Source organism: Podarcis raffonei, chromosome 12 (genome assembly GCF_027172205.1).
Source record: "Podarcis raffonei isolate rPodRaf1 chromosome 12, rPodRaf1.pri, whole genome shotgun sequence".
NCBI lineage: Eukaryota > Metazoa > Chordata > Lepidosauria > Squamata > Lacertidae > Podarcis > Podarcis raffonei.
Window position 1 is genome coordinate 1,891,858 of NC_070613.1, and position 243,793 is coordinate 2,135,650.

The 243,793-nt window shown below is 48.7% G+C and overlaps 4 protein-coding genes and 1 long non-coding RNA gene across 8 annotated transcripts; 1 reads left to right on the forward strand and 4 right to left on the reverse strand.

Moving 5' to 3' along the window:
• Positions 1-2,513: 2,513 nt before the first annotated feature.
• On the reverse strand, positions 2,514-15,695 carry ZNF467 (zinc finger protein 467). Its single transcript, XM_053410286.1, has 5 exons — positions 15,209-15,695; positions 9,268-9,379; positions 7,904-8,017; positions 6,811-6,915; positions 2,514-5,157 (listed from the first exon to the last, which is right to left on the reverse strand). The coding sequence occupies exons 1-5, from the start codon at positions 15,230-15,232 to the stop codon at positions 3,197-3,199; spliced, it is 2,316 nt and encodes a 771-aa protein (XP_053266261.1). The 5' UTR covers positions 15,233-15,695; the 3' UTR covers positions 2,514-3,196.
• A 7,927-nt stretch (positions 15,696-23,622) lies between these two features.
• Positions 23,623-194,392, forward strand: LOC128424273 (SCO-spondin-like). Of its 2 annotated transcripts, none has more exons than XM_053410272.1 (112): positions 23,623-23,771; positions 25,336-25,527; positions 27,723-27,805; positions 28,956-29,126; positions 30,036-30,292; positions 33,279-33,381; positions 34,066-34,224; positions 35,568-35,650; positions 37,246-37,374; positions 37,488-37,635; positions 39,835-40,075; positions 42,232-42,370; positions 43,082-43,208; positions 43,940-44,112; positions 45,259-45,480; positions 46,599-46,764; positions 49,732-49,975; positions 52,490-52,670; positions 55,372-55,466; positions 56,702-56,958; positions 57,044-57,178; positions 58,134-58,336; positions 59,388-59,515; positions 60,880-60,989; positions 63,232-63,387; positions 64,429-64,522; positions 65,501-65,901; positions 67,115-67,345; positions 69,536-69,742; positions 70,416-70,652; positions 71,365-71,487; positions 74,009-74,103; positions 75,194-75,431; positions 76,864-77,016; positions 77,803-77,943; positions 79,553-79,735; positions 81,403-81,553; positions 82,655-82,814; positions 82,917-82,971; positions 84,162-84,284; positions 85,315-85,533; positions 86,584-86,714; positions 88,284-88,425; positions 89,257-89,421; positions 90,183-90,366; positions 91,533-91,587; positions 92,889-92,940; positions 94,369-94,489; positions 95,738-95,960; positions 97,212-97,353; positions 98,525-98,827; positions 99,389-99,535; positions 100,764-100,934; positions 102,054-102,218; positions 103,617-103,796; positions 105,266-105,388; positions 105,483-105,612; positions 107,990-108,115; positions 110,242-110,333; positions 111,157-111,336; positions 112,262-112,426; positions 114,245-114,497; positions 115,234-115,280; positions 116,661-116,831; positions 119,034-119,168; positions 121,548-121,693; positions 122,453-122,547; positions 124,336-124,388; positions 125,262-125,432; positions 126,274-126,444; positions 128,912-128,991; positions 129,318-129,481; positions 131,895-131,941; positions 132,063-132,263; positions 133,197-133,367; positions 137,436-137,633; positions 138,770-138,866; positions 143,941-144,164; positions 144,503-144,652; positions 145,859-146,025; positions 148,110-148,270; positions 149,858-150,078; positions 151,145-151,186; positions 151,324-151,494; positions 152,594-152,803; positions 155,430-155,597; positions 155,714-155,848; positions 157,808-158,048; positions 159,378-159,530; positions 160,613-160,659; positions 161,513-161,683; positions 163,865-164,041; positions 165,235-165,390; positions 167,669-167,799; positions 167,926-168,050; positions 169,006-169,052; positions 170,444-170,704; positions 172,386-172,547; positions 174,306-174,422; positions 175,362-175,500; positions 176,306-176,508; positions 178,476-178,640; positions 179,780-179,907; positions 181,030-181,181; positions 183,406-183,452; positions 184,097-184,261; positions 189,314-189,522; positions 190,102-190,197; positions 190,343-190,403; positions 191,271-191,404; positions 192,214-192,364; positions 194,177-194,392. In XM_053410272.1, exons 1-112 carry the CDS (start codon positions 23,671-23,673, stop codon positions 194,197-194,199), a joined length of 17,121 nt encoding a protein of 5,706 aa, XP_053266247.1. In that variant the 5' UTR covers positions 23,623-23,670; the 3' UTR covers positions 194,200-194,392. The 2 variants fall into 2 exon arrangements, with proteins under 2 accessions (XP_053266247.1, XP_053266248.1); XM_053410273.1 differs by having other exon boundaries at positions 155,717-155,848.
• A 3,447-nt stretch (positions 194,393-197,839) lies between these two features.
• LOC128398362 (zinc finger protein 268-like) lies at positions 197,840-236,303 on the reverse strand. The gene is made up of 11 exons (XM_053359369.1): positions 236,222-236,303; positions 233,475-233,632; positions 230,491-230,617; positions 223,857-225,162; positions 220,998-221,157; positions 215,982-216,102; positions 214,021-214,137; positions 210,812-212,078; positions 202,682-202,751; positions 201,127-201,247; positions 197,840-199,303 (listed from the first exon to the last, which is right to left on the reverse strand). The coding sequence occupies exons 2-11, from the start codon at positions 233,496-233,498 to the stop codon at positions 198,051-198,053; spliced, it is 4,566 nt and encodes a 1,521-aa protein (XP_053215344.1). The 5' UTR covers positions 233,499-233,632; positions 236,222-236,303; the 3' UTR covers positions 197,840-198,050.
• Positions 201,142-202,990, reverse strand: LOC128424314 (uncharacterized). The gene is made up of 3 exons (XR_008332980.1): positions 202,682-202,990; positions 201,319-201,392; positions 201,142-201,247 (listed from the first exon to the last, which is right to left on the reverse strand). It is a non-coding gene; the product is annotated as an uncharacterized LOC128424314 (long non-coding RNA).
• LOC128424286 (zinc finger protein 135-like) lies at positions 209,475-221,666 on the reverse strand. 3 transcript variants are annotated; one of them, XM_053410294.1, is made up of 5 exons: positions 220,628-221,666; positions 216,212-216,290; positions 215,982-216,102; positions 214,021-214,137; positions 209,475-212,078 (listed from the first exon to the last, which is right to left on the reverse strand). In XM_053410294.1, the coding sequence occupies exons 1-5, from the start codon at positions 220,984-220,986 to the stop codon at positions 210,808-210,810; spliced, it is 1,947 nt and encodes a 648-aa protein (XP_053266269.1). In that variant the 5' UTR covers positions 220,987-221,666; the 3' UTR covers positions 209,475-210,807. The 3 variants fall into 3 exon arrangements, with proteins under 3 accessions (XP_053266269.1, XP_053266270.1, XP_053266271.1); XM_053410295.1 differs by having other exon boundaries at positions 209,475-212,075; positions 220,628-221,661; XM_053410296.1 differs by lacking the exon at positions 216,212-216,290 and having other exon boundaries at positions 220,628-220,671.
• Positions 236,304-243,793: the final 7,490 nt, after the last annotated feature.

Here is a 243,793-nt window from a genome sequence, read left to right on the forward strand (position 1 = left end):
GGCGGTGTGGCCTGCCTGCTTTTAGCAGGGTTGCGTGTGGGGAACCCCTCCTGAGCCCTGACCTGAGCCCAGCTGAAATCGGGGCTTGAATGCTGACCATCCCTCTTGCTCCGCAAATGGAATTGAGGAATCTGACTTGCATGGCTGGAATGTGCCCTACTATACATTGTTAGGATCTAGTTCCGTTCCACCTTAAAAGGAACAGACTGTTGTGTGTCATGTGCCTGTTTACTTTCAGCACAGTCTGCTGGGAACTTCCATTTGTATATTGCTTTTGCTATCTTGCTGTTTGCTTGGAGACGAAGGGAAGCAGACATGTTTTTCCTTTGTTCCTGAACTATGCTGAATAAACGCTTGTAAATAATGCTTACACATGTCTCTGTCCGCCACTTCCGTTGTGAGAAGCTATTCACTCTGCTGACCAGAGTGTGCCAAGCTTCTAAACGTATCCGAGGCTTGTGTCGCTGATTGATGCTGTCCCGAGGACTGGAGATTGTCCGGCTCCCGGCCGGTGGCTGGAGCCAGCTGGGGGCCTGCCAAATGCCCCCGTCTCCCCGGCAGTATCCCAACATCACCTCCATTGACCTGCCCCCTTCGCCCACCCACAGCATCTGGCCCCTGCAAGGGTGCCCATGAAGCAATGTGGCCCTCTAGCAATTTTATACTTACCCCCCATGTGCATGGGGTGATGTTTTTTATGGCGACCAAGATGGTTTTAAGAATGCATGCGAGCCCCCAAAGTGTGCAAGAGAATAGACCTATGGACTTGCTGTGGGTGATACCCAAGCCAAGCATACTCCTCAGAGTAGACCTACTGATTCCAATGGGCCTCTTCCGAGTAGGACTACCTTCACATATCGCCTGATGCATGCAGAGTTTGTGTCTGTAACAGGGATTTTGTTTCCCCCTGACAGGAGCGAGCCAGCAGCAAATCACAGGGAGCAAGTGGAGTTAACTCTTTAATGGCAAAAAACCAGGATCTGCACAGGAGTGTCGGGCCTAATGAGCGCAGCAACTCATCTTGCACCCCAGGAAGCACTTGAAGGTCCCTGCCTCCCCACAGATGCCTAAATCCTCTCCTCTTCTAAGCATGCTAGGCTGCATGACACTAACTTCTCCACCACCCTCTTCAGGCCTCTCCTGGTTCTGGGAGACAATAGCAGAGGAGAGCTTGTTGCAGCCGGCGGGGGAGACGCCTCTTCCCCAGCCAGACCCATCTCTGCCTCTTGGCCCACCTCCTCTTGCGATACGATACAATAATCTTTATTGCCATTGTCCCATACAGAACAACGAAATTGAAAAATCTACATAAGAAATTCAAAACCCAACAAGCCTGCTATCCCAACCTGGTTAGCCCCCTAAAAATTCTGATACCCCATTTTTAAATACAATATACTCCCATACAGACTTCTTACAATGCTTTTAAAACCAAAATCGCATTTGGGTAGAAACTCTTTCTCAGGCGGCTGGTCCTAGTCTTTATAACCCTGGACCTTCTTCCAGAAGGCCGAAGCTGAAAGAGGTCATTTCCAGGGTGCGCAGTATCCTGCACTATCTCTGTAGCTTTCTTATGGCACCTGGAAGCATAGATTTGATCCAAGGTGGGAAGAGTGCACCCCTTATTCTCTCCGCAGTCTTTACAACCCTGGACAGCAGTTTTTTCCCTGACTGTGCAGCTCCCAAACCACACACACAGACCATAAGTTAATACACTCTCCACAGTACAATGGTAAAATGCCATCAACAGGTCCTTTGAGATTGTTTTCCGGAGAATTCTCAGAAAATATAACCTCTGCTGTGCTCCCTTCATCAGGTCTTTGCTGTTTTCTCCCCAGGTTAGGTCGTCTCCTGCTTCAGCTTTTGCCTCCGAGTCTGAACTTCTCTCTGCTACAGGCTCTCCCCGCTCACTAAGCCCTGTTGCCTCCTCAGCTTACACCTCCTCCTCTTCCCAGTCTTCTCCCTCTGACCCACCACCCATCCCTGGGCTCTGAGCCTTCTTCCCTGGGGGGGGGGTGTTCCCCAGCTGGTTCTTCCCCCCATTCCCCTACGTCCAACCCTTCCATGACACCCCCTTGCATGGAGCAGCATCAGTAGAATTTTAGAATGATTTTAGAATGTTGTTTATGCTGTACTTTTGTACTGTTTTATTGTTGTTAGCCGCCCTGAGCCCGGCTTCGGCTGGGGAGGGCGGGATATAAATAAAATTTATTATTATTATTATTATTAGTCACATGGGACCCTATCTCACACAGGGTCGCGAAGGATCCCAGTCAGTCATGGGGTCATCAGAACAGGACCATAACGGATCCGGGCCAAGCTGCATGTAGCTCAGCTACTTGTGGCAAAACTACTACCAAGAAGGAGGTGCTGCCTAGTCCTCTGGAATTAAGGCAGCAATTTACTCAAGAGTTGTGCGCTGATGGGCATGCGCAGGGTGAGAGAGGGAGCCAACCAACCCGTAAGGTGCTTAATATTAGACATTACCCACATCATCCAGATGCAGACACACAAAATATTATGAAGGATCATTTATTTCTGAAAGCATCAGGGCTAAAGTCAGAACTGACATAACTTTTTTTTTCTTTTCTGTTTCCAAGGCTTTACAAAACATAATGTACATTCGCTTGAGGATGCTACTAAAATGATTTGTTGGCAATTTTTTTTTTAAAAAAGTTTCCATTATTATTTAAAGCTGAAAAGGTCTGGATACTGAGACGTTTCGCCCACTCTGGGCCAGTGGCCAGGTTTATGTATCTCAGGTGCGTGTTCAAAGAATCCCTGCAAAAAGTGCGCCATTGAGCTTCTCCCGGATCTTATTCATTCCCCCCCCCCAAAAAAGCCCAAGCTTCTAGCCCTTATGGAGGTGGAGTTAGGCTTGGATGTTGCAGAGAGAGTCTGGAGAACCCTCAGAAGCCACTGAGAATATAGCCCAACAGCTGTGAAGCAAGGCTTTCAATGCCACGGGGAGTTTATTGCCTATATGAGTGACTAGCAAGAATAAAATAAATTATGAAAAGTTTATTGTCTTAGCCGGGGGGGGGGGGAGCATAGCTTTCTGCATTATGAAAAATATGATTACTTTGCAGTATAGTTAGGCTGCAGACACTGGTGTGCAATTTATTTCTGCAGGGCTTGTTTTGATTCTTTATAGCACAGAGTACACACTTTCCTGCAGCAGAGTTACGTGGCTTTTGGGTCATTGCCAGGTGGCCCCAAAAGCCATGGGGAAAATGAGGGGCTGCTCTTGCTGCTGCTGCTGCTGCTGTGGGAGGGAGTCCTGGGGCAAGGCAGCCGGCCACACAGTGGGGCTGCTGGGCAGGGGCGCACTGGTGTGCGTGCGCTCATGGCGCAAGAGGTGGGTCTTGCGGCTGAAGCTGCGGGCGCAGTGGGTGCAGATGTAGGGGCGCAGGCCGGTGTGGACGGCCTGGTGGCGCACCAGGTTGGTCTTGGAGCTGAAGCGCCGCGGGCACTGGGCGCAGGCATGGGGGCGCAGGCCCGTGTGCACTGCCTCGTGGCGCGCCAGGTGCGACTTGCGGCTGAATGCGCGCCCACACAGAGGGCAGGCGAAGGGACGCTGCCCGGCGTGGGACTTGACGTGCGCCAGGAGGCTGGCCCGGGTGCCGAAGGCGCGCCCGCACTGGGCACAGGAGAACGGGCGCTCGGCTGAGTGCTGGTTGCGCCGGTGCCTCTGCAGGTGCCTCTTGTGGGCGAAGCAGCGCCCGCACTCGCTGCAGGAGAAAGGGCGCTGCCCGGCGTGCCCGCCACACTGGTGAGCCGCCAGCCCGGCCCGGTGCGCGAAGCTCCTCTCGCAGTGTGGGCAGGCATAGGGCAGCAGGCCCATGTGCCCGCGGAGGTGCGCCGTCAGGTGGCGCTTGTCGCTGAAGCCCCTCCCGCACTCGGCGCAGGAGAACGGGCGGCCGCCCTCGGCGTGGAGCCGCTGGTGCGATGCCAAGTTCTTCCTCCAGGCAAATGCTTTTCCACAGTCGGAGCACAGGAATGGCTTTTCTTCTGGGCGTTGGCATGGGTTCGGTTCCTCTTCCTCCTCCTCCTCTTGCGGTTCAATCTTGCCAACTTGCTCCATGCAGGGGGCTCCACCCTCTGCTTCCCCCTGCACCCTGCAGAGGGCACCGAAGTGGCCTTGCTCAGGGTAGACCATTCCGGGACCCGCCATGCCACCGTCCCTCTGCCCGGGGTGTTCCATGCCAGGGATTCTCCCCAACTTGGGATCTGCCTGAGCCTTAAACAGGACTGCACTCGGATACGGCTCCGCCTGCCCCACGCAGGAGGCAGGAAACTGCCCCAGTCCGACCTCGTTGCTGTACGAAACGGTCGCCAGCCCAAGTCTGCCCTGCTCTGCGCAGACATCGGCTACGTGCCCGGTTTCGACGGTTGCAACCTGTCCCATTCCACCGTGCTCCCCACCGCAGATGGCCACATCCTGCCCAGGTTCGGCGCCACCCCTGCAGACCCCTGTCGCGGCTTGACCCGCCTCCGGAAGCTCCCCATGCGCCGGCGGGGCCCCCTCTTCGTGGAGGCGCTGGTGGCGCAGCAGGTGCCTGCGGTGCACGAAGGTGCGGTCGCAGAGCGGGCAGGCGTGGGGCCGCTCGCCGGTGTGGGTGAGCTGGTGGCGCACCAGGTGCGTCTTCTTGCGGAAGCTCTTGGCGCAGCGGTCGCAGGGGAAGGGGCGCTCGCCGGTGTGCACCCGCTCATGCGAGCCCAGGTGGATCTTCTGCGAGAAGCGGCGCCCGCAGTGGGCGCAGGCGAAGGGGCGCTCGCCGGTGTGCACCCGCGCGTGGCGCGTCAGGTGGGCCTTCTTGCCAAAGGCCTTCCCACACTGCGGGCAGGTGAAGGGGCGAGGGCGGGTGTCCCCAGGGCCGCTGGCAGGTGGGGGTCCCGGATTTTCGCAACGGGGGCAGCCCAGCGGCTTCTCCTCGCTCAGCATCTGCCACTGCTGCAGCGCCAAGCCCGACAGCTCGCCGAGGCCGCCTCCTCCTCCGTTGGCGCTGCCGTACTCCTCCGCGGGGTTCAGGCCTTCGGACTTGCAGACTCCCGCTGCAACGGGCAGTCCCGAGAGCAGCACCTCTGCGCTCAGCCCTGCCGGCCACTCCGAGTATTCTTCCTCTGCTTCCACCTTCACCGCGCGGAGCAGCCACCCGCCTGCCGGGATCGAGGGCACAAAGAGAGAGGCGTTAGGGGACTGATTCCCAGGGCGACCAGATGCTGCATTCACAATCCTATCGTTCAGATCTATGGTGAAATAAGGTGTGCCGTTCTGGTCGCCTCGCCTCCAAAAGGGTATCGAGGAGTTGGAAAAGGTTAAAGGGGATGGAACAACACCTGTAGGATGAAAGGTGGCAGCATTTGGGGGTTTTTTAGGTGACCTGATAGAAGTTTATGAAATATTACAGTACAGTGGACCCTCCGGTTACGGATTTAATTTGTTCCAGGGGTCCATGTGCACCCTGAAAAATTTGTAACCAGAGGCAGCGCTTCTGCACATGCATGCACAGTGCAGAGCGCTTTTGAACATGCGGTGGTGGTGAGACCCAGAAGAACACACTTCCGGGCTTGCCGCGTTCATAACCTGAAAGTTACGTATCCAGAGTAGTAAGTAACCGGAGGGTCCACTGTATACGGCTAAAAATGAAAATAGAGAACCCTTCACACTTTATAAACTTTTGGGTTAACTTAAACTGTTGATCACCTTCTAGACAAATAGTATGCTGGGATAAGAACTCACATTATTTTGTTGTTATTTTTCATGCATTGCCTAAACTCTATCTCCTGGGTTAGAGTGGGATATTTCATTATTTATCCGCATGAGGTTGTTATATTTTGGAGGATTTATTATTATTTTTTTAAAGTGAGTTTATAAAATGAAGTGAGGGATGGAGAAAATGGACAGCTTCTCTCCTTCTTCCATTACACTAGAACTTGTGAACATGCAATAAAGATAAACGTTGAAAGACACTGTGCAGAATTAAGCCCTCCTTCAGGAGTCACAGGGATTCATACTACTAATACTACTACTACTAATTTTATTATTTGTACCCCACCCATCAGACTGGGTTGGCCCAGCCACTCTGGGCGGCTCCAACAAACATAGCTAAAGGTAAAGGGACCCCTGACCATTAGGTCCAGACGTGGCCGACTCTGGGGTTGCGGCGCTCATCTCGCTTTACTGGCCGAGGGAGCCGGCGTACAGCTTCCGGGTCATGTGGCCAGCATGACTAAGCTGCTTCTGGCAAACCAGAGCAGCGCACGGAAACGCCGTTTACCTTCCCGCCAGAGCTGTACCTATTCATCTACTTGCACTCTGATGTGCTTTCAAACTGCTAGGTGGGCAGGAGCAGGGACCGAGCAACGGGAGCTCACCCATCACTGCGGGGATTCAAACCGCCGACCTTCTGATTGGCAAGTCCTAGGCTCTGTGGTTTAACCCACGGCACCACTCGCGTCCCTTCCAACAATCATAGAAGCTTAATAAAACATCAAACATTAAAAGCTTCCCAATATAGGATATTGTAGCACCTGTTAGGAGTGCCAGTTGCTAGTGGGCATTTATTGGGTAAGGCTATCTTGAAGCTAAACTGGTCCCAAGATGTTATGGGCTTTGTATACTAATAGCACCACCTTGAACTCGGCCCCAGAGCAGATCGGCAGCCGGTGCAGGTCTCTGAGCCCAGGCCTCATACGCCAACAAGGCCAGCAATCGTGCTGCAGCATCCCGTATTGACTGCCGCTTCTGGATCAGGGGTGAGGGAAGCTCCATATCGCATTGCAATAATAAGAATAAATAAGAGTCCTCACCTCTCTCTGGGCCTCTGGGGGCTTCTCCTCTCATCCTCTGCTCCTCCCTGGCCCTTCGCTGCTCTTCGCTCTTCCTGGCATCCTCAGTCTCCAGAGAGACGCATCCTGCAGAGGGGAAAGAAAAACAGAATAAAAGCCACACTTTGGTCAGGGCACGGAGGTAAATAAACAGCTCAGGGGCCTTCCAAACCCTGAAGGTGGAAAAGGGCGACTGAAATTATCCTGGGGATGGAGCGATTTTAACATTTTGAATTTTAACCTGTATTTTAAATTGGTTTTTTTTCTCCCTCTCTTTTTCCTCTGTTATGTTTTTACAGTGATTTTATTTTATTGGTGTTAGCCGCCCTGAGCCCGGCTCTAGCCAGGGAGGGCAGGGTATAAATAAAATTTATTATTATTATTATTATTATTCCCCTATGAAAAAGGCTGCAGCGTTTGGGTCATTTTACTTTGGAGAAAATTCGAGGAAGAGGCAACACGAGAGGAGTTTGTGAAATTATTCACAGACTGGAGGAAGCGGAGAGAGGAAAGCTTTTTCTCCCTCTCTCTTAACACTAGAACTTGCGGGGATGCGATGAAACTGAATGAGGGACAGAGAAAAGAAAGTTCTTCGCACAGAGGAGGGTTAGACCAGAGGTCAGCAACCTTTTCCAGCTGTGGGCCGGTCCACCGTCCCTCAGACCATGTGGGGGGCCAGACTATTTTTTTTGGGGGGGTGAATGAACGCATTCCTATGCCCCACAAATAACCCAGAGATGCATTTTAAGTAAAAGTACACATTCTACTCATGTAAAAACACCAGGCAGGCCCCACAAATAACCCAGAGATGCGTTTTAAGTAAAAGCAGACATTCTACTCATGTAAAAACATGCTGATTCCTGGACTGTCTGCAGGCTGGATTGAGAAGGTGATTGGGCCGGATCCGGCCCCCAGGCCTTAGGTTGCCTACCCCTGGGTTAGACTGAGGAACTTCCTGCCACAGGAGATAGTGAGGGCCGCCAACTTAGATGGCCAACATCTCACTGGACACTATAAGAGGGTGCTTGACCCAGGAACGCACTTCTGCCAGTAAGGGTTTGTTGGCTTCTCTAACCTGTGTCGGCAGCATCCGACCGCTCCCTGGGCTGGACATCCCCCTGACCATTAAGCAGCAGCGGGCCGCCTTCCTCAATCTGGGCAACCATCTCGGCCTTGGTGACTGGCGATCCTGCAAGAGAGAAAGCGTAGATTATCCTGGCTTCTGACTCTTCGGTAAGGACCAAAGGGGCAGATTCGGTAGTATCTCTGTTCAGAGTGAATGGCTTTGCTCCTCCTCAAAATGCCTTGTTGAATTCACTAAACTGCAGCAGTACCTTGGTTCTCAAACTTTTTTTAAAATTAATTTTTATTGAGTTTTCATGTTTAATTACAACTTATTACACAAATCTATAACATAAAGCATTGCTCAAACAGAGCATCGACTTCCTTCCCTCCCTCTTTCTGACTTCCAAACATCTTTTACTAAATTCTCGCATTTCTATAACCACTTTTTTTACCTTAAATGTTCTTCTTTTTTATTAAAATTACCTCCTTATATGTAAATCAGTTCCTTATTTTCACATTACAAAGCATTTCAATTCAAACCTACAAACATTTTCAAATGTTTACAATTTTCTTTCATATAAAATATAAATTTGCTCCAGTCGTTTTGAAACAGTTCGCTTCTCCTCAAAATGCCTTGTTGAATTCACTAAAGTACAGTGGTACCTTGGTTCTCAAACTTAATCTGTTCCAAAACCAAAGCGTTCCAAAGCCAAGGCACGCTTTCCCATAGAAAGGAATGCAAAAGGGATTAATCTGTTCCAGACTTTTAAAAACAACCCCTAAAACAGCAATTTCACATGGTTTTTGCTATCTAACGAGACCATTGAGCCATAAAACGAAAGCAATAAACAATGTACTGCAGTCACGCAATCCATCATTCAGTAGCTGAACTGGGTTCCACATAGTCACAAAAACAAAACAAAAAGAGCTGAAAAAAGTTTGCAAACCGGAACACTTGCTTCTGGGTTTGCAGGTTCTGGTTCCAAGTTGTTTGAGTACCAAGGCGTTTGAGAACCAAGGGACCACTGTATACAAATGTCTCAGATAAATACATAAATGCCTAGAACACCTGTGTCTGCACAATGAAGAAACACAATCGGGTTCTGGGGCAAATTTGGATTATAAATAAATTAATATAAAGATAATATAACAGGCACAACAAGAGATGACTTGGCCAATGCACCCCATGCTCAGATTAGACTGCTGCAATGTGCTGTATGTGGGGCTGCCCCTGAAGACTGTATTTGCCCCCCACCCTCCAGGCCTCCATTTCCCCATATCAGGTCTGGAAAAAAGCTCCACACATTCATTCCACAGGAGATCAGGTTGTGGGCAGGGAGGAGGAGGAGGGCAAAAAAAGCGTCCTTGTTTTACCCAAAGCGATGGTGGCGCCGTAATTCTCCCGCATGGCGTCCTCATGTGCTGCCCACTCCTTCCAGCGCTCAGGGGCAAGATACAGGGCCGCGTCCTCACACCGCACTGGCACCTGCAAGGAAAACGGGGCAAGTCAGGAATCACGGCCTTCTCAGTGGTGGCTCCGAGCTGGTGGAATGCTCTGTCCCATGAGACTAGGGCCCCACAGGATTTAACCTCCTTCCACTGGGCCTGTAAAACAGAGCTATTCCGCCTGGTTTTCAATCTGAACTTAGCCTGATCTTTTATTCCCCTTCCTTCCCTCCCTCTCCCCTTTTTATGAAGATTACTCGCTCTGGGATCCCACAGCTAATTCTCCCCTGATCTCCTCGCTGGCCCAAATAGGACTAATGTAGCCAGCTAGCCCTGGTGATCATCTAATGTTTATTGGATGGATTTCCCCCCTAAATTGATTTTTGAATCCTGAATTTATTGTTATTCACGTTTTATACTGTATTTTATGCTGGTTTTTGTTGCATCAATTAAGTGTTTTAAATTTGTGGTTAGCCACCCTGAGCCGGTTTTCTGAACCGGGAAGGGCGGGATATAAATTTTAAAAATATTATTACAGTGGTACCTCTGGATATGAATGGGATCCATTCCGGAGCCCCGTTCGCATCCAGAAACAAACGCAACCCGCATCTGTGAGTCTGTGTGTGTCGCGATTCGCCGCTTTCGCATTACTTCCATGTTGCTGTGGAACGCAACCCGAAAGCGCTCAACCTGATGCAGCTTCAACCTGAGGTATGACTGTATTATTATTATTATTATTATTATTATTATTATTATTATTATTATTATTATCTGCACTGGTACCCTTGAGGTGGGGCGGAAACTGGGAAATCTCAGCTCTGCTATTCCCCCAGCTCCTGTTTCCATAAGCCCACCTTCTTCTCCCAGGAGCTCTGGGTGGCGCACGTGGTTTTACCTGCTCCTTGTTTAACCCCCACAACCTCCTCGCGAGTCAGGCAGGGTGAGAAATCAGCCGGGTGCCAGGCACATTTTAGGACCGGTTGACAGGCTGGCGACTGGGAAAAAGCAAGATGTCCCTTAAGAGAAGCACCTGAAATACCGTATTTTTCGCACTATAGGACGCACTTTTCCCCCTCCAAAAATGAAGGGGAAATGTGTGTGTGTCCTATGGTGCGAATGCAGGCTTTCGCTGAAGCCTGGAGAGCGAGAGGGGTCGGTGCGCACCGACCCCTCTCGCTCTCCAAGCTTCAGGAGAGCCCAACCGCCAGCCCCACAAGCTCGGGGGACAGCGGGGAGGCGGAACGCCCATCCCGCTGTCCCCCGACTTGGTTAGAAGGCTGGCGGGGGGAGAAGCCTGCTCCTCCCCGTCGCCAGCCCGGCAAACTCGGGAGACAGCGGGAGAGGCGCAGCGCACCCTTCCCGCTGTCCCCCGACTTGGCTAGAAGGCTGGCGGGGGGGGAGAAGCCTGCTCCTCCCCGTCGCCAGCCCCGCAAACTCGGGAGACAGCGGGAGAGGCACAACGCGCCCTTCCCGCTGTCCCCCGACTTGGCTAGAAGGCTGGCGGGGGGAGAAGCCTGCTCCTCCCCGTCGCCAGCCCCGCAAACTCGGGAGACAGCGGGAGAGGCGCAGTGCGCCCTTCCCGCTGTTCCCCGACTTGGCTAGAAGGCTGGCGGGGGGGGAGAAGCCTGCTCCTCCCCGTCGCTAGCCCCGCAAACTCGGGGGACAGCGGGAGAGGCGCAGCGCGCCCTTCCCGCTGTCCCCCGACTTGGCTAGAAGGCTGGCGGGGGGGAGAAGCCTGCTCCTCCCCGTCGCCAGCCCCGCAAACTCGGGAGACAGCGGGAGAGGCGCAGCGCGCCCTTCCCGCTGTCCCCCGACTTGGCTAGAAGGCTGGTGGGGGGGAGAAGTCTGCTCCTCCCCGTCGCCAGCCCCGCAAACTCGGGGGACAGCGGGAGAGGCGCAGCGCTCCCTTCCCGCTGTCCCCCGACTTGGCTAGAAGGCTGGCGGGGGGGAGAAGCCTGCTCCTCCCCGTCGCCAGCCCCGCAAACTCGGGAGACAGCGGGAGAGGCGCAGCGCGCCCTTCCCGCTGTCCCCCGACTTGGCTAGAAGGCTGGTGGGGGGGAGAAGTCTGCTCCTCCCCGTCGCCAGCCCCGCAAACTCGGGGGACAGCGGGAGAGGCGCAGCGCTCCCTTCCCGCTGCTCCCGACTTGGTTTGGAGGCTGGCGGAGGGCTTCCTCCTCCCCCAGCCCCGCAAGCTCCCAGAGCGATGCCAAAGCTGCGCGCAGCTTCAGCATGGCTCTGGGTCCCGTTCTGGGGGATGGGGAAGCTCGGGCTTTCCCCGCCCCAGCCCCACGCCTGGCGGGGGGAAAAATTGTTTCCCCCCTTTATTTCCCCCCACAAATCTAGGTGCGTCCTATGGACCGGTGCGTCCTATAGTGCGAAAAATACGGTACCCTCCTTGAAGCTTGCATTTGTTTTATTCTGGATCACTGTATATTTGATGTTTTGATGTGTTGCAAACAGGGTGGATTTGATTAAAATCAAACCAATTTAAATCATGGTTTAAATCACTAGTAAGACTTGATTTAAATCACTAGTCAGAAAGACTTGATTTAAATCTTTTCTTTTTTTTACAGAAAGACTCATTCTTGCTGGTATAATATTAATATTTACAACCAGAGGAAGGTTTCATTTTCGGAATAATAAATTTCCAGAGTAGTTTTTACAGTTATATCAAAAATTATTGATTTGGTTATACTGTTAGAAATACATAGACAGGTAATTATGAAATTATTGTGAGGTTTAATAAGTGAACTGTTTATATGTGGACAACTTTTCTGCAGTACTTTATTGGAAGGAGAGAAATAACCATTTCCTTAAAAACAATTTAAACAATTCATTTAACTAAAGCAATAACAGTATAGCATATTTTTTCCTTCCAGTAGCACCTTAAAGACCAACTAAGTTAGTTCTTGGTATGAGCTTTCATGTGCATGCACACTTCTTCAGATACACTGAATTCTTCACATACACTTCTTCAGATACACCAGTGTATCTGAAGAAGTGTGCATGCACATGAAAGCTCATACCAAGAACTAACTTAGTTGGTCTTTAAGGTGCTACTGGAAAGAAAAAAAAAAATTGTTTTGACTATGGCAGACCAACACGGCTACCTTTCTGTAACTGGAAGTATAGCATATGTATCAATGTTTGTTAACTGATGTGGTTAAACTTTTTTTTAAAACAAACTTAGACTGAGTTTTAGCATAGATGAAAAACAAATCCTTAAAACAAATCTTGAGTGTTTTTGTATGTGTTTTGCAGTATTTCTGCAACTGGTCCGCCAGCGACCGTTAAGTGGGCCTAGCATGGCTCAAATCCAAATGATGATAGTTATTTTCTTTGTATTTTTGCATATCCTACCATATCCCCAGGCAGGGAGCCCAGGCAGCTTTCACAAAAAGCCAGGGTGTAATGGTTACAGTAGGGGTCAGCAAACTTTTTCAGCAGGGGGCCGGTCCACTGTCCCTCAGGCCTTGTGGGGGGCCAGACTATATTTTTTTGGGGGGGGGGGATGAACGAATTCCTATGCCCCACAAACAACCCAGAGATGCATTTTAAATAAAAGCACACATTCTACTCATGTAAAAACACGCTGATTCCCAGACCATCCATGGGCTGGATTGAGAAGGAGATTGGGCTGGATCCGGCCCCCGGCCCTTAGTTTGCCTACCCATGTCTTTACCCATAAAGGTAAAGGTAAAGGTACCCCTGCCCATACGGGCCAGTCTTGACAGACTCTGGGGTTGTGCGCCCATCTCACTCAAGAGGCCAGGGGCCAGCGCTGTCCGCAGACACTTCCGGGTCACGTGGTCAGCGTGACAAAGCTGCATCTGGCGAGCCAGCGCAGCACACGGAACGCCGTTTACCTTCCCGCTAGTAAGCGGTCCCTATAGATCTACTTGCACCCGGAGGTGCTTTCGAACTGCTAGGTTGGCAGGCGCTGGGACCGAGCAACAGGAGCGCACCCTGCCGCGGGGATTCGAACCGCCGACCATGCGATCGGCAAGTCCTAGGCGCTGAGTTTTTACCCACAGCGCCACCCGCATCCCGTCTTTACCCATAGGAACTATTAAAAGAAAAACTTTACATAAAGTTAAAGCTTAGATTGGGGTCAGCAGACTTTTTCAGCAGGGAGCCGGTTCACTGTCCCTCGGACCTTGTGGGGGGCCAAACTATATTTTGGAAAAAAATAATGGGCCAATTCCTATGCCCCACAAATAACCCAGAGATGCATTTTAAAGAAAAGGGCACATTCTACTCGTGTAGAAACACGCTGATTCCCGGACCGTCCGCGGGCCAGATTGAGAAGGCGAATGGGCCGGATCCGGCCCCCGGGCCTCAGTTTGCCTCCCCATGGCTTAGATCCTCAAAGGTCCAAAAAGGCTGTGAAATGAGCTTCCTAGGTTCTGTCACCTGTCATGTTTTCCCCAAAGGGAATGGGGCTCAACGCCCAACTTCTGCCGAATCTCGCTTTATAAACTGCAAGCGGCTGTTCGGTTGAGCTGGAGCCTCGTGAGGAGAAGATGCCACACGAGTTACAGCACCGCGGTTAAGTAAACGCCAAGGTTGTTATCGCCCAGGACACCTGAACAGCGGTTGGCTTCCAACTGCCCACCTGAAATATCCCTTGAGCAAAACAGCAATATTCATAATGACAGGCTGGAGAAAGACATATAATTAAGCACCCTCGAGCGCGGGGCAAACAACTGATTTATGCTCCACTTGTATAAAAACCTCTGCTTTAAAAAGTGCCTTTGAATCAAGATTCCCTTTCCATTTAAGCGCCCAGACTGCTGCATAAAATATTATTCATGGCCCCAAACTAACGAGCCCTTGCAGCCGTGACGCATGAAGGTTAGAAGGAAGGGTTTCTGAGAGCAGGGAAAACCCAGAGCTTCCTGCAGCTCACCGCTGAGAAAATAAGTGGCAGTTTTTTACTTCTAATGCTTCTTTGAGCTTCTTTTCCCCTGCCCCACTGGGAACAGATTCAACTTAAAGGAGATTCTGGCTCCAGAAAGAACTTTCTGAGGGCAAAGTGGAAAGGTCACCTTTGGGAGGTTGTGGGCTCCCCTTCCTTGTAGGTTTTGAGGCAGAGGTTGGATCCGTCAGGGACGCTTTAGCCAAAATTCCAGGGGGATGGACTAGATGACACAAGGGGTCCCTTTGAATAGGGGCAGACTTTGCTCATATGGTGCCCTGAGCGAGGCCAAAACTTGGTGGCCCCAAAGGGAAATTCTCAATTACGGATCGCCTCAAATTTGTGTCCCCTGGGCTTGGCGACCTGCAATTTTTCTGACTACATTTCTATGATTCAGGTGCGAATCCTGCCTTGCCAGGCGGGCTGGGCCGGGTGACCCCTGCGGGTCTCCTCCTGCACCTCTGTGGAAGTTCGACCCTAAGGCCACAACCCTGTTGGGACGCTCTGCCATGCAAACCTCCCTGTTGTTAGTGCGTGAGACTCTTCATCTCAGGGTGGCGGGTTCGAATTCCGCATTGGGCAGAGGATTCTGCATTGCAGGGGGCTGGAATGGATGACCCTCAGGGTCCCTTCCAACTCTACCATTCTAGGATTCATTGCACGGCGACTGGTGCAGGATCGTGGCCTTAGCCATGTGCACTTGGAACCAAAAGGGGGGGGGGAGTTATTTTGACACTTCTCCTCTGCCGGACGACCCCTGCGCCCCTTTGCCAACGCGCAGCCGGGATGCCTGGATCCGGGGCCCCCCGGGCGCCCCTCCCGAAGATTTGCCCCCCGAGGGCTGATCTTCCTCCTCCCTGGGTGGCATTTGGGGCCCGGAAGACATGCAAATGAGGACTAATTGCCTCTCGGCCACATCAAAGCAGCGGAACTCCTCTGCCTCCGCCTTACCTGCGCGGCAGCCCCGACGGCCATCCGTGGGCCCGGATCCTCGGGGGAGCGGCAGGCTCCGCAGCGCGCCCACCTCCTGCGCCCGATCCTGGGCTGCGCGAGGAGAGGGAAGGGCGCGAGCGCGCGCGCACACACAAACACACACTCCCCTCCAAAAAACTGTGGGTGCGCGGGGCGTGGGAAGGAAGACCCCGCCGGGCGCGCGTCTGCAGAAAGGGAAGGTGCGCGCACCCGGGCCCTACGCCCCAAGGGGGTGCCGCGCGGAAGGATCGGGGCCGGCTCCTCGGGAGAAAGCTTGCACCGCACCCCCACCCCGCGATCCCGCTTGCAAAGACCCCCCCCAAAAAAAAAAATTGGAGGAGGAGATAGACGGTTTTTGCAAAACGGGCTGGTTCCGCCTGCTGGCCGTGCGCGCCGCCGGATTGCCCTGCTCGGCGGACGGAGAGGGGAACTACATCTCCCAGCAGGCACCGGGCTCGGGGGGGTGTGGGGGGTGGAGAAAGAGAAAGAAAGACCTTAGCAATTCAGCGCTTCGTGCTTCCGTCGGCTTGCAAGGCGGCGAGGGGGGCGCGCGGAGGGAGCCAGCTGGAAGCAGCTGCGCGCGCACGAGGAAGCGGGGGCTCCTTAAGGACTAGTGGATTGAGGAGGAGAGAAGAAGCGCGCACCCTCCGCCATTAGAATAGCGACGTCCTATAATAATAATAATAATAATAATAATAATAATAATAATAATAATAATGATAATAATAATAATAGCTGAACGGGTTCCCCAGCCATTCTGGGCGGCTTCCAAAATATATAAAAACATAATAAAACAATAAACAACTTCCCTATACAGATGCCTTCGAAAGGCTGTATGCTGTACTTACTTATCTCCTTGGTTGTGGGTGGTCTAACTAACACCATTCTCTCCTGTTACAGATAGGTAGCCGTGTTGGTCTGCCATAGTCAAAACAAAAATTTTTTTTGTATCTGAATTTTGTATTTTGTACCAGTGTATCAAGAAGTGTGCATGCACACGAAAGCTCATACCAAGAACTAACTTAGTTGGTCTTTAAGGTGCTACTTAAAGGAAAAATTTTTTTTGTTTTGACCATTCTCTCCTGTATAGGGAAGTTTTTTTGATGTTCGATGTTTTATTATGTTATTGTATACGTTCAATGTTTCATTATGTTTTTATATATGTCTATGTTTTATATACCCAGAGTGGCTGGGGCAACCCAATAAGATGTGTGGGGTATAAATATAATAATAATAATAATAATAATAATAATAATAATAATAATATTGAAAAGAACGTCCCTATTTTCATTTGCTAAATGTGGGAGGGTATGAGATAGAGGAAGGAAATCGGGGGGGTGGGAGAGAGAGAGAATCTGCTGGTGCCTTAGGGACTAGCATGATTGCTGAAGTTGGCAGAAGGAGATCTGGTGGACTACATCCCAGGTTCTCAGGTGCAAGACATGTTACACATGATAGACGCTTGTGCTGCGGTTAGGGATCCCTCCATCAACCCATCTCTTCATTATGGTCTGTGATCAGTTACGTAACTTTAGGGCTTTTCGCTTGCAACGCGTTGGGGGCTTTTTAGATTGGCAGTGTGTTGCCTTACACTTACTGCAAAACCTGGCAAGCAAGCCCTGCCGTGTTGGGGGGGGGGCTGTAAAAATATAAGCTGTTCTGCTGGATTAGGCCAAGGTCTATTATAGAGCAGCAACTAAGAACCATAGCATGGGCGTAGCCAGGGTGGGGGCAGGTGCCCCCCCAATGAACCAAGTGTTGGTGCTAACCTTGAAAGCCCTAAACGGCCTCGGCCCAGTATACCTGAAGGAGCGTCTCCACCCCCATCGTTCTGCCTGGACACTGAGGTCCAGCTCCGAGGGCCTTCTGGCGGTTCCCGCACTGTGAGAAGCAAAGCTACAGGGAGCCAGGCAGAGGGCCTTCTCGGTGGTGGCACCTGCCCTGTGGAACACCCTCCCATCAGATGTCAAAGAGATAAACAACTACCTGACATTTAGAAGACATCTGAAGACAGCACTGTTCAGGGAAGCTTTTAATGTTTGATGCATTACTGTATTTTAATATTTTGTTGGAAGCCACCCAGAGTGGCTGGGGAAACCTAGCCAGATGGGCAGGGTATAAATAATAAATTATTATTATTATTATTATTATTATTATTATTATTATTATTATCAAGTAAATCAAAATCAAAATACTTAAATAACTGACCAATTGCTTCACAGATAACTTGGTTCTGCCCCCACCCCATGTAAACCCTGCCCCCCCCCAATAAATCCTGGCTATGCCCAGGAATCACAGAACTGTATAGTGGAAAGGTCACTTGCTGGAAACCACAGAAGGTGAGAGTTGCTCTTGTGTTCGAATCCTGCTTGTGGGTTTCCCAGAAGAGGCACCTGGTTGGCCACAGTGAGAACAGGATCCTGGACCAGATGAGATGTTTGCCTGATCCTGCAGGCTGCCACCAGCTAAGGTCCTCGTGACTCTAACCACTCTACCACCGCTGCCAATGGCTCAGTCTGTTTGAGGTTGTCGCGCTGGAATTCAACACGCAAATCAGCTGGAGGGACGCATCCATGCGGTGCTACAGACCTAGTCTTTTTAGATCTGTTCTTTTGCCTCACCTTGAATCCGATGTCCTTCAAAAGATAAATAAATCCAGATTTCTTCCCCCCCCAAAAAAAACCACTAGCATAAAATAAAATGTTCAATGCTAAGTTCAGAAGGAACGCCAAGGTAAGTCTTTCCTGTTTTCCTGGAAGAACACCACATTCACTGCCAAAGCGCCTCTCATAGCACCTTCTGAAATTTAGTCGATGGCCTATTTTTGACATGGAGATAAAAACGAAGGGGAGCTTTGCCAGTTGGATTCCTGCCTGCCAAGCTGCTGTGCTGCTAGAGGCAGGCTGGGGGAGGAGGCCTTCCAACTGGCACCCCCTTCGCTCCAAGTTAAATGTCCCAAAGCACTGTGCAGTCGCTTCCCGCTCGTGATTTCGTTGGGAGCTGATCCCTGGGAAATAAATGCAGAGGATGATTGCAGCCTGCCTGCCTGTCATATGTCTAAACGCCCTTTGGATAAAAGAACTCAAGGCTGGTGCTGGCGATAAGGAAGGGGTGTTCTGGACATGCTGCACCCAAAGCCTGGACTACGCTTCCCAAAATGCACCGCAAGGGAGAGGCAGGATGGATGCTCTGATCCGATGGTTTGGAAGGAGAATGTGTGCAGAAGGGGAGAGACTTTCCCCTTTGGACTTAGATGGCAATCCCTGGCCAGGCTCAGGAAGGAATCTCCACTGCCTTCTTGGTTGTTGTTTCATCATTTATTTGTGTCCGACTCTTTGTGACCCCCTGGACCAGAGCCCGCCAGGCACTCTTGTCTTCCACTGCCTCCCGCAGTTTGGTCAAACTCATGCTGGTCGCTTCGAGAACACTGTCCCACCATCTCGTCCTCTGTCGTCCCCTTCTCCTTGTGCCCTCCATCTTTCCCAGCATCAGGGTCTTTTCCAGGGAGTCTTCTCTTCTCATGAGGTGGCCAAAGTCTTGGAGCCTCAGCGTCAGGATCTGACCTTCCAGTGAGCACTCAGGGCTGATCTCCTTAAGAATGGAGAGGTTTGATCTTCTTGCAGTCCATGGGACTCTCAAGAGTCTCCTCCAGCACCATAATTCAAAAGCATCAATTCTTCGGCGATCAGCCCTCTTTATGGTCCAGCTCTCCCATAAAGCCCTCTTGGTGCCAGGTGGCAAACCCTCTCCTGATGCTTCCTTTTCCTCCCTGCTGTGGGTTCCTTTGTCTGTCTTTTGACAGAACAGCCCATTTGAACATAAGAGGAGCCTTCTGGATCAAGCCAAGGTCCCATCTGGTCCGGCATCCTATTCTCATCGTGGCTAGTAGCTCTCAGCAGCCTTCTCCTCCTTCCTGAATTTGCCCAGTCCTCTTTTAAAGCCATCTTGGGGCTGGCCATCCCTGGCTCCTGTGTCAGAGAGTTCCATAGTTTAACTCCGCGCTGTGTGAAGAAGCACAGAGCTAAACTAAGCTGATTTTTACAACATCCATCCTCGAGTTTGGGCGTGATGAGAGAGGGAGAAAACCTTTTCTCCATCTGCTTTCTCCAGGACACACAGAATTTTATGAACTGCTGTCATGTCACCTCTTAGCTTTTCACTAAACTAAAAAATTCTGCAACCATTCCTCATGGTCTCTCCATCCCCATTTTGGGGACCTTTTTCTGAAGCTTTCCCCATCTTGATTCCAGACTTCCTTCCTCCCACGTAACACGAGGGAACTTCCAGACTGCGGGATTCGATCTCATACGATCAATTTCAGGTTGTGCAATTATTATGGTTGGGAAGCTCTTGTGCAACTAACCCACTTGCCCAGAAGACCGGACTTTTGGGCCACAAGGAACGTTTTGGGGAAATCCACTGGAAAATGTGAGAGCCAGCATCTAACCTCTCTGCAAACCAGTCAGGATGGTTGCTTAGTAAACAGGTTGCCTGGCCATGCCTGGAGAATAAGACCAACATGATAGAATTTTATTGAACATGATAGAAATTTTAAAAATCATGCACAGTTTTCCTCCCTCTCTCACAGCACGAGAAATTGTGGGCATCCGATGAAGTTGAATGTTGGAGAATTCAGGAGAGAGAAAAGGAAGTTCTCCTACCTGGGCAGTTACCTTTCCACAAGGGCTGACATTGAGGCCGAAATCCAGCATCACTGAGCTCTGCGAGTGCAGCTTTCTGCCAATTGAAGTGCAGAGTGTTTGAGGACTGGGACATTTGCAAGGAAACCAGAATGCTTGTTTACAAACCTGTTGTACTACCAACCTTACTGTATGCTTGTGAAACATGGACCACTTATAAATGCCATCTCCATCTCCTTGAAAGGTTCCATCAACAGTGTCTCCAAAAATTCTACACATCATCAGGAAGACAGGTGAACTAATACCAGCGTACTGGAAGAAGCAAAGATCACCAGTGTCAAAGCGATGATTCTTCAACATCAACTTCGTTGGACTTGACATGTTGTGCGGATGCCTGATGATCGTCTTCCAAAGCAACTACTCTATTCCAAACTTAAAAATGGAAAGTGTAATACTGGTGGTCAACAAAAGAGGTTCAAAGGCTCTCTCAAGGCAAATCTTTTAAAAAATGTAGTATAAACACTGACAACTGGGAAACACTGGCCTGCGAGTGCTCCAGTTGGAGAACAGCCTTGACCAAAGGTGTCCTGGGCTTTGAAGACACTCGAACTCAGGACGCAAGGGAGAAGCGTGCTAAGAGGAAGGCACACTTGGCAAATCCACACCGGGATAAACTCCTGCCCGGAAACCAATGTCCCCACTGTGGAAGGACGTGTGGATCCAGAATTGGCCTCCACAGTCACTTACAGACTCACTGTTAAAACCGTGTTTATGGAAGACAATCTTACTCGGCTACGTGTGATTGCCAAAGAAGAAGTAGAAGAAGAAGATGATGGTGATAATAATAATAATAATAATAATAATAATAATAATGCATCATATTTCATTGTAACAATGGAAACTGCAAATAAAAATGATCAAACACACACAAATAATTTCCTTCTGTTCCAGCATTGCACATATCAAGGGGACATGGGGCGGTGTGTGTGTGTGTGTTTGTGTGCGGGTGAATGACAACCTGGACCAAAGGAGAGCAAGTGACCTGCTGGGGGCTTTGAATTCTTTGCAGAGATGAGCTGGAGACCAGGAAGTAGGGATAAGCCCAGATCCGTGTTTGGGGCAGGAGAGCGTGATGGAAATGCCAGCAGGGGAGGCCTCCTCAGACAAAGTCTGGGCTCAGTAGCTCAGAGACCCCCAGCGGCACATCCTAGGGACACAAAAACACCTCCGGGCCACTGAGCAGGTGGGGCAGCCCCCCCCCGGCCTCCTTTTATGTCATATTACGGATTTTTATATGATGGATGGGTGTTCTGTATTATTTATTAACACTATTGCCAAATGCAAGTTAGTCATGGCTTTTGGCTAGAACAATAAACCTATTAACTTGAATTTCTGCATTTTCATCTTTATTGGTTTTTAAAATACATCACAGTTATCCTTCTCCATCAAAAATATACACAAAAGAAATACTGAAGCGTTGGAAATAAAGGAAAGTTGCATAGTGAAGTATTGAGACTTCCCTCCACCCCAACATGGATCCTCTACGTTTATGTATTAACTGCATATTGAATAATGTCTAGTTTATATTTATCCATTATTTCCATAAGTTATGTCACATTGCAGGAGTCATTCAAGGCCTGCCAAAGATTTCAGGTGTTTGCAGTGATCTCTTGGGTATTGTCTGTATTTATCCCACTCTCTGTTAAATTTTTGGTCACCATGATTCTTAATTTTCCCTGATAATCTTGCCATCTCAGCATACTCAAATAATTTCATCTGCCATTCCATTTTTGTTGGTATTATCTCTTTTCCAACATTGGGATAATAGCATGGTTGCATACATGAATAACGTCCTCAGATCTTTCGGTATATCTACACCTATAATACCTAGGAGAAAGGCTTCAGGGGTTTTTTTTGGCAAAGGTTAATTAAGAAAAAAATTAAGCTCATTGTAAATCATATCTCAAAATTCCTTTATCTTTTTGCATTCCCACCACATATGATACATAGTTCCTTCTATTTCTTTGCATTTCCAACACAAGTTAGAGCTGGTTCTGTACATTTTTGTTAACTTGCTGTGTGTCAAATACCATTGACAGAGCATTTTCATATACAGTGGTACCTCGGTTTACGAACTTAATCTGTTCCGGAAGTCCGTTCTTAAACCGAGGTGTGCTTTCCCTAATGAGGCCTCCCGCCACCGGTGCCCTTCCACTGTTCGGCTTCCATTCTTAGACCAAGGTAAAGTTCTCAAACCGGGACACTGCTTCCGGTTTTGCTGAGTTCGTAAACCGGATTGTTCATAAACAGGACTGTTCTTAAACCGAGGTACCACTGTAGTTTTCTTTAAGAGTGTAACACACCATGAACTTTAGATTCTCTCTCCAAAGTTTATCCCATGCTGACCTTTGAATGTTATATCCAAAATCTCTAGCCTATTGAATCATCACTGATTCTACTTCCTCGTCTTACACTGACCAATCCAACAAAATTCTCTACATTTTAGAGTGTAATTTCTCCTTACTTATATCGCTTATTAACTTGGAATTCACCCCTGCATCTTTGCATGTTTCTCCTCCTGGGCTGTGACGCTTGATGGCTTACATTTCTGATTCTTTCCTTTCGTTACGTTTGCACTTTTCTGTTTGTTAAGGAATCTTTTCTTTTTTAAAAGGGGTTTGGGAGGCAGGAGACAGAGGGAGGGCAGGCGAGTTTGTGCAGAACCCCCCAGGAGCAAAAGGGGAGGAGATGGGAAGGGCATCTGAAGACCCTCTCCCACCTCCACCCTCCCACCCCCGGCAGATTGTGTGGACAGGTTCTTTCCTGGATCCTGGGATGGGGGGGGAGAAGGGGGCCCGTGGGGGTTTTTCATTTGACTGGGCAGAGTGAACCCAGAAAGCTGCATTGACGTGGGGGAAGAATCCTCCAATCCCAGACGCTCCAGATGTTCCCATCCTGGCGACTCTTGCAGGCTATAAATGCCCCCTTCCCAAGGAGTCAACTTCTGCTCTCTTCAGTTCCTGTCCCCCGGAGCAGAGAGCTCGTCTGCCTTGCCCACCCCCCCTCCGCTGGAGCATCAGGTAAGTGGGGGGGGGTCTGCAGAGTGGGCTGGAGGGACTTGCACTGGGTGCAGTTTGAGACCCGATGGTGCCTGGAGTGGAGAGGAGACTCAATTTATTTCCCCCATTCCAAAACAAGGGAGTTTTGGGTTCTCGGTGAATGCTTTGAACATAAAAAAAACGAAGAGCATCTTCTGGATCAGGCCAATGTCCCATTTAGTCCAGCTTCCTGTTCTCACAGTGGCCACCCAGATGGCTCTTCTGCGACACCCACAATCGGGATTTGAACACAAGACCACTGCTCCCTTGTGGCTTCAAGCAACTGGGATTCAGTGCTGCCTCTAACTGTGGAGGGACAGCATAGCTTTGCAGCTAGTAGGCACAGACAGCTTTATCCTCAATTAATTTGTCCAATCTTTGTTTAAGTTGGCCATCTCTGCCTCATGTGGCAGGGAGTTCCATCGTTCAGCTATTCACTGTGTGAAGAAAGACTTTCTTTCTTCTGTCCTGAATCTTCCAACATTCAACTTAATTGAAAGTCCATGAGTTCTGGTGTTATTAAAGAGGGAGGAAAACTTTCTCCAGATGTATAGGGGGAAGACCAACAGAACGCCAGAGTTTCTCCAGACCAATTTGGAGGCTATTAATATTTGCATATGTATTAGGATAATAATACCCTCCCTCTCTCCAGGGACAGGCTGGCCGGCCCAGACTCCACAAGCGGTGCCGTCCCTCCCAAGCGATGCAGGAGGCAGCACGTCCCCCCAGGAGGCCTTGCCACAGGTTGGTCCTGGGCACCTTGGCATGGCTCTGCCTCTGGGAGACTCTGGCGCTGGATGACGGGTAAGGAATGGATGCCTCCCCACATGCTTTCTCTGGGGCGGTCCATGTCTGTGCAGGCACTATTAGTACTTATTTTGTGTGTGTATGTTTTTTCTTTATCATTTCACTATTATAAATGTAAAAATAATATTTATTGAAAACATATGTATATGTTTGTGTTTTTAATCTATTTGTGTAAAATAGAAAATGCAACTCTCTTCCTCCCTCTCTATGAAATAATATTTATTATTTTTTTAAATATATAAGAAGAAAAAGACCACGCCTTCATTGACGAATGTATGGTATTTTGGGGGGTGGGCTTGAGCTATAGGGTGGCAATTTCAAAAGTCTATACATTATAAGAGCTTGCATACCAATGTTTTGGTTTCCTCCTCCTTCCTGCATGGGGTGAGGACCCTGTTGCAACAGCTTTAATAAAGATCAGGCTTACGAGCTGCTTTGCTTCTCAATATTCTCTGCTTGGCCTCTGTTATTTTCTCCGACCGATAGGGAACCCGCTTAAGGACTCTGTATGGGCTCTTGGGTACCCCAGAAGGGATAAAGAAGTGTTTTTTCTTATAACAGCATGGTTGTTCAAAATGGTACCCATGTGCTTTAGTTGAATGGTGGCAGATGTGGCCTAAGTGGTCCAGAGTAAACCTACTGAAGTCAGTGGGCTTCCTTGGCACCTGCTGGTGAAGGCAGGTAAGAGTTGTCCTCAGACACTTGGTGCCACTTCTTCAGGGCCAGATTTAGGTTTCATGCGGCCCTCAGCTCCAGAAGGGAATGGAGCCCTTTCTATGTCCAGCTGTCCTTTGTTAACAACAAATTGTCGCTGTTTTTTGTGTTGAATATACGCTATATGGTAATTTATGGACCTAATAGGTATCTAAAGCCAATTGCACACAACAAAATACGTAATTTATCAAAGTAATTGTTGAATTGAAATACAATTAAGAAGAATTATATTAATAGTGAAATACAATTAAGAAGAATTATATTAACAGTGAAATAATTATTAAGCTCTAACTTAAAATGATTTTTATTCATAACAAACTTAATAATGCAAACACATCGGCATTTGGCAAGAACAAAAGTTCCTTTAGAAACACAGTTTACAAGGACTCATCATCTAGTCTCTAGAAACTTCCTATAACATGAAATAATAATAGGTGTAAATACATGATGCAAACTACTAATAATTATAAATAGCAGAATGTAGGCACCCTGTATATAGAAAGGAGCAAACCAGGGATATTTGAGGGAGCAGACGAGCAGGCGGGGGCCATGACTTACATCATAGGAGCCTGCACAACACACAAACACTGTTGCTGGATGCAGGTTTTATTTTATTTGCTTTTTACCTTATATTTTGGAAATGTACATCCAGTTTTTTCTTTTAATTTTTTTTGGGGCCCCCAAGAGAGAGGGGCCCTGAGCTGCAGCTTGTTCAGCTTATACCTAAATGTGACACTGCCTCAGTCAGAAGGAGAAGGCTGGCATGGAGGTCCTGGGCAGGAAGGCCAAGGGTGCCCGGCTGGCACCCAGCTGCTGGTCGTCCCTCAAGGGCCTCGTTCCCCCGCAGGCGCTGGTGCGAGAGGATGGTGCAGGTGATGGAGGAGGAAGTGGTTAGCCCCCGGCGAGAGGAGATGGTGCCCTGCGTCGATGTCTACCAGTACAACATGGCGGGCTGGCACCTCGACCAGGACCGGATGCGCCAGGCTTATGGCAGGGCAGAAGGCCAGGCTAGCACCACCAGCATGTGCTACATCTACAAGTGAGTAGGGCGGCTGGGGGGTGGGCAGAGAGAAGGGGAGGCTGGCACACCCCCGACATGGGCTAGAAGAGGGTGGGAGAATTGGGGCAGACCCTCCAAGTGCCCCTATTTTCCAGGGACGTCCCTGATTTGGCGAAGCCATCCCGGATTCTCATTTGTTCCCGGAGTGTCCTGCTTTCCCTTAGGACGTCCTGGGTGGCGTTGTGGGTTAAACTACAGAGCCTAGGACTTGCCGATCAGAAGGTCGGCGGTTCGAATTCCCGCGATGGGGTGAGCTCCTGTTGCTCGGTCCCTGCTCCTGCCCACCTAGCAGTTCAAAAACACGTCAAAATGCAAGTAGATAAATAGGTCCCGCTCTGGTGGGAAGGTAAATGGCATTTCCGTGCGCTGCTCTGGTTCGCCAGAAGCGGCTTAGTCATGCTGGCCACATGACCCGGAAGCTGTACGCCGGCTCCCTTGGCCTGTAAAGCGAGATGAGCGCCGCAACCCCAGAGTCGGCCATGAATGGACCTAATGGTCAGGGGTCCCTTTACCTTTTTATTTTCATTGGAGAAATGTTGATTGGACCCCTGAGCTGTCTGAAGGCAATCCTGTATAGAGAAGGTTTTTTAAAAAACCATTTAATGTTTTATTATGTTTTTATATTTGTCAGAAGCAGCCCCAGAGTGGCTGGGGCAACCCAGGTAGATGGGTGGGGTATAAATAGTAAAATTATCCTTCTGGAATGGGACGTCCCTTTTTCCATCGGAGAAATCTTGAAGGGTATGTAGGGGAGAGGTGGCACGTCTGGTGCCAGGAGGATCTCACTCAAAGTGGCAGGTAGGAGGGGGAAGGGGGAAGGCTCTTAGCTGTGATTCCTGCATTTGGGGGGTTGGTCTAGATGGCCCCTGGGGTTCCCTTCCAACTGTACAATTCTACGATTCTATAGATGCAGCTCCTGTACAGTGGTACCCTTGTTCTCAAACGCCTTGGTTCCCAAACGCCAAACACACGGAAGTAAGTGTTCTGGTTTTCTAACGCTTTTCAGAAGCCGAACGTCCAATGTAGTTGTCAGTTATTCTTTCTGGGGAGCCTGCACCAATCAGAAGCTGTGCCTTGGTTTACGAACATTTCAAACGGACTACTGGAACGGATTAAGTTTGGCACTTTTGTTTTTGTTATTTATTTTGTGGTTTGGTTTTTGAAGCTTTTTCGGTTAATTTGTTTTTGTGACTGTGTGGAACCCAGTTCAGCTACCGATTGATTGACTGATTGTGTGACTGGGGAAATGGATAAAAGCCCCCCATCCAAACTAATCCAAATTAAATTTTAATCTTTATCATCTACAATACTGTCTTATTTATTTTATAGTACAGTACATTGATTATTAAAGGACACAGGTGGCACTGTGGTCTAAACCACAGAGCCTCTTGGGCTTGCCAATCGGAAGGTTGGCAGTTCGAATCCCCGCAATGGGGTGAGCTCCTGTTGCTCGGTCCCTGCTCCTGCCAACCTAGCAGTTCGAAAGCACATCAAAGTGCAAGTAGATAAATAGGTACTGCTCTGGCAGGAAGGTAAACAGTCTTCTCGTGCGCTGCTCTGGTTTTGCCTGAAGCGGCTTAGTCAAGCTGGCCATATGACCCAGAAAAACTGTCTGCAAACAAACGCCGGCTCCCTCGGCCTATAGAGCGAGATGAAAGCGCAACCCCAGAGTCATCTACGACTGGACCTAACGGTCAGGGGTACCTTTACCTTTACCTTGATTATTGCTTTCATTTTATGGATCAATCGTCTCGTTAGATAGTAAAATTCATGTTAACTTGCTGTTTTGGGGGGGGGCGGTTAGATTCTAGAACGGATTAATCCGTTTTGCATTACTTTCTATGGGTTTTGAAATGCTTTGCTTTTGGAACGAACTTTTGGAACAGATTAAGTTTGAGAACCAAGGTACCAGTGTTTTGCAAAGGGTGGGGACCACCTGATGGGGATGTCCTCAGGGTTTCGAGGCAAGGCAGATGCTTCAAACGCTTTGAAAAAGCTCTCTATAAAGAGGTGATGATTATTTGGGAAGATCAACTTCAGTCGTGGAGCACGGCTGTTTTACGTACGTTGGGATAAACGACCCCACAACACGCGCTAGTTTCTTGTTCTCCTCTCCTAGGTGAGAAATCAGAGCTTTGTCATCTTCTTCTTCTTTTGCTGTTTTGTCCTTGCAGGCCGGAGGACACGAGACCCACGCTCTGGAACCGCACGGTGCGCGCTTGCTGTGAGGGCTGGAGCGGACCCCATTGCTCGGAGGGTAAGGTCGCCACAGAGATCAGTCCCAGAGGCAGGTGGGTGGGCGCCCATTCTCCAGAGAAAAGTCTTTATTGAACATCTTTCACAGATTTATACATTAATATACTATATTACCATTTATATCCCATCCCATACAAAAGACAAAATAAAAATACAAGAAGTTTAAAACAAAAAAACACCTAAAATAAACTTCCATTTTTTCTAAAAAAACAACAACACCTAAATCACACTTGCTATATTTTACACAGTATCATATTATTATATTGTTTCCTTAAATATTTTTAATAAAGAAGAAATAAAAAGAAAAAAGGTTAAATAGAAGCATTTGTTTTAAATATATTATCTATACATTGGAAGACTCATTCAAGATCTGCCAGGAGGTTTTTGCTGTCACAGTAATTTTTCAAATATTCTTTGAATACAACCCATTCTTGATTTACTTTTTGCGTAGAATACCCTCTTACCCTCCCTGTCATTTTTGCCATTTGCAGATATTCTAACAGTTTAACTTGCCATTCTGATTTTGTATGTGCCATTTCGTTCTTCCAATATGTTGCAATTAAAATTCTGGCTGCGGATGTTGCATACATAAAGAGTGGTCTTGCTTCTTTTTTAATTTCAGTCGACATTATCCCTAATAAGAAGGCTTCTGGTCGTTTTGTGAATGGGGCGCCCCTATTTTCACTGGAGAAATGTTGGAGGGTATGGGGTTATCCAACCCCTGAGCTACCTGAAGGCAGCTCTGCATAGGGCAGGTTTTTAAAAATGTTTAATGTTTTATTGTGTTTTTATATATGTTGGAAGCTGCCCAGAGTGTCTGGGGCGACCCAGTAAGATGTGTGGGGTATAGATGGTAAAATTATTATTATGGAACGGGATGTCCCTATTTGTTTAAAATGATAATTTTAGATTATATTTTAGTGATCAAGATTTAATGTATACTTTTAACTGCTGTTAAATCTGAATTGTCTATGTTAAACCCAATTGCAATTCAATGTATTCCCGTTGCGTTTTATGATTTTTCTGATATCGTAAGTGAGCCGGAACTGGTCTGCGACCGTAATAATAAAATTCAATTCACCTGGAGAAATGTGGGAGGGTCTGGTTTTCTCTTTCTCCCTTTCTCATCTCTTTCTTCCCTGCCGTTCCAGGAAAGGCGTCTCTCGGCCGCTGCTTCTCCACCTGGCAATGCCAAGACCTGCCTGGACTGCAGAACGTCTCTCTGCTGGGCATGGAGGAGTGCTGCCAACGCCCCTGGGGGCACAGCTGGCAGAACGGCTCCTCCCAGCTCTGCTTCAGCTGCTCCCACCTGCCTCTGAAAGGTGGGCAGCCTCAGGTCGCCTCCTCCTTTGCCAACCGGGTGCCCACTGGACCTCAGCAGTGGGCAGTGGAATTCCCTGGGGGGCGCTAAGAGGCGAGGGGGTGGCAGTGGGGTGCGGCAGGTGGGTCCTTCTGAGCCAGCTCCGCCCGTGGAGCATAAAACTTGTAATTTCAGGGTCACAGGTTCACGTTTCACACTGGGCGAAAGGGGGTTGGACTAGATGACCCTCGGGTCCCTTCCAATTCGAGGACTCTATGAAACATCTGTTAATGTTCAATGATCATGACTGAGCAGGCCAGAGCCTTGAGTGAAGAAGCGAATAATAATAATAATAATAATAATAATAATAATAATAATAATAATTACCACCCCAGCCACTCTGGGTGGCTTCCAACCAAATATCAAAAACAATACAGCATCAGACATTAAAAACTTCCCGGAACAGGGCTGCCTTCAGGTGTCTTTTAAAGGGAAGATAGCTGCTTATTTCTTTCACATCTGAAGGGAGGGTGTTCCACAGGGCGGGTGCCACCACCGAGAAGGCCCTCTGCCTGGTTCCCTGTAACCTCACTTCTCACAGGGAGGGAACCGCCAGAAGGCCCTCGGAGCTGGACCTCAGTGTCCGGGCTAGACGATGGGGGTGGAGACGCTCCTTCATGTCTACTGGACGGAGGCCGTTTAGGGCTTGAAAGGTCAGCACCAACACTTTGAATTGTGCTCGGAAACGTACTTCCCTCCCAATAGCCCTCATCCTCTTTTAAAGCCATTCAGGTTGGTGGCCATCCCAGCCTCCTGTGGCAGGGAGTTCCGCTGTTTTACTCTGTGCTGCACAAAGAAGGAACTTCTTCTGATCTGATCTGCCAGGCCTGTCCTCTCCCTCCCGACAGCTCACGTCTGTCTTTCTCCCCAGATGACCTGCCCTTGCCCTTCCTGCTCCGGCCACTGTCCCCCACAGCGCTTCTGGTCAGCTCGGCCCGACACCGCCGGCACCGACACCCCTTTGCCACCTGCGCCACCTGGGCCGGCTTCCACTACCGCAGCTTTGATGGCAAACACTTCCGCTTCCACGGCAGCTGCGCCTACACCTTGGCGGCCGCCTCCGATGGCACCTGGGCCGTCTACCTGTCCGCCGGCGGCGAGGGATGCAAGCCCGGCCGCTGCCAAAAGGTGAGGGACGTCGGCCCCACATGCCAGGCAGGGCCAGAGGTGGGCAGGTCCTGGATCTCTGCCCCTGTCCCAAACACGTCCGTTCTGCAGGGAGGACGGCGAGGAGGATGGGCGGATTTCGCACCCAGAATCAGTGGTGGGTGGCTGGTTGCTGGTTGCGGCTGCTGGTAGGGCAGAAGGCAGGGAGGCTGCCAGTAGGTGGCGCCAGAGCCAAGGAAAGACAGAAGTCCCCCACAGCACTAACAGTAACTGTTATTAAACTTCACAAAGGTGCCTTGTAAGAGTGAATATAACCCAGCAGAGAGTTTTAAAACAGCAAAGACAGAGACTGCAGAGACAGCAGAAAAAGGGGAGGAACCATCTATTTAGAATTAGCCAAATTGACAGATATAATAAGACAGAAACCAAAAATTGAAGTGAAAAAGGAATGGGAGTGCCTAAATGAATACCTTAAAAGCCGAGGTTCGAGGACAGAAATCTGGCTGAGTCTGGAATAACCTTGTGAAGTGAAAGGATAAGAAAGAGGGATTTGTATCTAGACGTTAGGATAGAGATGATCAGGAAAACAGGAAGACACAATGAGAGGTAAATGAGGTGCTGTGGGATTGGTGGAAGCCAGTGTTTGTTTTTCTTTTTAGTGTTTATATTATTAACTTGTAATATATGGATTTGTTTTGTTTTTTTTGTATACTGGTTTTTGTGTATTGTTATTTTTCGATACTTTTCATGTTGTGTGGAAACTGCTAATAAAATTTATTTTTAAAAAAGAGAAAAGAAAGGCAGAAGTCAACAGCTGGATTCTACAAGGGCAGGGGTCAGCAAACTTTCAGTAGGGGGCCGGTCCACTGTCCCTCAGACGTTGTGGGGGGCCGGACTATATTTTGAAAAAAATATATGAACGAATTCCTATGCCCCACAAATAACCCAGAGATGCATTTTAAATAAAAGGACACATTCTACTCGTGTAAAATCACGCTGATTCCCGGACCGTCTGTGTGCCAGATTGAGAAGGCGATTGGGTCAGATCCGGCCCCCGTGCCTTCGTTTGCCTCCCCATGTACAATGGTAACCCTGAGATGAAGGAGGCGCAAGAAACTGCCAGGCAGGGCTGGTGGCAAATAAGATGGCAAGTGGACAGGTGGGGCCTGGCTGAGGGCAGTCAGGCTGGTGGGGCAGTGCCCCCCTGACCCACAGCAGACAAGCCTCCGCTGCCCAGAAGAACTAGTTTCTGGCAGCCATAATGCGGACAGAGAGGGTGCCTCAGAGCATGTGCAGAGTTCTTGCTGCCTGGGAGGAAGAAGTGGACAGATACTTTGCCAGCCCTGCCTCAAATGGGAACGGCCAGCCCGTCTGCGCTGTTTCCATGGTACCGTAATTATCTGCGTGTTTTTATCAGATTACAGATACATAGCTTTAATTCTATTAATGCTAAATTTTTTATAAAAGCTTTCTTTGATACAACAAGATAAATATGGAGGGGGGGAGAGAAGAAAGAAAAGAGGAAAGGAAAGGAAGGAAGAAAAAGAAAAGAGCATAATTGTTTTTTAATGATTGTTTCCACTCCCTGCCCCCCTCATGTTTTCAGTTGTTCTTATTTTTATCTGTGAGCTATGCAATATTTTAGCCAGTTCAGGCAGCTGCAGTTACTTTGTATTCCCAAAAGAGGAAAATGAAAGTTGAAAGTATCCTCTCCCTTTATGACCTAACAGTGGAGTCTAGCCTTCCATCACTGGGAGGTCCGCTTCAGAAATCAAGAGTCTATTTTCTGCCAGATCTATTGAGTGCAAGGTTCCCGTTCTGTCAAAATTTCCCCCCCTTCCCTCTGCCAAAAGAGGGGCTCAAGTTTTACTTGAAAGTTTTTTAAAAAAAGATCTTTTCAAGTTGCGGCTTCTGTCAGCAGTAGCTGCTTTCACTTTTATTTCAGCGGAAAGCGATCGATCTCCGTGTTTAAATCCATTCCTGTCCAGCTATGTATCCAAATTTAGATCCTTTTTAATCAGTTTTCCAATCTTATTTTTCGGAGAAATTGGTCACTCATGATCGCCGGACGTTGAGCTTCGTGCAGTGAAGAAAGCGAGTCGATTCCACAGTGTCCACATCTCCAACCCCGCTCACTCTCGGGGCTCTTATTAGAGCTTAACGGGGAGAGGGGAGTCGCTCAGGGTACCCGCCGGAACACCAGGTCCTCAGAATGCTCAATCTGAGTTTTTTTGGGGGGGTTCCACGACGCTCTCGCGGTCACCCCAATCTTCAAAGCGCCGCGGCTCTTTCAGGTGAAAGAGCTCCCGTCCGTCATTAATTGGGCGACCAACCGGAAGTCCGATTAAAGCTTTTTTGATACAACAAGATAAAAATGGTGGAAAAAGAAAGAAAGAGAAAAGGAAAGGAAGAAAGAAAAAGAAAAGAGCTTAATTGTTTTTTAATTATTGTTTCCACTCCCCGCCCCCCTCATTTTTTTAGTTGTTCTTATTTTTATCTGTGAGCTGCCTTGGGTCCCTGCCAGGGAAAAAGGCGAGGTACAGATGATGATAGATAGATAGATAGATAGATAGATAGATAGATAGATAGATAGATAGATAAATAAATAAATAATGTTAGGTTGAGTGAAGCTGTCACTTCAGACATCTGAGTTCAGGTGTCATGAAAGGGCAGAAAGATATAATTTAAGACTATTTATTGTCTATAATTATTTATTGTCAATAAATAATATTATTTATTGCATACCCCGCCAGATGGGTGGGGTATAAATAATAAAATTATGATGATTATTCTTTACTCCTAGGAAGAGGCGCTGGAGGAATTCTCTTTCTCCTAGGGAGAGACCCCCCTCAAATAGCGTCGGGCGCCCTTGGCTCTTAACTCTGTACCTTGGCTTTTTGGGGGAGGGGGGACGGGGCACCCAGAATGCCTTGGGCCAGCCCTGGGACTCTGGCCAGAGCAGGATTTGGGAGCCCCCCAACCTCACGAGACCCTCTCTCCCCGCCAGGACCTTCGCCTGCTGTTCGGCCTCGACCTGGTCGTGGCTCAAGGACGGCGCGTCTCCGTGAATGGAGCTGCGGTGCCCGAAGGGGAGCCCCGTTTGCAGAAAGGTGAGGAAGTGGGGCAGGCGGTGGGGAGATGGCCGAAGCCTATTTATTTATTTATTTATTTAAATTTTATTAAACAAACATTACAAACATAACATACAAAAAACAAAGTAAAAAACAAACTGATCGTACATTAGATATTTCTAAATAGTTACTACTGTATACATAATTGAATTATCAAGAATGTAAAGTAAATGTGCATTATATAAAAGAAGTAAAGAGAGAGAGAAAAGGAAAAAGAAAGAGAAAGTTGCACAACGACAAAACCAAAAAATTAACAAAACTAAAACCGCCTATTAAACAAAAAGCAATATTTAGTTAATTTGAACCAATACCAGGGTATTCTATCCACAAAGTCCCTCTTCCCGGATTCAGTCCCTTTTTACATTTGTTGGTTTGCTGACTTCTGCCTACTCTTTTGTGGTTTCAGTTCAGCCGTTTCTGTCTTTGATCTGTATTTAATTGTTTGTCTTCGTCTTGGGATGCCTCTCTCTGCGAAATTAGTCTAAACACAGCCAAGTGTTGTTGTTGGAACCATGTTTATTCAAGTCATTTTTAAAACATTTAAAAACAGAATTCTAAGGCATCTCTCATCCAAGCAATGTGTGTCTGTGAAAGAGAGAGTGGAGTCCACAGTTTAGCTTGTGCTACGGCACCGATACCAAGTCCTCTCCTGCTTTATCCCAGGGATCAGTGTTTGGTGGCTGGGAGACTTCGTCTTCGTGGAAAGCGGCCTGGGGGTGCGGGTCAAGTTTGATGGGCGCGACACCGTCTACATCACCATCGGGGCGGACCTGAAAGGAGCCACCCGAGGGCTGTGTGGGGTCTACAACGATGACCCTGCAGGTAAAGACCGCAGGGGGACACCCACACTTTCCCCTCATTCATGGAGAGGAAACAGAAGGGAGAGTTCTCACTTCTGACACCATGTTGCTCTTCATCAAAGGTCCAAAATCCTCGCCAGCATTGGACCAAGGTAGCCGCTCTCTGGGTTTTGTATGGGGGGTGGGTGGGTGGTAGTCATTAGAAGGCAGTCTGCAAAACTTGTTTTGGGGGGGGACAGTAACCCACAGAAAAAGTTGGGGGGAGGAGCAGGCTGGTTTCCCACAAAGCAAATGAGAAGAGCCCTTTCGACTTATTTCTCAGGCTCTACAAATGCAAGGAACATTTTGAAAAATCAAAGCTGGGGATCTGAAGATTATGGTTCATCCTTGGATGGGGGGTAATTGCCCCCCCTTACTTCCTCCCTTGCTACCCCAATCCCTGTGGATGCCCCAGGGCAAACAGTGGGACACTGGCTGGAGCCACTTAGAATCACAGAACTGCAGAATCGGAAGGGACAACCAAGCTCATCTAAACCCATCCCTTACAATTGCTGGTGTAAGGAAAAAATATAAGTATAAAAGGGGACTCCTGTCAGCCCAGATCCAAATTTGGTGAGAGAACCCCAGCAGAGATTTAAAATCACAAAATATGCAACAAAGCAAAGCATGGAGGTCTAGGCTGTTAGACCTTTAAAAGATGCCCCTGTGAATTCAAAAAAATTCCCTCTTATCCCAGCATAGGAAAAGATCACACATTTGGTAAGTTAAAAATGGGTTTACTTACAAACTCTTCAAAGGTCAAGTTCATGTGCTTTCCCCTACATCAGTCAGAACAATTGCACCGGCAAGAAAACTTGGCTTAGTTGCAAAGTGGCGAAAGCTCCTAAATTATTAGTATATAGCAAATTAGGAGCAGCTGATCAGAGCCATGTGGTTTGAGCTGGAACAATAAACTCAGAACCACTTTACACGTTGAGCTTTTCAGGGGGTGAATGAAGGCTTGATTACCTAGTTCCTCCCCAGGTGAGGGGAAGTGGATTTAGCTAAGCCTGGCAGGACACCTTACTCTATGGTTTTAACCCCTTCAATGGAGTTAAATATGTTGGTTATACGAAGCTGGGTATCCTACAGGAATGACAATGAAACTCTTGACCTTTCCGATGCCTTCTCCTCCGCCTCCCTTGGGGCGGTTGGGTGAGCACCCCCCCCCCAGGGATCTTTCTCAGGAGGGGCCCCTTCCCCTGCTGCTCCCCACCCCAACTTGCCTGCCCCCTAGTGGCCAAGAGGGGAAGGCTGTTCCGGCACCCTTCTCTGCCAGAACCCTCCCCACATGCATCCCGCTTCCTTTTCTCCTTGCACCCACAGACGACTTCCTACGGGTGGGAGGCGATGTGGCCACCTCGGCGGCGAGCTTTGGCAATTCGTGGCGTGTCCCGGATGCCGGATTGGTAGGTGGTGCGAGCGTGGACTGAAGTCCCTTCCAAACGACTGGCTTGCTCCCTGAGGATTTGTCTTGGTTCATTTCTGCGGTTTGCAGAGAGGTCGGAACTGAGTCAGACCATTTCTCCATCTAGCTCAATATTGTCTACACTGGCTGGCAGCAATGGCTCTCCAGGCTTTTGGACAGGGCTTAATCCAAGCCCTACCTGGGGATTGAAGCTGGACCTTCTAGATGCCAAGCAGGTGCTCTCCTGTTTGATCCACTGTGAAGCGAGCCTTTGCCCTGGCTCCTCTGAGTTTTCCCTCCTCCCCCTGTTGGGGAATCATTCTGCCAGAAACAAGTAGAAAGCTTCTAGAAGGTTCCAGAGTTTTCCGTTTAGGTATGGGAGTGGTTCTCTGAGCTTAATTAGCATCAGCTGGAAGTACTGAGAAGAAGAAGGCCACTTGGCTTTGTTTTTGCAAACGTCTGTCCGAAGAGTGCTGCCTGTGAAATCTGTTGAAGGACTGTTCCTATAATTTACAACGTGCTGGAGATCAGACTTTTGTTTGAAAGTGTGCAGTTAATTCCTGTTTATTTTAACAGTCAAAAATATATTTGCTACCGCAATGCTTGTACCCGGCCTGGGAATAAAATCTCTTGGCCGAGACTTCACAGAGTTTGTGAGTCATCTTTAGAATAACATCATCATTGTTCACCACGTCCGCGAGAGAAAGAAGATAAACTCTGCTAAACAGTATATATTCTGGGAATGGAGTTGAGAGATGACCTAACCTGGGGAGAAAACAGCAAAGACCTGATGAAGAGAGCACAGCAGAGGTTATATTTTCTGAGAATCCTCCGGAAAAGCAATCTCTCAAAGGACCTTTTGATGACATTTTACCATTGTACTGCTGAGAGTGTATTAACTTATAGTCTCTGTGTGTGGTTTGGGAGCTGCATGGTCAGGGGAAAAACAACGCTGTCCAGGGTTGTAAAGACTGCGGAGAGAATAACTGGGTGCACTCTTCCCACCTTGGATCAAATCTACGCTTACAGGTGCCATAAGAAAGCTGCAGGATAGTGCTCACCTTGGAAATGATCTCTTTCAGCTTCTGCCTTCTGGAAGAAGGTCCAGGGTTATAAAGGCTAGGACCAGCCACCTGAGAAACAGTTTCTATCCAAATGCAATTTTGGTTTTAAACACATTTTAAGGAGTCTGTGGGACGCTGGTGGCGCTGTGGATTAAACCACAGAGCCTAGGACTTGCTGATCAGAAGGTCGGCGGTTCAAATCCCGGTGACGGGGTGAGCTCCTGTTGCTCGGTCCCTGCTCTTGCTATCCAAATGTGATTTCGGTTTTAAACACAGTGTAAGGTAGTCTCTGTGGGAGTATATTGTATTTAATTATGGGGTATCAGAGTTTTTAGGGGCTGACCAGGCTGGGATACTTGGGATAGCAGGCGTGTTGGTTTTTGAATGTCTGATGTAGATTTTTTCCAATTTCGTTGTTCTGTATGGGAAAATGACAATAAAGAGTATCGTATCGTAAAAGAGGTTTTACCTAGCCACCAGTATCTGCACAGCGAAAGTGTCTGGACAGTAACCTCTAATCCCCCTGCCCTAGATCCCCTGTGAAGACGCGGCAGAGGAGCCTCACAGCTGCGAAGCACCGGAAGGCCAAGGGAAGCAGCAGGAGGCAGAGTCCGTTTGCCAGAAGCTTCTTTCCGGCCCTTTTGGTCAATGCCACTCGGAGGTGAGGGGTCTGCCACACCACACGCCTTCCCCGGCCTCCCTTTAACTTCCAACCTCTTGCCCGCTCGTGCCACATCCTCACTGAGGTCCAGCCTCTTGCTCTGTCCCCGGCAGGTGGACCCCAGAGGCTTCTACGACACCTGCATGTACCTGCACTGCAGCAGAGCCGGGCTTGGTGCCGTCTGCGAGACCTTTGCCAGCTACGCCCGCGAGTGCGCCCAGAGGAGCGTTTTCGTCAGCTGGAGGCGGGCCGGATTCTGTGGTAAGCAGGGCAGAGCGGGGCACCCAGGAAGCAGCTGCCTTTGGGGGCATCGACCCCTCAAAGCAGAAGGCATGTTTCTCCAAGGCTGTGTGACTCCAGCACATTGGCCACAATCTCCTCCTCCTCCCTCTTCTTCTTCTTCTTCCTCCTCTTGTTTCTTGATGTCAAATCAACATTTGATGATCTCCTTCTACCGGTCCACAATAGAAAGTGTCATCACGGTGTGGGACGCTGGTTTGACATCATCTGATAGGAAGTGCCTACAGAGGGTGGTGAATACAGCACAAGATATTATGGGCTGTCCCGTGAACCGCTGGATGACATTGCGCTCAGGAGAGTGAGGAAAATTCTCAGGGATGATTCACACTCTGGCCAGCACATTCTTGATCTCCTGCCCTCGGGCAGAAGATATAGAAGCAGGATTAGTCGCACCAACAGGGTGAAGAACAGGGCAACTGGCTTTCGGGTTTGGTGGTTAAATGAGGGGAATTAAGACCAAGAGAGCTGAGTGGGGGGTGTTCGAGTAATCTCACTGTATACAAGTTGTACAAGTGACAATAAAGTATTTCAATTCTATCCTGCCATTTCCCCAGACCTGGACTCAAGGCGGCTTCCACAAATTCCAAGAATTCACAAAGATCATAGACAGAGGCTCTGAGATTACATCCACAAGCTCCTTTGGCACCCTTGGGTGCAGCTCATTGTTGGAAGTAGCCAGGTGTTCCCTTCCTTTTTTCCTATCTGGGCTGCAACTCCTGCTTTCCATCATTTATTCTGTTATCACCAGGTTGGGCATCGCTTCGTTTTGGGTGAAGACAGAGGCAAAGAAGGTGTTGAGTAGTTCCGCCTTTTCTCTGTCACCCAATAGCATTTTTCCATCTTCCCCACGCAGAGGACCTAACACTTGCTTTTTCTTCCTTTTACTCCAGACCTAGTCGAATAAACCTTTTATTATTATTTTTATCTTCTCTTGCAAGCCTGAGCTCATTCTGAGCTTTAGCCAGCCTGACGTTCCCCCTGCAACTGTTGGCTACTTGTGTGATGTTTTGGGGCTACAGTTCCCATCATCGCTGACCACTGGTCCTGTCAGCTAGGGATGATGGGAGTTGTAGTCCCAAAACATGTGGAGGGCCGAGTTTGGGGATGCCTGCTTTAACCCCAAAACCAAGTGCCAGATTTACTTATAAGCTAAACAAGCTATCGCTTAGGGCCCCACTCTCTGGGGGGCCTCAAAAAAAATTAAAGGAAAAAAAACCTGGATGTACATTTCCAAAATATAAGATAAAAAGCAAGTAAAATAAAAGCTACATACAGCAACAGTGTTTTGTGTTGTGCAGGCTCCTATGATGTAAGTCATGGGCCCCGCCTGCTCCCTCAAATATCACTGGTTTGCTCCTTTCTATATATAGGATGCCTACATTCTGCATGGACTGGTTGCAAGGCAACATGTGCAAATGGCTTGAGGTACCTATTAGGTCCATAAATTACCATACAACATATATTCATTAGGGACGCGGGTGGCGCTGTGGGTTAAACCACAAAGACTAGGACTTGCCGATCAGAAGGTCGGTGGTTTGAATCCCCGTGACAGGGTGAGCTCCCGTTGCTCGGTCCCTGCTCCTGCCAACCTAACAGTTCAAAAGCATGAAGTGCAAGTAGATAAATAGGTACCGCTCCGGCGGGAAGGTAAGCAGTGTTTCCATGCGCTGCTCTGGTTCACCAGAAGCAGCTTCGTCATGCTGGCCACGTGACCCGGAAGCTACACCGGCTCCCTTGGCCAGTAAAGTGAGATGGGCACCGCAACCCCAGAGTCATCTGCGACTGGACCTAATGGTCAGGGGTCCCTTTACCTTTTATATATTCAACACAAAAAGCAGCAACAATTTGTTGTTGACAAAGGACACCTGGACATAGAAAAGGCCCCATTACCTTCAGTAGCTGAGGGCCTCATCAAACCTCAATGCAGCCCTGCCTACATGTATTCCATAACATTCTGAGTGTGGTCAACCCCAACATCTGTATAATGGGGCGATGATCATGTTGATGGCTATGATAAGAGGAGGCCAGTTTGCTGAGGGAAAGAGGGGGGCAGGAGCTTCTCTCACCCCCCCCCCCGAAGACTGCTGTGTCCTCCACAGTTCTCCCCAGACATCTGGGAACCTCTCCCTTGAAACTGCCCCTCTTCTTCCCTCCGGACAGAAAAGTCGTGTGGGCAAGGAAAGCACTACTCCGACTGTGTCTCCTCGTGCCCTGCCAGCTGTGCTGCGGTGGGCGCAGCCGAGGAAGGGCACTGCCGGGACGAGTGCGTGAGCGGCTGCGAGTGCCCGGCCGGCCTCTACCTGGAAGGGGGGGCCTGCGTCCCGGAGAGCCAGTGCCCTTGCTTCCACCGGCGCCAGAAGTTTGCCCCAGGAGATGTCCTCCAGCAGCGATGCAACCGTTGGTGAGGCTCTGCCCTTCTGAACCCACAAAAGGTTATTTATCAGGATAGCTGGAGGGGGGACGCGGTCCGATTAGTCTTGCCAAGCACAGCAGTATCTTTCGCCCAGGGGTAGCTGGCATTCTTGAAGTTCCTGGAATCACAGAACTGTAAATTGGAAGGGAGAGAAGTCAGGGGTTACGGCGCTTCCTCAGGGTTCAGTTTCCTCGGAAAGAAGGTCAGCAGAGACATCTGAAGGCAGCCCTGTTTAGGGAAGTTTTATTCTGTTTTTAATATTCTGATGGAAGCCGCCCAGAGTGGTTGGGGGTACCCAGCCAGATGGGCGGGTTAAAAAAAATAAATTGTTGTTGTCGTCGTTGTCTTAGGATGCATGCTTTAGTTTACACATATACAGTGGTACCTTGGTTCTCAAACTTAATCCGTTCTGGAAGTCCGTTCCAAAACCAAAGCGTTCCAAAACCAAGGTGCGCTTTCCCATAGAAAGGCATGCAAAAGTCCGTTCCAGACTTTTAAAAACAACCCCTAAAACAGCAATTTAACATGAATTTTACTATCTAATGAGACTATTGATCCATAAAACAAAAGCAATCATCAATGTACTGTACTATAAAATAAATAAGACAGTATTGTAGATTATAAAAATTAAAATTAACTTTTTTTCTTACCTGCACTGATGATAGTCATTATTTTATCCATTTCTGCAGTCACACAACCCATCAATCAGTAGCTGAACTGGGTTCCACACAGTCACAAAAACAAATGAACCAAAAAAAGCCTCAGAAACAAAAACGCAAAATAAATAGCAAAGCAAAAGAGCCAAACTTAATCCGTTCCGGAAGTCCATTTGACTTCTGAAATGTTCAAAAACCAAGGCGCAGCTTCTGATTGGTGCTGGTGCCCCGGAAACAATAGCCGACAGCTGCATCGGACGTTTGGCTTCCAAAAACGGTTCAAAAACCAGAACACTTACTTCCGGGTATTCGGTGTTTGGGAACCAAGGTGTTGGGGAACCAAGGTACCACTGTATTGACGCATGCCATCTCTGAGCAGTGAGAGACTCCAGGCCAGGCTTCCTCAACCTCGGCCCTCCGGATGTTTTGAGACTACAATTCCCATCATCCCTGATCACTGGTCCTGCTAGCTAGGGATCATGGGAGTTGTAGGCCAAAAACATCTGGAGGGCGGAGGATGAGGAAGCCTGCTCCAGGGGTTTCAGGCAACGGTTCAGTTTCCTTGGAAAGAAGGTCAGCGGAGACTGCAGTGTCTTTAGTTTATATGGTTGTATTGACACATAAGGGACGCGGGTGGCGCTGTGGGTTAAAGCCTCAGCGCCTAGGACTTGCCGATCGTATGGTCGGCGGTTCGAATCCCCGCAACGGGGTGAGCTCCCGTCTTTCGGTCCCAGCTCCTGCCCACCTAGCAGTTTGAAAGCACCCTTAAAGTGCAAGTAGATAAATAGGTACCGCTATATAGCGGGAAGGTAAACAGCTTTCCGTGTGCGGCTCTGGCTCGCCAGGGTAGCTTCGTCACGCTGGCCACGTGACCCGGAAGTGTCTGCGGACAGCGCTGGCTCCCGGCCTCTAGAGTGAGATGAGCGCACAACCCTAGAGTCTGGCAAGACTGGCCCGTACGGGCAGGGGTACCTTTACCTTTTATTGACACATAAATGCAACCTGAGCGTATGATGGAGGGGCTCACAGCATCAGCCCCCCAAGAGATCTTGCTTCTCTGTTAGTCACAGCTTTGGATCCAGCACAGAGGAAGCAGGTCTCTGCACCTCCAGATTCCAGGCTGCTTCCAGCTCAGCTCTCCAACCCCTCTCTGGCTGCTTTTCTCCTACCTAGCCAGGTGAGAGGGATGGAGGAAAGGAAAGTCAAGAGACCGCCATCTCTTAGTCGCAGTTCGTGCTGCAAGCCATTTTTGGGGGGAAGCTAAGGATGGTACTTAACTGTCCAGCTATGGTCCTTATCTTACAATAAACTTGCCTGAGAAGTTAAGCAGGCTCCTCTGTTAGATTCCAACCCTCCTTGGGCACAGAACCCCAAGAATTGGAAGGGACACCAGGGCACCATCCAGACTGACCCCCCTCAAACTCACAGCAGTATCTTTGGCTATTGCTCTAGCACCCTGACGTGACTCCCATTCCCTTCTCCCCACAGCACGTGCCAAGGGGGCCGCTGGCTTTGCTCCCGGGACCAGTGCTCTGGGGAATGTGCCATAACCGGTGACCCTCACTACCTGACTTTTGACCGCAAGCGCTTCTCCTTCCATGGCACATGCCAGTATATCCTAGTGCAGGTAAGGGGTCCAGGTGAGGAGGCAGGAGGTGGGGGTGGGGGCAGTGTGGTTCCGGCTGGGTTTCAATCCCTTTGGTGGAAAACCTCATTATTTGTTTATTTTCAAGAAAATTATACAAAAACCAGGTATTACAAGTTCATTTCCCTTTTTTCATATGAAAAAAATTATTTGATTTTACAGATTGAAATTTACACTCATATCACAAATCATAATAAAAAAAGAAAGAAAAACGATTTCTCTGAATCTTTGGCCTTCCCACTGCCCCTCCATGGGCTCCATTCATAATCCTTTTCTGCTGCATCAAAATCCATTTTTTAAAATATCCATTATATCCATAGTTCTTGTTATGCTACAGGTGTTATTACAATCCTGCTAACGATTTTAACTGTTTACAATGGTCTTGAAGGTAAACTATAAACTTTCCCCATTCCTTATTAAAATGTTTATCTTCCTGATTTCTGAGCCTTCCAGTCTACAATTTCATTTTCTCTTTCACACCAAAGCTCCACGAGAAGTTTTCAATCTTTAATAAATGCCAATAGGTATTTTTCTCTCATTAAACACGTCAACTTTGCCATCTCTGCCAAGTCCAATAATTTTGGGAATCGTTCCTTCATAGTAGGTAGGGTTGTATTTTTCCATCTTGGTGTGTGTAACAATCTCGCCACCGTCATCTCACTGATCTTGGGGCTTCTCTCCTCCACTTTACAGGATTATGTGGATGGGAAGCTCCACATTTCCTCGGAGAATGTGGCATGTGGGAGTCGAGGGACCAGCAGCTGCCTCCACTCTGTGACTGTCACTGTGCAGAAGGTCTCTGCCCGCCTGTCCTTCACAGGTGAGAGAGGGAGGTGACAGGTATGGAGAATCTTTCATGAGTGGACATCAACGCCATAGGGGATGGGCAGGCAGGAGGCTAACCTGAGGCTCTCCAGATTTTGCTCCAGATTGTTGCTGGCTAGGGCTGATGGGAGTTGGAGTCCCACAACATCTGGAGGACTACAGGGTTCCCACTCTATCCGGTCAAATGCATTCACCCTGCTCAGGCTGGGGGTTTTGTGCACATGTGAGGCACGTCAGCATGGAATACCACAGGTGTTGCTTGTGTGAAGCCAGACAGGTTCCTTGCAGCCCCCCAGCTTGGCACAAATGTGCTACCACATTCCCAGGGTGCAAGAGTTCAGAGTCTGAGGATGGCGATGGCTTCCTTCGGCAAACTGAAGGTGGTTTGGAAGATGCCTGTGGTGTGATAAATCATCGCAAGAACCTGCAAAGCTGACTCCTCCTGAGACAGATCATTGGTCAATCCAGCTCAGGCTGGCAACAGCTCTCCAGAAATCCTGGACAGAGAGAGGCCTTCCCCAGCCAGTGCTTCAGACTTGAGTTCCCCTTTGCAATTGGAGATGATGCCAGCGATTGAATATGAGGCCTTCTCTGTGCAAAGCACCTTCTTTCTCACAATGAGCTGACTTTGCAAGGTTGCAGATGCCCCGGTCCTCCCAAGCTACTGTCCATTTAGTCCAACCCCCTTTTCACCCCTCCCTCTCACCTTTCTCCTTTGCTTCCCAGGGGAGATGTCAGTGAACGGCCAAGAAGTCTCCCTCCCTTTTGCCAGCGCCGACCTGACGGTGCGCCTCGCCTCCTCCTCCTTCCTGCTTCTCCAGGCCTTTGGGGCTCACTTGCTGTGGGGCCTGGAGTTTCCGGCAGTCTACATCACCCTCCAGCCTAGCTTTGCCAACAAGGTGAACCTGGGATGATGATCATAATTTTATTCGCAGGAACATCTCGCCTGCGGCTCTGAGATGTGCAGTGGGCCACCGTTCAGAATTAGAACCAGACCCATAGGGTGTGTGAAGCAGCTGGTGTGCCCTTGACTTTCCAGATCCTCAGGGACATTGATTGATTAATTGATTACCTGTCCTTCACCCTAAGGTCCCAGGGCGGCTTAGAAGGTTATATTATTAAAAAGCAATTTAAAGCAATCATAAAAATAAGGTGGGTCCTAAAAAACAGCCTCCTCAAGTGTCAGAAGCCAGGAACAAGAGGTGCTTCTTCAGCATCCTCTAGAAGCTGCACAATGAAGTTTCCAGGGGAGGGAATTCCACAACTTAGGAGCCAACACGGAGAAGGCCCTGTCCCCTTGGGCCACCCCCACCCCTGAGCTTCTGAGGGCAAGAGGGGCCATTCCTCCAGTCTCAGCAACCGACAAGGTCTGTAGGGCAGGAGACGGTCTTTCAGGTATTTGGGGACTGAGTCATATGGGGCTTTACAGCCAGCATGTGCACTTGGAATTGGGCCCAGGAACAAGCTGGTAACCAGTGCAAGCAGTTTTGAAATGGTTTATGAGATCTAAATGCAAACACACACACACACACACACACACACACACACACACCCCACTGCCACCACTAATTTGGCTGCTGCCTTTGGGTCCAAGTGGAGTTTCTGAGTCATCTTCAAGGACAGCCCCATGTAGGGCACATGGCAGCAATCCAATCTGGAAGTTACCCGGAGTGTGGAGGGCTGTGGCCAAGTCATCTCTGTCCAAAAGAGACCGTCGCTGGCAAACCAGCCAGAGATGGAAAAGGCCCTGGCTCAGCAGTACAGTGGTACCTCGGGTTGCGAACGGGATCCGTTCTGGAGGCCCGTTCGCAACGTGAAAAGAATGCAACCCACAGTGGCGCGTCTGCGCATGCGCGGGTTGCAATTTGCCACTTCTGTGCATGCACGTGACGTCATTTTGTGCTTCTGCACATGCGTGAGTGGCGAAACCCAGAAGTAACCCTTTCCGGTACTTCCGGGTCGCCGCGGGACGTAACCTGAAAGAACGTAACATGAAGCGGACGTAACATGAGGTACCACTGTACGTCCCTTCTTCCGCCTTCCAGGTCCGAGGCCTTTGCGGCACCTACAACTGGAACCAGCAGGATGAGTTCACCACGCCAGAGGGAGACGTGGAGTCCAGCGCCGCCGCTTTCGCCAGCAGGTTCCGCGTCTCGCACGACTGCCCCTCCTTTGGCGCGTTTCCTTTTGACCCCTGCAGCATGTACGCCCAGCGGAGGCAGTTTGCAGAGGCAGCTTGCGAGGTCCTCCACAGCCCCCCCTTCCAGGTAAGAGGGGAGGGCCTGCAGCCGCTAGCGGGGAGAAGATGTAGCCCTGAAACCGAGGCAGAAGCAGGAGATTTATCTGGGCAAGACTCAGGCCCCGTGTCCTTGGTGGAGATCTCATCCCGATCTCAGAAATCTGCCATCCATCTTCATCCTCTTATTTTGTGATCCCCAAAGTAGTTGTTGCTGGGCTCTGTGGGGTGGTGAGATTACCCAGGAGACCCTAAGAGGCAACGGGGTGGCAACCCAGTCAGATGGGTAGGGTACAAATTATTATTATTATTATTATTATTATTATTATTATTATTATTATTACTAGGTCTTGCCTCCTAAGCACACCTTGTTTCCTTGAATAAAGAGTTAACTTCACTGATGTTGTGTAAGTTATTAGTGACCTGCTCCTGGCACCCGCTAATAATAATAATAATAATAATAATAATAATAATAATAATACCCTGCCCATCCGGCTGGGTTTCATGAGCCACTCTGGGCAGCTCCCAACAGAATATTAAAAACACAATAAAACATCAAACATTAAAAACTTCCCTGAACAGGGCTGCCTTCAGATGTCTTCTAAAAGTCAGATAGTTGTTTATTTCCTTGGCATCTGATGGGTGCCACCACCGAGAAGGCCCTCTGCCTGGTTCCCTGTAACTTGGCTTCTCGCAGGGAGGGAACTGCCAGAAGGCCCTCAGTGCTAGACCTCAGTGTCCGGACTAAACAATGGGGGTGGAGACGCTCCTTCAGGTATTTTTTATTATTATTATTATTATTATTATTATTATTATTATTATTTATTAATAATAATAATAATTTTTATTCAATCCTTGCAATTGCCTAATTGGGGCAACAGTTGCTGGCCTCACTAGGTCTGACCGCCTAAGTAGACCTTGTTTCCTTGAATAAAGAGTTAACTTCATTGACGCCATGTAAGTTATGACTGACCTGCTCCTGGCACCTGTCCCTGGCACCATCTATTGCTTTTTGCTGCATTTTCACATTAATATATTTGGCACCTGAGCAAGTCTTAATGACCTGCTGGGCCTGCCTCAAGCCATCTCTGCGTCCTGGAAAAACCAGGCTGCTTGCTCATGCCAGGGCCCCCGTCTCTCCCCTCGCAGGCCTGTCACGACGTGGTGGAGCGGGACCCATTCTACCAGCTGTGCCTCTATGAGGTGTGTGGCTGTTCCGCCGGCAAAGACTGCCTGTGTGGCGCTGTGGCCGCCTACGCCAGAGAGTGCGCCCGGGAGGGAGCCCCTGTCGCCTGGAGGAACCAGAGCTTCTGCCGTGAGTTTCCTGGGGGGGGGGCAGGGTGTGGGTGTGTTTGTCGTGTTGTTGGGGCAAGTGCCAAGATGGCAGTGCCTGCAAGGGCAGGATGGAGAATAGGGGCAGGCCATGAGAACCTCATAAAGCGGTTTCCAAAGTGGGTGGTACCCGTCCCTGGGTGGTGGTGGGATTATTTAGGGGGGCACTCAGAGGCAAGGAGGGACGTGGGTGGTGCTGTGGGTTAAACCACAGAGCCTAGGACTTGCCGATCAGAAGGTCGGCGGTTCGAATCCCCGCGACGGGGTGAGCTCCCGTTGCTCGGTCCCTGCTCCTGCCAACCTAGCAGTTCAAAAGCACACCAGTGCAAGTAGATAAATAGGTACCGCTCCGGCGGGAAGGTAAACGGCGTTTCCGTGCGCTGCTCTGCTTTGCCAGAAGCGGCTTAGTCATGCTGGCCACACGACCCAGAAGCTGTACACCGGCTCCCTCGGCCAGTAAAGCGAGATGAGCGCCTGTTATGTACTGAGTTGAATAGGATCCAAACTGCAGCAGTCTGATTGGTCCTAGAACAATAGGATCCAAAAGGCAGCAGTCTGATTGGTCCTAGAACAATGCAGCAGTATGATTGGTTGGCAGGAACCACCCAATCATGCTCCAGATAGAAGTGAATCCACAACCTGATTGGCTTACAGTAGAATTCCGGAATTAGCCAATCATGTGCAGCCCATTGTGTAAATAATGTATATAAAGCAGATACTTTGAGGGGACTTTCATTCATTCCTCCTCACCACTATGAGCTGAATAAAGAGCATGAAATCACTTTGTGACTCTGAGTATATTTCAGCGCCGCAACCCCAGAGTCGTCTGCCACTGGACCTAATGGTCAGGGGTCCCTTTACCTTTACCTTTAAGTGGCAAGGGGGCAGCAGGGGGGGGCTGGAGGTGAGTGCCTCCGAGCACATTGATCCCTTATATACGTTCGGCTGGAGCCTAGAGACTAGAAAAACGTTTATTTATTTTTTAAGTTTTTATTTATACTTTTTCAAATTTGCACATTTCAATAATTTCACAATCATTTCAGCATTTCAAAGTTTGGCTTCCTTCCTCCCTCTTTCTGCAATTCCTTAAATTTATTTTTTTAATACATTCTGCATATTCAAATTTATTTTATTTGCTCATTTAATCATATACTTTAAATATAAACTTTTATGGAACTGCAGGTTATTACAATAATCCTGCCAATGTTCTTATCTGTTTGCAATTTATCTGTAAATATTCAACAAACCGTTTCCCTTCCTTTAAGAAAAAGTTTGTTGTCTTGATTTCTTATTCTTCTGGTAAATTTCGCCATTTCTGCATACCTTGGTTCTAGAACTCAATCCGTTCTGGAAGTCCATTTGACTTCCAAAACATTCGCAAACCAAGGCGTTGCTTCTGATTGCCTGATTGGCTCCAGAAACAATACCAACAGCCAAAATGGACGTTCAGCTTCTTAAAAACGTTCACAAACCGGAAAACTTACTTTTGGATTTGTGGTGTTCAGGAGCCGATTTGTTCGTCAACTAAGCTGTTCAGGAACCAACATACTGTATTCCATAAGTTTTTGTATCCATTCTTCCTTTGCTGGGACTTCTGCTTCTTTACATTTTTGGGCAAGCAACGTTCTTGCCTCTGTAGTTGCATACATGAATAAGTTTAATAATAATAATAATAATAATAATAATAATAATAATAATAATAATAATATCTTTATTGTCATTGCCCCCTCTCGGGGACAACAAAATTACTTGACTGCTCCATAAAAACACTAATTAAGCAATACAGTATAGTACAGCAAGGAAGATTAGATGACTTTCAAAGTCCAGGCTTCCCATTCAGGGCCGAGATCGCTCTGGAGAAGAAGCTGTTCTTAAGACGGCTCGTTCTTGTCTTCATCGTCCTGTATCTCCGTCCCGACGGCAGGAGCTCGAAGAGACAGTGACCAGGATGCGATGGATCCTTTACTATGTCCAGTGCCTTCCTATGGCACCTTGTGGCATAAATCTGCTCTAAGGTGGAGAGTGGGCAGCCAACAATGCTCTCTGCTGCCTTAACAACTCTGCACAACCCCATCCTGTCCTGGGTAGTACAGCTTCCGTACCACACACATAAGCCATAAGTGAGCACGCTCTCAATGGCACAGTGATAGAAGGCAAGCAGCAGTTTCTGCGGAAGATGGTTTTTCCTTAGAATTCTCAAAAAGTACAGTCTCTGCTGCGCCTTCTTCACAAGCCCCCTTGTGTTGACACTCCAGGACAGATCCTCTTGTAATTCAATGCCCAAAAATCTGAACGTTGTTACCCTCTCCACACAGACCCCATCAATCAAAACTGGCTGGACATTGCTCTTCTGTCTCCTGAAGTCCACCACAAGCTCTATATAGTTTAGGTAGTTCTGTCCCTATAATTCCCAAAAGAAAAGCTTCTGGGGTTTTTTTTTTACAAAGGTTGTTTTGAACATCTTTTTCAATTCATTATATATCGTTTCCCAGTAAGCTTTAACCTTACTACAAGACCACCATGTATGATAAAAAGTATTAATTTTGTTGCTCACATGCAGGAACTGGCAAGTGGATAGCTGATGATTAAGGATAAATAAGTTTAAAAGCAACAAAAAAACTCTTGTAATATAATTGAAAGGAATGGAAAGTGAGCTAGAAATGAGCAAGGAGAATAAAGCAGCAGCAAAAGAAAACTTTGGTCACATCAAGAATGGAGTCCAGGAAGCCAGTTTTTTGCAGAAATTGTATTGAATTCGTCTTAATTTGTGGCTGATTTTGTAAAATTTGGAAAACTAATAAAAACGATTTGGCCACATGCACACAAAATAATCTTTGGTTGCTATTCAGCATTAAATTGTGCTGAAGACCCCAATGGCTTCCTTGAAGACCCAGTGTCACCCCGAGGGCTTCTTGCTTGCAGGACCCTGACCTTTCCCCTTTCCCCACAGCGGCGCCATGTTCTGGGGGGCAAGTCTATCGGGAATGTGTGCCCCCCTGCAGAACGACCTGCGCTGACCTGCGCTTGGGCCCCTGCCAGGATCTGGACCACATCTGCGTGGCCGGCTGCAACTGCCCAGAGGGGACTGTGCTGGATGACAGCGGGCAGTGCGTCCAGCCTGCCATGTGTGCCTGTGCGCATGGGGAAGAGGCGCACCCCCCTGGCAGCAGGATCCAGAAGGGTTGCAACACCTGGTACGTGTCGCGGAGGCAACTGGGAGGTGTGGTGTTTGGAGGGGGGGCGTATTGGATCTGGGATCTCAGCAGAGGCACCGACAATGGCACCGTCCTCTGGCTCTTGTGGAGTGGAAGGAGATGTTTGATGAAATCACCCTGTGACCTGTCTGTGGCTGCCCTACGGGATAGGTTGGTTTCATTGAATGTCTCGGCCACGTGATCTCGGCTGACGCACGATAACCCGAGGGGCGTTTGCAACGTGAGTCTAAGGAGAGGCGTGGTGTTTTTCAGATATGGGGTTTTATTTACACATATGTAGAACCTGAGCATTAAGAAGAGGGGGCCCTCACAGCATAGCACCCAAAAAAATCTCGCTTCTCCATTAGTCATGGCTTTGGATTCAGTACAGAGCAAGCAGGTCTCTGTGTATCCAACTTCCTTTAAATATATATACCGCCTCTCCTGGTTTGTCCACAAATGACAACACTTTGGAGGTCCCAAATCGCAAGGTGATTAGATTGGTCTCAACCAGGGCCAGGGCTTTTTCGGCCATGGCCGCAATCTGGTAGAACGCCCTGTCACAAGAGACTAGAGCCCTGCAGGACTTGACATCTTTCTGCAGGGCCTACAAGACAGAGCTATTCCGCCTGGCCCTTGGTTTGGACTCAGTCTGACCCTTATGTTTCCCTCCCCTTTTGGTCTTGATTTATGGGCTACTATTAAAATGAGGGAGGCAGGTGGCGCTGTGGGTAAAACCACAGTGTCTGGGACTTGCCGATTGTATGGTCGGCGGTTCGAATCCCCGCGACGGGGTGAGCTCCCGTCTTTCGGTCCCAGCTCCTGCCCACCTAGCAGTTCAAGTAGATAAATAGGTACCGCTTTATAGCGGGAAGGTAAATGGCTTTCCGTGTGCGGCTCTGGCTCGCCCGAGCAGCTTCATCACGCTGGCCACGTGACCCGGAAGTGTCCTCGGACGGCGCCGGCTCCCGGCCTCTAAAGTGAGATGAGCGCACAACCCTAGAGTCTGTCAAGACTGGCCCATACGGGCAGGGGTACCTTTACCTTTACCTTTATTAAAATGAGGCTGCATTTTAAATTGTATTTTAACCCGTATTTGAATAAATTAGTCCCCCCCCCATTATGTTTTATTGTAATTTTATTGGTGTGAGCCACCCTGAGCCCGACTCTGGCCAGGGAGGGCAGGGCATAAATAAAAGTTATTTTGTGTGTGTGTGTGTGTGTGTGTGTGTGTGTTGTTTTTCAAATTAAAAATTTACAGCCACATATCCAACAAACAACATAAAAACAAGATTCCAAGGAATCTCTTCCAGTTCCCTCCTCCCCTTTGTGGGAATAATAATAATAATAAATCTATTTATTTGTACCCCACCCATCTGGCTGGGTTTCCTCCTGCATCTTTTATGAAAAACCAAATATTTTACCTCTCCACTGTGTCCAAAATTCACCATTAAGCTACAAGTGATATTCCAATCCTACTAATGATTTTTTTAACCGTTTGCAATGGTCTTTAAGATAAGTTATAATTTCCCCCCTTTCCTTCTTACTATTTTGGTCTTCCTGATTTCTGATTCTTCCAGTCATTTTAGCCGTTCTGGCATCAACTTGACCTGCCATTCCGTGTCTCCAGCTCAGCTCTCTCTCACCTCTCTGGCTCCTAGCCGCTAGGTGAGGGGGTTGAAGAAAGCCCCTCCTGCCCTTAGCCTGGAGGGCCCGTCACATAGCAGCAGCTCTTGCAATCTGGCCACTCCTTTTGGGATGTTGAGGAGGACACCAGCAGCCAGCTGTGGCCATCCCCTGACAAAGAGACATGCCTGACTACTTCTGCAAGCTCCTCTTTTAGATTCTAACCAGGTTCAGGACCCCAATAATTGGGAGGGACTCAGGGCATCATCCAGACTGACCCCTCCAAACCTGCAACAATATATTTGGCCCCCAGGAAGTCCCAAACCTTGATTTTTAACTTTGTTGCTTTTTGTTCCCAATTGTCTTCACCCCCATCGTTCTGCCCAGACACTGAGGTCCAGCACAGAGGGCCTTCTGGCGGTTCCCTCATTGCGAGAAGTGAGGCTACAGGGAACCAGGCAGAGGGCCTTCTCGGTGGTTGCGCCCGCCCTGTGGAACGCCCTCCCTTCTGATGTGAAGGAAATAAGCAGCTATCTTCTCTTTAAAAGACATCTGAAGGCAGCCCTGTTTAGGGAAGCTTTTAATATTTAATGCTGTATTGTTTTTAACACTCCATTGGAAGCCGCCCAGAGTTGCTGGGGAAACTCAGCCAGATGGGTATAAATAATACATAATATATTATTATTATTATTATTATTATTATTATTATTATTATTCGAGGAAGCTGGCACTGCTCTGGTAAGAGAGTGGCTGCTGAGTGGGGCGGCAGAGGGACACCCCCCCTTTCCCCAAAAAGACACTTGGAAGCTGGCATTGTTTGCAGAATGGACTTCCCACCTCTCTCTGCACCCCTTCGCTCACATCTCCTTGCCCCGACCTGTGTTTCAGCGTCTGTGTGAATGGGACGTGGAACTGCACAGAGCAGAGCTGCCCCCAAGCCGTCCTGTGCCCGGGGGAGCTGGTCTACGCCTTTGGCTCCTGCCTGCGGAGCTGCGACAGTCCCGAGGGGAACCTCAGCTGCGCCGGCTTCTCGGACGGCTGCGTTTGCCCCCCTGGCACCGTCTACTTGGTGAGTCCTTCCCTGGCACTGCCCAGCTCAAAATCCCCACTGCCTCTCTTCGCTTCCCTGCCCCACAGGCGGAAGGAGGCGGACTCTCCTTCATTGGGGGCTTCTAAGGAGAGGTTGGGTGGCCCCCTGTTAGCCATGATTCCTGCATTGCCGGAGGTTGGACGGGTCCGTCCCAGTTTTACAATTATATTGTTCATTTGAGGTGCTTGAAGCTGGATATCCGTCTGCCAGGGATTCCTCAGCTGAGATTCCTCCATTGCAGGGGGTTGAGCTAGGGCTTGGGGGGGCAAAGTGAGGCCGGGGGAGGGGCAGATCCGGACCAATCACCTTCTCAATCCGGCCCACGGACAGTCCAGGAATCAGCATGTTTTTACATCAATAGAATGTGTGCTTTTATTTAAAACACATCTCTGGGTTATTTGTGGGGCATAGGAATTCACTCCCCCCAATATAGTCCCCCCCCAAGGTCTGAGGGACAGTGGACCGGCCCCCTGCTGAAAAGGTTTGCTGACCCCTGACCTAGGGGGTCCTTTCCAACTTTACAATCCTATTGTCTTTTTATTTTTTTTTAAATGAATGTTTATTGAGATTTTAGAAAACATAGAAATCAAACAAACACATATATCAAAACAGAAAACAGAAAATACACACTTAATAAAGAAAAGAAAAAGAAAAAGAATCCACTTTTAAGTTTCAAGGTTCTATATCCCTCTTTCCTGACCTCCTCACATCTCCCTTTTTTGTATTCCTCTTTATTCCGTCAAATTCAGCAAATTCTAACCCTCTTTCAAACCTCATTTATAATTATATATTCCCACTTATTATGTCTCTAATTTCCCTTATCTTGGTCCTTTACTCCACCTTATATACTTTGACATAATATTATTCTAGTCATACCCCCCTTCTCTTTTTTAAAATTCTTTTTTCATACCTCTTTTAACCATATCCCAAATGCCATGTTACCTTCACATCCCACATCATTTTAACATTCAAACATTTTACAATATTTCTGTAAATAATCCTTGAACTTTTTCCAGTACTCTTCCATCAACTCTTCTCCCAGGTCTTGGATTCTGCCGGTTACAATCCTATTGTCTTTTTAGGACAAAAAGCAAGATAGTATAAACAGTGCAATGAGAACGATTTGAAGACTCGTTTTGTCAGAAGTCTTTTTATTTAAGTGTTTATTAAGATGTTACTAGGAAGATTATGTATGTAAATTTGTTTTTGTTCCTTTCTCTCTTTTTTCCTTTCTTTTGCAATCTTCTCTCCCTTTTCCTTTTCTTCTTTTTTCTTTCTCTTTCTCTTTCTGTGTATTTCTGTGTATATGTGTGTAATTTAAACCAATAAAGATTATTATTAAAACAAAACAATCCTATTGTCAGGGTCTGGGCAGGGGAGGAATGGTGGAGTCTGCCTCCCCAGTTTGATCCTTCCGGAGAAGAGGAAGACAGTTCAGAATTGCAACAGGGGTTTGAGGGAGGTCACAGCTCAGAGGCAGATGAGGAGAAAGTTGGGAAATGATGGGGAAGGAGGAGGAGGAGGCAGAGATGGAGCAGCAGCTGGCTGAAAAGTCCTCACTAGAAAGCATCCCAGACCCTCCATCTCCCAGAACCTGGAGAGCCTTAAAAGTAGGAGACCAAAGAGCTGGAAGACAGAGGGCAGGTAGCAGCACCGGTAGAGGAGGTGATGGTGATGATGATGATGAATGAGGAAGTGGGAGAGAGAGGGTGGAGATTCACTCGGGACAACGCCATCATCTGAGGCTGTGTTCCAAAGCCCCTCTCTGTAAATATTGAATAAACAGGTGGGTGGTAAGAAACTTTTCCTGGGCTTTGTACGTTCCCGGGCAGCCGGCCGAGGGAGTTGCTTGCAGCCGCCTGACCCCCAGGGGCATCCGTGTTGGGATGCAGGCAAGGAATCGGGGGCAATTGGCAGGCCCCCCAGCAGGCCCCAACCCACCGGCCGGTGAGCCAGGTGAGCTCCAGTCGTTGGATCAGCATGAAACTGTGAGCCGAGCTTCAGAAAGCCTTCAGAAGCTGGGCACGCACACTCAGTGGCAGGGAAGGGCTGTGTTGAGCATATTTGCCAGCAGTTTATTCAGCATACATCAGGACAAAACACGTCTTCTCCCTTTCATGTCCAAAAGCAAGCAGCTGAAAGCAAAAGCTATACACAAACGGAAGTTCCCAGCAAGCTGTGCTGGAGTGTAAACGGACACGGGACACACAGCAGCCTCATTCCTGTCCCTTAAGGTGGAACGGAATATTCTAACAGTCTTACCCATAGTGGCGCAGGGCGCCAAGTTCTGGAGGGCGCCAGGGGGAGGCTGGACGCAGTGCCTCCCGGCATCAGCTCGCGACCCTCGTCCGCCTCCACCATGCCGCGCTGAAGCAGCGCCATGCCAGGAGCCTCTGTCTGCCATGGCTACTGCGGCACAAAGCGGCCAGCTGAGCTAGGAGGTGCCGCATCCAGCCCCGCCTCTTCCCCACCAGAGAAGCCACCCTCCAGCCACTGCCCGCCTCCTCCAGCCCCTCCGGCAGCGCCATCTTCCCTAAAAAAAAGGCAGACAACTCTGGGCAACGGGGCAGGGGCACCGGAGGGAGTTTTGCACCACGGCACCTGCTGGCCCCTACGGTTCTGTGACCCCACATGGTTGAGGAGAACCTTCTCACGTTTCCCTGCTGATTCCGTCTTTCAGAACGAGCGCTGTGTCTCCCCGGAGGAGTGCCCTTGCCACCACAACGGCCGGCTGTACCAGCCCAATGACACCATCACCAAGGACTGCAACACGTGGTAAGGACTCAGCCAAGTCTGCTGTGCTCTGCTGGCTGCCACAGACTGGTTGGACGCAGAGGAATGGGAGGGGGGAGGCACCAGCTGGGGAACCCTCAAGGGAAGAAGGCTCAGAGCCCGGGGAGTGGTAGTGGGGTGACGATGAGTGGTCAGAAGGAGAAGAGGCAGCAGACTGGGAAGAGGAGGTGTTGGAAGCTGAGGAGGTAACAAGGCTTAGTGAGCTGTGAGAGTCTGCGGCAGAGAAAAGTCCAGAATCGGAGGCAGAAGCTGAAGCTGGTGAATGGAATCAGGGAGACCAAGAGGCAGAAGTGAGTCAGGCTAGTGAAGAAGCCAGGGTGTCTCCTCCTCCTCTTGTGACAAGCTCCCCACCTCTGGTGTCCCAGAACCAGAAAAGGCATGAAGTGGAAGGAGCAAAGGCAGATAACACTGGCATAGTCTCAGATTGCTGGAGAAGGATCTGGCAGAGGAGGAGCCTTAGTGTCAGGCTTTGGGGAATCGACTTCCTCCCCCGTGGCAGTAAATAAGAAGATCAAACGAAAGGAATGTCTTAACAGTTAGATTCTTAATAATCACAGTGAGAGACCAAAGAACACGTCTCCCTAGAAATGGCGGCGCTCCCAATTAAGGCGCACTCTCCTCTCCGTCCCTATTAATCTACATTACTCCTATGTCTTGTAATCTGCTCTTTCTGTTCTGAGATTTTCTGAACACTTCTCGACCTTGGGGAGGGTGGTGGAGAAATGGTGTCCAATGACTGTGAATCTGTTAATCCTTTCTCTCCCCATGTTTCTTCTTCCCCTAGCTGTTCCCCATCCAGTATTTCCCAGCTTCTGCCTTCTAAACTATGCCCCTCTGTAAACCACTGTTCCAAATCTATGCAGTCCTCCTGTTCCTGGGAAGATTCCTGAATTGGGGGGGAGGGGGTGGCTCGCACCATTCCTCCTCAGTGCAGCCCTCCTCATCACGGTCCCTAACACCTAGGCAGCTGTGGGAAGGCAGGGGCCTTCAGTCTCCACAGCTTGCCTCACAGGGGCAAGACCTACCCAGGAGAGTCGCTGTGCCCCTTTGACCTGGCACTCCTGTGCAGATCCAGTTTCTTCTAATAAAGAGTTAACTTCGCCTTCTCTGTGTGATTACTGCTGGCTTGCTCCTGACATTGGCTGCAGACCTGTGGCATGAGAGGTGCTTGGCTCAGCACTCACCGCCTCGTGGTCCCTCCATCTCCTTCCTTGCAGCATTTGCCAAAACCGGCGCTGGGACTGCAGCCGCCACCACTGCGCCGGGACGTGCGTCGCCACCGGGGACCCCCACTACATCACTTTCGACGGGCGGACCTACACCTTCCTGGGTGACTGTGAGTACATCCTGGCCCGGGAGAGCAGCGGGGCCTTCACCGTCACCGCCGAGAATGTGCCCTGCGGCACCAGCGGCACCACCTGCACCAAATCCGTCGTGGTGCTCATTGGCAACACAGTGGTCCACCTGCTCCGAGGTAATTAAATGGGAAAGAGACAACTATCATGCCCACTCTGCCCATCTCGTGCCCTCCTGATATTGGCTTTCTCTGTGCACACCAGGAAAAGATGTGACCGTGAACGGGGTTTCGGTGCGCCCCCCGAAATCGTATAGTGGGAACGGCCTGACCCTTGAGAGATCCGGGCTCTTCCTCTCGCTCATCTCCCAGCTGGGGCTGACGGTGCTCTGGGACGGAGGTGAGACTGGGCAGGAGGGGTGCCAACTTTAATAAAATATTTGGGGGGGGAGGAGGTGAGCCCCACCCCGCCTACTCAATCACATGATGTGGCGCATGCACATCATTTGAATGGCAATGCTCATCAACTTTGGACTGTGGCCCCCTCAAATATTTTATTGGGGGTGCGAAGACCCCTCGGCCCCTAGGAATTGGCTCCTGTGCATTGTGGGCCACGCTCCTTACCTCTTGACCTTTAATAAAGTAAAAAGTTAAACAGTTCTTGAGAAAGTTGGAGGAAAGAATATAGTCGAAATATAAGAGCAAAATAAACGACATAATTGCAAAATAGAGATAAATCTATCCAATCAGTCTTGTTCTGGACTGTTTTCCTAACCTGGTGAATATTGATCAAAACAGAGGCTTCCAGCCTTCTCCGTTAAGCTTTTCCAACTATTTCAGGTTTGTACCCTGGGTCCTTGTTTCAGGTTTATGCTCTATTTGCAAGAGGGCTCCAATTTCAGTTCTTCCTTAATTCTCTCTTCTCCCTCCCCACCTTCCAGTTTTCCTTACATGACATTTTTTCATTCCCCTGCCAACCTTTGAGCCAATAAGGAGTAAAATTTCTCTTTTTCCTTGCTTGCTGTATTCCGAGGCTGAGCTTTTGACTCACATGTGCAAAATTTCCTCTTAAATGCTTTTAACCACCCTATGCAAATCCTCCTCCTGTGGGCTTTGGACTTTTGATCTTCCTATGCAGAAGAAGCTCTAAAGCACAGAGCAACTATTTTACAACCCTAAAAAACCAAATTCAGGGTGGCTGAAAGTCCTGTTTCTTCCATGTTTTTAAAATGAAAAAAATTGTGAGGTGGTGGTGGAACAGAAAGGGGGAATGAAGTTTAAAAATAAGTCAGCATGGATTCCTTTTATTTTGACTCCAAGAGGCTGCGAACGAGCTGTTTCCCCTCTCTGTACAGGCACCCGCATCTACATCAAAGTGGACCCCATGTACCAAGGCCGCATGTCAGGCCTGTGTGGGAACTTTGATGGGGACACTGAGAACGATTTCACCAGCCGGCAAGGCATTGTGGAGCCCACAGCAGATCTCTTTGGCAACTCCTGGCGCGTCAGCCTGCTCTGCCCTGAGGTCAACAGCGAGGATTTTGAGCACCCTTGCACGGTATGCCCAGATCAGCTGCCCAGTTAAAGTCCATCTCTCTTTGGGCTGATCCACATTTACCTCTTTACGAGCCTGGCCCACGCTTTAAAATTCTGTGTCCCTGCATCCTTTTTAACTCCAGAGCTTTCCTCATGAAAACCTGCTCTCTAGCGCTCCATCAGAACAAATGTCAATCCGCAGAAAACCTGAACTGAAGTTTGCTCCAACGGAGTGCTAAAGAGTGGCTTTTCACCGGGGTGGGGGGGTGGAGACTCCAACAGCACTCAGCCCTGGAGCTTGAAAGGTAAATGCATGCAACTGTGTTCCTGTACAATAAAGAGAAATGTCACCATACGAGGACAAGCTGGGGGAGGTTGGTGAGGTTTAACCTGTTGCAGCCCTGGAGGTGCAGATCTTTGGTGCGGCTGCATTTGGAATTCTGTGTACAGTCCTGGTCACATCACTCAAAAAGGGTATTCTAGAGTGGAGGAAAGACCAGAGAAGCACAGCCCAAATGATCAAGGGGATGGAGTGAATCCCCTATGAAGAATGGTTGCAGCCTTTGGGACTTTTTAGTTTAGAGGAAAGAGGAGCAAGAAGCAACAGGATAGAAGTTTACAAAATGACGCCTGGCATGGAGAAAGAGGGGAGGCAAAAGTGTTTTTCCCCCTCCTCTCTCTCATAACACCAGAATTTGTGGGCATACAACAAAGCTAAAATGTTGGATGATTCAGGACAGATAAAAGAAAATTCTTCATGCAGTGCTTAGTTAAACTATGGAACTCCCTGCCACAGTGATGGCCACCAACCTGGAGGAGATGGCTATTAGCCAGGATGGCTCTGTTCTGCCTCCACAGTCGGAGGCAGCAATCCAGTACCAGTTGTTAGAAACCGCAGGAAGAGAGTGGCTCATGTGCTTGGATCCTGCTTCAGATTTCCCCAAAGAGGCATCTGGCTGGCCCCTGTGAGAACAGGGTGCTGGACCAGGCGGGCCATTGGCCTCATCCAGCAGGTGCTTCTGGTGAAGACAGCGGCCCTTCTCACCTCTGTCTTTCTCCCTCCCACCACCAAGGTGAACTCTCACCGCGTGACCTGGGCCCGGAAGCGCTGTGGGGTCCTCTTGCAGGACCTCTTCGCCCCCTGCCATGAGGAACTCCCCTGCCAGCAGTTCTACGAGTGGTGCATCTTCGACGCCTGCGGGTAGGGGGCTGGCAAGTGATATTTCGGTTATACCTTGATATTCATCTATTGATATACAGTCATACCTCATGTTATGTTTGCTTCAGGTTGCACGTTTTCAGGTTGTGTCCCGCGGCAACCCAGATGTAATGCAGCGGGTTACCTCCAGGTTTCGCCGCTTGCGCATGCGCAGACGCGCAAAATAATGTCACATGCAGAAGCGTGCGGAGACGCGGGTTGCATTCTTTTCAGGTTGCGAACGGGCCTCCGGAATGGATCCCGTTCGCAACCAGAGGTACCACTGTATTAAACATTAAAAATATTTAATTGAGGGCTTCTCTGTTGTTGTTTTACTGATGTCCTTCTTTTTTATATCTTTGGTTTAAATGTTGTATTTCTATAGGGTTGCCATATTTCTAAACATAAAATCCCTGACACCTGCAGTTGTTGAGCTGTTATTAGGAAGACTCCAAAATTGTTCAGCTCTTTTTTTTTAATAAACCCAACTCAAAAATAGTGATCCTAAGCTTTTTGAGTGGTTTCTGCTGCATTTTCCTATACATCCGGGTTTCCCCCGACATTTTGCCGGTTTTGCAAAATTCCCCCTGATGCCGTTTTTACTCCTGAAAACCAGGACATGTAAGGAATTTTCCTAACACGTGGCAAGCCTAATTGATAGTACATTTCCCTCCTCTTTTCATTTATCTTACTATGTTTTATGTAAACCGTTTGGGGGGGTTGCATATTAAGTGGTATATAAATATTATTGGTGGTAGTGGTGGTGATTAGGGAGATTCACAACCAGGTACGAGGCCATCGGGGTAGGGAATGTGTCTTCCCCTACAAGGGGCTTTAGAAATGATAACTTGGGGAGTTTTGAAAATGCATTTAGAACCTTGTGAGCTTGAGGGGGGGCTCTTCTTAGGAGGCTGTTCCTGAGTAGGAGACCCTCTTGTGTCCCTCTACTGTCCCCCTGGGACGCGGGTGGCGCTGTGGGTTAAACCACTGAGCCTAGGACTTGCCGATCAGAAGGTCAGCGGTTTGAATCCCCGCAACGCGGTGAGCTCCCGTTGCTCAGTCCCTGCTCCTGCCCACTTAGCAGTTCAAAAGCACATCAAAGTGCAAGTAGATAAATAGGTACCACTCTGGTGGGAAGGTAAACGGCGTTTCCGTGCGCTGCTCTGGTTCGCCAGAAGCGGCTTGGTCATGCTGGCCACATGACCCGGAAGCTGTACGCCGGCTCCCTCGGCCAGTAAAGCGAGATGAGCACCACAACCCCAGAGTTGGCCACGACTGGACCTAATGGTCAGGGGTCCCTTTACCTTTACCTTACTGTCCCCCTCCATGTGCCTACCTGCCCCTCCCTGACTTTCTTCTCCCCGCAGCTGTGACTCCGGAGGGGACTGTGAGTGCCTCTGCACCGCCATTGCCACCTACGCAGAGGAGTGCAGCCAGCGGGGGGTTCCTGTGCGCTGGAGAAGCCAGGATCTCTGCCGTAAGTCACGCTGCTTTTGTTTGGGAGCCTGGAAGTGGCCTCTGTGCGGAAGGGGGGAAAGCCCCTTGCACACCCAGTGTTGCCAGTGGGCCTTACTGTCCAAATGTTGCTGCCTAGAAGGGAAGAGACCTGGGATGCACCAAGGCAGTTTTAAAAAAATATTTCTGAGGCAATGCACCTAGCATTCTTTGGTCCAGCTGGCAGCTGACAGAATCACACCTTGCAAGTTGGAGTAAACTCTTCATTAACAACAAACATGTATTGTACAGGAGTGTCAGGCCTAATGAGCGCAGCTGCCGCTGCTTCTGGCAATCATTTGTAGCCGAGTAAGATTGTCTTCCATGAACACGGTTTTAACAGTGAGTCCATAACTGACTGTGGAGGCCAATTCTGGATCCACACGTCCTTCCACAGTGGGGACATTGGTTTCTGGGCGTGACTTTTGTGTGGATTTCCCAAGCATGCCTTCCTCTTAGTGCGTTTCTCCCTTGCGTCCTGAGTTCAGGTGTCTTCAAAGCCCAGGACACTTTTGGTCAAGGTTGTTCTCCAACTGGAGCGCTCGCAGGCCAGTGTTTTCCAGTTGTCAGTGTTTATACTACATTTTTTTTAGATTAGCCTTGAGAGAGTCTTTCCATTTTTAAGGTCGGAATAGAGTAGTTGCTTTGGAAGACAATAATCAGGCATCTGCACAACATGACAAGTCCAACGAAGTTGATGTTGAAGAATCTTTGCTTCAACACAGGTGATCTTTGCTTTTTCCAGTACACTGGCATTAGTTCTGGCAGGTCATACCATCATGAAGCGGCTGCAGAGACTGAAGGTCCCCACCTCCCCCAATTGTCTAAGTCCCCTCCTTTCCAGGATTTCCCCCAAGCCATCAGAGACTGCGCCTGCATGAAGCCAACCTCTCCCCAGCCCTTTTCAGCCCTCTTCTGGTTCTGGGAGACAAATGAGGAGGGGAGCTTGTCGCAGCAGCAGGAGGAGACAACCTGAGCTTCTTCCCCAGCCAGACCCATCTCTGCCTCTTGGCCTCCCTCCTCTCTTTCTTCAGCTTCTGCCTCTGATTCTGGACTGCTCTCTGCCACAGACTCTCCCCGCTCACTAAGCCCTGTTGCCTCTTCAGCTTCCGACACCTCCTCCTCCTCCCAGTCTACACTCTCTGACCGCTCATTGTCGTCCCACCACCCCTCTGTGGGCTCTGGTCCTTCTTCCCCTGGGGGTGCTGGTTCCCCAGCTGATTCCCCCCCCATTCCTCTGCACCCAACCTGTCCCTAACAGTGGCTCACAAATTGCTGAATTGCTGGGGAGAGCAGGGCTAGCCTTGTCTTGCAGTTTGCTCCTTTCCCTGGAGGACCTCGTGAAACCAGTCCCTCCCCAGAGAGGCTCGCCCGGCACCTTCATTACATTCCTCTTCACTGAGGCCTTTGGCTGATTAAGCAATCTTTGGCCTTTTCAATGTGTCAGGGTGTTTGTGGGTCATTGTTTTGTTGCTGTTGTTACATTATGTATGTCAGGATGATATGTGGGTGCTTGTGGAGATAACAGCCTGGGATTCCAGCCTGTCTTTTACAGGATTTATTAAGTGCAAAAACTATGTACAGTACGGAGCTCTTGAAAGCACGTCTGCCTCAATCACTATTTCCGGAAGTGGCTTGCGCCCGTTCCCCCTCCAGCAGAAAAGCTTCCTGAAACCCCCCTTCTTCTCCTCTCATGTGAAAAACTAAGCGCCGGAAGCTGCTCCTTTCTCTCTACTATAGCAGCCTTTGGGTCTGTCTCCCTCTCACCTTCTGTGTCGCCTGACAGTCCCTCCTCCTCTGACTCTGACGAAGTCTACATTCCGCTCTCTCCCCCCCTTCTCTGCAAACCAATCCCTGACAATGTTCTTGATGTGTTTTTATATTGTAACCCTCCCTGTGATATTTGGATGAAGGACAGTATATTAAGTTAATACTGTACATATTAATAATAATAACAACTTTGAGACCAATGCACCCTGGATTCCCCAGACAGGTCCCTTGGCATGGCCAAACTTGGCCCTCCAGCTTTTTTGGGACTACAGTTCCCATCATCCCTGGCCACTGGTCCTGTTAGCTAGGGATGATGGAAGTTGTCGCCCCAAAACAACTGAAGGGCCAAGTTTGGCCAGGCCTGCATCTCAAAACAGCACTTTATGCTTGGTGATTTATTTGGTTTTTGTAATAAATAAGTAAGCGAGCAAGCATTTCCCTCTCTCCCTGCTCAGCCATGCAGTGTGACTACGGGCTGGAGTACGACGCCTGCGGCCCAGCCTGCCCCCCCACCTGCAAGAACTTCGGCCTGGAGGGGGCCGAGCACTGCAGCAGCGAGGCCCTTTCCTGCGTGGAGGGATGCTTCTGCCCGGAGGGCAAAGTGCTGCATGGTAAGATGGGGGGCGGGGGGCGGAGGTCAGAGGACCACCTATTATGGATGCTTTTGCTGCGACTCCTGCATTGAAGGGGGTTGGACTAGATGGCCTTTGGGGTGTCCCTTCCGACTTGACGATTCTATTATTCTAAGAGGCGTTGGGTCCCTGTGCTGAAGAAGGTTGCAAAGGGTCAGCTGGTGTGCGGGAAGAGCAGCACTCGACTGCTACTTTCGTCCTCCCTTTTTAAATATATATATATTTATTTTAAGTTTTTACAAATATCGTTTACATTCAAATCTACATGTTTTTATAGTCAGTTTTATACGTATCTAGGATTCCCTGGATCTGTGGACTTCCCTCCACCTTCCTGTGGCTTCCATAGTGCTTCATTTTATACTGCATCCTATAATATTATCCAAATTGTATTAAAATTTCCATTTATAACCATAGAATTATTACAAGTGTTCTGTTAATCCTTCTAACCTTTTTAACTGTGTTCTTTAAGATAATCTGTAATTCTTTCCCATTTTTTATTAAATTTATTATCTTACTGGTTTCTGATTCTCCCTGTCAATTTTGCCGTTTTGGCATCGTCCATCATCTTGATTATCCATTCTTCTCTGGTTGGAACTTTATCATCCTTCCATCTCTGGGCTGCTACGACCGTCCTCCCTGGTCATCGGCCATGATGAGAAGTCCCTGGATGGATGGATGAAAATCCTAGAATCGTAGTTTGAAGGGACCACGAGGGTCATCTAGTCCAACCCCCTGCAATGCAGGAGTCTTTTGCCCAATGTGGGGCTCGAACCCACAACCCTGAGGCTACAAGTCTCGTGCTCTACCCACTAGGCTATCCAGCTGGGTACAAACTGAAATGCCTCTCCGCCATTCCTGCAGCAACCCGTCAGCGCTCCCGCAAGTGTTGAGATCCGCCCAAGGAGCTCTGCTCAGGGAGGAGATCCTGCTTGCAGGTTTCAAACCTGGGGCCGGACCCGATGGGCTATTGGCCTGATCCAACAGGGCTCTCCTGATTATCTGCTGTTCCTTCCCTGCCAGGCGGCCGCTGCATCGACCCCTCCGAGTGCCCTTGCTACTGGGAGGGCACTCTATTCCCACTGGGAGCCCTGGTGATGCAGGAATGCAGGAACTGGTAAGTCCGTAAAGGTTGGCTGGAGCAGGGCAGATGGGAAGAATTGTCTACCTACCCATGAATGCACCTAAGACTGCTCAGGCCCGCCACACTTTTACGGGGGGGGGGGGCGTGTAAAAAGCAGGACGCGGGGGGGGGGCGCTGTGGTCTAAACCACCGAGCCTCTTGGCCTTGCCGATTAGAAGGTTGGCGGTTCGAAGCCCCGCGACAGAGTGAGCTCCTGTTGCTCTGTCCCAGCTCCTGCCAACCTAGCAGTTCAAAAGCACACCAGTGCAAGTAGATAAATAGGTACCGCTACAGCAGGAAGGTAACGGCATTTCCATGCGCTCTGGTTTCCGCCACGGTGTCCTGTTGCATCAGAAGCGGTTTAGTCCTGCTGGCCACATGACCCGGAAAGCTGTCTGCGGACAAACACCGGCTCCCTCGGCCTGAAAGCGAGATGAGCACCACAACCCCATGAAAGGAAGTCCTTTGACTAGACTTAACCATTAAGGGGTCCTTTACCTTTTTTACCTTTACAAGTGCAACACGATGTTCATTCTGCACTGTAACCCGGAAGTGTTTCGCCGCTCGCGCATGCGCAGAAGCGGTCCTCCGGTTGCAAAAACTTCGCGATATGGCCGGACCTCTGGAACGGATCCCGTTCGCAACCGGAGGCACCACTAAATATTTTATTTAGCTCTGTGTAAATAAATAAATGCCTGGAGTGCTCTGGTCCATGGGGTCACGAAGATTCGGACATGACTAAACAACGACAACAAATAAATTTTGCAAAGGAAGCCCCTCAAAGAGCATATTGCAGCAGCCCAGTCCTGAGGTAAGCAATGCGCGAACTACTGTGGCTAACTATTCCCTGTCCAGGAATGACCGTAGCTGTCGTGCCATGACCTCTCCTCGTGGCGCTGCCCTGAGCCTCAGACAGCCCCAGTGCCCACCTCACACCCACCCCACTCTTTCTGACACTTCTCCCTTCCGCAGCTCCTGTGAGGCTGGCTTGTGGCAGTGCGTTGCCCCCCTAGAACCTTGCGCCACATCGCCCCGCTGCGCCGAGACAGAGTTTGCCTGCCACACAGGTGGGCGCTGCGTGCCCGGTGCCTGGGCATGCGACAATGAGGACGACTGCGGGGACGGCTCGGACGAGTTCTGCACCTTGAGCTGCGCCCCTCACCAGTACCAGTGCGCCAGCGGACAGTGTGTGCCCTGGGGATACCGCTGCGATGGAACTGCGGACTGTCTGGACGGCTCGGACGAGAGGGACTGCCCGCTGCCCGCCTGCGCCCTGCAGGAGTTCCGCTGTGCCAACGGGCGTTGCATCCCCCGCGAGCATCTCTGTGACGGGGAAATGGACTGCGGCTTTGCGGATCATTCCGACGAGGCAGGTGAGCGCAGAGCAAAGGGAGACACTCAGAGCAGCTGAAATGCGGGGGGGGGGGCGCAGGGAGAGATTACCAGCTGACCTGGGGGGCAAGTGGAATTCTGTCTGCATAACAGTGTACTTAAAAATGGGTATACAGGTGTCTCCCCACTTAGACGTGGTCGACTCTTGTATATGTGCGGTGCTGGGAAATAATTAAGTAAATTGATTTAAACTGCAGAAAGGGCAGAAACGGCCTGAAAAGAGCAGGAAAGCTGCAAAAACGGCACAAAAAGGGAAAGGCTAGCAACCCCATGAACTTTTGTACTGACCTTTGAGGCCAGTGCAGAGTTGGAGTTTGAGAAAGGAGGTTTGGCGGATTTTTTGGGTGGACGGTTGGCAGAGTTTGGCAGCCCATAGTGGTCCTGGTGTGTCCTCTTGGGGATATTGTACGTAGCTCGGGGATAATGCTGGATCCTGTACTGTCGCTCGAGGCTCAGGCGGTCTCAGTGGCCCGGTGTGCCTTCCATCGGCTGCGCCGCTATCTGGACAAGGAAAGCCTAACTTCCATGGTTGATGCTCTGGTAACCTCTGGGATAGATTACCGCACCGTGTGATGCGTGGGGCTGCCTCTGAAGATGGTTCAGAAACTTCAGCTGGTGCAGAATTCGGCAATCAGGTTGCTTACCAGGACGAGACAGTTTGAGCATATCACACCAATCCTGGCCTGACTGCATTGGCTGCCAGTTAGCTTCCAGGCCCAATTCAATATGCTGGTTTTGACCTATAAAGCCTTAAACGGCTCAGGACCGCAATGCCTCAAGGACTGCCTCTCCCTATATAAACCATCCCCAAATCTGCGATCATCATCAGAGGCCCTTCTCCATGTGCCTCTTCTGTGAGAGGTCGGCAGAGTGGCAACTCGAGAACGGGGCCTTTTCTGCAGTGGCTCCCCGTCTATGGAATGCTCTGCCCAGGGAGGCTCGCCCGGTGACTTCATTCTATACCTTTAGGCTCCAGGCAAAAATGTTCCTCTTTAACCAGGCCTTCAGCCATTAGACAATCCATGGCCTTTTAAAAGTGTCTTGGGGCGGGGGCGGGACTGTTATTATCATTTTTTAATTTATCTTTTCTTATTATGCTATTTAAATTATGCTTTTAATGTTGTACCTCTTCGGATAAAGGGTGGCATGTAAATTGCAGAAATAATAATAAACAATAAAACAACCCCTTCTCAGGCTGTGGGCCCCCCTGTGGGCCGAGCGAGTTCCGCTGCGCAATGGGGCGCTGCTTGCCGTACCTCCACCGCTGCGACCGGCACGACGACTGCGGAGACTTCAGTGACGAGAGCGGCTGCGTGTGCCCGGCTGGGGAGTTCCAGTGTCCCAACGGCCAGTGCCTTCCCCAAGCTCTGCTTTGTGACGGGAAGCAGGACTGTCCTGCCGGAATGGATGAAGCTTTCTGCCCAGGTGAGAACGGTCATCCCCCGTAGGTCGGTGGCGGGGCAGCTGCTTGGCAAGCAGAAGGTCCCAGCTCCCGTCCACACGCACCCAGTGTCCCCTCCACTTAGGGCTGGGAGAGACCCCTGGACCCCCAAACCCTGGAGAGCCACTGCCAGTCCGTGCAGGGAATGCTGCGCTAGGTGGACCCCAAAGGTTTTGATGTTGTACATTGAAGGTTTACAAGGTCCTATCAAGCGTCTTTGGTAATCTTGGGGGAAGCCTTCCAGCAGCGCTAAGCCACAATCCAGGTTTATCAAGACGGCCAATGCAATTCAGATGTTTATTGCAGGCTTATGGTTTGCTTTTCCTTCCCTCCAAATCTTCCCCCACCATACCCAGCCAGATTATTTTCAGTTTCCTGATCTGAACTAAAATTTAAAAATTCCTTCCGGTAGTACTTTAGAGACCAACTAAGTTTGTTATTGGTATGAGTTTTCGTGTGCATGCATAACAAAATTAGTTGGCCTTTAAGGTGCTACTAGGGGCGCGGGTGGCGCTGTGGGTTAAACCACAGAGCCTTTTGGGCTTGCCGATCAGAAGGTTGGCGGTTTGAATTCCCGCGATGGGGTGAGCTCCCGTTGCTCGGTCCCTGCTCCTGCCAACCTAGCAGTTCGAAAGCACGTCAAAGTGCAAGTAGATAAATGGGTACCACTCCGGCTGGAAGGTAAACGGCGTTTCCGTGCGCTGCTCTGGTTCGCCAGAAGCGGTTTAGTCATGGTGGTCACATGACCCGGAAGCTGTACGCCGGCTCCCTCGGCCAGTAAAGCGAGATGAGCGCCGCAACCCCAGAGTCGGCCATGAGTGGACCTAATGGTCAGGGGTCCCTTTACCTTTAAGGTGCTACTGGAAGGAATTTTTTTATTTTGTTTCGACTACGGCAGAACAACACGGCTACCTATCTGTAACTGATCTGAACTGTTACTCCGATGGGTGTTATGGAACAAACGCTATTGACCAATCGAGATTTATTTCACAAAACATGTGCATTGCTTTATTGTTTTTTAAAAAGCTGAAAGTGGTTTGTGATCGACTGATGGGTTATTAATATCCCACCTTTTTTCCGGACTCACACAAATTAAAAACAACACAGATCAAATACAAAAGCTACCTTCTTGAGGTTTCCAGCAACTGGCAGTCAGCAGCACTGCAGCCTTCAAGTATGGAGGCTGAGCAGAGCCATCGCGGTCTTCTTTAGGGGGTGGGGGAGCTGAAAATAGAACCAATAGATTTCACATCTGGCAACCAATGTGCCCCTTGGGTTTCAGGTAGTCGTCTTCTTTGGCGATCATTCATGGCCGAGTCAGATTGTCTTCCATGAACACGGTTTTAACAATGAGTCTGTAAGTGACTGTGGAGGCCAATTCTGGATCCATACGTCCTTCCACAGTGGGGACATAGGTTCCCGGGTGGGAGGTGATCACGGTGTGGATTTGCCAAGCGTGCCTTCCTGTTAGAACGTTTCTCCCTTGCGTCCTGAGTTCAAGCATCTTCAAAGCCCACGACACCTTTGGTAAAGGCTGTTCTCCAATTAGAGCACTCGCAGGCCAGTGTTTTCCCATTGTCGGTGTTTATACTACATTTTTAAAGATTTGCCTTGAGACAGTCTTTAAACCTCTTTTGTTGACCTCCAGCATTACGCTTTCCATTTTGAAGTTCGGAATAGAGTAGTTGCTTTGGAAGACGATCATCAGGCATCCGCACAACTGTGTTAGTTTTATGATGTTAGCCGCCCTGAGCCCGGCTCCAGCTGGGGAGGGCGGGGTACAAATAAAAATTTCATATTATTATTATGACCAGTCCAATGAAGTTGATGTTGAAGAATCTTTGCTTCAACACAGGTGATCATTGCTTCTTCCAGTACACTGGCATTAGTTCGCCTGTCTTCTCAAGTGATGTGTAAAAATTTTCGGATGGAATCTTTTGAGGAGATGGAGGTGGCTTTTATAAGAGAAGATGGAGGTGGCGTTTCAGATAGTACATGGGTAGACGAGTCTAAAAAGCCCAGAACACAAATTTCCACCAGAAGCAATGTATTTAGCATTAACTCTGGAAGGGTAGACTCGATTCTGACCAAACTAAGCTTCCTGAGAACTGAAGGAAGGCACTAGAATGAGCGAATGGTGGGCTGGTCTTCACCGTACCCTCCTCCCCTCACAGGCCGTGTGACGTGTGCCCCTGGGCAGCTACCTTGTCCGGATGGCACTTGCGTGAGCCGCTCCCAGGTGTGCGACGGCCTGCGCGACTGTGCCGAAGGCGCCGATGAGAAGCCACCGCACTGCCCAGCGCCCCCGACGACACCTCCGGCAGCCACCATGCTCCCCAGTCGTCCTGCGACTCACCCGTCCCCCGTGAACAGGACTCTGGGTAAGCAGGCTCCATGCACCCAGAAACCCGTGGCTCCTTCCACTGAGTAGGGGTGCCTAGTGGGAAGGGCCAAGGCTGCCCTAACACAGCTGTCGTCAGCCCCCATGTTTTGATCTAGAGTTCCCAAGAGCTCTTACAAGTTAGGGAGAGGTATGTTCACCAGTCCTACGTCTCTCAGCTACCCATTGAGGTCGTTGCTGCAACAGAGAGGCCTCGACCTCTGCTTGTGCATCTTCCGCACCCAACCTGGGTGAGCAGGCAAAGACTAAGCCTTTGTGCAAGCTGCGTCTGCTCTTCCCTCTTCACTCCTCTTCTGGACCTGGGAGACAGTGGGGCAGGAGAGGTGGGGGCACAGGGAAGCCTGGGCTCTACAGCACCCTGATCTCTCTCTCCCTCTTCCTGCACCTCTGCTTCACCTTCCAATCCTGCTCCCACTCTCCTGACTCTGACTCTTGTCTCCTGGCTGTTACAAGCTCCCCCAGATCTTGCGAGATCTCGTGAGATTTCAGAGGTGAAGGTGGCGGGGAGGGCGGAGCACCCACGGGACATCTCCCCTTGGGCTTCTGCTGCCTGAGGTGGCTGCCTTTGTCTGGAGCCTTGCTCCGGACGCCTTGACCTCTTTCCTTCTCTCTCCCCTTCTCTCTCTCCCTCTCTCGTCCTGCCCTCCCCGCAGCACCACCCTGCGGCCGCTACGAGTTTCACTGCCACAGCGGGGAGTGCCAGCCGCGCGGCTGGGTGTGCGACAACGAAGCCGACTGCCTGGACGCCAGCGACGAGCTCCAGTGCAACCGCACCTGCGGCCTGGACCAGTTCCCCTGCGCCCACGGGGCCGAGTGCATCCACTACAGTCGGCTGTGCGACGGCGCCCCCCACTGCCAGGACCACTCGGACGAAAGTGTCGACACCTGCGGTGAGCAGATCCTGACCCCATGACTGGGGCTCTCTGCAGACGGCGAGAAGGGCGGGGTGGACGATTCCTGCGTGGCCGGGGTCAGACTAGAGAACAATAGAAAGTGTCCTTTCCTACTGCATCACAGTGTGGGACGCTGGTTTGACATCAACGGATAGGAAGTGCCTACAGAGGGTGGTGAATACAGCACAAGATATTATGGGCTGTCCCGCGAATTCACTGGATGAAAGAGCGGAAGAACGTTGCCTCAGGAGAGTGAGGAAAATTCTCAGGGATGATTCACACCCTGGCCGGCACTTTCTTGCTCTCCTGCCCTCGGGCAGAAGATATAGAAGCATGATTAGTCGCCCCAACAGGGTGAAGAACAGCTTCTATCCTGGGCTGTTAGGCTGCTGAATGAAAAGATAACAACAGGGCAAGTGACTTTCGGGTTTGGTGGGTGTGCCTCAGTAAACGAGGGGAATTAAGACGAAGAGAGCTGAGTGGGGGGTGCTGGTGTAATCTCACTGTATACAAGTTGTACAAGTGACAATAAAGTATTTCAATTTCAATTCAGTTTCAATGTGGAAATGTGGAGAAGGGGCTGTGGGGGGGGGGAATGAGGAACCACCCTCAGCCTCTCCAGAGGGACCTGTGGGGGCATCTCAGGTGCCCAGTTCATCCCTGGTCCTGTCTCCCTGGGAATAACCCTCCTTTCTCTTTCCTGGCGCAGGCTCCACGCAGATTCCGCCCTGCCCGGGCTTCTTCATCTGCGACAACCGCATGTGCATCAACGTTTCCCGGGTGTGTGACGGCTCCCCAGACTGCCCCCAGGGAGAGGACGAGGTGGCCTGCGGTAAGGAGCCTTCAGTGGCCCTCGCCTGGCGGGCGGCTGGAATGGAAGCGGGGTGGAAAAGGACCCTCTCACGGTATCCCTTGCCCAGATTTGAGACTCTTGCTCCCTTCCCTGGCTTTGCTGGGCATCCGATGCGCTTGAGCTACCCTCTGCGTAAAAATCAATCCAGTTTTGAAAGCAAGCTTCTAGTCCTCGTGAGAAGCCGTTCGAAGCCGTTCAGGCAGAGGTTTCTGGGAGTGTGGGAGGGGCCTGGGCGTGTTAAGAAATTCCCGGTCCTCCCTCCCCTTCCCCAGTTTGTTGTCTTCGTTGTCTCTCACTTTGCTGCCCCCACCCTTCTGTTTCTGGCAAATGTATTTCCAGGGTTGCAAAACCCAAAACAAGGTAGAGTGAATGAGCAGACACAACTGCATGCCCAGCTCAAGTGGTTTTCATTTTATTTGTTTCTTTCTTTCTTTGTTTTCTATTTCTATGCTGCTTTTTATTCAAATATATCCCAAAGCGGCTTACAAGCAAAAGATAAATAAAACAGAACGAAACATCATGAATACAGCATAAATAGTATAGAATACTTAAGAAATGATCTGTGAAACAATCGCAAATGAAACAATTACCATCTGTGTAGCGCTATTAACAAAACAAAACAAAAATAAGCATCACAGTTACACCAAAACTCATGTTATAGGATTCCCGAAGCATGACAGCATTAATGTCTATAAAACAATATTACCAACATTAACAAAATAGCTACGAAACAAACAAGCCAAGCCCTATTTATCCTGCCCGCTGGACGTCACGCATGTGCGGAGGTTATTTTCATACGCAACTGTGTGGAAGGATCACACGGTTTTCCAGGGCTGATGTTGTACCTTCATAATCAGTGATGACTTGTCTTTGAAGACCAGTTCCTAGGAATCACAAATTGGAAGTGCGGTGTTGGGATAGGGTCCAGGGCCGGATTTAGGTTTGATGAGGCCCTAAGCTACTGAAGGTAATGGAGCCCTTTAGGTGTCCAGCTGTCCTTTGTCAGCAACAAATTGCCACTGTTTTTGTGTGTTGAATATACGCTATATGGTCATTTATGGACCTAATAGGTATCTCAAGCCATTTGCACATGTAGAATGTAGGCACCCTATATATAGAAATGAGCAAACCAGGGATATTTTAGGGAGCAGGCTAGCAGGCTAGCAGGCAGGGCCCATGACTTACATCAGGGGTCAGCAAACATTTTCAGGTGGGGGCCGGTCCACTGTCCCTCAGACCATGTGGTGGGCTGGACTATATTTTGTGGGGGGAAATGAACGAATTCCTCTGCCCCAGAAATAACCCAGAGATGCATTTTAAATAATAGGACACATTCTACTCATGTAAAAACACGCTGATTCCCAGACCATCCGTGGGCCAGATTGAGAGGGCGATTGGGCCGCATCCAGCCCATAGCTGTCAAGTGTCCCTTATTTGAAGGGACAGTCCCTTATTCCAGGGCCATGTCCCGCTGCTGTCCCTTATTGATAGATGTCCCTTAAATGTTCCTTAAATGATGTCCCTTAAATTTCAAAGGAAGCAGCTCCTCTCCCTCCCTCCCTGCTGGCCAGGGAGGAGGGAGGCTCCAACTGTGTTGCTTGGCTGTGTTGCTCACCCAATAAGAAGTCTAAGAACAACTGGAGGTGGAGCTTGCATGCCTTGTGTGTGGCTAGTTAATGCAAGCTGAGGGGGTTTTTGAATGCTGGGTGCCATTTTGTTGCATGTGCTGCTGCAAACTTTGCAGTGCAAAGCCAGGCCGGGGAGCCATCTTAAGTTGAGGCTGCATAGGCCTTGTGGTGCATGTGATTCAGATTCTATTCAGTTGAACCTCTGGTTACAAAGTTGGTTGGACAGTGTTCTCGAAGCTACCAGCATGAGTTTGACCAGACTGCAGGAGGACAGGAAGACTGGAGTGCCTGGAACAGGTGAGGCTGCAGGTCCCTTATTTTCAAGGCTGCAGGTCCCTTATTTTCAAATCTGTAAGTTGACAGCTATGATCCGGCCCCTGGGCCTTAGGTTGCCAACCCACGACTTACATCATAGGAGCCTACACAACACAAAACACTGCTGCTGTATGTAGGTTTAATTTTATTTCTTTTTTATTTTGTATTTTGGAAATGTACATTCCTTTAATTTTTGGGGGGTCCCCAAGAGAGTGGGGCCCTAAGCTGTAGCTTGTTTAGCTTAAACGTAAATCTGGCACAGATTGGGTCCTTTGCCTGGGCTTCCGCTCAGAGTCTGGTCTGGTGGGTCCAGGATTCCGGACAAGGATTCCGAACAAGATCCAGCAGGCTCTGCGGATGTCCTTATGCGATGCAGATGATGTTCCATTTCCCAAGGAGCTGTCTGAGGGTTTCCTGGTGTGTCTTGTGGGGGCGGCTGCTGAGGAGAGCCAAGGAAGGCTTCTTCTGCCCCCCAATGGGCTGGGGATGGCTGGGGTCTCCTCCTCCTCTGCTGGCCCTTGTGTGATGCTCACGGCTTTTCCTTCTGACCCACACAGAGAGCCACGTGGTCCGTCCGGGCGAAAGGAACCAGACCGCGGGACCCTGTACGGAGTACTCCTGTGGGGATGGTGCCTGCATTGCCTTTAAACAGGTGCGACTGGGGGCTGTGGGTGGCCTTTCACTACATCTCCCCTGCCCAGATATTCCCCCCCCCAGCCACCCTAAAAGGTCTCATTTCACACTACCCTAATCCCTGGTCCTGTCCAGCCACCCATCCAGTTCTCTCAAATATTTCGGGAAAGAACCAACGGCTCAGGACTGCGATATGTTAAGAACCGCCTCTCCCAGATTTTGCGCTCATCTGAGACCCCCCTCTATGTCCCCCTTTTGACAAGAGGTCCAGAGGGTGGCAACACAAGAATAGGGACTTTTCTGTGGTGGCTCCCTGCTTGTGGGAAGTTTTTAAGGACTGATGTTTTAATGTATTTTTAATCTCTGTTGGAAACCGCCCAGAGTGGCTGGGGAAACCCACCAGATGGATGGGGTACTGCTAATAATAATAATATATTATTTATGGAATGTTCTCCCCAGGGAGGCTCTCCCGGTGCCTTCATTACATGTCTTTAGGCGCCAGGCAAAAACATTCCTCTACCCCCAGGCCTTTGGCCATGAAATAATCTATTGGGGGCGGGGACTGTAGCCATTTTTTAATTATTATGCTGTGTGTTATTATGATTTTTATTATGTTTTTATTATTGATGCTCTGTAAAATGTGTTCTTAATGCTGTACAGTGCCCTGGGATCTTTAGATAAAGGGTGGTATATCAATTTATTATTATTATTATTATTCCCCAACCAGCTTTGACCTCCTACTGTTTTGGGCTACTCATTTAATTTATTTATTTATTGAACTTATATACTGCCCTATACCTGAGGTCTCAGGGTGGTTCACAGGGGGGGGGGGAATCACAATATATAAAATCAAAATGAAAACAATAACACCCCATCCCCCAAAAATGATTCACAAAATGGGGGGGGAAGTGAACCACATGTGCTGCCTTCAGCTCCTTGAAGGAGAGATGGGGATATAGATGGGATTCATCACCACCGTCATAAATATCGGAATGAATCTTCAGTGAAGACCAGGCCTCCAGGCAATATTTGTGCGGGCAGATGCTGAATTTGGAAGGCGCCTGGAGGAGCCCCGAGTGACCCCCTGCCCTCTCCCCCCTGCCCCCCAGGTGTGCAACGGCCTGGCCGACTGCGCTGACGGCACAGAGTCCTCCGGCTGGCTGCCCTCGGACGAGCGGGACTGCGGCCTCTGGAGCCCCTGGGCCCCCTGGAGCTCCTGCAGCCGCTCCTGCGGGACGGGGCTGCAGGTGCGCCGGAGGTCCTGCACCCGGCGGGCGGACGACGTCCTTCGGCACTGCCTGGGAGAGGAAGCCCAGGCCCAGCAGTGCTTCGCAGTGGCCTGCCCAGGTGAGGGGGGTTGGGGGGGAGGGAGGATGGCAGGAGCAGGAGGGGGAGCAGAGGAGAGAGCTGGGGGCAACTGCAGGGGCCCTTGGTGCTGAACCAGGGGAGAAGTGGCTCATAGACAAGGAAAGGGGAGACCTCTGGGATGGGTGCTTTCAGCCAGATGCTGCCCATTTTTCATGGTCATACAGTCACACCTCATGTTACATTTGCTTCAGGTTGAGCATTTTCAGGTTGCGTCCTGCGGTGACCCAGAAGTACAAGAAAGGGTTACTTCTGGGTTTCGCCGCTTGTGCATGCATGTGCAGAAGCGGTGAATTGCGACCAGCAGGTTGCGTTCTGCTCATGTTGCGAGTGGGCCTCCGGAACGGATCCCATTCACAACCAGAGGTACCACTGTATATATATATAAGGTAAAGGTAAAGGGACCCCTGACCATCAGGTCCAGTCGTGGACGACTCTGGGGTTGCGGCGCTCATCTCGCTTTAGTGGCCGAGGGAGCCGGCGTACAGCTTCCGGGTCATGTGGCCAGCAGGACTAAGCCGCTTCTGGTGAACCAGAGCAGCGCACGGAAATGCCGTTTACCTTCCCACCGGAGCAGTACCTATTTATCTACTTGCACTTTGACGTGCTTTCGAACTGCTAGGTTGGCAGGAGCAGGGACCGAGCAACGGGAGCTCACCCCGTTGCAGGGATTCAAACCTCTGACCTTCTGATCGGCAAGCCCTAGGCTCTGTGGTTTAGAGACACCACATTTTTCCATGTATAAGACGCCCCCATGTATAAGATGACCCCCTATTTTTTGAGGCCAAAATTAAGACTTCCCTCCGCTCTCCCATGATTTCCATAGCACTACATTAGATACTGCATCTTATAACATTACCCAAATTTATATTCAAATTTCCATTTGTAACCAACCACAGAATGATTACCTTACAAGTGCTATATTAATTCTGCTAACATTTTTAACTGTACAGTGATCTTTAAGATAATCTATAAAAATTTCCCATTCCTTAATAAATTTATTATCTCCTTGGTTTCTGATTCTCCCTGTCCATTTTGCCATTTCGGCATAATCCATCATCTTGATTATCCCCAATGTTTAGTTGGAATTGCCTTTCTTGTCAATTAAATCCATGGGTTCGAGTTCTACCCTCCAGATCTGGAGGAAACAAGTTTGCTCCCTCTTCCATTTGACAGCTCTTGAGATATTTGAAGACGGTTCTGCTATCTCCTCTCAGCCTCCTCTTTTCCAGTCTAAACCTACCCAGCTCCTTCAGCCGTTCCTCATCAGGCTCAGTTTCCAGACCTTTGATCACCTCGCTTGCCCCTCTCTGCATACCAGGATTTCCTTTGCTGCAAATCCCACCCGCTGCCTGCGAGGTCCGTTTCTCTGCTCCCCCCTGCCCTGACGCTTTCGCTTCTCCCTTCCGTGCAGTGGACGGCGTGTGGAGCGAATGGGCGACGTGGTCCAACTGCACCCAGGACTGCCGTGGCGTTGTGGTCCGGCGGCGAGAGTGCCTGCCCTCCCAGAACGGGGGTCGCCACTGCACAGAGATGCCAGAGGCTTTGACCAGCTCCATCGAGATCGGTGAGTCAGTCTGGGGAGCGGGCAGAGGGAGGATAATGCTGGCCGAGACAGCATAGAATCGTAAAATTGGAAGGGGTTCCCCAGAGGTCCTCTAGTCCAACCCCTTGCAAGGCAGGAAACTCAGCTAAAGCATCCATGACAGATAGCCCTCCAAGCATCCTATGGCATCATAGGAGAAGGGAGTGGAGCTGCTTCTTCCTCTTAAAAAAAAAATTAGACTTTTCAGATATATACATTTCACTGATTTTACAATCATTCTGACATTTTAAAACTCGAAATCCTTCCCCCTCTTTCTGCGGCTCCTCAATTTTATTTTTGATATATTCTGCATTTCCAAATTAACTTATTTATTTATCTTCTTTATAAATATATACTCTTATGTAACTGCAGGTTATTACAATAATCCTGCCAATGTTTTTACCCGTTTGCAGTTCATCTGTAAATATTCAACAACCCATTTCCATTCTTTTATAAAAAGTTTGTCATCTTGACTTCTTCCAGTAAGTTTTGCCATTTCTGCATATTCCATAAGTTTTGGGATCCAAAGTCCCAGTAGGACTTCTGCTTCTTTCCATTTGGGGGCAAGTAGCCTTCTTGCCGCTGTGGTCACATACGTGAAAAAATGTCTATACAATTTAGGTAGTTCTGTCCCTATAATTCCCAAGAGAGCTGCTTCTTCCTTGGCCTTCTGTGGACCATTGTGTTATTGGCGCGGGGGGGGGGGCTTACATGGCCGAACTGGCAGCACCCCAAGCAGCCCTCTCTGCTCCCCTTTGCCCTCTGCAGAGCTGTGCCAACGGGAAGATTGTGCCAACGCCTCCACCTGCCCCGGGGAGCTGGTTAGCAGGAAATGTGCCCCTTGCCCCACCTCCTGCGCCGAGCTCTCCAGCCGCACGCGGTGCAGGAAGGACCGGCCCTGCAGGCCAGGTAAGCAGGGGAGGGCCAGGAAAAGGGGGCTGGCAGGGGGGAGGCAGGATACGGGTCAGTTCCCATTCAAGAGCGAACCCGATTCACACTTTCTCAACCGGTATGCAAGCCAAACCAAACTGTGGTGCAGTGGTACCTTGGTTCTCAAACTTAATCCGTTCTGGAAGTCTGTTCCAAAACCAAAGCGTTCCAAAACCAAGGCGCGCTTTCCCACAGAAAGGAATGCAAAACGGATTAATCCGTTCCAGACTTTTAAAAACAACTCCTAAAACAGCAATTTAACATGAATTTTGCTATCTAACGAGACCAAAATGAAAGCAATAAACCATGTACTGCAGTCACACAATCAATCCATCAGTAGCTGAACTGAGTTCCACACAGTCACAGTCACAAAAACAAAACAGCCACAAAAACAGAAACGCAAAATAAATAGCAAAAACAGACAGACCTCAGCATAACACTCAAATTGGAAGCGGAACACTCAAAACGGAGAACATTTGACTTCCAAAGAAAGTTCGCAAACTGGAATACTTGCTTCCGGGTTTGCAGTGTTTGGGTTCCAAGTTGTCTGAGTACCAAGGCATTTGAGAACTAAGGTACCACTGTACTACATTCGTTTCTTTTCTTTCATTTTTTCTTTTCTCCCCCATTTCCTAAAAAATAGCACCTTATATTTTTTAAAAAAACCAAAAATGCCCACAAGGAAAAACAATACACGACATTCTCCTTCACACTGTAAAAACATAGAACATTTAACACCTATATTTCTGTTTTAATATTCCTACCTTGTTCACTAAGCTTATTGGTGATGATCTTGTTTGTTTTTTTTTCTTTCTTTTCTGTCTTTCTGTCTATCTTTCTTTCTTTGTTACAATTTATTTATATATGTACAGCTTTTTTGCCCAATGGCCAAAATGGCATGCATATTTATTTATTTATTCAAATAGATAGAAATAAAAATGTGCACCCCACCACCGAGACCATTCCATTTTAACTATCCGACTATCCAATCCGTTCTGGAGCCCCGTTTGTATCCAGAAGCAAACGCAACCCACGTCCGCACGTCTGCGTGTGCGCAGGTCACAATTTGCCACTTCTGCGCATGCGCATGACGTCATTTTGACCGTCTGTGCATGCGTGAGTGGCGAAACCTGAAAGTAACGCACTCCGTTACTTCTGGATTGCCACAGTGTGCAACCCGAAAATACTTATCCCAAAGCTACTTCAACCCGAGGTATGACTGTACCTACATCACAGAAAAGGTGATCTACAACAGAAATTTGAGTGTTGTTGTTTTTCCTGTCTGCCAGGTTATCTGATAATGCCTTATCTGATTGCCTTTCCTGGTAGTCTGGCCATTCCTTTGAGATGGTAATCACTTAATTCCTGAGACAATGGGGAAGCTCCCTCACCCCCTCCCTCCTTGCAGAGAAAACATTTGGTCAGTCTGGGAGTCAAAATGGTTTCAGGTCGGTCTTCCCGTGCTGATCTATGTGTGTGCTTGGGGTTGGTACATTTATGAACATTTATTATATATATAAGACCTTAAATTTTATTATTGCACTCCCTTCCTCCGTTCCCCGACCTTCTCTCTCTCTCTCCTGCTCAGGGTGCTGGTGCCCCGACGGGCTGGTCCTGGACAGCGATCAGCAGTGTGTGCGCCCCAGAGAGTGTCCCTGCCAGGTGGAGGGCATCCGCTACTGGCCCGGCCAGCTGGTGAAGGTCAATTGCCGCATCTGCACTTGCCAGGACGGTCAGATGAAGCGCTGCCGGCAGAACCCGGAGTGCACAGGTGAGCACGGCCCCTCTCCCCGCATTGCTAGATGTCCCAGGAGGTGCCCCCCACAATCCGGTGGTCCCCCAGGCTCAAACCTGTGGGAACATTGAGGATAGTAGGAGAGGATATATTGATTAAATATTATCCTTCCCCACTCATGCAAGTGAGCTAGTAGCAGGGCACATTCCCTTGTACATTGCGGGAAGCAAGTTGATGGATTTGTCAGAACCATTTGAGTTAAGCAATTCAGTCTGGCTTGTCCAGATTGGATTGTTTCTGGTAAATCTCCTTTAGTTCCCTCTTAAAAGCAATAATGACACAACAGTCTTCTTTTCAAAGTAACTATAAGGTTTACTTACATTCAGTTCACAGTTTGGTCCTGAAGGCAGGCTTTATCTTGTAGTTACAGTTACAGTGGTACCTTGGTTCTCAAACTTAATCCGTTACGGAAGTCCATTCCAAAACCAAAGCGTTCCGAAACCAAGGCGCGTTTTCCCATAGAAAGGAATGTAAAACGATTTAATCCATTCCAGACTTTTAAAGACGACCTCTAAAACAGCAATTTCACATGAATTTTGCTACCTAACGAGACCATTGATCCATAAAATGAAAGCAATAATCAATGTACTGTACTATAAAATAAATAAGACAGTATTGTAGATGATTTTTTAAAAAAATCTTACCTGCACTGATGATAGTCATTGTTTGGACGGGGGGCTTTTATCCATTTCCACAGTCACACAATAAATCAATCAGTCAGTAGCTGAACAGGGTTCCACATAGTCACAAAAAAAATTAATTGAAAAACCTTAAAAACAAAAACACAAAATAAATAGCAAAAACGAAAGCGCCAAACTTAATCAGTTCCGCAAGTCTATGTGACTTCTGAAATGTTCAAAAACCAAGCTGCAGCTTCTGATTGGTGCAGACACCCATAGCCAACAGCTGCATCGGATGTCTGGCTTCCAAAAAATGTTCAAAAACCGGAAGACTTACTTCCAGGTATTTGGAGTTTGAGAACCAAGGTACCACTGTACTGAGAAAAGTGTGGGTTCATCTTCTGTGAGGAATGAGCCCATGTGCTGCTGGCTGAGAGCCAGCAGACAGCAAAAGGCATCAAGAAAGTCAAAAGAGGAGTGAGAGGAAGATGGCTGCGTGACCAGCCCCTTTAGAGGGTCTGCCAGGGTCACGCCCACCTACCTGGTCACATGCAGGGGGAGGATGCTCCAGATCAGGTGTGACAGGAAGTCCTCCTGGCTGGAGCAACATCCCCTGTGTGTCCACTCTGGGCAAACAGGAAATGTTGTACTTGACTGCTTCAGTGATGTTACATCCCACAAAACCTTATTGGGGGGGGCACACCGTGTTCCACTCACAAGGCCAGCCTGCCCAGGAGACGCACTGAAGCAGCCACCTGGGGCAGCAGAATCCTGTGGGGCAGCACTCCACAGGTGCCCCACTTGGCCCTGCCACCGCCATTGAGCTTGTCCAAAATACTTGGGCTCTTGCGATGAGCGAGGGCGGGAGACAACTTTAATCAGCAATCGTTCTATATATTATAATAATTGTAATCCAACAACATCTGGGGAGTCAAGTGGGGAGCTGCAGGTGTGCGCATGTGCCAGCCAGTGTCCCTCTCCTTATTGGTAACGCTTCCTCCCCGCTTTCCCCTGCCTTGCCAGTGAATTGCGGCTGGTCCTCCTGGTCGCCCTGGGGTGAGTGCCTGGGTCCCTGCGGGGTGCAGAGCATCCAGTGGTCTTTCCGCAGCCCCAACAACCCCAGCAAGCACGGCAACGGCCGCCAGTGCCGAGGCATCTACCGCAAAGCCCGCAGGTGAGCCACACAGAGCCAGCCATCGCTTGGAGGCCCTACGAGGTGCTCCTTTTTCGCTAGAGGCCGAAGCTGGAAACTTCTCTCTCCCGCAATGGAGGGTTCATCCTCCCTCAACGGTTCATTGTGTTTTTGCGGTATTTCTTATGTGGTTTTTTAAAGGTGTTATTGCTGTGAGCCTCAAGTAAATAGATGATAGATAGATAGATGATAGATGATAGATAGATAGATGATAGATAATAGATGATAGATGATAGATAGATAGATGATAGATAGATAGATGATAGATAGATAGATAGATAGATAGATGATAGATAGATAGATAGATGATAGATGATAGATAGATAGATGATAGATGATAGATAGATAGATAGATAGATAGATAGATGATAGATAGATAGATAGATAGAGATAGATATAGATATATATAGATGATAGATAGATGATAGATAGATGATAGATAGATAGATAGAGATAGAGATAGATATATATAGATGATAGATAGATAGACAGACAGACAGATGGTGGTATATGCCGTAAATATTTTTCATAAATAAAGCAGACCGAGGAAGACTCTTTGGCTCCCTGAGGCCACATTTCGCACAGTGTCTGTGTGATGTCATCTTCGGCAAGAACAGCTTCCAAATTTAATCTGCATTTACCATTTTTGCAGAAGACACACATTCCTTATTCTACTTTTGGTCTTTCCAATTTCTGATTTTTCTGGTCACTTTTGCCATTTCAGCATCCAGGCATGTCCTAATCAACAACTTTGGGGTAAAATAAAAAAAAAAAATTCATCAACTTTGGTCAGCCCTCATGGCCCTTCACTTCTTCAAATCTGGCCCTCTTTGAAAAAAGTTTGGACACCACAAATCTGTCATTCTCCTTGGAGAACATTTCTAATCCATGATCTCTCTCTCTCTCTCGCCTGCCTGCCTGCCTGCCTGCCTGCCTGCCATGGTTTCTGCCCAAATCGGCTGCAGCCAAGCAGCAAAAGCCAAACAAAGAAAAAACTGATTTGTCTGCTCTTTCTTGTGAGGGGTGGGGAGGTTGCCCGGCTGCCTTTCCCCACTTATGTGGCCCCTCCCTCTCCCTTCGCAGGTGTCAGACGGATCCGTGCGAAGAGTGTGAGCACCACGGCCGGGCACATGCCATTGGCGACCGCTGGCGCTCGGGGCAGTGCCAGGTGTGCCAGTGCCTGCCCAACCTGACCGTCCAGTGCTCCCAGTATTGCCCCTACAGCACAGTGGCCTGCCCTGAGGTGAGTCTGGCACATTCCCTCCTCTTCCTGTGCACCAGGGCGCAAGGGTGTCTCTGAGCATGCGCCGATTTCCTCACTGATTCGCATCCCTCCCTCCTGCAGGGCCGAGTCCTGGTCGAGGGCCGAGGAGACGCCTGCTGCTACTGCGTGGAGGCAGGTGAGCCCCCCAGGGTGGCAGGGAAAGGGGGCAGAGACCCTGCACCTCTCCTCCCACCCCACATCGGACAGACTCTGCAATTTCAGTTTTCTCCCCAGGCCTGTGCGTTTATATACACTGGGTTTGTGAATTATTTGCTGCACCGAATGAGGAATAAGTTTTAGAACTCTAGATGCAGGATTCACAGCTCAAGAACCCCTGACAGATGGATAGCCAACCTCTGCTTAAAAGCCTCCGAGGAATCACAGAATCCTAGAATTGCAGGGTTGGGAGGGGCCTCCAGCGGTCATCTATCTCAGCCCCTTGCAATGCAGGAATCACAACTAAGTAGGTCAACCCCTGCAATGCTCCAATTGGTGCTAATCATGGGGGACGACCCCTGTTTTCTTATCTTGCCCCTGGGGAATCTTATTCCTTGTTTTTTGAACTTTGGGGATGCTTTGTTCAAATCTTACATTTCCCAAATATTTCATAGCATCCTGGAATTGTAGCGTTGGAAGGCAGCACTGTTTAGGGAAGTTTTTAATGTTTGATGTTTTATTGCTTTTTTATTTTTATTGCCATATTTTCCCATGTATAAGACGCCCCCATGTATAAGATGTCCCCTATTTTTGGGGACTCAGGTTTAAGAAAATGGGGGGAGATGGCCCCATGTATAAAACAGCCCCTAATTTTTGACATTTTTTTTAGGGGGGAAACCTAGTCTTATACACGGAAAAATATGGTAATACAGTGGACACTCGGGTTGCGAACATGATCCGTGCGGGAGGTGCGTTTGCAACCCGCAGTGGCGGGTCTGCGCATGCGCAGGTTGAGAGTCAACACTTCTGCGCATGCGCAACCACCAAAACCCAGAGGTAACCTGTTCCAGTACTTCTGAGTATCAGTGGTCCGTAACCCAAAAAAACACAACCTGAAGCGTCTATAACCTGAGGTATGATTGTATTCTGCTGGGAGCCACCCAGAGTGGCTGGGGAAACCCAGCCAGATGGAGGGGGGGTATAAATAATAATCATCATCATCATCCAACCCCCTACAATGCAGCACTCACAGGAGTCTTGAGGTAACAAGCAGATTCAACAGAATTCCCCAGCTCAAAACCCTAGTTACCCCCAGGGTCTCGTGTTCGGTGGTGGCCCAGGGCATCACCCCAGGATCTGCCCCACCCCTCCTGTTTCCTTCCTATGCAGGTGAGAACCGGACGGCTCTGCCAACTGTGCCAGCCCTGGGACCCCTGGGACCCACCGTGGCCAGCCCGGCTGCCTTGACCACAGCCTTGCCCTTCAACACCTTCCCAATGCCCCCTCTTGGAGGTGAGACTCTGCGCGCATCATTCCTTGCACCTGGGTAAATGCAGGCCTGTGACGTGGGGCTTCTCGTCTGCAGGAACCGAGAGAGACCCCTTCCGGGATGGAGGTTGTCCACGAAAGGGTTGCTCCTCCCACTTGCTTGGTGGGCGGGGCTCTATATGCAAACAAGCTCCGTCACCTCGGACAGAGCACAGTGAAGATGCCTCTGCCTCGTGTCAATAGGCGGGGAGTCCCAAAGTTCGGGTCCTGCCACACTTTATCACCGAAAATTGTTGTCTTTTAATATCTGTTTCTATTTTATTTATGATATTATTGTTTGAATACGTGTTGTATTTATAGATCATTTTATTGTTTTATTCTCTCCGTGCCCGGCTTTTTGGAGAGTTGTTGTTTTTCATGATCAAGTGGTATTTAAATTTTATGAAACAAGAGAAAGAAAGAGAGGGAGGAAGGGAGGAAGGGAGGAAGGAAGGAAGGAAGGAAGGAAGGAAGGAAGGAAGGAAGGAAGGAAGGGAAAGCTGGAGCAGCTGAGGAGCTCATCCAGAAAGGCTTTTCCAATCAAAGTGTACCCTTAAAAGAAATGTGATCAGTGTTAGAAACTGAGATATGGGAGCTAAATGGCACCTTTAGGTTATGGGCACCACAAAGGAATGTCGTAAGTGCGCTTTTTAAATAACAATAATACAATGCCGGAAGTGAATGAACAGCAGCTAAAGCATTGTGTTCATTTTTCACATGGTCTAGTCCTTCCCCTGCCCACCCCCCTAATATTCTTAAGAGGGTGTTTTCTCCAGTCTTCAGAGAGTAGCTGGAAGTGGGGAGGCAGAAAAAGGTCCCCCTTTCCTCCCACTCTGCAGTTTCAATCTGAAATCTTAGGCTCCCAGAGCTCAGAAACTGCTCGCACTAATAAAATTCCCTGGCGCAAAATGCGCCTAGAACGATGGGAGTTTCGAACGCTGGGTGTGATGTGTTTCCACGATGCCAGACGCTCTCCTGACCCGCCCCCCCACCTCCCTTCTGTGCCACCCCCCAGACCTCTGCTACGGCCCGCTGGGCATTGCCTCTCTGCCGGACGCCAGCTTCACGGCTTCCTCGCAGCAGCCAGAGAACCCGGCTCACGCCGCCCGCCTCAACCGCGTCCTGCCCAGCGCCGACCTCCAGGGCTGGGCTCCCCCCGCAGACGTCTATCCTGAGCTTCTGTCCCGGCCCCCCTTCCTGCACGTGGATCTGGGGGAACCCAGGAACCTGACAGGTGGGTGCTCCCCTCGCTCTGGAAGGGCCGGCTGAGGTTGGATGGGGGCTGTGCCGGATTTACGTACAGTGGAACCTTGAGTTGCGGACGTAATCCGTCCTGGAGGCGCGTCCGCAACTCGAAGTGTTCGCATCCAGAAGTGCCGTGTCTGCGCATGCATGCAGCGTGGTTTAGTGCTTTGCGCATGTGCGAGCAGCGAAACCCGGAAGCAACCCGCTCTGGTACTTCTGGGTTGCCGCGGGACACAAGACAAAAACACACAACCTGAAGTGGACGCAACATGAGGTATAACAGTATAAGCTAAACAAACTACGGTTTAGGGTCCCACTCTCTTGGGGATCCCCCAAAAAATTAAAGGAAAAAACAACCTGGATGTACATTTTCAAAATATAAGATAACAAGCAAATAAAATAAAGCGTACATCCAGCAACAGTGTTTGTGTGTTGTGTCGGCTCCTATGATGTAAGTCATGGCCCCCACCTGCTAGCCTGCTCCCTCAAATATCACTGGTTTGCTCCTTTCTATATACAGGGTGCCTACATTTTGCCATTTATAATTATTGGTAGTTTGCATTGTATATTTACACCTGTTATTATTTCATGTTATAGGAAGTTTCTAGAGACTAGATGATGAGTCTTTGTAAATTGTGTTTCTGAAGGAACCTTCGTTCTTGCCAAATGCCAATGTGTTTGCATTATTAAGTGTGTTATGAATAAAAAATCCTTTTAAGTTAGAGCTTAATATGTAATTATTTCACTATTAACATACTTCTTCTTAATTGTATTTCAGTTCAGCAATTAGCCTGCTTCCTCAAATACCACCAGTTTGCTCCTTTCTATATATAGGGTGCCTACATTCTGCAGCCTGCAGTGCAGCCCAGTTGACTGTAGGTCAAGCTGTTGTACCTGTTTTCTAATATCAAAGAGTGCATGTAGACTGATGGTCAGGCAGCGTAGACTAAGAGTATGAGTCTTATGCCTACTGATTGATTTCATGTAACACATAATTTATTTATTTTGATCTCATTATAAAATTGCCTTTCCTCCTCAGGGGTGGTGGTGCAGGGGGCCGGATCCTCTGATGCCTACGTGACCAGCTTCTTCCTGCGGTTCAGCCTGGACAGCGTGAGGTGGCATGACTACCACGAGGCCTCTTCCACGGGCACCGTGCCCGACCTAAAGGTGCAAAACCCACGTGGTCTAACTTATTTATTTATTCTCCAAGGAACTCAAGGCGGCGCCCAAGGCCACTTCTCTCCCTCCTCACTTACTCCCCGCAACAACAGCCTTGTGAGGTAGGCAGGGCTGAGAGGCAGCCACTCTGCCCAGTGATCTTCATGGCCGAGTGGAGATTCGAACCCAGGTCTCTAACCCGGTCCTAGTCCGATGCTCTAACCCCTGGCTCGAGAGGGTGGAGTGGGGGGAACGAAGTCCCTACGGCACTGCAGGGCTAGGTTCATGGGCCCACAGGGCAGCTTTTGCCAACCTGGTGCCCTCCAGATGTTTTGGGAGGCAGCTGCCGTCAGCCCGAGTCAGCGCACGCTGGCAGGAGTTGTAGTTCAGAAGGCCTGGAGGGCACCAGGTTGGCAAAGGCTGCTTTCGGGATTTTGTGCATCTATATCTAAGACTGGGAAACAGCTGTAGGACATCTGTATCGCTTAGAATCATGGAATCATAGTTGGAAGGGACCCAAGGGTCATCTAGTCCAACCCGCTGCAGTTTCGGAATCTCAGCTTAAGCAGGGCTTTTGGAGGAAGAGAGGAGAACTAGCCCCGCTGTACATCGGGGAGGGCTGTGTGGAGAGAGTCTCTTCCTTTAAATTCCTAGGAGTTTATCTCAGGGAAGACCTTAACTGGAAAATCAATACAACCCAGGTGCTTAAGAAAACCCAAAAGAGACTCCATCTCCTCAGAGTATTGCAGAAGAAAGATGTCAATCAACATTTGATGATCTCCTTCTACCGGTCCACAATAGAAAGTGTCCTTTCCTACTGCATCACGGTCTGGGACACTGGTTTGACATCAACAGATAGAAAGTGCCTACAGAGGGTGGTGAATACAGCACAAGATATTATGGGCTGTCCCGTGAATCCGCTGGATGAAATAGCGGAAGAACGTTGCCTCAGGAGAGGGAGGAAAATTCTCAGGGATGATTCACACCCTGGCGGCACTTTCTTGATTTCCTGCCCTCGGGCAGAAGATATAGAAGCAGGACTAGTCACACCAACAGGGTGAAGAACAGCTTCTATCCTGGGCTGTTAGGCTGCTGAATGAAAAGAGAACAACAGGGCAAGTGACTTTTGGGTTTGGTGGGTGTGCGGCAGTAAACAAGGGGAATTAAGACCAAGAGAGCTGAGTGGGGGGTGCTCGAGTAATCTCACTGTATACAAGTTGTACAAGTGACAATAAAGTACTTCAATTTCAATTTCAAAAGAAAGAGAAGGAAGGAAGGAAGGAAGGAAGGAAGGAAGGAAGGAAGGAAGGAAGAGAAACCGATGCTCATAAGAAATGTGTTTAAATATAGCCAGGGTAGTAAGGTGCTCAGACCATGGCTCAAAAGGTGGTGGGTCCATATATGTTTTTGATGACAAGGTGCTTCGTAACATTGGTATTAATACTTTATTGAAAAGTTTTTAATTATAAAGAAATAAAGCGAGACAAAGAAAAAGAGGAGGTATATCATTCATTCGGTGCTTTGTAAAGTTGAATGAGTTCTGACAATGGGGCCTTCGGTCTCTTCCCCTCCCTCTAGCTCTTCCAAGGGAACTCTGACGACTCAACGCCCGTGGTCAGGACCTTCCAGCGCATGGTGCGTGCCCGGCATGTCCGGATCCTTCCCCGCGACTTCCACAATGGGATCTTCCTCCGTGTGGAGCTGCTGGGCTGTGGGAAAGGTAGGATGGCAGGATTGGCGAGGCGTATTGGCGGTGCGTGACTAATAATAATAATAATAATAATAATAAATTATTATTTCTACCCTGCCCATCTGGCTGGATCTCCCCAGCTACTCTGGGTGGCTTCCAACAGAAGGTTAAAAATACATTAAAACATCAGTCGTTAAAAACTTCCCTAAACAGGGCTGCCTTCAGATGTCTTCTAAAAGTCAGATAGTTGTTTATTTCCTTGACATCTGATGGGAGGGCGTTCCACACGGCGGACGCCACCACCGAGAAGGCCCTCTGCCCGGTTCCTTGTAGCTTCGCTTCTTACAGTGAGGGAACCACCAGAAGGCCCTCGGAGCTGGACCTTGGTGCCCGGGCCCAACGATGGGGGTGGAGACGCTCCTTCAGGTATCCTGGGCTGTTTAGGCTTTTCAAGGTCAGCACCAACACTTTGAATTGTGCTTGGAAACGTCCTGAGAGTCAATGTAGGTCTTTCAAGACCGGTGTTATATGGTCTCGGCGGCCGCTCCCAGTCACCAGTCTAACTGCCGCATTCTGGATTAGTTGTAGTTTCCAGATCATCTTCAAAGGTAACCCCACACAGGAGATAACTAGAGCAGGCACCCGCAAACTCGGCCCTTCAGATATTTTGGGACTACAATTCCCATCATCCCTGACCACTGGTTTTGTTAGCTAGGGATGATGGGAGTTGTAGTCCCAAAACATCTGGAGGACTGAGTTTGAGGGTGCCTGAACTAGAGCACAGACCACCCTGGCAATTGGGCGCTGCTGTTCCTTCTGTCTAAACCCTCAAACTTCCCCACCCTCCTCGCCCCCTTTCAGTGTCCCCAGAGCCTCCCGGGACCCCAACGGTGCCACCCACCGCCAGGCCTTGCTGGACCGGGGAGTTCCAGTGCCAGAACGGGCGCTGCGTCCCCGCTGGGCCCCATGGGGCCATTTGCGACGGATTCAATGACTGCGGGGACTTCTCAGACGAGAGGCACTGCGGTGAGTAGTGGGCAGAGACCCCTTAAGAAGCAGGTAAAACCAAGCAGTCTGTCTAATATATTGCATGCAGTTCCGGTTGCCTCCGCTCAAAAAGGAGATTGCAGAATTGGAAAAGGTTCAGACTTTGGTAATCTTCCGTAATATGGCCAAAATCTGGTGCCCCCAAATGGCCCTTCTCTCTCTCTCTCTTTGCATTTTAATATTTTTAGTAAGTTTTATATAACAAGTTTAAATTCAAACATATCATTCACCTCCTCATTTAGGAGTCTCTGAATCCCTTGACTTCCCTCTGCCATTCCATGATTACCATTATCAGTCTTTCTTTTCATCTGCTTATCGTATTTTCTCTAATTTGTTTTAAGAACAGTAATCCATTTTTCCACAGTTTTGCATGATCAGAAGCATTACTCAAATCCTGCCAAAGTTTTTCGTTGTTCACGGTGTTCTCTTAAATACATTATAATTTCCCCCCCATTTCTTCTTAAAATCAAGCAGATTCCAAGTTCCAAAGATAATGTCGCTTCCTTACTGCTAGTCTTTGCCAACTTCTGACAGCGGTCAGTTCAGTCGGTCAGCCTAAACTTTCCCTCACCCTTCGTGAGTTGCAAGCTTGCAGAAAGAAAGCTTTCCCTTTCTTACAGGCTTGGTTACTGGGCTACGTTTTAGCAGGCTGGGTTACTTTTCTACACAGAGTTGGGGTTCGTAATAAATTCTGTTCGATCCTTCCTTCACCGGATCTGTGCTGTGGGTTCGTTTGGCAGGAGTCGGCCCGTCTCCAGAGCCCTCCATCCCAGGGGGCTGCATGCCCTCCCAGTTCCGCTGCGCCACGTCGGGGGTCTGCATCCCAGCATCCCAGAGGTGCAATGGGGTCACCGACTGCCCAGACGCCCATGATGAGGTCGGCTGTGTGCCCGAAAGCAGAGCGCCCTCGGCTGGGACCAGCAGGTAATGCATGCTGGGGGAAGTCTCCTTTAGAGCCTGCCCCCCCGCCTGGTGTCTGGGCTGTGGGTTTGGTGAGATAGCTCAGTCGGTGGATTCTTCATCTCAGGGCTGTGGGTTTGAGCCCTGTGTCGGGCAAAAGATTCCTGCGTTGCAGGAGGTTGGGTTAGATGACTGATGGGATGTTTCCAAGGGGACGGGGGCAATTCGCAGGCCCCCAGCTGGCTCCAGCCCACTGGCCGGTAGCCGGGCGAACGCCGGTCCTTGGAACAGCATCAAACAGCGACCTGCAGCTTCAGAACTCTTCAGAAGCTGGAGCACCCTCTAATCAGCAGAGTAATTAACTCTTTGCGACGGAAGATGTTATGTACTGAGTTGAATAGGATCCACAATGCAGCAGTCTGATTGGTCCTAGAACAAGAGGATCCAGAATGCAGCAGTCTGATTGGTTCACAGGAGCCACCCAATCCAGCTCCAGGTGGAAGTGAATCCGCAGCCTGATTGGCCTACAGGAGAATCCCGGAATTAGCCAATCACAGGGGGCCCATTGTGTAAATCATGTATATAAAGCAGACATTTCGGGGGAAATTCCATTCCTCACTACTATGAGCTGAATAAAGAGCATGAAATCCACTTTCGACTCCGAATATATTTCAGAAGGGCGAACAGAGGCATATGTAAAGCATATTTACAAGCAGTTTATTCAGCATAGATCAAGACAAAGGAAACACGTCTGCTCTCCTTCATGTCTAAGAGCAGGAAGAAGACTAAGCAAAAGCAATACACAAACGGAAGTTCCCAGCAAGCTGTGCTGGAATGTAAACAGACATGTGACATATGACAATCCACATATCTGTTCCTCTTAGGGTGGAATGGAGCATCAATATCCTAACAGCGATTGTACGATTCTACAGAGCTAAACTGGGGAACTCTCTGCTGCAGGAGGCAGCCAGGGCCACCAACCTGGATGGCTTTAAAAGAGGATTAGGCAAATTCGTGGAGGAGGAGAGGCCTGGCAAAGGCAGCAAGCCAGGATGGCCCTGCTCTGCTTCCACAGTCAGAGGCAAAACAAAATAAAAAAATTCCTTCCAGTAGCACCTCCGCCAACGATTGCAGTTTGGGAGCTTTTGTGGGGAACCCCTTAGCAAAAGTCATTGCAATATTTATTTCAGCTCCTGGACCTCCGAAAAACAGCCGACGAAGCCTTCCGTGCCCCACGCAACTCAGGTGAGAGTGCCAAGGGGAATCGAGGCAGGATGGGGGGCGGGTTGCTGAAGACTCAAGTTTCCAGCAGGGAGGGAGCCAAGGACAAGTGGTTCAAGAGACCGGCGGGGACTGGTGGGGACTGGGTTCAAATCCCCACTCAGCCAAGAAGCTCATGGTCTGGTCTGGGGCTGCTTACGCTTTCCTTTCTTTTTCCTTTCCTTTTTTTTAAACTTGCATATTCATTCATCTGTTTATTTATCTTTCATTAGCTTGGACAATCTTCAGCATTTCTTTACTTTTTAAAAAAAATAATTTTCATTGGTTTTACATATAATCACATTACATAACACCGAACCCTCTTGTTTTATCTCTTTGGCTCAACTGAGCCTCACGGCTTCCCTCCCTCCCGTCTGACGGTTCACAAAATTAAACTTTGCATCTTTACATTCCGCTTCGCTTCCTATCCTTGTTATACCTATGGAGGCCAATGGCGTCCGAGGGGTCCGGCACACTTCTCTGCGCGGCTTCGCTCTTCCCCCAGGGACCTTTGACTCAGCAGAGCTTGTAAACACAGCGGAACAGAAGCAGGAAACGTCGTTCGTGTGAGGGCAATAATTCAGGCTGAAACGCAGCAGTCTCCTTATCTTTAAAGTCTTTATTCCTTAGCAAACACAATAGCTATAAATCTCCTGGCGACAGTTCGCACATCGCTGCTCTCTCGACGGAGCAAACACGCACACAGAAAGAACACAGGAAACCACTCCCTTCAGTGTTCTAAACCCGCCTCAAATATGAGACGTCATCACTCAGAACTCTTAACCCTGTAAGTTCTGAGCCTCTCTCCATAATACCATAACCTAAAATATTATATTACTCAACCTGGATAGGTAGCAATTTCACCTTACAGATCTTCAGATACCCCTGCTAATGGTGTTAATGGCTTACAGTTGTCTTTCAAATATAATATAAATTTGTTCCAGTCCTTTTGGAATGTCTGGTCTCACTGGTTCTTCCCGTCAGTTTCGCCACTTCTGCAAAGTCCATCAGCTTCACCTCCCACTCTTCTAACTCCTGTTGCTTCCATCTCTGGGCTAACAAAACTCTTGCCGCAGTTGTTGCATATAAGAACAATTTTTTATCATGTTTCGGTATCTCTCGGTTACCCTTTTCCAGCCTTCCTCGCAGGACTGTGGTGCAGTTAAAACCGGGGAGCCGAGTGGCAACACCGTCAGCTCCCTGGAAGGAGGAGAGCAGGAAGGACAATTCCAGTTTATCCAAACTGGCTAGCAGAAGGTGACTCTCTTTTCTCTCCATCCTTGCAGGTGTCTCCCAGCAGATGGCCGCTTCCTGAAGGTCTCACCTTCCCCCAGCCAGGTAAACTGCATCTCTTCCCAGATAGGGGGGAGGGGCTTGGTTCCAGCCCTCTCCAAGATCTGCACCCGTCACCTTTCATTCCTCCATGTTGATGGGATAGCCCAGTGGGTAGAGCACGAGACTGCATTTTGAATTGCATTTTAACCTGCATTTTAAATTGGTTTTTATTATGTTTTTACTGTAATTTTACTGGTGTTAGCCGCCCTGAGCCCGGCTTTGGCCGGGGAGGGCAGAGTATAAAATAAATTTTATTATTATTATTGTTCATGATTCTGAGTTGTCACAAGATAGACCATTATAGGGACGCAGGTGGCGCTGTGGGTAAAACCTCAGCACCTAGGACTTGCCGATCGCATGGTCAGCGGTTTGAATCCCCGCAGCGGGGTGCGCTCCCGTTGTTCGGTCCCAGCGCCTGCCAACCTAGCAGTTCGAAAGCACCTCCGGGTGCAAGTAGATAAATAGGGACCGCTTACCAGTGGGAAGGTAAACGGCGTTCCGTGTGCTGCGCTGGCTTGCCAGATGCAGCTTTGTCACACTGGCCACGTGACCCGGAAGTGTCTCCAGACAGCGCTGGCTCCCGGCCTATAGAGTGAGATGAGCGCACAACCCTAGAGTCTGGCAAGACTGGCCCGTACGGGCAGGGGTACCTTTACCTTTACCTAGACCATTATTGGCGATAGTGATTCATTTTTCTCATAAATTACTTACTGTACATCTGTGGCAGTGAAGGTTTGTGCGGGTTTGGAAAGTACGTAAATATGCCATAAATTTCCTCTGTCCTGTTTTCGTTGGTCAGAAGGCGTGAAAATATTTCGCATGCAGTATTCGCTGCTGAATTTTACCATTGTCCCTCTAGCAGGTTGTCCAAACTGCTGTCCTGAGCAATGGTTTCCATTTATTTATGGGGTAGGGTTAGGGGGCACTGGGGAAGAGCTCGTGGTACCGAGCGGATAGGAGCCCCAAAACTCTTGGGAACCTCGGATACAGCAGAACTAACACCGGCCCACCTTGAGAGGCTGTTGTGCCGATTTCTAAGCTGACACGTGTTGTGATGTGCCCTGAGATCCATGGGCAAAGGGCGGCATATTAGTGTAATAAAATACAGTGGTACCTCGGGTTACATACGCTTCAGGTTGCATACGCTTCAGGTTACAGACTCCGCTAACCCAGAAATAGTGCTTCAGGTTAAGAACTTTGCTTCAGGATGAGAACAGAAATCGTGCAGCTGCGGCGCGGTAGCAGCAGGAGGCCCCATTAGCTAAAGTGGTGCTTCAGGTTAAGAACAGTTTCAGGTTAAGAACGGACCTCCGGAACGAATTAAGTACTTAACCCGAGGTACCACTGTAAAAATAAAACTTGCTTTGCAAATCCATGGAAGCAAATCTGGGGGTGCCTCTAACTCTTGGATTTGTGCACCCTCCGACGCAGGTTCCTGCAGTGAAGCCCTCGGTCTGGAAGACGGGCGGATCCACCAGCAGCAGCTGAGCGCCTCGTCCTACCAGGACGGGAACCCACCAGACGCCGGGCGCCTCAACATCGTGCCCAACATGTAAGTTTGGGGGTCCAAGTCAGCTTCATGGAGTCAGGGACAGATGGGGGGAGCTCAGAGAGCATTGGGGTGTGAGGGTACCATAGGGGTTGCATTGCAGAAGGAAGGAAGGGGCCGGACAATTTGATGGTGACTTAAGAAAGTGCATAGTTAATCTCTGGAACTCCCTGCTGCAGGAGAAAGTGACGGCCACCAACTTGGGTGGGTTTATGATTTTTTAAAAATAATTTTTATTTTCATTGCAAAGTTACAACAAAAATTAGAAACATAAAATCCTAAAAAAACGAACAAACCAACAAAAACAAAGCAAAGCAAACAGAAAACAAAAAGGGGAAAAAAACCACACCTGCAAAAAAAACCAAGCCATCATACTAATCTTTACATACATATACACATATTGACTTCCTTCCTCTGTTTTGAGACCTCAAAATTTTTAATCTTTCTGAATTGTTGTGTCGAATGTAAATTACCTCTATCTTTACACCTTTTGCTCCGCTTTTCAATTTCTTTAATCCTGCAAAGCTTCATTTGTTACATACCGATATACTTACTCCAGAACAATGCTTTTTCATATATTCTTTAACACAATCCCATTCTTTTGCTAATTTTTGGTCTGATTGTCCCCTTAAGAATGCTGTGAATCTTACCAAATTTATATATTCACAAAGTTTAATTTGCCATTCTTTTATTGATGGGATTTTTCCTCCTTTCCAGTTTTTTGCTATGAGCATCCTGGCAGCTGTTGTTGCATAAAGGAATACTTTCCTTTGATTGCCAGGAATATCTTTTGTAATTATACCTAAAAGGAATGCCTCCGGTTTTTTACTAAAATATATTTTAAACATTCTTTTGATTTCTTCATATATTTCATTCCAAAATTGTTTAATAGGTCGGCATTCCCACCACATGTGAAACATTGTTCCTATTTCTTTCAAGATGGTTATTGTCATTTATTATTCTTATTTATTAAATTGGTAGGCTTCCTTTCAGCTGTAGACTTCAGGGCATAAAAATACAAGATGAAAACCACAAAAATATGTTAAATCCTCTTTAAAAGAGGATTAGACGAATTCCTGGAGGAGGAGGAGAGGGCTGAGCAACTTGTGACTATTAATGTAAAAAAAATGGGCAATGGAAAAAAATTATCTGGTGCCTCACCTTCTCCTGATGCCCTAGGCAGCTGCTTATTTTGCTGAATGGTTAATAGGCCAAACAACTGATGCTTCTCCTTCCCCTGACCCCCACCAGGCAGAACATGGCCCCTGGGTGGAGCCCGGGCCCCTCGGACCCCGACCCCTATTTCCAGGTGGACTTCCTTCAGCCCACGTTCCTCACTGCCGTGGTCACGCAAGGCGGGGGGCCCTCCCGGGGCTACGTCTCCCGTTACCGCCTGGTCTACAGCGACGACGGGGTCAACTTCCGGGATTACGCCCGATCTGGATACGGCCCTAGCGCTTCCCTGCGGGCCCAGGTACCACCTCTGCCCATGCCCTTCGCCCTGCCTGGCACGGGGTCCTCCTGAGCGGGTGCTGAGGACGGGCTCCCCCACTTCCCAGGAGATCTCTCTGGGCTCCCAAAAGAAGGCAGAGCTGCTCAGTGGGTTGGTGTGAGAGGAGATCCCCAAGGCTCATCTAGTCCACCCCCACCACCCGCAACACAGGAATCACAGCTAAAGGCCCCCGACAGACGACCCGCTCGCTAAGCACTCATCCTGCTCAGCTTGCACCAAGAAGACATGGGAATCAGATTATATCCTGCTCTACTTTATCTTCTGCTCTGTTTACGAAGCAGTTGTGTTAATTGCATCTATCAATCTATTTATTGCCCCCACCCTTCCTTCATTATTTAAAAACAACTTACAGTCACTGAAAATACAGTGGGTCCTAAGACATATAGCTATGGTGCTAATATCACAGAATGGTAGAGCTGTAGAGCTGGAAGGGACCCACAGAGTCATCTAGTCCACCCCCAAAAAAACACTAAAAGAGGATTAAAATTACCATAGCTTTCTAAGCATCTGGGGAGGCTTGTCTAAACAAGAATGCTTTGAGCAAGTGCCTGTTTGATCTCAAGAGGCAGGGAGTTCCAAAGGGCAGGGGTTGCCACACTGAATGACCAAGTCCTAAAAAATGCGGAATGAGGATTATGGGCTGTCAGTAGCTGTGCCAATTCTGCCCATCAACGCTTACCTGGAGCAAGTCCTAAAAAATGCGGAACGCTTACCTGGAGCAAGTCCTAAAAAATGCGGAATGAGGATTATGGGCTGTCAGTAGCTGTGCCAATTCTGCTCATCAACGCTTACCTGGAGCAAGTCCTAAAAAATGTGGAACGCTTACCTGGAGCAAGTCCTAAAAAATGCGGAATGAGGATTATGGGCTGTCGGTAGCTGTGCCAATTCTGCCCATCAAAGCTTACCTGGAGCAAGTCCTAAAAAATGCGGAATGAGGATTATGGGCTGTCGGTAGCTGTGCCAATTCTGCCCATCAACGCTTACCTGGAGCAACGCCGAACTCGATGGCACCTAATTTCATAGCTGTCAACTTTTCCCTTAGGGAAATGCCTAATTTTGAGCTGGCATACTTTTAGAAGGCCTTGGCAGAGTTCTACCAAAGCCCTTTTTCAGTAAAAACAATTGGGGGAGGGGGAATAGTTATGCCGCGCCCGTTCTGAGCCTCGCTCTTGCCCTCTGCCGCCTCGGCTTACACTTCTCAACTTCCCGCAGGTCCTGGAGGGCAATTTCAACAGTGCCACGGCAGTGCGCCAGGAGCTGCGCCCGCCCATCTTGGCCCGCATCCTCCGCCTTGTGCCCACGGAGTTTCGCGGGAGCCCCTCCTTGCGCATGGAGGTGATCGGCTGCCCTTGGAGTGAGTTTGGGGGGACTGGCGGGGGCACCTGGAGGGTTCTTCCGGGGGAAGGTGGTCGGCTGACGGGGCCTCTCTTCCAGAGTCTATGCCAGCCTCCTGCCCTTGTTCCTACCAAGGGTGTGCATGGAAGATAGGGGAGAGGGAATGGGGGAGGCAGAGGCTGGCACAGAGCAAGGTTTTCTCCAGGAAAACCATGCCCCCCCCCGTCTTTGCAATTGAGGCTTTATGGGAATCTGCTTTGAGCACGTGGTACAGTGGAACCTCGGTTTTCGAATGTCTCTGTTGACGAACATTTCAGTTTTCAAATGCCGACACCCCGGAAGTAAATGCTTCTGTTTTTGAACGGTTCTGTTCCTGAACGGCTTCCGGGGCACATTTTTCATTTCCCCCCCATTGACTTTGCAGCCAGCCATTGATCCTCAGTTTTCGAACTTTTCAGAAGCTGAATGGTCTTCTGGAACGGATTACGTTCGGAAACCGAGGTTCCACTGTACCTTGGTTTTTGAACGTCTCCGTTGACGAATGTTTCGGGTTTCGAATGGCGTAAAACCCAGAAGTGCTTCCGTTTTTGAACACACCTCAGAAGCTAAATGTATATGTTATTTTTCTCAACTTCCTCTATTAAATTTGCAGACTGCCCTTTGTGCCTCGGTTTTCGAACGTTTCAGAACTCAAACAGCCTTCCGGAATAGATTATGTTTGAAAACCGAGGTACCACAATTACTCCATTTGAAGGGGGCACTGCAAAACCTGCAGATTTTCCTGCAAAACTATTACAAAACTTTGGTACGGCTTTGGAGTGAATTGGATGTTGGATTTCCATGTGTTAACCACGAACCCCGGTTTGATGTATCTATTACTTGGGGGGCTCCTTGGTTTTGCTGTTTTTGTTTTCACTATTTTTTTGCCTTTTTGCTTTGTAGTTTACCTTGCGAGCCGCCCTGCGGTCTTCTGATGAAGGGCGGTTTGTCAATCAAACACACAAACAAACAAACAAACAAACAGATAAAAATAAAACATTTGGGGGCGCTGCAAAACACGGGGTTCGCGCTGCACAACACTGCCAAGCAGCTGCAAAGCTTTGACACCGGTTTGGACCCCAAATCCTGGGGTTTGTAGTTCATGAGGCCGGACACTCAAGCTTCTCCCATGCTTCTTTCCAACCCCACAGCTGGTGTGACCTCTACGGTCACTGGCACAAGACCCCCTGCCCCAGAGAGAGCATCTCCTCCGCAGTGGCTCACCGGGCTGCCAAGTGTATCACAGGAGTCCCAGCGCCCTGGAGGAGCAACCGGCGTCCCAGAATCGCCCCGGATCCAGCCCTCCAAGGAGCATCACGTCTCGCCTTCCTGGTCCACCTCCTGGCCGTTGGGATCCACTTTGCCCAGACTCGCCACTGGTACCCCTGGCACGACGGTGCTGCCCGCGTCCCAAACCTTTCCGTACCAGCCAGGCCTGCGAACCACGCTGTCCGGTAAGCAGGGCTTCCAGCTCCAAAGGGGGCGACAGAGGGATGCGTCTGGGGCTGATCTTGCTCAAAGAGCATTTGGAATGCTGTGTAGGGTTCTGGTCACCTCACCTGAAAGAGGAGATTGTAGAGTTGGAAAAGGTTCAGAGGAGGCCAAACTTACGGACTATGCAGAAATGGCGAACCTTACTGGGAGAGTAAGAAATCAAGATGACAAACTTTTTAGAAAAGGATGGGAATGGTTTATTGAATATTTACAGATAAATTGTAAACGGATAAAAAAACACTGGCAGTATTATCTTTTTAGGGGGGATTTATGGGGGGGAAATGAGGTTGATAGGTTTTTGATAAATTGTTATGTTGAAATGTTTAATAATAATAATAATAATAATAATAATAATAATAATAATGAGCCCTGTGGCTGGATCCGGCCTGTGGCCCATTTGGTCCACCTTCCTGCTCTCATGAGGCCATCCTGGGAAACCCGCAAGCAGGATGCGAGCCCCAGAGCAACTGGAAGTCAGTCCCCCTGCCAGCCCCCGATAAGGTGCTGTTTTCCTCTGACAGCGCTGACTCGAACTCCCAGCCCCGGGCTTCCCAGAATCCTCTGCACCCAGGGGCAGTTTGCCTGTGAAGTCTTTGGCTGTGTTGAGGCCGCCTTTGTTTGCGACGGCCAAGAAGACTGTCTGGATGGTTCGGACGAGATGCACTGCGGTGAGTTTTGCTACCTGCCGCTCCCCTTGCCAAGAGGCGAGAAACTCCGGGGATCCAAGGCGCAGACGCAGCTCCAGTTTCCGTGGAACGGAGTCCAATGTGGTGCTTTTAATTTGCACACATAATTTGCTTTGTGGGTGCCAGGGAAGATCTCAAAGGTGCCACTGCACCCACGCACGGAGGCCACACGGCTGGTGGCAATTGCCGTTAACCAAAAGTTCAGGGGTTGGTGGTTCTCCCCCAGGGATGCTTTTGCCGTCTGTCAAGTCACCCAATGGGCTTCAGGAACAAGTGTGTCAGGGAATGGTCTGAATCAGAGGATTGAAGAATGCATTCTCAGGCAGATCAGCTCCTCTCTGAAGAGGAGGAGGAGGCAGGGGCGTACGAAGGGGGGGCGGAGGGAGTGGGCCGTCCTGGGCACAACCCGGGGGGGGTGACAAGATGGCCCGCTGCCTCCCCCCAGCTCTAGAGCTGCAGAGGGCACACAGTCAGTGTGGGCACTGCGCCTGCACAGCGTCCATACGGGCTGCTGCTTGCATGGCGACCGTATGGACATCTGTATGGGCTGGCACTCACGTGTGGCGTCTGTGCAGGCTGAAACTCACGTGGCAACCATACCAGCTGCTGCGCGTGCACAGTCTGTACCAGCTGCCACACGTGCGCAGTCCATACAGACGTCGCGCATGCGTCACCGGGCGGTTTGCCCTGCCCCGGGTGACGGAGAGGGTTTCTTGGCCACTGTGAGGAGTAGGAAGATTCGCCCCCCCCCTTCCAGCAGTTTCAGGGACAGAGAGAAACACAGACACTGAGCTGTTTTGAGAAAGTTGCCTAGTTACTAGATAATGGGAAGAGAGACAGAAGGGAGGGAACAGCCAGCAGAGGCGTCATGAGAGAGGGTGGGGAATCTTCCCTCCCCAAGAACTTGGAGGTCTGTCTGTATTAAAGAACAAAGACTAGAGAGGAGAAGGAACTTTCCTTTGGTGCCCAAGATGTTGCTGGGGATGGAAAGGGGAGGATTTGGAGTAGTCAGCCACTCTCCTTGTGGAGAGATGTGGACTTTTTGCTTGTAAGCAGGTGACAAAAAGGACCACAAAATATAAGCAGCTCGTTAATTCTTGCCAGTGAAGTTACTAGAGAGAGGTAACTGACAAAGTGGGACTAGGCGCCTGGTCTCCCTGGTCCTAGTCCGACGCTGTAACCATTGCACTGCACTTTCCCACCCCCACAGGTGGTCCCACTGCTCCCGCCACCCCTGCCGCCACCCTGCTGCCCCCACTGGGCCCTCCCAGCGTCTGCTCTGCCAAGCAGTTCACCTGCGGCAGCGGGGAATGCCTGGCGCTGGAGCGGCGCTGCGATCTCCGCCAGGATTGCCAGGATGGGTCCGACGAGGCCAACTGTGGTATGTCAGATCGGGGTGGATAATTGCTCCCCTCCCCCCCCCCATTCTGCAGGAGAGCAGGGGTGGGCAAATGTGGCCCTCAGGACATGGCTTGGCCATACTCCGTCGCCAGCCTTCCTTGAGGGTTTTTGCCTGGCTGGACTGTGTCCCTGAATGCGGAGGATGCCTCTCACTTGCCTGGATGGAAGGTGAGTGCGGGGAATCTGTGGCAGAGAGAAGTCGAGCATCAGCAGCAGAAGCTGGTGAAGAGTCGCAGGTGTCTTCCTCTCCTGCTGCGACAAGCTCCCCAGAACCAAGAGAGGCATGAAAAGGGCGGAGGAGAGGTTTGCCGCACTCAGGCACAGTCTCTGATTGCTTGGGGAAAACCCTGGATAGGAGGGGACTTAGCAGGAGGGGGAGGCAGGGACTTTCAGTCTCAGCAACTGATCCATGGGGCCAGACCTACTGGGGATGAGCTGTTGTGCTCAGGAGTCCTGACAGTCAATCAATCAATCATTTTATTTGTATGCTGCTTTTCCAAAGTTAAAACTATGCTCAAGGCAGCTTACAACGTATAAAATCCCCCACATAACTACAAACATAAAAGCAGTTATAATAATAAAGAAAGCTTCAAAAAGTGCACAACCCAATTGAACAATTTCCACATTAATCCAAAATGAAGATACACAAAATCAGTATCAACAGCCACAATGCCCCTCCAACAAAAACCCCTCAACAGTGCCCCAACCCAAGACATTCATGTGTGTCATTTCAGTGTGTCATTTCTGACAGTCCACCAAGTCTGTGCAGATTGTGTTCTTGCTAATGAAGAGCTAACTTGCACAGTGTGGTTTCCTGCCGGCTCGCTCCTGACACCTGCCATGTGTCAAATTTAAATCTGTGGCTCCTCCCACTTCTGCCTCTGGCTCCACCCACCACTGGCCATGTGGCCCCTGGAAGGTTGTCCAGCATGGAATGCGGCCCTTGGGCGATGAAATCTCCCCCCCCACACCTCTGTCCTAAAGAAAAGGGCACCAGCTCAGATCAAGGTTAGGATGTTTCGCTGCAAATGGAGGAAGTTTCTCTCCTGGCCTTTGCCGGAACTATAGTCCAATCCTGCCTCTCTCCCTTCTCTGGCAGCGGACTGCATCATGTCCCCGTGGACCACCTGGAGTGAATGCAGTCGGTCGTGCGGGCTGGGGGTGACCTTCCGGCGCCGGGACTTGCTCCGCAACGCCCTGCCTGGGGGGCAGTGCGACCGCGATGAGTTTGACAGCCGCTCCTGCTTCCTGCGGGCCTGCCCAGGTAGGGCCTTCTCCCCACTTACCTGGGAGCAGTGGGTTTCCGGACAGGCGGGGCTCAAAAGGCTCCCTCCGCTTCTCATCGTCTCTGCAGATGCCCGGCCTGAAGGCGAACCCTTTGGGCTAGGAATTGAATTTTGCAGTTTTGAAAGTGCTGAATATTGCAAACAGACACTTATTCGTATAGAATCGGTGCCAACCAGATGCCCCCAAAGTGAAACCCGCAAGCAGGATTCGAGCCCAAGAACCCTCTCATGCCTTCTCAGGCCTGAAGCCCTTCATAAAAACATAGAATTATGGAATTGTAGGGTTGGAAGGGACCCCGAGGGTCATCTAGTCCAACCCCTTGCAATGCAGGAATATGCAGCTGGATGAAACCTGCAACCTTTGTGTTATCAGCACCATGTGCTAACCAACTGAGCTACCAACTGATTTATCTTTTTTGCATGCTGCTCTGAGGCTGTTTAGTTTGCAATCTAGTGGTGTATATGTTTTATGAAAGATGCAGAGTTTATTTCATAAAATGAATACACCACTAGATTACAAACTGAACAGCCTCAAAGCAGTTTACGGGGGCTGGGGAGATAAATCAAACATTAGCGGTAAGGAAGATTAACAGCAATAATTTAAGACATTCAAAAAGTTGAAATAACAACAACTGGCTGAAAACAGGATTGAAAACACGATTGAAACTTTCTAAGCACCTGAACGGGCTTGCCTGAACAATAACGTATTTAGCAGGCACCGAAAAGAGTGCAATGAAGGCGTCTCTGCCTGATGTCAAGAGGCAGGGAGTTCCAAAGGACAGGTGCTGCCACATTAAAAGATCAAGTTCTTGCAAATCCAGAATGGGTATTATGCGTCACCTGTGCCAATTAATAATAATAATAATAATAATAATAATAATAATAATAATAATTTATTTATACCCCACCCATCTGGCTGGGTTTCCCCAGCCACTCGGGGTGGCTTCCAACCAAATATTAAAAACAATACAGTGTCAGATATTAGAAAACTTCCCTAAACAGGGCCGCCTTGAGTTGTCTTCTAAAAGTAAAATAGTTGTTTCTTGCCTTGACATCTGCTGGGAGGGCGTTCCACAGGGCAGGCACCACCACCGAGAAGGCCTTGTGAGGTGGGCTAAAGCGAAGAGCTTGCAGGCTTCACGTGCAGCATTTTGCTTAAAACGTTCATTTTTCCAGACTCATAAAAACACATCTTCCATTCATAGTCGACAAAATCATTTAAACCTCCCCGTTATTAATTCAAAAAAGGCACGGGAAGGTTGGCATGACAAAATACTGCCTTCAGATACAGGGGCCCAAGTCCAAGTGTAGAATATTCTGTGGTCGCATGATGAAGAGGCTGGAGCTCAGTCGCGTGGCTCTCTCTCTCCGCCCAGTTAATGGCGCCTGGGCATCCTGGGGCGAATGGTCGGACTGCGACGCCGAGTGCCGTGGCGGCGTGCGGAGCCGCACCAGGACCTGCGCCGACCCCCCGCCCAAGAACGGGGGGCAGCCTTGCCCGGGGGACGCTGTGCAGATGGAGACTTGCAACCAGCAGCCCTGTGGAGATGCCCGGGGTAAGTGGTGGCTGCAGTTGAGAGACAGGAAGGGACAGAAAGGAAAGGTGGGCCGTTGATGGAGCCTGAGATTGGGGGGGGGATGAGCCTGGGGGATGTCAGGAACATTGGGAAACCAAACAAAAACAGTGAACAATTTGGGGAGAAAATAACTTTTGTCTTTCTTTACATCTGGCCTTGTACGTACCAGAGAGGCCTTCAACCAAACACACAGAGGAAAAACTCCTTCAGAAACTCACAGCCAATCAGGGCCCTGTGCCGCCTCACTTGAGATCATGCCACTCTGCCTGGTTGCTAAGCAACTCCTTCTGAGTTACCAAATTAACCCTTGAGTTACAAACCGAAGGATCCTTGGACTTCCAGAAGGGGCAGACAGGCAGGAGCTATAGGCGCTTCTGGTTTGCCTTGTGAATTACAAAGGTGCTGGTGATAAAAGAAGCTTATAAGTCCAGTGGGAATATTTACCTGGGCTCGCCTCCTTGAAATGAATGGAAGTTGCACAAGCCCAAGTACCCATTCAATTCAATGGAGTTTGCACAGGGGAGTGGAAGTGACTTCTGGGTTGTGCTGTCGGTTTTGGGGTCTCCATATTGTCGTCTTCGAACACAGGGGCCAAGGGGCTGGGGGGAGATCAGCTTTAAAGGTTAGGTCAGCCAGGAGGCGTTTCCTCAGATCAACTGCCGACCCACTTCATAATCTTTGGATACGGAGGCTCTCTACACACTACTAGACTCTTTTTAAAGCACATTTCTCCCCCTTCAAAGAATTCTGGGCACTGTTAAGGGCTGCTGGGAATTGTAACTCTTTGGGGTAAAACTACATTTCCCAGAATTCTTTGTGGGAAAGATTGTACTTCGAATGTGCTTTAAAAGCAAGGCTTTATTTGCTGATATTATTATTATTATTATTATTATTAGTCATGCTCATCATGTAGAGAAGTGAGTAGAATTAATCCTTGCTTGATATGAATATGGATGGATGTACATTTTTTTTTTAGTATTTTGGTTTATGACTGTGGCTTTAATGCTTCTTAAGTTATTTGTCTCTTATTTACGTATTCATTTATATCCCATTTTCTCCTCCAAGGAGACCATTGTTCTCCCCCCATCTCCTTTACTCCCCACAACAGCCCTGTGAGGTAGGCTAGTCTGAGGGACAGCGACTGGCCCAAAGGACGCACCCAGGGAACTTCATGGGAGAATTTGAACCCTGGTCTCTCCCAGGTTCTCGTCTGGCGCTGTAACCACTGAGCCACACTATCTCTCCTCACTTGTACGGAGTACTGCCACCTTATTTGCTGCCTTTTTTGGCAGCCATTTTGCACTGGCACGTCACTTTTTTATACCCCCCCCCAAAAAAAATGTTTAAAGGTGCAGCGTATAAACACCCTGAAAACCCCCTCCACCCACTAGACTTCACTTCCCTCCTCCCACAACCTGACCTCCTCCCCTTGTCTGTTTCCTCTGCAGACTGCGGGCCAGACATGGTCTACGTGCAAGCCGGGCACTGCGAGCGAGGCCTCGTGGCTCCATGTCCCCAAACGTGCCGCCAGCTGAGCCTGAAGACAAGTTGCCCCAGCAGCTGCGTGGAGGGTGAGTACGGGGTCCCTTTCCTAGCCGAGAAAAGGGGCTCCCTCTATCCCTGCCCTCTGCTCTGACCTCCAGACCCCTCTGTCTCCCCTCCCAGGCTGCCGCTGCCCCCCGGGGCTCTTCCTGCAGGACGGGGGCTGCGTGAACGTCAGCCAGTGCCACTGCTTCTTTGACCACGAGCGCCGCCTCCCGGGGGAGATGTTCCTGAGGGACAACTGCAGCCAGTGGTGAGTGGCGGACGGGGTCCCTCTGGTGCCCCACCCTTCTCCTCCTCCTCTGGCAGGGCTCCGAAGAGCGCAGGGTACAGTCAGGCGACCAGGGGAGCAACCCAGGAGAGGGGCCCAGCAATTAATAATAATAATAATAATAATAATAATAATAATAATAATAATAATAATTAATATCCCGCCCTCCCCAGCCAGAGCCAGGCTCAGGGCGGCTAGCACCAATAAAATTACAGTAAAAACATAATGAGAAGGGGAAAAAAACAATTTAAAATACAGGTTAATATGCAATTTGAAATTTAAAATGCAGCCTCATTTTAAAAGCGGCCCATAGATCAAAACCTTAGGGGGAGGGAAACAGAAGGGTCAGACTGAGTCCAAACCAAAGGCCAGGCGGAACAGCTGTGTCTTGCAGGCCCTGCGGAAAGATGTCAAGTCCCGCAGGCCCTGGTCTCTTGTGACAGAGCGTTCCACCAGATCGGGGCCAGTGCTGAAAAGGCCCTGGCCCTAGTTGAGACCAATCTAACCACCTTGCGACTTGGGACCTCCAAAGTGTTGTCATTTGTGGACCTTAAGGTCCTCCGCGAGGCATACCAGGAGAGGCGGTCCCATAGGAACGTGGGTCCTAGGCTGCATAGGGCTTTAAAGGTCAAAACCAGCACCTTAAACCTGACCCTGAAGAAGAGTTTGGATTTGATATCCCGCTTTATCACTACCCGAAGGAGTCTCAAAGCAGCTAACATTCTCCTTTCCCTTCCTCCCCCACAACACACACTCTGTGAGGTGAGTGGGGCTGAGAGACTTCAGAGAAGTGTGACTGGCCCAAGGTCACCCAGCAGCTGCATGTGGAGGAGCGGAGACGCGAACCCAGTTCCCCAGATTACGAGACTACCGCTCTTAACCACTACACCACACTGGCTCTCCCTGTACTCCACCGGGAGCTCCGCCACCCACAAGGCAGAAGTCTGAGTGTCAGGCTTCAGGGAATCTGACCCCCCTCCCTCACGGCAGGCTGCCAGTAATGGAAAGACAAGAAGCTCTCACCAAGGTCTTTTATTCAATATTCACAGAGAGATGTGAAAGTGCCGTCTCTTGGATAATGGCGTTGCTCCGAGTAAAGTCCCACCCCCCTCCGTCTCTCCTATTATACGCCATCCCTACATTGGCTGATCTGTGCTTTCTGCCTCTGAGCTTTCTGTTCTCCTACTTTCGATGCCTGCCGGATTCTGGGAGGGGGGGTCTGGCATGTTTGCTAAAGACACTGAATCTTTCCGCTGTCTCTCCCCTGGGGCTTCTTCGACTTCTTCCTGCTCGTCTCCCAATATTTCCCAGCTTCTCCCCTCTGCAGCCTCTGAACTGTGACCTTCTGCAAACCACTGTTCTAAATCTATACTGTCTCCCCCTTTTCTGGGAAGTGCAGGAGGAGGGGGAGGTCTCCACCATTCCCCCTCAGTCCAGACCCTGACACTGAAGAGGAGCGAGAGTCGGGCAGTCTGAGGTGGAGGAAGGCACACAGGATTGGGCAGAGGAAGAAGGGATGGTTCAGGCGAGGGACAAGTCAGTAGACTGCCCACCTTCACCTGCTCCACTACCTCCTAGCGCCAGGAGGGGCATGAAAAGGGAAGAGCAATGACGACTTCTTTGCGGGAGAAGTCTCGGGTTGTGGGCCCATAACCCGCCAGGGAGGGTATCTGTGCCTGAGGAGCTGAGGGTCCCCTTCTTTCAGAAACTGCTCCATTGCACCCAGACCTGTGGCCAGCTGCCTAGAGGCTAACCCTTGGGAGGCCGCCCAGAAAAGAATGTGGCCCTCCCACCAGAGGAGAATGGCAGGTGAAGTGAATGGACTATGCTGAAATGGCTAAAATGACCGGAAGAGTCAGAAATCAGCAAGACCAAAATTTTAACAAGGAGTGGGGAAAATTTATAACTTAAAGACCATTGTAAACAGTTAAAATCGTTAGTAGGGTTGGAATATCACTTGTAGTTTAATGTTGAATTCTGGACATAACAGAAGAGGCAAACGTTTTGGATTACAGTATCATAAAAAATGCAGGAGGGAAGGATTAATAATAGGACCCACAAAGGGGAGGGTGGAAGTCCAGGAGATTCCTGTGAATCTTGTTTTTATTATTTATGTGTGATATATCTCTGTACAATATTTGAAAAACCAAATAAATTTTATATATGAAAAAAGAGAATGTGGCCCTCAAGATATGAAAGGTTCCCAATCTTTGCCTTTGCCCCTGGGGCTGATGGGAGTTGGAGTCCAATCAGGGCTTGGAGGGTCACAGGTTCCCCCCTTTTGGGGTGGTGGTGGTGGGGTCCAGATTCAGTCCTGACGAGCTTTTGTCCTCCGCCTCCTTCCCGCTCCCACCACCAGCGTCTGCCTGGAAGGCGCCGTGACCTGCGACTCAGTTTCCTGCCCCGTGAAGTGCGGCTGGTCAGCTTGGTCTCCGTGGAGCCCTTGCGGAAGGAGCTGCGGGGTCGGCATGCAGCAGAGATTCAGGTGAAGGAGGGCAGCGTCCACCTGAGGGCGGGATGTGGCAGTTGGGATACTGCCGGGGAGACGGGGGGCATCCGGCAGGCCCCCAGCTGGCTCAAGCCACCAGCCGGCAGCCGGACAATCACCGGTCTCTCTTGGAACAGCATCAAACACGAGCCTCAGATACGTTTAGAGACTCATGCACGCTCTGTCAGCAGAGTGTGTAAATCACCTCACAGCAGAAGAGGTGGACAGAGAGATGTGCAAGCATAATGTACAGCATTTATTCAGCATAGTTCAGGAACAACGGAAAACATGTCTGCTTCCCTTCGTCTCCAGCAAAACAGCAGTAACACAAAAGCTATATACAAACGGAAGTTCCCAGCAGATTGTGCTGGAAGTAAACAGGCATGTGACACACAACAGTCATGCCTGTACCCTTTTAAGGTGGAACGGAACTATAGCCTAACAGTGGCCTCTCGAGGCAGGTTTTTTTTATCCGGCCCTCCCAAGGAAGGTTGTGATCAAAATGGGGGGGGGGGTTGTTTTCTCTCCTTGACCCCCAACTCGTCCCACTGGAGTAGGTGATGCGAATTAGTCATTGAAATTGCCTTTTTATTTAAGATCTCAGAGCAGATCACAGCATAAAAATACAAGATAAAAACAAAATACATAAAAAGAAAACAAAATTTAAAAAACACACCCAGTAACCCCCCCCAACACATTTAAAAGGGCGTGGATGTTAATCAGCCTGGTTGAAGAAACCCTGGCAGGTAGCTCCCCAGTCTCCAGACTGTTTAAAAACCGACAACCAAAGAGAGACCACCACTTTTCAGTGGAGTCTGTTCTGCTGTTGAAGAGCTCTGACCACCAGAAAGTTCTTCCTAATGTTTAGAGCTGTGGGTAGAGGGCAGTATATAAATTCAATTAACAGCAGCAGCAGCAATAATGGTCAGAATCCCCTTCCTTGTCATCTGAAGCCATCGCTTTGGACCCTGCCCCCTGGAGCAGCAAACAGCAAGCTTGCTGCATCTTCCGTGTGATGACAGCCCTTCAGATATTTGAAGACATTTATTACAATTATAAATGTAACACATGTATTAGTTGTAGTCGCCATGTGTTTTCTTGATTTTTTTAAAAAATGAATGAATGGAACTGTCATTGAAATTCTACTCAGTATTGATCCAGATTAGATTCCAATTTATAGTAAGCAGAGTAAAATCTTAAACACATTGCAGGATTTCCCCCCAAAAGTAGACCAGAGGCAATGAATATTTCATCCAGCAGAGCTTTACTGCTGCTGAAGGCAGATGAGCATCATGGTCACAAATCCAATACATTCAGAATTGGCCCTGTCCATAAGAAGTCCAGTTGCAACAGACTTAACTTAAACTCACGGTAATTTATAATAAGTCTAAACCTTAACACTAAGCACACCACATACAGAACATCACACCAGAAAGAAAGATACAAAAGAGTGAAACCCAGGCTCCTTCTGGCCTTATTATTATAGTCAGCCAGGGGCGAAGGAAGACGTCATGACACCCGGAGCGGGCATCACTACGTAGGGCGCATGTGCGGTGTTTTGTTGTTCTGTATGGGACAATGACAATAAAGATTATAGTATTGTAACCAGTTTAAGGCAGCTGTACTCAGCTTCTCTGAAGAAATAACCCAAACATCATGAACCTTCTGCTTACTTCTTTCACACAAAGAGGTTTCCAGAACCCTCTTGAATTAAGTAGAATAGGAAAGATCTCTGCACATCAGATCAATACTTACTGCACTAGGAAATGCAAACAGACAGGAAAAGCAGTCCTTTCCCCAGTAATATGTTATACAAGTCCTCTTCTAGGATAGCTCAGTCAGCAGAGCAGGAGACTCTTAATCTCAGGGTTGTGGGTTCGAGCCCCACAAGTGGCAAAATATTCCTGCATTGCAGGCGGCTGGACTGGACTCTACAATGCAATGCTTCTAAGTCGCTTAGAGATACTTGATTCATTAATTCTATACGTTTTGTTAAAGAAATGAATAAGAGAAAAGGAACTGCGGCATCCTTCAGGGGTCCATCCATCTGGATGGGTGCAGAGGCAGAGCTGCACCCTCTCTTCCCCGTCCCTAACTTATGGACCACCCTGCCTCTTTTGCAGGTCTCCCTCCAACCCGGCTGCTGCCAATGGCGGTGCCCCGTGCCAAGGCGATGCCCAGGAGGTCCGCGAATGCCACACCGTCTGCATCTCAGGTAAGGGGTCCCGACAAGGAAGAGGTGCATCACTTCCATCAAATAAGTAAATCCGATGCCTTGGGAGGCTGGAGGAGACGCTCCACTCCTCTGCGTCAGCTCTCAAGCCAGTCTTTTGTTCAGGGAGTGGTTTTGCACTCTTTTTAAAATATAATGCTTTATTGATATTCAAAACAAACAAACAACAAACAAATGTATGAAGCAACCGATTGAGAATACAAGAAAATATCAATCTTTGCTAATTCATATCACCATACATTCTTCTTTGAAAAATTCCTACGACTTCCCACCACCCCATGTATTTACAATATTACTTATCTGATACACAGTTAATCTCTATTTTCTTTTTACTAATATTTGTCAATATTATATTCTCTTATATTTATTTATCCTAATAGAGAAGTCATTCAAATGCTGCCACTGACAATATATTACTGCAATAATCCTCATGGGGTTTTCTGTACATGTCTCATTTTCGAATAAAGGTTTTTCTGTCACTTTTGCCAGTTTGGCGTACTCCAACTTTGTCACTCCAGCTTTGTTGCGATTTCCTCTCCCTTCCAATTCATTGCGATCAGTATTCTTGCTGCTACCGTCACATACAAGAATATTTCCTTTGCATTTTTTGGTATGTCTGGGCCCAAAATCCCCAGGAGAAAAGCCTCCAGGTTTTGTTTTTTTAAATGATACCTTGAACATGTTTTTAAGTTCCTCATTCCGCCTGCCAGTAGACTAGAGCCCTCACTTCTCCTGGAAGGGGACCCAGTGACCCCCAACCCCAAGGCTTCCTGTGCCCCACACTTTTTCTCCTGTCCCTCCCCAGAGATCACCTTCGCCTGGAGCGAATGGACGCCCTGGTCCCCCTGCTCAAAAACCTGCTACTACGCCACGGACGTGGTGGGCGTCAGGAAGCGGTTCCGGGACTGCAATGGCACCACGGACGCCGCCAGCTGCAGCGGGGAGACGGTGCAGGAGGAGCTTTGTGACACGCCCCCCTGCCCAGGTGAGAGGAGGGGGGCAGAAGGATGGGGGCAACGCTGAGCCCCCCCTCTGGGCTTGGGGTTGATGGGAGTTTGCAGTCTGAAACATCCAAAGGGCACCAGGTTGGGGAATTGCGTCCTTTGGGGTCCGAGGTTTGGCTGATCTTACCCGAAAGGTGGCCGCCGTACAGGAAGTGCCCTCAGGTTCTTCCCCGGTGCAGTGGCAAGTCGAAAGAGCATTCCTGCATTGCAGGGGGGGTGGGATAGATGACTGCTGAGGGACCCTTCCAGCTCTATGATTCTAGGATAGAGAAACAGAATTGTAAAGTTACCCCGGGGGTCATCGAGTTCAACAGCCTCCAATGCAAGGATCACAGCTAAAGGAGAGACCATCATCATCATCATCATCATTTTATTTGTATGACGCCTTTCCATAGTTGAAACTATGCTCAAGGCGGCCTACAACACAACAAGATTTGCATAATTACAAACATAACAGAGGTCATAAACAATAAATAAAACACCTCAAAAAGTACACAACCCAATGGAAACAATTTCCACGCAAATCGTAAGAGCTAAAACTAAAAATGCAACAATGATATTAATAACAGCAACAAGCTCTCTCAACCCCCCTGTAAATAAATACTCCAGCCCGAGAATCTGTTCAACAGCTTCAGCTTTTGTAGCTGGAGTCAGTCCGCTCTCCACTCTCCCAGGCCAGATGGGAAAGGGCCGGCAAGGCAGGCTGCAGGTCTTCCAGGGCTCACAGCCAAGATGATCCCATTTAAAACAACACAGATAAAAATAAGAAACAATTTAAAAGTAGTTGCAGTCTTTGTGAAGCCTGTCAAGCCAGGCGGAAAGAGGCAAGGGTCCTGCAGGCCCTCAGCAGGCAGACCACCTCCTTATCATCTTTTGTTCTTTCTTCCCTCCCTCCCTCCTCCTCAGTGGAAGGCATCTGGACCCCATGGACCTCCTGGTCCCAGTGCTCTGCCCCTTGCGACTCCGGGGTCCAGACCCGCAACCGCACCTGCTCCAAGCCAGCCCACGGGGGCCCAGAGTGCTCTGGACCCCTCATCCAGACCCGCAATTGCAACACCCAGCCCTGCAAAGGTACACATTTGGGATATGGGGTCCCTGTCAGGCGTGGAGAGCCTTCCCCTCCCTTCGGTAGCTTTGCAGATAAGAATTAACAAGCAGTTGATAGATTTGTGGTTCTTTTATTACAGCGCCATGTTGTGAGCACAAATACACAGCTCTCCGCAAGGAGGGCAATTGGCTAGTCTAATCTTCCTTCCGGTTTCCACAGCATTTCAGGCGCCCACCGGAAGGCCCCCCCCCCTCTGACTCCTTTGCTCTCTGATACGTTTGGACCTCCGAGTCTGTGGTGAGGGGGTGTCCACCACGCTCTCGAATGACATCTCAACTAGCTGCCCCCTCCCTTCTGGTTCTGTTGTCCTTATCTCATAACTGGGCAACTCCTCCCTAAGCTGTCCATCTCCTGTTTCTCTCTCTGCTTCTGAACACGCGGAAGACAAAGGCGGGGCGACCCTTCCCCCTCCAGCTCTCCATCAGAGAGAAGCTGGTCAGGACCATTCCCTGACACTGTTACAGGCCGGTTCACAGGCGATCGAAGTCCCAGCTGGGGATGTCAGGACTGGGGGCAAGATGGCGGGGTGGGAGCAGGAATGGGAGTTCAGAAGCCAGGAGTCAGAAAGCCAAAAGTCAGAGGGCCAGAGGGCCAGGAGTCAAGAAAAGGGTCTGAGGATCAGGAAGCAAGGAGTCACGAAGTCAAGGGTCCGAGGGTCAAGAAACAAGGAGTCACGAAGTCAAGGGTCCGAGGGTCAGGAAGCAAGGAGTCACGAAGTCAAGGGTCTGAGGGTCAGGAAGCAAGGAGTCACGAAGTCAAGGGTCTGAGGGTCAAGAAACAAGGAGTCACGAAGTCAAGGATCCAAGGGTCAGGAAGCAAGGAGTCACGAAGTCAAGGGTCCGAGGGTCAGGAAGCAAGGAGTCACGAAGTCAAGGGTCCGAGGGTCAGGAAGCAAGGAGTCACGAAGTCAAGGGTCCGAAGGTCAGGAAGCAAGGAGTCACGAAGTCAAGGGTCCGAGGGTCAGGAAGCAAGGAGTCACGAAGTCAAGGGTCCAAGGGTCAGGAAGCAAGGAGTCACGAAGTCAAGGATCCAAGGGTCAGGAAGCAAGGAGTCACGAAGTCAAGGATCCAAGGGTCAGGAAGCAAGGAGTCACGAAGTCAAGGGTCCGAGGGTCACGAAGCAAGGAGTCACGAAGTCAAGGGTCCGAGGGTCAAGAAACAAGGAGTCACGAAGTCAAGGGTCCGAGGGTCAAGAAACAAGGAGTCACGAAGTCAAGGGTCCGAGGGTCAGGAAGCAAGGAGTCACGAAGTCAAGGGTCCGAGGGTCAGGAAGCAAGGAGTCACGAAGTCAAGGGTCCGAGGGTCAGGAAGCAAGGAGTCACGAAGTCAAGGGTCCGAGGGTCAAGAAACAAGGAGTCACGAAGTCAAGGATCCAAGGGTCAGGAAGCAAGGAGTCAGGGGTCTGAGGGTCAGGAAGCAAGAAATCATGAAGTCAAGGGTCCGAGGGTCAGGAAGCAAGGAGTCAAGGAGCCAACACCGCAAGGCAGGGAGCGTGTTGCTGTGGCAAAGAGCTGAAGGGAAATGCTGACCTTATATCCCTTCCCGGCTTTTGCCACCAGGTGCTGTGAGCTACCAATCGGCCTCACCTGTGTGGCCGCACCTTGCCTCTTCAGAACAAACTTAGGAAGGCCCCAGTCCTGCAAAGGTCACAGGGCCTGGCTCCTGCACGCACACCTGACAGACACTTCCTCTCCAGCCCCCCCATCCTGCTGCACCTCTGTGCCCCCCCCACCTCTCTCACCGAATGCCTCTCCCTTTGTCGTCCCCCCAAACCCCGCACAGCGCTCTGCCCGGGGAACCTGGTGTACCAGACGGCCGAGGAGTGCGAGCGGAAGGGGGGCGCCTGCCCCCGCCTCTGCCTGGACCAAGGCTCCCGTGTGGAGTGTGCCTCCCGCTGCCACGAGGGCTGCTCCTGCCCCGGGGGGCTCTTCCTGCACAACGACACCTGCCTGCCGCTCAGAGAGTGCCCTTGCTACCACCAGGGGGAGCTCTACCGGCCGGGGGACGTCGCCCTCCTGGACTCCTGCAACAACTGGTGATGAATATATTGCATTTCTTCTCCTTCTTTTTCCTTCTTTTTATTTATTCCCACTCCCAGGAGACCCCCCCCCTTATGAAAACCTGTATTCCTACACACACACACACCACAATTTGTAATTGTATGCATCTATAAAACACTTCCTTCTTAAGTGATCCCCAAGTTATATATTTATTTCGCCAGAAGCCTAAAGGTGTATACGGAAGGTGCCAGGCGAGACTAACTGGGGAGAGCCTTCCACAAACTGGGAGCCACTGCAGAAAAGGCCCCGTTCTCGTGTTGCTAACCTCCAGACCTCTTTTTTTCTCCAGAAATTAATTTATTTAGTATTTCAGATTGAAATTTCACAGTCACGTATCCCATGTACGACATAAAAACTAGATTCCAAGGATTTTAACTGTTTACAATGGTCTTTAAGATAAGTTATAAATCCCTCCCCCCATTCCTTATTAAGCTTTTCACCTTTCTGATTTCTGATTCTTCCGGTCATTTTAGCCATTTCGGCATAGTCCATCAACTTGATCCACCTGCCTTCTCTGATAGCGACCACGGCTGCGCGGATGTTATTGGCCCAGAGATGGAAAGAAGATAAAGTCCCTACCCTCCGGGCCTCGATCCGCCCTGCTCTTCCGAGTGCAAAGCATTCTAAAAGATTTTCATCTTGCATTTTCCCATTGAGGCAACTCGTAAGACATCTACTCAGTGACATAATGTGCCCCTTTTCCTTTTCCAGCACCTGCAAAGATGGAGAGATGGCGTGTACCACGGAGCCCTGCCCAGGTAAACAGAGACAACTGCCTTCCCTACTAGGCCAGAGTATTTATCACTCTAGCCCAGGACGGCTCACACAGACAGGGGGCAGTTCTCCAGGGTAGAGAAGTGGAGAAGGACTTAGAAACATACCATCGAAGAATTGTAGAGTTGGAAGGGACCCCAGGGGTCATCTACTAACGCACCAAAATTTATACAAAACAGATAGTTAACGATATATATATACACCATATTTCATTTCTTCTTTTCTTCCAATTGACTTCCTTCATCCTCTTTTCGTTTTTGGTAAACTGTCTCCTTCTTAGTTTGTTATTACCCCTTTTTATTACCATTTTTAACTCAAGTACCATAAATTATCCTGCAGAAGTTAATCAAAACAAGTCTAAGTATTAATTTGGGGGCACTGCTTTTAAAGGTATTCTCTATATTTTTCACAAGCTGTGCTATCATAATGATTAAGGTTTTAAATGATAATTTTAGGTTATATGTTAGTGACTAAGTTTTAATTTATATATTTTTAAACTGTTGCTATATCTGTATTGTCCCTGTTATACCTAATTGCAAATTCAAATTTATCCCTATTGTGTTTTATGACTTCTTTGATATTGTATGTGGGCTGGAACTGGTCTGTGACCAAAATAATAAAATTCAATTCTATATTTTTCCCATTCTTTTTGGAATTTTTGCTTGGCCTGACCCTTAATTGTCTCTTTCAATTTAGCCAGTTCAGTATAATCAAATAATTTGTCTTGCCATTCTTATATTGTCGGCATGATTTCTTTTTCCATTTTTTAAAAAGTAATTTGAGAATTAAGTCCTTGTTATGTTTCTTACATGCTTTTGGAAAACTGACCTTGAAAACACACAAATGAAAAATAACTTGGGTCTCTGAACGCCATATATTGAATGGGCTTAAGTTCCATCAGCAGCTCGTTTTATTTTAATTTATTTTATATAATAAATGTAATACAGTGGTGGGCGAAAGTCTTTGCTCCCGATGGCCAGCCTTTTAAAAGCGGTCCAGGATAGCGGGAAACCGCAGCGCGCTTCCCTGCTATCCCGGACCGCTTTTAAAATGCTGGCGGTGGGGAGCAAAGCCTTTTGGCCCCCGCCGGCCTTCCTGGACCTCTTCTGAAGGCCGGAGGGGGGCGAAAGGCTTTGCTCCCCACCGCCAGCATTTAAAAGAGGTCCCCGGAGATTTCCCTATGGGCTTCCTTCTTGCGAAGCAAGCCCATAGGGAAATTCGTCTTGCGGAACGACTCAAAAACGGAAAACTCTTTCGTCTTGCGAGTTTTTCGTCTTGCGAGGCACCACTGTAATACAAATAATATCTGGGGAAGGCACTCGGAAAGAGATTCGCCCGCCCTGAGCTGGCCTCCCTCTCTGCAGCCGACTGCGCCTGGAGCGACTGGACGGCCTGGGGCTCCTGCAGCCGCAGCTGCAACGTGGGCACTCGGCGCCGCTTCCGCTCCAGCTCCCAGCCCCCTGCCTCCGACGGAGGACAGCCCTGCCAGGGACCCAACGTGGAGATTGAGTTCTGCAGCCTGCAGCCTTGCCAGGGTAAGAGAGAGCGGGGAGGGGGGTTCAAGGAGGGGGGAGGGGGTCAGGCTGTGGGTCAGAGGGGTGGGCAGGAAAGGGAGCCTTGGTTCTCAAACACCTTGGAAGTAAGTGTTCCGGTTTTCGGAAGCCGACCATCTGATGCAGCTGATTTGATTCATTACATTTCCAGACCCCTTTTCGTTCGAATGAATCCCAAAGGGGCTTACAAACCATAAATAGAACAGAACAGAACAAATACAGTAGAAATCCTCTAGAATACAGTGGTACCTTGGTTCTCAAACGCCTTGGTTCTCAAACACCTTGGAAGTAAGTGTTCCGGTTTTCGGAAGCCGACCATCTGATGCGGCTGTCAGCTATTGTTTCCGGGGCGCCTGCGCCAATCAGAAGCTGCGCCTTGGTTTTCAAACGTTTCGGAAGTCAAACGGACTTCCGGAATGGATTACGTTTGGTGCTTTTGTTTTTGCTATTTAGTTTGTGTTTTTGTTTTTGAGGCTCTCTCGGTTAATTTGGTTTTGTGACTGTGTGGAACCCAGTTCAGCTACTGATTGTGTGACTGTGGAAATGGATAAAAGCCCCCCCGCCCCATACAAACATTGACTATCATCAGTGCAGATAAGAAAAAAAAAGTAATTTTAATTTTTATCTTCTACAATACTATCTTATTTATTTTATAGTACAGCGGATTGATTATTGCTTTCATTCTATGGATCAATGGTCTTGTTACATAGTAAAATTCATGTTAAATTGCTGTTTTAGGGGTTGTTTTTAGAAGTATGGAACAGATTAATCCGCCTTGGTTTTGGAACGCTTTGGTTTTGGAATGGACTTCCAAAACTGCTTAAGTTTGAGAACCAAGGTACTACTGCAATTAACAATGACAATTTGCAGCATACTGTTGACAAAGCAGCAAGTGGAAAATAAGCTGAAGTCATACCATATGATTAAAAAATCAGCATTTATAATCTATAAAACAGTATTTGAAAGCATTAACAAAATAGTGACCAAAAAACAAACTTAGCACTGTTAAGTTCATGCACACTCTCTCTACATCCTGCATGACTCGTAATCTTTCGCTCCTTTCAGCACATTAAAATGTACAGACACATGGTGCCCATGCAGCAACTCCCTCCTGAAGGTTCCTTGGGCCGAAGGTGGGGCAGCAATCCCACCCCCCACCAATGGCAAACAGCTTCTCTCCCCCCTTCACAGGGCTGGAGGGTGGGGCAAGGCATGTGGGAATAGCCATGGCCTGGTGGCCACACAGAGTCTCTCCACCATTTCTGTCTTTTCTCTGGGGCTTCTCATTGTGCCCTCCTGGGTGGCGGCTAATGGATTGAGGTTGAATCCTGACAAGACAGAAGTACTGTACTTGGGGGACAGGGGGCGGGCGGGTGTGGGGGACTCCCTGGTCCTGAATGGGGTAACTGTGCCCCTGAAGGACCAGGTGCGCAACCTGGGAGTCATTCTGGACTCACAGCTGTCCATGGAGGCGCAGGTCAATTCTGTGTCCAGGGCAGCTGTCTACCAGCTCCATCTGGTACGCAGGATGAGACCCTCCCTGCCCGCTGACTGTCTCGCCAGAGTGGCGCATGCTCTGGATATCTCCTGTTTGGACTACTGCAATGCGCTCTATGTGGGGCTGCCTTTGAAGGTGACCCGGAAACTACAACTAATCCAGAATGCGGCAGCTAGACTGGGCGCGGCTGCCGAGACCACATAACACCGGTCTTGAAAGACCTACACTGGCTCCCAGTATGTTTCCAAGCACAATTCAAAGTTTTAGTTCTGACCTTTAAAGCCCTAAACTGCCTCGGTCCAGAATACCTGAAGGAGCATCTCCACCCCCATCGTTCTGCCCGGACACTGAGGTCCAGCTCCGAGGGCCTTCTGGCAGTTCCCTCACTGCGAGAAGCCAAGTTACAGGGAACCAGACAGAGGGCCTTCTTGGTGGTGGCACCCGCCCTGTGGAACGCCCTCCCATCAGATGTCAAAGAGACAAACAACTACCTGACATTTAGAAGACACCTGAAAGCAGCCCTGTTCAGGGAAATTTTTAATGTGTGACATTTTAATGTATTTTTAATCTTTGTTGGAAGCCGCCAGCTTTGGGGCAACTTTGGGGAAACCCAGCCAGATGGGTGGGGTATAAATAATAAATTATTATTATTATTCCTTCTCCTCTGTTCCCACCTCCCTTCCCAGCTTCCGGCATGGAGTGGGGGCCCTGGTCCGAGTGCTCTGTGCCGTGCGGAGGCGGATACCGGAATCGCACAAGGGCCAGCCTGACCGTCTTACGCCGGATCGAATTTGCCACCTGCCACCTTCCCCCCTGCACAGGTGAGTCCGGTGGACCCATCTCGGTTCTGGGTGAGACAGAAAGGCTGTTATGATCCCCAATGTGGGGGGCGGTGCTGTCAGATGTAATCCACTGGGAGCAGTCAAAGACAACATTCCTTGTTTTCCTGGAGTAGACATACAAGGGGATGTTTGGTCCAGCCAGTCAAAAACTTCCTGTTTCCTCCTGAGCTGGAACATCCTTCCTTTTGCATGTGACTAGAGGTGGGCGTGACCTTACCTGTCCAGGTAACGAAAGGATAAGGCATGCTGCCACACTCTCTCTCTTTGACTTCCTCTGTTGTTGGAGCAGGTTATCCCCATATGGGATAGATCCACATGTATATACTTTGTAACTACGTCTGCCTTCAGGGATCCAACTGTGAACTGAAGATGTGAGTAAACTTCTTTTATTGACTTTAAATAAGATTGTTGTGTCTTTATTCTTTTAAGAGGGATATAAGGGAACTTACCAGGAACCTAATAGTGAGAGGCTTACACAAGCCTAGGGACGTGGGTGGCGCTGTGGGTTAAAACAGAGCCTAAGACTTGCCGATCGGAAGGTCGGCGGTTCGAATCCCCGCGATGGGGTAAGCGCCCGTTGCTCGGTCCCAGCTCCTGCCAACCTAGCAGTTCGAAAGCACGTCAAAGTGCAAGTAGATCAATAGGTACCGCTCCGGCGGGAAGGTAAACGGCATTTCCGTGCGCTGCTCTGGTTCGCCAGAAGCGGCTTAGTCCTGCTGGCCACATGACCCGGAAGCTGTGCGCCGGCTGCCTCGGCCAGTAAAGCGAGATGAGCGCCACAACCCCAAAGTTGGTCATGACTGGACCTAATGGTCAAGGGTCCCTTTACCTTTACCTTCACACAAGCCTGCAACCAGTTATCCGCTGTGCGTTTAAAAGGGGAGTGTGAAACTCTGCTAAAGGATATTAATAAACAATATATCCTCTCCTCCCTCCCTGAACATTCCCACAGGGGCTCACTGGTGGCAGAATTGGGAAGGAAGGGGAATGTTTGGGGTGTCAATGACTATCAGACTTGGAAAAGCTGGTATGGAGTGCGCCAGTTTTGCAGAATTAATTAAGCTGAATAGCTTTGTTTGGGTTTGGAACAAATGTGCAATTCACTGCTCCTGTCTTGAGTTTGATCGCATTACCATCTCCTTTGGTCGGTTGTGCAAACAGCTATTCTGAATAATGCTTTGGGGGGCAGGGGGTGCTGGGGATGAGCTGGTGGGAACCGGGCAGGCAGTTCCCCGAAAAATTTTTGGTGTCGCTGATCTTATGGCCTGTTTTCTAACCAAAGGCAGCAGCCTCTGCGTTCAGAAATACCCTGCCTCTTTAGCGAGGGAGGGAGGGCAGAGGACACAGCCCCCCGCTGCCTGATTGGTGTTCCTGTGGTTTGACACCCCCACAAGATGTCTGTTTTCTGACTTGTGAATTGGAAGGGGGAGGCTACCTGGGACCAGTTTACCCGCACGGTCGGCTAACCCCATATATGCCCGTTCAGCAGAATGGGCACCATTGCAGGTGCCACGCAATACCCATTCTGCTTCTGTAAGTACTCAGTCTTTTGTTGGGGTACCACCGACCCTATGGAACTCCCTGCTTCTTGACACCAGGCAGGAGCCTTCACTGTTTTCTTTTCAGCACCTGTTAAAAACATTCTTGTTTGGACAAGCTGCTTAGAAAGCAGGTGCAAGTTTCAATCTGTTTTTAGGTCTATTCTTAAAGGTAAAGGTACCCTGCCCGTACGGGCCAGTCGTGTCCGACTCTAGGGTTGCGTGCTCATCTCGCTCTAGAGGCCGTGAGCCGGCGCTTCCGAAGACACTTCCGGGTCATGTGGCCAGCATGACGAAGCTGCAGCTGGCGAGCCAGCACCAGCGCAGCACACGGAAACGCCGTTTACCTTCCCACCAGAGCGGTACCTATTTATCTACTTGCACTTAAGAGTGCTTTCGAACTGCTAGGTGGGCAGGAGCTGGGACCGAACGCCGCGGGGATTCGAACCCCCGACCATACGATCGGCAAGTCCTAGGCGCTGAGGTTTTACGCACAGCGCCACCCGCGTCTATTCTTACAAAAGCCTTAAATTGTTATTTTTTTCTTATTGATTATTTTATCATGTAATATTTTTTTCTGCAAACTGCTTCAGAGGCTGCATTTGCAATCGAGCAGTGTATAAATGAAAGAAAGGGATAAATGGATAAATATGAAAGGTGTGATGACTCCCCCATTCCACTGAGTGCACAGAAACTCCTGGCACGGTTCTCTGCATCGATTTCGGCGGAATGACCTCAGTAGCGCCAGGCTAACCCCCCCAGCTGGCCCCTGCCCCCTCTAAATGCTCCACCCACTTCTGCCTTGCACTTTTCCACCCAGGTGAGGTGCCAGGCGTCTGCCCGGAGGGGAAGGTGTGGCAGGAATGTGCCGACGGACCGGCTTCCTGCGCGGAGCTCAGTGCAGTGCCCAGCGCCAACGAGACCTGCCATGCTGGCTGCTACTGCCCCAACAGCACCTTCTTGCTGGTGAGTCTCTGCTCCCCACCATTTTTCCCATGCAGAGGCTGGGGGGGCGTCCCTCAGGGCAGGGCCTTCTCCGTGGCGGCACCTAATCTGGACCCACCTCATTTTTATGTTCGCAAGTTGTCTTACACTCTTTTTAATATTGTGTTTTAATGCTGTTATGCTGCGTTGGGGCCTTAGGGTGAAGGACGGATAATTGATTGATTGATTGATTGATTTTTAAAAATATAAATATATTAATTTTATTAGTATTCTCCGCACAACAACAAAAACGAAGAAGAACAATACACAAAACACAAAAACAAGTATACAAAAAAACCCACACAAATCCAAATTAATTTGTAAGATTTGGATTTGATTGATTGATAGCAGATTAGTCTTCCCCAACCTGGGCCCCTCAGGAAGCTCTGAACCACAACTCCCAGCAGCAGCACCCCCAGGCAGTGGGGTGAACACAAGATGTTTTAATTAGGTACATATTAATAATAATTAACAATGTTATTATGTATACCTCGTCCATCTGGCTGCGTTTCCCCAGCCACTCTGGGCGGCTTCCAGTACATATAAAAACATAATAAAACATCAAACATTAAAAACTTCCCCATACCGGGCAGCATAATTCACTTTTTGTGTATACAAAAGAAGTTTTGTCACTCAAAACTTCCAGAGGGCCCCCGTTTGGGAGAGGCTGGTTTCAGAAGGAGGGGAGGGTGGCGTGTTTCTGCCTCTAATACTGCCCCCTTCCCTCTCTGCCGCTTACAGAACAATCTCTGCGTGCCGGAGGAGGACTGCCCCTGCGCCCTCGATGGGATGCTGTACGGCCCGGGAGACGTGGTACCCAGAGGCTGTGAAAACTGGTCAGTGCCTCTTCCTCTGGTTCTTGCCCAGCCATGCCCCTTCCTGCCAGCTCTGGCTGCTGGTGCAAATATGTCTAGAGAGAGAGAGAGGAAGGAGATGTTCCTGGATGCCAAGGTCCAAGTTTGGGGCAAGGACTCTTTTTGTCAGAGGACCCCAGCAGAGATTTATAGTCAGAAAATATGCCACAAAGCTTCTTGTGGCATGAGAAGAGGCAGGACTGAAGATTTGGAGATATGCTTCAGAGGTCCAGATTATGGGGAGCCCGAAAAATTAATAATTACAATTTGGATTACAATTTGGTCTTTTTTAAATTTTAGTTTCTTGTGTTCAATTGGATTATGATGTGGATATGTTGATTGGCTGTTTTTATTGGAAAATCAATAAAAATGATTTTTAAAAAAGAAAGAAAATATGCCGCAAAGCAAAGCATAGAAATATAGGTTGTTAGCAGTGAGACTTGTCTATACACGAGATTCGTTGTTGCCTTGCATGGAGGAACGGTGGTTAAAATTATTGGACTTGGCTGGGATGGCAAAGTGGAAGGGTTCAATCAAAGAAAAACCATTGTCAGTATTAAGTTTGGGAATTTCTTATAGACTTTTTGTGTGGGAAAAAAATGATCTTATGTCTGGGCTTGAGGACTGAAGAAGCTGACAGACACAGAATCGAAAGTTCTCCTCTCTCTTTTCCTCTTCTCTTCCTTTTGGTTTGTGATTTTAATTATATTTTTTTATCTTAGATAAAAAGATATTTGATAATGACCTTTGTATATTTTCCTTCAAACTTTAATAAAATCTATTGGGGGGGAGAGACATATAGGCTTTAAAAAATACGCCCTTTCAAGCGAGTTCCAAAAAAGGCTTTTTTCCAAAGTTTCCCTCTTCCCCCAGCATTGGAAAAGACCACACCTTTGGTAAGTTAAAAAATGGTTACAAATTTTCCAAAGGTCAGATTCACGTGCTTCAGAACGGTTGCATAGGCAGTGAAATGTAGCTTGCTTGGAACGTGGTAAAAGTTGCTAGATTCTTGGTATAGGAACTCAAGAGCGGCTGGTGACAGCCATGCGGTCTGAGCTGGAGCAACTGGCTCAACTCTCTTCGTGCGCTGAGATTCACAAGTAGCTTGGAGGAGAACAAAAGCTTGATTCCTCCCTAGTTCCTCCCCAGGTCAGGGGAAGTGGACATAGCTAAGCCTGGCAGGACAGCTTACTCCATGGTTTTAACCCCTTCATGCCTTAATTAGACTGAAGCCTCCTTCCACCTGCCTTGCCCCACCCTCCAACCCTAGGAGTCCTCATAAGGGAGCTGTTCCTGGAGGAAGAACTGTGAGGGGGGAGTCTCCATCAGGCAAGGCCTCTTTCCACCTGCCTTGCCCCACCCTCTAGTCTCTGCTTCTCAATGTGTCTTGTATTTTTTTATGTACTGTGGCTTGCCGTTGTCTTATTGATTATAGTTTAGATATTATTTATTGTAACTGTTGAGTGGATTTCTGTATAACTTTTATATGTTGACATTATTATTTTATACTATTCTAATGATTGTTGAATGTTACTTTTTGATGTTGATTGCCTATTTTAAAGTTATCTTTTATTATCACATTTTTGTATTGCATTAGATTGTTATAGGATGTATATTTTTTGTTTCTTCAGCTTGTAAACCGCCTTGAGTATTGTAAGATAGAAAGACGGTATACAAATTAAAAATGATGATGATGATGATGATGAAGCATTTTGGTGATATGAGGATGGTTACCCTACACTAAAAAACACTCTCTCTCCCTCTCTGCAGCACCTGCCTCTCCGGTCGGGTGCGCAACTGCTCCAGGGCAGCCTGCGGTGATGGTAAGGCCTGGCTCGCTGGGACACTTTTAGTTTGGAGGTTCTTGCTCCGAAACAGCCGTCCTCTTGCTTCCCTTTGCAAAGAGCTCGAGCCTTTTCAGGTGATTTTGAATCACGTGGGGTTGTTGATGGCTCCTAGCCACGAGGGCTGCAATCTTCCTCCACATCCTGGGTAGTGATGTTTTTGAAGACCAGTTGCTGAAAACCACAAGAGGAGAGAGTTGCTCTTGTGCTCGGATCCGGCTGGCATGTTCTCTCCCTCCTGGTCAATTGTTAGGGAGCTTCAAAAGCTTTCTTCACAGCAACTGATTCCAACCGACACTGGCACACTTAGGGATCCGCAGAGTTTGAGAATCATGCGTGACAGACCTCAGCAACTCAGCATTTTGGCTAGTCTACTTTTTTTACGAATAAACACACATGGAGCACTGCAACATGGCTCCCTCTCTCTCTAGCATCAGACAGCAAAGAGAAAAAGAACAAAGGACAATAGTCCCACTTCACGGAACACAGTAACACAAACATCCTGCCTCCATCTCTTCCCACTCTGTGGAGTAAAAACATCCATCATGTGAAAGACAACAATCCCATGACTGCAATCACGGAGCAGGAATTCTAACAGAGCTGTCATATCTAGTAGCCCTCTCCTCCTCCATGAATCCTCTTTTAAAGCCATCCAGGTTGGTGGCCATCCCTGTCTCCTGTGGGAAGGAGTTCCACAGGCCAACTCTGTGTGAAGGAGGACATTCTGTCCACAATCTGAGCCTTGCTGTGCCCCCATCCCACCCCCTGCTCCATCTAGGGTCTCCCCCAGAAAGATCACGGCTCGCCACCTCCCATTCAGACCTTTTTACTGGTGACTTCCCTTTTCCCCAGTGAACGGCCAGTGGTCAGAATGGACCCCCTGGAGCGAGTGCTCAGCATCCTGCGGGCTGGGGCTACGGAACCGGTACCACTTCTGCATGGACCCCCCTCCGTCTGGGATGGGGCTGCCCTGCTTGGGCCCCGAACGCGAGGACAAACCTTGCCAGGCCCAGCCCTGCGCCCGTAAGTGTCCCCCTAAACACCCCTATTCGTTTCTGCTGCCTTTCCAAGAGTCAAGACTTCACCTTCGCAATGTTATAAGAAAAACCTGCTGTTTTTCCCTTATGGGGGACCCAAGACCCCGTATAGAGTCCTTATGTAGGTTCTCTATTGGTAGGAGAAAATAACAGAGGCCAACCAGAGAATATGGAGAAGCAAAGTGGCTAGTAAGCCTGATCTTTTTTAAACTGTTGCAACAGGGTCCTCACTCACCACATGCAGGAGGAAGGAGGAACCCAGAAAAATGGTGTGTCAGCCCTTATATAGACTTTTGAAATTGCCCACCTTCTAGCTCAAGACCACCACCCCCAAAATCATACATACATCACAGAAGGAGGCAGTCTACAGCAGAAATCCTGCTTTGCCAGGATACCTGATAATGGTCACTGATTGCATTACCTGGGCAGCCTGGCCATTCTTTTGTGATAGTTAATGCTTTAGTTCCTGACTCCGGGTCACAGGCTCACCCTATTCACACAGAAATAGGCCCTTAAGACAGGATTTGCAAGCAAAAAGACAATGGGAAGCCTTTCTCCATTTGCCTCCCTTACTGCAGAGGAATATTTGAGGCCACTGGGAGAGTCAAAATGACTTCAGGATTGCTCTCCTATACTATTTAATATACTTATGTATGTGTTTGCCTAGTACATTAATGCACATTTAATTTGGATTTGAGACCTTAGAATTCTTATAACAGCAACTTTCCTCTTTCCTCCACCTGAGGGGCAAACCACACAGGAGGGAGGGAGTCTGCAGTGGGGCGTCCAGCGACCCACACATGCTCTTTTCTCCCCTGTGGTTGCAGGGAACGGGGGCTGGGGGGGCTGGAGCCCATGGACCGACTGCACCGCCAGCTGTGGGGGAGGCTTGAGGAGCCGGGCGAGAGCCTGCGACACCCCCGTCCCACAGGGGGGCGGGGACTACTGCGAGGGGGTCCCCACCCAGGTGGAGGGATGCAGCTTGAACCCGTGCCCAGGTGAGATCAGAAGACCCTGCACGCCAGAGACGCACCTAGACGCTTTGGTAAAATCCCTGCCCCTGTCCCATCGCTCTTCCCCCTCACCCCAAAATGGGGGGGCTGGCTTCTGGGGAGCCCTTCCTGGAAGAAGGACAGCCCCTGCTGCCTGGGGGGAGTGTGCGCTTGGGGGCTGGCACTGTTGTGATGTGACAAGAGCCATTTCAGCCACCTGCTACAGAGCGTTGGGCTAATAATAATAATAATAATAATAATAATAATAATAATAAAAAATTGTATTTATACCCTGCCCTCCCGGGCCAGAGCCCGGCTCACTAGTAAAATTACAGTAAAAACATAATGGGGGGGGGCAATTTAAAATACAGTGCAGCCTCATTTTAAAAGTAGTCCATAGATCAAAACCATAAGGGGAGGGAAACATAAGGGTCAGACTGAGTCCAAACCAAAGGCCAGGCAGAACAGCTCTGTCTTGCAGGCCCTGTGGAAAGATGTCAAGTCCCGCAGGGCCCTGGTCTCATGAGACAGAGCGTTCCACCAGATCGGGGCCACGGCCGAAAAAGCCCTGGCTCTAGTTGAGACCAATCTAACCACCTTGCGACCTGGGACCTCCAAAGTGTTGTCATTTGTAGACCGTAAGGTCCTCCGTGGGGCATACCAGGAGAGGCGGTCCCATAGGTACGTGGGTCCTAGGCCGTGTAGGGCTTTAAAGGTCAAAACCAGCACCTTAAACCTGACCCTGTTCTCCACTGGGAGCCAGTACAGTTGGTAAAGCACTGGATGAATGTGATCCCGTAAGGAGCCTTGACGCAGCATTCTGCACCCGCTGGAGTTTCTGGGTCAGCTTCAAGGGTCATCATTCTGCCCGGATACTGAGGTCCAGCACCGAGGGCCTTCTGGCGGTTCCCTCGCTGCGGGAAGCCAAGTTACAGGGAACCAGGCAGAGGGCCTTCTTGGTAGTGGCACCCGCTCTGTGGAACACCCTCCCATCAGATGTCAAAGAGAAAAATAACTACCAAACTTTTAGATGACATCTGAAGGCAGCCCTGTTTAGGGAAGCTTTTAATGTTTAATAGGTTACGTATTTTAGTGTTTTGTTGGAAGCAGCCCAGAGTGGCTAGGGAAACCCAGCCAGATGGGCGGGATATAAATAAATTATTATTATTATTATTGTCAAGGGGAGGCCCGCCTAGATGACCCCTGGGGTCCCTTCCAGCTCTACAATGCTACAATCCCATTCTTCTCCCACCCTTGTTTTCCTAAGTGGCTCGGTGTCAACTCAAGGTGCAGGGAACCCTTTTCCCTCTAAGGGCCACATTCCCTTTTGGGGTGCCTCCCGGGGGCCACATCACCCCCAGAGGCCAAAGTGGTCTGGGCCACAAATGTAGTTTATGTTGGAGCGAAAGGTTAACACCCCTTTGCACACAACCCTTCCAGCCATTATTATTATTATTATGGGGGTTCAAGGAAACATCCCAGGGAAGCGAAAGGGGGCAAGCAAGACTGGGGAGCAGAGGAGGGCGCCTGGGGCCAGTGCCAGGGGCCAGGAAGAGAAGTCTTGGGGGCTACTTTCTTTTTTTAAAAAAAGATTTTTATTAAAGTTTTCAAAATGTTACAAAAAGAAAAAAAGAAAAAGAAAAAATACAAAGTAAAAACAGTTAAAAACAATTCAATCTTTCCGTGTCTTATCTTTCATTCGCTTGTTCCCCGGACCTCCTCACACCTCCCTTTTTTGTATCCAGTTCAATTAGTTGGTTCAGCAAATCCTTTCCCTCTTTATTTTTATCCTAATCTTTAATCTTAATATGTTATAACTTTAGATTATCCCCTGTTAACAATCCATTTTTACACATCTTTATAACATTACTGCTGAAAACCACTTAACTTCAATCCAACATCATTCTAACATTCATTAATTTTGCAGTATTTCTGTAAATAGTCTTTAAATTTCTTCCAATCTTCTTCCACTGACTCTTCTCCCTGGTCTCGGATTCTGCCGGTCATTTCCGCCAGTTCCATGTAGTCCATCACCTTCATCTGCCATTCTTCCAGGGTGGGTAGATCTTGTGTCTTCCAATACTTTGCGATGAGTATTCTTGCTGCTGTTGTGGCATACATAAAGAAAGTTCTATCCTTCTTTGGCACCAATTGGCCAACCATGCCCAGGAGAAAGACAGTTGCGCCCCACATATTGAGATATCTGAAATGAGAGTAAACATATGATAATAACAGGAGTCCAGAAATTGGGGCAGGGGAAAGTGGGGGGAGTGAGTTCCTCGTTTGGGGGGCTCTTGATCTCCTGACCCCCCCCCCCCGGCACCACCCATTTACCTCCCTGCCAGTCATTTTAGGGCCAAGGAAGCTGCACTCTCTCCGTTTTGGAGGGTGGTTGTGGGGAGAGGTTGTGGGCACTGCCCTGGCCGCTTCCCCCCGGGGACTTCACCTGCCCTTTCTTTCCTCCCTGGCACAGGTGTGGACTGCTCTGCCCTGGAGGGCGCTGCCTACAGCCGCTGTGGGCCCCCCTGCCCCCGCTCCTGCGACGACATCTCGGTGAGGCCCGGTGGGCATCTCTGCCTGGGGGACCCCCAGCCCACGGCTTTTGTCTGTGCGGTGATTTATTTCATCTTCGTTAATTGCTTTCCTATCCCCCCAAGGAGCTCAAGGTGGTCCTCTCCCCGTTTCATCTTCACAACAACCCTGTGAGGTTGAACTCCCGCCTGCCCCAGCCGACACGGCTGCATGGCGCACGTAGCTCTGCCTCGCTGGGTTGCCAGAGGCTGCGGTAGACCCCGGCGCTGTCTTGCGAACCCTGCCCCTCCTCGCTGCCCTGTGCCTTCGTCTCCCTGCCCCCCCTCACCCCCCTCTCCCCCCCATAGCACTGCCTGTGGACCTGCGAGCCCGGCTGCTACTGCACTGGGGGGAAACTCCTGAACGGCACGGCCTGCGTGGAGAAGCACCTTTGCACCTGCCTGGACCTGCTCACCGGCCTCCGACACCTGCCGGGAGAGACCGTCCCTCACTCCGACGGATGCAACACCTGGTGAGGCCAGGCAGCGATGGGGGGCTGAGGGCTGGGCCCTCCAGGGGGGCCGGGGGTCAAAGGCCAGCTACGATTTAGCTGTGATTCCTGCATTGCAGCAGGTTGGGTGCACCTCTGGCCTCTACAACTCCATGATTCTGTTACCATTTCCTTGTGAGTCCTGCACTGCAGGGGGTTAGTCTAAGGTTACCAGATTTTTTTCAATGAATCCAGGAACACTTTTCAACTTCAGTGGATTTTGCATGGGAACTGATTTGTAAATCCGGGGACTGTCCCCGGGAAGCGGAGATGTCTGGCAAACCTTGTTGTTGTTGTTTAGTCGTTTAGTCGTGTCCGCCTCTTCGTGACCCCCTGGACCAGAGCACGCCAGGCCCTCCTGTCTTCCACTGCCTCCCGCAGTTTGGTCAAACTCATGCTGGCAGCTTCGAGAACACTGTCCCACCATCTTGTCCTCTGTCGTCCCCATCTCCTTGTGCCCTCCATCCTTCCCCACATCAGGGTCTTTTCCAGGGAGTCTTCTCTTCTCACGAAATGGCCAAAGTCTTGGAGCCTCAGCTTCAGGATCTGTCCTTCCAGGGAGCACTCAGGGCTGATTTCCTTCGGAATGGAGAGGTTTGATCTTCTTGCAGTCCATGGGACTCTCAAGAGTCTCCTCCAGCACCAGAATTCAAAAGCATCAATTCTTCGGCGATCAGCCTTCTTTATGGTCCAGCTCTCACTTCCATACATCACTACTGGGAAAACCATAGCTTGAACTATACGGACCTTTGTCGGCAAGGTGATATCTCTGCTTTTTAAGATGCTGTCTAGGTTTGTCATTGCTTCTGGTAACCTTAGGTTAGTCTAGATCAGGGGTCCCCAAACTGAGGCCTGCGGGCCAGATAAGGCCCAAGGGACTCGTTTATCCGGCCCGCGACGACCCCCGCCACCCACTGCCGTCGCCCGCTCTTACCAGCGCTGCGCTGCACAGCTGCCCACTGTCGGAGGAGCACCGGAAATAGCTTCTGGTCATGCACAAGCATTATTTGCACATGCGCAAGCGTTATTTCCAGTGCACATCCTGGTCGGAGGAGGCCATGCACATGCGCACAAGCTATTTCCGGTACTCCTCTGACCCCTGGTCTAGATGGCTCTCAGGGACCCTTCCATTGATTGACTGATTGAATTTTACATAACCAATTTGAATTCAAACATTATACAGTACATCAACATCATCATTTAGGATTCCCTGAAACCCTTGGCGCCCCTCCACCTTTCCATGGTTACCATTCTCAATCTTTTTTTCCCAACTGTCTCCCTTATTTTCTCTATTTTTCAAAAAAACCAAATAATCAATTTTTTTACCATAATTCTTTGTATATTACAAGCATGACTCAAATCCTGCCAAAGTTTTTAGCTGCTTACAGTGTTCTCTTAAGCACATTATCAATTTTCCCCATACCTTCTTAAAGTTCTTCTCTTCCTGGTTTCTGATTTCCCTGGTCAATTTTGCCATTTCAGTGTAGTCCATCGTCTTCATCAACCATTCGTCTCTGGTCGGAACTTTGTCATCTTTCCATCTCTGGGCCAGTAGTATCTGCGCTCCTGTCGTTGTGTACATGAATAGTAATTTCTGCTCCTTCAGAATCTCTGCACCTAAAGTATGCACCTGACCATAAGATGCACCTAGTTTTTAGAGGAGGAAAACAAGAAAAAAAATATTCTGAACGAAACAGTGAATGTATGATTTTTGCGGTTCATGCTGTGGCCACAGACATGCGATCTGATGGTGAATTTGAGGTGACCCCATGCAAAAATCCTGAGGATCCATGTGCTTTTACCTCCCAGGCAGCCTATAGCATCCCTTATCTCTCTCCCGATCCCACCAATCAGCTGCTTCCTTTCCACACTCCCTTCCCTCTTGTTTGCCTTCGTGTCTTTTCCTTAGCTGGAGCAGTTTTTTGCTCCTTCTTTTCTTCCAATTTCCCTCCTCATTGCTTTAGTCTTCCTGTCTCCTCTCCTTGCAAGTTACCTCCCCCCTCCCAGGCAGCCTCCTTTATCTCTAGCGTCCCTTATCTCTCTCCCCGATTGGCAAATGATCAGCGGCTTTGTTTCAACACCCGCTTCCCTCTTTCCAAAAAAAAAAAAAAAACCCACGATCTGCTTTTTGCCCCTGGGCAATTTGGCTCCAGGGACCACGCATTCGCTCCATAAGACACACAGACATTTCCCCTTAATATTTAGGAAGAAAAAAGTGCTTCTTGTGGAACGAAAAATACGGTACCTGGTAGAAAAGCCTCTGTCCCCCCCCCAATGTTATTTAAAACATTTTTTTCAACTCATTATAAATCATTTCCCAGAATGCTTTTGTTATCTTGCACGTCGATGACAGGCAAGGGGGTCTCCCATCTCCTGCCTCTTTCTCTCTTCCCAGCACCTGCTCCAAAGGGAAGCTGATCTGCACCAGTCAAGCTTGTGCCGGTGAGTCCCACAGGGTGGTTTTGCCGGGCAGAGGGGGGGCCTCACAGAGAGGAAGGAGCCCCCCCCCCCGTGGGGAAGGCTTTATTAGGACCCCAGCAACCTCTTTCCCTCCTTATTCCAGTTCCCGGCAGCTGGTGCGACTGGTCCCCATGGAGCCCCTGCTCCAGGACGTGTGGCAACGAAATGGTCACCCGCTACCGGGCCTGCGCTTGCCCCAAGCCCCAGAACGGGGGTCCCGAGTGCGAGGGACTGCAGGAGCAGCACGGCGACAGCGGAATCCAGCTCCAGAGGAAGGAGTGCCCCATGGACTCTTTCTGCCCAGGTACCCAACCTCTGGGGCAAACAGGAGGGTGGCTGGGTGCTGAAACCAGACTCACAGATCCCGCAAATGAACTTTTGTAAAAGTGGTTAGGGAGGGAAAGGCTCAGCCCCCTTTCTTCCTACTGTGCAATATTCTTATTGTGCATTTATAGCCCACCTTGAAGAGCTCAGGGTGACCTAGAGGGTTCTTCTCCCCTCCATTTAATCGTCACAACAGCCCTGAGAGGTAGGCCAGGCTGAGAGGCAGCGACTGGCACCCACCAAGCTTCATAGCTGAACATTAGTGATTTGAACCCTCGTCCCTCCAGCTCCCAGCCTGACACTCTGACTCCTACCCCAGCTTAATAATAATAATAATAATAATAATAATAATAATAATAATAATTTTATTACTTGTACCCCACCCATCTGACTGGGTTGATGGGTGTTTAGGAAGGGAATAAGGGTTACAACAGGTCAATTTTTATTAAGGGTTTTCAACGTAAAATACAATAAAAGCAAACTGATCGAAAGAAGGGAAGCAGGAAAGAAGCGAGACTAAGCAAAGGAAGAAGGCAAAGAAGGGAAAATAAACACAAGGTGCTCTGTTATAATTATATTGTGACCCAGGTTTGGCCTACAACTCCCATGATCCCTAGCTAGCAGGACCAGTGGTCAGGGATGATGAGAGTTGTAGTCTCAAAACATCTGGAGGGCTGAGTTCGAGGAAGCCTGGGTTACGAAATAATTATACCGGAGCACCTTGTGTTTATTTTCCCTTCTTTCCCTTCTTCCTTCTTTCCTTTGCTTATTCTCGCTTCTTTCCTACTTACCTTCTTTTCATCAGTTTGGCTTTTATTGTATTTTACATTGAAAACCTTTAATAAAAATTGATATCGAGGAAAGAGGAAGGGCTCAGCAGACACACACACCCCTTTTCTCTTGCGCCCCACAGTGGACGGGGCCTGGAGCATGTGGAGCCCCTGGTCCCCCTGCGACGCCTGCGGAGGAGAGTCGGCCCGGAGCCGGGAGTGCAGCAACCCTCCTGCCCGCTTTGGGGGGCTTCCCTGCCCTGGCGAAGCCCGGCAGACCCTCCCGTGCCACGACGGAGTCACCGAGTGCGAAGGTGAGAAGGTGCAACAGGCTGGGCAGATAATTTTAGGATACCTAACTGTGAAGATACGCAGAATGAAAGGGTTTAAGGTCAGTGAGAAAGGGGAGGGTTGGTTCGAGAAGATATTGAATTATTTGAGTAGGTTTGAACAATTTGGGGCAATTAAAATGTTAAAAGTTAAATAAACCTTGTGGAAGGAGGAGTGTTAAGGTATATATAAGAGTACATATACAGTGGTACCTCGCAAGACGAATGCCTCGCAAGACAAAAAACTCGCTAGACGAAAGGGTTTTTTGTTTTTTGAGCTGCTTCGCAAGACGATTTTCCCTATGGGCTTGCTTCGCAAGACGGAAACATCTTGCAAGTTTGTTTCCTTTTTCTTAACACCGTTAATACAGTTGCGACTTGACTTCGAGGAGCAACTCATAGAACGCGGTGTGGTAGTCTTTTTTGAGGTTTTTAAAGCTTTTTGAGGTTTATGAAGCTTTTCCAAAACTTTCCCGACACCGTGCTTCGCAAGACGAAAAAATCGCAAGACGACAAAACTCGCGGAACGAATTAATTTCGTCTTGCGAGGCACCACTGTAGTTGATTTGAATATGTTATTATTGAATATTATTGAATATGTATATGATTGAATATTGTATACCCAATGTATCAGCCACTGTTTGTGTTTTGGTGGTTTTAAAAAATAAAATAAAAACAAAAACAAAGATATTCCGGGGGGCGCTGTTGTTGCCCCCCAAAAAGCCCCATAATCAGAGAGGTGGGGGTGGCACTGATGTTGGGGGGATGAACGTCAGAACATACAACAGTGGTCTTCAAAAAACACCCTTTATACCCACATTTTTTAGAAGGAAAATTTGCTCGCGCCCACCAGAATTTTTTTAATTGGTAGTAAGTTCATTGGATAAGGCTCCTTTGAAACACCTACTTTTACACTGGCCCACAGTTAGTAAGTTTTTGGAGAAAGCGTGGGATTATATCATTAATACGTTGCGCAGGAACGTAATATTTTCAGAGGTGAATATTCGTTTGAACTCTATAGCTGTTGCGTGGAAAGTGACAATGGGAGAGCGAAAATGGAGCCCAGCTGCCCTAAGGGTTGCTAAGAGATTGATGTTGATTAACAGGAATAATAATATTTATTTATTTATTTATTTATGCATGCATGCATACATACATACATACATACATACCCTGGCCACCCGGCTGGCGTTCCCCAGCCACTCTGGGCAGCTCCCAACAGAATATTTAAAACACAATAAAACATCAAACATTAGAGACTTCCCTAAACAGGGCTGCTTTCAGATATCTTCTAAAAGTCAGAGAGTTGTTTATTTCCTTGACATCTGATGGGATGTACATTTCCAAAATATAAGATAAAAAAGCAAATAAAATAAAACCTGCATCCAGCAACAGTGTTTGTGTGTTGTGTTGGCTCCTATGATGTAAGACATGGGCCCCGCCTGCTAGCCTGCTCCCTCAAATATCACTGCTTTGCTCCTTTCTATATATAGGGTGCCTACATTCTGCTATTTATAATTATTAGTACCGTATTTTTCGCACGATAGGACGCACCGGTCCATAGGACGCACCTAGATTTGGGGGGGGGGAATAAAGGGGGAAAAAATTAACCCCCCCCGCCAGGCGCGGGGCTGCGGCGGGGGAAGCCCGAGCTTCCCCCTCCCCCAGAACGGGACCCAGAGCCATGCCGAAGCTGCGCGCAGCTTTGGCATCGCTCTGGGAGCTTGCAGGGCTGGGGGAGGAGGAAGCCCTCCGCCAGCCTCCAAACCATGTCGGGAGACAGCGGGATGGCGCGCTGCGCCTCTCCCGCTGTCCCCCGAGTTTGCGGGGCTGGCGACGGGGAGGAACAGGCTTCTCCCCCCCGCCAGCCTTCTAGCCAAGTCGGGGGACAGTGGGAAGGGCGCGCTGCGCCTCTCCCGCTGTCCCCCGAGTTTGCGGGGCTGGTGACGGGGAGGAGCAGGCTTCTCCCCCCCCCGCCAGCCTTCTAGCCAAGTCGGGGGACAGTGGAAAGGGCGCGCTGCGCCTCTCCCGCTGTCCCCCGAGTTTGCAGGGCTGGCGACGGGGAGGAGCAGGCTTCTCCCCCCCGCCAGCCTTCTAGCCAAGTCGGGGGACAGCGGAAAGGGCGCGCTGCGCCTCTCCCGCTGTCCCCCGAGTTTGCAGGGCTGGCGACGGGGAGGAGCAGGCTTCTCCCCCCCGCCAGCCTTCTAGCCAAGTCGGGGGACAGCGGGAAGGGCGCGCTGCGACTCTCCCGCTGTCCCCCGAGTTTGCAGGGCTGGCGACGGGGAGGAGCAGGCTTCTCCCCCCCGCCAGCCTTCTAGCCAAGTCGGGGGACAGCGGGAAGGGCGCGCTGCGACTCTCCCGCTGTCCCCCGAGTTTGCAGGGCTGGCGACGGGGAGGAGCAGGCTTCTCTCCCCCCCCAGCCTTCTAGCCAAGTCGGGGGACAGCGGGAAGGGCGCGCTGCGCCTCTCCCGCTGTCCCCCGAGTTTGCAGGGCTGGCGACGGGGAAGAGCAGGCTTCTCCCCGTCGCCAGCCTTCTAGCCAAGTCGGGGGACAGCGGGAAGGGCGCGCTGCGCCTCTCCCGCTGTCCCCCGAGTTTGCGGGGCTGGCGACTGGGAGGAGCAGGCTTCTCCCCCCCGCCAGCCTTCTAGCCAAGTCGGGGGACAGCGGAAAGGGCGCGCTGCGCCTCTCCCGCTGTCCCCCGAGTTTGCAGGGCTGGCGACGGGGAGGAGCAGGCTTCTCCCCCCCCCCCAGCCTTCTAGCCAAGTCGGGGGACAGCGGGAAGGGCGCGCTGCGCCTCTCCCGCTGTCCCCCGAGTTTGCAGGGCTGGCGACGGGGAAGAGCAGGCTTCTCCCCGTCGCCAGCCTTCTAGCCAAGTCGGGGGACAGCGGGAAGGGCGCGCTGCGCCTCTCCCGCTGTCCCCCGAGTTTGCGGGGCTGGCGACTGGGAGGAGCAGGCTTCTCCCCCCCGCCAGCCTTCTAGCCAAGTCGGGGGACAGCGGAAAGGGCACGCTGCACCTCTCCCGCTGTCCCCCGAGTTTGCAGGGCTGGCGACGGGGAGGAGCAGGCTTCTCCCCCCCCCCCCCGCCAGCCTTCTAGCCAAGTCGGGGGACAGCGGGAAGGGCGCGCTGCGCCTCTCCCGCTGTCCCCCAAGTTTGCAGGGCTGGCGACGGGGAGGAGCAGGCTTCTCCCCCCCCCCGCCAGCCTTCTAGCCAAGTCGGGGGAGAGCGGGAAGGGCGCGCTGCGCCTCTCCCGCTGTCTCCCGAGTTTGCGGGGCTGGCGACGGGGAGGAGCAGGCTTCTCCCCCCCCCCCAGCCTTCTAGCCAAGTCGGGGGACAGCGGGATGGCGGCGTTCCGCCTCCCCGCTGTCCCCGAGCTTGTGGGGCTGGCCGTGGGGCTCTCCTGAAGCCTGGAGAGCTAGAGGGGTCGGTGCGCACCGACCCCTCTCGCTCTCCAGGCTTCAGTGAAAGCCTGCATTCGCACCATAGGACGCACACACATTTCCCCTTCATTTTTGGAGGGGGAAAAGTGCGTCCTATAGTGCGAAAAATACGGTAGTTTGCATCATATATTTACACCTATTATTATTTCATGTTATAGGAAGTTTCTAGAGACTAGACGATAAGTCTTTGTAAATGGTGTTTCTAAAGGAACTTTTGTTCTTGCCAAATGCCAATGTGTTTGCATTATTAATTTTCTTATTCTTATGAATAAAAAAATCATTTTAAGTTAGAGCTTAATAATTATTTCACTATTAATATACTTCTTCTTAATTGTATTTCAGTACAACAATGACTTTGATAAGATACGTATTTTGTGATGTGCAAATGGCTTTAGATATGAGGTCCATAAATGACCATACAGCATCTATTCAACACAAAAAAACAGCGACAATTTGTTGCTGACAAAGGACAGCTGGACATAGAAAGGGCCCCATTACCTTCAGTAGCTGAGGGCCACATCAAACCTAAATCCGGCCCTGGGTGGGAACACAGAGTGAAACATCATCCCGAAGCTGCGCGCAGAGATCTGAGTGGCTTTTTCCTGGTCCCCCCAGACTGCAGCGGGGGCCAGGTGTCGTTCCCCTGCGGCAAGGCCTGCCCACGCACCTGCGAGGACCTGCACCCGGACAACGCCTGCTTGGACAGCCCCCAGTGCCAGCTCTCGTGCGCCTGTCCAGGCGGGCAGCTGCTGCAGGATGGCGTGTGCGTCCCGCCAGCGCACTGCCGCTGCAAGTACCAGAACACCTGGCTGGGTGAGTGGATGAGTGACTCTTTAACAAAGGGAGCTGCCTTGTTTGGAGTCAGGCCATTGCCCCGTCTAACTCTGTAATGACCACACTGGCTGGCAGAAGCTCTCCAGGATTTCAGGCAGGGGAATTGAATGAATCAAGGACCTTCTGCATGCCAAGCACGTGTTCTACCACCAAACTACTAGAAGCATAGGAAGCAGCCGGTCTGCCTACCTCAGTGTTGTCTACACTGGCAGGCAGCGATTTTCCGAGGGATTGAACCAGAGACCTTCTGCAGGCCAAGCAGCTGCTCTGCCGTAGCCTTCTTAGACTTTACCGATTGGTAGAGTGAGCGTTGCTCCCAGAGCAGGGAGGAAGGAGTCAAATGACACCGAGGTTGGTTCAGAGAAAGAGTTTATTCTGCTCTCCAGATAGCAGAAGGCACGGTGTGATAGGTTCACAGCAAGCACAAAAGCAAGAGAAATTTCACACAGTATATATATATCCTCCAGGCACCCTCTTCCCCCTTCCCCAGGAATCTAGCCTTGTATGTTCATACACGTAAGTTTGACATCCATGACCATAAACGGATGTTCCTATTTCTGTACTCTTATCTTGGGGTTAGGAGGGTCACTCAGCTATAGGAGTTTCCCTTGACACCATCTCTATCTCCAGCCGTGGGGGCTGACAGACCTGTCTTGCAGAGTCTGTGCATCAGGGTGTCAGGATATTTACAACCTTCAAGATAAGATAAGCCCCAGCTCTGCCGTCCCGTCTCCACTTCGGAACTGACAAGGCCATCCATTAAGCTTCACGGACTGATAAAGGAGAGGGCTTTGTTTATACAGCTGGGTTCCTGTTATACATGAGCTCAAGTGCTCAAGTTAATGCTTTTTAGCTAATGGACACTTGGAGAAGGAAAAATGGGGATTTGGGGGCCTGTTTCAGACTGACTGCACAGTCAGGCTTTAGATTTGGGATTTCCATTCCTTCACTGCCACTGAGCCACAGATCTTTCCCAGCCCAGTTTGCTGGGCTTGGCAATCATTTTAGAGGAGGGAATTCAAGATGGAGTGGGGCCTGATTCACACAGGGAGGGCAAGGGGAGCAGGAAGAAACTGCCGACTCTGAATTATTCCCTCTTTCCCCCGTCTTGGCAGGTGTCCCCGAAGGACGGAATCTCTCTCTGTGGTCAGGGCTCCCGCCCTGGGAGTACGTCCAGCCTGGGGAGACGGTGACTGGACCCTGCCAGAACTGGTGAGTCTGGCCAAGGCAGGCTAGTGACGCTTTTAATACCTTTATTTGGTTTATTTTGTAAGATTTTTACACCCTTTGTTGTTGTTTTTTTTGGGGGGGACACCTAAATTTCACTGCAACTTGGGTTGACTTTATAAGCTCAACACGGCAATCTTCTGGCACCAGCTCTTTGCCTGGCATGGCTGACAAAATTTAAATAAAGCTCCCCTTCTTTCGTCAACTAGGCTCAACAGTGGGAAAAAATAACATATATTTTGCCACTAGCTGGTGCTGCAGTTATATAAATACAGTGGTACCTTGGTTCTCAAACTTAATCCGTTCCAGAAGTCTGTTCCAAAACCAAAGCGTTCCAAAGCCAAGGCACGCTTTCTCACAGGAAATAATGCAAAAAGGATTAATCCATTCCAGACTTTTAAAAACAACCCCCAAAACAGCAATTTAACATGAATTTTACTATCTAACGAGACCATTGATCCATAAAATGAAAGCAATTATCAATGTACTGTACAATAAAATAAATAAAACAATATTGTAGATGATAAAAATTAAAATTGATTTTTTTTCTAACCTGCACTGATGATGGTCATTGTTTGGATGGGGGCTTTTATCCATTTTCGCGGTCACAATCAATCAATCAGTATCTGAACTGGGTTCCACACAGTCACAAAAACAAATTAACCGAAAAAGCCTCAAAAACAAAAAATGCAAAATATGAATGAATGAATGAATGAATAAGTTTATTACGGTCATAGACCAGAAGAAAAAAAAACCAACATAAAGACAACAGTAGTTTACGAGGGAATGATGGTGTCAATTAAAAGTTGTAAAATTATACATAAAAACAATGCACATATGCACACACACCCACACACACGCACATATATACTCATATATGCACTACCATATATGTGTAAACTTAAAAAGAAAAAAAAAAAAAAAAAAAAGGGGGGGGCTTGTCCAAGAGTCAGATCTTTTACTTTTTTACAACTAATGCCCTCCGCTTGATCGCGGCCGCAGAAAACTTGGCCACTTTCAGTGTTACTTCTGGGTTTTTATCTCCTAGTAGGATTTTCAGCCGCTGGGATTCAGATCGACCTGGAAATTTCTGGACGATAGGAGAGATAAACAGTGACCTGATATCCCCGTAAAGGTCGCAGTGTAACAACACATGTGAAGCCGTTTCCACCTCCTTCAGACCACATGGGCAAACTCGTTCGGCATAGGGTGTGCCCTCGTATCTGCCCTTTAGTAAGGCAGATGGCAGTACATCAAATCTGGTAAGGGTAAACGCCCGCCTATATTTTGCGATTTGTAGATCCAGCAAATATGGGGTTAAATTAAACCCTTTTTCATAATCTTGGATAGCTGGATATTTATCTATCTTGCTCATATGGTCCTGAAGCTCTACATCTCCTATTCGCTGGCTCACCATCATTTTAGCCTTTTCAAAACCTGCGGCTATAAGTTCTTGTGGGGAAAGCCCCAGGCCCTTCAATTTTTCATAAAGCGACAATCTCCATTTAGACTGGAACGGGTCTAATAAAGTCAATGGAGCCACTCCCACTGGGAAGAATATGAGTTTTAGCCAGAAGTGAATCTTCAGGATCCATATCCTGGCATTAATAGGGAGTTGACCTACCTCCAGCCTAATGGCAGTGTTGGAGACACAGGTAGGTAACCCTAGTAGGGAGCGGTAAAATTTAGTTTGTACAGATTCCAGGGACTTGAGTTTTTGACAATTAAATATCTGGGTGCCATACATCAGTTGTGGAAGTATTTTTGCAACAAAGACCTGGGAGGCGGCAGGAACATATTGACCTCCTTTTCTGTAAAAGAATCTTATGATAGCTCTAAAAGATCTTTGCGCATTGACAATGGAATTCTTAATCTGATGGCACCAAGATCCCTTCTCATCAAAAATTATTCCAAGATATCTAAAAGATGTTACTTGCTCAATAGGTTGGTTATTAATTTTCCATTTATGTCGGAGTTTTCTCTTGGGGAACACCATAATTTTTGATTTAGTATAATTTATTATTAGGTGTTCAGCTTCGCAATACTCTGTAAGAGCTCGTAGAAGTTTTCTTAGACCCACACAAGAGAAGGAAATAAGTGCCGCATCATCTGCGTACAAAAGGACTGGTATTGGTATATTGTTTAGGTTTGGGGAATGAGTACTTGCTTCCTCCATCTTTCCGACTAAGGAGTTTATATAAAAGTTGAATAGAATGGGGGCAAGAACACAGCCTTGCTTGACACCATGGAAACTTTGGATTTCCTTTGATAGGTTCCCATAACGATCACATCTAACACGGATCCGAGTATTTTCATGTAGTCTACGGATAAGAAGCAAAAGACGTCTATCGATGTTTGTGGCATTTAATTTTTCCCAAAGTCTATGCCGGGGTATCGAATCGAAAGCTGATTTGAAATCTATGAAGGCTACATAGAGAGAGCCTCCTTTCTTTGAGGTGTATTTCTCCACTAGATGTTGCAATACCAGTCCTTGGTCTAGAGTTGATCTATGTGCCCTGAAACCAGCCTGGGCTTCCTTTAGGATGTGCTCCTGTTCCAGCCAGTCCGCAAACTTTTCACGTAAGTGAGTTGCATAAAGTTTGCTAATGATGCTTAAGAGACTGATTGGTCTGTAATTGGCTGGATCAAGTTTACAGCCTTTCTTGAATATGGGAACGATGATTGCCAATCCCCAGTCCTCTGGTATTATTGCTGTTTGATCTATGCTGGTGAAAAGGGTGGCAAGGACTGGGGCCCACCAGTCAATATTGGCTTTGAGAAGCTCAGGAGAAATATTATCTGCTCCCGGGGCTTTTCTATGTTTGAGTGCCTGAATAAGCCTCCTAATCTCCGCAACCGACACCGGAGGCCACTCATCACCTGCCGCACACTGTATTAGTGGCTGTGTCAAAGGCAGAGCTGAATATAAAGATTGGAAAAATGCCTCCCAAGTCCCTGCAGGTATAGTAAACTCCACTTCTGAGGAAGTAGATCGCACTCCATTTGCTACCAGTCTCCAGAAGGTGGCCGAATCTCTCTCTCTGGATGCATCTATTAGGCATTTCCATTCTCTTTTCTGTGCCAGGAGTTTTTTGTTTTTGATCAAAATTTTATAGTTTCGTTTATCTTCAAACCAGCCCGTGGGGAGTTGGGGTAAATTGGCAGATCTATAATTCTTGTATTTTTTCAGTAAGTTTAGCTTCATGTCCTGACATTCTTGATCAAACCAGGGTTTGGAGTTTTTATATACTGAAGATTGCCTACTTGGCCTGTTCCTTTTTTCCTTCAGGGAATCTTGAAGGAGTGAAATTAACTCCTGAAATAAATTTATCTTTATATTGTTTTAAATAGCAAAAACAAAAGTGCCAAACTTAATCTGTTCCGGAAGTCCATTTGACTTCCGAAATGTTTGAAAACCAAGGCACAGCTTCTGATTGGTGCAGGCGCCCAGGGAAGAATAGCCAACAGCCGCATCAGACATTCGGCTTCTGAAAGACGTTAGTAAACCAGAACACTTACTTCTGGGTTTTCAGTGTTTGAGAACCAAGGTACCATTGTATTCTAAATTAAGGTTTAATTTCATTTATTTATTTTTAAAATTTGTATGCCACCCTTTCTCCAAAGATCACAGGGCCGTTCACAACATAGAAATGCAAAACGACAGCATGAGTTATATAATAATATCACTTTTAGGATAAAAACCTTAACATCCGTATTTGCTTAAATGCATGGTTTGAAGTCTCTCTGTGTGATTTTAACATCAAGTTGGATAAATGAAACCTTAAGATTTTAGCCCTAAACTGAAATTTAGGATTGAGCTGATGAAAGCAGGTCTTACTCAAAGAGGGCAATATTTTCCCTCAAATCTGCAGTTACTTTTAAATTACTTCAGTCCATCCCAAAGCTTTATTTATTTTTGGATTTTGCACCATACTTTGGTTTTGTTTCATTTTTTATGTGCATCGTGATTTAGTCTATATTCTTGGCAGTTCAATTAGTTTGTCCCATTCATTTATGATTCAGTATGTTATGCTATCTTAACACCAAATCAGTTCTTTTGTGTGTTAAGGTAAAGGTAAAGGTACCCCTGCCCGTACGGGCCACTCGTGTCCGACTCTAGGGTTGTGCGCTCATCTCACTCTATAGGCCGGGAGCCAGCGCTGTCCGCAGACACTTCCGGGTCACGTGGCCAGCGTGACGAAGCTGTTCGTCAGCGCAGCACATGGAAACGCCGTTTACCTTCCCGCTATAAAGCGGTACCTATTTATCTACTTGCACCTGGGGGTGCTTTCGAACTGCTAGGTTGGCAGGCGCTGGGACCGAGCAACGGGAGCACACCCCGCCGCGGGGATTCGAACCGCTGACCATGCGATCAGCAAGTCCTAGGCGCTGAGGCTTTTACCCACAGCGCCACCCGCGTCCCCTTTGTGTGTTACTACTGTGGAAATTACAGTTTTGAGGGTTTTGTAGCTCTTGTTTAACAAATACGATGTTTGATGTACTTATTGTTTAAAATTTAATAAAAATCATTTAAAAACAAACAAACAAACCTCAGGGTGGTTTACAAAATGAAAAGAAAACAGTAAGTTTATCGATTAAAAAAAATTAACGACAACAATTTAATACCTTCCCAAAATTAAAAATCAGCAGTAAGTAAAACCAGGCTAAAACACCCACCCACATTCTAGATGTCTGGTTGGGATTGTCCAAAACAGAACGTTTTTAGCAGGTGCCAAAAGTGTACAGTGAAGGCTGCTGACTGTTGTCAAGTGGCAGGGAGTTCCAAAGTGAAAAATCTGTTTCTTACAAATGCAGAACAGTTATATATGGAATTTCGACTTTGCTTTTCATTCATAATGTTTCATTCAGATGTTTTGTGACATTCTGTTTCTGTTTCAAAGCAGCTTATGAACCACTTAGAGATTCTTCTTCCTTTTTTTCTCATGGAAATGTGAAACACAGAATTGAAACAATTTCAGTAAATAAAAGTAAAGATATGTGAATGGTGTTATGTCTGCCTGGCTATTAGCACCTCTCTTCCCCATTTCTTCTCCCCCAGCACCTGCGTGGCCGGGCACCTGCACTGCGACGTGGACCCCTCGTGCCACCTGGATGGGGGCTGGGGCCCCTGGGGGCCCTGGTCGCCCTGCAGCCAGAGCTGCGGGGAGGGAGCCGAGTTCCGATTCCGCGAGTGCGACCACCCAGCCCCCCAGAACGGAGGCAGGGGGTGCCTGGGCAGCAGGGAGCAGCAGAAAGCTTGCCAGAGCCAGCAAGATTGTCCAGGTGAGGAGCACGGGGAGGGGGGAATAATTATTATTATTATTATTATTATTATTATTATTATTATTATTTATTTATTTATACCCCGCTGATCTGACTGGGCCTCTCCAGCCACTCTGGGCTGCTCCCAACAGAATATTATTATTATTATTATTATTATTATTATTATTAAAATTTAAATTAATAAAGTGATAAAAATAATAAAAAACTGATGTTTTTTTAACCATTCTGTTCTAAACTTTTTAAAATAATAATAAAAAACATTCTGTTTTGTTTTCCCTCCTTCCTTCCTTCCTTCCTTCCCTCCTTCCCTTGACCTCTACCCCTCCGTGTCCCCACAGAGGAGGACGCCTGGGGCGACTGGTCCTCCTGGGAGCCCTGCAGTGTCTCCTGCGGAGGAGGAGAGCAAATGCGGATCCGCCGCTGCCGGGAGCCCGACTGCCAGGGCTTGGCCGCCCAGAGCAAGACCTGCAACACCCAAGTGTGCCTTGGTGAGTCGGTGGCTCCAGGGGCATACGAAGGGGGGGCAGAGGGGGCAGACCGCCCCAGGCACTGCCCTGGGGTGGGGTGACAAGATGGCCCGCTGCCTCTCCCCAGCTGTAGAGCGCAGTCAGTGTGGGCGCCGCTCACATGGCGACTGTACAGGTTGGCGCCCGCGTGGCTACGGTACCAGCTGCCGCGCATGCGCGGTCCATACAGACGTCTCGCATGCCTCACCAGGCGATTTGCCCTGCCCCAGGTGACAGAGAGGGTTCCTCCACCACTGGGTGGCTCCCACAAGTATTGAAACACCTCGCTTCTCTGAGGAGCGTAGACCGGCCCACTGTCTCCTCCCCAATCCAGCTTCTCCTGGCAGCGAGTTCCAAAGTTGCCTGGGAGGTGCCACCACTGAGAAGGCCCTGCTAGGCGTCCCCACCAGGACCAGATTTAGGTTTCATGAGGCCCTCAGCTCCTGAAGATAACGGGGCCCTTTCTATGTCCAGCTGTCCTTTGTCAACAACAAATTGTCTCTGGTTTTCTTTTGTTGAAAATATGCTATATGGTCATTTATGGACCTCATAGGTATCTCAAGCATCATAAAATATGTATCTTATCAAAGTCATTGTTGAACTGAAATATAATTAAGAAGTATATTAATAGTGAAATACAATTAAGAAGTATGTTAATAGTGAAATAATTATTAAGCTCTAACTTAAAAAGATTTTTTATTCATAACAAACTTAATAATGCAAACACATTGGCATTTGGCAAGAACAAAAGTTCCTTTAGAAACACCATTTACAAAGACTCATCATCTAGTCTCTAGAAACATCCTATAACATGAAATAATAATAGGTGTAAATATATGATGCAAACTACTAATAATTGTAAATAGCAGAATGTAGGCACCCTATATATAGAAAGGAGCAAACCAGTGATATTTGAGGGAGCAGGCTAGCAGGTGGGTCCCATGTCTTACATCCTAGGAGCCTGCACAACACAAAACACTGTTGCTGGATGTACGCTTTATTTTATTTGTTTGTTATCTTATATTTTGGAAATGCACATCCAGGGGTTTTTTCCTTTAACTTTGGGGGGGCCCTAAGAGCCCTGAGCTATAGCTTATTCAGCTTATACATAAATCCGGCACTGGTCCCTCCAAGGGACCAAGAGAAGGGCCTCTGGTCACCCTTGCGATTCTTCTCCCTTCCTCTCAGAGGTTGGCTGCCCGGTGGGGCGTCTGTACCGGGAATGCCTGCAGGAAGAGGGGTGCCCCTACAGCTGCGCCCATCTCACCCGCCAGATGGACTGCTTCTCAGACGGCTGCGAGGAAGGGTGCCACTGCCCCGTGGGCACCTACCAGCACGAAGGGGCCTGCGTCCAGGTGGGGACCTCTGAACTTCTCTGTCTCTCTCTGTTGGTCTGGTGGTGGAGGTAGAACATAGCCGTTGTGCTCCACCCCTGAACAAAAGTCCTTCCCCCAAACCTGCTGTCTGTGCTGAGGAAGGCTGAATTTTTGCACACAACTAATAATACTAATAGGTACACGGGTGGCGCTGTGGGTTAAACTACAGAGCCTAGGACTTGCCGATCTAGAAGGTCGGCAGTTTGAATCCCCGGGACGGTGTGAGCTCCTATTGCTCGGTCCCTGCTCCTGCCAACCTAGCAGTTCGAAAGCACCTCAAAGTGCAAGTAGATAAATAGGTACCACTCCGGCGGGAAGGTAAACGGCGTTTCCGTGTGCTGCTCTGGTTCACTAGAAGCGGCTCAATCATGCTGGCCACATGACCCAGAAGCTGTACGCCAGCTCCCTCGGCCAATAAAGCGAGATGAGCGCCGCAACCCCAGAGTTGGTCACAACTGGACCTAATGGTCAGGGGCCTCTTTACTTTTAATAATACTAATACTAGTACTAATATTACTAATAATTTATTAATTATACCCTGCCTATCTGGCTGGGTTTCCCCACTCACTCTGGGCGGCTCCCAACAGAAATAATATAACAACAGCAACAGGTTGATTTGAATATGTTATTATTGAATATTATTGAATATGTATATTATTGAATATTGTATACCCAATGTAAAAGCTTCCCTAAACAGGGCTGCCTTCAGATGTCTTCTAAAAGTCAGGTGGTTGTTTATTTCCTTGACATCTGGTGGGAGGGTGTTCCACAGGACGGGCGCCACCACTGAGAAGGCCCTCTGCCTGGTTCCCTGTAACCTCGCTTCTTACAGGGAGGGAACCGCCAGAAGGCCCTCAGAGCTGGACCTCAGTGTGCTTTGGAGTGGTTTAATAATAATAATAATTTCTACATAACAAATTATCAAAACAAATCATCTTCAATATTTCCCTGCCCCTTTTTTTCTCCCTCCCCCCCAAACTTCCCTCAGCTCCTCTCTCTGATTTCTCAACTCATGTTGTTCTCTGCATATTGTAAAATTGTATACATCCTTGTGTTATCTATCTACTATGTTGACCCTCACTAAATTTGTGTATGCTTATTCAAAACCTGCCAAGGAGTCCAGTTCATTTTGTTGTTGTTCTAAGTAATTTGTAAAAAGTTCCCATTCTTCTTTAAAGTCACAGTTGTCCTTATCTCGCAATTTGTAGTCAATTTCGCCAGTTCTGCATAGTTCATCAATTTCTCTTGCCACTGTTCTTTTGTCGGGGTTTCCTCATTCTTCCATCCTTGTGCTATCAAGACTCTTGCCGCTGTTGTAGCGTACATAAATAAGCTCTAACAAAAATGCTTCTGGTTTTTTTACAAATGTCATTTTAAACATTTTCTTCAGCTCATTATATATCATTTCCCAAAATTTCTCTGCATTCCCACCACATATGATAAAAGGTCCCTTCCTTTTCTTTACATTTCCAGCATATTTCTTGCTATCTGTCCTGGTGTTACATACCATCTATACAACATTTTCATGTGTTGTTGTTGTTGTTGTTTAGTCGTTTAGTCGTGTCCGACTCTTCGTGACCCCCTGGACCAGAGCACGCCAGGCACCTCTGTCCTCCACTACCTCCCGCAGTTTGGTCAAACTCATGCTGGTAACCTCGAAAACACTATCCAACCATCTCGTCCTCTGTCGCCCCCTTCTCCTTGTGCCCTCCATCTTTCCCAACATCAGGGTCTTCTCCAGGGAGTCTTCTCTTCTCATGAGGTGGCCAAAGTACTGGAGCCTCAGCTTCACGATCTGTCCTTCCAGTGAGCACTCAGGGCTGATTTCCTTCAGAATGGATGCGTTTGATCTTCTTGCAGTCCATGGGACTCTCAAGAGTCTCCTCAAGCACCAGAATTCAAAAGCATCCATTCTTCGGCGATCAGCCTTCTTTATGGTCCAGCTCTCACTTCCATACATCACTACTGGGAAAACCATGGCTTTAACTATACGGACCTTTGTTGGCAAGGTGTCAGTTGACCTCTTTACAAGTCCCCTCTCTTTCTCTTTCTCTCTGCTTTAGGAGTGCCCCTGCATCCTGACCGAAGACGCCCTCCAGATGTTCTGGAACCACTCCTCGGATCCCAGCCCCCCTCTGGGCATCCTCACAGCTCAGGGTCAGCGACTCTCCCTGGGAGAAGAAGTTGCCCCAAACACCACCATCTATTCCGCCTGCAGCAACTGGTGAGCTCAGCCAGATTTCAGCTGTTCTCTCCATGCCCAGCTCACAGGCAAAGCCTCACCTGTGCCACTGCGGCCTGAAAGACGAGCGGAAAATATCTCATCCCACACGGCTGCCCCCTGGCGTGCCTCACGGCTGCGCACCCAGCTTGTAAAAATGATTGTGGTGTTTTTTGTAATTATTTATATATTTGGAACAGATTTTATATATGCGTATAGTTTAATTCGATTAATGATGAATATTCTTCTTTTTATCTGTAAGCCACCTTGAGCCCAGCAAGGGGGCGGGGAAGGTGGTTAATAAATAAATAATAAGCTATTTTTTGATTAAGCTATTTTTGGCCGCCTCACCCCTTGCTTTTTCCTGTAAGACCAATTACAGTCATTAACAGTCTTCAACAGGTTTACCACACCATCAGCCAATCACCCATCCCCACCTCCCTTCTGGCTATATATAAAGGTCTGGTGACTTTTGTTTCAGTGTATCTGAAGAAGTGCGCATGCGCATGAAAGCTTATGCCCAGAACCAACTTAGTTGGTCTCTAAGGTGCTACTGGACAATTTTTTTTATTTTTTTTATAAATGAATATATTATTGTAATAATTCCTGACAGCTGCTGGTTGCAGGTTTGCCATCGGCTTTCACATCTGCTTAGCATCCCAAAAGGCTGCCTTATATAGTGGTACCTTGGTTCTCAGACTTAATCCATTCCGGAAGTCCGTTCCAAAACCAAAGCGCGTTTTTCCATAGAAAGGAATGCAAAAGTCCATTCCAGACTTTTAAAAACAACCCCTAAAACAGCAATTTAACCTGAATTTTACTATCTAACGAGACTATTGATCCATAAAACAAACGCAATAATCAATGTACTGTACTATAAAAAAATAAGACAGTATTGTAGATGATAAGAATGAAAATTATTTTTTTTTCTTACTGCACTGATGATAGTCAATGTTTGGATGGGGGACTTTTATCCATTTCCTCAGTCACACAATCAATCAATCAGTATCTGAACTGGGTTCCACACAGTCACAAAAACAATTAACCGAAAAAGCCTCAGAAACAAAATATGCAAAATAAATGGCAAAAACAAAAGCGCCCAACTTAATCTGTTCCGGAAGTCCGTTTGACTTCCGAAATGTTCAAAAACCAAGGCACAGCTTCTGATTGGTGCAGGTGCCCCGGAAACAATAGCCGACAGCTGCATTTTTTAAGGGAAATTCCCTTATTCCGAATGGGATTCCTCACAAGAAAATGGAAAATTTGACAGCTATGACGATTTGGATGTTCGGCTTCCGAAAAACATTTGAAAACCAGAACACTTACTTTCAGGTTTTCAGCGTTTGGGAACCAAAGCGTTTGAGAACCAAGGGACCACTGTATTGAGTCAGATTATGGCTCTGTCTGGTCGACTGCAGTTCTCCAGGCAGTGAGGAGCCTTTTCCCATCCTTACCTGGAGATACCCTTGAGGATCATCATAGAAATGTTGGAAGGGGACCCATAGGGGTCATCTAGACCAACCCCCTGCAAATGCAGGAGTCGCAACTGACTTTGAGACTCTTCCCAACTGTCTCATCTCCTCCGTTCAGCTCCTGCCGCAACGGGCAGCTGGTCTGCGCTTTCTCCCACTGCCCCGTGGACGGGGGCTTCTCAGCCTGGAGCCGGTGGGCCCCCTGCTCCTTGACCTGCGGGGGGCTGGGGAACATGACCAGGACAAGAGAGTGCACCAACCCCAAGCCTGCCAACGGCGGGAAGGACTGCGCCGGCCCCCAGGTGGACATCAAGTACTGTCAGACGCTGGATTGCCAAGGTAAGAGGCCAGAGTCAGGAGCAAAGGTGCATCATCATCATCATCATCATCATGATGTAAATGGAATGTAAATGGGTAAAATTGCTGGTAATTGCAGCCAGACAGGTTATAGCGAGTTCTTGGAAAAATGCAGAAGAGCTGGGGTGAACCAATGGAGGGAAAACTTGAAAAATATTATTATCTTTGAATAACTGTGAAGATACATAAAATGAAAGAATTTAAGGTCAATGAGGAGGAGGAGGATTGGTTTGAGAAGATATTGAATTATTTGGGCAGGTTTGAACAATTTGGGGCAATTAAAATGTTGAAAGTTAAATAAACCTTGTGGAGGGAGGAGTGTTAAGGTATATAGACTTGTACATATGGTTGATTTGAATATGTTATTATTGTCTATGTATACCCAATGTATTGGCCGTCTGCGGGGTTTCACTGTTTGTTTACGCTGTTTGTGTTTTGGTTGTTGGTAAAAAAAATAAATAAAAACAATAAACAATAAAGGAAGACTGGAAAATGATAATAATCTAGCTGAGTCTCCCCAGGCACTCTGGAAGGCTCCCAACAGGATATTAATTTTTTTTATAAAAGATCAAACATTAAAAACTTCCCTAAGCAGGGCTGCCTTCAGGTGTCTTCTAAAAGTCAGATAGTTGTTTATTTCCTTGACATCTGGTGGGAGGGTGTTCCACAAAGCAGGTGCCACTACCGAGGAGGCCCTCTGCCTGGTTCCCTGTAACTTCACTTCTTGCAGTGAGGGAACTGCCAGAAGGCCCTCGGAGCTGGACCTCCGTGTCCGGGCTGAACGATGGGGATGAAGACGCTCCTTCTGGTCTACTGGAGAATTCCAGCCAGATGGGTGGGGTATAAAAAACAAAATTATTATTTATTATTGTTATTCTTCGGCCCCAGCTGAATAGCCACTGGTTTTGCCACAGATCATCGCCCTGTGGTGACACGGAGGCGGGGTTTTCCACCAGTGGTACCTGCATGATGGTGGAGACAAGGGGAAACCTGTGAAGACTGACACCATTGGTTAACCCCAGCATGTTCTTTTCCTCCTCCTTCACAGCGGTGACTGGACCCACAAAACAGCCTGTCTCTGTCGTCCCAGGTAAGGGGGTGGGGAGAGGAACAGGGAGGACCCAAAATCTGGTTGAGAAGTCCTCTCCTCGGCCTGTTCCCTTTGGGGAGGCAGCGGAACCCCACCCCACCTGGAAAGCCAAGCTGCTCCTCTGCCCCACTCTCCAGGCTCAGAGGAGGACAGCTTCACCCCTTGGTCACCCTGGACGCCTTGTTCCAAAACCTGCAGCGACCCCGACCTGCCGGCCCTCAAGACCCGCATGCGGTTCTGCCAAGGGTGGGCCAACTGCACGGGGGACTCCTTCCAGGAGCGGGAGTGCAACCTGCCCCAGTGCACAGGTGAGGAACCCAGAGCCAGCCGCCCAGAGGGGCTGGGAGCAGCCCAGCCAGATGGGCAGGGTACAAATAATGAAATTATCGTTGTAATTAAGGGGCTCACAGCCAGCGGTTAGTGGGTGGGCTGAAATAACGCAGGAAGACCTTCCCCAGCAGGTGCCAAGTGATGCCTAACTGGGGCAAAGAATCTTAATTTCTCACGGGGTCTGAACTGGAAGTGATGGACAAGGAACGAGACCTTTGGGGTCAGGGTGGAGAGCCCAATAAAGAGGTCAACACAGTGTGAAAAGGGCAGATAAAAAGAGGTCCATCGTCACGCAGCTCACTGTTAAACTGTGGAACTCCCTCCCACAGTGCCCACCGACCTGTTGTTGTTGTCGTTTAGTCATTTAGTGGTGTCCGCCTCTTCGTGACCCCCTGGACCAGAGCACGCCAGGCACTCCTGTCTTCCACTGCCTCCCTCATGCTGGTCGCTTCGAGAACACTGTCCCACCATCTCGTCCTCTGTCGTCCCCTTCTCCTTGTGCCCTCCATCTTTCCCAGCATCAGGGTCTTTTCCCGGGAGTCTTCTCTTCTCCTGAGGTGGCCAAAGTCTTGGAGCCTCAGCTTCAGGATCTGTCCTTCCAGTGAGCACTCAGGGTTGATTTCCTTCAGAATGGAGAGGTTGGATCTTCTTGCAGTCCATGGGACTCTCAAGAGTCTCCTCCAGCACCATAATTCAGAAGCATCCATTCTTTGGCCATCAGCCTTCTTTATGATCCAGCTCTCACTTCCATACATCACTACCGACCTAGATGGCGTTAAAAGAGGATTAGGCAAATTCATGGAGGGTCAGCGATGGCCACTAGCCAGGAGGGCTGTGCTCTGCCTCAACAGCTGGAGGCAGCGATGCTTCTGAATTCCGGTTGCTGGAAACCACAGGAGGGGAGAGTAGGGTCTTGTGTTCGAATCCTGATTGCGGGTTTCCCATAATGGGCATCTGTTTGGCCACTGGGAGAACGAGATGTTGGTCCAGGTGGGCCCCTGGCCTGATCCAGCAGCAGGCTCCTTTAAAGGCAATGGCGCAGACAGACTTTCTGCCTTTTTCTGCTGCCCCCCGCAGATGCCCCCCTGTGCCAGGGCGAGGAGTGCCTGGGCCTGAACTGCACTTGGAACGCCTGGTCTCCCTGGAGCGCATGTTCCCGCAGCTGTGGAGTTGGGCAGCAGCAGCGCCTGCGGACCTACAACCCGCCGGGGCAAGGAGGGCACTGGTGCCAAGATATCTTGACGGCCAACACGGAGCGGCGCTTCTGCAACCTGCAGGCTTGCAAAGGTAGGAGTCGCACGCAGGTCCCGCTTGGGGCTCGTTGGCTTCTGTCTCCCCTCCCATTTCTCCATGGCATAGAGAAAGTGGACACTGAAGGGCCTTTTTGTTAGGATATAGTTCTGTTCCACCTTAAAAGGAACAGGCATGACTGTTGCGTGTCACATAGAATCATAGAATCATAGAATCATAGAATCATAGAGTTGGAAGAGACCACAAGGGCCATCGAGTCCAACCCCCTGCCAAGCAGGAAACACCATCAGAGCACTCCTGACATATGGTTGTCAAGCCTCTGCTTAAAGACCTCCAAAGAAGGAGACTCCACCACACTCCTTGGCAGCAAATTCCACTGTCGAACAGCTCTTACTGTCAGGAAGTTCTTCCTAATGTTTAGGTGGAATCTTCTTTCTTGTAGTTTGGATCCATTGCTCCGTGTCCGCTTCTCTGGAGCAGCAGAAAACAACCTTTCTCCCTCCTCTATGTGACATCCTTTTATATATTTGAACATGGCTATCATATCACCCCTTAACCTCCTCTTCTCCAGGCTAAACATGCCCAGCTCCCTTAGCCGTTCCTCATAAGGCATCGTTTCCAGGCCTTTGACCATTTTGGTTGCCCTCCTCTGGACACGTTCCAGTTTGTCAGTGTCCTTCTTGAACTGTGGTGCCCAGAACTGGACACAGTACTCCAGGTGAGGTCTGACCAGAGCAGAATACAGTGGCACTATTACTTCCCTTGATCTAGATGCTATACTCCTATTGATGCAGCCCAGAATTGCAGTGGCTTTTTTAGCTGCCGCGTCACACTGTTGGCTCATGTCAAGTTTGTGGTCAACCAAGACTCCTAGATCCTTTTCACATGTAGTGCTCTCAAGCCAGGTGTCACCCATCTTGTATTTGTGCCTCTCATTTTTTTTGCCCAAGTGCAATACTTTACATTTCTCCCTGTTAAAATTCATCTTGTTTGTTTTGGCCCAGTTCTCTAATCTGTCAAGGTCGTTTTGAAGTGTGATCCTCTCCTCTGGGGTGTTAGCCACCCCTCCCAGTTTGGTGTCATCTGCAAATTTGATCAGGATGCCCTTGAGTCCATCATCCAAGTCGTTGATAAAGATGTTGAATAAGACCGGGCCCAAGACAGAACCCTGTGGCACCCCACTAGTCACTCTTCTCCAGGATGAAGAGGAACCATTGATGAGCACCCTTTGGGTTCGGTCAGTCAGCCAGTTACAAATCCACTGAGTGGTAGCAAAGTCAAGACCGCATTTTACCAGCTTCTTTACAAGAATATCATGGGGCACCTTGTCATGCCTGTTTACTTCCAGCACAGTCAGCTGGGAACTTCCGTTTCTATATTGCTTTTGCTATCTTGCTGTTTGCTTGGACATGAAGGGAAGCAGACATGTTTTTCCTTTGTTCCTGAACTTATGCTGAATAAACGCTTGCAAATAATGCTTACACATGTTTTTGTCCGCCACTTCCGTTGTGAGAAGTTATTCACTCTGCTGATAAAAGCTTGCTCAAGTCCTCTGAAGGCTTTTGAGGATTGTGTCGCTGTTTGATGCTGGAGATTGCCCGGTTGCTGGCTGGCGGCTGGAGCCAGCTGGGGGCCTGCCAAATGCCCCCGTCTCCCCAGACGCATCCCAACACTTTTCACCCTCATCACGCTATAGCAACATTGCTAGACTGTGGAACTCCCTGTCACAGGGATGGCCACCAGCACAGCTGGCTTTAAAAGAGGATTAGGCAAATTCATGGAGGAGGACAGGGCAATGGAGGGCTACTAGCCAGGCTAGTCGGAGGCAGAAATGCTTCTGAAGACCAGCTGTAGGAAACCCCAGAAGGAGAGGGCTGCTCTTGTGCCCGGATCCTGCTTGCAGGTTTCCAACGATGGGCATCTGGTTGGTCCCTGTGGGAACAGAATGCTGGACTGGATGAGCCATCGGCCTGCTCCAGCCAAGTCTCCTTATGTTGTGATGAGTGAAACCTCCAGCACCAGAGGCAGTCTATATTGATTCCTAGGTTCCTATGGGTATTTGGCCCCTGTGAGAACAGGATGCCGGACCAGATGGGCCCCCTTTGACCTGATCCAGCAGGTGCTTTTATGAGTTATTACAACTAGCCCAGGTGGGCCTTAATTTCTGAGAAAGTAGAGACCCCTTTGCCTCTTTCCTCTGGTCAGCCAGCGCCCGAGTTCGAGATTTGGCTGGCTTCCCCCAGGGAAGTTTAGGGGCAGATCTAACAGGCAAGATCCCTCTCTGGCAATTCTCCACAATCCAGCCTCTGGGAATGAGTCAGTGGTTAGAGAGTGTCAGACCAGGACCTGCGTGACCAGGGTTCAAATCCCCCTCACCCGGCCATGAAGCCTCGGGTCACTGACTCCCTCTCACCCTTGCCTGCCTCGCACACTGTTGTGAGGATGCAGAGGAGAAGCTGGGCGTGCCAAAATAAAGGAACAAAATGCAATATCCTGTGGCAAGGAGTTCCGAAGATGGGTGCATCAGCATTTGTTGGGACGTGGAGGGGAGGGTGAGGAATGGCTCAGAGCCTGTCCCAGAAATGAGCTGAGCGCCCAGCCCCCTTTGCATGTCCATCTGGCCCCCCTCTCAGCCCCCCTCCTTTGTCTCTCCCCTCTACAGTGGACGGTGCCTGGTCCAAGTGGAGCCCCTGGTCGTGGTGTGACCGCCTTTGCGGTGGGGGACGCTCGTCGCGGACGAGGATGTGCAGCAGCCCCCCGCCCAAAAACGGAGGGACCCACTGCCCCGGGGAGAAGTACCAAGTGCGAGTCTGCAACGCCAAACCCTGCGGTAAGTTGAGGGGAAGAGGAGAGGTCTTCCCCCCAAAGTCTGGGAAAGCTTCTCCCCAGTTGCCCCCAACTCCCCTCCCTGGACCCACAGCAAGCTAACAGGCGGCTCTCTCCCAGCAGAGGAGGGCTGCCCCCCAGAGATGCTCATGGTGGGCTGCGCCAATGAATGCCCACGCCACTGCTGGGACCTCCAGGAGGGCATCGCCTGCCAGGACGGGGAGGTCTGCGAGCCCGGCTGCCGGTGCCCGGAGGGTAAGCGGTGTTGTTTTGACTGCCCCACGGTGCAATTAAACACAGGGGAATATCCCCCCAATTGTTCTTTCGATTTTATTTATTTAGTAAATTTCACATGCTGTTTGATGGTAGGAAAAAACTTCACGGCGGTCTGCAAAAAAAAAAAAAAAAGATAAATCACCGAGGGAAATTTGCAGTGACTGTTTAAAAATAGGTAAAAAGTTAAAATGCTAAAACAGGTTGGAACTCTAATCCGCTTTCTAAGAATCTCAGCAGGGTCGCCTGAACAATAATGTTTTGAGCAAGAGCACAATGAAGCCGCCTGCCTGACGTCAAGAGGCAGGGAGTTCCCAAGGGCACACTAAAAGATGAAGTTGCTACAAATGCAGAATGGGGGTTCTGCAGATCAGGCAGGTGCACGCGCAGTAAAGCAATATCGCAGGCAGACTGGTCCCAAGTTGTTCTGTTGCAGTTGTAACTTTGGCGCTCCTTGTGAAGCTGGAACAGGTACAAAAAAGGGAAAACTGAGCCGCTGCTGGAAAGCTCACATTCAACTCCTGCTTGCAGGTTTCCCATTGGGGTATCTGGTTGGCCGCTGGGAGAACAGGATGGGCTGTTGGCCTGATTCAGCAAGACTCTCCTTATGTTCTTAATCTTAAGCATGGGTAGGCAAACTAAGGCCCGGGGGCTGGATCTGGCCCAATCGCCTTCTAAATCTGGCCCGTAGATGGTTTGGGAATCAGCGTGTTTTTACATGAGTAGAATGTGTGCTTTTATTTAAAATGCATCTCTGGATTATTTGTGGGGCATAGGAATTTGTTCCTTATTTTTTTCAAAATATAGTCCAGTGCTCCACAAGGTCTGAGGGACAGTAGACTGACCCATGGCTGAAAAAGGTTGCTGACCCCTGTTCTTAAGGGTGTTATATCTGTTAGAATTCCTGGTCTATGGTTGCAGTCATGGGATTGTTGTTTTTCACATGACGGTGTATGTTTTCATTCCACACAGTGTGGGAAGTGATGGAGACAGGATGTTACTCTGTTCCGTGAAGTGGGACTATTGTCCTTTCTTCTTTTCCTCTTTGCTGTCTGATGTTGGAGAGAGAGGGAGCCATGTTGCAGTGCTCCGTGTGTTTTTATTCGTAAATAAAGTAGATTAGCCAAAATGCTGAGTTGCTGAGGTCTGTTGCGCAAAGCTGTGCAAACTCTGCAGATCCCTAAGTATGTCGGTGTCAGTTGGCATCGGTCGCTTGGGCTGAAGAAAGCTTTTGAAGCTCTCGAACGAAAGCCCAGGAGGGTGAGAACATGCCAGTCGGGCATGTGCCTCTGCCAGGGTCCTACTCGAGTGTAGGCCGAACTCCTGACAATGTCCATCTTGGATGTCTTTAACAGAGGGTTAGAAAAATTCACAGAGGAGGAGAAGGCTGTCAGTGGCCACCAGCCCCCATGGCTCTGTTATGTGCCTGTCATGTGCTAAGTTTGGATCCTAGAATGCAACCACTGATTGGCTTGCAGGAGAAGACCAATCAGGCTCCAGGAGGGAAGCAGAACCAGCCAATCAGACGGGACTCGTTGTGTAAATAATGTATATAAAAGCCTGATGTTTGGGGGGCAATTCAATCACTGTTTTACAAGCTGCAATAAAGAGCATGAAATCACTACAGGACTCCGTGTCCAATCTGAGAAGACTGAATATCTTCTTCCTGGGAGTCACAGGGGAGGAAAGGGCTGTTGTTGCGCTCAGGTCCCACTTTTCAAGCTTCCTTGGGGGCATCTGGTGGGCACCAGGTTGGTGAAGGTGGGCAGGGAGCAAGGATAAGTGCTCCAATGGCAGCTGCTCCTTGCAAGGGCGCCAGGAAGGGAGAAGCGGGGGCAAGGCAGGTGGGAAGAGCCGGTCTTTCCAGGCCCGATTCCAGCTGCCTGTGGAACTCAGCCCTCTTCCTCACCTGCTTTCCCCTTCCTGCTCCCCCCCCCCCAGGTACGCTGGAGCAAGACGGCGCCTGCGTGCCCCCCGCCCACTGCGAGTGCACCGATGCCCAGGGGCACAGCTGGGCGCCGGGCAGCGTCCGCGACGACGGGTGCGACAACTGCACCTGCTCCGGCGGGAGGCTGCTCTGCACCAACCACACCTGCGCCCCCAGCGAGTGCGCCTGGAGCCTCTGGTCCAGCTGGTCCCAGTGCAGCGTCACCTGCGGGAACGGCCTGCGCACCCGCTTCAGGTATTCTTCAGGGAATCATAGAAACGTGGAGTTGGGAGGGACCCTGGGGGTCATCTAGTCCAACCCCCTGCCACGTAGGAATCTCAGCTAACCTCCCGAGGGAGTCTGTTCCGCTGTCAAGCAGCTCTTACTGTCAGAGAGTTTTATTTGTGTTTGTGTGATTTTTATTAAATTTTCTGTTTTACAATTTATAATATCCATTTAGACAACCGTAAAATATCTTCTTCTTTTTAAAAATAATCTTTATTAATTTAAATTACACACATATACGAAGAATTTACAATCTACTACTACAAAAAGGAAATTAAAGAAAAAACAATTAAGAAAAAAGAAAAGAAGAAAATACAGAAAAAAGAAAAGAAGAAAAAACAGATTTACGTGCATAAAAAAACTTAATCTTCCTAATTAATACTAAAATAAACACTTAAATAAAAACCTTAAAATATCAATCACTTCCCTTCTTTTCTTTCCATGGTTCATTCTGCACACCATAAATCCCTGCGTATTTTATATAAACTGAACCATTCAGTCTTCCATTGTTTCTTCCATCAAAACTTATTTACGCTGTTGAATTTATCTTAATGCTGCCAGCGTTTTCAAGTGTACACAATTATTCCCCAATAAACAATCTTCTTTAAATGAATGTTCTTCTTGTTCTCTTATTCTATGTTAGATCCGCATGCCTCGCATATTCCAACAGTTAAAGTTGCCATTCTTCTTTGCTTGGGACCTCACTCATTTTCCATTTTTGGGCTAACAACACATTAGCTGCAGCAGTAGCATACATAAATAACCTTTTTTGACACCTGGGAATTTCAGTCTGAATTATCCCCAAAAGAAAGGACTCTGGGGTTTTTTGGGAAAGTACTTTTAAATATATTTTTTCAATTCGTTATAGATCATTTCCCAATACCCTGTTACCCTTTTAGAAGTCCACCACATATGAAAGAAGGTTCCCGTTACCTCTTTGCATCTCCAGCACGTAACCTGATTCTGTCTTGTACATCTTAGCAAGTCTACTCTGAGTTAAATACTACCTGTAAATCATTTTCAAGTAGTTCTCCTTCAAAGAATAACATGCTGTGAGCGATCTGTCAGAACGTTGTTCCTGGTGCAATTGATTGGCTGATTGTGTTAAATCCTGCCTTTTCCTCCAGGGAGCTCAAGGCGACTTCTCCTTGGAGCTCCTTGGAAGGGGAGAAAGCAGGAGACAAAGGAAATGAAATAAATAAATTAAAATGAATTGGATTCCCTGGGGTGGGGTGGGGGGGTCTGTTTCCTTCTGGCCCAGCATGCAATGAAGGCTGCCTGTTCGTCCTTCCTCTCCAGGACCCCCACGTCTGGCTCATGGGCCGCTGAGTGTCTTCTGGAGGAGCTGCAGACTCGCCCCTGCGCCCCAGGATCCTGCCCCCCTCTGTGCCTGCACGAGGGTCGGGAGATGGGTCTGGGCAGCACCTGGCTCCAGGGAGAGTGCCAGCAATGGTGAGTGCCTCACTCGACTCTGGGAGCGGAGTCCCATGTAATATTGATTGATTATGGTCAATTATTGCTCTTGTGTTCAAATCCTGCTTCCTGGTTTCCCACAGGCAGACGTTCAACCACTTTTCTTACGCTCTTTAAGGACTGTTCCTCTCCAGGGGGCTCTGAAGAGCTGCTGCCGGTCAGAGTAGGCACTACTGGGCTAGATGGAGCAATGACATCATCATCATCATCATTATTATTATTATTATTATTATTATTATTATTATTAAATAAATTTTATTTATAACCCGCCCTCCCCGGCCAGAGCCGGGCTCAGGGCGGTTAACACCAGTAAAATTACAGTAAAAACATAATGAGGGGGAAAAAACACCAATTTAAAATACAGGTTAAAATGCAATTTAAAATGCAGCCTCATTTTAAAAGTAGCCCATAGATCAAAACCATAAGGGGAGGGAAACAGAAGGGTCAGACTGAGTCAAGGCCAGGCGGAACAGCTCTGTCTTGCAGACCCTGCGGGAAAATGTCAAGTCCTGCAGGGCCCTCGTCTCTTGTGACAGAGCGTTCCACCAAGTCGGGGCCAGTACTGAAAAGGCCCTGGCCCTAGTTGAGACCAACCTAACCACCTTGCGACCTGGGACCTTCAAAATGTTGTCATTTGTGGACCTTAAGGTCCTCCGCAGGGCAGACCAGGAGAGGCGGTCCCCTAGGTACGAGGGTCCTAGGCCGCATAGGGCTTTAAAGGTCAAAACCAGCACCTTGAACCTGACCCTGTACTCCACTGGGAGCCAGTGCAGTTGGTAAAGCACTGGGGGAATGTGATCCCACGGCAAGGACCCCGTAAGGAGTCTCACCACAGCATTCTGCACCCGCTGGAGTTCAAGGGCAGCCCCGCGTAGAGCGAATTACAGTAGTCAAGCCTGGAGGTGACCATTGCATGGATCACTGTGGCCGGATCAGGGCAAGGAAGGAAAGGGACCAACTGCTTAATGTCCTTTCCTGGGGTGGTTGGAGATTGGAAGTCAGGTGAGCGGCTGTCAGTCCGTTAGCAATCGCTGACCCCTTTTCTCCGTCCTTTTCCCCAGTATTTGCACCCCGGAGGGCGTCTATTGCCTGGACATCGCCTGCGCAGGTGAGTCTTTCCTTCATCAGCTGAACCGGGGCACCAGTCAACGTAAACAGACTTCTGCCAACCTGGTGCCCTCCAGATGTTTTTAGACTACAAGTCCCACCAGCCCCAGCCAGCACAGTTGATCTGGACACAAGACTTCTGTTGATGCAGCCTAGAATAGCATTAGCCTTTTTTGCTGCTGCATCACTCGGTTGACTCTTCTTAAGCTTGTGGTCTACCAAGACCCCTAGGGGGTCCTTTTCACATGTACTACTGGCAAGCCAGGTGTCCCCCCATCTTTTATCAGTGCAGCTGGTTCTTCCTGCCTAAAGGTAGAACTTGACATTTGTCCCTATCGAAATGCAATTGACATTTTATGGGTGGACATGATGAGCTGGTTTGCGAAGGGGAAAACACGCAGAGGACTTGGGGACAAGAGGGGCCTTGAAGACCTAGCAAGGCAAGGGAATGTGGCAGATACCAAAAGATTCCAACTGAGAAACGGTGGAGATGGCAATCTGGAAACAGTGGCTCATGTTCTCCTGTCCTGTCCCCTTTACAAAGATCTGAGGAATGAGATCATCACCCCACTCTTACTGACCATCCCAGGCCGCCCATCTGCGGCCACATTGTTCTTTCTGTTATCAGATCAAAATGATCACACAACAGCAAAGGTTGCTAGGTTTATCGAGGGTGCAATGAGATTAAGGCCACACTCTGAACGATAATCTTGGCCATTTGATTGCCCTTTTTACCCATTGCTGTCTTTTTTATTTGTATATTATTTGTATATATTGCTTGTTTTATGTATCTATGGCCGTTGTCTAATGCGAATAAAGTTTATCTTATCTATCTTATCTCTCCTTCCTGACAGTGCACGGAGCCTGGACCCCCTGGTCTCCCTGGTCCGACTGCCCCCTCACCTGCGGCCGAGGCACCCAGATCCGCACCCGGGCCTGCGTCAACCCACCGCCACGCAACGAGGGCCTCCCCTGCGCCGGCCCCCAGACGCAAGCGCAGAACTGCTCCATCCCGCCCTGCCCAGGTGAGGGGCTCACAGCACGGACACCCCGACAGGGTCTGCTTCCCCATCAGGTTCCCAGAAGCCCAGCTTAGGCTCAGCACAGACGGAGACACGGTTTCTGTCTCTCCGGCTTCCAGCATCCAGTTTTCAACTCACACACACAATGACAACAACTCTAGCTATTGCTCTTCTGCTGTTCAATCTAAGTTCCTAAGGCTATTTTTCTTCCTGTTCCAGATGCTTCATTGCGCTTGGAGGCTAAACCTCCCCTCTGTTGAATTACAGATTTGGCATAGGACTTTTAATTATTGGCTTCACCTAAATTTAAACCCCGCTGGTCTACTACCCTTAGTATCTTAAGATTGTCCTGAGAGCACTTGGACTAAAGTTGTCTATCAAAAGCTTATTTTTCTGGTTTATTGCCACAACCGTTACTAACACTGGGCTCCAGTGAGGCAAATAATTGAACTGGACAGTGCCTGTATGATATCAAGCGACAGAATAATCTGGCTACAATAAGGAAATTTTGTCCTTGGTATGACTGTTTTCCACCTAGTCATTTTGGCACCCTCTTTGCAAAATTTACCAATTCCAAAATGCAGGCACTTGCACAAGGTTGAATACTTCGGTTGTACTTGAGGGTTGATTTCAAACAATTCCAATTGCAAAATGGTTATGTCCCTGTAGAGATGGCAATATTGAGTCAGCGGCTCATGTACTTCTGGCTTGCTCTCTTTATAAAGATTTGAGGAGTGAGGTTATTAATCCTCTATTATTGTCACTCAACCACTGCTACTGTGTCCTTTCTTTTAGATCAAGATGATCAGGTGACAGCAAAAACTGCAAGGTTTTTAGCGGGGGCAATTAGAATAAGATCTGTTATTTGATTATTCCTGTTTCCCCAGCTGCATATAAGTGTTGACCTGTCGACAGCAATATTATTCGCAATTTCTATTTTAAAACACGGACCTTCCAGATTCAGGAGCTCTGGAGATGGGGGGAAAGGAGCAAAATACAGTGGTGCCTCGCAAGACGAACGCCTCGCAAAACGAAAAACTCGCAAGACGAAAGAGTTTTCCATTTTTGAGTCGTTCCGCAAGACGAATTTCCCTATGGGCTTGCTTCGCAAGAAGAAAGCCCATAGGGAAATCTCCGGGGACCTCTTTTAAATGCTGGCGTGGGGAACAAAGCCTTTCGCCCCCCGCCGGCCTTCAGAAGAGGTCCAGGAAGGCCGGCGGGGGCCGAAAGGCTTTGCTCCCCACTGCCAGCATTTTAAAAGCGGTCCGGGATAGCAGGGAAGCGCGCTGCGATTTCCCGCTATCCCGGACCGCTTTTAAAATGCTGGCCATCGGGAGCAAAGACTTTCGCCCACCGCCGGCCTTCAGAAGAGGTCCTGGACCTCTTCTGAAGGCCGGCGGGGGGCAAAAGTCTTTGCTCCCCCCCGCCTGCCTTCCCGGGATAGCGGAGAAGCGCAGCGCGTTTCTCCGCTATCCCGACGGCTTTTGAAGACAGGCGGGGGGGGGGGAGCAAAGACTTTCGCCCACCGCCAGCCTTCAGAAGAGATCCTGGACCTCTTCTGAAGGCCGGCGGGGGGCAAAAGTCTTTGCTCCCCCCCGCCTGCCTTCCCGGGACAGCGGAGACTTCTCCACTGTCCCGGGCGATCTTAAAATGCTGGCGGGCGGCAGCGAAGGCTTCGCTGCCGCCCGCCAGCATTTTAAAATCTCCCCGGGACAGCGGAGAAGTCTCCGCTGTCCTGGGGGCTTTTAAAATGCTGGCAGTCAGGAGGAAAGCCCTCCTGTCCCCAGAGCTTGCGGGGTGGGAGGTGGGGAGAAGGGCTTTTCTTCCCACTGCCAGCCTTCAGAACAGCCTTCTGAAGGCTGGCGGTGGGAAGAAAAGCCCTTGTGTCCCCCCCCCCAGCCTTCAGAAGAGGTCGGGGGACAGACTGTCCCCGGACCTGGTCTGAAGGCGGTTTCCATAGGAACGCATTGATTGATTTTCAATGCATTCCTATGGGAAACCGTGCTTCGCAAGACGAAAAACTCGCAAGAAGAAAAAACTTGCGGAACGAATTAATTTCGTCTTGCGAGGCACCATGTATTCAGGGAGTCCTGCCACACTTAGCCTAATCTCCATTTTTTTAAAAAAAAGACCAGAGAGATCAGAATGTCCACACCGCATAGACTGTGTGTTCCTTCCGCGCAGGGGACGAGCTGTGCCATTGGTCCTCCTGGGGTCCGTGTTCGAGATCTTGCGGAACGGGCTTGGCCACGCGGATGGGGACGTGTCCTTGCCCGACTTCCGAGGAGGCGGCTGCAGGAGCCTTTTGCAAAGATGGGCACCGCCAGGATGTCGAAGCTTGCTACCTCGGGGCTTGCCAAGGTGAGAAGGGGTCAGATTACCTGTGACTGTACTTACCCCATTTCCTTTCTCCTTCTGTGATGGAACTCCTATTTGGGGACTTCCCGGGCTTTTCTCTGGCCCACATAGGACCAGTCTGGATAGTTGGCCTTGGTGAAGATTGGACGTTTTCATCCCCCAAAAAGTTTTTGATTTGAGGCTGCATTTAATGTTGTATTTTAATCTTGTTTTTAAGTTGTATTTTAACCAACTGTTTTATACTTGGTGTTAGCTGCCCTGAGCCCGGTCTTGGCTGGGGAGGGTGGGGTATAAATATTTTTTTTAATTATTGATTGATTGATTGTGTTTCTTCCCCACCTTTTTCTCCAAGGAGCTCCAAGTGGTGCAAATGCTACTTCCTGTTTAATCCCCTAGGCAGGCTAAGCGGAGAGAGGCAGAGATTCACCCCAGTGAGCCGCCTCCTGGCCGAGTGGGCGATTTGAACCCTGGTCTTCAGCTCCTAGTCTAACCATCACACAACACTGGCTCTCCTGCATGCGTTTATTTTTATTTGATCTGTGCTCAACATTGGACTAGATGATCCTTCTATTGTTCTATCATTCATCAGAGGTTTTTAAGCAGAGGTTAGACGGCCATCTGTCAGGGATGCTTTTGCTGCGATTCCTGCATTAATAATAATAATAACATTTTTTTGTTTATACCCCGCCCTTCCCGGTTCAGAAAACCAGGCTCAGGGTGGCTAACAACAAATTTAAAACACTTAATTGATGCAACAAAAAACAGCATAAAATACAGTGTGAAACGTGAATAACAATAAATTCAGAATTCAAAAATCAATTTGGGGGAAAATCCATCCAATAAACATCAGATGATCACCAGGGCTAGCTGGCTAAATGAGTCCTATTTGGGCCAGCGAGGAGACCAGGGGAGAATTAGCTGTGGGATCCCAGAGCGGGTAATCTTCATAAAAAGGGGAGGAAGGGGAATAAAAGATCAGGCTAAGTTCAAATTGAAAGCCAGGTAGAATAGCTCTGTCTTACAGGCCCTGCGGAAGGAAGTTAAATCCTGAAGGTCCCTGGTCTCATGGGACAGAGCATTCCACCGGGGTTGGACTAGATGACCCTGTGGGGTCCCTTCCAGGTCTATGGTTCTATGATCCCAGGCTGGCACACTTTGCAAATTGCAGTGACCCTCCTCTCTCCCCCCCCCCCCAGAGTGCCCCTGGAGTCCCTGGACAAAGTGGACCAGCTGTTCGTGCAGCTTCCTGGTGCAGCAGCGATACCGGAACCAGCGGGGCTCAGGGGGCGACGGACAGCCCTGTGTGGGGCTGGACGGCCAGTTCCGCATGTGCGACTATTCCCAGTGCTCAGGTGAGCCGTCACAGTTTCATGAGTTCCGTAGAGTAATGAGGTCTTTAAAAAAAACAAACGCTTATTAGCATTACTAACAACCCAAAACTGTGGTAATAGGGTATTGCATTATCCCATATACAAAGCAAACAAGCCAGGCAAAAGTGTTGCTATTTAACCTTTTGAAATGTGTTTTGTTTTTTGTTGTGTTTTTTTGTTGGGCGGGGGGCTATTGGGTTGTTGTTTTTATTTTTATTATGTATTTTGTGGTTTTATATCTTGATTTTCTTCTGTGGAGCGCCCTGAGACCCCTCTGGTATGGGGCGTTATATAAATTCAATAAATAGTAATAATAAATAATAGCAAACAAACTTTGAAGAGCTGGTATCACTGCCTCGTCAGTTTTGTGAGCTTAATTAAACTTGGTTTAATTGGATTTTGAATTCAGGCGCAATCAATTGTGACGGTTTTGAATTTTACGGTGTCCTTATCTTCCTTAGAGGGTCGTGCAAACCGCTATTCTGAATAATGCTTTTTTAGGGTAGAGGGGCACTGGGGGTGAGTTTACAGAGCCAGGGGGAGGGGGGCCCAAGAAATTTGAGGTGCTGTGCATTAAACCCTGAAAATCTGTTTCCTGTCCATGTTGACAACAGTGAGCTAGACGGATCAATATGATCTGTACAGGCAGCTTCCTCCATTTAAGAGCACTTCCACTTTTCATACTTTTCAGAAACAAAGTATGTGTGCTAAATACTGAGATAAAGGATCGTACTCCAGTTAAAATTGCTAGAAGGGCAGGAGTAGGACGTAGCCCCGTAGAGGGCAACTTCCACCCAGGGGAGGGGAGCTCATTTGAATGGCCCCGCCCACCAAGATAAGTAGGAGGAGCAACCCACACAAGGAGGAGGAGCAACGCACACAATGTTCTGCTGAAGGAGAATACAGTGGTACCTTGGTTCTCAAACTTCATCCGTTCCAGAAGTCCGTTCCAAAACCAAAGCGTTCCAAAACCAAGGCATGCTTTCCCATAGAAAGTCATGCAAAGTGGATTAATCCGTTACAGACTTTTAAAAACAACCCCCAAAACAGCAATTTCACATGAATTTTACTATCTAACATGACCATTGATCCATAAAAGGAAAGCAATAATCAGTCTAATGTACTATATAATAAATACAGTGGTACCTTGGGTTACAGACGCTTCAGGTTACAGACTCCACTAACCCAGAAATATTACCTTGGGTTAAGAACTTTGCTTCAGGATGAGAACAGAAATCATACAGCGGCAGCGGGAGGCCCCATTAGTTAAAGTGGTGCTTCAGGTTAAGAACAGTTTCAGGTTAAGAACGGACCTCTGGAACAAATTAAGTACTTAACCCGAGGTACCACTGTAAGACAGTATTGTAGATGATAAAAATTAAAATTGCATTTTCTACTTACCTGCACTGATGATAATCTTTGTTTGGATGGAGGGCTTTTATCAATTTCCACAGTCACACAATCAATCAGTAGCTCTAGGCGACTTCCAGCAGAATATTAAAATACAATGATTCATCCAGGATTAAAAGCTTCCCTAAACAGGGCTGCCATCATGGTCTTCCAAAAGTCAGATACTCTTTGGCATCTGATGGGAGGGCGTTCCACAGGGCGGGTGCCACCACCGGGAAGGCCCTCGGCCTGCAATATTCGTTGTACCCCGGGGATTTCCCCCACCTGGTCATGAGAGGATGGAGGGGTTTCCTGGTCTCCCCCTCCCCCCCCCACAGCACCCCGAGAGCAGCCTGACTCCTTGCTTGGTTGAATAGTTCAATGAAATGAGGTTTGCAGCCGGCATCCCGTTAAGGCTTTGTTCAATTTGAGGTTTCTCTAATTTTTTCCTTAAACTCTTTGATTTATATTATTTAGTTTATTTTCATAAGATAATGTTTCCAGTTGATTACTTCTCGTTTCAGGGATTTTCACAGTACAGTGGTACCTCTAGATACGAACGGGATCCGTTCCAGAGCCCTGTTTGTATCTAGAAGCAAACGTAACTAGCGACGGCACATCTGCGCGCGCGCGCGTCGCTTTTTGCCACTTCTGCGCATGCGCGTGACGTCATTTTGAGCGTCTGCGCATGCACAAGCGGCGAAACCTTGAAGTAACACGCTCCGTTACTTCCGGGTTGCCGTGGAGTGCAACTCGAACGTGCTCAACCTGAAGCGCATTCAACCCCCAAGGTATGACTGTATTTCATTTGTTTTGTGCAATTTCTCGGTTCTGCAACTGTCTTTTTTCTACTGTTCCCCCCCCCCCCCAGAGTCCAGCTGCGAGGCCCCCTTTGAGTTCCGGGAGTGCGGCTCTCCCTGCGACAGCCTCTGCTCCACCATGCGCCACCCAGAGCTGTGCAAGGACATCCCCCGCTGCCTGCCCGGCTGCTACTGCCCACAGGTGAGAGCTGCGCCTGCTGTTCCGGGTTGGGTGGGAAAACCCATCACCTGCGGAACTCCCCGCTGCAGGATTTGGGCTCTCCTTCGGATCTAATTCTGGGTTCTCTCTCCCTCGCCCCCCTTCAAGGGCCTGCTGGAACAGAACGGGGCCTGCGTCCCGCCCTCGCAGTGCGGCTGCCTCCACCTCAGCCAATCAGAAGGCCCTGTATCCTTGGCGGCAGGAGACACTGTTTCGATTGGCTGCAAGGAGTGGTGAGTCGATGGCCGGGGAAAGGGCTTCACTCCCGGGGGTGGGCAGGAAAAGGGGAGGGGCCAAAGACCAGGAGGCGGGACCTTTCGCAGCAGGCCTGCTTTCCCCAACCTGGCGCCCTCCAGATGTTTTGTACTATAACTCCCAGCACCCCCAGCCAGCAATGCAGAAATGGCGCCCTCGGTTCATAATGAACGTGGAACAGACTCTCGTGGGAAGTGATGGACTCCCCTTCGTCTGAGCTTTTAAAGCAGAGCTTGTATGTGTGGACATCTGTCAGGGATGCTTTAGTTGTGAATTGCAGGGGTATTATTATTATTAACTTTATTGTATTTTTAAAAATTACATAGAAAGCATGAATTTAACATTACATCCAAATATTCAAAAAGAAAAAGATGGAAAAAAAGTTTAAAAAAAAAGATGGAAAAAGGGGGAGAAAATTGATATAAAAAACAAAAAAGAATTTGTCCAGTTCACAAAATTTTACAATGGATACAAACAGTAATTTAAATATTCTATATGCCAGGTTCTCAGAAAGAAATACCTTTGTAATCCTTCTTTTCTTTCTTTCTTTACAGTCACTTTCCTTCTGTTCCGGAAAACTAGTTTGAATCCCTGCTATATTAACTGACTTCCCTCTATTTCTTTGCAGCTTCCGCACTTCTCTTAAGGGACAAATATTCTGTATTCATTTATTAAAGTCAGTTTTTCCCCCATTATATCTGTGAGGTTAATCCAAACACAACTGGGCATTGTTTTTTGGAACCATATTTTGTCAGGTGGTTTCTAAAGCAATCCCATTCTTTTTTTTCACCTTGTCACCTGAGTGATCTCTTATGAGTTCTATCATTTTGGCTAGTTCAAGGTACTCACACAACTTTAATTGCAGGGTGTTTGACAATTGCCTTTAGGGGTCCCTTCCAAACGTGTGATTAACCTGCAACTTTCTCTTTGCAGTATCTGCCAGCAGGGGGAGCTGCAGTGCAGCAGCGAAGGCTGCCAAGGTGAGCACTTTTTCCCAGGGAAGCTGCACTGTCCTCGGGTAGACTGCGCCTGGCCGGGGAGGAACCATGCCAAGCCATGTTGGGAATTGGAGATCATGGGTTTTTGCACCAGATCTTTGCATGCTGAACCTGGGCAAGCCACTCCGCATGCCCACACAAATCGCTTTGCAGAAGCCTGTCCTGAGAGGCAGAAATCTTCTCTCAAGTCCTTAGGAGTCCAGTCCTTGTAGCCCCAGGTCTCCTCTAGGGTTCAAGAGTCCCCTTTCAATTGTGTGATGCAGGAGCAAGAAAAAAACTAACATCATGCAATTCTAGGCTGCATCAACAGAAGTCTAGTGTCCAGATCAAGGGAAGTCATGTTGTTGTTGTTTAGTCGTATCTGCCTCTTCGTGACCCCCTGGACCAGAGCATGCCAGGCACTCCTGTCTTCCACTGCCTCCCGCAGTTTGGTCAAACTCATGTTCGTAGCTTCGAGAACACTGTCCCACCATCTCGTCCTCTGTCATCCCCTTCTCCTTGTGCCCTCCATCTTTCCCAACATCAGGGTCTTTTCCAGGGAGTGTTCTTTTCTCATGAGGTGGCCAAAGTCTTGGAGCCTCAGCTTCAGGATCTGTCCTTCCAGTGAGCACTCAGGGCTGATTTCCTTCAGAATGGAGAGGTTTGATCTTCTTGCAGTCCATGGGACTCTCAAGAGTCTCCTCCAGCACCATAATCCAAAAGCATCCATTCTTTGGCAATCAGCCTTCTTTATGGTCCAGCTCTCACTTCCATACATCACTACTGGGAAAACCATAGCTTTCACTATACGGACCTTTGTTGGCAAGGTGATGTCTCTGCTTTGTAAGATGCTGGGAAGTCATAGTCCTGCTCTGTTCTGCCTTGGGCAGACCTTACCTGGAATACTGTGTCCAGTTCTGGGCACCACAATTTAAGGAAAATGTTGAAAAGCTGGAATGTGGGCAGAGGAGGGAGACCAAGATGGTCAAGGGTCTGGAAACCAAGCCTGATGAGGAATGGTTGAAGGAGCTGGGGATGTTTAGCCTGGAAAAGAGGAGACTGAGAGGAGATAGGCGAACCGTCTTCAAATATCTCAAGGGCTGTCACCTGGAAGATGGAACAAGCTTGTTTTCTCCTGCTCCGGAGGGTAGGACTCGAACCCATGGCTTCAAGTTATAAGAAAGGAGATTGTGACTCAACATCAGGAGGTGTTTGACAGTGGAGTGGTCTCCCTCAGAAGGTTGTGGACTTTCCTTCAGAGATTTTATAGCAAAGGTTGAATGGCCACCTGTCAGTGATTCTTTAGCTGGGATTCCTGAATTTCAGGGGGTTGGACTAGATGACCCTTGGGGTCCCTTCCAACTCTACCATTCTTGATTCCTTTCCCCCCTCAGGTCTGCTTCCGGTCAGCGCCTGGTCGGAGTGGACGTCCTGCTCCTCTTGTCTGCCTTTCGTGGCCCTCGGCCCCAGTGTGGTCGCCACCCTCAGCTGGTCCCCTGGAGAAGGAGACCCCCGGCCTGCCCTGGTGTCCGTCCAGCATCGCTTCCGACTCTGCCTGGACCCTCAGACGGGCAGAAGCTGGACAGGGCTGGCCACCTTGTGCTCAGCCCAACTGGACCAGGAACGCCTTTGCCCGGATCCTCACATTTGCGAAGGTTTTGTGCTTGTTTTTTTTAAAAAAAAATCACTTGTAGTCAGTCAGTTTTATTGCACATAGCCAAAGGCTGCCGCGATGTACACAGAATCGTTCAACAATTAAAAGAAAATATACTGGATAGATACACAAAAAACATTTATATTATCAAGACATTACCTACTCTAAACAGAGCTATAAAAGTACCTTAATATACATGTTAAGACATTAAACAATAAAATGTATAAGCTAAAATTATCACATGGCCACTAATATATTAACAAATGTTAATTAATACAATGTGCAATTATATTCAGAGTTTGGTGATAAAAATAGAATATAGCTTGATGTAGACAGGGTCAAATAAATTCATCTCATTTACAGTTGGTGGCTACCTTGGCTATATAATTTGCTCTAATTTTCCTAGCGGCAGTTGCAAAGAGTGCCACACGCCTGGTCACATACTTATCTGTGTCTGCGAGGAGATATAAAATCATGTCAGAGGGGTTCTGGCCAGGGGACCTTGTCATTATAGGTGCTAAAAATCATTCTCTGGCTTCATTATATAAGGGGCAGCGCAAGATATAATGCATAAGGTCTTCTACTTCAGGACATCCCCTAATGCAAACACGTTCGTTTGTTGGGATGCCTCTGTGAATTAACTTGTACAAGATAACATACAAGAACAAAAAATAAAAAAACAGTTGCAACTGAATCAAAATGAAAATGAAGCACACAAGCAAGAGAGTCGTTTCATTCACACACCCTTGAAGAAACATTTCTTATTAGTGTTGAGCGACATTTTTTAAAAAAGATTTGCTTTGTTCATAAAAGTCAGGATATTGCCTTGTGCTGTTCTCATAATAATTCCAAACGGCAGCATATCTCACAGGACGGGTTCAAACGGTATTATCATGAAAGTCATTGCAACTTTTTGACATCGGATCAGATTGTTGTTACTGACGTTTGACATTTTATTATGTTTTCATGTGTGTCGGAGGCTGCCCAGAGTGACTGGGGCAATCCAGCCAGATGGGCGGGGTATAAATAATAAAAAGATTGTTTTTATTTTATTATTATGAATATATAAAATAACACTCTGCTATGTCTAGCACCCTGAATCTAGGCAACACTGAGCTCCCAAGATGTTTTGGACCACAAATCCCATCAGCTGCACTGGCTGGGAGGAGTAAATAATAATATTATTTTAATTAAACCCCACCTATCTGACTGAGTTTCCTCAGCCACTCTGGGCGGCTCCCAACACAACAACAACAACAACAACAACAACAACAACAACAACAACAATAATAATAATGTGATAAACATCAAACATTAAAAACTTCCCCAGGCAGGACAGCCTTCAGATGTCTTCTAAAAGTCAGATAGTTGTTTATTTCCTTGACATCTGATGGGAGGGCGTTCCACAGGGCAGGCGCCACCACCGAGAAGGCCCTCTGCCTGGTTCCCTGTGACCTCACTTCTCCTTGGAGCTGGACCTCAGGGTCCGGGCTGAACGATGGGGGTGGAGACGCTCCTTCAGGTCCCCAAACGCCTGTATGGGGCCATCAATAGAGAAATCTGCATTTTAATGGTGCTTAATGTGGGAGAGGGGTCCTTGGGGGGGGGGCAGCAGCGGAGGCAGCTGAGACAGTCCTCCCCCCCCCAAGGCCTCTATCTGCAGCTCCTCCTCTCTCTTCCAGACTTCTGCCTGTGGAGCGTTTGGACCTCCTGGAGCCCCTGCCGTGCGCCTTGCAGCGGGGGGTTCCGCACGCGCCAGCGCTACGCCCGTCACCCATCAGGAGAGCCCCGGTGCCACGGGGCGTGGTCCCAGTCCGAGAGCTGCAACACGGCCGCCTGCCCAGGTACGTTCCTTCCTACTGGGATGGGGGGGGGCAAATCCCCAAAAGGCTAGGAAACGGAGGAAACTGCTGCCTTGAACCAAGTCAGTGTCAGGAGCTCATCCTACTCTCGAGTAGGACCCTGGCAGAGACACATGCCTGACTGGCATGTTCTCTCCTTCCTGATAGATTGTTTGGGAGCTTCATATGCATTCTTCAGCCTGATCACCACAGTGACCGATGCCAACCGACACCGGAACACTTAGGGATCCACAGAGTTTGTGCATCATGCGCGTGACAGACCTCCGCAACTCAGCATTTTGGCTAATCTACTTTATTTACATATAAACACACACGGAGCACTGCAACATAGCTCCGTCTCTCTCTAGCATCAGATAGCAAAGAGAAAGGACAAAGGACAATAGTCCCACTTCACGGAACACTGTAACACAAACATCCTGTCTCCTTCACTTCCCACTTTGTGGAGTCAAAACATACACCGTCATGTGAAAGACAACAATCCCATGACTGCAATCACGGAGCAGGAATTCTAACAGTCAGACCATTGGTCCATCTAGCCCAGTATTGTCTGCACTGACTGGCAGCAGCTCTCAAGGGCTTCAGGCAGAAGACCAGATCCTGCGCTTGTGTTTTGCCAACCCAGAAGGTGCCCTGTTGTGGGAAACACAAAAGCAGGACTCAAGCATGAAAGCTCTTTCTCCTCCTTTGGTTTCCGGAAGTGTTGCTGCCTCCCAACCGCAGGGCCAGGGCTAGTAGCCATTGATCGTCTCCTCCTCCATGAATTTGTCTAACTGAGCAAAGTTCCTCTGTCATTTATCCAGGAATCTAGGCCTCAACACGCCTGGTGTGGACACAATCAGAAACGAATCTGAAACTCACTTATTTACTTACTTCATAAGATTCCCAGGCCACCTGGTTGTTTAGAAAGAAAAAACCCAAAGCGGTTTGCAAAAAGATAACAACAGTAAGATCAGAAAACAGTAAGAACAGTAAGATCAGGGAAAAAATTACAATACTTTAAAACATGGGTAGGCAAACTAAGGCCCGGGGGCCAGATCTTGCCAAATCGCCTTCTAAATCCAGCCTGCGGACGGTCCAGGAATCAGCGTGTTTTTACATGAGTAGAATGTGTGCTTTTATTTAAAATGCATCTCTGGGTTATTTGTGGGGCATAGGAATATGTTCATAGTTTTTTTTTCAAAATATAGTCTGGCCCCCACACAAGGTCTGCGGGACAGTGAACCAGCCCCCTGCTGAAAAAGTTTGCTGACCCCTGCTTTAAAACATACAAAAAATGAAAAATACCAAGACTGACTAAAATTCACACCAACTTTCTAAGCATCAAGTTTGGACCGTCTAAACAATAACGTTTTCAGCAGGTGCTGCAAAGAGTAGAGTGGTTCCTCGGTTTTCGAATGTCTCCGTTGACGAACGTTTCGGTTTTCAAATGCCGTAAACCCGGAAGTAAATGCTTCGGTTTTTGAACACGCCTTGGAAGTCAAACGGCTTCTGCTGAATGTGTGTGTTATTTTTCTCAATTTTCTCAATTGAATTTGCAGACCGCCCTTTGCACCTCGGTTTGCAAACGTTTCAGAGCTCAAACGGTCTTCTGGAACGGATTACATTTGAAAACCGAGGTCCCACTGTAGAGCAAAGGTGCCTGCTTGGTGTCAAGAGGCAGGGAGTTCCCAAGTCTAAAAGATTCACCCAGAAGTGCCACTTTTTCATGGTCCCAGGGGCTGTTCTTCCTCCCTTCTCCAGGAGAGGAATGTGAAGATCGGGGCAAAGTCCGGGCCCTGTCCTGTGCCAACAGCTGCCCTCGCACCTGTGCAGACCTCTGGGAGCATGTGGAGTGTCTACATGGTGACTGCAAGCAAGGTAACACACCTTCTTCTGCCCCCCCCCCCCACTGCCAGCCCTGCCCAGTTCTGGATTTTGTTTCCTACTGGTTCCCTCCTTGTTGCCCTTCCGCTTACAGGTGAATATATTTTCATTCCAGCAGATTTTTCATAGAATTGTAGAGATGGAAGGGACTAAGAGGGTCACGTAGTCCAACCCCCCATCTAGTCCGACCCACTGCAATGCAGGAATCTTTTGCCGAATGTGGGGGTCGAACCCTCGACCCTGAGATTAAGCGCCACATGCTCTACCAATTGAGCTATCCCAGGCTCTCTCTGTGTGTGTCTGCTTGGGTTTTTTAATGATGATGATGATAATAATAATATTTATACCCCACCCTCCCCAGCCAAGGCCAGGCTCAGGGCGGCTAACAACCAATAATAAAAACAAGTTGATTGAAATACAACTTTAAAAACAATATTAAAATACAACATTAAAATGCAGCCTTTAAGGAAATGGCATTTAATATTACTGTGCTTTTCCTTCCTTTCTTTTTTTACTACCTGCCTTTTTGAACAATTTGTTTTTACATCATTTTCATTGAAAAGCCCCAAATGCTGCAACCGTTCTTCATAGGGGCATTGCTCCATCATCCCAATCATTTCGGCTGCCACTCTTAAGAGACTGTGCATCTTTGGGATGAATTAAAGGAGTGCAGGCTTCTCCTAGCCAAAGTCCATATTCCTGCTAGAGCCACATTCCCAGCTTCTGGTGGCCAAGGGTTCCATAGAGTAACTGTGAGATACATGAAGAAGTGGGAGGTACCTTCTGTGTTTTGGAATTCCCTCTGTTCACAGCCCCATCCACGCCCTTCGTGTCAGAACCCAAACTGCCCTCCTCCAAAGGGGCAGAAGAAACGCCCCTCTCTCGCCCGTCCAGTTCCTCATCCTCCTCTCCCTCCCTCCCCTCCGCACCCAGGATGCCGGTGTCCTGACGGACAGCTCCTCCAGGACGGGGTCTGCGTTCCGATCCCGGCTTGCCGCTGTGGACTCCCCATGGCCAACATCACCCTGGAGGTCATGCCAGGCCAGGCGGTGGAGCTGGATTGCCACAACTGGTAAGGGGTCAAATTGGGGGGGGAGGGGTCACATTCCCTGGCAAGGAAACCTTGGAGAATTTAACTTTTTTAATGTTCTGATTTAAATCAATTCGCAAACTTTTTTCCATTTTACTTTCCATTTTACAAATATTTTAACAAAGAAAACATTTGCGCAGTCAAGCTAAAGTGCCATATCTTCAAATCGATGCCTGTCTCCACTTTCTGTGATTACGTATGTTATATCTTTTACCACTGCCTATCCAGTTCAAACCTGTTTACTAATTTTTCCTTTTATATTCCCTTTAACTTATTTTTTGCCACACGTTTTTAAGTCAACCCTGCTAACGATTTAAGTTGTTTACGATAATTCTTCAAATAGTCCACAAATTTTCCCCACGCTGTATGGAAAAGTCTCTCTCCTTGGTTTCTCGAGGAGTTGAGAGGGCAATGTTGTGGAAGAGGTTTTTCTAGGATCCAAGTGGAACTGCCGTTCTCCCTTGCCTTTCCGGCTGCTGGGCTTTGTGACTGTGATCTTGTTCCATGTGTTTACAGCACAGAAATGTTCTTGTTGTTTTGTGTGTTGCCGCTCTTGCCCTTGTGCTTTTTGCCACGAAATGCTCTTGCGGTGCCTGAATTTGAACTGCCTTTCTGTTTCCGGAGCTGCTTTGAGCTTGGTGTTCGTCTGAGAAAGTGGCGTGCAGACGAAGCAATGGCTGGATGATGGACGGGCGCATGCATAATAAGGCGATCTCGCAGGTCAGCCAGTCCCAAGGTGCTCAGGTCCTAGTAATTTGGGGTTCCCGTCTCTTCCTTCCCTCCACAGCACCTGTGCCAACAGCACCTTCTTGTGTCCTGAGAAGGAGTGCCCGTCCTACGGGGAATGGTCCGCGTGGAGCCCCTGTTCTGCCAGCTGTGGTGGGGGCAGCACCCTGCGGCACCGGCAGTGCCATGAGAGCCCTGCGGGAGCCCCCTGCGCCGCCGATGCCATGGAAGAAGCAGCCCAGTGCAGCCCCCAACCCTGCGAGAGTGAGTCTGCCAGCCGCCTGGCGTCAGGGCAAGCGGGTGCCCCTACCCCTGGGCCCTGCCAACACAGCCAACACTCTCTCTCTGTCTCTCTCTCTTTTTTTAAAAAAAGATTTTTATTAAAGTTTCAAAAATTATATAAAAACAGAACGATACAAAAAAAAAATACACACAAACAAAAATAAGAACAAGTATACTTTCAATCCCTTGTTTTCTTATAACTTACTTCCCCGACTTCCTCATACCTCCCCTTTCTGTATTCCAATTTCTAATTTATTTGATTCAACAAATCCTTTCCTTCATTCTCATTCAATTTTTGACCTTTCTTTTTCTTTTACTTATCCATTACAGCTGAAAACCACATAAATTCTAAACCAGCGTCATTCTAACATTCAATAATTTTACAATATTTCTTAAGATAGTCCTTAAATTTCTTCCAGTCTTCTTCCGCTGTCTCTCTCCCCTGGTCCCGGATTCTGCCAGTCATTTCTGCCAGTCCCATATAGTCTATCACCTTGATCTGCCATTCTTCCAGAGTGGGTAGGTCTTGTGTCTTCCAATACTTTGCGATGAGTATTCTTGCTGCTGTTGTAGCGTACATAAAGAAAGTTCTATCCTTCTTTGGCACCAATTGGCCAACCATGCCCAGGAGAAAGGCCTCTGGTTTCTTAGGGAAAGTGTACTTAAGTACCTTTTTCAGTTCATTATAGATCATCTCCCAGAAAGCCTTAATCTTTGGGCACATCCACCAAAGGTGAAAGAATGTACCTTCAGTCTCTTTACATTTCCAACATTTGTTATCGGGCAAATGATATATTTTTGCAAGCTTGACTCTCTCTCTCTCTCTCTAATTAATTTTTATTAATTTTTCATTAAAAAGCCAGTGGAGACCCATTAATACAATACCAAATCATGCCAAATCACAATATAACCAAAAAGCCAGTTAATCAGTTCCGAATTCAATGTTTTTGGGTGATTTCCCATATTCCGGTTATCTGGAGCTGATGTTAATCCTTGGTCCTGCTCCAGTTCTCTTAATTAGTCCAAATTCCACAATTCCGATCTTAATCTTTTGTTTTAGCAGCCGCTGGTGTGATGACTTCCATCCATATTTAAGAAATCCATATCCATTAACTTGCAAAGGGAATTTATATCCTAACACAGCCAACCCTCATCCAGCGAACAGCAGTTTTTTGGTCCCCCCCGTTGTGAGTTGCGATGCTTTGTGATTTTCCACCCTTAACTCCTTTGTGCAGATGGGCAGGATCAAAATAAGAAGCCTTATTAACGAGTTGTATCTGATGCTCATTGTATTCATAGTAGACCCACTGAAAGTGATGGACGTGTCACTTTGTAGTAGGTGATAGACGGTACTTTTATGGCGTTACACAGTCTTGTGTGTCTTTACATATACATTTATTTATGTATATATTTACTTTAGCATTATTATTCCACTCATTACGTTGATTAAATATAATTTATATATATATATGATATATCAGTATAATTTATAATGCAATTATAATTTCATGGTTTGATTTTGTATTGATTGAAATATTGTGAGGGCTGATACAGTCTTTGTGTGGCCCCCAGCTTTTGAATCTCCCCCCGCCTCTGGTTCTACCAGCTGGAGCAGGGGCAGGCAACCTAAGGCCCAGGGGCCGGATGCGGCCCAATTGCCTTCTAAATCCGGCCCTCAGACGGTCCGGGAATCAGTGTGTTTTTACATGAGTAGAATGTGTGCTTTCATTGAAAATGCATCTCTGGGTTATTTGTGGGGCAAAGGAATTCGTTCACCCCCCCAAAAAAAAATATAGTCCGCCCCCCCACAAGGTCTGAGGTACGGTGGACCGGCCCCCTGCTGAAAAGGTTGCTGAGCCCTGAGCTGGAGCATCCCTCCCTGAGCACAGGCCGGCAGGGCAGGAGGGAGATTCCAGCGCTGCCATTGATACCCCCCTTTCCTTCTGCAGTCGCCTGCCTGCTGAGCGAGTGGTCGGCCTGGAGCCCTTGCAGCGCCACCTGCGGAGGAGGCGAGTCCGAGAGGAACCGCAGCCTCCTTTCCCCACCGCTGGAGGAACCCTGCGCTGACCCCCTCCTGCAGCACCACGCCTGCAACACGCAGAACTGCACACCAGGTGAGCCCCCCAAAAAGCAGCCCAACAGCAGGGCCGGCTCAGTGGCAGCCGGGGACCAAAGACTCCCTGTTTATGCATACATTTATATCCCATCAGAAGGTCGGCGGTTCGAATCCCCGCAACAGGGTGAGCTCCCATTGCTCGGTCCCTGCTCCTGCCAACCTAGCAGTTCGAAAGCACATCAAAGTGCAAGTAGATCAATAGGTACCACTCCGGCGCGAAGATAAACGACGTTTCCGTGCGCTGCTCTGGTTCGCCAGAAGCGGCTTAGTCATGCTGGCCACATGACCCGGAAGCTGTACGCTGGCTCCCTCGGCCAGTAAAGCGAGATGAGCGCCGCAACCCCAGAGTCGGCCACGACTGGACCTAATGGTCAGGGGTCCCTTTACCTATATCCCACCAAGGAGCTCAAGGTTATCCCACCTCCTCATTTCATCCCAAGAACAACGACCCAGCAAGGCAGGCCAGGCAGAGAAGTAGACAAAATCGCGGTCAACTGCAAAGGGGATGTTGGGTGTTTGCAGTATGGTAGCGCTGCAGAGAGCTTGCTGGGGAGACCATGCATTAAAAAAGGGACTCAAAAATAACTTAAACAAGGTTTTAATAAGAAAAAGAAAAACTCCTTTTACACTAAATACATTAACAACCAAACCAGACCCAACCACCAACCCATCCCCCAGGGTCATGGGAGAGCGAGGTGCTGCTCCTTATATGCTACACCCAAATGCTGACACACCTTAATCAAATACAACTCAGCAGCACCTGCTATGCTTCACAGCTGCAAAGCTGGGTCTCGTTATCTTGCTCTGGCCCCTTAAAGACATACACATCGGGTGGAACAATGATGAACCTGTACATTTAAAGAAACCATTCAACAGGGGATTCGGATATTTAATTTGGCACATCTTACCTGAGAATCTTCTGCTATTCTATTCTATTGGATGCAACAAATTATGCATCTTTGGGTTATTTGTGGGACATAGGAATTCATTCATCCCCCCCCCCAAATATAGTCCGTTCCCCCCCACAAGATCTGAGGGACAGTGGACCAGCCCTCTGCTGAAAAAGTTTGCTGACCCCTGCTCTAACCACTATTCAATGCTGCCTTTTACATTGTTCCTCCTCCCTCTCTGTGCCAGAATGCCCAGGATACCAAGTCTACAGCCACTGCGCCAACGCCTGCCCGCGGTCCTGCTCCAACCTGCGCCCTCACACCCAGTGCCTCCGTGAGGAATGCCAGCCGGGCTGCGCTTGCCCCTCCGGACAGGTGAGGGAGCTCAGAGCACCCAAAGCTGCCCTTTCTGTCTACCTAGGCTGGTGTTGCCTGCACTGGCTGGCAGCCACTCTGTAGGGTTTAGGGCAGGGGTCTTTCTGGAACTGCCATCCAGGGTTGAGCCCAGGAACCTCTGCCATGCCAAGCAGATGTTCTGCCACTGAGCCGCAGCCCAGTCCTTGAGACACACAAAATGGCAATAATGTGCATTCATCATTACCTGCGGCGGAGGAATGGTTGTTAAAATGATTGGACTCAGCCCAGATGGCAAAGTTTTAGGAATTATAGAGACAGAACTACCTAAATTGTATAGAATTATATAGGATCAGTGTAATATGCTCAAAAAAGCATCGAAAAAAGAGCATGGGAAATTACATAAAATGAATTGAAAAGGATGTTCAAAATAACTTTTATTTTAAAAAACCCAGAAGCTTTTCTTTTGGGAATTATAGGGACAGAACTACTGTACCTAAATTGTATAGAAATTTATTTATGTATGCTATTACAGCGGCAAGAATGTTACTCGCCCCAAAATGGAAAGAAGCAGAAGTCCCAGCAAAGGAAGAATGGATACAAAAAACTTAAGGAATATGCAGAAATGGCGAAACTTAACCAGAAGAATAAGAAATCGAGATAACAAACTTTTTATAAAAGAATGGAGATGGTTTATGGATTGTTTACAGATAAATTGTCAACAGATAAAAACATTAGCAGGATTATTGTAATAACCTGCAGTTACATGAGAGTATATATTTACAGTAGATAATTAAATGAGCACGTTAAATGAACTTGGATATGCAGAAAATATTAAAAAATAAATTGAAGGAACCGCAGAAAGAGGGCGAAGGGAGCCGAATTTTGGAATGTCAGATAGATTGTAAAAAATTGAAAAGTAAAAAAAGAAAAACGATGGCAAAGTTGACGTTCACCCCTTTGTGCATTAACAAGCCCAAAACTTGCTATCTTAATGCAATTTCCTGCACTTATGAGCCGAGAGCCCCTTCCCAGGAGCCTCTTTTCCTGGGGGGGGGGCAGCCAGCCGCATAGCAAGAAGTGGGGGCACCCTTGCCCCACGGCAGCGCACCTGCTGACGCTGAGCCTCCTCTGGGCCCACAGGTGCTGCAGGACGGGGGCTGCGTCCCCCCAGAAGGATGCCGCTGCCAGCTGGGCTCGGTGCCCACCATGCCCTGGGCTGCCAACATTTCCCAAGAGGAGCAGGAACAGGAGCATCTGCCGGGCAGCGTCATTCGCCACGAGTGCAACAGCTGGTGAGGCTGGGGGGGGGGTCATTTTCCTTTTTCATTCATTACATACATCTCATATCCATAACATTTAATATACATTCCTCCCTCCCTCCCCTTCTGGGCTTCCCCCAACTTCCCTTTTTGGTTTGTTTCTCCTTTCATCCATTTTGCTATTTCCTAAAAGAAAATAATACTAGTAACATATTTATACAACAACATCAAACCTTAAAACCTTAAAACATAACAATAAATTACGCCATCCTGTTTCTCTATCTTCCACACATTTTCTTAAAAAAATTATTGGTTTTCCAAATTTTTAACAAACATAAAAAAAATTACACTATTAAGAAGACAAACAAACAAACATTTATCCTAACTGTTAAAGTCCCAATTTAGTTATCATTGTTAGGTGACTTCCTTAGATCCCCCAAACTGAGTTTCCATAGATCTCATTGTAGCAGTTTTCCAATACTTCTACACATTTTCTAATGCTAACAATGTGAGTGTTTATTTAAATCCTGCCATCAAGTCTATAGACTTTCTTTGTTTCGGGAGTATAATATAAATGGTTCCCATTCTTTTTCAAAGCGGAAATTGTAGGGCAGGGTGTTCTTGACTTAGAGCAGGCGACACCGTCCACGTAAGGTCCTTCTTATTCAGGGTGTGCTGGTCTCGTGGGTTACCCGAGAGGTGAGGTTTAAGTCCAGTCCGTGGTCAAAGGTGCAACGTGGAGGCAGTCCATAGTAGCTGAAGCTGGGTGCAGGGCAGGGAGTCAGGTGAAGTCAGGAACAGGCTTGCAAGCAGGGAGCCAGGGCGGGTCAGGAGCTCAGGCAGGAAAGCAGGACAGGGTTCAGGCAGGAACTAGCAACCAGCAATGTTGCTCCCGCAACTTGGGGCTGGGGCTGTCTGGCTTTTATTTGCCCCGAGGCATAGGGCGGCCCCGGTCCACAGGTGACTTGCATCTCCTGGCCTGGAGGTGAGCACTCCTCCTGCGGGAACTTAGTTCCCTCCACCTCTCTGCCCTGAGCCTCTGCAGCTCAGGAGAGGCTGGAGGGTCACCAGACCCAGAGGCAATCTCAGCTTGCTCTGACGGGGCTGAGAGTGGAGCACCTGCAGGCAATGGGTCCTCCATCACCTCAGGAGCCAGAGCAGACTCAGCTGGTGCCTGCACCTGAGGACCCAGCACAGGTGAGGACCCTTCAGGCTCAGGCCCCAGCCCCGGCTCAGCTGGTTCTGGAGGCGGGGAATCCTGTGCAGGCTGGGATCCCTCAGGTTCAGCATCCGAGTCCAAATCCCAGGCCATCACACAGGGGGCTCCTCTCCCCATCCATCCACCCTGGGCTGCAGGAGTAATCATAGAATTGTAGAGTCGGAAGGGGTCCCCCAAAGGTTCTCTAGTCCAACCCCCCACAATGCAAGAATCAGAGCGGGAGAATCCCTGGCAGGTGGCCGTCCAACCTCTGCTTTGAAATATCCAAGGAAGGAGAGTGCGCCATCTTCAGAGGTGGTTCCTTCCACTGTCAAATAGCTCCCCCATCAGAAATTTCTTCCCAAGGTTCAGTTGAAATCTCATTTATTGTCCTTTGACTCCGTTGGTTTGGGTTGCCCCTCCTGGAGCAGCGAAAAGCAAGCTTGCTCCAAATTTCGTGTGACGGCCTTTGAGATGTGAGGGCCTCTTTCCATGGCCTTCTTTGATATCCTGCCTCTCCCGTAAGCCGCTCAGAACGGCGTGTGTGTGTGTGTGTATTTCTCCTGCTCCTGCATTTGAGCATCACAACAGCCCTGCAAAGTAATAATAAATAATAAATCTTTATTTATTCCCCATCCTTCCCAGTTCAGAAAACCGGGCTCAGGGCAGCTAACAACAAATTTAAAACAATTGATGCAACAAAAAACAGCATAAAATACAGTATAAAATGTGAATAACAGTAAATTCATAATTCAAAAATCAATTTAGGGGAAAATCCACCCAATAAACATCAGATGATCACCAGGGCTAGCTGACTAAATGAGTCCTATTTGGGCCAGCGAGGAGACCAGGGGAGAATTAGCTGTGGGATCCCAGAGCGGGTAATCTTCATAAAAAGGGGAGGGGGGGAAGGAAGTAGGCTAGACAGAGAAAGAAAGACTAGGTGAAGGCCACCCAGTGGAGATTTGAACCCAGGTCTCCTCCTGCCCAGCCCTGGGCTCTGTTAACCCGCCACACCTTCCTTGGCTGCCTTCTGACTCCTTTTGTTTGGTTCCACAGTGTCTGCCAGAGGGGGGTCTTCACCTGCACCCAGGAGGACTGCGATGGTAAGAGGCTGCCAAGGGGCACAGACCCTCTCCAGACAGAGCTTGCCCCCTTTCTGCCCCCTGCAGCCCCATTGCCTTCAGCCCCACGGCACCGGGAAGGGGGCAAAAGGGGTCTGGCTTGAGTTTTCCTTCCAACTTCCTGGCAAGGTTGGCGGGCTTGTCTCAGCATACCTGTGCTCAGCACTGGGACCAGACAGCCAACGCTTCCTCTGAGCCTGTGCAGAGTGCATTCCTCCTGTGATGTACTGAGTTGAATAGGATCCAAACTGCAGCAGTCTGATTGGTCCTAGAACAATAGGATTCAGAATGCAGCAGTCTGATTGGTCCTAGAACAATGCAGCAGTTGCGACTCTGAGTATATTTCACCTCCCATCCCTGAACCCCAACCAAACCCCTTCTCAAAAGCAAGAGCTCTGCCCTGAACTCTGGCATCTCCCTGGCATCTTCCACTTCAGGACTGAGCCGCCAGGGGGCAGGGGTGCCACACCCATATTTGCCCGCCTTCTGGAGCAATTACCTGGACGCCTCTCTGCCCTCCCAGCCACCACTTGCCCCACACAGCACCGGGCCCCAATCCGACGCCCACCCAGGATGCCCTCTGCCAGCCACACTCCCTCACCCGGACGCTCTCCCCCTTCTCGCAGTGCCCTGCGTCTGGTCGGAGTGGGCCCCATGGTCCCCCTGCTCCGTGACGTGTGGCTCCGGACAACGGACGTCCCGGCGCCACCGCCGCCAGCTGCGCCTCTATGGCGGTGCCGAGTGCGAAGGACCCTCTGAGCGCTGGATGTCGTGTTCGCTCCCAGACTGCGGTGAGGCTCAGTGGCTTTCCTTTGCCCCCACGGATCATTCTCCCGCCCCTGGGGAATCGGGGAGGAGCAGAAAATCGCTCCTTTTGCGTTTTGATACAAGCCTAGCTAAGTGGAACTTCCCGAAACAGAAGCGCAGCAGAACCAGAAGCGATAAAGGGCCTGGAAACCAAGCCTTGTGAGGAACAGTCGATGGAGCTGGGCGGTGCTGGTGGGAGTTTGATCATAATAATTTTATTATTTTTTTCCGTGCATAATTTTTATTAATTTGTAAAAATCAAAATACAAATCAAATTATATCAATACTCTTGTTTTTTACAGAGAAAATAAAAAGGACTTCCTTCTGCCATTCCACGAATCGTCCATAATAACAAAAAAATAAATAAATCCGCATTCCTTTGTATGTAGTGCCATAAGTCACTCTCATTCTTCCTTTTTCCATAGGCATTACCCTTTGCTTCTACAGAGCACCTTTGAAACCCACTAGTGTTATCTGTTCATCAGTTAAGCTTTTCAGATATTCCGTAAAACTTTCCCAATCTTTGACAAACCTCTGATCTTTTTTATATCTAACTTTTCCTGACATCCTGTCCATCTCCACATAATCTAGTAGTTTGGCTCTCCATTCCTCTATAGTCGGCAAACTCTCTTGTTTCCAGTTTTTGGCTATCAACACCCTTGCTGCCGTTATAGCATATTGGAACAGTTTGCAGTCCTTCTTTTTTATCTCCTTTCCTACCAAACCTAGTAAGAACGCCTCTGGTCTTTTAGCAAAAGTATATCTTAACATTTTCTTTATTTCATTGTGTATGCTTTCCCAGAACTCTTTGACCTTTTGGCATTCCCACCACATGTGGTAGAAAGTCCCTTCCCTTTCTTTGCACTTCCAACATTTGTTGCAAGATCCGTACATTCTGGCTAATTTTACCGGGGTCAGATACCAGCGGTAGAACATTTTCATTAAGTTCTCTTTTAGTGACACACAGGCCGTGAAATTGAGGTGATGTTTCCAAAGTTTTTCCCACTCTTCAAAATAAATGTTACGGCCAAAATCTTTAGCCCAGTGTGTCATTACCGCCTTAACCTCCTCGTCACCTAAATTCCAATCTAATAGTTGTTTATACATTTTAGATAGAGTTTTTATGTTATTCTCCAAAATCTCAGATTGGAATCTGGACTTTTTGTCAGCATATCCTTTGCCTTTAACGTCTTTCTTAAACATATCGTTTATCTGATGATAATGTAGCCAGTCATATACTTGGGATTTGACCTGCTCAAACGGCCTCATTTTCCACTTTCCTTCCGCCTTCATTAGGAGTTGTTCGTAAGTTGCCCAATTGGCTCTCATGTTGGTCTTTTTAACCGACATAACCTCTAATGGAGACAGCCATTGGGGTGTTTTGGGTTCTAACACATCCTTATATCTTTCCCAAACCTCTATCAGGGGACCTCTAAATATATGGTTCCCGAATCCCTTATGTCCTTTCTTCCTCCCATGCCACAGATAGGCATGCCACCCTGATCTATTGTCGTGGCCCTCTAGGTCTAACACTTCCGTATCTTCCAGTTTTATCCATGTTTTGACCCAGCATAAGCAGGATGCCTCGTAATATAATTTTAGGTCTGGGAGAGCGAAGCCTCCCCTCTCTTTTGTATCCGTTAATAATTTAAATTTTACTCTCGGCTTCCTCCCCTGCCAGATGTATCTAGAAATTTCTTTGTGCCAGGTTTTAAATATCTTTATATCTTTAATGATCGGGATATTTTGAAAAAGAAATAGGATTCTTGGCAGTACCGACATTTTAATTGTAGCTATTCTTCCCCAGAATAGCAATTTGAGCCGACCCCACGTTTCTATATCCTTCTTGACCCCTTTCCATACAGTTTCATAGTTGTTTTTAAATAAGTCTATATTTTTTGGTGTTATCCATACCCCTAAATATTTCAGCTTTTTTGTCACTTCTATTTCTGCTTCTCTTTGTAATTCCTCCAATTTGTCTAATTGCATATTCTTAGCTATTATTTTTGTTTTCCTTTTGTTTAATTTGAAGCCCGCTACTTCCCCAAATTGGTCAAATTCTCTAAGTACCTCTTTTATTGAATCCAGTGGGTCTTCCATTGTTACAACCAGATCGTCTGCGAAGACTTTAGTTTTGTGTTCGTGATGGCCGACCCTGATTCCTTTTATTCCTTTATTATCTCTGATGGAGTTTAGTAGTACTTCTAATATCGTTATAAATAACAGTGGGGACAGTGGGCATCCCTGTCTTGTTCCTTTAGTTACTGTTATTTCTTCTGTCTCCACATTGTTTATCAACAGTTTTGCCCTTTGTTCCGTGTAGATTGCTTTTATCCCGTTGTAAAATTCAGTACCTACTTCCATGTGTTCCAGTTGTCTCAGCAAAAATTCCCAGTTTACGTTGTCAAACGCCTTCTCAGCGTCCACGAATAACAATATGCCTTGTTTGTCGCATCTTTCTGTTAAATATTCTATTATATTAATAATGTTTCTTATATTATCTTTCATTTGCCTACCCGGCAGAAAGCCGGCTTGGTCTCTGTGGATATTTTTTACTAAGATGGCCTTGTATCTTCTTGCAAGGACTCCCGCGAAGATCTTATAATCTATATTTAATAGGGAAATAGGTCTGTAATTTTTAATTTGTTCTAAATCTGAATCTTGTTTTGGGATTAATGTAATCAGCGCCTCCTTCCACGTCTCCGGTATTTCTCTTTCATTAAGAATGTTGTTCATTACTTCTTGTAGTGGAGTCAGTAGAACCGGTGCCATTTCTTTATAATATCTACTACTAAACCCATCTGGGCCTGGGGCTTTCCCGTTTTTTAAATCTGTTATTATTGCTTTGATTTCCTCTATCTCAATTGGGGCATTTAATTTCTCTTTATCTGCTGGGGGGATCTTATTGATGTTCTTAATCGTTAAATATCTCTCTATTTTTCTGGTCCTATTCTTTCCAGTATTTCTAAAGAGCTCTCCATAGAAATCCAAAAAAGCTCTCCTTATTTCCTTAGGTTTGTTTATCTCTTCTCCTTCCACCACTATCCTGTTTATCGTATTCTGTTCCTTCCTTTTTTTCAGTTGCCAGGATAGTAGCTTTCCCGTTTTGTTGGCATGTTCGAAACTCCTCTGTCTCAGTCTTTTGATTTTCCATTCTATCTCTCTATTTACCAGCATTGTGTATTGTGATTGTAAAATTTTTATGTTCTCTTTTATTTTCTTATTTTTTGGGTTTTGAGTTAATTTCTGCTCATTCTCTGCTAGTTGTTGTATAATTTCTTTTTTCCCTTTTTCTCTCTTTTTATTCTTGATTGCGCTCTGCTGGATAAAAAAACCCCGCATCACCGCCTTACCCGCGTCCCACACCACCTTCAATTTTGTGTTGTTGTCTAAATTGTCCTCAAAATATTCTTTTAATCTGGTTTGGGCTTTTTCTACTACCTCTTGGTCGTCCAATAAGTAATCTTTAAGTTTCCATCTATTTGATCTGCTTTCCTGCCCTCTTAGTACCATAATTAATGGATTGTGGTCTGAAATTGTTCTAACCTGAATCTCCACCCGTACCGCTCTAGTAGTTATCTCTTTCGAAATCCACATCTGATCCAATCTTGATGATGAATCATTGGGTTCCGAGTGGTAGGTATATTGTTTTTCCATGGGATGATTGAATCTCCAAATGTCTACCAAATTGCAATTTTGGATAAGGGAAAAAAAACGCTCTAGGTAACTTCCCTTCTCTACCCTTTGTGTCCCTCAATCTGTCCATTTCTAACGACGTCACTCCGTTCATGTCTCCCAATAGTATAATTTTCTCATCGGCATAGTCATACAACTTTTCTTCCAATCTCCCATAGAACTCTGACTTGTTATCATTGGGAGCATATATTCCCACTATTATTATCTTTTCTCCCTGCCAATTTATTTTTACTGCTATTATCCTTCCTTCCTCGTCTTTAAATAACTGTTTCGCTTCAATTTGTTTTTTTATATAAATCACCACCCCCCTTTTTTTCTTCTGGTCTGAGGATACAAACTCGTTCCCCAATCTTTGATTAATCAGAATCCTTTTGTGCTTTCTCGCAATATGTGTCTCTTGGAGACAGATAACATCCAGACTTTCCTTCTTCAAGATATGTTCAATTCGATTCCTCTTTCCCCTGTCATTCATCCCATTAACATTCCAACTGTATACCTTTAACACCATTGTGATTTAATTTGTAGGGAGAAAAAAGAAAAGTGAACAGCTATAATTTCCTTTTGACCTTCCTCTTACGCTTCCTCCCCCGTCCCTCCCCCCTCTCCCTCCTCCCCCCCCGAACTTCCCGTCTCCCCCTCCAGAACTCCTTCCGATCCTATTCCCCCGTCTTTACCCTTTTCCTTTTGTGGTTTAAGTTCTTTGTATTTCCTTAAGAATTTATCTGTTTCTCCTGGATTTGTCAATTTTTGTCTCTTGCTCCTATATGTAAAGGAAATGCCTTCAGGAAACTCCCATTTGAACACAATGTTATTTCTTTTAAGTATCTGTACCAATTCTTTGTAGGAATCTCTACGTTTTAAAAGCCTGACAGGAATGTCTTTAAAAATTATTATGTTGTTTCCTTCAATGTTTAACCTTTTCTCTCTGTTTTTAGAGAGAATTCTGTTTCTTATTTCCCTGTCTTTGAATATTATCAGGCAGTCTCCTACAAATTTTATTTTATTATTTGTACCCCAGCCACTCTGGGAGGCTCCCAACAGGATATTAAAAACACAATCAAATTCCTTAAGAACTTCCCTAAACAGGGCGGCCTTCATATGTCTTCTAAAAGTCAGATAATTGTTTATTTACTTGACATCTGATGGGTGGGTGCCACCACTGAGAAGGCCCTCTGTCTGGTTCCCTGTAACTTCGCTTCTTGCGGTGAGGGAACCAGCAGAAGACCCTCAGAGGATGACCTCAGTGTCCAGGCTGAGCGATGGGGGTGGAGACGCTCCTTCAGGTATACTGGCACCTGGTTGGCAAAGGCTACTCTGACTGGTATCTCTCCTGCCCACAGCCTGCCCTGCCGGCGAGCTCTGGCTCAGGACCGATTCCCCCGCCCCCTGCGAGCGAGGCTGCCACCAGATCTACGAGGATCCCCTGCAGAACTGCACCCCAAGATCTGGGCAGGGTTGCGTGTGCCAGCTGGGGCACTACCGGAACAAGAGCGGGCGCTGCGTCCTGGCCGCTCACTGCGAGTGTCAGCATCGGGGCCAGATTTACGCGGTGAGTGTGAGCAGTGGCGGCATTTTGGATTGGAGGAGAGGGGAAAGGTATCTGGCTTTGGTGAGACAAAGTTTTGTGGCCTCAACCTGCTTGTTCCACGTTGGTGGGCACAAAGGACTAGATGACCTCTGGGGGTCTCTTGCAGCTCTAGAATTCTGTGACTTATTGCAGGGCCTTCTCAGTGACTGCTCCAAACTTTGGCACTCCCTCCCTAGAGAAGCCAGACTGGCTCCCTCCTTGTCCTTCCATTGGCCAAAGATTATTTTATTCTGGCAGGCTAGTTTTTTTTTTAAGGAAGGCGCTTTTAAATAGTGCTGTGCTGTTCCTGTTTTTAATAGATTTGTTTATTTGTATCATTTTAATTCTCTTAAATTACATTTTAACGACCATCTTTTGTACGTCTGTTGCTTTTTGCATTTGACCTGTGCAATTTTAATTTGTGTGAATCCTGATCTGGGGAAAAGGCAGGATATAAACTGATATGGTAACAATGGCGATGATAATAAGAATAATTTCTAAACCGGTTGCACTCTGCAGGCCCTCTGAAGCCCTCTCTCCCCTTCTTTCTCTCCTCCGCAGGCTGGCACAGAATGGCAGGAGGGCTGCAAAACTTGCCATTGCCTGAACGGGAGGGCCGTGTGCGAGGCTACCTGCCCCCCAATCACCTGCCTTGAGGTATTTGCCCCTAAAGGACCCCGGGCTGTACAGGGAGAGTGGGGAGCCTCTGTCCTGCGGGCCAAAAACTGACTCATGTTCCCGCGTCTCAGGGGGTTGGACTAGATGACCCTTGGGGTCCCTTCTGTGATTCTTCTCTCCTCAGGGCGAAGTCAAAGTGCAGGAGGCCGAGAGCTGCTGCCCGCTGTGCAGGAAGGAGATGCCGGGTAGGTGGGCTTGCGAGGGGGGAGAGAGTCCCCAGAGAGTCCTTTCTAGGCTGTGCTTTGGGGTCTTGGTTTCAGCCCTGGGCTAGGAGCCGGGTCCCACATATCAGGGCTTCTGCATCCAGGGCGGGCGGGCGGGCGAGGCAGGGAGGGAGAGCAGGGAATCCCCATTTGCAACAAAGCCATCTTTAAATGTGGCAGCCCCACTCTTCGGAACTCCCCGCCTTTTGACATCAGGCAATTCTCTTTTCGGCGACTGCCGAAAACACTTTTTGTCCAGAGAACCCTACTCAGACCTGCAGGCTGTTGATGCGTGTTTTAATCTGGTTTTCCTTTTCTGCTGCTTTCATATCCCTCCCAACGTTCTAAACAGTTCCTTTGAACCGTTTTACCGATAATCGTTTTATTCGTTCTGTAAACCGCTTAAGGTTCTCTCCCATCACCTTTGGAACTCCTTGCCTCTTGGCAACAGGCAGGCTCCTCCCCTGTGCCCTTTGCAGCGCCTGCTGAAAACATTCGAGTCCAGACCAGCCCACCCAGACGTTTTGACTTTCAATCTGTTGTGATTTTAGCTTCCCAAAAGCCTTCAATTGCTATTGTTAGCTTTCCTTATTTATAATCTTATTGGCTTTTTTGTTTATCTTCTTTTGCAAACCTTGGTGCGTAAATGTTTTGAACCAAACCAACTAGTGGGAAACGGAAACCGTTTTGTCTGACGTGGGTCAGGGTTTGGGGGGAATCCTGTGTCCCCCCGGATTTTTGCTGGGCCCAAACTCCCCATCAGCCCCAGGCCTGGGCCCCCGAGACCCTCGCCTGGGGGTGCCCCCCTTGCCCGCTGGCCTGCCACATTGCCCTCCTCTTCCCCTGCAGAAGATCACCCTCAGCCCGACTGCCAGCACCACACAGAGCTCCGCAACATCACCAAGGGCAGCTGCTTCCTGGCCGGCGTGGAGGTGAGCTACTGCCGGGGGCGCTGCCCCTCCCACACCAACGTCATCCCCGAGGTAAGTGGGCGCCAGGCCAAGGCACCGGGGGGCACTGCCCTCTCCAGAAGCCCCCTCTGCGTCCCCCAGTGGCCTCACCCCTCACAGTCCACGCAGTGTATTGGGCTTATCAATATTGCACAAACGGTAGGGCTGCCATATGCCAAGGAAAACCAGGACATGTCCCCTTTTAGGGGGCGAACATGCCCATCCGGGCGGATTTTTACATTTTAAAGGAAATGTCTGAGTTTTTTTGGGAAACCCAGCCAGATGAGCGGGGTATAAATAATAAATTGTTGTTGTTCTTGCATGAAGGGGGGTATATAACTCTAATAAATAACATTTTTGGACGGGAGGATTTTCATTTCAAAGGGAAGTCCATTTTTAGTCCTCGAACAGCTTCCGTGCGATAGGGTTGCCATACCTTGAAGAATGAAAACGGTTTGTTGAATATTTACAGATAAATTGTAGACAGATAAAAACATTGGCAGGATTATTGTAATAACCTGCAGTTTTATAAGAGTATATATTTACGGTAGATATTTAAATGAGCAAGTTAAATGAATTCAGATATGCAGAAGATATTAAAAAATAAATAAAGAGGGGGAAGGAAGCCTGGAGAAGCTGGATTGGGGAGGAGAGAGTGGGCCGGTCTGCACTCCTCAGAGAAGTGGGGAGTTTCAATATTGGGGGGACATCTAAAGGGCCCCATTACCTTCAGTAGCGTAAGGCCTCATCAAACTGAAATCCGCCAACCTCAAATGGTGTTTTGATACACCTGTTTGGGTTTTTCCCTCTCTCCTCCCCTGCCCTTGTGGTGGCCCTCGCAGGAGCCCTACCTGCAGACCGTGTGCGAGTGCTGCAGTTACCGCCTGGACCCCGTCCGCCCCGTCCGCATCCTGAACCTGCAGTGCCAGGGGGGCGAGACGGAGCCCGTCGTTCTGCCTGTCATCCACCAGTGCGAGTGCAGCAGCTGCCAAGGTGAGCCCAGGCCAGGGGCGGGCGTTGCAAAGGGCCCCAATTGACCACAGGCAATGGGGTGGGGGGAGCCTCTGACCCCAGGGCTCGGGGTCTGGGCCTCTGACCCCACGCAATGTCCCTCACTGGCCTGCTCTGGAAGAACACCCCCCCCCCAAAAAAAATGGGTTTGTTTGCCAGACTGGTGTGTCCTTGAAATCTGGTCCTGCCTCTTGCTTGTCTAGAGAGGGTGGGGTTTGTGGGCGCAGGAAGGAATCTCCTGTACAAAGGTAACATCGTAGAATTGTGGAGTTGGAAGGGACCCTGAGGTCATCCAGTCCAACCCCCTGCAACGCAAGAATCTCAACTAAAGCAGCCATGACAGATGGCCAGTTTATAAACCTCTAAGTAAGGAGAATCCAGCCCCTTCCCGAGGGAGACTGCTCCACCGTCACAGCTCTTAGAGTTTAGTCGGAATCTCCTTCTTTGCGACTTGGAGCCGTGGGTTCGAGTCCTACCCTCTGGAGCAGAAGGAAACAAGCTGGACAGCCCTTGAGATATTTCAAGATGGCTCTCGTATCTCTTCTCAACCTCCTCTTTTCCAGGCTAAACATTCCCAGCTCCCTCAGCCATTCCCCCATAAGGCTTGGCTGCCCTCTTCTAGCTAGTCAACATCCTTCTTAAATTGTGGTTTCCAGAATTGGATATAGCATTCAAAGTGTGGCCTGACCAAGGCAAATTAGAGCAGGACTATTACTTTCCTTGGCCTGGACACTATATTTCTGTTGATGCAGCCTAGAAAAAGCATTAGCTTTTTTTGCTGCTGCATCACACTGTGGACTCATGTTCAGCTTGTGGTCCACCAAGACTCCTAGATCCTTTTCCAGGTGTCCCCAACCCTATATTTGTGCATCTGGTTCTTCCTGCCTAAGTGCAGAAACTTACATTTGTCGCTCCTGGGCTTGCACCCAGTTCTCCAGTATCCCACGAGACTTGTGTTGATGAAGCCTAGAATAGCATTTAATCTCCTGTTGAACTTGTGGTCCACGCAGACCCCCCCCCCACTCACTCTTGCCTTCATTGCACAGCTTCCAGCGGATACTGATGACGCCCCTCTTTCTCCTTTGACTCCTAATGCATCTATTTTAGCACCCACTTTATTTCTGGGGTTGCAAATGGGTTTTTTTAAACTGTTTTTAATACCGTACTTTAATGATGTCACCCACCCTTGGACCTTAGGGTAAAGAGCTGGTTATAAATTGTAATAATAAATAAAAATAATAATGGTTTCTCCCCCCCCCCCATCTGATTCCTGGGCCTAAGAAGAGCCCGGCTCAGTTAGGCCAAAGATGTAGACAAAGCCTTCTTTTCTATAGCTAAGACCATAAAAAGAGCTGGATCAGGCAAGTGGCCCAGCCATTATCCTTATTTATTTCATTGCATTAATATCCCACATTATTTCCCTTTGAGTTGCTCCCAGTGGCGTACATGGTTCCCCCACACACACACCTCATTTAACCCCCCCCCAACAGCCCTGCGAGGGAGGATAGTCTGAGAGAAGGCAGTGTGACTGGCCCAAGTTCACCCAGCGAGCTTCACGTCCAAGTGGGGGGATTCGAACTCGTGTCTCCTGCATCCTGGTCTTACACTCTAACCACACTGAGTCTCCAGAGCCCAGTATGCCATCCTCACAGCAGCCAACCAGGTGCCCCAATGGGAAACCCACACACAGGATCTGAGCACAAGAGTCGCTTTCCTCTGCTCTTGGTCTTCCCAGGTAAGTCCTGCATTCAAGTCTCACCACCTGTCTCGTGTTTGCCTTATTCTCCATCGCAGGTGGTGATTTCTCCAAGCGCTGACGACGTCCCCGCAGGTGAAAAGACCAGGCCCTTCCATGGCAGAATGGGACGTCTCCCCTACCAGAATGCAAGATGTTTTTCCGCGTTTCCCATTGCCTCTTCTCTCTTCCAATTTCCCACACACACACACAGAGCACAGCACAGATTTCTCCTTCGTTCCTTTGCAAGTCAATAAACTCAGCCAGCAGCTTCACTGTGTGTTTTATTATCCGCCAAGGAATCTTCCACAGGGGAGGAGGAAGGGGGGTGAGGATCCAAAAGGAATTTGCTGCTGGCTTGTGCCCAGAAGGCCCTGCACCCGGTGCCCAGTGGCATTTCCAGGTGGGGCTAGGAAGGCCCCTTGCCAGCTGGTCAGTGTGGGTGATACTGAGCAAGGTGGGCCAACCATGGCCTGATGCAGTTTCCCAGGTTCCTATCAAATTAGCCCTTGATGCAGAAGCCTGAGGACTAGAGCCTTGCGTCGTTTTTAGGGGAAGCACTGTTGCTCAGGGGATGAACACGGAAGGTGCCTGGTTCGTATGTACAGCCAGTGGCTGTGAAAAGAGCAAGCTCTGTGCCAGGCGTTCTTGAGGAGGAGATTGGAAGCAACGGAGCAAATCTCCAGTTACAAACCAGGGTGCAGGCAGTGAACCAGCATCTCTATCCCCCTGGAAACCAGGTGTGTGAGGAAGAGATTTTAACAAGCAATAGTAAGGTGGGGGAGCCCTTTTCGGGGAAGGTCAGAAGCGGCAGCTCAGAGCCCAACCACAGGTCAACGTTGTGGAAAGTAAGGACCTATCTAAGGTCGACAATGGCAGGGGAACAGCTCCATGGGCTTTGCTTCCTTTTGCATCGGAAAAAAGGAGAAAGTGCTGGACAGGCTTTCAGCAAATCCAAGAAGCTGACTCATGTCAAGCTTGGGGTCCACCAAGACCCCAAGACCCTTTTCCAGGTGTCCCCCATCCTTTATTTGTGCAACTGGTTCTTCCTGCCTAACTGCAGAATCTTACATTTGTCACTATTGAAATTTATTTTGTAGTTTGTGCCCAGTTCTCCAACCTGTTAAGGTCATTTTGAATTCTGATTCTGTCTCCTGCGGCAGAATCAGATTACACTTTGGTGCAACCTGCAAATTTGATTAACATCCCCTCAATTCCTTCATCCAAGTCATTTGTAAAGACATTAAGCAACAACTTACCCAGGACAGAACCCTGCGGCACCCCACTGGTCACTTTTCCCCAGGATGACAAGGAACCATGAAGGAGTACTCTGGGTTTCGTCAGTCAACCAGATACAAATCCACCTAACAGTCACCTCCTTCAACCCATATTTTACCAGCTTCCTCGTGAGAATATCACGGGGGACTTTGTCAAAAGCCTTTCTGAAATCAAGATACACTCTGTCCACAGCATTCCCCTGATCCACCAAGTTTGTAAAGAAATCAGATTGGTCTGTCTTGACTTATTTTGGAGAAACCCATGCTGGGTCTTAGTAATCACAGCATCCTTTTCTAAATGCTCACAGACTGACGGTTGAATTATCTGTTCTGGACCTTCCCTGTTACCAATGTCAAGCTCACCGGTCAGTAATTACCTGGGTTTTCCTTTCCCCCCTTTTTGAAGATGTGGACAACATTTGCCCACCTCCAGTCTATAGGGACCTGTTCTCAAAGATAATAGACAAAGGCTCTGAGATTACATCTGCAAGCTCCTTTAGCACCCTTGGGTGCAGCTCATCAGGCCCTTGAGATCTGAATTAATTTAAAGTAGCTAGTTGTTCCCTTACTACCCCTTTTCCTATCTGGGCTGCAGCTCCCTCCTTACATCATTTATTCTGTTATCACCAGGTTGGGCATCGCTTCGTTTTGGGTGAAGACAGAGGCAAAGAAGGTGTTGAGCAGTTCCGCCTTTTCTCTGTCACCCAATAGCATTTCTCCATCTTCCCCACGCAGAGGACCTAACACTTGCTTGTTCTTCCTTTTACATTGGACAGGACATAGCTGGACTTGCAGTCATTTGGAGCTTTGGTGGGGTGGTCTGGGCTTGGGAGGGGTAGCTGATGTGCTGTGGCCTCCCATCATCCTTGCCATTGGGCACACTTGCTGAGGCTGATGGGAATTGGAGTCCAGGAGCAGCTAGAAGGGACCACACTGGCTATTCCTGGCTTGCCAAGGTTTCTAAGCAGGGCTCAGATCTCAACCTTCTTGCGGATCCTTCAGTTGCGAGGCCTGCATTTTGGGGGGTTGGGTTGGATGACCCTTGGCGTCCCTTCCGGCATTATCATTCTGGGACCTTCGGGAGGGCGCTACGTTGCCTATTCACAGCTTGCAGGGCAGCTGAGGGTTCTGAAAAAGTGCGCCCACTCCACGGCCACCTGCCGTCTTAACGTGCCCAGAGACAACCTTTGCGCTTATGCTGGGGAGGGAGAGCCTGTGGCTCCGTCTGGCTGTCGTTGGCCTACAGGAATCATGGGAGTCGTAGTCCAACAACATGTGAAGGGGTGCAAATTCCCCATTTATGATTTCCCAAATGGTGTTCCACGGGTGAATCTGTCAATCTTGGTTTCCTCCTCCCCTTCCTCATTTTCCTGGTCGCAGATTTAGTTCTCCGCATCAGTTTGCAATTACCAAAAATAAGTCCTCATGATAACTCACCAGAATTTTAGCGCGAATGTCTCTTCCCACACACATTTTGGGTGCAATTTTGCCTAAAATACACATTTTTGCAAGGCAGCGTTCTCTCACCTAATGCATTTTGATCCATGTTTTGATCCATGCCCTAGCCTAGCGATGCATACTTTACACTCGTCACCTGCACAGTGCAAAATTCAGAGAAGGGTGACTTTTTGAAGGGCTGTGGCTGTGTCTTGGTGTGAGGGCTGATTCAGAAAGAGCAGATAAAGGGGATTCACCTGCAAATGCAAACAGAATTGAATTTCTCCAGTGGTAGGCAAAGCCTTTTCCTGGTGCAGAGCGAAGAACTGCGGTTGACTCTGATTCCTGCATTGCAGGGGGTTAGACTAAATGACCTTCGAGGATCCCTTCCAACTTGACGATCCAGCGAACTGGAAAGAGCTGCTCAAATTCTTTGTCTCTTAGAACCGAGGTGGGTTGGTGAGGTGGCCCATTTTACAAGGCTCTCGCTTGGCAAGAAGGGAAGGGGCACGAGGGGAACCTCCACACCGCAGTCTGGTGGTGCAGGGGTCAAGAAGGGCGGACAAGGACCTGGGTTCAAATCCCCACTCGGCCACGCAGCTCACTGGGTGGGACCTTCGGGGCCAGTCACTGTCTCCCACCCCGCCTCACAGCATTGGTGTGGGGACAAAATGGGGTGTCACCAGGAGAAAGGGGGGCTGCGAACGCCGCCGCGAACTCTGGCACTCTAGCCCAGCCTTTCTCAAACTTGGGTCCTCAGCGGTTGTTGGACTACAACTCCCATCATCCCTGACTGCTGCTCCTGCTAGCTACAGATGATGGGAGTTGTAATACCAAGTTTGAAAAGCAGCGCTCTAACCACTACACTACACTGGCTCCTTGGGTTTGGCTGCTTCTGCAATAACTAGTCGGCGCTGCAACAAAGCAGAAATGGGAAGCCGGGAAAGGGGAGGTCCTTGGTTTTGATGGGTGGGGGCAGGATGCTGACAAAATTTCCAAAACGAAAAGGACAATGAGAAAGGTGTATTGCAGCGGGTTGGGATGGATGACCCGTGGAGCCCTTCCAGCTCTACCATGCCATGAAAGACGGGAATCGCATTCCCTTGTCCACCCAGCCTAGGGATCCTGGCCTGGGCAGGCGATTCACTGCGTTGGCATCTTTGCAGCTGGAGGATGTGTGCCAGGGCCCAGACTGCCCTTTTCTTTCTGCCATGCGCCCTCAGGGTCCAGGTGGGGCGTCTGCTGCTCTCTCCCCATCAGCCTGTGACTCAGCCGGGCGGCGCGAGTGGCCGGTTGATCCAGGCCGTGCGCCAGCCCCATGGGGCGCTGCTGCTGGGTGCGCCCTCCTCCTGTGGGCAACCAGGCTGCGCATGCGCGGGAAGCTCTCCCCGCACTCAGTGCAGATGAGCTGGGCGGGTGCGTCGTGCGCCCTCTGGTGGGAGAGCAGGGCCTTGCGCAGGCGGAAGCTCTCTCCGCATTGCCCGCAGGAGAAGGGCTTCTCGCCCGTGTGGAGCCGCACGTGCAGCTTGAGGGTGATGCGGTCCTTGAAGCTGCGCGGGCAGGTGGGGCAGGCGTGGGGGCGCTCGCCGGTGTGGATGCGCTCGTGGCTGAGCAGGTGGTGCTTCTGGGTGAAGCGCTTGCGGCACACCTGGCAGGAGAAGGGCTTCTCGCCCGTGTGGACGCGCTGGTGGATCACCAGGTGGTGCTTGTGGCTGAAGATCTTGTCGCAGCGCTGGCACGCGAAGGGCTTGGCGCCCGTGTGGACGATGCGGTGCATCAGCACCCCCGCCCGGTCCTTGAAGGCCTTGCCGCACTCGGGGCAGGGGAAGGGGCGGTCCCCCGAGTGCCCCCGCTGGTGGGTCTGCAGGTGGTGCTTCTGGGTGAAGCACTTCCCGCACTGGGGGCAGGGGAAGGGGCGCTCGCCCGTGTGCACCCGCTGGTGCGTCATCAGGTGGTGCTTGTGGCTGAACAGCTTCCCGCAGTCGGCGCACGCCAGAGGCGGCTCCCCCAAGTGCGCCTTGCGCCGGTGCGTCAGCAGCAGCTTCTGCAGCCGGAAGGCGGCGCCGCACTCGCCGCAGGAGAAGGGGCGCTCCCCGCCATGCACCCGCAGATGGGTGCCCAGGTGCTGCCGCTGGGTGAAGTGCCGCCCGCACTCGGGGCAGCCAAAGGGGCGCTCACCCGTGTGGATGCGCTGGTGCGTCAAGCAGGCCGTTTTGCTCTTGAAGCGCTTCCCGCAGTCCGGGCAGGTTAGGGGGCACAGCTCTTCCCCTCCGGGATCTCTTCCTTCTGAGACAGGAGACAGGAGTCCTGCCCCACCCACAGGCTCGCCAGCCACGTTGCTGCCGCTGTTTTGCTGCAGGCGCAAGGTCTCGCCCTCGGGCTTCCAGCGCCGGAGCACCATCTCCGAGAAGAGCCCTCGGCCATCTTCCTCCCCGGACTCCCCTTCTTCATCCTTGACTCGGAGGTCGCAGCCTGCAAAAGGAAAAGGGGAAAGTTGCAAAGCAGGCTTGCCAATCCAGTGACGTAGCAGGGGCAGGGTTGGTGCGGGGCTGTTGCCCCGGTTGCAGTTTTTTGGGGGGGCACATTAATCATGATGCCTCCTGAACCCAGCAGCACTTTGCGCCCTGCTCTGTTGTGCCACGAGTGTACCCCTCAAAGCAGGGCCATGTTGGAAAACACAAGAAGTACCAACAGTGGAAGATTGGCAGATGAAAAGATGGACTTGTCGGAACTAGCTGACCTGACTGGAAGAGTCCATGACCAGAAGGAGGAGGAGCACCAGGAAGAATGGATGAAATTTAAAGACTATTTAGTTAAATATGTTAAGTTAAATTAATTGGAGAAGCTTGGAAATACCAGATAGGCTTAGGACATAACTAGGTAATGGGATGAATTAATATGTTTGATACTGAATTGGAAAGGAAAATATAATGATGTTAAGTGATTAAGTTAATTTTATAAGAATAGTGGTTTTGGAAAACCGTTAAAATGATATAGACTGAAATTCAACCGAGGAAGTCACTTAACAATGTTATTAAGTTTGGTTTAAATACGGTAGAGATTTATGTTTGTTTGTTTAAAAATTTTTTTGGAAAATCAATAAAATTTTTGAGAAAAAAACAAAAACAAAGCAGAGCCATGTTGGCCAGCCGGGCTCCCCACTGCGCAGGCAGGCAGGCAGCCGGTGCACTTAGCCCCGGGCAGCAGCAAAGGACGCTACACCACTGTGCCAAGCTGAGGCTCTTCCGCCATCGCTTATCAAGGCTCTCTCACAACTCTACAGGTAATAGGAAGGACAGGAGAAGGACCTGCTGGTCCAGGCCAAGTGGGGCCCGTCTAGTTCTGCATCTTTTCCTCGCAGTGGCCAACCAGTTGCCTCAATGGGAAGAAGCCCACAAACAGGATCCGAGTGCGGGAGCTGCCTCTCTGCCTGTGGTTTCCAGCAGCTGTGAAAGCAGAGAATGGCCAGCATAGCTAGCAGCCATTGAGAGCCTTCTCCTCCTTCATGAATTTGTCTCGTTGTCTTTTAAAGCCATCCCAGGTGGTTGCCATCACTCCCGTGGCAGGGAGTTGCGCAGCCTAACTATGCGTCGTGATAAGAAGGGCTTCGCCACCCAGAACATCGTAACTATTATTATTATTATTATTATTATTATTATTACAGGTAGGTAGCCGTGTTGGTCTGCCGTAGTCTAAACAAAATAAAATAAATAAATATCTGACGAAAGCTCATACCAATAACTAACTTAGTTGGTCTCTGAGGTGCTACTGGAAGGAATTTTATTATTGTTGTTGTTGTTGTTGTTGTTGTTGTTGTCACTTTACTCACAATGACTCAAAGTGGCCTACGAAAACAGAAACCACTAGAAGCACCATTTCTGTGGCAATCTGCCTTTGTTCCCAAAATAAATCTTCATGAAAAGCCATCTTCCCTGTAGTGCAAATTTACCACCACCAACACATTTCTGACTGACTCTCACATTTTTGCAAGCAATGTCCAGTAACGCAATGCACAACTCGTTTACGACTTTTGCCGACATTTGACACAAATAGATGCATTCTCGCGCGTAACAGGCACTTGGAGAACTTTGCGTCGCAAAATTCAGAGGCGTGTGAATCGGGAAGGTGAGCTGTGTTTCGGTTTGCAGGCCGGTCTGAGAACGAGAATCGGGGCAGGTCTCTTGTTCAGATGCATGCAAAATTGAAATCCCCTTCTATTGCAGACGGTGATGCTCAGGTTTGCTTGAGTGTTCCCTGCGGCCAGTTAAGTATCGCAAGGAAACCACCTGCCTTACCCAGAGAGGCGAGCAGTTCGTAGTTCTCTCGCATGACGTCCCGGTGGAGCCGTCGCTGCCAGTCCTGCAGCCCTGCCCACTCTTCTGGGGAGAAGGAAACCGTGATGTCGTCCAGCGTCACCTGCGATGACAGAGGAAGCAGCTCAGCAAAGCACCCCTCCCCAAGACCTGGGGAAATGCCAACCCAGTTACCTTATTAAATGACTACCTGCCCCCTGTCCTGTACTGCCGCGTCACCTGGGCTCCAGTGTGGGTTATGGGAGCTCCTTTGGGATGGAAGATAAGAGAGCAGTGCCAGATTTACGTATAAGCTAAGCAAGCTATAGCTTAGGTCAGACCCACAGCAGACATTTTAAGCACCTCTGCCACATGACTCCCCCTCCTCCCCGCAAAGGATTCTGGGAACTGTAGTTTGCCCTTACACCACTCCCAGCACCCTCAGCAGACGGGTGGCAGGTGGGCGCTGGAGGTGTAAATCATGACTTTGAAAAGGCGGCATCCTTGAATCAAGTCCATCGGTTTTGTTAAAGAAAATAGGTTTGCTTGGATTTTGAATCAATGTGCAATTCAGTGCCGGATTTACGGTATAAGCTAAGCAAGCTATAGCTTAGGGCCCCACTCTCTTGGGGGCCCCCAAAAAAATTAAAGGGAAAAAAACCTGGATGCACATTTCCAAAATATAAGATAAAAAAGAAATAAAATAAAAGCTACATACAGCAACAGTGTTTTGTGTTGTGTAGGCTCCTATGATGTAAGTCAGGGGTCGGCAACCTAAGGCCCAGGGGCCACAAGCGGCTCATGGGGGTCGTTTAATTGTCCCACAAGCCGCCCCTGAACCGAGCTGCCCACTCAATGAGTCCTTAAGGTCAGATAGGAAGAGTGCTGGTTCAGTGGTTAGAGCCTCTGCCTTGCCAGCAGAAGGTCCCAGGATCAGTCCCCAGACAGGGCTGCAAGAGCAGCCTGCTTGAAATCATGGAGAGCAGCTGCCGGTCAGTGTAGACCATATGGAGCAAAATGGACCACAGGTCCGTCTTAGTACAAGGCCATTTCCTATGTCAATATTCCATCCCTTGAGGCCTCCTTGGCATGCAGAAGGTCCAACCCCAGACAGCATCTCCAGGTAGGGCTAGGGGAGACCCCTGCCGGAAACCCTGGAGAGCTGCTGCCAGTCAGAGTAGACAGAGCAGACAATATTGAACTATCTCTTGTGTGATATATAGATAGATATTAGATAGATATAGATATAGATATAATTTATAAAAAAATTGGGTTGGGAAGTCTCCTCTTGAACTCCGGCAGAGCTGCTGCCGGCCCGTGTCGATAATACTGAGCTACACAGACCATGGCCTAACTCGGTATAAGGAGAGGTTTCGGGTCTCGCCTTGCGGAGGACGACCCGCTTTCCCCGGCTCTTCCCACTCCTTCCTGAGCCGGGGCCCTCTGCATGCGCGCAGAGGCATGCGCGCCTTTGTCCGCCGGGCTGGTCCCTTCTCCCGGTCCCGCCCGGGGACCCAGAGACGGGCAAATGGTGCGGGGACGGGGAGAGGGGTCCTACCGGGCCGAGCATCTCCTCCTCGGGATGCGAAGCGCCCAGGCGAGCGGGCGCCTCCGGAGGCGGATCCGAGCTGCGCGGAGAGGCCGGCGGGAGCCAGCCACCTCCAGCTCGTGAACCGGATCCGCTTCGGCCGGCGGAGGGAGGGACGGAGGAAGGAAGGGGGGAGGAGAGGAGGCGCCCTCCGGCCAGGCTGACCTGGGCACCCGGCGGGGAAGAAGGGGCTCCGCAGAGTCCCCAAATGCGTCTCCCTTTCCAAGGAGCTGGCGAGCGACGTCTCCAAATGCGCTCTGAGCGCGCGCGCCCTTCACCTCGCCCGCTCAGTTTCTCTGCCTCCACATGCCTCCTGCAGATCCTCCCCGGCTAGCCTGGCCGCGCAGGTTGCTGCGATCCTGAAGGCGCAGGGGGCAGCGGCGGATTTAGGGGAGCAGGGTGGGCGCAGTGTTTTGGCTTCGCACAGAGGACCCCTGAAATTTGAGACCCACCGCTGCAGGGAGGAAGCCGCCCTGAAATTCCAAGCCGAATGTTGTAGGAAGGTTCAGGTCAGACGGAAACAAGTCCTCCTTCACTCAGCGCGGAGTTCAGCTGTGGAACTCACTGCCACAGGAAGAAGCAGGGGTGGGCACCAACTTAGACGGTTTAGAAGAGGGTGGGACCGATTCCAGTTGCTGGAAGCCACGGGAGTGGAGAGTGTTGACTCCTCCTCTTCTTATCCCAACGGGACTGACTTGAGAGGAAACATGGATAGAATCGTGCAGTTCAGTTTCTGGATGGGTTTGCAAACGTTCAGAGTGCAATCCTAGGCAGGTCAACTTACCTGTCCCGGGATCAGTCTCCCACTAGGCTGGGAGATTGGGGTGAGATATTGACTGCTAGCCCTACTCAGAATACAGCCATGGAAGTGAACTGACAGGAATCATTCAGGTTCATTAATCCCAAGGGGTCTGCTGTGAATAGGAGTAGCATTGAACACTGCTGCTGCCAGCCAGTGCGGGTAATACTAAGCTACATGGAGGCAGGGTCTGATTCAGCATAAGGACATGTCTTGTTTGGGAAGGCCGTAACTCAGTGCCAGACCATCTGCCCTGCATGCAAAGGCCCCAGGTGCCATCACCAGCCTCTCCTGGTAGAGGCTGTGAACGTCCCTCGTCTGAAATCCTGGAGATGCCACTCAGTGTAGACAATATAGGACTAGCTATATCTCAGTATAAGGGAGCTTCCTGTGTTTTATGGTGGGAGTTGGGTTGCAGCCTTATGCAACTCAGAAAGTTCTTGCTCATTTTATATAAATGTTTATTTGAAACGGCTCCTTGTTGCACTTCAAATAATGTGTTCTGGATCCAGAAACTTCCAGCGCTTCACTTAAAATACCACCAAAAAAAGTGTTTCACGGCACCTTAAAGAGAATTCTTACATTCTCTTTTTGTATAATGCTTGACTATGAGATATATAGCTATCCTATATATATAGATATATACCGGTAGGTCCATAGGCAACAAAATCGCCACCATGCGTGACTTTTTTGTCTCGCAGGGGATTGACCTGGCTTGTGTGACGGAGACCTGGGTACGGGAAGGCGAAGTAGTCTCCCTACATGAGATAACACCCCCAGGTTTCTCTGTCCTCCATCAATCGCGGACTGTGGGTCGGGGGGGAGGAGTAGCGTTGTTAATCGGGGAGGATTGCTCTTTCAGAGCTCTGCCATCACCGGCAATCTCCGGCATTGAATGTGTAGGTCTCGTGTGGGGCACCAAGGAGAGCTTGGCTGTCTGGCTGGTGTACCGACCACCCAGCACACCTGCAGCCACCCTGTCAGACCTGCTGGAGGTGGTGGCAGGCTGGGCCTTGGAGTTCCCAAACCTACTGGTTTTGGGAGACTTCAACGTCCATGCCGATGCCGCTCCCTCCTCACAGGCTCTGGACCTAGTGACTTCCATGGCAACACTAGGGCTCTCCCAGTTTGTTTTGGGCCCCACTCATCAAGCAGCCCACACGCTGGATCTGATCTTTGGGGCTGGCATAGATGTGATCATGCTCCCCCCTGTGGAAGTGCATTGGTCTGATCACTACGCTTTGAAAGCCAAGATTGACTTCCCGCTCCTCCCCGGCTCGGGTGGCGAACCTATTTGGGCTCGTCCGCGAAAACTGATGGATCCTGATAGATTCCGACAAGCCTTGCGGGGCCCTGCTCCTCCTGGCGACTCATTAGATGACCTTGTTGAGGACTGGAATAACCGGCTCTTGGCAGCCATTGATGAGATCGCGCCTAAGCGCCCTCTGCGACCCCGCCGAAACCGGGCCCCTTGGTTTACTGAGGAGCTCCGGAAAATGAAGCGGGATCTCAGACGGCTAGAGCGAGTATGGCGAGGACTCGTGACGGAGCCTCAAGAACATCTTATAGGACGCTTATGAAAGCCTATGAGATGGCTATGAAAGCTGCTAAGAAATCTTACTTTGCAGCTTCCATTGCATCCGCTAGCTCTCGCCCGGCACAACTTTTTAGAATAATTAGGTCAATAACGTCCTTAGGAGGACAACCAAATTTAAGCACAAATTCGACCCACAGCTGTGAGGCATTTGCGAGCTTTTTTGTGGAGAAAGTCCTGTTGCTCCGCCGTGACCTCCCTGCCAATTTAGATACAGTGACTGGAGGCCCCTCGACTGACTTCAGGTCCAGTGTTGGACCATTTCGATCGGATACTCCCTACTGATGTGGATAGATCACCACCACCTGCCTCCTTGATCCGTGCCCGTCTTGGCTGATTAGGGAGTGTCCAGATGTTACGCGGACTCCCCATGGTTGAAATTATCAATTTGTCCCTTGACACGGGGACATTCCCAGGGGAACTGAAGGAAGCAGTGGTGTGTCCACTCTTAAAGAAAACTTCATTAGATCCCTTAGACCTATCCAATTACCGCCCCGTTTCAAATCTTCCATACCTGGGTAAGGTAATTGAGAGAGCGGTTGCTGAACAGCTTGGTAGGTTTCTGGAGGAAACATCGGCATTAGATCCATTTCAGTCCGGTTTCCGTCCTGGTTTTGGGACGGAGACGGCTCTGGTTGCCCTAACAGATGATCTCCGTAGACAGCTGGATCAAGGCGGGTCAGGACTGCTGATCCTTTTAGATTTGTCAGCAGCCTTTGACATGGTCAATCATGATCTTCTGGACCACCGCCTTGCAGACGTGGGGATACAGGGCATAGCCCATAACTGGTTGTGTTCTTTTATCTCTGGCCGGGGACAGAGGGTGGCACTAGAGAGGGAAATGTCGTCGCGCCACTCCTTGGTGTGTGGAGTGCCGCAGGGCACAATCCTCTTCCCGATGCTTTTAAACATCTTTATGCGCCCCCTTGCCCAGATTATCCGGAGCTTTGGGCTGGGCTGTCACCAATATGCTGATGACACTCAGCTCTATCTGCTGATGGATGGCCACACCGACTCAGCCCCAAACACACTGACCAGATGCTTGGAAGCTGTGGCTGGATGGTTTCGTGGGAGCCGCTTGAAACTAAATCCTTCGAAGACAGAGGTCCTATGGCTGGGTCGGGATGGCATGGGGATGAGGGACCAACTCCCTTCTCTTGCGGGGGCCCAATTAGGACCATTGCCTTCCGTTACAAGTTTGGGTGTAATCCTTGACACCTCCCTTTCCATGGAGGCACAGGTTACAGCAACAGCCAAGGCGACATTTTCCCACCTTCGCCGCATCAAACAGTTGATCCCTTACCTTTCCCGCCCCGACCTGGCCACAGTGATCCATGCAACGGTCATCTCCAGGCTTGACTACTGTGATTCGCTCTACGCAGGGCTGCCCTTGAAGCTGTCCCAGAAACTCCAGCGGGTGCAGAATGCTGCAGCGAGGCTCCTCACGAGGTCTATGCCATGGGAGCATATTCACCCAGTGCTTTTCAAGCTGCACTGGCTCCCGGTGGAGTACAGGGTCAGATTTAAGGTGCTGCTTTTGACCTTTAAAGCCCTTCACGGCCTAGGACCCTCGTACCTACGGGACCGCCTCTCCCGGTATGCCCCACGGAGAGCCTCAAGGTCCATAAATAGCAACACCCTAGTGGCCCCAGGCCCTAAGGAAGTTAGATTGGCTTCAACCAGAGCCAGGGCCTTTTCAACTCTGGCCCCGGCCTGGTGGAATGCTCTGCCTCATGAGACCAGGGCCCTGCAGGATCTGATTTCTTTCCATTTGGATCCCTTCCAATCAGGATTCAGGCCTCACCATGGGACTGAAACTGCCTTGGTCGCGCTGGTTGATGATCTCCGGCGGGCTAGGGACAAAGGTGAGAGCTGTTTCCTAGTTCTGCTGGATCTCTCAGCGGCCTTTGACACCATCGACCATAACATCCTTCTGGACCGTCTAGAGGGGCTGGGAGCTGGGGGCACTGTCATACAGTGGTTCCGCTCCTTCCTCCTGGGCCGTGTCCAGAAAGTGGTGGTGGGGGATGAGTGTTCAGACCCCTGGGCTCTCACTTGTGGGGTGCCTCAGGGTTCTGTCCTCTCCCCCATGCTTTTTAATATCTATATGAAGCCGCTGGGAGAGATCATCAGGGGGTTTGGACTGGGTGTTCATCAGTATGCAGATGACACCCAGCTCTACCTCTCCTTTAAATCAGAACCAGTGAAGGCAGTGAAGGTCCTGTGTGAGTGCCTGGACGCGGTTGGAGGATGGATGGCGGCTAACAAATTGAGGTTGAATCCTGACAAGACAGAAGTACTGTTTTTGGGGGACAGGGAGCGGGTTGGTGTGGGGGATTCCCTGGTCTTGAATGGGGTAACTGTGCCCCTGAAGGACCAGGTGCGCAGCCTGGGAGTCATTTTGGACTCACAGCTGTCCATGGAGGCGCAGGTTAACTCTGTGTCCAGGGCAGCTGTCTACCAGCTCCACCTGGTACGCAGGCTAAGACCCTACCTGCCCGCGAACTGTCTCGCCAGAGTGGTGCATGCTCTAGTTATCTCACGCTTGGACTACTGCAACGCGCTCTACGTGGGGCTACCTTTGAAGGTGACCCGGAAACTGCAATTAATCCAGAATGCGGCAGCTAGACTGGTGACTGGGAGTGGCCGCCGGGACCACATAACACCAGTTCTGAGAGATCTGCATTGGCTCCCAGTACGTTTCCGAGCACGATTCAAAGGGTTGGTGCTGACCTTTAAAGCCCTAAACGGCCTCGGTCCTGTATACCTGAAGGAGCGTCTCCACCCCCATCGTTCAGCCCGGACACTGAGATCCAGCGCCGAGGGCCTTCTGGCGGTTCCCTCATTGCGAGAAGTGAGGCTACAGGGAACCAGACAGAGGGCCTTCTCGGTAGTGGCGCCCGCCCTGTGGAACGCCCTCCCATCAGATGTCAAAGAGATAAATAATTACCTGACATTCAGAAGACATCTTAAGGCAGCCCTGTTCAGGGAAGTTTTTAATATGTAACGCTGTACTGTTTTTAACACTGATTGGGAGCCGCCCAGAGTGGCTGGGGAAACTCAGCCAGATGGGCGGGGTATAAATAATAAATTATTATTATTATTATTATTATTTCCGCAGGGCCTGTAAGACAGAGTTGTTCCGCCTGGCCTTTGGCTTGGAGCCAATTTGATTCCCTCCCTCCCTCTCTCTCTTTTTTCTTTTCCTTCTCCTCCTGCAATGAGGCTACATTTTAATATTTTAATGTTCCATTATTTTAATGTTGTATTTTATTTTTGTTTTTAAGTTGTAATCATTCTTCTTGTTTTTATTATTGCTTGTAAGCCGCTCTGAGCCCGGCCTTGGCTGGGGAGGGCGGGGTATAAATAAAAAATTATTATTATTATTATTATACAATCTACATTCTAGGAAATTTGATTGCTACTGTTTGAATTTTTCTCGCTCTCCTTTAAGCCACTAACTTTACAAATAACAACGAATTTATTACAGTCTACAGCAGATCACCGCAACATACTTGGAACATGGAACTGCTGCATTAGGATACGTGAAGAGGTTGAAATGCAATCTCTTGCCAGTGAGATCATTATCACCACCTGCCCTTTCCACACTTCCTCTCCTCCGGACCTGGCTGCCTACATTCCTGATCCTCAAACCACATGTGCGCATAGCACCACACTTCTTGCAAGAACTTTTGCTGGGTCTCTGAAGGTGCCGCATGCCTCCGATATTGCATTTCTTGCAACAGACCAAGGCAGCTTCTTCTCTGGCATGTAAACACCAATTCACTTTCCCATCTCCTGTCAGGACAGAGACAACGAAGCACCTCATGGAGCACAGTTTCAAATGGTTTTTAATGTTGTTTTTAATGCTGTAATCACACCCTGGGAACTTGGGGTAAAGAATGCGTAAAGAATACAGTGGTAGTACCTCGGGTTAATTACTTAATTCGTTCCGGAGGTCCATTCTTAACCTGAAACTGTTCTTAATCTGAAGCACCACTTTAGCTAATGGGGCCTCCCGCTGCTGCCGTGCCGCCGGAGCACGATTTCTGTTCTCCTCCTGAAGCAAAGTTCTTAACCGGAAGCACTATTTCTGGGTCAGCGGAGTCTGTAACCTGAAACGTATGTAACCCGAGGTACCACTGTACATTAATAATAATAGTTAAACTGTGGAACTCCCTGCCACAGATTTATCTTCCTCACTGTCTCTTAGCGCTGGCCTGGGTCAAAACAACCTGTTGATTCTACCATGAAAGAATGGCTCTTAGCTAATTGATGTGTTTCATTAAGAGAAAAATCATTGTCGATATTTACTACAACTTCTTACAAAGCTTTTGTGTGAAAAAGAAAATCAACTTTTGAGATCAGGGTTTGAGGATTGAAGAAAACATTGGTTTATAGAACGCAGAATTGTTGGGGTGGATATTTTGAAGTTCTCCTTTTTCTTTTCCCCTTTTCAGTTTGTTTTTGTTTAACTGGTTTGTCTTTAATATTCCAATACCCAAATACTGGGTATTTCATATTAACATTTGCATATCTTTTTTCAAACTTGAAATTCCCCACCTCTGCTTGAACATAACTTCTAGAAACACAAGGAGTGGGGGGGCAGGACAGAGAGGGGTCTGGCCCACACAGAAGAATCATTAAAGGGAACAAGGTCACTCCCAGTTAGAGATTCCCTTTTCAGGCTGGGCCAGTGACTCCCAAACTGGGATGGCTCAAGAGGGGAGTAAACAACTATCAAACTTTGAAAAGTGGCTACCACCAGTCCAAGCCCCTAAGGTTTGTTGAATGAGTTAAACTAAACAGTGTAATTGCATTTTGAAAAACTGCAACTGAGCGCTTCTCTTTTGAATTTTATGGTGCTGTTATCTTCCACAGTGGGTCATGCAGACCACTAGGCTGAAGAATGCTTTTTATAGGTGCATCTGCAGCAGCACAACCGGGCGCCTTCCTCTGCCCCAACTGCAACAAAACATGTCTCTCCTGCATCAGTCTCTGCAGCCACGCCAGGCGCTGTAACTCGCCAATGGTTTAACTTCATCCCCAAAGGAGCACTCCTGCATTGTCCCGGCAGGAAGGGGGGTTGGCCAAAAAGGTTTGGGAACCAAGCAGGTTGGCATGTTTTCATCTATCACGGAATTGTCGGACGCAGAGGAATGGGAGGAGGAACCAGACGGCGAACCCCAAGGGAAGAAGGCTCAGAGCCTGGGGAGGGGCAGTGGGATGCCAATAAATGGGAAGGAGGAGGAGACTTGGAAGAGGAGGTGTTGGAATCTGAAGAAGCAACAGGGCTTAGTGAGCGGGAGGAGTCTGTGGCAGAGAGCAGTCCAGACTTAGAGGCAGAAGCTGAAGGAGGAGAGGAGGGAGGTCAAGAGGCAGAGATGGGTCAGGCTGGGGAAGAGGCATCGGCGTCTCCCCCTCCTGGTGCAACAAGCTCACCTCTGCCATGCTCTCCCAGAACCAGAAGAGGCATGAAAAGGGCAGAGGAGAGAGAGGCTTCTTGCAGGCGCAGTCTCCAATTGCTTGGGGAAAGCACTGCAGTGACGGGGACTTTCGGTCTCAAAAACTAATCGGAGGGCACGACACGAGTTGCTTTCTTCATGAGGCTTGACTTGCTCAGTGTGATGTACTGCTGTCAAAATGCAAGGCTCCCTCCCAAAAGGACGCCAGGATTAGACTCTCTGCGGGAGCCATCTCTCCTCACCTGTGGCTCCTCTGATGCAACAGGAGGGATTTCCGCTGCGGAAACTTCCTCCCACAATGAGCACACCCAAAAGGCAACTTTTCAGGGGGGGCAGTTGCATGCAGAGAGGTGGGCTGCTTCCGACCCCCGCCTCTCCCGCTGGGGGATTTGGCCTCTGCCTGGGCCGGGCCAGCGTCCCCGGCGGACAAAGACTCTTGTTCGTGAGTCAGCAGATGGGCCCTCATGATCCGCTTGTCGCGGAAGCGCTTCTCGCACCTGGGGCAGGCGTGGGGCTTCTCCTTTGCCTTCTGCAGGGCTCGTCCCGTGCCGTCGCTGGGGGGGAGCACCTCTCCCCGGTGCACCTTCAGGTGGCTGTTGAGGTGCTGCTTCTGCCGGCAGGCCTTGCCGCAGAAGGGGCAGCTGTAGGGGCGCTCACCCGTGTGCATCCGGTTGTGGATACTGAGCGTCGCCCGGTCCCGGAAGGTCTTCCCGCACTCGGCACACGAGTAGGGCCTTTCTCCAGTGTGCAGGCGGAGGTGCTTGAGGAAGTGCTGCTTGTAGGCGAAGCGGCGCCCGCAGGCCTCGCACAAGAAGCACTTCTCGCCTGTGTGGACGAGCTGGTGGCTGCGGAGGCCACGCTCCTGCACGAAGGTCTTCCCGCACTCCTGGCACGGGTAGGGGCGCTCGGTGGCGTGGCAGTCCATGTGCGCCACCAGGATCTGCTTCAGGCGGAAGCTGCTCCCGCACTGGGCGCATGAGAAGGGGCGCTCGGTGGAGTGGGTTCCCTGGTGCTTCCGGAGGCTCTGGGGCGTGCCAAAGCCCTTGCCACACTGGGCGCACACGTGGGGCTTCCGGGGGTCCGGCGGGCGCTGCAGGTGGCTCAGCAGCTGCAGCTTGGCGGCCAGGCGCTTCTTGCCCCCGCAGGCGGCCTCCGCGGGGGTAGGCGGGCTCCGCTTGGGGCGCAGGTGGGTCTTGATGTGCCGTTTCAGGTCCCCCCGCGAGGGGAAGCCCTTGGGGCACAGGTGGCACTTGAAGGGCCGCTCCCCGGTGTGCGTCCGGATGTGGATGGCCATCGCCACGTTGCTCAGGAAGCTCTTGCCACACTCGGGACACTTTGCAGGTTTCATCTTCAGTGTCAACTTTGGGGCCCCCTTGTCCTTGGGGGGCACGATCGCCATCTGTTTCTCTGTTGTTGAAGACGGGACCTTCTTCCTTCTCCCTCGCCGCCGCCGAATGGGGGCTGCCCTTTCGAGGTCTTCATCGTCTGCCATCCTGATGCCATCTCCTGCTGGGAAGAAAGGAAAGGGAGTCAGCGTCACTGATGGGGGGTTGGGGGAGAAATCTCACATACAATCTGCCAGCAGGACTGAGACACGTTTTATTGACAGTTGTCCACCTCCCGACTTTCGCAAGATTTGACAGAGAACAGAGATGATCCATAAGGGAGTACAGTCATACCTCTTGTTGCGTTTGCTTCATGATACGTTTTTTCAGGTTGTGTCCCGCGGCGATCCGGAAGTACCGGAAAGGGTTACTTCCGGGTTTCACCACTCGCACAAGTGTGCAAAATGACATCACGCGCATGTGCAGAAGCGGCGAATCACGACCCGCGCGTGTGCAGACACGGGTTGCATTCCTTTCAGGTTGCGAACGGGGCTCCGGAACGGATCCCGTTCACAACCAGAGGCACCACTGTACAAGAGAAAAATCTGGCCATAGACCGGAAGACAGAATCGCCAGAAAGCTTCACAAACTCCCAGGTTCAGGACCTCTGCAACCAACAGCCTTCCTCCTTCAGTAGGAGGTGGTGGCGGCAAGATGAGAAGGGAAAGAGGTGTCCCCTATGTATCAAAACCTGCACAAGAGGAGGAAATGGGCATGCCAGCGCTACCAGAAATATCTTTGCCCATCAGTACGTCACCTTTGCCAAAATACTGCCTCATCTTCGCCTGCCAGTTCTGCGCAATCAGTGGCTTAAAAGGTGCAACCGGCCAGTAATGCCGGCAGTCCTGTGAACAGATTTTCATCTCTAATTGCAAAATCATTTCTAATTTTCATCTCTAGTTGCAACACTGTACAGCCGTCAGTGTCTGCTGGTGCAATCAGATTTAGTGCTCCTATTGCAAAAGCATCTGATCCTTCAGGACCCGAGGATACCCCAGTATTGCCTCTGCGCAATGCAGCGGTCAATAGCGTCAAAGCGAGAATGTGAGTGTGATGGTCCCTTTAAGCCTGCAAAAATCCTGAAAGAAGGAAGCGTGCTGGGTATTTTAAAGAGTCCTGGCTTTGCTTCAACCACAAACTCATCAGCAGCCGTGCCGCCTGTTGCAGCAAGCACAGTAGTTTACACAAGGCCTGCAAGAAGTACTTTCTCTGGAACTGTTTCAGGACTTGGAGATGCTTTGAAACAAGAGCCAGCCCACAGGCAGTGTGATGCAAGTCTTGTGCAAAATAAGCTGGCAGGTAACAAATGTGCAGCCTGCCAAGGGTCTAAAATGCCAATGTCAGACGGTACTAAGCAGACTGGTACTTTTAACTCAGCCATTAAATCAGCTCTTTCCACAAGGGGGATACAGGACTTCAGAGAGAAGTTTAAGGCGGCAGCTGGCACTTGGGCCTCCCGACTTTCCCGCAAGGCCTCCCTCCCGTGTCAGCGTCACAACATCCCTGCAAGGCAGGTGAGGATGGGAGTCTCGTGGCCTGGGCCCTTTGCAACACCTCCTCTTTCCCTCCCCAAGAGGACAACTCCCACTTGGCAGCGTGCAATTCTGGTGGACCTTTGTGGAAACAGAAGAAGTCACCTCAGACCAACCCAGACCTATTGGGCCACCTAGGGATGTCTACACGGGCTGGCAGCAGCTTTCCCCCCTAAAAATAAAACAATATTCTAGTCCTTGTGGTTCCGCAAAAGGGGCTGGTTGACAATTCAGCTCAGGAAGTCGCCTTCCGCTATGTCAGATCTATTAGCCTGCCTAGCTCAGTGGTGCCTGCACTGGTTGGCAGCAGTTCTCCAGCAGGGCTGTCTCCCAAATCGATCTGAAGACGTCAAGGACTGGACCTGCTGGTCTTTTGCCTGAAAAGCAAGCGCTCCAGCTCTGAGCTCTACGGTTAAGACCTCCCAACTGCAAAGATTTCGCAGGGCGAATTTGAGGCCAGTCTACCTCAAAGGGCTGTTGTGCAGCTTTCAAAAAGAGAGTGGGGGGAACCAGAACGCAACATGGACTACTGACCTAGCCACTGGCCTGAAGGGTCTCTCCACTGGGGGGGCTTCCAAAACTCTCCGACGCACAGCTCGGCCTCCTCCCGTTCAATTTTGCTGATGATCTCCGGTTTCACAGACAAGCGGCCTGCGTGGGAGAGAGACACTTCCATTTTATTTTGGTAGTATTTCAGGCCAGCGGCCCACCTAGTGCAGCATCAGAGAATTGTTGCGTTGGAAGGGGGCCTGCGGGTCATCTAGCCCAACCCCCGGCAATGCAGGCATCTTGTCCAGATGCCTATTACAGGAAGCGCCCAGGAAAGTGGAACAGAGCCATCCTAGCCAGGAGCCCTCCATAGCCCTCTCTTCCTCCATGGATTCGCATGATCCTCTTTCAAAGCCACCCAAGTTAGTGGCCATCCTGTGGCGGGGAGTTCCACAGTTTAACCCTGTGATACACGAAGGACTTGACTGCAGTTTATAAAGGCTAATTCGAATGGCGTTTGAGTCCTTCTTCCCACCGCCCACGGTAAGAAGAGGATCCTGGACTAGACAGGAGTTTGGTCTGATCCTGTGGGATGTGAAATACAAGAGCAGTCAAGTACAACATTCCTAGAGTGCACATGTTTACACATGGGGAGGAATGTTTGTCCAGCCAGCAGGTAAACTTCCTGTTTCCTTCTGGGCTGGGACAGACTTCCTCTCCATGGGACTAGAGGTGGGCATGGCCTCACCTGTGCAGGTAACGACAAAAGCACAGGGCAGGGCAGCCAACTCTCTTTCACCACATGCATCAAAGAAGCAACATCTGCTTAGTCAAAGATGCTCTCTTAGCATCCAGCCATGAGAAGACAAAGGGACTGTCTCCTTATGAGATACTTTCCAGGTATATGTTACTTTTCTAAGCTAAGTCTGCCTTCTGGGATCCACTTGTGAACAGAATGTGAGTGAGTAAACTCTTTTTATACATTTCTAGAAGACTGTGTTGTGTCTTATCTTTTATGAGGGAATAAGGGGGAAATACCAGAACAGTTATTATAGAGGCTTTAGCGAACCTGAGCAAACGCATCCGCTGTGAGTTTAAAAGGGGGAATGTTACTCTGCTAAATTGTGAACTTGTTTATACAAGTTGCAAAGGCTATAATCAGACATTATATCCTCTCCTGCATCCCTGAACATTCCCACAGATCCAGCAGCCAGGGACAAATTCTGCCCCTTTCCCAATACGCTGGAGGTCACCCAGTGAAGTCAAATGGTGGGCAGTGCCATTGAAACCTCTTTACGGAAGGCATTTAACCCACCAACTCTGGAGGATAATCTCTGAATGGCTGTTAGCTCGGATGGCTGCTTAACAGAACCTCCACAGTCAGGGGTAGTATATCGCTCAGTCTCAGATGCTGTGAAAAGAGCATGAATATCGCGTGCTGTTTGCGGCTGACCACCTTCAGTGAGAAGGAAGAACTCTCTGAGCCTGGGCGAAAATGATCTCTTCTATTTAGCAAAACGATACTTGTGGAGAAATTTCATGGACTCTTTTTCAGATTATCCAAGTCAAATGAAATTGCAGGCAGGTTTGGAAATCCAAGCAAAGGAATGAGAATGAAAAAGGAATGTAACGTAGGATATATGTAATAGAAATAAGTATTATTTCTAAGGCAGTGGAGAAAAGGATTTGAACAGAAACATCACGGAAGGGTGAAAAAGACAAAATGCTAAGGGGATACTGTACGGAAACGGAACTAAATTTGTTAAATTGTATGTCCATCAATTTTTTAAAATATGATTAAGAAAGGGAAATTCATGGAGGACGATGGGCCTGTCAATCAAACAGCAGCCGTGAGAGCTAAATTGAACCTCCACAGGCAGAGGCAGTCTACTTCTGAGTAACTAATGGGCTCTGCAAATGAAGCCAGGGTTGGACCACTGGACCAACCACCGTGACCTTGCCCACCCGCCAGCGAACCAAGTTCCAGAGGACAGCGGTATATTTACCCACGGAAAGGACCGCCTCGTAGTTTTCCACCATCACACCCCGGTAGAGTTCCTTCTGCCACGGAATTAATTCCGCCCACTCTTCCCGGCAGAAGTAGACGGCCACGTCCTCAAACGTCACCTGCGGAAACGAAGATGTAGAATCGTAGAGGGGGAAGGGACCCCCAAAGGTCATCCAGCCCCACCCCCGGCAACGCAGGAAGTCAAAGCTGTGAGGGAAGCCAATGTACCTCCATGAAAGATGCCGAGGTTTGCCACAACACAGTCCTCCTCACCTCAAAAACAAACCCTACGACCGCCTCAGGTTTTCTGGAATATGGCATTAATGTAATTTAATTTAATTTCATGTATTTTTAATCTTTGTTGGAAGCCGCCCAGAGTAGCTGCGAAACGCAGCCAGATGGGCGGGGTACAAATAATAAATTATTATTATTATTATTATTATTATTATTATTATTACAGACCAGTGTCAAGGCTGAGTGCCAAAGGCAAATCTGGATGACATGCGGTGACAACACCGCATGTTACGATATTAGAGAAAACGTAATGAAGATGTTATACAGATGGTACCTAACCAAATTGGCCAAGATGTATAAGAACAGTTCAGAGCTTTGTTGGTAATACCAGTGGAAATGTATTGTCCAAAGGATATATTATCTTGGCAGCAAGAATAGCAATTGCAGCTCAGTGGAAAGCGGCCCAAAATTTTACACCAAATGCTTGGGGCCACTCACTCTGGAAGAGAGCTGTCATGGAGAAAATTACAAATAATCTGAGATTTCGACCAGGACTAGAACCTCCTTTTTTATATGATTCTGCCTTCCTTGAGTTTAGGGCATTCATGGCTTTGCTAGTCTAACCTCTGCCCATTTTTAAAAAATTATTATTATTATTATTACTATTATTGTTGTTGTTGTTATTATTTATGCCCCGCCCATCTGGATGGACTTCCCCAGCCACTCTGGGCAGCTTCCAACAAAATATTAAAATACAGTAGTTCGTCAAACATTAAAAGCTTCCCTATTGCGTGTTTGATAATGGTCTTATAGACCAATTTTTAAAAACAAATAGATTACAAAAAATCTCTCAAGAAAACAAGATAATGCTGAACCACAAAATTACAGAACAGGAGGTAGAAGGTGCCATTCAGAATATGCAGTTGGGTAAATCTCCAGGGCCGGATGGCTTAACCTCAAAATACTATAGATATTTGAAAGATTGGTTAACTCAACCACTAAAGGAGGTCTGAAATGAAATTTTGGAGGGGGAAAAAGTGCCAGAGTCGTGGAAGGAAGCTTACATTACACTTATACCGAAAACTGAGTCGGAAAAGACACAACTTAAGAACTACCGCCCCATATCCCTGCTCAATGTGGATTACAAAATATTTGCTGATATTTTGGCTAATAGATTAAAAAAAGTATTAGTGGAAGAGATACATAAGGACCAAGCTGGCTTTCTCCCAGGTAGACACTTGTCTGACAACACGAGGAACATAATTAACATTTTGGAGAAGTTGCAAGTGAACATTAATACCAAAGCAGTTTTAATTTTCATAGATGCGGAGAAAGCCTTTGATAATATTTCTTGGAATTTTATAAAGAAAAATCTTCAGGGGATGGGGGTGGGTCAAGGGTTTGAAAATGGTATAAATGCAATTTACTCAGAACAAAAGGCTAAGCTAATAGTTAATAATGTGATGACAGAGGAATTTAAGATAGAGAAAGGGACACGACAAGGCTGCCCAATTTCCCCATTGCTTTTTATTTCGGTCCTGGAGGTTTTGTTAAATATGATTAGAAGGGACCGTCTGATTAAAGGTATTCAGGTCGGAGCCAAACAATACAAATTGAAAGCTTTTGCAGATGACCTAGTTTTGATGCTACAGGAGCCAGAATCTAGTACGAAAAGAGTATTAGAACTGATTCAAGAATTTGGTCATGTGGCAGGATTTAAGCTGAACAAGTAAAAAACTAAAGTTCTTGAGAAAAACTTAACACCGATTGAGAAAGAGAGGTTTCAGAAGGAGACAGGTTTAACATTAGTTAAGAAAGTAAAATATCTGGGGGTTAATATGACTGCTAAGAACTTAAACTTATTTAAAGATAACTATGAGAAATGTTGGACAGAAGTGAAAAAAGACTTAGAAATATGGTCAAATTTGAAGCTTTCCTTGTTGGGTCGAATTGCAGCTATAAAGATGAATGTATTGCCAAAAATGTTATTTTTGTTTCAATCATTGCAAATTTTGGACAAGATGGACTGTTTCAAGAAGTGGCAGAGAGATATTTCTAGATTTGTCTGGCAGGGCAAGAAGCCCAGAATAAAATTTAAAATATTAACTGACGCAAAGGAAAGAGGTGGATTTGCCCTGCCAGACCTTAAGCTTTACTAAATCAGCAGCATTCTGCTGGTTGAAAGATTGGCTGCTTCTTGAGAACACAGACATTTTGGACTTAGAAGGTTTTAATAATGTTTTTGGGTGGCATGCATATTTGTGGTATGACAAGGTTAAAGCACATAAAGCATTTAAAAACCATATTGTCAGGAAAGCATTGTTTAATGTCTGGATAAGATATAAAGACTTACGGTACTTGAAAATAAAACCCCAAGGTGGTTGTCACCAATGGAAGCAAAGGCTCAGAAAAAGCTCAATATGGAGGCCAAGTGGCCGAAATATTGGGAAATATTGGAACAAGAAGGAGACAAATTGAAATTGCAGAGTTTTGAGAAATTAAAAGATAAAGTGCGAGACTGGCTTCATTATTATCAAATAAGAGAGGCCTATAATTTGGACAAAAAAATTGGCTTCCAGGTGGAAAAATCAAAATTGGAAACAGAACTGTTAGATCCCAAAACTAAGATACTTTCAAGAATGTGTAACTTGCTGTTAAAATGGAATACGCAGGATGAAACAGTTAAATCTGCTATGATTAAATGGGCACAAGATGTTGGACATAACATTATGTTTGCTGACTGGGAACAGTTATGGACCACCGGTATGAAATTTACGGCATGTAATGTCTTAAGAGAGAATATTATGAAAATGATATACAGGTGGTACATGACACCAGTCAAGCTTGCAAAAATATATCATTTGCCCGATAACAAATGTTGGAAATGTAAAGAGACTGAAGGTACATTCTTTCACCTTTGGTGGACGTGTCCAAAGATTAAGGCTTTCTGGGAGATGATCTATAATGAAATGAAAAAGGTATTTAAATATACCTTCCTGAAGAAACCAGAGGCCTTTCTCTTGGGCATAGTCGGCCAATTGGTGCTAAAGAAGGATAGAACTTTCTTCATGTATGCAACAACAGCAGCAAGAATACTCATTGCAAAGTATTGGAAGACACAAGATTTACCCACCCTGGAAGAGTGGCAGATGAAGGTGATGCTATATGGAATTGGCGGAAATGACTGGCAGAATCCGAGACCAGGGAGAAGAGTTGGTGGAAGAAGATTGGAAGAAATTCAAAGACTATTTGCAGAAACACTGTAAAATTAATGAATGGTAAAATGATGTTGGATTGAAAATAAGTGGCATTAGCAACAAAGTTAATAAGAATATGCCAAAATGGAGTGATAATGGATGAAAATATAGAGTTACAATATGTTAAGATATAGAGTTAAGATAAATGAAAGAGGGTAAGGATTTGTTGATTTAATTATGTAAATGGGAACACAAAAAGGGGAGGTGTGAGGAGATCAAGGAAACAAGCTAATGAGTTTAAAGATACAAAAAAATGGATTTGTTTTTAATTTTTTCTTATTTATTCGTTTTTCTGTATTTTGTATTTTTATTTTTTCTATTTTATGTATTTTTGTATGTTTTTTTCTTTTTATATGTTTTCTTTTTATTCTGTAAACCTTTGTTTTTTGTAAAATCTTAATAAATATTTTATATAAAAAAAGCTTCCCTAAACAGGGCTGCCTTCAGATGTCTTCTAAAAGTCAGACAGTTGTTTATTTCTTTGACATCTGGTGGGAGGGCTTCCCACAGGGCGGGCGCCACATTCTGCTTGCCTCTTTTATAATTCTGTTCATCCTTTACTTTCCGCTTGTTGCAATAACTCTCCAATCTGCTGCGGGTACACTGCAAAATGAAAATCTATAAGCCTCATCATCATCATCAAGGCTTGGTTTCAACCAGAACTCAGTTCCAGCACCTCTCAGGTGGATGTTCATGGTGAGCTCAGCAACCCCTTTTTCTAGAAAAACAGCACCGAGGATGATGATGATGATGATTTCTGGAGAGCCACTGGCGGCCAGTATAAACAACCTTGACTGAGCTGGACCACTCAGGTCCTCCTCCTCCAGGCCTGGGAAAGAGGTGCCGGGCCCAGATTGCTGCTGTTCTGGGTTCGAAACCCGACATGTCCCCCCCCCCACCAGCGATCTCTCTCCCTCCTTCTCTCTTGGAGGGCGCGGGCGGCCCCCTCCAGCGCTTGGCAAGGCGCTGCGGGCCGGAGCTTTACGCGCGGAGCTTTACGCGCGCCTCCATCGCGCCCGGCCCGCCAGGGGGAACAAAGAGCCCGGCGGCGGCGGCGGCGGCGGCGGCGAGGGGGCGCTTGCCGGGCCGGGGAAAGGGAGCCCGGCCTGCTCGGGGCAGGCGGTGCATTGCACAAAGGCAGAGGCGCTTTTACCTCCATCCTGGAGCAAGAAGCTTCCGCGGCGGCAAGAAGGCGCAGCGGCAAGAAGGCGCAGCAGCAGCAGCAGCCCCCCAGGCTTTCCTCCGGGTCAGTTGGCAACCCGCCTGCAGAGGCGAAGCTGCAAAGAAGACTCTCGTGCAAGAAAAGCCTTTCTTCCCTGCAAGGCGGCTCCTCCCTTCCCCGACGTCACGGGGCAGCGGAAGGCACAGGAGCAGCCAGGCTTTTCTTCTGGTCCGTTGGCAACCCGGCTGCAAAGCGCCCGGCCTTTTCCTGCAAAAAATAAAAAGGCTTCTTCTCTCCCTTTCGCCTTTTCGTGCAACGCGGCTCCTCCCTCTCCGGACGTAGCAGGGCATCGGGGAGGCACAAGAGCAGCCGGGGGCGGGGCTTCCTTCGGGTCAGTTGGCAACCCGGCTGCAAAGCCCAAGACCCGGTCCGGCTGCTGCTTCGCCTTCCCTGCTGCAAAACGCGCCTCCTTTTTCTGCAACGCGGCTCCTCCCTCCAGCTTCCCAGGCCTCCTCTCTCGTCTGGTTGCGACATCCCAGATTCACGGGGGTGGAGGCGACGTGGACCCTTTTCTTGCAACTCCCCGGGATATATAGAGCGCGGGGGAGGGGTCTCCTAATTCTGGGGACCACCACCCTCTTGGTTCCATCAATGCACCACCGGTGCCCCCTACCCTATGAAAATCAGCTTTCCATTCAAATCGGTAGCAATCAATTCAGGGCCGGATTGAGGTTTGATGCGGCCCTTTCTATCAGCATCTCAAAATAATGAGTTACGATGCAAACCACCCCATGGTTCCTGGCTGAAAGATGGATGGATGGTGGCTAACAGATTGAGGTTGAATCCTGACAAGACAGAAGTACTGTTCTTGGGGGATGAGGTGGGCTGGTGTGGAGGACTCCCTGGTCCTGAATGGGGTAACTGTGGTCCTGAAGGACCAGGTGCGCAGCCTGGGAGTCATTTTGGACTCACAGCTGTCCATGGAGGCGCAGGTCAGTTCTGTGTCCAGGGCAGCTGTCTACCAGCTCCATCTGGTACGCAGGATGAGATCCTACCTGCCTGCAGACTGTCTTGCCAGAGTGGTACATGCTCTGGTTATCTCCCGCTTGGACTACTGTAATGTGCTCTATGTGGGGCTACCTTTGAAGGTGACCCGGAAACTGCAATTAATCCAGAATACATCAGCTAGACTGGTGACTGGGAGTGGCCGCAGAGACCACATAACACCGGTCCTGAAAGACCAACATTGGCTCCCAGTGAGTTTCCAAGCACAATTCAAAGGGTTGGTGTTGACCTTGAAAGCCCTAAACAGCCTCGGTCCTGTATACCTGAAGGAGCATCTCCACCCCCATCGTTCTGCCCGGACACTGAGGTCCAGCGCCAAGGGCCTTTTGGCGGTTCTCTCCCTGCGAGAAGCCAAGTTACAGGGAACCAGGCAGAGGGCCTTCTTGGTGGTGGCGCCCGTCCTGTGGAACACCCTCCTATCAGATGTCAAAGAGATAAACAACTACCTGACATTTAGAAGACATCTGAAGGCAGCCCTGTTCAGGGACGTTTTTAATGTGACCTTTTAATGTATTTTTAATCTTTGTTGGAAGCCGCCCAGAGTGGCTGGGGAAACCCGGCCAGATGGGCAGGGTACAAATAATAAATTACTATTACTATTACTTTTATAAATATTAATAATTGCGAGAGTTACAGTTAAATGATGGTGTCCTCCAAACTAATGGATGGGCCTTTCCTGCACCTCCCTTACCTGCTGATAAGCAGGACAGAAATCAGCCAGGGAGTTGTGGCTGAGCTGAGCTGGAAGCTGGAGAGACAGAGACCTGCTTGCTCCGTGCTGGATCCAAAGCTGGGACTACAAGAGAAGCAGGATCCGTTTGGGGGCTAATGACGTGAACCTCCCTGCCCACAATCTCATGCTCAGATTGTGGAAACCTTTGGGGAAAAGTGTATTTCCGAGGTTTGTTGGCTCCCTAAAGACTCATGTTCATTGGTTACATTCAAATGAAGGGAAACTACTGCATATCAACCTAAGCAAGTTGTGCTTCCTTTTTCTGGTTATTATGCTAAAATTTTTGATAGAAAACAGGTAACTGAACAAACTTTGTTGCATTACATTCTTTATTAAATTACCGTATTTTTCGCTCTATAGGACACACTTTTCCCCCTCCAAAAATGAAGGGGAAATGTGTGTGCGTCCTATGGAGTGAATGCAGGCTTCAGGAAGCTATCCGCAAGCCTTCGGAGTGCTCCGAAGGCTTGCGGATAGCAGCCTCCAAACCCGACCTGGTTTGGAGGCTGGCGGTGGGGGAAAGCAGCGCTTCTCCCCACCGCCAGCCCCACAAGCTCGGGGGACAGCGGGGAGGCAGAGCATTTGTCAACTTGGTGCCTTCTAGATCCTTGGGACTACAACTCCCATCAGCCCCAGCGAGTGCGGCCAATGGTCAGGGATGATGTGATTTGTAGTCCACCAGGATCAGGGGGCCACCAAAACTGCTATCCCCATGTCTGGGGGAAAAGGCACATAAACTTATTCGTGGCATATGGAACGTAGGTGGAGAAACATTTTCCTCCCTCGTAATATTAGAGCTTGGAGCCGCCCAATGGAATTTATTTGGAGCAGGTTCAGGGCATGTGAAAGAACAGATTTCTTCATGTCACACCGAGTACATTTAGGGGAAAGGGGATGAGAGCAATTCATACAACAAAGTGTATAGATTTTATTGCGGCTCCCGGACACATCTTGATGTTTATTCCCCGCCACCCCAAAGCTACAGGCTCCCTTTCAGGCAACAAAAACCCACAAGGCCGTTTACAATAAGGGGGAAACGAAACTGACAATTAACTATTCATTTGGCAAATCCCATGCACAGCCCCACCTCCCCCACACACAAAAAACTCTCGACACAACTGCAGTAGGATAAATGCAACCGCTTCCCAAGGCAAAACGATTGCTGCGGAAACGGAGGAAGGAGCCTTGTTGCTTACGGGGCGCGGTATTTAGCAGCTAAAATCGCCCCTCCGTGTCTTGGGACTCTTCCTAATTCCTAACGCTACTCCCTGCCACCGGCTTTATACAGAATCCGAACCCAGAACACGCAGCAGGGCAAATCGAGGGAACCCTCCGTGCGGTTGGATTTGCTGGGCCAAAAAGGCCGGCCCACGTCGTGCAAGGGTCCTCTGGCATTGTCCTTACGGCACCGTCCACCTTCACTGGATGGAGAAGGCCACATGGAATTTCTGGTGGCGGATGAGGTGGTTCTTGTGGACGAAGCTCTTCTCGCAGTCCCCGCAGGGATAGGGCTTCTCCTCGAGGTGTATTTTCTGGTGCTCCCGGAGGTACATCTTTTCCCGGAAGCTCCTCCCGCAGACCCAGCACATGAACGGCTTCTCTCCCGAGTGGATTCTCTGATGGACCGTCAGGCTGCTCTTGCCCCGGAAGGTCTTGCCGCACTCCAGGCAGGGGAAGGGCTTCTCCCCCGTGTGGATCCTCTCGTGGTACGTGAGGGTCCTCTTGGCTCTGAACGTCTTCCCACACTCCTGGCAAGAGAAGGGCTTTTCCCCCGTGTGGATTCTCTGATGATCCTTCAGGTACATCTTCTCCCGGAAGCTCCTACCGCATTCCCAGCAGATGAAGGGCTTCTCCCCGGAGTGGATGTTCTGATGGACCGTCAGGCTGCTCTTGTCCCGGAACGTCTTGCCGCACTCTTGGCACGGGTAGGGTTTCTCCCCCATGTGAATCCTCCGGTGGTACCGGAGGGTTTTCCGGTCCCGGAACATCTTCCCGCATTCCTCGCAAGGGAAGGGCTTCTCGCCGGTGTGGATTCTCTGATGGCTGACGAGATTGCTCTTCTGGACGAAGGTCTTCCCGCACTCGTTGCAGACGTAGGGCTTGACCCCCGTGTGGATCCTCTGGTGCAGGGTGAAATGGCTCCGGGTGCGGAAGCTCCTGCCGCAGTCCTCGCAGTGGTAGGGCCTCTCTCCCGCGTGGATTCTCTGATGGTCCCGAAGGTAATGCTTGTCCCGGAAGGATTTCCCGCACTCCTGGCAAACGCAGCGCTTCTCCCCCGTGTGGATCCGCTGGTGCACGATGAGTTTACTCTTCTCCCGGAAGGATTTGCCGCAGACCTCGCAGGGGAAGGGCTTCTCCCCCGTGTGGATTCTCTGATGGACGCGAAGGTCGCTCTTGTCTCGGAAGGCTTTCCCGCACTCCTCGCACCCGTGGGGTTTGTCCCCCAGGTGGATGCTCCTCTGGTGCCGGTCAAGTTCCTTCCTGCCCCGGAAGCACTGCTCACACAGCGGGCAGGGATACGGGCTCCCCGCAGGGCTGGCGCCCCTTGGCAAAGGTTGCTGCTCCGGCACGAAGGCTTCCTCCATCTCCGTTTGGTGCTCAAGGATACGGAGGGGCGAAGTCTCCGGCGACCCCATAGCGGGACCTCTCTGCGGCTCGGCGGGGACACTGTCTTCGTCCGACGTGTTCCAGAACATTCCGCTCGAGGAAAGGAGGTAGAGGTCGTTTCCTGGGACATGGAAAGATTCACATAGCAAGAGGGTGAGCATGAGAACGGATTCAGTTGACGAGAACGGAGATTCGGGCAAAATATCAGGACAAACTTTCTGGTGGTAGGAGCTGTTTGACAGTGGAACTGACTCCCTCAGGAGGTATCGGACTCTGCTTCCTTGGAGGTTTGTAGACAATGGCCATAAGGGATTATTTAGCAGTGATTCCTACACTGCCATGGGTGGCACTGAGGGTTAAACCACAGAGCCTAGGGCTTGCCGATCAGAAGGTCGGCGGTTTGAATCCCTGCGACGGGGTGAGCTTCCGTTGCTCAGTCCCTGCTCCTGCCAACCTAGCAGTTCGAAAGCACACCAAAAGTGCAAGTAGATCAATAGGTACCGCTCCGGCGGGAAGGTAAACGGTGTTTCCGTGCGCTGCTCTGGTTTGCCAGAAGCGGCTTAGTCATGCTGGCCACATGACCCGGAAGCTGTACGCTGGCTCCCTTGGCCAATAAAGAGAGATGAGCACCACAACCCCAGAGTCGTCCACGACTGGACCTCATGGTCAGGGGTCCCTTTACCTTTACCTACACTGCAGTGGGTGGACTTGATGATCCTTGGCAGTCGCTTCCACCTCTACAATTCTATCAGAGGCACAGGGAGCTTGCAGCAGAACCAGCCCAGATCTCTCTGAAATGGGAACCCTAGAATTGCAGAGTTGGAAAGACGCCTGGGGATCATCTGGTCTAAACCCCCCCCCCCAATGCTGGAATCACAGCTCAGGAATCCCTGAGAGGTGGCCAACCAAACTCCAAGGAAGGAGAGACCATCACCTTTCCCTGTCGAAAAGGTCTTGCCATGCCCAGCCTCACGGGGTTGTTCCGAGATGGAACAAACAATGAAAGTCAGGTTTCTTAAAGGAGAGAAAGCGGGAGATCACTGGTTCTGCATGTATTCCCAGGTTCAAAGCTGACTGCAAGATCTCAGGTAGCCCGTGATTTGGACTTCCAATTACAGAAGATGTCAGAAACGCTACTGTTACGAGGTTGTCTGGGAAACCTATGTGAAGGGTCCGTCTCTGGGTCCAGTTTCCAAGATGCAAAGGGTGGCAATATGAGAAGAGGGGCTTTTCAGGGGTGGCTCCCGGCTTCCCAGGGAAGCACGGCTGGCACCACTGTCGCCTGCTTTTAGGCAAAAGCATTTTGTATTCAGCTAGGCTGAGGGTGGCTGGATATGCTCCTCCTTGAGGCAGGCTACAGGGGCTGTTGTTTTCTACCTGGCCAGGTTCAAGGTGTGACTCTTAGTGCATAAAGCCCTGGACACCTTGGGACCAGTTTGCCTGCGAAATCGCCTTGGCCCACATGCAGAATTGGCCCTGCCAAAGGTGCCACAGAATACCCGCTCTGCCTTTGGAAGAAATCAGTCTTTTGGTGCAGCGACACTTTGGAACTCCCTGCCTACTGATAGCAGGCACCTTTGAGCCACTCTCTTTGGCACCTGCTAAAAACATTTTTCATTTAGACGAGCCTGTCCAGACATGCGGAATGTTAATTTACGTTTTTAATCTGCTTTCAGTTTGTTCCTGATTTTATCTTTTGAATGTTTTAAAGTGTTGCTTTTACTGATAGTTTTATTCTCGTTGTGATGCATTTTGAGGTTGTTGTTTGTTGTTTTCACAGTCAAGTGGTGCAGAAACATAATAAATACCAACACACACATATATATATGTAGTATTTATTATATTTATTTATACACATAAATATAAATATGTAGATAGATAGATGATAGATGATATAGATAGACGATAGATGATATAGATAGATATTTCCATATATAAAAATATATAGTTTTATTTTATATATTATATTATATTTATTATATTATACTATAAATACACACACACACACACACACATATATATACATATGGTGAGCACTTTAGGCCTTGCTTGGTTGCTGTTTTTTATATTTGGTGTCAACACTTCTTGTTATTCCTGTTTATATCCTGTAAGATGATTTGAGACACTTTGGTGCAAGAAAGTGAGAAATAAATATAATTGATGGCAATCAATAATTCTGGCCCTGGTGATCCATATTTCTAGCTCACCAAATGGCAAAGGCTTGGCTTGAGCCGATCACATCCCTGCCGAAAGGTGGGGTTACAAAAACGTGGCTTCTCTCTCAGCGGAGCACCGCAAAGGGATCCTCCCCTGGCTAGGAAGAAGCGAGAGATATTCCCAGTAAACCAGCACCGACAAGTTACGTTCCCAGGAGAACTGGAGCTGCGGAGCTCATGATGTCAGCTAGTGCCAAAAGATTCTTTGCCAAAAGATCGCTGTGACTTGGACCACACCTTAAGAACAAGGTGGGTGCTTCGCCCAGAGAGCACACATCTTAGGAACATCACGTTCAGGTCTCTAACCGCAGGTGAAGAAACCGCGGTTCTTGGAAGAAGATTCCGACTAAACATCAGGAAGAAATTTCTGATGGCAAGAGCTGTTCGACAGTGGAAAGGTCTCCTTTAGAAGGTGGTGGGCTCTCCTCCCTTAGGAGGTTTTAAAGCAGAGGTTGGAAGGCCATCTGCCTAGGACCCTCGTACCTACAGGACCACCTCTCCTGGTATGCCCCATAGAGGACCTTAAGGTCCCTAAATAGCAACACCCTAGAGGTCCCAAGCCCCGAAGAAGTCAGATTAGCCTCAACCAGAGCCAGGGCCTTTTCAGTGATGGCTCCGACCTGGTGGAAAGTTCTGCCTCATGAGACCAGGGCCCTGTGGGATCTGATTTCTTTCCGCAGGGCCTGTAAGACAGAGTTGTTCCGCCAGGCCTTTGGCTTGGAATCAACTTGATCCGCTCCCCCTCCTTCCTTTTTCCTTTCTCCTTCTGTGATGGAACTCCTATTTGGGGAATTCCCTGGCTTTTTTATGGCCCACGTAGGACCAGTCTGGACAGATGTAAAGATTTGAGGTTTTCATCTCCAAAAAGTTTTTGATTTGAGTTTCTACTGAAATGAGGCTGCATTTTAATGTTGTACTTAATCTTGTTTTTAAGTTGTATTTTAATCAATTGCTTTACATGGTGTTAGCCGCCCTGAGCCCAGTCTTGGCTGGGGAGGGCGGGGTATAAATAAATTTTATTATTATTATTATTTAGCTGCATTGCAAGGGGGTTGGGCTAGATGACCCTTGGGTCCCTTCCAACTCTACAATTCTATGATTCTCTGCTCATCTGAAGCTGCTGATAGGAGCTGTGGCTGAAGCAGATACTGGAGCAAATTCCTCTTTCCCCCACTTTGCCCCCTCTCCGTTCCTGTCAGCAAGTTCTGTCGGAAACTCAGAGGCAGCAATTTTGAGCGCAAACCACTTTCAAAACAGAGCTGGGCCTGAAATGTAGGCAGCTCCGAATGTAAAGCTGGAAGAGGCCGGCAAGAGACAGGAAAGCAAAGAGAAACACAATCCACATCTCCCTTAATCAGGAAGAGAATTTGGGGAAGATTTCAAGGAGTTTTACGCCTAGGCCTTATTGCCACTACAGGCCCCTAAATGGCCAAAATGGGCAACCCAGCCAGACAGGCAGGGTATAAATGATAAAATAAAAGTATTATTATTATTATTATTATTATTATTATTATTAGTTATTCTCTCTGTACCGGAAGACTTAGGAGTGGCTGTTGCATTACACCCCAAAACCCAGCACACGGGAAGTCACACAAATTGTATAATTGGCTTTATATTTTATATATATATATGGATGTGAATTGTAATTTGACATTGGTAAAATGTGGCTGTTATTGGATTTTAGTAATTGAAAATTAATAAAAAATTATTTAACAAAAGAAAAGGAATGTTGTATATGAGCAGCAGTGGGGCTGGGGCATTTATGGAAACTCAGAAATCCTTGTCTTAAGGAGGTTTTAAGGAATCATTGGATGGCCAGAGGTCAGGGGTTCTTTCGCTGTGACTCCTGATTTTATGTCTAGTGCTTAGATCTGGGCCTGCTACCAGCTCATGTTAGGAAGTGGAGATGCTAAAGGGAGGGACATTTCACTGGGAGGTAGACCCTGGTGCTTGTTGGATTAATGTTGGATTAACTCCCAGGCTTTGGCCAAACTCCCAGAGGCCCTCTCTTGCCATCTTTGCTGCCATTAAAGTCCAGGATCTGCAAGGCAGCCTCAGCGAAGAGGACAAGCCCTCACAAGCTATATTGTCCCAAGCAGCTGGAGAAGCAAATATTATCTACTGCCTCTCATTTGTTGCTGAGGGCCTTTCTCATACGTTAACTACGTATATAGAAACAAAGCAGCCTCCAGTTCTTTTTGGACTGCAATTCCCATTGTGCTGGCTGGGGCTGATGGGATTTGTAGTCCCGGACATCTGAAAGGCACCAGGTTGGAGCAAGCCGACACCGCCAAGATCAGTGGTTGTGCCTTGACTCTGCCGAATGCTCCTGCTCATGATAATAAATGCTGTAAATGTAAGGAAAAAGAAGGAACCTTTTACCACATGTGGTGGACATGCCCCAAGGTAAAAGTCTTCTGGGAAAGGATTTATAATGAACTGAAAAAAGCGTTGAAAAACACATTTATTAAGAAACCAGAAGCCTTTTTACTTGGTATAGTGGGGGGTGAAATCCCCAAAAAGTATGTTACTTTTTTTCTGTATGCCACAACAGCTGCGAGAATATTACTAGCGAAGAATTGGAAGAAACAAGATTTACAAACTATCGAAGAATGGCAGATGAAGATGGTGGACTATATGGAACTTGCCGAACTGACTGGGAGATTCCAGGACCAGAGAGAAGAGACGGTGGAAGAAGACTGGAAGAAGTTTAAAGAATACTTGAAAAAATATGTTAATATTTAAATCTTAGAATAGCTTTGGAAGTGGATATAGGCTGTAGGGTTAGAAGTAGAAGATAGTGTATTTTAAAATAGTATTACTTGTAATGGATAAAATATGAATATTTTTATGGTAAAAGTAAGTGTGATAAAAATATGGTTAAAAATTATGATATATGTAAACTGGTAAAGATGAGGTAAAATGAAAATCAGATAGGGGGACTTGTGGAAGCTCACCTAACAATGTTTAGAAAAAATAAGGATACGACAAGAATTTGTTTGTATTGTTTGTTTGTGTTGTTCAGTTGTGTTATAAAATGAATTAAAAAATTTGGGGGGGGGGAAAGGGGACGTTTTAAATGCCTGATGTCTTCTTATGCTTTTAGATTTGTGGGAAGCCGCCCAGAGTGGCTTCCAACAGATTATTATTACCCATACAGAATGTCCCCCATGTTCTGCCCCACAGATAAGAAGACCCGGGACCCTGCCGTGAAAGGGAAGAGGGGCATTTACCCAGAGAGATGAGCATTCTGTAGTTTTCCATCATCATCTCCCAGTGCAGCTCCCTCTGCCAGTCCTCCATCATCTCCCATTCTTCGGGGGAGAACGAGACGGCAACGTCCTCAAATGTCACCATGTCCTGCAAAGACAAAGGCGGTCAGAGCAGCTCCTGAATGGTCAAGCCATTCCTTGCCAGGAAACCTGCCAGCTAATTCCAAGCGTTTCCCCCCTGGTTCCGTTGATGAAAGAGAGAGCCGTATTTTCTGCATCTGTTCCAGGTAAACTTTCATTGCCCTGCTCTCCACACACACAGTGGTGGCATCTCCCAGGTGTATTCTGCAAAGTACCACTGATGCAATAATAACAGTGCATTCGTGGGGATTCCTACAGTTCTGTCTGCACAACAGCCAGTTTTCTTAGTTGTTCTGCATTGCTGCTCCAACACTGTTGCATTATTATTAGTAGTAGCAATAATTAATTCTGTATAATAAATAATAATAATAAATTTTTATTTATACCCCGCCCTTCCTGGTTTAAAAACCGGGCTCAGGGCAGCTAACAGCAAATATAAAGCATTGATTAAAATGTGACCTTAAAACAGCATAAAATACAAGATAAAATGCAGCATCAATATCAATAAAATTCAAAAAATCAGGGGTCATTTTGGGGGAGGGGGGAACCCAGTCAATAAACATCAAGTGATCACCAGGGCTAACTGGCCAAGTTGGTCCTACTAGGGGCAGCAGGAGACCAGGGAATAATTTAAATGTGGGGTCCCAGAAAGGGTTTCTTCATAGAAGAGGAAAGGGGAAAAGTCAGGCTAATTCAAACTGAAGGCCAGGCGGAATAGCTCTGTCTTACAGCCCGGACACTGAGATCCAGCACCGAGGGCCTTCTGGCGGTTCCCTCATTGCGAGAAGTAAGGTTACAGGGAACCAGGCAGAGGGCCTTCTCGGTAGTGGCGCCTGCCCTGTGGAACGCCCTCCCAGCAGATGTCAAGGCAATAAACAACTATCTTACTTTTAAAAGACAACTGAAGGCAGCCCTCTTTAGGGAAGTTTTTAATGTCTGATGCTGTATTGTTTTTAATATTCAGATGGAAACCCAGCCAGATGGGCGGGGTATAAATAATAAATTATTATTATAATATTACAGGCCCTGTTGAAGGAGGTTAAATCCTGCAGGGCCCAGGTCTCCTGGGACAGAGCGTTCCACCAGGTCGGAGCCATCACTGAAAAGGCCCTGGCGCTGGTGGAGGATAGTCTGACTTCTTTAGGGCCCTTCATCTGTAGATCTCAGGACACTGTTTCTAGCTGGAGGAACGCTCTGCTGGAAGGTGGTATTCCAACAACCTTTTTTCAGAGCAGATCCACTGAAATAAATAAACGTGCCAAAGTTTAGCTTTGGTTCCTGCCTTTCAGAGGGCTAGATGAGCCTCAGGGTCTCTTCCAAGTCTACAAGTCCGTTTCCCCCCTATTGCATTTGTCTTTATTTGCAATTTGCACCAGCGATAAACAGTGATTCACACGCAGCTGATTTTTTTAAAACAATCCATCTGCCCAAAAATAATCCATCTGTTGTTTTTTTGTTTCTACACGGCCACCTGTCACAGATGCTTCAGCTGAGAGCCCTGCGTTGCAGGGGGTCAGACTAGATGACGCTGAGGGCCCCTCCCACCTCTACGATTCTATGAGTCTGATCCCTCTCCCTGCCCATAAGCACCAAATGTCTATTGAATCACATTTCACTTTTAAGCCATTTCCGTTTTTAAATGAAGGTGTCGTTCCGCAAATCGCCTTGCGTTCTCAGAAGCCACCTTCCATCGATGTTGCACAGCTAACAAAACCATGCCAGGCTGATTAAAAAGCAGCAGTTTCCTTGTCCGTTTGACTCTCTCGTATGAGTCTAAGGTAGGTCCATGAATTTCAATAAGTCTACTCAAAACTTGTTTGCATACCAGCCTCTGGAATACTTGTGGCATGGACAATTTCAGGATTTTAGCAGAAAGGTCTGGGACCTTCACTGATTGGAAACGAAGCAGCGTGTCTGTCCTGAAACCTTTGCAGGTGCAAGTACTTCTGAAACAAAGGTCACGTATAACCACCTGATATCATCAATGCACAATTATGATTTTCTTTTTCTCTGTTTCTTTCAGACAATGAGACATTGTCTTGCTTTGCTCTGCTTCCTTATTTGCCCTGACAGGCAGGAAACGAAGAACTAAATTGTGATGTTCTTTCTGGGTTGTTGTTTTTTCATGGCTTACAGCTAAACAAATAAAATTTGTACCTGCCTAGGCCATCCTGTTGGTTGACCGACCGACCAAACCCAAACTCATTAATGGCTGCTCATCACCCTAGGAAAAAGTGACAAGTGGGGTGCCACAGGGCTCTGTCCTGGGCCTGTTGTTCTTCAACAACTTTATAAATGACTTGGATGAAGGGGATGCTCGTCAAATTTGCAGATGACACCAAACTGGGAGGGGTAGCTAAAGCCGCAGGAGACAGAATCAGAATTCAAAATGACATTAACAGATTGGAGAACTGGGCCCAAACTAACAGAATGAATTTCAGTAGGGACAAAGGTCAGGTTCTGGACTTAGGCAGGAAGAACCAGATGCACAGATACAGAATGGGGGACACCTGGCTTACTAGCAGTACATGTGGAAAGGATCTTGGGGTCTTGGTGGACCACAAGCTGAACACGAGTCAACAGTGTGATGCAGCAGCCTGAAAAAGCTAATGGTATTCTAGGCTGCATCAACAGATGTCTAGTGTCCAGATCAACGGAAGGAATAGTGCCGCTCTGTTCTGCCTTGAACAAAACCACACCTGGAATACTTTGTCCGGTTCCGGGCACCACGATTTAAGAAGGAGGATGACAGACTGGAAGGTGTGCAGAGGAGCAGCCACTCCAGTAGCCACTTCTAAGGTTCTTACGTCTACTCAAGGGGGTGCCCCTCCGGGATGTTGCCAGGCCCCCCCACAGTTCCTCACCTGAATCATGATGTCTTCCGCCATGATGCCGGGTCCCTCTGAGGGCTGGGTCTGGGCAGAGGCGCGAAGCTGGCCTGTCGCTGAAGGAGGCTCCTGACACCCCCACTTTGCTCGGCAACCAAAACTTGGGGAGCAGACGTCAGAGCAGATCAACAGATCTGGGGGGGTCAGGAAAGAGATGAATGAAGAGGTATGATAAGCTGCTGGGAAAGGAGAAGAGGAGGGCGGTTTGGGGGGGTTATATTTATTTAAATAATTTTATAAGCTATGTGACTTTGTTGCTCAATCATAATAATAATAAAATTTTATTTATATCCCACCCTCCCCAGCCAAAGCCAGGCTCAGAGCGGCTAACAACAATAAAAGTGACACAGCATTCAATTCTATTGTTGTTGTTGTTATTATTATTAATTATCAATACCCTACCTTCTTCCCTGACAAGACTCAAGGCAGGTTATGCATGAAAACCTCTAAAAACATGGGTGGGGGCAGCATTTAAAAGCAAGTAAACTTTGTTAGAAGTAAAACAACAAGCATGTATGAACTCTACTGAAATCACACAGATAATAATTGCATGGCACCAGCCCAATTATAGGATTGTAGAGTTGAAAGGAAGCCAAGGGTCATCTAGTCCAACCCATCTTTCACCCCATGTGGAGCTCGAACCCACAACCCAGGGATTAAGAGACTGAACTATTAAAAGCAGTTGGTTCCCCAAGGCCTGTCGGAACAAGGAGGTCTTCACCTGCCGGAAGAAGGACCGCAAAGAGGGAGCCTGATAGTTCTTATTCTGCCTCCCCTAACCTGGTTCTGGCTGATGGGAGTTGTAGTCTGAAGCAGGTCATGCAAATCCGGGTTAAATCATCCGAGCAAATTCACCAAACTTGCTAAACTTTGCCCATCCGGTCGCAATGTCGAGAAGCTCCCTAGCTTCACACCGAACGGAGAAAGGGGTTAAAAGAAACTGCAGACGTTGCAGGGAAGAAAAGGTAGTAATTGCAGGGACCCAACTTTCCTGCTCAACTGGCTGGCTTTCCTCTCCGACACCCTCCAGGACTTGGGAAGCTGCCTAATAGGAAGTCAAGACTCTTTGCCCAGACAGTCTTCTCTGTTTTTGGCAGGTGGGGGGCTCTCCAGGGGAGGGGCTGTAGCCCTGCTTGGCATGCAGAAGGTCCCAGGTCCAGTCCCTGAAACAGATTTCCAGGGAGCGCTGGGAGAGAACCCCACCTGCAAACCCGGAGAGATGCTGCCAGCCAGTGCAGACAGCTCTGGGCTCAATGGACCCAACTGTCTTGCCGGCAGAAAGCAGCTTCCGTTGTTCCTATGGGTTGCAGAAAGGGTCTTTTGCATCATTTGCTACCTGCTGCACCCTACCTGGAGACATCAGAGGCTGAACCTGGGAGACGGAGAAAGCTTTTTTTCTGCTGCTCCCGGGGTTGGGACCCAAACCAACGGATTCCCAACCGACAAACTCAACGTTAAGAGCCATTTGATGGTGAAGAGGGCTCCCTCAGAAGCTGGCGGACTCTCCTGCCTTTTTAAACAGAGGTTGGACGGCCTCCTTCTGGGATTCTTTAGCTGATTCCTGCGTCACAGCGGGTTGGGCTGGATGACCCCTGGGGGACCCCTAATACTCTACAGTTCTATGATTCCAAAGGCAGGAGCTGCAAGCTGTCTCCCTTGACTGCCCAGGTCGCTTGCTGCTCCTGACCTGGGCACACACACCCCCTTCCTTGAGGTCTGCCCATCCTGAGGGGGGGGACATCTCCTACACCCCTCCCCCTGCAACAGTGGCCTCTTGCAAGCCCCAGAGGACACAGAACCCTAGAACTGCAGAGTTGGCAGGGTGCCCCCAACCCCCTGCAACACAGATGCGCCCGAAGCCCTCGCTCTGGTGCAAAGGCTGGGAGGCTTTGAGGGACTGAAATGGTTTCTTTCTCCACTTAAGTCTGCTTCCCAAGTTTCCAGTGAATGTTATGAGGGTGGAGTTAGGTTTTGGGGGGGGGCTGTATGTGCAATATAAGGCAGGTTGTTCTTCTGAAAACGTCATTTGACACACCCACACCCACCCACCCTGTGCAGCATAATGTATTTACAATTATGGCTATAAACCCTTGGAGACCTTTTTGCAACACGGGCAACTCATAACGACTTGAAAATCAATGAGTGTATATGGTACCAAATATTTGTGGCTCCTGTGATGAGCTGTGATTCCTGCACTGAATGGGGTCTGGGGGGGGTGTTATTTTTGGACTATTTGGCCCTGAAGGGTAAGGAACCTCTCCCTCCCATCTCTGCATCCCCGCGATTCCACGAAATAATAAAATAATCCTGGTTAATAAAATAGTAGCAATAGACTGAAATGGAGCGGCAGCGAAAACGAATTCCTCGAAACGGCAAATGCACTAGCATTGAATGCCAACGGCAAAGGACTGGGATAGTCTATGAAATAATGAGGAATAATAAAAAAAAATAAAGAAAATAGCAGTAGACTAGAAACGGCGGCAGCGAACACGAATTCCTTGAAATGGCAAATGCACCAGCAACAGAAATAATGAAGCGACAGGATAGCAGCTGCCACACCAGTTCTATGGAATAATAATGAATGCAAATAATAATAATAATAATAATAATAATAATAATAATATGCTCCATCTGTTCCAGTTGGGGAGGGGGCCCAGGATATTGGGGGGTCTTTCTCCCTCCCCCTCCCCCCTCCCAGGCCCCCCCGGCCCCCCAAAACTCACCCTCCGGCCCCAGAGGCACCTCCAGCGTGCGCTCCCTTTGTTTTCTCCCAGCTCAATGCTTGGCAGTCCTCCCACGTCCTCTCTCCCCCTCTCTATGGTATCCCTCATCACGTCACTTCCTGTCTTGCCTCTCTAGGAAGTTGCCCTCCCTCATTTTAACCCTCAGAGCACCCCATCCCTGCAGGCACCAAGGGAAGGCTGGAGAGATCACCCCGGGGCGCCCTCTGCTGGGCTGCAGGGAGAGGGCAGCCTGCCTCAGCCAGGGGTGATCCAGCTGCCTCGGGCGGCAAAATGATGTGATCCTTTTTTAAAAATTATTTTTTTTTGGGGGGGCGGGATGTCTCAAAGTGGCTTGCAGCATTCAGATGCGCAAATAAGTTCAAAACCTACATTATGGGCTACTTTTAAAATGAGGCTGCATTTTAACCTGTATTTTAAATTGGGGTTTTTCCCCCCTAGTATGTTTTTACTGTAATTTTACTGGTGTTAGCTGCCCTGAGCCTGGCTCTGGCCGGGGAGGGCGGGGTATAAATAAAATTTGTTTGTTTGTTTGTTTTTATGGAGAACCGGCACGGTTCAACACTTTGAGCAGCAGTTTCTCAATTTTTTTCCTTTTTTAAATTTTTTATTATTATTGAAGTTTTCACAATACAGTAAAAGAAACAAGCTCGTCTCCAGGAAATAAAGGAAAGGGAAAAAAACTAAAGCGAAAAGGGACAGATTGGAAAAGGTTTACTGAATATATGGGTGAAAATTGTGTATGTTTAAAAACGCCGGCAGCATTGAGATAAATTCAGCAGGATTGATGGAAAGGTTAAATTATACTATTTTAAGACTAATTAATGGATAAAAATTCGGGAAAGATGGAAAGGATTTGCTGAAATAGCTAATTGAAGCAGAATACAAAAAAGGGAGGTGTGAGGAGGTCAAAGAAACAAGTTAATGAAAGTTAGGTTATAGAAGGCTTATTCTATTTTTGTGTATTTTTCTCTGTTTGATTGTTTATTTTTTTGTTTTTGTGATGTTTTTGTTGTTATTTTTTGTGTCATACTTTTGAAACTTTAATAAATATTATTTAAAAAAAAGAGAGATAAATTCAGCAGGGTAGATACATAGTCGTAATAATGGAATACTGGACGGTTTAGCTTATGTAAAATATGCAGGGATTTATGGTATGTAAATTGAACTACGGAAAGAGAAGAAGGGAAGTCATTGATTTAAGACTGTTTAAATGAATATTCCAAAATGTAAAATAGAAAAATTTAATAAAAATTATATATAAAAAAGAAAGAAAGAGGCAAAACAGAACTCACAGGTGGCAAATACTTTTTATTTTATTTTTATATGGATTCCAGAGAAGGAGAGCAACTCGAGAGCAAGCAGATCCCTTGCTTAACCCCAGTTGCAGGATTCTCCAAGGCTTTCTCAAGGCTTCTCTCATTCTTATTCTGCAGAAAAGAATCCAGATACTGTTAAGAAGGGGAGCAAATTGCCCACGAAAACAACGTTGCTCACGTAATATCCACAATTCCTTCATCGCCAGCGACAGATGATCTTCAGGTTGCTTGGAAATGCTGCATGTTCTTCTTTTTAACCTTTTCTTTTCATTTGCGGCAACCATTCATTGGCCTTTTTCTGTTCACCGCCCTCTGTAACGTTGTGGTGGCTCAATGGCACCTCCAGAGAGTCGGGGTTTCTGGCTGCGTCTCGGCTTCTTGCTGGAGTCGCCCTGTGCCAGGAGACAGGAAGGCATGAGAAAATTTATTTATTACTTACATATTTAGAACACTTTGTTCCCTGCTCTCCAGCCAGAAAGGCTCCCAGAGTGACTTATGTACAATCAAAACAACACAATCCTTACTTTCAGGCTCACAATCTGGGGAAAAAAATACATGGCATGCAAGGGGAAAGGAACTTGGAGGGAAGAGGAAAATAAAAATCACAACACAGGCAGCAACAGTTGTTCCTCTATCTATTGATCTATTCATTAAAAAGGTTACACAAGATTCTGCAAAATACGGTGCTATCAAACAGGATCTGATGGCAATATGCATAATCCATATACAGTTATAGACCCCTGTTGAATGAAAGCAAACATAAAATAAAACCAAAATAAATAAACCACAGGCATGGAAGGTGGTGACTGGAGCTATTTATGGTTAAACAAGACAGGGTTACGAAACATGGACCCTATGATACCAAGGGAAAGTACTGAAGGTATTCAAATGCCCTAAATCACTCTATCAGCCATCTATGTGGTGCTTAAAAGTATATAATGAAGGAGCCAGACGAACCTCCCTGGGGAGAGCAGTCACCAAACGGGGAGCCACTGCAGAAAAGGCCCCGCTCTCGTGTTGCCGCCCTCCAAACCTCTCGTGGAGGAGACACACGAAGAAGGGTCTCAGAAGGTGATCTTAGGGTCTGGGTAGGTTCATACGGAAAGAGGCAGTCCTTGAGGTATTGGGGTCCGAAGCCGTTTAAGACTTTATAGGTCAAAATCAGCACTTTGAATTGGGCCCAGAAACTAATTGGCAGCCAGCGCAGATGGACCAGGATCGGTGTAAGATGCTTAAACCACCTCAGACCCTCCAGGTGCCCCTATTTTCCAGGGACACCCCTGATTTAGAGAAGCCGTCCCGGTTTCTGATTTGATCCCGGAATGTCCCGCTTTTCCTTAGGACGTCCCTATTTTCATTGGAGAAATATTGGAGGGTTTGGAGTTATCCGACCCCCGAGCTGTCAGAAGGCAATCCTGTATAGGGAAGTTTTAAAATGTGTAATGTTTTATTGTGTTTTTCTATATGTTGGAAGCTGGCCAGAGTGGCTGGGGCAACCCAGTAAGATGTGTGGGGTATAAATATTAAAATTATCATTATGGAGTGGGACGTCCCTATTTTAATCGGAGAAATATTGGAGGTTGTGCCTCCTTGCCCCAGTCAGCTACCTAGCTGCCAAATTCTTCACCAGCTGAGGTTTCAAACTGTCTTCAGAGGCAGCCCTACATATAATATGTTGCCGTAATCCAGGGCCAGATTTAGGTTTGATGAGGCCTTAAACTACTGAAGGTAATGGGGCCCTTTTTATGTCTAGCTGTCCTTTGTCAACAACAAATTGTCGCTGTTTTTTTGTGTTGAATATATGCTATATGGTCATTTATGGACCTCATAGGTATCTCAAGCCATTTGCACATGTTGCCCTGCAACCAGTCCATGCAGAATGTAGGCACCCTATATATAGAAAGGGGCAAAGCAGTGATTTTTTAGGGAGCAGGCTAGCAGGCGGGGCCCCTGACTTACATCATAAGAGTCTACACAACACACAAACACTGTTGCTGGATGTAGGTTTTATTTTATTTGCTTTTAAACTTATATTTTGGAAATGTACATCCAGGTTGGTTTTTTCCTTTAAATTTTTTTTGGGGGGGGCCCCAAGAGAATGGGGCCCTGAGCTATAGCCTGTTTAGCTTGTACGTAAATCCGGCACTGCCGTAATCTAACCTAGAGTTTAACAGAGCCTAGACAACAGGATTACCTCTCTGCTTCCTGCGCGGATGGGTAACAGAGTCCCGTCGCACCCCCAGCAAAGGTCCCTGGTTTTGCTTGCTCTTCTCTCGTGGCGGACCTTTTCTGCTCTCTCTTTTTCTGAAGCGCTCTGTGAGGGAGGAAAGGAGAGTGCAGAGTTGGAAACGCTGGCGGAGGAACGGGGGGGGGGCAGGGGGAGCGTACCGCTCCCGGCACCATCAGAGAGGGGGGTACCATCGTGGCCACCACCCTGGGACACGTGCCAAGCGCACTACACCACTACACCAGGCGCCACACCCCTGCAGGCGGCACACCACGCCCCCAGGACACACACCACGCCCCCAGGACACATGCCACACCCCCACAGATGGCACGCCACGCCCCTAGGATGCATGCCACGCCCCTACGGATGGCATGCCACGCCCTCAGGACCCCTGACTTACATCATAGGAGCCGACACAACACAAAACACTGTTGCTGGATGTAGGTTTTATTTTATTTGCTTTTATCTTATATTTTGGAAATGTACCTCTGTATTTTGAAAACCCAAAGGATCTCCCGGTGCTTAAAACCCGAAATTAATTATTCCCCAAATTTTGGGAATTATAGGGACAGAACTACCTAAGCTGTATAGAAACTTATTCATGTACCAGAGACGAATGGTTGATGAAGATGATGGATTACGAAGAAATGGCAAAATTGACGGGGGAAATCAGAAACCAGGAAGAGAAGAATTTTAAGAAAGAATGGGAAAAATTTAGAATGTATTTAAGAGAACACTGTAAAGAACTAAAAACTTTGGCAGGGTTTGAGTAATGCTTGTAGTGTACAAAAAAGCTATGGTAAAAGTAGATTATTTTTCTTTTTTAAAAAAGAGAGAAAATAAGGTAAACTGGGGGGGGGGGAGAATGATAATTGTAACTGTCGAAGGATTCAGGGAATCTTAAATGATGATGTGGGTGTTTAATGTTTGAATTTCAATTTGTTATGTAAAATTTAATTTTAAAAATATTTTAATAAAAAAATTAACTTATTCATGTATGCGACTACAGCTGCAAGACTGTTACTTGACCTAAAATGGAAAGAAGCCAAAATTGCAGCAAAGGAAGAATGGATACAAAATCTTATGGAATATGCAAATATGGCGAAACTTACCAGAAGAATAAGAAATCAAGATGATAATTTTTTTAAATAAAATAATGGAGATGATTTGTTGAATATTTACAGATAAATTGCAAACTGATTAAAACATTGGCAGGATTATTGTAACAACCTGAAGTTTTATAAGAGTATATATTTAAAGAAGATGAACGAATGAGCAAATTAAGTTAATTTGGATATGCAGAAGGTATTAAAAACGAATTTAAGAAACCGCAGAAAGAGGGGAAAGGAAGTCAAATTTTGAAATGTCGAAATGATTGCAAGATGAGCGAAATGTATAAAAGGAGTGAAATGTAGAAACTTGAAAAGTAGAAATAAATAAACAAAAATATCGTCATTCAAAAAATTAAAATGAAATAGTCCTGTATAGTGAAAGAGCACCTCCGCCCTTACAGACCAGTGGGTTATGGTTCTATGGCTCCATAGTTTGTGAAACTGAGCCGAGAGGCTTGTGTGGCTCAGCTGAGGAATTTACTAGCTAAGGCAGGAGATGGGAGATTATCAGTCTGCAAAACTCGCAGTCTGCGTCCCTGTCTCTCTCCAGGAATCTTCCTTGGCTCCAGCTTCAGAGGGAGCTGGCCGAGACAAAACGTGTTTTGGAGCCTGTCCGATACGAAGGATTGCAACTGGACTCCGGCTGCATTGTGGCCGCGATCCCTGGGCTCACCTGTTCTGTGCAGCAGAATGAGGAGTCCTTAGACTGCCTGGCTGTCCTGGATTACCAAGAGGACATTCCCTCCTGGAGCCACATTAAGCCCCGAGAGGACATAGTGTCCTGGGGTCCAGGGGGGGGCTGCCCCGTCTGAGCATCTCGGCACGGAGAGGGCAGGTGCCGCGCATGCAGAAGGCCACAGGCTTCTCGGTTGGGAGAAAAGGCGGGCAAGAGGCAAACAGGATTGATAGATAGATAGATAGATAGATAGATAGATAGATAGATAGATAGATAGATGGATAGATAGATAGATAGATAGATAGATAGATAGATAGATAGATGATAGATAGTTTATTACGGCCATAGGCCCATATTCAATACATCATACAGCAAAACAGATAAAACAGGTATAACAAGATAAAATTAATTAATTGAAATACGTTTAAATCAAGTACCTCTCAAACCGTAAGTTTCTAAGTTCCATTACAATAAGAACAATATAGCGCTTAAAATATCAAATTATCAGTATAAATCAATATTATTTAGGCAAAGTCAATAATCATAAAGTAATCCATTTTTCCTCTTATAAGCTAATACTGTTATCAGAAATCTGGCAACAGAAAGAGACCTACTCGGGTCAGAATCTTGCAATAAATGTATTGGCTGTGTTTCCAAGGAGTCACCTGAAATTTCCAATAATAAAGGGGACAGAAATCTGATCCGAGAAACTGAATGTAGTGAACAACAGAATAGTATATGTTGTAAAGATTCTATAGATCTATTATCACATACACACACCGCTGAGATCTGACCATTGGAAAATCTATTATTCAAGACATTGGAAGGAAAGGCGTTAAATCTTGCCTTAATAAAGGCATATCTGTGGGCCGCTACAGACAAAGAAGTCAAATAAGATGGTATCTGCTTTGAGGGCACTATGCCAAGATTTAATGGTGAGCAAGTGCCACTGCCCAAAATGGTGTTTTGTTGTAGGTCAATCTCCTCAAGTTTTTGAGTGAGGTTTTTTTTTGCTGTGGCTAGGTCCAATTCCAATAATTCTGATGGAGACAATCCATAGGTCACTACTTTAGAATGGATCTCTTTTGCCCCTAGGACAGGAAAATTATCTCTCCAGAGGCATTGGATCAAATACAGATTCGGGAGCCTATGCCTTAAGGACAACCAGTAACAAAGGCTGCGCCTCCAAAGAGTATTTTCTAAAGATGTAGTTTTTAATTCTAAGCGAATAGCTGCGTTACTAACGCACTGAGGAAGTTTTAGCAGTCGTCTTAGAAATTGATTTTGAATTACCTCCAAGGGCATCAAGTTTACTGCGGTCCCCCATAAAGGAACAGCATATGCCAATGTTGCAATTACTTTAGCTTTGAATACTTTCAAGGCGGATGGAACATGAAGAGCCCCGTCCGAAAAGAAAAAGCGCAAAAGCGCAAAGGATAGGGCCTTGGCCTTGTTTAAAATATATGCAATATGCGCCTTCCAACCCAGATTATATTGGAGAAAAACTCCCAGGTATTGAAATTTATAGACCTGTTCAATAGGTTTTCCATCTAATTGCCAATTATAAGATTTCCGAAATGGGATAGAATTTTGCAAAATTAGGCCTGGGAGAAGACATATAAAGACTGGAAAGGAATGCGGAAAATGACTGTTGTTAAAAAACCCCTGAAATTATGACATGTCCAGGCTTTGTTGGACTTATTGAACGAAAGACTTTGTTCCAGTACTCAAGACTGGATCCCAGGCCAAGACCGACTAGCCAGCTCCTACAGAAGGAAGAAACCTCCGCCAAAGAAGATTGGCAAAATAAACTACTGAACTATGTGGAACAGATTAGTTAACTTGAAACCCAAGAAAGAAAGAGAACTTTGAATTTTTAAAAAAGGAGAAATGTTTAGTGCATATTGTTTAATCTTTGTGTATTGATTTTTCCAGTAGTATAACTTTTAAAAGTTGCTTGTAATAAGATGAAGGTTTAAAATTGAAATATTGAGAGTACAAGAATTTAAGGACATGCGTGAACGAGTATTAAATAATGGAACCAAGAGAGGGAGGGGAGGGGTGTCAATCCAAATTACGGTTTACAAATTTGTTGGTGATGCTTTTCTTGTTATTTTTGAAAACTTAATAAAATGTTATATATAAAAAAAGAAGTTTGCAAAGCTATGCGTTACATGGAGGAAGTGGGTACAGTCTCCTGTAACACCAGAACTTGGAATG

What these genes read in the sequence shown, in the direction of transcription:
- LOC128424286 (XM_053410294.1), bottom strand. Translation starts at nt 220,986, where the DNA reads ATGCCCTGCTACGTCCGGAGAGGGAGGAGCCGCGTTGCACGAAAAGGC. An exon ending in CTTCTTGCTCCAGGATGGAG is followed by an intron (nt 216,291 to 220,627) that starts GTAAAAGCGCCT and finishes GCCATATTCCAG; the next exon opens with AAAACCTGAGGCGGTCGTAG. An exon ending in CCTCGGCATCTTTCATGGAG is followed by an intron (nt 216,103 to 216,211) that starts GTACATTGGCTT and finishes TCGTTTCCGCAG; the next exon opens with GTGACGTTTGAGGACGTGGC.
- LOC128398362 (XM_053359369.1), bottom strand. Translation starts at nt 233,498, where the DNA reads ATGGCGGAAGACATCATGATTCAG. An exon ending in CGAGGCGGTCCTTTCCGTGG is followed by an intron (nt 214,138 to 215,981) that starts GTAAATATACCG and finishes TCTCCCACGCAG; the next exon opens with GCCGCTTGTCTGTGAAACCG. An exon ending in CCCTTCAGGCCAGTGGCTAG is followed by an intron (nt 212,079 to 214,020) that starts GTCAGTAGTCCA and finishes CTTTCTTCCCAG; the next exon opens with CAGGAGATGGCATCAGGATG.
- LOC128424273 (XM_053410272.1), top strand. Translation starts at nt 23,671, where the DNA reads ATGCAGGAGGCAGCACGTCCCCCCAGGAGGCCTTGCCACAGGTTGGTC. An exon ending in AGCCCGGCCGCTGCCAAAAG is followed by an intron (nt 30,293 to 33,278) that starts GTGAGGGACGTC and finishes TCTCCCCGCCAG; the next exon opens with GACCTTCGCCTGCTGTTCGG. An exon ending in GTACCAGAACACCTGGCTGG is followed by an intron (nt 137,634 to 138,769) that starts GTGAGTGGATGA and finishes CCGTCTTGGCAG; the next exon opens with GTGTCCCCGAAGGACGGAAT.
- ZNF467 (XM_053410286.1), bottom strand. Translation starts at nt 15,232, where the DNA reads ATGGCCGTCGGGGCTGCCGCGCAG. An exon ending in CCGTCGGGGCTGCCGCGCAG is followed by an intron (nt 9,380 to 15,208) that starts GTAAGGCGGAGG and finishes TTTTCCTTGCAG; the next exon opens with GTGCCAGTGCGGTGTGAGGA. An exon ending in CCCCAGAGGCCCAGAGAGAG is followed by an intron (nt 5,158 to 6,810) that starts GTGAGGACTCTT and finishes CGATCCCGGCAG; the next exon opens with GCGGGTGGCTGCTCCGCGCG.